This window comes from Hyperoodon ampullatus (assembly GCF_949752795.1).
Source record: "Hyperoodon ampullatus genome assembly, chromosome: 4".
Classification (NCBI taxonomy): domain Eukaryota; kingdom Metazoa; phylum Chordata; class Mammalia; order Artiodactyla; family Ziphiidae; genus Hyperoodon; species Hyperoodon ampullatus.
In genome coordinates this window covers 65,762,930-66,006,722 of record NC_136917.1, presented here as the reverse complement: position 1 = coordinate 66,006,722, position 243,793 = coordinate 65,762,930, and the positions used below count along the sequence as shown (strand labels likewise).

Sequence of the window (243,793 nt, the reverse complement as noted above, 5' to 3'; positions counted from 1 at the left end):
AAAATAGCTCGTAATATAAGCATCAACAATTTTACTACCTTTAATCCATACAAAGAATAAACTTGGGAAAAAAACATTAAAGGAAGTTACCTAGTATCCTGGTGTTGGGTCTTTATAAATAGCTGAAGTCATCTATTTAGTGTACAGTCTTCTAATATAAGCTATTTGGTATTTTATAATACAAATACATATATTTAAGAAGCAGGCAGAAGATTCTTTCTCAGCTCATTAAAAGTAATTTATAAGACTCAACAGAATTTCAACATCAGGATATACCACAAATAATCAGAGAATTTTGATTTTTGAATTTCATATAATTTTAGGCAGACATTCTGCTTCACGGACTTTGACTTCACATTCAACTCTTCAAAGTAGTGAAAATTCAGCCACAGCTGCTACATCCTGCCACTTGTTTTTATTATAATATCTGGAGAAAAAAATAACAATAGATTATTTCATATGCATCACAAGCAGGTGTTCAATAGTTATTAATAACCAGTCCCTGGGGGAGAGAACGCTTGATGTCCAAGCAACTCTAGTTTCACTCCATCGAGCCTCAGGAAACAAATCCAGAGGTCATTAAAAAAAAAAAATGGAATAGCTGGCTCACTCCTTCCTGGACATGCTGAAGATGCTTCTCTTCTCTTTGGAGACACAAAGAGACCTGCTCAGTAACATTCCAATGGAAAGCCCAGCAAAGACAGCTGTTAGTGGCCATCACAGGTCGCTAACTCCAGCCTTGTAACCTGGTGGAATGGATCCAGTTGTGCTTCTCATCCCAGTCTTCCTCAGCCACTACCTAGTCAGAACCTCCTCACATTTTCCTACCCATCTCTCCTTTTCATTCTCCCACACTTTGTTGTAGGTGAACCCAGGTTCTTTCCAATACAGGATTCTGGGGCCTTCACCCCTCCCCCAATATCTTGTACCACAAGATCCAGAGTGGAGTCAGCTTTACCTATTCCCATTGCCACTTTCATACTATGATATACCTCACCCCCCAGCCTAATCAGCCTATATCAATAGGTTCTCAAACTCTGCTGTACCATAGAGTTATCTGAGCTTTTAAAAATCCTGATATCCAGGCTATATGCCATACCAATTAGAACAGAACCTCTGGGCAAGGGACTCAAATATCCAGGAAAGTCTGATGTGCAGCTGTTGGAACACCAGAGACCTGTATCTTTGGTATTCAAAGTGTGGTCCATGGACCAGTAACTTCAATGTCACCTAGGAGTTGATTAGAAATGTAGAATCTTGGACTCCATTCCAGACCTATTGAATCAAAATCTCCATTTTTAACAAGATCCTCAAGCAGTTCACAAGTAAATTAAAGTTTGGGAAGTATTGGCTATTCTACCCTCTACTCCTCCTTATTGTTGTCTTCACTGACCTCAGATACTATCTGCTCATTTACTAAAAACTTTGGGCCACAGTCATCTTCTCCATACCAATTTTTGAGTAACTTTCCAAGTGGCAATCAACCCACCCAACTATGTAGTCTCCCCTATCCCTCCTCTGCCTTCATATATACATCCAGGGCCATGCCCTATATTTTCCCCTGACATCACCTAGAGCACATCATTTCTAAAACTTTACAATACTAGAGACCTAGGAGTCATCCTCTAACTGTCCTTCTCTCTCACTACCCTGTACCAGTACCTAAGCAGTTACTAAACCCTGGCAATTATACCAATAAACATTTTTAGGTTACACTGGTTCTCAATCCCCAGAAATCCTGAATCAGACTGCTGAAGCAATGACCCTGGAATTTGCATTATTTATAAATTCCCCATGTGGTATGAGCACCACACTTTATCATATTTCTGTGTGATACTTCTGCCTGCTATTATTATCTAAAAACTCAAACTCTCACTAAAGATATATATGTATCCAGGTAAAGTCTGTTATTCTCCTAGCTTAAGATATGAATTTATAACACACCATTTATCATCTCTTCTGAAGATGAAAATAAAAATCTTACTATAAGGATAGCTACAGGTTTTGTCTGATTTTCCAAAATGTACTGATAGCTTGGAAGTCTTCTCTGACACTTCAAAGTTAAAAGCATCCTCTCCTGGGCTCCTAGAGTGCTTTGCTCCACTTCTAACTTATCACCTTATAGAGAAGACTGTGAGGTCTACCTCATCACTAATCTGTGAGCCCCAGAGAGCAAAGGCTATACTCCTATCCCTAGCTAATAATGCAGTGCATAATGCATGCTTGTTGCTGAATTAAAGTACCAATAAATTAGACATCCATTGCTGTAACTGCAAGAGGTACAGAAGCAATGATTGTCCAACCCTCTCCTTGGCAAAAAAAAAAAAAAATTAAGTCTCTGTTTAAATAGATATAGAAGTCCAATGTGTAAAGCAAAGAGAATCAAAACTGCTCTGTCTGGATGACCTGAGAAACTCAGAGCCCTATCTACTCTACCCACATTCCCTATTTGACAGCTACCCAGTCAAACTTAGAACCAGAAAAACTAAGTTCTACCTCTGATTCTACCAGTAATTAGCTGTGTGAACTTGGGCAAGTCACTTATCAATATGGCCAGGTCATTTTTTTTATACACAAAATGAGCAAAATAAACTAGATTATTATATGGTTCTCAAATTTTAGTGCTTATTGGGATCACTCTGAAAGCTCATCAAATTGTAGATTCTTGTGCCATATCTCTAGAGATTGTAATTTACCAGGTCTGCAGTGATTCTGGTACAGGTGGTCAGAGAACCACACAATGAGAAACCTTGGACTGGATGTTTTCTAAGGCCTCTTCTATCTGTCTGTCACCATTCTCAGATCTCTACTTACCCACATCACCTTCTCTACCACATCTCTTTTGGACTCCTCTAGTGGTTTACTTTCACCAATTTTTTTTCTTTAATCAGAATAGTGCCAGTTATTAATGAACAAGCAGCATACTGAACAGGGGTCCTAGACCATCAAAAGTGAGCTTCACTCTGTAGTCCTGATTAGATTACTGCCAAACTAGCTAAACTGTTAAATGCCAGGACTAAAAATAGCCTGCTGCATGTTTAAAATAACATGCTCACAGTTAGCTTGGGGCTTTGCTATTTTTACTGAAGGAAAGACAGAGACAAGTGCCCAGAGGTTGAAAGGGAATTACTTAAATAAGGAGGCTGCTATATGAGGTGAGAGCCTAGGAAGAAGCCAGGAGGTGGCACAACTAGTTCAACAGACATCAGGGGTCTCATTTTGGTCTGATTTCTCCATAAGGGAAAAACGCGCTCATCGAAATTTTACCAGCAATGACAGAGATGAGAGTAGGAAAGGTTAGGCAACATCTGGGATTTGATTTGGAAAGTGTCCAAGTCATTGTCAAAGGCCATCTGAGAGCCAGTGACCATACAGAGAGTCTTAGGAGACCTCATCTGAGAGCGTGAAGATCTCCTGTGAGGGGAGGAATAGTTACAATGCCAGTGTCTTTTTCCTCCCTTTTTTTTTCCCCCAGAATTCTGTAAAAATGCAAAGAAAATTGGGTGGGGGTGAGGATTACTGCAGATGAGAAACATACTTCTATATTTCAGTTCCATGCCACAAATCCACACAATGCCGTTTTTCAACTGTACCAAAGAATCTGCTTATGAATTTAACATGGTCTTAATGGTAGCATGAAAGGCCGAATTTTTCAAGTGTTAATATTTTTTCCACATTTATCCTTGAATCTGAAGAACTTCATACAGTACTGTAAATTTAACTTACATTGAGTTTGATGTCAGTTCTTGTGAAGAGCTTCTGCATGTAACAGACACACAGTTAAAGAACACAGCAGAGTACAACATTTGCAGGACCAATTTTGGAACCAACAGATGTCACCTCTCATTTGCCATCTTATATATCAGTTTTACCAGCTCCTTCTAAATGTGTGTATTATTTGTAAGGAAAAGAAGGAAAACCCTAAGACTTGTCTAATAACTTAGTGGAGAATGTGTGTGTTGGGTTTAGGATGGATAGCAAAGTCTTTTTGAGCTGTGTTATCTAACTTGTATATAAAACTGTAATTAAAAGTTTGGATTCACCTGTTTCTCGTGGTTTACAATGATGAATCATTTGAAAACTCTGGAAATATGACTAGGATATGATTTAAGACTGTAGAAGTGAAGAAGCTCTTCAAGTGCTAAAACTAAAGACTTCTAGTTTTTGGCTCAAATTCAGTAAGTACTGTTTATATGCCAGGATATGTGAGATGTAAATGTAATAGGTCACTTTTCACCCTTGTAGCTATAAAATAAAAATTCTGTAGAACAGAAATAGATTGTACTACTGAATTAACAAAAGTTATACTAAAGTATCATGTTTTAAAAAAAAATATATATATATATATATACACACATACACACACACAGAGTTAAGCTGTTGCTGTTACCCTGTCTGGATTTGAAAAGTGTGCTGATATATATATATATATATATATATATATATATATATATATATATATATATACACACACACACACACACACACACACACACACACACACCCATATATATATATGTGTATATATATGAAATACACACACATATATATATATTATATACCCGCACACATCTAAAATGGCCTAAAGCAGACATCCATGTAATTACAGCTGCAAAATGAAGACATTTTGGAGAGAACATTGTATCATAGTGCATTCATTTGCAGTGGATCTTTGTTCCTTTTTACTGTGGTAATTTTAGAAATGAGTGTCAAGTTTGAAATTAGATCTGCTAAGTTGGGGTTTTGCTGCTTGAACTCTGCACTGGGTCCTCAAATAAACTGATGTGAATGTAGTATTTTTCCCTGTGTGAAGAAGCAGCCACACCCCAACAGAATAGGAGGGAAAATCTAGAACTGTTTCAAGTTTTATATTTTTGTATATGAAAATAATATAATAATAATAATAATAATAATTTTGGTCTGAACACTCAAAAGAACTTCCTAGATACAACTTAGTTTTGATTTGTTGAATAATTAAACCCAGAATTGTGACATTACCTGCTGTCACAAATTAATATGATAGGCCAAAAAGATCAAATTAAGAGAAGTTTATTTTTATCATTTTACTGAAGTATAACATACACACAGAAAAGTACACATATGTGTATATACAGCTTGTTGGGTCTTCAGAAACTTAACACACCCATGTAACCAGCATCCAGATAATGAAACTGAACACTACCAGTACCCTAGAATTCCCTCTTATAACGCTTTCCAGTTAATACCTGCTCCCCAACAAGGACATCCACTGCGGTGATTTCCATCATAGTTTAGTTTGCCTAGTTTTGTACTAAATATAATATTAAATGTACTCTATTGTGTTTGGCTTCTTATGTGGGACTCATCAATATTGTTGCAAGTAACTATATACTGTTGATTCTCACTGCTATATAGCACCCTAATGAATGAATATACCACAGTATATCTGTCCATTCTACTGTTGATGGGCATATTCGGATAGTTTCCAGTTTGAAGCTATTACCAACAGTGCTGCTACGAACATGCTGGTATATATCTTATGATGAACATATGTACCCATTACAGTGGATATACTGTGTATATATATATACTGTGTCATATATATGTCAGCCACCCCTGTCATCACCCAATAAGCCAATGAACAAAGTGGCCATGATGGCAGGGATGGAGGTTATGCATGGTCTCAGCAAAACAGACTGGAAGTGGAATTGCTGGGTCTTTAGGGTCCAGGGAAATGGAATTGCTGGGTCTCTTTTCCATCTCAGTGAAACTTCTAGGGTTCCAGTGGTATGAGAGATATGCCTTATAAGGTAAAGGATAAGTTGTTGCATCTGGCCCCTCCTACAACCAAAAAGGAGACAACATCTAGTGGGCCATTTTAGATTTTGGAGTCAACATATTTCCTCATTTGTGTGTACTACTCCAGCCCCTTACTAAGTGACCTAAAAAGTTGCTGGTTTTGAGGGAGTCTCAGAACAAAGAGAAGGCTCTGCAAAAGGTCCAGGCTACTGTGCCACTTGTACCATATAATCCAGCAGATCCAATGGTGCTTGAAATGTCAGTGGCAGAAAGAGATGCTGTTTGGAGCTTGCAGGTGAATAATCACAGTACAGGCCCTGAGGATTTTGGAGCAAAACGCTGCCATCCTCTGTGGGTAATTACTCTCTTTTTGAGAAATAGCTTTTGCTCTGCTACTAGGTCTTAGTAGAGATTGAATATTTAACCATGGGCCACAAAGTTACAATGAGAGCTGAGCTACCCATCATGAATTGTGTGTTGTCTGATGCGCCAAGCCATAAAGTTGGCTGTGAAGAGCAGCACTCTGTTAGCAAGTGGAAACAGTATATATGAGACTGAGCTCAAGCAGGCCCTGAAGGCACAAGTAAGTTATATGAGGAAGTGGCCCAAATGCCCGTGGCCCCTACTCCTGGTACATTATCTTCTCTCGCCCTGCCTGCTTTAATGGAATCATGGGGAGTTCTCTATGGTCAGGTGACTGAGGAAAAGAAAGCTAAGGCTTCATTTACAGATGGTTCTGCAAGATATGTAGACACCACCTGAAAGTGGACAGCTATAGCACCTACAGCTTCTTTCTGGGACATCCCTGAAGGAAACTGGTGAAGGGATATACTTCAAGTGGGCAGAACTTCAAGCAGTACATTTGGTTGTTCACTTTGCTGGAAGGAGAAATGGCCAGATGTGTGATTATATACTGATTCACGAGCTGTGACCAATAGTCTGGCTAGGTGGTCAGGGACTCAGAAGGCACATGATTTGAAAATTGGTAACAAGAAAATATGGGAAGAGGCATGTGGATAGAACTCTCTGAATGCGCAAAAAACATGATGATATATGTGTCCCACATGAATGCTCACCAAAGGGTTATCTAAGCAGAGGAAAATTTTCATAATCAAGTGGATAAGATGACCTGTTATGTGGATACCCGTTAGCTTCTTTCCCCAGCCACCCCTGTCATCACCCAATAAGCCAATGAACAAAGTGGCCATAGTGGCAGGGATGGAGGTTATGCATGGTCTCAGCAAAACAGACTTCCACTCACCAAAGTCAACCTGGCTACAGCCACTGCTGAGTACCCAATCTGTCAGCAGCAGAGACCAACACCTAGTTGGTCTCTGATATGGCACCATTCCCTGGAGAGGTCAGCCAGCTACCTGGTGGCAAGAGGTTGATTACATTGGTCCACTTCTGTCATGATCAGGGCAGCATTTTATTCTTACTGGAATAGTAAGAATAAATTACTCTGGATATGGATTTGCCTTCCCTGCACATAATGCTTCTGCTAAAAATCACCAACCAAAGATTTATGGAATGCCTTATCCACCATCATGGTATCACACAACATTGTTTCTGATTATGGAACTCACTTCACAGCAAAAGTAGTTTGGCAATAGACCCAAGCTCATGGAATTCACTGGTCTTACCATGTTCCCCACCATTCTGAAGCAGCTGGCTTGACAGAATGGTGGAAAGGCCTTTGGAATACTCAGTTACAGCACCAACTAGGTGGCAATACCTTGCAGGGCTGAGGCAAGGTTCTGCAGAAGGTTGTGTATGCTCTGAATCAGCAACCAATACATGGTACTGTTTCTCCCATAGCCAGGATTCACAGGCCCAGGAGTCAAGTGGTAGAAATGGAAGTGAGACTATTCAATACTACCCCTGGTGGCCCACTAGCAAAATTTTTGCCTCCTTTTGCCATGACTTTATGCTCTGCAGGTCTAGAGGTCTTAGTTCCAAAGGGAGTAATGCAGGAGTCACAACAATGATTCCACTGAACTAGAAATTAAGACAGCCACCTGGCCACTTTGAGCTTCTCATGCCTCTGAGTCAACAAGCAAAGAAGGAACTTACTGTGCTGGCTGGGGTGATTGATCCTGACTACCAAGGGGAAACTGGACTACTACTCCATGATGGAGGTAAGGAAGAGTATGTCTGGAATACAGGAGATCATTTAGAGCATCTCTTAGTACTACCATGCCCCATGATTAAGGTCAATGGAAAACTACAATAACCCAATCTAAGCAGGACTACTAACAGCACGGGCCCTTCAGAAATGAGGGTTGTGTCACCTGACCAGTTAAAGAACCACAACCAGCTGAGGTGCTTACTGAGGGGAGAGGGAATATGGAATGGGTAGTGGAGGAAGGTAGTTATAAATACCCGTTATGACCACATGACTAGTCAAGCAAATATCTTTGTTTTCTTCTCTCTCTCATGCCCATATCATATAACATAAGTTGTATTAATATCAGTTAACTTTATATCATAGTATTTAAGTTATATGATAGCAAGGAGAAGAACAAACATCACCCATCCTCTTCTGGGGAAGGAGTTAGCACATTTTCAGTTTTATGTACAGCAGTTGTATTATGTTAGGCAGAATTATGACTTTGTTATTGTCTTTATTTGGAGATTAAATATGGTTTAAGGAAATGTGTATGAATGCATAGTTGACATGGAGTGGACTGTGATGGTTAGTTGTATGCGTCAACTTGGCTAGGCAACATTATCCAATTAAATTAAATACTAATCTTGGTGTTGCTGTGAAGGTATTTTGTAGGTTTGGCTGACATATGTAATAACTAACTTTAAGTAAAGGAAATTATCCTTGATAATGTAGGTAGGCCTCATCCAATCAACTGAAAGACCTTAAGAGCAAAACTGAGGTTTCTCTGAAGGAGAAAAATTCCTCCTGAGGACTTACTGTATCATTAGCTCCTGCCCAAGAGTTTCCAGCCTGCCCTAGAGTTTTCAGCCAGACCCTCCAATTGCATAAGTCAATTCTCTGAAATAAATCTCTTTGTATACATATACATATATTGTGGCTATATATGTCCTACTAGTTCTGTATCTTCAGTAGAATCCTGACTGATACGGCATCTACTATTCCCTACCACTATGCTAAAAAAGCTATCAGAGATAGACATAGAAAGAAGTCTAGTATGTGGTTTCTGTCCTTTAAAAATTCATAACCTAAAGAATATGAAGTCAGCATTGTAAATTATGTCAGGTAGTAGTATATTATTAAGTGTCAAATGAGTGTCATCGAATTAAGTAGTCAAGGAACTTAGAGAAAAATAAATAGATCTCTGTGGACTTCAGGAGTGCTCAGGGCACATTCTGTGGAGGAAATGGGGACAAGGATCAAGTTATACATAACCTATTAAGTTTCAATTGCTTCACTGCCTGCTTACCTTTCGAAGGTGCCCAAGCTCCATTGAGTAATTAGACATTCTGCCTGATATGCAGTGAGAGAAGTACAGAAAAACCTAAACTTGGCATTTAGAAGCCTTTAAAGATTGAATTCCTCTCCACCACTTGGAAGCAGTGTGATCTTAGACAAATTTCATACTATAGTACTTTAAGCCTCAGATTTTTAATATATTAAATGAGGACAGAGTATACATCCTGTCATCATAAAGTAATAGTAAGAAATAAAGAAGTTATAATAAGGTGCCTTTCAAAGAGGAAGTGCTCAACCAATGTTAAGTGAATGCAAAAATATCTCCATATCTTTAAAAATGAAATATCTACTAAATATGAAACCCAACAACACTAAATTTCAGATAGTTATAAGAGGAAGTATCCTAGATAAACACACTTTAAATCAATGGCATAAGCTAATTTTTCAAGAGATGAAGTATCTGACTTTCAAAAAACTATTTTGCTCAGGTTCTGAAACTTGACCAAGTTTTTAATAATTTTACCATTTCCACTTTATGCCAGAACTCTCAGAATACAATCTATAATTGAACTTCCTGTATACATAAGGAATTTACAATTAAAAAATGTTTGGTGTCTTCCAAAAAGTAGGTTGTGTATTCATACTACAGTACCTTGAGGAGTATCTTTAGGAAGAGAATATTTCTTCTTCCTTACAATAACAGCTTTACTTTCCACTTGTCTAGTTCCTGGTGATGCTTTAATAATACAACATATTTCTGATGTATCTGAAGGAAACTGCAAAAGAAAAAAGCAGATATTGCATAATTTTTCCAGGTACTATATCTATAGATTGTTTTATTTTATTTCAAAGGCAAAAAGTCTCAATATCCATATATTTCATAGATATTAACAATAGAAAGCATCTATGAAATGCTTATTTCACTCCAGACACTAGGTAATTGGTTTTAAAACATTTGCTTATGTAATATTCACAAGAACCAGCAAAGCAGATTATATTACTCCCATTTGTAAAACAAGGAAACTTATGTTCAGAGAGGTTGGATAACTTATTTAAAAACAGAGAGAAAGTAATGAGTTGAGATCCAAGCACTCCAAAGTGGGAGAGAAAGTTTACAGGATTTACTTAGTTAAAACATAAATATAAATTTAAGTCAGAGTCAAACACTAGATTTCCTTGATTTCCCAACTCAGTTAATTTTTTTTGAAATTTTATGAGGAATATTTATTTCTTCTATAATTGATGGATTAAATTAAATCACCTTTTTATACCACTTTACATCCCATCCCCCATAGCACTAACGTATAGTCTTTCTAGTGGTTACCTTTATCACTTTTTTTTACATTGAAGTATAGCTGATTTATAATATCATGTTAGTTTCAGGTATACAGTGAAGTGATGATTCATGTGTATATATATATATATATATATATATATATATATATATATATATATATATATATATATATTTTCAGATTCTTTTCCCTTATAGGTTATTATAAAACACTGAGTATAGTTCCCTGTACTATTCAGTAGATCCTTGCTGGTTATCTATTTTATATATAGTAGTGTGTATATATTAATCCCAACCTCCTAATTTATCCCTCCCCCCACCCCCCTTTACCCTTTGGTAACCATAAGTTTGTTTTCTATGCCTGTGAGTCTCTTTCTGTTTTGTAAATAAGTTCATTTATATTGTTTTTTTTTAGATTCCACATAGAAGCGATATCATATGATATTTGTCTTTCTCTGGCTTACTTCACTTAGTATGATAATCTCTAGGTCCATCCATATTGCTGCAAATGGCATTATTTCATTCTTTTTTATGGCTGAGTAATATTCCATTGTATAAATATACCACATCTTCTTTATTCATCTGTCGATGGACATTTAAGTTGCTTCCATGTCTTGGCTACTGTAAATAGTGCTGCAATGAGCACTGGGGTGCATGTACCTTTTCGAATTATAGTTTTCTCTAGATATATGCCCAGGAGTGGAATTGTAGGATCATATTGTAGCTCTATTTTTAGTTTTTAAAGGAAACTCCATAATGTTCTCCATAGCAGCTGTACCAATTTACATTCCCACCAACAGTGTAGGAGGGTTCCATTGTAGTTTAGATTTCCATCTCTCTAATTAGCAATGTTGAGTATCTTTTCATGTGGTTTTTGGCCATCTGTATGTCTTCTTTGGAAAAATGTTTATTTAGGTCTTCTACCCATTTTTTCATTGGGTTGTTTGGTTTTTTGATACTAAGCTGCATGAGCTGTTTGTATATTTTGGAGATTAATCCCTTGTCGGTTGCATTGTTTGCAAATACTTTCTCCCATTCTGTAGGGTGTCTCTTCGTTTTGTTTATGGTTTTCTTTGCTGTGCAAAAGCTTTTAAGTTTAATTAGATACCATTTGTTTATTTTTGTTCTTATTTCCATTACTCTAGGAGACGGATCCAAAAAGATATTACTGTGACTATGTCAAAAAGTATCCTGCTTATGTTTTACTCTAGGAATTTTATACTATCTAGTCTTACATTTAGGTCTTTAATCCATTTTGAGTCTATTTTTGTGCATAGTGTTAGAGAATGTTCTAATTTCATTCTTTTACATGTAGCTGTCCAGTTTTCCCAGCACCTCTGATAACACTTCTGAGCACCAACAAGGTCACAAGACCCAGCCTAGCCAATCAATGTATTCCATGCCACTAGACACAGTGACTGGCTCAGAACAGGACACCGTAAATGGGCCAACAGGAAGAAAGGAATGCTAAACCTGAGATTGTGACAAAAAACCAGAATCGTTAAAGGGGGCCAAAATGGTCCCAGATTGATACTCAACCCTAGCTAGACTTGTAGTAGAAACAGATACAAATCTTAGGAGGATGAGATCCCCAATTTAGGTCCATAGGATTCTCATCAAATAAGAGCAACAAAATAAATGATCAGGGTCAAGGTCAGTGTCAGAGTTGTTCTTCAAGATTCAGCTCAGAATAGTTTAAAGCAGAAATGATGGACAAAATACATTTCACATCCTCATATGATTTCATTATAACAACAAGAAAGTAAGTACCAAAGGGGCTGTGAAAAACGCTATTGGTAATTTGATAGGGATTATCAGTTAATTTAGACAATATCCCATCAAGCAGACCGTCTCTAGAATAAAGAAATACTGTATCTTTCAAACATGACATATCTTGTCTCTTAGAACTCAGAAGTAGAGATACATATTTATGAAGGGCTCCTCCTATTTTAAATAAAGATTATACAGAAACCTCTTCAAATGTAAAATTCATATCATCCTCTGAAGTGGACATCTGCAATTTTCCTGCCCAGCATTCATTTTCCATCCTTCTGATACTGAACAGTACCAGAGTTTTCTTGGGAGAATCCACTCATTCAGCCCTTTGGCTGGTTGGAGAACCACTGGGAGAGACAGAAAGGTTGAAGAAACCTGGACTTCACTCATGAGGAGTGCACAGGTACTGGCTTGCCCCCAGGCAGGTAAGACAGAGGTCTGCCCCAGCGGCTGCTGGGTTTCCAGCAACCACCTCACAGCACTCCCCAACCTGAGTGAAGTGAACGCCCCAGCACAGCTCACTCCATGCCACAGTGTGGCACTGAATCTAGGGCAGCAGCTCAGGGGAAAAGACTCGACCTTGGGATGCAGAGGTGACCCAGTTCTGGGGCAGAGCCAAGGTAGAGCAGCGGTGGTGACTGCTGGTATTTACTCAAGCAGCGCCCCGGAAGCAGCCCAGACTTCTGACAACAGCACAGCCACTGGGTTTCCCCGTGACCACCTCGCTATGTACCCCAGCCCAAGCTGAGTGTGGCTCACTCCATGCCACACCACAGGTCTATATCTGGAGCAGCCACGACCTGGGAAAAAATGTGACGAACACAGGCAAAGCATTGGACTTCTGTAGGTACACAATCCCTCCTTTGGGGCAAAGGTTCCTGGTGCAGGGAGAAGGAAAAACAATTAAAAACAGAGCCAGCATGAGCCCAACCCTCAGGGCTTCTACTCCAGCAGAGAGGAAGTCCTGCCTCACAGCCTGTGCAAGTTCTAGCCCCTCCATCTCCAGCCCCACCTCCTCCAAGGTGATAGTTGCCAGCAACACTGAAGAAAGGCATGACTAGTGTCCACATCAAATCCATCCCTCTCACCAAAGGCATTGAGCACATACACTCTACAGAGAAAAACTCCCATCTAAGAACACCCCTTCAAGACCATAACAGGTAACTGTTTGATTTAAATTCAAAGAGGCAGAGAAAGTTAAGTAAAACAAAAAGGCAGAGAAACTGCCCTCAAATGAAAGAGCAAGGGAAAAAACCCTGAAAAACAAACAAACAAACAAAAATAAGCAATTTACCAGATAGAGAATTCAAATCATTGGTAATAAAAATGTTAACTGAACTAGGAAAAATAATTGATCTAAACACTGATCATTTTGACAAGGAAAGAGAAAATATAAAAAAGACATCATCAGAAATGAAAAATTCAATAGCTGAAATTAAAAAACACACTAGAAGGAATGAATAGCAGACTAAGTGATACAGAAGAATGCATAAGTGACCTGGAAGATAAAATAATGTAAATCATCCAATCAGAACAGCAGAAAGAAACACAAATGAAAAAAAAAAGCAATCTATGAGATCTTTAGGATAATATTAAGTGTGACAACATTCACATTATAGGGTTTCCAGAAGGAGAAGAGAGAGAAAAGGGGACTGAAAATGTATTTGAAGAAATTAGGCTGAAAACTTCACAAATCTAGAAAATGAAACATATATCCAGGTACAGGAAGCACAGAGGGTCCCAAACAAGATGAACCCAAACAGACCCATAGCAGGACACGTCATACTTAAAATGGCAAAAGTTAAAGATAAAGAGAGAATTCCAAAGGCAGCAAGAGAAAAACAAAGAGTCATATACAGGGGAATCCCCTTTTCACTATCCCCTGATTTTTCTGCAGAAACTTTGCAGGCCAGAAGGGAGCAGCATTATATTTTCAAAGTCCTAAAAGGGAAAAACCTACAACCAAGGGTACTCTATGCAGTAAGATTGTCATTTAGAATAGAAGGAGAGATAAAGAGCTTCTCAAACAAGGAAAAACTATAAGAATTCATCAATATTAAACCTACTCTAAAAGAAATGTTGAAAGGTCTCTAAATGGAAAAGAAGTAAGAATCTAGAGGAAAGAGAAAATTCCACTAGGAAAGGCAGGTATATAGTAAGGATTGAAGATTACTTAAATAAACCACTGTTCAGATTAAAAGACAAAATATTGTAAGAGCAACTACAACTACAATTACCAGCAAAAGGATAAGCATGAAGATGTAAAATTATGACATCAAAAACACAAAATGTTGGGGAGGGGAGTAAAAAATGGAGATCTTTTAGAATGTGTTTGAACTTAAATGAATACAAGTTTAAAACAAGTAGATATAATCATGGGTCAATATTATTTCTATGGTAACCACAAATCAGAAAGCTACAGTAGATAAAGAGAAATCAAAAAGAAATGTACCCAAGTACACTACTAAAGAAAATCATCAAACCACAATGGTAGAAACAAAAAGAAGAAGAAATCAACAGAGAACAACTACAAAAAACAACTGGAAAAAAGTAATAAAATGGCATAAGTACATACCTACAATAATTACTTTATGTGTCAATGGACTAAATGCTCCAACCAAAAGACATAGCATGGATGACTGGATTAAAAAAGACTCTTCAGGGGCTTCCCTGGTGGCACAATGGTTGAGAATCTGCCTGCTAATGCAGGGGACATGGGTTCGAGCCCTGGTCTGGGAGAATCCCACATGCCACGGAGCAACTACGCCCGTGAGCCACAACTACTGAGCCTGTGTGTCTAGAGCCTGTGCTCCGCAACAAGAGAGGCCACGATAGTGAGAGGCCCGTGCACCACGATGAAGAGTGGCCCCCGCTTGCCACAACTAGAGAAAGCCCTTGCACAGAAATGAAGACCCAACACAGCAAAAATAAATTAATAAACTCCTACCCCCAACATCTTAAAAAAAAAAAAAGACTCTTCAATATGCTGCCTACCTGAGGCTCACTTCAGGGCTAAAGACACACACAAAACTCAAAAACTGAAAGTGAGGGGATAGAAAATATATTTCATGTAAACAAAAACAACAAGAATGTAGGGGTAGCAATACTCATATCAAACAAAATAGATTTTAAAACAAAGGCTATAACAAAGATGAAGATTAATTATCATTCACAATGATAAAGGAATCAATACAAGAAGAGGATATTATACTCACTAACATATATGCACCCATACAGGAGCAACTACATATATAGAGCAAATACTAACAGACATAAAGAGAGAAATTAGCAATAATACAATAATAGTAGGGTACATTAACACCCCACTGGCATCAATGGACAGATCATCCAGACAGAAAATCAATAAAGAAACAGTGGTCTTAAATAACCCAATGGACTGGTTATACTTAATGCATATCTATAGGACACTAAATCCAAAAACAGCAGAATACACATTCTTTTCAAGTGCACACAGAAAGTGCTCCAGGATAAATCACATACTGGGCCACAAAACAAGCCTCAACAAATTTAAGGGGATAGGAATTATTATCATGCATTTTTTTCCAACCACAATGGTATGTAAATACAAATCAACTACAGAAGGAAAAATGGGAAAAGAACAAACGTGTGGAGACTAAACAACATGATACTAAAAAACCAATGGGTCTATGATGAAATCGAAGAATAAACCAAAAAATACCTCAAGACAAATGAAATGGAAAAAAAAGTTCCCAAAATCTATGAGATGCAGCAAAAACATTTCTAAGAGGGAAGTTTATAGCAATACAGCCTTCTTCAAGAAACAAGAAAAATCTCAAATAAACAACCTAACATTCCACTTAAAAGAATTAGACAAAGAAGAACAAACAAAGCCCAAAGTCAGCAGAAGGAAGGATAAAGATTAGAGAGGAAATAAGTAAAATAGAGATAAGAAACAATAGAAAACATCAATAAAACCAAGAACTGCTTTTTAAAAAAAGATTTAAAAAATTGATAAACTTTTAGCCAGGTTCATCAAGAAGAAAAAAGAGAGGACTCAAAATAATTAATGAATGAAAAAAAAATAATTAATGAAAGAGAAGAAATAACAACTGACAACAAAGAAATACCCCCCCCCAAATCATAAGATAATACTATGAACAGTTAGTATGCCCACAAATTGGACAACCTGGAAGAAACTGACAAATTTATAGAAACATACAACCTGCCAAGACTGAACCAAAAAGCTACAAATAATTTAAACAGACCAATCACCTGAAGTGAAATAGAATCTGTAATTTAAAAAAAATTCCCAGCAGACAAAAGTCCAGGACCAGAGAGCTTCACAAGGGAATTCTACCAAACATATAAAAAAGAATTAATACCTATCCTTCTCAAACTATTCCAAAAATTGAAGAGGAAAGAACACTCTCAATTCATTCTATAAGGCCACCATTGCCCTGATACCAAAAGCAGACAAAGACACTACAAAAAAAAGAAAATTACAGGCCAATATCTTTGATGAATATAGATGCAAAAATCCTCAACAAAATATCAGCAAACAAAATCCAGTAATATATAAAAAGGATCATATATATGATCAAGTTGGATTTATTCTAGGGTCACAAGGACAGTTCAACATTCGTAAATCAATCAGTGTGATACACCACAATAACAAAAGGAAAGATAAAAATCACATGATCATCTCAAAAGATGCAGAAAAAGCATTTGACAAAATTCAACATCCATTCGTGATAAAAACTCTCATCAAAGTGGGTACAGAGGGAACATATCTCAACTTAATAAAAGTCATTTACAACAAGCCCACAGCTAATATCATAATCAATGGTGAAAAGCTGAAAGTCTTTCCTCTAAAATCAGAAACAACACAGTGGGCAGAAGATGCCCACTCCCACCAATTCTATTTAACATAGTAATGGAAGGCCTAGCCACAGCAATAAGGTAAGAAAAACAAAGAAAATGTATCCAAATTGGAAGAGAAGACATAATACGATACTTTGTATAGAAAATCCTGAAGCCTCCACACCAAAATTAGCAATAATAAATAAATTTAGTAAAGTTGCATGACATGAGATTAATATACAGAAATCTGTTGCATTTCTATACACTAATAATGAAATAATGGAAAGAAAGTAAAAAAAACCAAAAACAATCCTGTTTAAATACACATAGAAGAGAATAAAATAACTAGGAACAAAATTAACCAAGGAGGTGAAAGACCTATACTCTAAAAAATATAAAACACTGATGAAAGAAACTGAAGATGATACAAAGAAATGAAAAGATACCCCGTGCTCTTGGATTGGAAGAATTAATATTTTTTAAATGGCCATACTATCCAAATCAATCTACAGATTTAATGCAATTCCTATCAAAATAAGCATGACATTTTTCACATAACTAGAACAAATAGTCCTAAAATTCATATGGAACAACAAAAAGACTCTGAGTTGCCAAAATAATCTTGAGAAAAAAGAACAAAGCTGGAGGTATAACCCTTCCAGACTTCAGACTATACTACAAAGTTACAGTAATCAAAACAGCAGAGTAGTGGCACAAAAACAGATACACAGATCAATGGAACAGAATAAAAAGCACAGAAAGAAACCTACACAACTATGGTCAATTAATCTATGACAAAGGACACAAGAATATACAGTGGAGAAAAGACAATCTCTTCAACAAGTGGTTCTGGGGGAAAATGAACAGCTACACGTAAAAGAATGAAATTAGAACATTTTCTAACACCATTTACAAAAATACAAAATTACAAAATGGATTAAAGACCTAAATACAAGACCAGAAACCATAAAACTCCTAGAAGAAAACAAAGGTAGAACACTCTTTTACATAAATAGTGGCAATATTTTTTGAATCTGACTCCTAAGGCAAAGAAATAGAAGCAAAAATAAACTAATGGGGCCTAAGTAAACTTAAAAGCTTTTGCATAGTAAACGAAACCATAAACAAAATGAAAATACAACCTACAGAATGGGAGAAAATATTTGCAAATAATATGACCAACAAGGGGTTAATATCCAAAATATATAAACAGCTCATAAAACTCAATATCAATAAAAACAAACAACCCAATCAAAAAATGGCTAGAAGACCTAAATAGACATTTTTCCAAAGAAGACATACAGATGGCTAACAGGCATATGAAAAGATGCTCATCATCACTAATTATTAAAAAAGTGCAAATTGAAACAACAATGAGATATCACCTCACATCTGTCAGAATGGCTATCATCAAAAAGTCTACAAAAAACATATGTTGGAGACGATGTGGAGAAAAGGGAACCCTTGTGCACTGTTGGTGGGAATGTAAATTGGTGTGGCCATTATGGAAAACAGTATGGAGGTTCCTCAAAAAAAAAAATTGAACTACCATTTGATCCAGCAATTCCATTCCTGGGTATATGTGCAGAAAAAATGAAAACACTAATCTGAAAAGATACATGCACCACAATGTTCACAGCAGCACTATTTACAATACCTAAGACATGTAAGCAATTCAAGTGTCCACTGACAGATAAATGGATAAAGAAGATGCAATATATACATATATATATATATATATAAAATGAACCATTAGCTATAAAAAAGAATAAAATTCTGTCATTTGCAGCAATATGGATGGACCTAGAGAATATTATACTTCATGAAATAAGTCAGACAGAGAAAGACAAATACTTTATGACATCTCTTATATGTGGAATCTAAAAAAATAATAATACAAATGAATTTATATATACAAAACAGAAATAGACTCACAGATATAGAAAACAAACTTGTGGTTATCAAAGTGGAGATGGCAGGGGAGAGCGACAAATTAGGGGGACTGGAGTAACATAAAAACTACTATGCATAAAATAGATTAACAACAAGGATATATTGTAGAGCACAGGGATTATAGCCATTATTTTACAATAACTTATAATGGGGGTACAGTCTGCAAAAATACTGAATCACTATCTACACAACTGAAAATAGTATAATATTTTAAATCAACTCTACTTCAATATAAACAATTAATTACTTTTAAAAATTAAAATAAGATAAAATCAGCAAAAGGAAAAGGCACATAGGGTGGAGTCCAGAAGAAAAGGCATACAGAACTGAATTCAGGAGGATAAGCTTCCAGTTGTCCACTCCTAGTTGAAGTCACATGGAGAACACTTATTTCTCCCATGTGCAAAGTACTGCCAACCAGGGAAGCTCAGTGAGCCTTGGCAGCAGGGTTTCTATTTGGAGTCAGTCACATAAGCATGCAGTGCCTGCATGACTGACCTCAGCTACTCAGACCCCAGTCCCCCAGAGGTCAAACTGATACAAGGTGGCCCAAAGCCTCAGGCAACAAAAACAGGTGTTTACCATAAATCACTTGCTAGCATAAACTATCTGGCCTGGCGCAGAACATACAAAAACACTGTTATCAGTCAGGATACTCCAAGGGCTCAGAGGTCATCTCCCAGGAGCCTCACCACAGGATAGGCCTGAGGACCTTGGGAAAGTGCAGGCCTGATGATCTAACCCTTTCCTGCATACATATAATATACAAGGAAATGACAATTAGGCTAATAGAAGACTCCCAACAGCAGTATGTAAGAGAGAAGACAGTGGAATGATAGCATCAAAGAGCAGAGAGAAAAATCGCTCTCAACAAAGAAGTATGTACCCAATAGACGCAGAAAAAAATTTTAATAAAAAGCATATTCACATAATAGCAAACTAGAAATAAGGGTAAGTTCTCAACCTAGTAAAGGATGTTGGTAGTCCTGAGTATTGTTTCTCAAAGACTTTTTATTTTTCGTGGACGCACCTCCTATTTCCCTTCTGATTCAGTAAGGACACGTGAGTATTTCTGACCAATGAGTTTTGAGCAGAAGTAATGAATGTCATTTTCAGGCCACAATATTTAATTGCCAATGTAAGAAGACATTCCAGAGTTTTCTTTTTTTTTTTTTTTACTGGCATAATTTCTAGCAATATTCAAGATGCAGGCTGCTCTATGAGCAGGGCCCTAAGTCAACCCAATGGACATATAGCATGATCAAGAAATGAACCTTTATTCTTTCAGCTGCTAAAATTTTTTTACTTGTTTCTTACTACAGGTTATCTGGCTTAGTACAAGTTATCTATAAAATACGTTGCACAAGCTGTAAGCTTAACAGTGAAACTTATTTTTTAACATCTTTATTGGAGTATAATTGCTTTACAGTGTTGTGTTAGTTACTGCTGTATAACAAACTGAATCAGCTATATGCATACATATATCACCATATCCCCTCCCTCTAGCGTCTCCCTCCCACCCTCCTTATCCCACTCCTCTAGGTGGTCGCAAAGTACAGAGCTGATCTCCCTGTGCCATGCAGCTGCTTCCCACTAGCTATTTTACACTTGGTAGTGTATATATGTCAGTGCTATTCTCTCACTTTATCCCAGCTTACCTTATCCCCTCCTGTGTCCTCAAGTCAATTCTCTATGTCTGTGTCTTTATTCCTGTCCTGCCCCTAGGTCCATCAGAACCATTTTTTTAAAGATTCCATATATATGTGTTAGCATACGGTATTTGTTTTTCTATTTCTGACTAACTTCACTCTGTATGACAGAACCTAGGTCCATCCACCTCACTACAAATAACTCAATTTCGTTTCTTTTTATGGCTGATTAATATTCCACTGTATATATGTGCCACATCTTCTTTATCCATTCATCTGTCATTGTACACTTAGGTTGCTTCCACGTCCTGGTTATTGTAAATAGTGTCACAATGAACATTGTGTTACATGACTCTTTCTGAATTATGGTTTTCTCAGGGTCCATGCCCAGTAGGGGGATTGCTGGGTCATATGGTACTTTTATTTTTATTTTTTAAGGAACCTCCATACTGTTCTCCATAGTGGCTGTATCAATTTACAATCCCACCAACAGTGCAACAGGGTTCCCTCTTCTCCACACCCTCTCCAGCATTTATTGTTTGTAGATATTTTGATGATGGCCATTCTGACTAGTGTGAGGTGATACCTCATTGTAGTTGTTTTTTGTGGTACGTGGGCCTCTCACTGCTGTGGCCTCTCCTGCTGCGGAGCACAGGCTCCGGACGCACAGGCTCAGCAGGCATGGCTCAGGGGCCTAGCCGCTCCGCAGCATGTGGGATCTTCCTGGACCGGGGCACAAACCCATGTCCCCTGCATCAGCAGGCAGACTCTCAACCACTGTGCCACCAGGGAAGACCCTCACTGTAGTTTTGATTTACACTTCTCTAATGATTAGTGATGTTGAGCATCTTTTCATAAGTTTGTTGGCAATCTGTATATCTGCTTTGGAGAAATGACTATTTAGGTCTTCGGCCCATTTTTGGATTGGGTTGGTTTTTTTTGATATTGAGCTGCATGAGCTGCTTGTATATTTTGGAGACTAATCCTTTGTCAGTTGCTTCCTTTGCAAATATTTTCTCCCATTCTGAGGGTTCCCTTTTCAACTTGTTAATGGTTTCCTTTACTGTGCAAAAGCATTTAAGTTTCCTTAGGTCCCATTTGTGTATTTTTCTTTTAATTTCCATTTCTCCAGGAGGTGGGTCAAAAAGGATCCTGCTGTGATTTATGTCATAGAGTGTTCTGCCAATGTTTTCCTCTAAGAGTTTGACAGTGTCTGGCCTTACATTTAGGTCTTTAATCCATTTAGAGTTTAATTTTGTCTATGGTGTTACGAAGTGTTCTAATTTCATTCTTTTACATGTAGTTTTCCAGTTTTCCCAGCACCACTTATTGGAGAGGCTTTCTTTTCTCCACTGTATACTCTTGCCTCCTTTACCAAGATAAGATGATAATACGTGCGTGGGTTTATCTCTGGATTTTCTATCATGTTCCATTGATCCATATTTCTGTTTTTGTGCCAGTACCATACTGTCTTGATTACTGTAGCTTTGTAGTATAGTCTGAAGTCTGGGAGCCTGATTCCTCCAGCTCTGTTTTTCTTTCTCATGATTTTTTTGGCTATTTGGGGTCTTTTGTGTTTCCATACAAATTGTGAAATTTTTTGTTCTACTTCTGTGAAAAATGCCATTGGTCATTTGATAGGGATTGCACTGAATCTGTAGACTGCTTTGGGGAGTATAGTCATTTTCACAGTGTTGATTCTTCCTATCCAAGAACATAGTATATCTCTCCATCTGTTTGTATAATCTTTAATTTCTTTCATCAGTGTCTTATAGTTTTTTGCATACAGGTCTTTTTTCTCCTTAGGTAGGTTTATTCCCAGGTATTTAATTCTTTTTGTTGCAATGGTAAATGGGAGTGTTTCCTTAATTTCTCTTTCAGATATTTCATCATTAGTGTATAGGAATGCAAGAGATTTCTGTGAATTAATTTTGTATCCTGCTATTTTATGAAATTGATTGATTAGCTCTAGTAGTTTTCTGGTAGCATCTTTAGGATTCTCTATGTATAGTACCATATCATCTGCAAACAGTGACAGCTTTACTTCTTTTCCGATCTGGACTCCTTTCATTTCTTTTTCTTCTCTTATTGCTGTGGGTAAAACTTACAAAACTCTGTTGAATAATAGTGGTGACAGTGGGCAATCTTGTCTTGTTCCTGATCTTAGTGGAAATGGTTTCAGTTTTTCACCACTGAGAACAATGTCGACTGTGTGGTTGTCATATACAGCCTTTATTATGTTGAGGTAGTTTCCCTCTATGCCTACTTTCAGGAGAGTTTTATCATAAATTGACATTGAATTTTGTCAAAAGCTTTTCCTGCATCTATTGAGATGATCATATGGTTTTTATCCTTCTGTGTGTTAATATGGTGTATCACAATGATTGATTTGCATATATTGAAGAATCTTTGCATTCCTGGGATAAACCCCACTTGATCATGGTGTATGATCCTTTTAATGTTCTGTTGGATTGTTTGCTAGTATTTTGTTGAGGATTTTTGCATCTATGTTCATCAGTGATACTGGCCTGTAGTTTTCTTTCTTTGTGACATCTTTGTCTGGTGTTGGTATCAGGGTGATGGTGGTCTCGTAGAATGAGTTTGGGAGTGTTCCTCCCTCTGCTATATTTTGGAAGAGTTTAAGAAGGATAGATGTTAGGTCTTCTCTAAATGTTTGATAGAATTTGCCTGTGAAGCCATCTGGTCCTAGGCTTTTGTTTGTTGGAATATTTTTAATCACAGTTTCACTTTCAGTGCTTGTGATTGGTCTGCTTATATTTTCTATTTCCTCCTGGTTCAATCTTGGAAGGTTGTGCTTTTCTGAGAATCTGTCCATTTCTTCCAGGTTTTCCATTTTTTTTGGCATATAGTTGCTTGTAGTAATCTCTCCTGATCCTTTGTATTTCTGCAGTGTCAGTTGTTACTTCTCCTTTTTCATTTCTAATTCTGTTGGTTTGAGTCTTCTCCCCTTTTTTTTTTTTTTTGGTGAGTCTGGCTAATGGTTTATCAATTTTGTTTATCTTCTCAAAGAACCAGCTTTTAGTTTTATTGATCTTTGCTACTGTTACCTTCATTTCTTTTTAATTTATTTCTGATCTGATCTTTATGATTTCTTTCCTTCTGCTAACTTGGGGGGTTTTTTGTTCTTCTTTCTCTAACTGCTTTGGTGTAAGGTTAGGTTGTTTCATATTTTTCTTGTTTCTTGTGGTAGGAATGTATTGCTATAAACTTTCCTCTTAGAATTGCTTTTGCTGCATCCCATAGGTTTTGGGTCATCGTGTTTTCATTGTCATTTGTTTCTAGGTATTTTTTTATTTCTCCTTTGATTTCTTCAGTGATCTCTTGTTACTTAGTAGTGTATTGTTTAGCTTCTGTGTGTTTGTATTTTTTACAGATTTTTTCCTATAATAGATATGTAGTCTCATAGTATTGTGGTGGGAAAACGTACTCGATATGATTTCAATTTTCTTAAATTTACCAAGGCTTGAATTGTGACCCAAGATATGATCTATCCTGGAGAATGTTCCATGAGCACTTGAGAAGAAAGTGTATTCTGTTGTGTTTGGATGGAATGCCCTATAAATATCAATTATGTCCATCTTGTTTAATGTATCATTTAAAGCTTGTATTTCCTTATTTATTTTCATTTTGGATGCTCTGTCCATTGGTGAAAGTGGGGTGTTAAAGTGCCCTACTATGATTGTGTTACTGTCGACTTCCCCTTTTATGGCTGTTAGCATTTGCCTTATGTATTGAGGTGCTCCTATGTTGGGTGCATAAATATTTACAATTGTTATATCTTCTTCTGGGATTGATCTGTTGATCACTATGTAGTGTCACTCTTTGTCTCTTGTAATAGTCTTTATTTTAAAGTGTATTCTGTCTGATATGAGTATTGCTACTCCAGCTTTATTTTGATTTCCATTTGTATGGAATATCTTTTTCCATCCCCTTACTTTCAGTCTGTATGTGTCCCTAGGTCTGAAGTGGGTCTCTTGTAGACAGCATATGTACAGGTCTTGTTTTTGTATCCATTCAGCCAGTCTATGTCTTTTGGTTGGAGCATTTAATCCATTTACATTTAAGGTAATTATCAATACGTATGTTCCTATTACCATTTTCTTAATTGTTTTTGGTTTGTTATTGTAGGTCTTTTCCTTCTCTTGTGTCTCCCGCCAGAGAAGTTCCTTTAGCATTTGTTGTAAAGCTGGTTTGGTGGTGCTGAATTTTCTTATCTTTGGCTTATCTGTAAAGGTTTTAATTTCTCCAGCAAATCTGAATGAGATCCTTGCTGGGAAGAGTAATCTTGTTTGTAGGTTTTTCCCTTTCATCACTTTAAATATGTCCTGCCACTCCTTTCTGGCTTGCAGAGTTTCTGCTGAAAAATCAGCTGTTAACCTTACGGGAATTCCTTTGTATGTTATTTGTTCCTTTTCCCTTGTTGCTTTTAATATTTTTTCTTTGTATTTAATTTTTGATAGTTTGAATAATATGTGTCTCGGCGAGTTTTTCTTTCGGTTTCTCCTGTATGGTACTCTCTGTGCTTCCTGGACTTGATTATTTCCTTTCCCATGTTAGGGACGTTTTCTACTATAATCTCTTTAAATATTTTCTCAGACCCTTTCTTTTCCTCTTCTTCTCCTGGGACGCCTATAATTTGAATGCTGGTGTGTTTAATGTTTTCCCAGAGGTCTCTGAGACTGTCCTCAATTCTTTTCATTCTTTTTTCTTTATTTTGCTCCCTGGCAGTTATTTCCGCCATTTTATCTTCCAGCTCACTTATCAGTTCTTCTGCCTCAGTTATTCTGTTATTGATTCCTTCTAGAGTATTTTTAATTTCAGTAATTTTGTTGTTCATCACTGTTTGTTTGATCTTTAGTTCTTCTAGATCCTTGTTAAATGTTACTTGTATTTTCTCCGTTCTGTTTCCAAGATTTTGGATCGTCTTTACTATCATTACTCTGAATTCTTTTTCAGGTAGTTTGCCTATTTCGTCTTCATTTATTTGGTCTTGTAGGTTTTTACCTTGCTCCTTCAACTGTGACATATTTCTTTGTCATTTCAATTTTTTTTTTAAATGGGTGGTGCTGTATGGCTGTCTTACTGATTGTTTGGCCTGAGACATCCAGCACTGGAGTTTGCAGGCAGTTAGACAGAGCTGGGTCTTGGTGCTGAGATGAGGACTTCCAGGAGGCCTCACTCCGATTAATATTCCCTGGGGTCTGAGGTTCTCTGTTAGTCCAGCAGTTTGGACCCAGAGCTCCCACCACAGGAGCTCAGGCCCAACCTCTGCCCTGGGAGCCAAGATCCCGCAAGGTTCATGGCACAGTAAAAAAAAAAAAAAAAAAGAAAAAGAAAAAAAGGAAGTAAGAAAGAAAAAATGGAGCAGTAAAATATCAAAGAGTAAAAAAATAAATAAAATTAGAAAGATAAAGAATATATTAGGAAAAATAAAACTGTAATTGAAACAACTGCAACAAGGTAAAATAAAACCACAGCAAGAAAAAGAAAAAAAGGGGGGGTGGCAACAAGCCAAAAGGAGAGATCACTAACAAAGTATAAAGATAAAATAAAATTAGAAAAATAAAAGATTTATTAGGAAAAATAAAAATATAAAGAATCAACAACAATGAATCAACAAGTTAAAACAGGGCTTCCGTGGTGGTGCAGTGGTTAAGAATCCACCTGCCAATGCAGGAGACATGGGTTCGATCCCTGGTCCGGGAAGATCCCACATCCCACGGAGCAACTAAGCCTGTGTGCCACAACTACTGAGCCTGTGCTCTAGAGCCTGCGAGCCACAAGTACTGAGCCTGTGTGCTGCAACTACTGAAGCTCACGTACCTAGAGCCCACGCTCCACAACAAGAGAAGCCACCACAATGAGAAGCTCACACACCACAACAAACAGTAGCCCCCACTCACCACAACTAGAGAAAGCCCACTCACAGCAACGAAGACCCAATGCAGCCATAAATAAATAAATAAATTTATTTTAAAAAAAAAACAAGAAAAAACACCAAAATAAAACAAGGTAAAACAGCACCCCAATCAATATAACAAGGTAAAACAGCACCCCAAACTAAAAGAGGAAAAAAGAAAAGGAAAAAGAAAAAAAAGCCTTGGCTATGGGGGCAGAGTTTAGGCAGGGGGTGGAACTTAGGCAGGGGCAGGTTTTAGTGTGGGGCAGGACCTAGGTGAGTAGGGTGGTGACATTTCAGACTGGGGTGGGGCCTAGGCAGGTGACGTTCAAGTGAGGGGCGGTCCTCTGCTTAGGAGCTGTGCGGAAGGGGAGGGGCAGCATGTCCAAAAGAGAGCCTCTGGAGTGTGGGGTTCCAGAGTTTGGAGGTAGGGCCCTGGGTGGGGGTGTAGGGGCAGGGCTTGGGCTCTGCACAGCAGGAGGGAGGCTCTGAAGGCAGAGGATTAGGCCTGGGAGTCCAACAGGCTTCTGGGACAGGGAAAGAACTGGCCCCATTCCCTTCCATTCCTTCGCACCCCTCTCCCACTGTCTCCCCAGGGTCTCCCCCATTGCTGCTGGACCCCTAACACTGGGTGGGTACTGCTGGGTGTAGGGACTCCTTCCCTCCCCCAGCCACCCCTCAGAGGTGCCATCCTGGAGGTCCTGCCTTTACTTTTGCTCCACCTTCCCTCCCTCCCACTCCCCTCAGGACCCCCACAGCTGGAGGGGGTCTAGGTGGGCAGAGGATCAGGCCCAGGATCCCAGCAGGTTCTTGGGGGTCCAAATGGGCAGGGGAACCCTGGCCACACTCCCTTTTGATCCTCTGCCCTCCCAATGGTTCTCAAATTTCCCCCTTCAGGCATGGGATCCCTTCCCCCGCTCCTGCCACCCCTCAGGGGTGCCAGTCCTGCCCCGTCTCCACTTCTCCTCCCCCTTCACTCCCCCCCACACCCCATGTCCTACCTGGTCACTTGGGTTTCCTCCTGTCCCCTTAGGCGTCTGTGGTCCCCCACGGGTGCCTTGTAGGTGCCCTAGTTGTGAGGAGACACGAATTCCACGTCCTCCTAGTACGCCATCTTGACTCCGCCCCAACAGTGAAACCTTTTAAACAATTTCCTTTAAGATCTCAAATAAGAAATATGTTGTACTGGAGGTCTTATCCAGGACAATAAGGGACAATTCTCATGGAAAAAACAAAATTGTTATTATTCACAAATGATATGATTGTCTACATAGAAATCCGAAAGAATCCATATACATATATTAGCATTAATAAGATTTAGCAGGGTTCTGGCTCTGCTAAATATATACAAGTCATTTGTATTTCTATACTCTATAAACAAAAAGTTTAAAATGAAATTATAAAAAGACATAATTTACCACGGGATCAAATAATATAATGTACATAGGAATATGTTTAACAAAAAAAATACCAGGTCATTCTGGTTAAAATAATAAAACTTTATTGAAAAATACCGAGGAACACTTAAATAAATCAGGAAATATATAACGCTCATGGAATGAAAAATTTAGTAAAGATGTTAGTAATAAAAATAAAAGTAGAGGAACAAATGGCACAAATCTCAGGACAGTCATTACTTATGGGAGAGGGTTAATGGAATCATAGTGAGACTCCTTGGGTTTTGGGGGGGCAATATTTGTAATGTTCTATTTAATTGTCTGCATGGTAGGAGAGCACAAGGGTGTTCCTCTATTTTTTTCCATACACGTACTCTTTTATGAATGCTATATTTACATAAAGAGAAGGCAGTCGAATTCCCAGACCTACTCTCCTACTTCTTGTAACTGCTCTTCTCCAACTCAATCAAAAGACTGTAGGATTTGTCTATGAAAATGGTATAACATGGTTTCCTCTTTAAGGAATTTCCAGAAGTTGAAGTGGGAGGTACTGCACTAAAAATAAGTGGTGCTGGGCTTCCCTGGTGGTGCAGTGGTTAAAAATCCACCTGCCAATGCAGGGGATGTGGGTTCGAGTCCTGGTCCAGGAAGATCCTACATGCCGCCGAGCAACTAACCCCCTGTGCCACAACTACTGAGCCTGCGCTCTAGAGCACATGAGCCAAAACTACTGAGCCCGTGTGCCACAACTACTGAAGCCCACGCACCTAGAGCCCATGCTCCACAAGAGAAGCCACTGCAATGAGAAGCCCGCGCACTGCAGTGAAGAGTAGCCCCTGCTTGCCACAACTAGAGAAAATCCCATGCACAGCAACAAAGACCCAACTCAGCCAAAAATTAAAAAATATATAAAATAAATAAATGTATTTATTTAAAAAAAAGAAATTTTGAACAAGGAAAGTAGATTACCAGTTTAATCTAATCTTTCAGATTGCTTCTATTTTTCTGTCTTTTTTCTTTGAATTTTATTTTATTTATTTTTTTAGACAGCAGGTTCTTATCAGTTATCCATTTTATACATATTAGTGTATATATGTCAATCCCAATCTCCCAATTCATCACAAAAGTGGTGCTGAGACGCCCAACCCTAAGAGGCTTTTATCCTCCAGGCAAGAGATTGAAAGATTTTGCTCTCTGCAGTCCAAAAGGAAAGAGCTAATGTTGCTGATACAAGTAAAAGGTTCAGCAAAATCACCCTACAATGAATTTCACAGTTGACAAGCTCCACCCAGGAACTAGGGTGTCCAATCAGCTTTTTAGATCTGCAATCTTAAATATGAGTAGAGAGAGAAAGAGAGAAAGAGAAAGAGAGAGAGAGAAAGAAAGAGAGAAAAAGAAAGAAAGAAGGAAAGAAAGAAAGAGAAAGAAAGAGAGAAAGAGAAAGAAAGAAGGATGGAAGGAAGAAGGGGAGGGAGGGAGGAAAGGAGGGAGAGAAGGAGGGAGGGAGAGAGAAGAGAAGAACAGAGGGGAGGGGAGGAAAGAAGAGGGGAAAAGAGGGAAAAAGAAGAAAATTTAAAAAAAGAAGTAAGGATACATCTTGGAGGAAACAGAGACTACAGTAGTAAAAGAAAACATCAACATTAGCTAATTAACATTACAAGATATGGCAACCATGAAACAAGTATGATATTATAAAGCGACATCCAGAGAACAAAAAGGAGCTCTTGTACATTACACATATTATAGCATTAATGCAAAATCTTCAATATAAGATGTAGAAGATAAAACTGAGGGAACCTCCCAGAAAGTAGAACAAAAGGATAAAGAGATTATTTTAAAGATAAGAAATTGAGAGGGCTGGTACAGGAAGTCCACTATGCAAATAATAGATGTTCCAGAAAAAAGAGAAAGAATAGAGAGAAGGAGATTATCAATGAGATAATATGAAAAATAGTCCCCAAACCAAAGTGTTTATGCTTCCAGGTTAAAAGAATCCACCATGTTCTAGCATAATACATGGAAAGAAACCTATACCAAGGAACATGATCATGAAATTTCAAAACACTGAGGATAAGGTGAAGATCCTTTTAACCTCCACAGAGGAAAAATTGTTCATTAATAAAAGACTAGGAACAAGAATGATTCTCAAAACAATACTGAAAACCAGAACTATAGTAGAATTATGCTAGCAAAGAAAATTATTTCCAACCTATAATTCCCCAACCAGCTTAAACTACCAATCATATGTGAGGATGGAATAAAAAGATTTTCAATCTCTAACAATTTCTATACCATGTTCACTTTCTCAGGAGGCTAATGGATGATCACTTCCACCAACATAAGGCAGAAAGAGAAAGCTACAGGATAGAAGAAACAGGAGAGAGGCAAAGTAAATTATTAGGATCATTGTATAGGAAGATCCTAGGAAGATAACTATGCCCCAGGCAGAATGGCAACATGGCATAGTTGAAATTCATAGAAAACCTGATAAAACTGAAAATCTTGAGGGGCCACATGGATAACTGGCAAAGAGTTTAGGACTGATTAGACAGAAAAACAAGAAGACAAGTTATGGGTTGAATTGTGGCCTCCCAAACAAAGATATTTTGTAGTCCTAACCCTCAGTACTTGTGAAGGTGACCTAATTTGAAAATAGGGTCTTTGCAGATTTAATCAAGATAAGGTCATTAGAAGTGGGCCTTAATCCAGTATGACTGCTTTCCTTCAAAGAAGAGGAAAATTTGGACACAAAACCCACATGGAGAATGCCATAAGAAGACACAGAAACACACAGACAGCCATACAAAGATAGAGGCAGAGATTGGAGATATGCTGCCACAAACAAATAAATGCCTGGGGCTAAGAGAAGCCAGAAGAAGGAAGGAAGGATCCTCCCCTAGAGGCTTCAAAGGGAATATGGCCCTGCCAACACCTTGATTTGAGACTACTAGCTTCCAGAACTGTGAAAGAATAAATTTCTGTTCTTTCAAGAAGCCACCTAGCTTATGGTACTTTTTTACTGGAGCTCTAGGGAACTAATACAACAAGTAAACAAGATAAGTATTTACTTCAGAAAAAACAAGGAAAAGTGGTCATAATTTACCAAATACCATAAATAGGGTAGAACCTCCATTGATTTTAAGATTTACGAAACTGAACTGGAGAAACACTTATTAAGTCTCAGTCTCATAAAACGTCCATTTTCAGAGTACCTGGGGGAAAAAAAGGAAAATCTTTTTTCTGTCATCCACCATCTGACTCCAGGGCTGACATTTACCTGAGGTTCCTATCTGTATTAGTTGTTTACAGTCTGAGGTTGATTGATTGGGCCAACATCCATTTTGAAAGATTGGTGCTCTGTACCCCTGCCTGAACCATTATGTATTTTGAAGATAAACCTTTTCCCAACTCAAAGACTCAGTGCATTTCCAGAATGAAAATCTTCTATATATGTAACTGGTATTTGAGGTTGCTTTGATTTCCAGTTAATCCATTTTGAGTTTATTTTTGTGTATGGTGTTAGGGAGTGTTCTAATTCCATTCTTTCATGTGTAGCTAATTGTTCCATTTGTAGATGTATTCTTGATGTATTTGTGGGGAGAGGTGAACTCCAGGTCCTCCTATTCTGCCATATTAAGGCTGAATACTATAAAACTCTTAGAAGAAAACTTAGTCAGAAGACTCTCTGACATAAACTGCAGCAAGATCTTTTTCAATCCACCTCCTAATGAAAATAAAAACAAAAATAAACAAATAGGATCTTATTAAACTTAAAAGCTTTTTCACAGCAAAAAAAATCCATCAACAAAATGAAAAGAGACAACCTATGAGACAACCCTGAGAATGGAAGAAGATATTTGCAAACGAAGCGACTGACAAGGGATTAATCTCCAAAATATATAAACAGCTCATGCAGCTCAGTATCAAAAAAAAACCAAACAATCCAATCAAAAAACGGGTGGAAGATCTAAATAGACATTTCTCCGAAGAAGACATACAGATGGTTAAAAATCATGTGAAAAGATGCTCGTCACTAATTATTAGAGAAATGCAAATCAAAACTGCAATGAAGTATCACCTCATACCAGTCAGAATGGCCATCATCAAAAAATCTACAAACAATAAATGCTGGAGAGGCTGTGGAGAAAAGGGAACCCTCCTACACTGTTGGTGGGAATGTAAACTGGTACAGCCACTATGGAGAACAGTATGGAGGTTCCTTAAAAAACTGAAAATAGTGCTAACATATGATCCAGCAATCCCATTCCTGGACATATATCCAGAGAAAACCATCATTTGAAAAGATACATGCACCCCATGTTCACTGCAGCATTACTTACAATAGCCAGGACATGGAAACAACCTAAACGTCCACCAGCAGCGGAATGGATAAAGAAGTTGTGGTACATATATACAATGGAATATTACTGAGCCATAAAAGAATGAAATACTGTAATGCCATTTGCAGCAACAAGATGAACGTAGAGATTGTCATACTGAGTGAAGTAAGTCAGAGAAAGACAAATATCATATGATATCGCTTATATGTGGAATCTTAAAAAAAAGGGTACAAATGAACTTATCTACAAAACAGAAATATAGTTACAGATGTAGAAAATAAAAACTTATGGTTACCAGAGGGTATGGGGGGAGGGATAAATTGGAAGATTGGGATTGACATATACACAGTAATATATATAAAATAGATAACTATTAAGGACCTACTGTATAGCCCAGGGAACTCTACTCAGTACTCTGTAATGGCCTATATAGGAAAAAAATCTAAAAACGAGTGGATATATGTATACGTATAACAGATTCACTTTGTTGTACACCTGAAATTATTGAATAACAACTTGTAAATCAATGATACTCCAACAAAAATTTAAAAGAAAAAGTAAATGGAGAAACATATAACATGCTAGCACTAATCAAAAGAAAGTGGGAGTAGCTATATTAATATTAGATAGAGCAGAATCCAAAGTAAGGAAAGTTATAAGGGGTAGAGCAGGGCATTATGTAATGATAAATAAGTCAATTCTTCATGAAGACATAAAAATTCTTAATGTGTATGTACCTAACAACAGAGCATCTATATGAGGCAAAAATGGATAGAACAGAAAGGAGAAATGGATAAATCCACTATAGTACCTGGAGACTTTAAAACCCTCTCTCTCTGAAATAGATCCAGCAGGCAGAAAACAAGTGGAGACACAGTCGAACTCAACAGCACCATCAATCAACTGGATACATTGGGCATCTACAGACTATTTCATCCAACAACAGCAGACTACACATTTTTATCAAGCTCACATGGAATGTTCACCAAGATAAATCACATTCTAGGCAACAAAACATATCCTAACAAGTTTAAAATAATAGAAAGCATACAGTATGTGCTAACAGGTCACAATGGAATGAAACTAGAAATCAGTAACAGAAAGACAGCTGGAAAATCCCCAAATACTTAGAGATTAATACTTAGAGATAAATAACACATGGGTCAAAGAAGAAATATCAAGATATATTTTAAACCATTTTGAACTAAATGAAAATGAAAACACAACCTATGAAACTTTGTGGGATACAGCAAAAGCAGTGCTTAGAGGGAAATTGATAGCATTGAATATTCATATCAGAAAAGAAGAAAGACCTAAAATAAAGAATCTATGTTTGCACCTAGGAAAACAGGAAAAAAAAGAGAGCAAATTAAATCCAAAGTAAGCAGAAGAAAAGAAATAATAAGAATTAGAGCAAAAACCAATGAAATTGAAAAGAGAAAACCAATACAGAAAACGAACAAAAACAAAAGCTGGTTCTTTAAGAGGTCAATAAAATTGACAAGCCTCTATACAGGCTAACTAGGAAAAAAAGGAGAAATGACCCAAATTATTTCTATCAGAAATGAAAGAGAAGACAATACTACAATAGAGCCCACAAAATTTTAAAGCATGATAAAAGAATACTATGAACAACTTTATGCCTACACCTTTGATAACTTACATGAAATGGACCAGTTCCTTGAAAGGCACAATCTTCCAAAATGCACTCAAAAAAAAAGGCAACCTGGATAGCCCTATATCTATTAAAGATATTGAATCAATAATGAATAGCCTTCCAAAACAGAAAGCACCATGCCCAGATGAGTTCAATGGTGAATTCCACCAAACATTTAAGGAATGAATTACACCAATTCTCTACAATCTTTATCAGAAGACAGAAGCAGAGGGGACACTTCCTAACTTATTCTCCAAGGCCAGCATAATCCTAATATTAACACTAAAAAAAGACATTACAAGTAAGAAAACTATAGACCAATATCTCTCATGAACATAGATGTAAAATCCTCAGTAAAATACTAACAAATGAAATGCAACAATGTATAAAAAAGAATTATACACCAAGATCAAGTGGGATTTAACCCAGGTATGCAAGGCTGGCTCATCACTTAAAAATCAATTAATGCAATCTATCACATTAACAGGCTAAGGAAGAAAAACCACATGATCATATCAGTAGATGCAGAAAAAGCACTGACAAAATACAATACTCATTTATGATTAAAAACTCTCAGTAAACTAGGAATAGAGAGGAACTTCTTCAACTTGCTAAAGAACATCTATTAAAAAACACCTACACGGGCTTCCCTGGTGGCGCAGTGGTTGGGAGTCCGCCTGCCGATGCAGGGGACATGGATTCGTGCCCCGGTCGGGGAAGATCCCACATGCCTCAGAGCGGCTGGGCCCGTGAGCCATGGCCGCTGAGCCTGCGCGTCCGGAGCCTGTGCTCCGCAACGGGAGAGGCCACAACAGTGAGAGGCCCACGTACCACGAAAAAAAAAAAAAAAAAAAAAACACCTACAGCTAACATCATATTTAATGGTGAAAAACTTGAAACTTTCCCACTAAGATCAGGTATAAGAGAAGGATGTCCCCTCTCACCACTGTTTTTCAACATTGTACTGGAAGTCTTTGCTAATTCAAGAAGGCAAGAAAGGAAATAAAAGATATACAGAATGTAAATAAGGCATAAAGCTGTTGTTATTTGCAGATGACATGATTGTCTATGCAGAAAATCCAAAAGAGTCAACAACAACAACAACAAAAAAAAAAACTCCTGGAGCTAGTAAGCAATTATAGCAAGGTTGCAGGATACAGGTTAATATACAAAAGTCAACTGCTTTCCTATATACCAACAATGGACAATTGGAATTTGAAATTAAAAACACATTACCATTTATATTAGTACCCCCCAAAATGAATTATTTAGGTATAAATCTAACAAAATATGCATAAGATCTATATGAGAAAAACTCATTAAAGACATCAAAAAAGAATGAAATAAATGGAGATATATTTCATGGTCATAGATAAGACAACTCAATATTGTCAAAATGGCAGTTCATCCCAACTTAATCTATAAATTCAGTGCAATCCCAATAAAAATCTCACCAAGTTATTTTGTGGATATTGAAAAACTGATTCTAAAGTTTATATGGAAAGGCAAAAGACCCAGATTAGAGAACACAATATTGAAGGAGAAGAACAAAGTCAGAGGACAGACACTATCCAACTTTAAGACTTATTATAAAGCTATAGTAATCATGAGAGTGTGATATTGGCAAAAAAGTGGACAAATAGATCAATGGAACAGAAGAGAGAACCCAGAAATAGACCCTCATATATACTCAACTGATCTTTGACAAAGGAGCAAAGGAAATACAATGAAGCAAAATACTCTATTCAACAAATGGTGCTGGAACAATGGACATCCACATACAAAAAAAAATGAATTTATACACAGACCTTACAACCTTCACCAAAATTAACTCAAAATGGATCACAGGTCTAAAGGTAAAATGCAAAACTATGAAACTCCTAAAAGACAACATAGGAGAAAACCTAGATAAACTTGGGTATGGTGATGCTTTTTTAGATATGACATCAAAGACATGATCCATGAAAGAAATAACTGATAAGCTAGATCTACTTAAAATTTAAAACTTCTGCTTTGCAAAAGGGAGTATCAAGAGAATTAGAAGAAAAGCCACAAATTGGGAGAAAATATTTGTAAAAGGTACATCTGATAAAGGACTGTTATTCAAAATATACAAAGAGGGACTTCCCTGATGGTCCAGTGGTTAAGAATCCACCTTCCAATGCAGGGGACTAATGATCCCTGGTTGGAGAACTAAGATCCCACATGCCGTGGGGCAACTAAGCCTGCATGCTCTAGAGCCCATGAGCTGCAACTACTGAGCCTGCACGCTCTGGAGCCTGTGCACCACAACTAGAGAGCCCATGTGCTGCAACTACTGAGCCCATGTGCTCTAGAGCCTACGCACCACAACTAGAGAGAAGCCCGCACACCGCAATGAAGAGCCCACATGCCTCAACAAAGACCAGACACAGCCAAATAAATAAATAAATAAATAATAAAAAACCAAACCAAAACAAAAATCCCCCAAATATACAAAGAGCTGTTAAACTCAACAATAAGAAAACAAACAACACAATTAAAAAATGGGCCAGGGCTTCCCTGGTGGCACAGTGGTTGAGAGTCCACCTGCTGATGCAGGGGACACGGGTTCGTGCCCCGGTCCGGGAAGATCCCATATGCCGTGGAGAGGCTAGGCCCGTGAGCCATGGCCGCTGAGCCTGCGTGTCCGGAGCCTGTGCTCTGCAACAGAAGAGGCCACAACAGTGAGACGCCCACATACCGCAAAAAAAAAAAAAAAAGAAAAAAAAAAAAAGGGCCAAACAGCTTAACAGACACCTCACCAAAGAAGATATACAGCTGGCAAGTAAGCATAGGAAAGGATGCTCCATATCATATTTTCACATCAGGGATATGCAAATTAAAACAACAATGAGATACCACTACAGACCTACTAGAATGGCCAAACCCCAAAACACTGAAAACAGTAAATGTTGGTGAAGATGCGGAGCAAGACGAACTCTCATTCTTTGCTGGTGGGCCTGCAAAATGGTAAAGCCATTTTGTAGGATAGTTTGGTGATTTCTTACAAAACTAAACATACTCTTACCATTTGATCTAGCAATTTCACTCCGTGGTATTTATCCAAATCAGTTGAAAACTTATGTCTACACAAACATCTGCACATGGACATTTACAGCAGCTTTTATTCATAATTGCTAAAACCTGGAAGCAACCAAGACGTCTTTCTGTAGGTGAGTGGAAAATAAACATCCAGACAATGGAATATCATTCAGTGCTAAAAAGAAATGAGCTATTAAGTCTTGAAAAGACATGGATGAACCTAAAATGCACACTACTAAGTGAAAGGAGCCAAACTGAAAAAGCTACATACTATATGTTTTCAACTATATGACATTTGGAAAAGGCAAAACTATGGAGATAATTAAATTAAAAGATCAATGATTGTCAGGGGTAGGTGAGGGGAGATGAATAGGTAGAGCACAGAGGATATTTAGGGCAGTGAAAATACTCTATACAATACCATAATTATAGGCATACCTTGTTTTATTGCTCTCTGCTTTATTGCACTTTACACATACTGTATTTTTTTTACAAATTGACGTTTTGTGGCAACCTTGTGTTGAGCAAGTCTACTGGTGCCATTTTTCCAATAGCATTTGCTCACTTCATGTTTCTGTGTCACAGTTTGGTAATTCACACATATTTCAAATGTTTTCATTATTATATTTGTTATGGTCATTAGCAATCAGTGAACTTTGATTATTATAATTGTTTTGGTATTTTTTAGCAATAAAGTATTTTTTAATTAAGATTTTTTTGATTTAATGCTACTACACACTTAAACAACTACAGTATAGTATAAATACAATTTTATATACATATAATTTTATATGCAAGTTTTTTGAAACCAAAATACTTGTGTAACTCACTTTATTGTGATATTCACTTTATTGCTATGGTCTGGAACTGAACCTGCAATATCTCTGAGGTATGCCTGTAATATCATTATACTTTTGTCCAAACCCACAGAATGTACAACACCAAGATTGAAGTCTAATTTAAACTATGGATTTGGGTGATTATGATATGTCAATGTAGGCTTATTCTTGGTAAGAAAATGCACCATTCTGGTGAATGATGTTGATAATGGTTATGGCTATGCATGTGTGGGAGTAGTGAGTATATGAAAGATCACTGAACCTTCCTCTCAATTTTGCTATAAAACTAAGACGTCTCTAAAATTTTTTTAAAGTAAAAAGATGCAAAAATATACACCATGCTGGGCTTCCCTGGTGGCGCAGTGGTTGAGAGTCCGCCTGCCGATGCAGGGGACACGGGTTCGTGCCCCGGTCTGGGAAAATCCCACATGCCGCGGAGCGGCTGGGCCCGTGAGCCATGGCCGTTGGGCCTGCGCGTCCGGAGCCTGTGCTCCGCAACGGGAGAGGCCACAACAGTGAGAGGCCCACATACCGCAAAAAAAAAAAAAAAAAAAAAAAATATACACCATGCTAACAATAGTCAAAAGAAAGCTGGAGTAGCTATATTAATATCAGACAAAGGAGATTTCTATGCAAAGAATATTACCAGGGATAAAAAAGGTCTTTCATGATAAAGGGGTGAATTAATCAAGAAGACATAACAATCCTAAACACTGTAAATGTTTATACACCTAGTAACAGAGCTTCAAAATATGTGAAACAAAAAAGAATAGGACTAAAAGGAGAAATAGAGAAACCTACCGTTATAGTACGAGATTTCAATACCTCTTAATAATCAATAGACCAAGTAGGCAAAAAATTAGCAAGGATATAGTCAACTTGAACATCATTACCAATCAATCTAACCTGATTGACATTTATAGACCACTTTACCCAACAAAAGCAGAATACACATTATGTTCAAGTACACACAGAACATTCACCAAAATAAACCATATTAGTTATAAAACATGTCTCAACAAATTTAAAAGGATTCTAGGCATAAAAAGTATGGTCTCAGACCACAATGGAATGAAATTAGAAATCTGTAACAGAAATATCTCTGGAAATTTTTCAGATATTTGGGTAATAGCACACTTCTAAACAGCCCATGGATCAAAGAATAAATAAACAGGGAAAGTGGAAAGTATTTGAAGTGCATGAAAATGAAAACACAGCATGTCAAAACTTGTGGGTTGCTGCTAAAGCAGTAGTTGAAGGAAATGTGTAGCATTAAAACCTATATTAGAAAAGAAGAAAGGTCTCATATCAATGACCTCAGCTTCCACCTTAAGAAAGTAAAAAAAGAAGAGCTAATTAAACCCAAAGTAAGCAGACTAAAGAAAATATCAGAGCAGAAACCAGATTGTTCAGGGAAAAAAAAAAGACACAAATTATCAATATCAGGAATGAGAAAGATTACATTACTACAGATGCCAATATATTAAAGAATAATAAGAGATTATAAATATTTGACAATAAATGAATAAGTTTATAGAAAATGGACAAATTCCTTGAAATACACAAACTACTAAAGTTCACTCAAGAAGAAAGAGATAAGTTGAATAGCCCTAAAGAGGTTGTAACTATAGTTTATTTCCTTCCAACAAAGAAAATTCCAGGCCTAGATGGCTTCAATAGTGAATTCCAGGGCTTCCCTGGTGGCGCAGTGGTTGAGAGTCTGCCTGCCGATGCAGGGGACATGTGTTCATGTCCCAGACCGGGAGGATCCCACATGCCACGGAGCGGCTGGGCCCGTGAGCCATGGCCGCTAAGCCTGTGCGTCCGGAGCCTCTGCTCCACAGCGGGAGAGGCCACAACAGTGAGAGGCCCGTGTACGGCAAAAAAAAAAAAAAAAAAAAAATAAGTGAATTCCACCCAACATTTAAGGCAAAAATAATACTATCTCTTTTCCAGAAAATCGAAGAGGAAGGAATACTTCCTGACTTGTTCTATGACGTTATCATTACTCTTGATACCAAAACCAGACATACACATCAAAAGAAAATAAAAGTACAGACCAGACCCTCATGAACAATGATGCAAAAATTTAAGCAAATCAAATCCAAAAATATATAAAAAGAAAAATACACCACAACCAAGTAGGGTTTATCCTAGGATGCAGAGTTGATTTAACATAATGTCAATCAATATATTATATTCAATTATATTATATTCAATTCACAATCATCATCAATTCACCATATTAACAAACTGAAAAAGAAAAACCCTATGATCACCTTAAAAGACACAAGAAGTACCTTTGGCAAAAATCCAACATTCATCCCTGATAAACTCTCTCAAGCATATTAGGAATAGAAGGAAACTTCCTCAACCTAAGAAAAACCTACAGATAATATCATACTTAATAGTGAACTGCTGCAAGGATGTCTGCTCTCCCTACTGCTCTCTCTCAACATTGTACAGGAGGATGGAGCCAATGCAATTATGCAAGAAAAAAAAGGCATCCATATTGGAAAGGAAGAAGTAAAACTGTTTTTATTCACAGATGACATAATCGCCTATGGTCTAATGGAACCTTTAGGGGAAGAAACTACCAGAGCTGATAATTAAGACTAGCAAGTTTACAGTACCTTTGTTATGAACTGAGGGTTTGTGTCCCTACAAAATTCATATGTTGAAGTCATAACCCTCAATAAGACTGTATTTGGAGATAGGGTCTATGAGAGGGTGATATGAGTTCATAAGGGTGAGGCCCAAATCTGAGAGGTCTGATGCCCTCATAAGAAAAGGAAGAAACACCAGAGCCCTCTCTTTCTTTGTGCAAAGAGAGAAAAGACCATGTGAAGTCATAGCAAGATGGTGGCCATCTACAAGTGAGGAAAAGAGCCCTATCAGGAACTGAATAGGCCAACACTTTGGTCTTGCACTTCCTGGCCTCCAGAACTGGGAAAAAATAAACTTCTGTTGTTTAATCCCCCTCAGTCTATGGTATTTTGTTATGGCAGCCCAAGAAGACTAATATAATAATCAAACACAAAAAATGTGTATTTCTATATGCTAGCAATGAATAGTGAGAAATTGAAATTAATAGCATCAAAAATATGAAATATTGATATTAGGTGAGAAATAATAACATCAGGTGGGAATAATGACCTGTACAGTAAAAATTACAAAATATTTCAGAGAGATATTGAAGAACACCTAAATAAATGGACAGATACACCTTTTTCTTAAGATGGGAAACTCAATCTTGTTATGATGTCAATTACCCTCAAATTAATCTACAGATTCAATGAAATCTTAATCAAAATCCCCTCAGGGTTTTGTTTTTTTTCTTTTTTTGTAGAAATTGACAAGCTGATCCTAAAATTCATATAGAAATGCAAAGGACCTAGAATAGCCAAAACAACTGAAAAAGAATAACAAAGTTAGAGGGGTAACACTATCTGATTTCAAGAATTACTATAGTGCCACATTATTCAATACTGCATGGTACTGGCATAAAGGTAAACAAGTAGATGAATGGAACAATATAGAGAATCCAGACACAAACCCATACATATATAGGGATAACTTTTTCAGCAAAGATGCAAAGGCAATACAGTGAAGAAAGGATAGCATTTCCACAAATGGTGCTAGAATAACTGAATGTCAATATGCAAAAAAAATGAACTTGAATCCATACCTTACATCATGTAATAAAATTAATTCAGGGCTTCCCTGGTGGCGCAGTGGTTGAGAATCTGCCTGCCAATGCAGGGGACACGGGTTCGATCCCTGGTCTGGGAAGATCCCACATGCTGCAGAGCAACTGGGCCTGTGTGCCACAACTACTGAGCATGCGTGCCACAATTACTGAAGCCCGCGTGCCTAGAGCCCATACTCCACAAGAGAAGCCACCACAGTGAGAAGCCCGTGCACTGCAACGAAGAGTAGCCCCCACTCGCCGCAACTAGAGAAAGCCTGTGTGTAGCAATGAAGACCCAACGCAGCCATAAATAAATAAATAAATAAATAAATAAATTTATTTATTAAAAAAAAAGAAAACATAGAATATCTTTGTGACCTTGGGTTAGGCAAAGATTTCTTAGATATGACAACAAAGGCACACCCCATTAAAAAACTGACAAGTTGGACTTCGTTGAAGTTAAAAATTTATGTTCTTCAAATGACACTGTTTCACAAGGAACTACATGTTTCAAACACTGCTAGTGGAAATGTAAGATATGGTATAATCACTTTGGAAGACAGCTTGGCAATTTCCACTCTTAGATATCTACCCAAGAGGAAAGAAAATATACATCCATACTGTAAAAGAAAGTATATTCTGATACTTGTTAAAACAATAAGGAAGACTTTATTCAAAACTATTGTAATAGGGGTACTGCAATAGCAGAGAGAGATTGGGTCCAACTCCAAATACAGCAAAGACAGCTGGGGATTTATAGCCAATGAAGAGAGTGAAGTCATCAGAGGATGGAAAACTGCCATGAGGAGACATCAAGGGTACAGGGATTCTTGCTAAACTGATCTGTGGTACTATGATTTACGATAGGAAATATATATTTGATCTTTGCTCCCATTTCTGGCATAGAGCTCCTAAAACCCTTGGAATTTTCTAAGTGATGAGAGCAATGAGGTATCTTTTGTTACATTAATAAAGTGACTTTTGAACTGCACTTAAGGATGAGGGACTTCCCTGGTGGCGCAGTGGTTAAGAATCCGCCTGCCAATGCAGGGGACACGGGTTTGAGCCCTGTCTGGGAAGATTCCACATGCCGTTGAGCAACTAAGCCTGCGAGCCACAACTACTGAGCCTGCGTGCCACAACTACTGAAGCCCATGTACCTAGAGCCTGTGCTCTGCAACAAGAGAAGCCACCACAATGAGAAGCCCATGCACCGCAATGAAGAGTAGCCCCCACTCACCACAACTAGAGAAAGCCCGCGTGCAGCAACAAAGACCCAACGTAGCCAAAAAATAAATAAATAAGTTAATTAATTTTTTAAAAAAAGGATGGGACTGGTTGCCAGGGAAACCAGCTATGTGATTACAGGGTTGGAAATTTCAGGCTCACACCATAATCTCTCCTCATAAGGGAAGAGAGAGAAGCTAGAGGTTGAATGAATCACCAATGACCATTGATTTACTCAACCATGCCTGTGTAATGAAGCCTCCATAAAACTCCAAAAGTACAGGGTTCAAACAGCTTCTGGGTTGGGCTTCCCAGGTGGCACAGTGGTTGAGAGTCCGCCTGCCGATGCAGGAGACACGGGTTCATGCCCCGGTCCAGAGAAGATCCCACATGCCGCGGAGCAGCTGGGTCTGTGAGCCATGGCCGCTGAGCCTGCATGTCCAGAGCCTGTGCTCCGCAATGGGAGAGGCCACAACAGTGAGAGGCCCGAGTACCGCAAAAAAAAAAAAAAAAAACAGCTTCTGGGTTGGTGAGATTCGGGGAGAATGGCACTCCAAGAAAAAGCATGGAAGTTCTGCACCCTTTCCTCATACCTTGCCCTATGCATGTCTTCTATCTGGCTGTTCCTGAATTATATCCTTTTATAATAAACCAGTAATTTAGTAAGTAAAATGTTTTTCTGAGTTCTGTGAGCTGCTCTAAAAAATTAATCAAACCCAAGGAGAGGGTTGTGAGAACCCTGATTTATAGCCAGTAAGTCAGAAGTAAATGTAACAACCTGGACTTGTGACTGGAACCTGAAGTCCAAGAACGGGGTCATAGGAACCTCCAATTTGTATCCAGTCTGTCAGAAACATAGGTAATAACCTGGGCTTGCAATTGGTGTCTGAAGTGGAAGGTGTTCCTGTGGGATGGAGTCCTTTACCTGCAGAATCTGATGTTATCTCTGGGTAGATAGTGTCAGAATTGGGTTGAAATCTATGATACCCAGCTGGTGCCTGGAGCATCGCTTGTTGGAGGTGTGGGAAAACCCTCCCCATTGCATACTCGATGAAATTGTGTGCAGTAACCGAATTAGACTTAATAGGTCAGGCTGCTAAAGGCAGCCAGGGTGATCAGGTATCAGTGGTGGGGGACTCTCTCTAAACTGACGTAGCAGAATTCTTGCTAAAACTGTATTCAAGGATGGACGCGGAAGCCCAAGGTCAAGGCCAAGTTGAGAAGAGGGCTCAGAGTAGCCTAACTCAAGTTTGATCAAGGAGAGATTCTTTGTCAATACAAATACTTGTACACAAATGTTCCCAGCAGCTAAACAATCTGAATGTCCATAAATAGGTGAATGGTTAAATAAATTATGGTATACCATGCAATGGAATACTACTTAGCAATAAAAAGGAACAAACTATTGATACACTCAACAACATGGCTGAATCTCATAATTATGCTGAGTAAAAGAAGCCAGACCAAAAAACTCTTTCTCTCTCCCTCTCTCTCTCCCTCTCTCTCCCTCCCCCTCCCCTCTCCCTCCCTCTCCTTCTCTCCTTCTCTCCTTCTCTCTCTCTCTCTCTCTCTCTCTCTCTCTCTCTCTCTCTCTCTCTCTCTCTCTCTCTCTCTCTCTCTCTCTCTCTCGACTCCAAAATCCAATCTATAATGACAGTAACTAGATCAGTAGTTGCTTAGGGAGCAGAGGGTGGGGCAGGAAGAAAGAAATTATAAAATGGTAGGAGGAAATTTGGGTGATGGATATTTTCACTATCTTGATTGTGGTGGTTGTTTCAAAGGTGCTTACATACATGAAAACTTTTAAATTGCACACTTTAAATATGTGCAGTTTATTGCATGTCAATTATATTATACCTCAATAAGGAATGTTTTTTTAAAAAGCAATAGTTCTCAGTTTCAACTGGGATCTCAACAATGGGCTATAATCTTGGTTTCCCTAATTCTTCCATTCCCCGAAACTCTTATTTCAAACCATTTTTACTATCCTTAAGCCTCTTACCCTATATTCTTTCTTTCTCTTACTCTCTTTCTCTGGAGATTATCCCTCAAGTTGCCTCTAGTCTCAGCCTTTTATAATCTGTTCTCCACCCCTGGAGCCAAAATAAACTTTATACAAGAACATTTGATATATCATGTTTACAATCCCTTAGCAGCCCCCCCTCAAGAAAAAATCCAAATCCCTTAACATGGATTATAAGACGCTCTTTGATACTGGCCCCTGTTGATCTCTACAATCTCATCTCCAACTTTCTCCTCACCACCTGCATCCCCACCTTCACTCCAGGGTCACAGTGAAAAGGTCTAGCTGCAATGAACCACTACCCAACTTCTGCCTTTTAATTTTTTTTTCTCTCTGCCTCTTTCTTGTCTTATTCTTTATCTCTGTCTCTCTTGTCTGCCCTCTCTCCCCTTCTTTCTGTCTCGTTCTCTCTCCCTCTCTCTCTTCTGTTTTTCTCTCTTTTTCTGGTCATCCTCTTTCTTTACTCCAATCCCACCCCCCATGGCCCTTAGAGTTATGAGTTTTATTAGTGGATCATAGTACTTCCATATATTCATTCTAACACAACTAGTTTGATGTCTACAATTTATATGCACAGACAAAAACTGAGTTTTGGATTCAAGTAGGATAATACTATTTCCTCTAGTTGTTTAATATCCCTAGGTCCTGATGATGCAGTGTTTTGGCTGTGGCAGCCTAATATCCTTTATTTGGAATTATATCTGATAGCTGACTCCAAGTGTAGATGATGTTAGCCTCAACTGAGTTACAGATCTCTTAAAGTATCTCATATACAAAGTATCCAATATAACAGTTAATTATTTCTTTTAGTAAGTGAAGGAAAATTTGAAAATACTACCTCATTTGAAGAATTTTCTTGCAAAGTTGACACAGGAACAATTTCATTTGAATTAACATAATTGCTGACATTTGGAAACAGTTCTTCAAAAGATGTTTTTTGCACTGAGGACAAATCAATCTATAAAAGAATATATTACTCTTTTGTAGAAGCTCAATGTGGCAAAAACAATATTTTTAATTAAAGGAAAGTTGAACTACTCTCTCAATAGTATTATTTTCTTGTAAACTTGACATATGAATAATTTTATCTGAATTAATATAATTGCTGATATTTAGAAATACTTCTTCAAAAGATGCATGTTTATCTGGGAACAAGTGAATCTATAAAGAAGAATACAAGGCTCTTTAGCTTTAAAATTATTTTTTAAATAGGAATTTTCGTTTGCTAAAGTACAATTTAATTTATATATGTTAAGTGCCTACTAAATGAAATTCACATACCCAGCAACTACACCTCATGGAATAATTTCTCCGGCTCTTCCCTTAACTGTCAGCCTTCCCCCAGTGTTCTACCCTTGCCTTCTTTTTGCCTACCAATTTTACGTTAGAGATTTTTAAATCTCTATCTCTTTCCTGAGCACCATAACCATATCATTATCAGGTTACTTAAATCACCACATATTTCTACATCAAATTCAAAATATTTAAAACCAAAGTCATGATCCATACTCTTTAGTTTGGGATTCCAAGAAGCTTTGTCGTGTTGACTATCCAGATCAGACTAGGTCTGGCCTGAACCTTGGCTACACCACATGTATGTGTGCCCAAAATGAATTATCAACTGTGCTGGGTAGGAAGTGGGGGGGCATCTACCCTTGCCTAGCTCCTCTTCCTTGTAGGAGGACAGAACAACTTCAGGCCTATCCATGTGTATCTTGAAACAGTGTTAGGAAGGTCACATTAAAGTGAGGCCCTAGAAAATGAAAATCTCCAGAAGTCCTTGAGTCAACTGGCCTCCTTTCAGTGTAGTCAGCCAAGGAATGACAGCTTGGACTTGAGGGGAATCTATATGCCTCATTTGGTGTAGAAGAACCAAAGGGCAATTAGTCTCAGACTCATTTGGTAACAAAATGTAAACCTTAAAATGTTAAGCCATTAAGTGTTCTCAAAAGTATTTTTATTTATTAAAAGACACTGGTATTTACCTACAGAATGGGAGAAAATATTTGAAAATCCTTTATCTGATAAGGGTCTAGTATCTAGAACATATAAAGAACACTTACAACTCAACAATAAAAAGATAAATAACCTAACTTTTTTTTTTTTTTTTTTTTTTTTTTTTTTTTGAAGCAATTATTCCTTTTATTCGTGGTCAGAAGTTACACATAAAAGACTTTATAATGCATTAATGGAATAAATATTATATATAACGGATGGGTATAGGGAGATTTTCCAAGAAAAAATTAACATAATGTGTTAAATTTGAAGAATTCAACAAAGTGTTAAATCTATTTAAAAGTAGCTATGTAATAGTACCATTGTAAAAATTTTAATTACCCCTAAGAGTTCATGGTAATTGAATCACTGAATGAAAATGCAAACTGTTTTCTGAAGATTTCTTACAGTTAGGTCATACATGAAAACAAATGTGCAGTTAGCATAAGTCAGAAAATTTTAAAAAATTGGTCAAGAAACCCTGCAGTCATCTGAACAGGAAAGAAAAAATCCATCCAAATAAGAAGAATGAAAAAAAATTTAAGTAATGTTACTAAATAGACAAGTTTCTGGAAAATCTCAAATGACGAATGATGACATAGCACTCATTAAAGGAAATTGATACTATTCTTTTTTTTTTTTATTTTTTTTATTTTTTGCTTTATCACAAATTTAATCAGTTATATGTATACATATGTTCCCATATCCCCTCCCTTTTGCGTCTCCCTCCCACCCTCCCTATCCCACCCCTCCAGGCGGTCACAAAGCACCGAGCTGATCTCCCTGTGCTATGCGGCTGCTTCCCACTAGCTATCTACCTTACGTTTGGTAGTGTATATATGTCCATGCCGCTCTTTCACTTTGTCACAGCTTACCCTTCCCCCTCCCCATATCCTCAAGTCCATTCTCTAGTAGGTCTGTGTCTTTATTCCTGTCTTACCCCTATGTTCTTCATGACCTTTTTTTTTCTTAAATTCCATATATATGTGTCAGCATACAGTATTTGTCTTTCTCTTTCTGACTTACTTCACTCTGTATGACAGACTCTAGGTCCATCCACCTCATTACAAATAGTTCAATTTCATTTCTTTTTATGGCTGAGTAATATTCCATTGTATGTATGTGCCACATCTTCTTTACCCATTCATCCAATGATGGACACTTAGGTTGTTTCCATCTCCGGGCTATTGTAAATAGGGCTGCTATGAACATTTTGGTACATGTCTCTTTTTGAATTATGGTTTTCTCAGGGTATATGCCCAGTAGTGGGATTGCAGGGTCATATGGTAGTTCTATTTGTAGTTTTTTAAGGAACCTCCATACCGTTCTCCATAGTGGCTGTACCAATTCACATTCCCACCAGCAGTGCAAGAGTGTTCCCTTTTTTCCACACCCTCTCCAGCATTTATTGTTTCTAGATTTTTTGATGATGGCCATTCTGACTGGTGTGAGATGATATCTCATTGTAGTTTTGATTTGCATTTCTCTAATTATTCTGGTAGCATCTTTAGGATTCTCTATGTATAGTATCATGTCATCTGCAAACAGTGACAGCTTTACTTCTTCTTTTCCAATTTGGATTCCTTTTATTTGCTTTTCTTCTCTGATTGCTGTGGCTAAAACTTCCAAAACTATGTTGAATAAGAGTGGTGAGAGTGGGCAACCTTGTCTTGTTCCTGATCTTAGTGGAAATGGTTTCAGTTTTTCACCATTGAGGACGATGCTGGCTGTGGGTTTGTCATATATGGCCTTTATTATGTTGAGGAAAGTTCCCTCTATGCCTACTTTCTGCAGGGTTTTTATCATGAATGGGTGTTGAATTTTGTCGAAAGCTTTCTCTGCATCTATTGAGATGATCATATGGTTTTTCTCCTTCAATTTGTTAATATGGTGTATCACGTTGATTGATTTGCGTATATTGAAGAATCCTTGCATTCCTGGGATAAACCCCACTTGATCATGGTGTATGATCCTTTTAATGTGCTGTTGGATTCTGTTTGCTAGTATTTTGTTGAGGATTTTTGCATCTATGTTCATCAGTGATATTGGCCTGTAGTTTTCTTTCTTTGTGACATCCTTGTCTGGTTTTGGTATCAAGGTGATGGTGGCCTCGTAGAATGAGCTTGGGAGTGTTCCTCCCTCTGCTATATTTTGGAAGAGTTTGAGAAGGATAGGCGTTAGCTCTTCTCTAAATGCTTGATAGAATTCGCCTGTGAAGCCATCTGGTCCTGGGCTTTTGTTTGTTGGAAGATTTTTTATCACAGTTTCAATTTCAGTGCTTGTGATTGGTCTGTTCATATGTTCTATTTCTTCCTGATTCAGTCTTGGCAGGTTGTGCATTTCTAAGAATTTGTCCATTTCTTCCAGGTTGTCCATTTTATTGGCATAGAGTTGCTTATAGTAATCTCTCACGATCTTTTGTATTTCTGCAGTGTCAGTTGTTACTTCTCCTTTTTCATTTCTAATTCTATTGATTTGAGTCTTCTCCCTTTTTTTCTTGATGAGTCTGGCTAATGGTTTATCAATTTTGTTTATCTTCTCAAAGAACCAGCTTTTAGTTTTATTGATCTTTGCTATTGTTTCCTTCATTTCTTTTTCATTTATTTCTGATCTGATTTTTATGATTTCTTTCCTTCTGCTAACTTTGGGATGTTTTTGTTCTTCTTTCTCTAATTGCTTTAGGTGCAAGGTTAGGTTGTTTAGTCGAGATATTTCCTGTTTCTTAAGGTGGGATTGTATTGCTATAAACTTCCCTCTTAGAACTGCTTTTGCTGCATCCCATAGGTTTTGGGTCGTCGTGTCTCCATTGTCATTTGTTTCTAGGTATTTTTTTATTTCCTCTTTGATTTCTTCAGTGATCACTTCGTTATTAAGTAATGTATTGTTTAGCCTCCATGTGTTTGTATTTTTTATAGCTCTTTTCCTGTAATTGATATCTAGTCTCATAGCATTGTGGTCGGAAAAGATACTTGATACAATTTCAATTTTCTTAAATTTACCAAGGCTTGATTTGTGACCCAAGATATGATCTATCCTGGAGAATGTTCCATGAGCACTTGAGAAAAATGTGTATTCTGTTGTTTTTGGATGGAATGTCCTATAAATATCAATTAAGTCCATCTTGTTTAATGTATCATTTAAAGCTTGTGTTTCCTTATTTATTTTCATTTTGGATGATCTGTCCATTGGTGAAAGTGGGGTGTTAAAGTCCCCTACTATGATTGTGTTACTGTCGATTTCTCCTTTTATGGCTGTTAGTGTTTGCCTTATGTATTGAGGTGCTCCTATGTTGGGTGCATAAATATTTACAATTGTTATATCTTCTTCTTGGATCGATCCCTTGATCATTATGTAGTGTCCTTCTTTGTCTCTTCTAGTAGTCTTTATTTTAAAGTCTATTTTGTCTGATATGAGAATTGCTACTCCAGCTTTCTTTTGGTTTCCATTTGCATGGAATATCTTTTTCCATCCCCTTACTTTCAGTCTGTATGTGTCTCTAGGTCTGAAGTGGGTCTCTTGTAGACAGCATATATATGGGTCTTGTTTTTGTATCCATTCAGCCAATCTGTGTCTTTTGGTGGGAGCGTTTAGTCCATTTACATTTAAGGTAATTATCGATATGTATGTTCCTATTCCCATTTTCTTAATTGTTTTGGGTTCGTTATTGTAGGTCTTTTCCTTCTGTTGTGTTTCTTGCCTAGAGAAGTTCCTTTAGCATTTGTTGTAAAGCTGGTTTGGTGGTGCTGAACTCTCTCAGCTTTTGCTTGTCTGTAAACGTTTTAATTTCTCCATCAAATCTGAATGAGATCCTTGCTGGGTAGAGTAATCTTGGTTGCAGGTTTCTCTCCTTCATCACTTTAATTATGTCCTGCCACTCCCTTCTGGCTTGTAGAGTTTCTGCTGAGAGATCAGCTGTTATCCTGATGGGGATTCCCTTGTGTGTTATTTGTTGTTTTTGCCTTGCTGCTTTTAATATGATTTCTTTGTGTTTAATTTTTGACAGTTTGATTAATATGTGTCTTGGCGTATTTCTTCTTGGATTTATTCTGTATGGGACTCTCTGTGCCTCCTGGACTTGATTAACTATTTCCTTTCCCATATTAGGGAAGTTTTCAACTATAATCTCTTCAAATATTTTCTCAGTCCCTTTCTTTTTCTCTTCTTCTTCTGGAACCCCTATAATTCGAATGTTGGTGCGTTTAATGTTGTTCCAGAGGTCTCTGATATTGTCCTCTGTTCTTTTCATTCTTTTCTCTTTATTTTGCTCTGCATTAGTTATTTCCACTATTTTATCTTCCACCTCACTTATCCGTTCTTCTGCCTCAGTTATTCTGCTATTGATCCCATCTAGAGTATTTTTCATTTCATTTATTGTGTTTTTAATCGATGCTTGATTCATCTTTAGTTCTACTAGGTCCTTGTTAACTGTTTCTTGCATTTTGTCTATTCTATTTCCAAGATTTTGGATCATCTTTACTATCATTATTCTGAATTCTTTTTCAGATAGACTGCCTATTACCTCTTCATTTGTTAGGTCTGGTGGGTTTTTATCTTGCTCCTTCTCCTGCTGTGTGTTTTTCTGTCTTCTCATTTTGCTTATGTTACTGTGTTTGGGGTCTCCTTTTTGCCGGCTGCAGGTTCGTAGTTCCTGTTGTTTTTGGTGTCTGTCCCCAGTGGCTAAGGTTGGTTTAGTGGGTTGTGTAGGTTTCCTGGTCGAGGGGACTAGTGCCTGTGTTCTGGTGGATGAGGCTGGATCTTGTCTTTCTGGTGGGCAGGTCCACGTCTGGTGGTGTGTTTTGGGGTGTCTGCAGACTTTTTATGATTTTAGGCCACCTCTCTGCTAATGGGTGGCGTTGTGTTCCTGTCTTGCTAGTTGTTTGGCATAGGGTGTCCAGCACTGTAGCTTGCTGGTCGTTGAGTGAAGCTGGGTGCTGGTGTTGAGATGGAGATCTCTGGAAGATTTTCGCCGTTTGATATTATGTGGAGCTGGGAGGTCTCTTGTGGACCAGTGTCCTGAAGTTGGCTCTCCCACCTCAGAGGCACAGTACTGACTCCTGGCTCCTCAATTTGGGATGATTTGTTGTCTATTCATGTATTCCACAGATGCAGGGTACATCAAGTTGATTGTGGAGCTTTAATCCGCTGCTTCTGAGGCTGCTGGGAGAGGTTTCCCTTTCTCTTCTTTGTTCTCACAGCTCCCGGGTCTCAGCTTTGGATTTGGCCCCGCCTCTGCGTGTAGGTCGCCGGAGGGCGTCTGTTCTTCACTCAGACAGGAAAGGGTTAAAGGAGCAGCCTCTTCGGGAACTCTGGCTCACTCAGGCCGGGCGGGAGGGAGGGGCACGGAGTGCGGGGCGAGCCTGCAGCGGCAGAGGTCGGCGTGACGTTGCACCAGCCCGAGGCGCGCCGTGCGTTCTCCCAGGGAAGCCGCCCCTGGATCCCGGGACCCCGGCAGTGGCGGGCTGCTCAGGCTCCCGGAAGGGCGGTGTGGACAGTGACCTGCGCTCGCACACGGGCTTCTTGGCGGCGGCAGCAGCAGCCCCAGCGTCCCACGCCCGTCACTGGGCTCCGCGCTTTCAGTCGCGACTCGCGCCCGTCTGTGGAGCCCCTTTAAGCAGCGCTCTTAATCCCCTCTCCTCGCGCAGCAGGAAACCAAGAGGGAAGAACAAGTCTCTTGCCTCTTCGGCAGCTCCAGAGTTTTCCCGGACTCCCTCCCGGCTAGCTGTGGCACATTAGCCCCCTTCAGGCTGAGTTCTCGCCGCCAGCCCCAGTCCTCTCCCTGCGCTCTGACCGAAGCCCGAGCCTCAGCTTCCAGCGCCGCCCGCCCCGGCGGGCGAGCAGACAAGCCTCTCGGGCTGGTGAGTGCCGCTCGGCACCGATCCTCTGTGCGGGAATCTCTCCGCTTTGCCCTACCCAGGTATGTGGGGAGTTTCTTGCCTTTTGGGAGGTCTGGGGTCTTCTGCCAGCGTTCAGTAGGTGTTCTGTAGGAGTTGTTCCACGTGTAGCTGTATTTCTGGTGTATCCGTGAGGAGCTAACCTAACTTTTAAATGAGCAAAGGATCTGAGTAGACATTTCTCCAAAGAAGATATACAAAGGGCCAATAAGCTCTATTATAAAATCACAATGAGATACAACTTCACACCCCAAAAGATGGATGATAGTAAGTTTTGGTAAGAATACAGACAAATCAGAACACTCATACACTGCTGCTGGGAATGTAAAACTATTCAACCACTTTGGAAAACAGTCTATCAATTCCTCTAATGATCAACCATAGAGCTACGATATAACCCTTCAATTTTATTTCTAGGTATACACTCAAGAGAAATGAAAACATATATCCACACAAAAGCTTGTACCTGAATGTTTATGGCAGCTTTATTCATAATAGTCCAAAGGCAGAAATAACCCAAATGGCCATGAACACAATAGAATATTGTTTGGCCATGAAAAGGAAAGAAGTACTGATACCTTGAAAACATTATGCTAAGTAAAAGAAGTCAGTCACAAAAGACTACATATTATATGATTTTATTCATATAAAATGTCCAGGAAATCTACTGAGATGGAAAGTGGATTAGTAGTTGTTTGGGGCCAGATAGTGGGATGGAGGAATAAGGGGATAATAGTAATGGTTAAAGGGTACAGGGTTTGTTTATGAGGTGATAAAAATGTTCTAAAATTGACTGGGGTGATAATGGCACATATTTGTGAATATACTAAAAAACGCTGAAATTTATACTCCAAATAGGTGAACTGTACCTCAATAAAGCTGTTTTTAAAAGTCCACCACAAAAAAAGTATTAAACATACAGTTATCATGTAACCCGATTAATTCTTCTTCCACTTATAGGTATATACCCAAGAAAACTGAAAACATATATCCATACAAAGACTTGTACACGAACACTCATAGCACTATTATTCATCCAAAGGCCCATAAACTGATGAATTAGAAAATAAAATGTGGTATATCCTTATAATGGGATATTATTCAGCCACAAATAAGGAACAAGGTACCAATAAATGCTGTAACATGGATGAATCTTGAAAATATTATAAGTGAAAGCAGCTAGACACAAAAGGCCACATACTGTATGATACAATTTATATGAAATGGCCACTTATTAATAAGCAAACCTAAAGACACAGAAAGTAGATTAGTAATTTGAAGGAGCTGAAGGGTGAGATGGGGGGAATGGTAACTGACTGCTAAGGGGGTGATGAAAAAAGTTCCTAAAAATGTTCCTCAATGTTCCTAAATTAGGGGGTAATGGCTGCATAACCTTCTGAGTATACTAAAAGTCACTGAATTCACATTTTAGCAAGGTGAATTTTATAAAATGTGAATTATAGCTTAATTTTAAAAAGATGTTGGTATTTACAAAATAGTCAATAGACTAGTTTTGTAGGGGAAAAAACTCATTTTTAAACACTTATTTCTCATATATACATTTTAACCCAAAATATAAAACAAAAATGAATAAAAAATGAAAGTCATTTTCTGGAAAAAGTATTAATCTTTAGAACACTGGAAATATTATGAGCAGAGTGTTCACAGAAATCTTTTCCCCATCTTGAAAAAGTGATCTTTGGTTAACTCTCCAGCTCTGTTCCACTAGGATAAAGGTAAAAATGTCAACTGTATTACTAGGTAACATTGCTTAGGGTAAAAATGGTATCTGATTGAGAAATTGCACCTGGACTGGGAGGAACTATACATGCACTACAAGTAAATAAATACTAGAAAAGGCACCATATTTTGGGCTTCCGTGACTCTTGTAATTAGGCATATCCCTTGTGGGGACCCTGGAAGCTACGCCTATGTGTTATTACAAAAGATACTGGATCTCATCTCCTTGTATCTGAGCTGTCCCCAGACTGCTACGTAAGCTACTACATGGACTTCTGTGAGGACTGCTCCTGCTGAAGAGGAACATCTGATCCTGCTCTGCTTGCAAGCTGTATACCTGCTGTTTAGTTGAACTTAAGAAGAACCCTGGCTGGGTAAGAGCTAAATTATAGATTCTTAGAAGAAAACACAGGGAGAAACTTTCATGACACTGCATTTAATAATGAATTCTTGGATGTGATACAAAAGCAAAGGCAACAAAAACAACAACAATAGATAAACTGGACTACATAAACATTTAAATTTTTGTGCATCAAAGGACACTATCAACAGAATGAAAAGGTAACCCACAAAATGGGAGAAAATATTTGCAAACCATATATCTGATAAGGGGTTAATATCTAGAATATATAAAGAACTCCTACAATTGAACAGCAAAAAAATAAACAACCTGATTTTTTAAATGGGCAAAGAACTTGAAAAGACATTTTTCAAAAGAAGATATAAAAATGGCCAATAAGCATATGAAAAGATGCTCAACAACACTAGCCATTAGGGAAATACAAATCAAAACCACAAGGAGAGAGAGGAGCTTCAAGATGGCGGAGGAGTAAGATGTGGAGATCACCTTCCTCCCCACAAATACATCAGAAATACATCTACATGTGGAACAACTCCTACAGAACACCTACTGAACGCTGGCAGAAGAACTCAGACCTCCCAAAAGGCAAGAAACTCCCCACGTACCTGGTCTGAGCCATGTGTATGACAGGCTCTTGGTGCTCCAGCCAGGCGTCACGGCTGTGCCTCTGAGGTGGGAGAGCCAAGTTCAGGACACTGGTCCACAAGAGACCTCCCAGCTCCACATAATATCAAACAGTGAAAATCTCCCAGAGATCTGCATCTCAACACCAAGACCCAGCTTCACTCAACGACCAGCAAGCTACAGTGATGGACACCCTATGCCAAACAACTAGCAAGACAGGAACACAACCCCACCCATTAGCAGAGAGGCTACCTAAAATCATAATAAGGCCACAGACACCCCAAAACACACCACCAGACGTGGACCTGCCCACCAGAAAGACAAGATCCAGCCTCATCCACCAGAACACAGGCACTAGTCCCCTCAACCAGGAAGCTTACACAACCCACTGAACCAACCTTAGCCACTGGGGGCAGACACCAAAAACAACGGGCACTATGAACCTGCAGCCTGCGAAAACGAGACCCCAAACACAGTAAGTTAAGCAAAATGAGAAGAGAGAGAAACAGACAGCAGATGAAGGAGCAAGGTGAAAACCCACCAGACCTAACAAATGAAGAGGAAACAGGCAGTCCACCTGAAAAAGAACTCAGAATAATGATAGTAAAGATGATCCAAAATCTTGGAAATAGAATGGAGAAAATACAAGAAACGTTTAACAAAGACTTAGAAGAACTGAAGAGCAAACAAATAGTGATGAACAACACAATAAATGAAATTTAAAATTCTCTAGAAGGAATCAATAGCAGAATAACTGAGGCAGAAGAACGGATAAGTGACCTGAGAGGTATAATAGTTGAAATAATTACTGCAGAGCAGAATAAAGAAAAAAGAATGAAAAGAATTGAGGACAGTCTCAGAGACTTCTGGGACAACATTAAATGCACCAACATTCGAATTATAGGGGTCCCAGAAGAAGAATAGAAAAAGAAAGGGACTGAGAAAATATCTGAAGAGATTATAGTTGAAAACTTCCCTAATATGGGAAAGGAAATAGTTAATCAAGTTCAGGAAGCACAGAGAGTCCCATACAGGATAACTCCAAGGAGAAACACGCCAAGACACATATTAATCAAACTATCAAAAATTAAATACAAAGAAAAAATGTTAAAAGCAGCATGGGAAAAACAAAAAATAATGCAGAAGGGAATCCCCATAAGGTTAACAGCTGATCTTTCAGCAGAAACTCTGCAAGCCAGAAGGGACTGGCAGGACATATTTAAAGTGATGAAGGAGAAAAACCTACAACCAAGATTACTCTACTCAGCAAGGATCTCATTCAGATTTGATGGAGAAATTAAAACCTTTACAGACAAGCAAAAGCTGAGAGAGTTCAGCACCACCAAACCAGCTTTACAACAAATGATAAAGGAACTTCTCTAGGCAGGAAACACAAGAGAAGGAAAAGACCTACAATAACGAACCCAAAACAATTAAGAAAATGGGAATAGGAACATACATATTGATAACTACCTTAAATGTAAATGGATTAAAGGCTCCAACCAAAACACACAGACTGGCTGAATGGATACAAAAACAAGACCAGAATATATGCCGTTTACAAGAGACCCACTTCAGACCTAGGGACACATATAGAGTGAAAGTGAGGGGAGGGAAAAAGATATCCCATGCAAATGGAAATCAAAAGAAAGCTGGACTAGCAATTCTCATATCAGACAAAATAGACTTTAAAATAAAGACTATTAGAAGAGACAAAGAAGGACACTACATAACGATAAAGGGATCGATCCAAGAAGAAGATATAACAATTGTAAATATTTATGCACCCAACAGAGGAGCACCTCAATACATAAGGCAAATGCTAACAGCCATAAAACGGGAAATCGACAGTAACACAATCATAGTAGGGGAGTTTAACACCCCACTTTCACCAATGGACAGATCATCCAAAATGAAAACAAATAAGGAAACACAAGCTTTAAATGATACATTAAACAAGATGTACTTAATTGATATTTATAGGACATTCCATCCAAAAACAAAAGAATATACTTTCTTCTCAAGTGCTCATGGAACATTCTCCAGGATAGATCATATCTTGGGTCACAAATCAAGCCTTGGTAAATTTAAGAAAATTGAAATCATATCAAGTATATTTTCCGACCACAACGCTATGATACTAGATAACAATTACAGGAAAAAACCTGTAAAAAATACAAACACATGGAAGCTAAACAATACACTACTTAATAACCAAGAGATCACTGAAGAAATCAAAGAGGAAATGAAAAAATACCTAGAAACAAATGACAATGAAAACACAATGACCCATAACCTATGCGATGCTGCAAAAGCAGTTCTAAGAGGGAAGTTTAGAGCAAAACAATCCTACCTTAAGAAACAGGAAACATCTTAAATAAACAACCTAACCTTACACCTAAAGCAATTAGAGAAAGAAGAACAAAAAAAACCCAAAGTCAGCAGAAGGAAAGAAATCATAAATATCAGATCAGAAATAAATGAAAAAGAAATGAAGGAAACGATAGCAAAGATCAATAAAACTAAAAGCTGGTTCTTTGAGAAGATAAACAAAATTGATAAACCATTAGCCAGACTCTTCAAGAAAAAAAGGGAGAACACTCAAATCAATAGATTAGAAATGAAAAAGTAACAACTGACTTGCAGAAATACAAAGGATCATGAGAGATTACTACAAGCAACTATATGCCAAAAAAAATGGAAAACCTGGAAGAAATGGACAAATTCTTAGAAATGCACAACCTGCCGAGACTGAACCGGGAAGAAATACAAAATATGAACAGACCAATCACAAGCACTGAAAGTGAAACTGTGATTAAAAATCTTCCAACAAACAAGAGCTCAGGACCAGATGGCTTCACAGGAAAATTCTATCAAACATTTAGAGAAGAGCTAACATCTATCCTTCTGAAACTCTTCCAAAATATAGCAGAGGGAGGAACACTCCCAAACTCATTCTACGAGACCACCATCACCCTGATACCAAAACCAGACAAGGATGTCACAAAGAAAGAAAACTACAGGCCAATATCACTGATGAACATAGATGCAAAAATCCTCATCAAAATACAAGCAAACAGAATCCAACAGCACATTAAAAGGATCATACACCATGATCAAGTGGGGTTTATCCCAGGAATGTAAAGATTCTTCAATATACGCAAATCAATCAATGTGATATAACATATTAACAAATTGAAGGAGAAAAACCATATGATCACCTCAATAGATGCAGAGAAAACTTTCGACAAACTTCAATACGCATTTATGATAAAAACCCTGCAGAAAGTAGGCATAGAGGGAACTTACCTCAACAGAATAAAGGCCATATATGACAAACCCACAGCCAACGTCATCCTCAATGGTGAAAAACTGAAAGCATTTCCACTAAGATCAGGAACAAGACAAGGTTGCCAACTCTCACCACTATTATTCAACATAGTTTTGGAAACTTTAGCCACAGCAATCAGAGAAGAAAAAGAAAAAAAAAGAATCCAAATCGGAAAAGATGTAAAGCTGTCACTGTTTGCAGATGACATGATAGTATACATAGAGAATCCTAAAGATGCTACCAGAAAACTACTAGAGCTAATCAATCAATTTCATAAAATAGCAGGATACAAAATTAATGCACAGAAATCTCTTGCATTCCTATACACCCATGATGAAATATCTGAAAGAGAAATTAAGAAAACACTCCCATTTACCATTGCAACAAAAAGAATAAAATATCTAGGAATAAACTTACCTAAGGAGACAAAAGACCTGTATGCAGAAAATTATAAGACACTGATGAAAGAAATTAAAGATGATACAAACAGACGGAGAGATATACCATGTTCTTGGATTGGAAGAATCAACACTGTGAAAATGACTATACTACCCAAAGCAATCTACAGATTCAGTGCAATCCCTATCAAACTACCAATGGCATTTTTCACAGAACTAGAACAAAAAATTTCACAATTTGTATGGAAACACAAAAGACCCCGAATAGCCAAAGCAACCTTGAGAATGAAAAACGGAGCTGGAGGAATCAGGCTCCCTGACTTCAGACTATACTACAAGTCTACAGTAATCAAGACAGTATGGTACTGGCACAAAAACAGAAATATAGATCAATGGAACAGGATAGAAAGCCCAGAGATAAACCCACGCACATATGGTCACCTTATCTTCGATAAAGAAGGCAAGAATATACAGTGGAGAAAAGACAGCCTCTTCATTAAGTGGTGCTGGGAAAACTGGACAGCTACATGTAAAAGAATGAATTTAGAACACTTTCTAACACCATACACAAAAACAAACTCCATATGGATTAAAGACCTAAATGTAAGGCCAGACACTATTAAACTCTTAGAGGAAAACATAGGCAGAGCACTCTATGACATAAATCACAGCAAGATCCTTTTTGACCCACTTCCTAGAGAAATGGAAATAAAAACAAAAATAAACAAATGGGACCTAATGAAATGTAAAAGCTTTTGCACAGAAAAGGAAACCATAAGGAAGGTGAAAAGATAACCCTCAGAATGGGAGAAAATATTTGCAAATAAAGCAACTGACAAAGGATTAATCTGTAAAATTTACAAGCAGCTCATGCACCTCAGTATCAAAAAAACAACCCAATCCAAAAATGGGCAGAAGACCTAAATAAACATTTCTCCAAAGAAGATACACGGATTGCCAACAAACACATAAAAGAATGCTCAACATCATTAATTATTAGAGAAATGCAAATCAAAACTACAATGAGGTATCATCTCACACCAGTCAGAATGGCCATCACAAAAAATTTACAAACAATAAACGCTGGAGAGGGTGTGGAGAAAACGGACCCCTGTTGCACTGTTGGTGGGAATGTAAATTGATACAGCCACTATGGAGAACATTATGGAGGTTCCCTGAAAAACTAAAAATAGCACTATCATACAACCCAGCAATCCCACTACTGGGCATATACCCTGAGAAAACCATAATTCAAAAAGAGTCATGTACCACAGTGTTCATTTCGGCTTTATTTACAATAGCCAGGACATGAAAACAACCTAAGTGTCCATCATTGGATGAATGGATAAAGAAGATGTGGCACATATATACAATGGAATATTACTCAGCCATAAAAAGAAACGAAATTGAGTTATTTGGAGTGAGGTGGATGGACCTAGAGTCTGCCATACAGAGTGAAGTAAGTCAGAAAGAGAAAAACAAATACCATATGCTAACACATATATATGGAATCTAAAAAAAAAAATGGTCATGAAGAACCTAGGGGCAAAATGGGAATAAAGATGCAGACCTACTAGAGAATGGACTTGAGGATACAGGGAGGGGGAAGGGTAAACTGGCACAAAGTGAGAGAGTGGCATGGACATATATACACTACCAAACATAAAATAGGCAGCTAGTGGGAAGCAGCCGCATAGCACAGGGAGATCAGCTCGGTGCTTTGTGACCACCTAGAGGAGGGTGGGAGGGAGGTAGATGCAAGAGGGAAGCGATACGGGGATGTGTGTATATGTATGGCTGATTCACTTTGTTGTAGAGCAGAGGCTAGGACACCATTGTAAAGCAATTATACTCCAATAAAGATGTTTAAAAAAAAACACAAGGAGATACCATCTCACATCTATTATTTTTTAAAAAAACACAGAAAGTAACAAGTGTTAGCAAGGATGTAGAGAAACTGGAACCTTTTAAAATTGTGGTGTGAATGTAAAATAGTGCAACCGACATGGAAAAGAGTATGGTGGCTCCTCAAAAAGTAAAAAGAGAATTACTATAGAATCTACAATTCCACTTCAAGTAATATACCCAAAAGAATTGAAAGCAGGGTCACAAAGAGATATTTTTACACCCATGTTCATAGCAGCATTATTCACAATAGCCAAAAGATGGAAGCAACCAAATGCCCATAGACAGAAGAATGGATAAACAAAATGTAGTATATTCACACAATGTAATATTATTTGGCCTTTAAAAAGGAAGTAAATTCTGACACATGCTACAACATGGATAAACCTTGAAGACATTATGCTAAGTGAAATAAGTCAGTCACAAAAAAGACAAATACTGTATGATTCCATTTATATGAAGTACCTAGAACAGTCAGATTCATAGAGACAGACAGTAGAATGGTGGTAACTAGGGACTGGGGGAGGAAGGAATGGGGAGTTACTGCTAATGGGTATGAAATTTCAGTTTTGCAAGATGAAAAATTTCTCAGTGTGGTTGGTGGTGATGGTTGCACAACAATGTGAATGTACTTGAACTGTACATTTAAAAATGGTTAAAATGGTAAATTTTATGTTATATATATTTTGCCACAATAAAAAATTTTTTTAAAGAAGATAGAAATCTTTCTTTCATGTATAGCAGTATATAGAGTACTTCCAGTGAAAGTATGTTTATGCAACAGAAATTACAGACATTATTGTCTATGTGCGATATTCCCCTGCTCTAAGAGAAATAGAATAATGGGAAGAACAGGGAGCCAGAAAATAGATACTACAAGTGCCAAATGCTAATAACACTTACCATTAAACTAGCTGTTTGTGAAGACGGAGTACTTGTTAACAGGCCTCTGCTTTTCTTATCAGAAGTACTGGAATGTGTGTTCTATCAGTATTTTGTGAAATAGGGAATTGAATAGCAGAAAGAAATAAAATAGCTTAATACAGTACAAACAAAATTTTAATAGTATACTAGATCATATGTCATAGTAATAAAATTTTAATATGCTAATTAAATTTTAAAACACTGGACAGGAAACTAAAGAATTTTTTGGCTTGAGCTAGGTCAAACAACCTCCAAGAGAATTCTATGTGGTAAAAATGATATATCTCTTTGAATAGGTGTCATTACATGCTGCCAAGCCTGGAACCCAAACTCATAAAACCTAAACATCACAGGGAAGTTGTGTTAGGTTTCTTTTTTCTTGTCTTTTCTTTCTTGAACTCTTTCTTTCTGGCTTAAAATCTCTTAAACTAGTTGTTCAAGACATAATCTGGAATATTTATTAGGAAGATTTTATCAAAAAAATTATAGGTATATTTACCTAGTACACTAAATATGTTAGTTCTCTAATTTATTACCTATATAATATTTTAATTTGTTCATCTGAACAATAGGGATTATTCTACCCTAGGAATTGCCATGCAAAGATTACAAATAATACATGCTGTTCCACTGCAAGGAGTGCAGTTAGCTGATACTGCCCAGCTGCAACACCTTTAGAATCTGCTTGAGCTTTCAGGTTGAGGCCATCATCTTCCTGGGCGAGCCTCAGGCAACATCTAAGCATAGCAGCCCAACATAATATTCCTGTAATGGACAATCTTTGCTCCAGACCTCCCTACTGGGAGAGCCTTTGTCAGATCTGCCTTGAAGACTGAGGCTATTCCAGCCCAATCTTCCTTCCTCCCTGCTTTCCTTTCTCAGGTATTACCCCCTTCAATATGCCATTTGAACTCTTAATTCTGCCAGAATAATCTCTTCCCAGTGGTCTCAAGTGACACAATTCTCAACAGTCAATCCATTTAAAAACCATCTGCCTGGGGCTTCCCTGGTGGCGCAGTGGTTGAGAGTCCGCCTGCCGATGCAGGGGACACGGGTTCGTGTCCCGGTCCGGGTTCGTGCTCCGGTGCGGGAAGATCACCCATGCCGCAGAGCGGCTATGCCCGTGAGCCATGGCCACTGAGCCTGCGCTCCGCAACGGGAGAGGCCACAACAGTGAGAGGCCCGCGTACCGCAAAAAAAACAAAAAACACCTGCCTGTATATAGCTGTAAGTATATAGATTCTCTGCATTTTTTCCTAGATTTGCTAAGACATTAATGCATACCTAAATTTTCCTAATAAGTACATTTTCTTTTTATAGTCTTTTCAAGAATTAGTTAATAAAAGGCCAGTGCTTACCAATGCAGGTTTGAGGGGCTGAGGCAGCAGAACTTCAGCAACTGATCTACCTGCACTGCTTTCTACAACAGACCTCTGGTGAGATGATGGAACCTTGATATTTAGGTGATGAGAGCTTAATGTTGTTTGAAAATTTGTATCTCTAGGTTCAGGATCTTTTTCAGGCTGAAACAAATTCAGAATCATAAAACACATTTCACAATGCTATAAAAACATTTGTATCATCTCTCAGATGTCCTATTTTTATTGTTTTATATATATGTGTGTTATAATTGTTATAATTAAAATGGGATATATATTTCTATCTATAATTCCCTCAACTTGAAAGAAAGTTTTAAACTTAAAAAGTTTTTTTAAAGTAAGGTTTTTAATACATTTAAGGAAAAAAAATCTGTTGAAAGACAAAATAGTCTGAAATATACTCAGCTCAAAAAATTGTCCTACCACATTTAGGGTAACATCTCCCAAACAGTATTTTGTGAAAAGAAAAATGATAATAAGATCTATTTATTTGTCACTATTTAAAACTAAATTTTAGAGAAAACATTAAATATATTTATATAAATATCTTTATTATACAATAATCTTCATTTAAGAAACAAAATGTCCTTTCTAAGACATCAGGAAGCTGCAACTACAAGAAAGTGTATTGCTTTACCAACTAGTCCCTGCACTGAAAACTGTTCAGTGACTGCTTGTCCTGTTATGTGACTTGTCTTATGCTTTCAAGATGTGTTTATAATAATATTCAGGGACTTCCCTGGTGGTTAAGAATCCACCTGCCAATGCAGGGGACATGGGTTCGAGCCCTGGTCCGGGAAGATCCCACATGCCGCGGAACAACTACGTGCGCTACAACTACTGAGCCTGCGCTCTAGAGCTCACGAGCCACAACTACTGAGTCCGTGTGCCACAACTACTGAAGCCCACATGCCTAGAGTCCATGCTACGCAACAAAGACAAGCCACCGTAATGAGAAGCCCACGCACTGCAATGAAGAGTAGCCCCTGCTTGCTGCAACTAGAGAAAGCCCGTGCACAGCAACGAAGACCCAACACAGCCAAAAATAAATAAATTAATTAAAATAAATAAATAAAGTATAATAATATTCCAAGTTTAAATATATTCAAGATTTTGAGTTGAGGGTAAGAGGATAAAGAGGATGATAAAGAAAGGGGAGGGGAGGGAAGTAGAAGAGGTATAAGGTATTGATATAGTCCAAGCAAAGGAAAGAACAAAGGCATGGAGCTAAGAGTGAGGTACTTACTGTCAACTATTAACTCCTTTCTTTCACTGAAGATTTCATACCTTGCATACAGCCTTTTCTCTCACTCCTGTCATCATTCTCAGCAATTTCATCATCCAAGGGGATAACCCAGCCAACCAACTGGTCTCTAAGTTGCTTGATCTCTGCATTTCCAATAACCTTTTCCCCTCATGGCATTTCATTCACTCTATAATCAAACTTAGCCCTTGCCATCAATAGAAACTACAGAATCAATCAATTCAAATAGCTTCCTATATTTGTCCAACCCCTGCACAATTATCTTCAGGAAATAAACTTCCCTGTCATTGAAATCTCCAATTTACTGATCCTACAATGTTATCTCATCCATGATCTTTCTCCTGTCTTATTCCTTCCTTATCTACCACCAACCATCATTATAACTACTTTCTTATCGCTTTCTCCTCCTATCACAGATGCCTGACAAATCCCCAGCCTGATGAACCCTAACATCAATATCAACTGTACTGCCAGTGCAATTAAGTGTTGGAGAAAATTATACAATGTGTCATACCAACAGCACCACAAACTCAAAAGGAGTAGCCACAGATTGGCACCTCTTCTACACTTCTCTAGCTTCTCATGACTATTTCAAAATCACCTAATTTTCCTTAAACCTCTAGCCTCCTTCCTTCTACCATCTGCAACTGACATCTTTGGCTCACCCTTCCCTGCAACAATAAAAGACATCAAACAGCATCCAACTACTCACTCGAGACTCATAATTTTGGGGGCCCAGTGCAAAATAAAATTGTGGGGCCCCGATGCTTAAAAGCTATTTAAAATGTCAAGATGTTGAAAACAGAGCATTAAGTGAAGCATGGGGTCCTTCTAAGCACAATACCCGCCCTGCTACCACTATATCTACAAGTATATACCACAATAGAAATCTCCCTCCTCTTTTAAATGCCAGTTCCTCCACTGGTATTCTGGATCTCATCCTTCCTCATCTTTTCAAGGACTTCTCTCCTCCATATAATAGTATAGGGAAGCTTTTTGTTTTTATTTTTAAAAATAGCTTTATTGAGATATAACTCACCATAAAATTCACCCATTTAAAGAGTAAAATTCAATGGTTTTTAATACATTCACAGGGTTGTGCAGTCATCACCACAGCCTATTTTAGAACATTTTTGTCCCCACTAAAAGAAACCCCATAACCATTAGCAGTCAATCTCCATTCCATCCCCATCAGCCCTAAGTAACTACTAATCTATGGCTATCTTCATATATTTGCCTATCCTGGACACTTCTTATAAATGGAGTCATATAATATGCGGCCTTTTGTGACTGGCTTATTTCACAGTGCATAGTTTTTTCAAGGTTCATCCAAGTTGTAGCATGTATCAGTGCTTCATTGGTTTTTATTGCCAAATAAGATTCAATTGTATGGATATACCACACTTTATTTACCCATTCATCAGGAGATGGACACTGGTGTTGTTTCCACTTTTTGCCTGTTGTGAATAAATGCTGTCAAGAACATTCATGTATAAGTTTTCATAAGGATGTATGCTTTTATTTCTCCTGGGTATAAACCTAAGAGTAGAACTGCTGAGTCCTATGGTAACTCCACGTTTAAAATTTTGAAGAACTGCCAAATTGTTTTACAAATCAGCTGTACTATTTTACATTCACACCACAATGTTTGAAGGTTCTCATTTCTCCACATCATCACCAACATTTATTATTGTCTGTCTTTTTTTTTTTTTTTTTGGCCGTGCTGTGCAGCTTGCAGAACTGTAGTTCCCCGACCAGGGAATGAACCCAGGCCACAGCAGTGAAAGTGCCGAGTCCTAACCACTGGACCACCATGGAATTCCCTTATCTGTCTTTTTGATTATAGTCATCCTAGTGGATATGAAGTCATACCTCATTGTGGTTTTGATTTGCATTTCCCTAATGACTAAGGATATTGAGCATCTTTTCATGTACTTATTGGCCATCTGTATATCTTCTTCAAAATAATATAAGGAAGTTCTCATAGACCAGCATCCCGGAAATGGTAAAGCTATAGTCAGGAAGAGAAACTTAGGAACACAGCTTTTGAGAAGGGGCAGAACATGCAAGAGCATAAGAAATGGCATTTAATGTAACATGCGACACACAAATTATAAGATGCTTGATTTGTATAGAAAGGTGTGCATGTGTGTGTGTGTGTGTGTGTGTGTGTGTGTGAGAGAGAGAGAGAGAGAGAGAGAGAGAGAGATGATGGAGTATGAAACTGAGACAGCATGCATGGAAACAGGAAAGGGAAATGTAACCAGGAGGAAGCAAAGAAGCATGGAAAAGAAAACATAGAAGTATGTGGAAGATTTTTCATTGCTTTAGGTTAAAAAAGTGAAATTCAGGTCAACTTCAACTAGATCTCTATGTCACAGGGAGCTCCAGTTGCCTACTGAGTTACATTCAGCTATTCCCTCTTCTTTCCTTCTATTATTCCCATTAGCCCTCAAAAATGATCCCACATATCCCATCTTTAAAACAAAACAGAATAAATTTCCTCTGACCCTGCCTCTCCCTCTAGTTACTGTTCTTTTCCCCTATTTCCCATCAGAGTTAATCTCTATAGATAATCATTACTTCCTTACTTTATTTTTTTCTTTTTTTCCCACCTTTATTGAGGAATAATTGACAAATATAATAATATATATATTTAAAGCATACAAGTGATAATTTGATATACATATACATTGTGGAATGATTACCAAGATCAAGATAATTAACATATCCATCACCTCACATAGTTAACATTTGTGGAGTGTGCATTGTGAGAAAGCTTAAAATATATTTTCAGCAACTTTTAAAATATACAATACCATATTATTAACTATTGTCACCATGCTAATGTCAGACCCTCAGAACTTATTTTTCTTATAACTGAAAGTTTGTACTGTTTAACCTACATCTCATCATTTCCTCATCCCCCAGACCCTGGCAACCACTGTTCTATTCTCTGTAATGAAATTGGCTTTTTTTCCCCACATATAAGCAATACCATACAGTATTTATCTTTCTCTGGTTTATTTCACTTAGCATAATGCCCTACAGGTTCATACAGATTGTTGCAGTGGCAAGATTTCCTTCTTTTTTTTTTTTTTTTTTTGATTTCCTTCTTTTTATGGCTGAATAATATGCCATTTTCTACATCTATATCACATTTTCTTTATCCATTCATCGAGTGAAGGACATTTAGGTTGTTTCCATATCTTCGTTATTGTGAATAATGCTGCAATGAACATGGGAGTGCAGACAACTCCTCGAGATACTTATTTCACTTCCTTTGGATACATACCTGGGAGTGAGATTGCTGGATTACATGGTAGTTCTAGTTTTAATTTTTTGAGGAACTGCTATATGGTTGTCCATAATGATTGTACCAATTTACGTTCCCGCCAACAGTGTATAAATGTTCCCTTTTCTCCACATCGTTGCCAACATTTGTTAGCTTTGGCTTTTTGATAATAGCCATCCTAACAGGTTCAAGGTGATATCTCATTGTGGTTTTGATTTGCATTTCCCTTATGATTAGTGATACTGAGCACATTTTCATGTACCTATCGACCACCTGTATATGCTCTTTGGGAAAATGTCTATTCAGGTATTTTGTCCATTTAAAAATTGAATTATTTGCTTTTTGCTCTTGAGTTATATAGATTCTTTATATATTTTGGATATTAACCCCTTAGAAGATATATGATTTGCAAATATTTTCACTCGTTCTGTAGGTTACCTTTGAAATTTACTGACTGTTCCTTTTCTATGCTGAAGTTCTTTAGTTTGATGTAGTCCCACTTGTTTATTTTAGCTTTTGTTGTGTGTTCCTTTGGTGCCTTATCAAAGAAATCATTGCCAAGACTCATGTCAAGATTTTTCCCTATGTTTTCTTCTTGGAGTTTTAGGGTTTCAGGTCTTATATGTAAGTCTTGAATCCATTTCGAGTTAATTTTTGTGACTAATGTAAGATGGGGTTCCAGTTTCATTCCTTTGCATGTGGATATCCAGTTTCCCTATTACCATTTACTGAAGAGACTATCCTTTCCCCATTTTATGTTCTTGGCACCCTTGTCAAAAATCAATTGGCTATATGTGTGTAGGTTTATGTGTGTGCTCTCTACTGGTCTATGTGCCTCTTTTTATGCCAGTACCATACTGTTTTCATTTCTATAGTTTTTTAATATAAATTGAAAACAAGAAATGTGATGTCTCTAGCTTTTTTCTTTCTCAAGATTGCTTTAGCTATTTTGGTTCTATTGTGGTATGATACAAATTTTAGAATAGTTTTTCTATTTCTGTGAAAAATGCCATTGGAATTTTGATAGGGATTGCACTGAATCTGTTTATCACTTTGGATAGTATGGACATTTTCACAACACTAATTCTTCCAATCCAAGAATATGGGATATCTTTCCATTTATTTCTGTCTTCTTCAATTACTTTCATCAGTGTCTTACAGTTTTCAGTGTACAGGTCTTTTACTTCCTTGGTTAAATTTACCTCTAAGTATTTTATTGTTTTTGATGCTACTGTAAATGGAATTTTAAAAGGAAAAACCTGTTTTACCTCTTATGAGTCTTTCTCCTGTGAGTCTACTTTACTACTCACACAAAACCCGCACAGTCTGATCACCAAATGTGTGTGGGGGTTTTCCCACAACAAGCAATTCTCTACAACGCCAGCTAGGCAGCCTACAGTTCAACTCAGTACTAACACTATCTTCCTGGGGATAGTGTCAAATCCCACAGGTTAAGGGCTCAGTCTCACAAGACTGTTCCCATCCTACTTCAGATGACAATCGTGAGTAGTAGGTTACCCACAACTTCTGTCTGATTTGGATACAAATCAGAGGTTCCCATCACCCCCACCTCAGGTTTGATTAATTTGCTAGGGCAGCTCACAGAACTGAGGGAAACACTTACATTTACCAATTTATTAAAGGATATATATGAACAGCCAGATAAAAAAACACACAAGGTGAGGTCTGGGAGAGTTCCAAGTGCAGGAGCTTCTGTGCTCAACCTGGAAGCTCTCCGTACCCTCTACTATTGGGACTTTTATGGAGGTTTCCTCACATAGTCTTGATCAATTATTAACTTCATTTCCAGCCCTTCACCCCTCTCTGGAGAAGGGGAGGCTGTGGGCTGAAAATTCCAAGCTTCTAATCATGGCTTCATCTTTCTGGTGACCAGTCCCTATACTGGAGCCATCCAGAAGCCCATCCAGAGTTGCTTCATTAAAACAAAATATCCACTAGTACTCTTATCACTTAGGAATTTACAAGGTTGTAGGAGTCCTGTGTCAGGGATGGGGTCAAAGACCAAATATTAAAACAAAGAGATGCTCCTAGCATTCTTACACTTAGGAAATTACAAGGGTTTAGGAGTTCTGTGCCAGAAACTGGGGGCAGAGACCAGTATATATATTTTTTCTATTATCTCACAGGATTGCCTTCTAGTTTCTCTTTCAGATAGTTTTTTGTTAGTGTATAGAAATGAAACAGATTTTCGTATGTTGATTTTGTATCCTACAATTTTATTAAATTTGTTTATTAGTTCTAAAGGTTTTTGGTGGAGTCTTTATGGTTTTCAATATAGGATCAAGTCATCTGTAAACAGAGATAATTTCACTTCTTCCTTTCTTAATGGATGCCTTTTATTTCTTTTTCTTGCCTAATTGCTCTGGCTAGGACTTCCAATACTATGTTGAATAGAAGTGGCAAGAGTGGGCATCCTTTTCTTATTCTTGATCTTAGAGGAAGGGCTTTGAACTTTTCACCACTGACTATGATGTTAGTTATGCGCTTGTCATATATGGCCTTTATTATGATGAGGTACATTCCTTCTATACCTAATTTAATGAGAGTTTTCATCATGAAGGATGTTGAATTTTGTCAAATGCTTTTTCAACATCTATTGAAATGATCATATGGTTTTTACCCTTCATTCTGTTAATGTGGTGTATCACATGAATTTATTTCCCTATGTTGAACCATCCTTGAGTCCCAGGGATAAATCTCACTTGATAATGGTATATGGTCCTTTTAATGTGTCCTTATATTTGGTTTGATGGCATTTTGGTGAGGAGTTTACATCTATGTTCAGTGGGGATATTGGCCTGTAATTTTCTTTCAATGCTCTGATCTGAATTTAACAACCATGGTAATGCTGGCCTCAGAAATGAGTTTGGAAGTGTTCCTCTTCAACTTTTTGGAAGAGTTTGAGAAAGACTCGTATTAATTCTTCTTTAAACGTTTGGTAGAATGCACCAGTGAAGCTAGCTGGTTCCTTTTATTTGCTGGGAAATTTTAAATTACTGATTTAATCTCCTTGGCCATTATTGGTCTGTTCAGATTCCCTATTACTTTGTGATTCGGTCTTGGTAAGTTGTACATTTCTAGGAATTTATCCATATCTTCTAAGTTATCAAATTTGTTGATATATAATTATTCATAGAAGTCTTTTATGACCCTCGGCATTTCTGTGGTATCAGTTGTAATGTCTCCTCTTTCATTTATAATTTATTGAGTCATCTCTCTTTTTTTCTTAGTCTAGATAGAAGTTTCTCAATTGTTTATCTTTTAATGAAACCAACTCTTAGTTTAGTTAATCATTTTTATTGTCTCTCTAGTTTCTATTTCATTTATTTCTGCTCTAATACTTTAATTTTCTTCCTTCTGCTAACTTTGGACTTTGTTCTTCTTTTTCTAGTTGCCTGAAGTATAAGATTAGGCTGTTACTTGAGGTCTTAATTTTTTCTTAATGTAGGTGTTTATCACTATAAACTTCTCTTGTAAGGCTGCTTTTGATGTATCCCATAAGTTTTGGTATGTTGTGTTTCCATTTTCATTTGTCTCAAGATTTTTTTTTTTTTTTTTTTTTTTTTTTTGCAGTACACAGGCCTCTCACTGTTGTGGCCTCTCCCGTTGCGGAGCACAGGCTCCGGACATGCAGGATCAGCGGCCATGGCTCACGGGCCCAGCTGCTCCATGGCATGCGGGATCATCCCAGACCGGGGCATGAACCCGTGTCCCCTGCATCGGCAGGTGGACTCTCTACCACTGAGCCACCAGGGAAGCCCTGTCTCAAGATATTTTTAATAGCTCTTTTGATTTATTCTTTGACTCATTGGTTTTTCATAAGTATGTTGTCTAATTTCCAAATATCTGAGTTTTCCAGCTTTGCTCTTATTGTTGATTTTTAGTTTTATACCATTGCAGTCAGAAAATATACTTGATATAATTTCAATCTTATTAAATTTGTTAAAGACTTGTTTTGTGACCTAACATATGATCTATTCTGGAGCATGTTTCCTGTGCACTTGAGAAGAATGTGGATTCTACCGTTGTTGGGTGGAATGTTCTGTATATGTCTGTTAGGTGCATTTAGCCTGAAGTGTAGTTCAAGTCCATTATTTCCTCACTGATTTTCAGTCTGGATAATTTATCCATTTTTGAAAGTCAGGTATTGAAGTCCCTTACTCTTATTGCACTGCTGCCTATTTCTGCTTTTAGATCTGTTAATAATTGTTTAACATACTTCGGTGCTTCAAAATTCAGTGACTATATACTTACAATTGTTATATCCTCTTGATGAACTGACCCCTTTATTTATATAATGGCATTCTTTGTCTCTTATTACAGCTTTTGACTTAAAAATCTATTTTGTCTCATATAAGTATAGCTACCCTTGTTCTATCTGGGTTTCTATTTGTATGGAATAACTTTGTCCATCCCTTCACTTTCAGCCTTAGTGTCCTTAAAGCTTAAGTGGGTCTCTGGTAGACAGCATATAGTTTTTTTTTTTTTTCATTTAGCTGCTCTATATCTTTTAAATGAAGAATTTAAAACATTTACATTTAGAATAATTACTGAGAGGTGCAGACTTATTGATAGTAAGGACTATCACCATTTTGTTAATTGCTTTCTGATTATTTTATAGTTCCTTTGTTCCTTTCTTCCTCTATTGCTGTCTTTCTTTGTGAATTGATGTTTTTTTTTCTAGTGGTATGCTTTGATTCTTTTCTCTTTATCATTGTGTATCTCTCACAGATTTTTGCTTTTTGATTACCTAAGGCATTCATAATACATCTTATCATAGTCTACTTTAAGCTGAAAACAAATTAACTTCAATTGCATTAAAAAGTTTTATGCATTTACTTTCCCCTCCATACACACATATGTTTATATCCCAATTTGCTTCTTTTATATTTTATACTTTCTCAATTTCTATAACTCTTTAACCTATTCCAATCTAGTTTCCTTACTAGTCCACTAAAATTATTCTTGCCAAAGTCATCATTTCCTTCTTGATCCTAAATGCAATTGACTTTTAAAAAATTAACAAACTTCATATTTTACAGCAGTTTGAGGTTCACAGCAAAACTCAGCTGAATGTACAGAGTTCCCATATACCCCTTTGTCCCCAATCATGCACAACCTCCCCTACTACTGACACACTACACCACAGTGGTACATTTGTTAAGACAGATAAACCTATGCTGACATGTTATTTTCCTTCTCCCTGAAGAACTTTAAATAGTGCTTACAAGGCAAGCCTACTGGCAACAAATTCCCTCAATTTTTGTTTGTCTGAGAAAGTATGTATTTCTCCTCCACTTTTGAAGGATAATTTCACAGGGTACTGAATTCTAGTTGGTGGTTGTCTTCTCTCAATACTTTAAATATTTCACTTCACTCTCTTCTTGCTTGAATGGTTTCTGAGGAGAGGTCTGTAAATCTTATCTTTGCTCTTCTATAGGTAAGGTGTTTTTCCTTCTGGCTTCTTTCAAGATATTTTCTTTGCTTGATTTTCTGATGTTCAAATCTGGTATTTCTATATGTAGTTTTGGGGGCATTTATCCTGCTTTGTATTCTCTCAATTTCCTGGATCTGTGGTTTAATGTCTGACATTTTAATTTGGGAAAATTTTTAGTCATTATTGTTTCAAATGTTGCTTCTGTTCCTTTCTCTGTTTCTTTCCATCTGGAATTCTAATTAGGTATATGTCACACCTTTTGTAGTTGTCCCACAGTTCTTTTTTTTTTAGTCCTTTTTTCTCTTTGCTTTTCAGTTTGGGAAGTTTCTATTGTCATGTCCTCAAACTCAGATATTCTTTCCTCAGCTGTGTCTATTCTACTACTGAGTCCATCAAAGGCATTCTTCATTCCCGCTATAGTGTTTTTGATCTCTAGCACTCCTTTGATTATTTCTTAGAATTTCCATATCTCTCCTTATATTGCATGTTGTCTACTTTTTCCTATAACTGCCTTAGCACATTAATCATAGTTATTTTACATTTCTGGTCTGATCATTCTAACACTACTGCCACATCTGACTCTGGCTCTGATGCTTATTCAGCCTCTTTAAACAGTAATTTTTGCCCTTCAGTATGGCTTGTATTTTTTGCTAAAATGTGGACATGATGTACTGGGTAATAGCAACTGTGGTGAATACGTCTTTAGTAATGCACTGATAAATTGTAGGGATGGGGAAGCATTCTACAGTTCTATGATTAGGTCTCAGTCTTTTATTTAGCCTGTGCCCCTGGACTGCAAACATCACTGGTTCTTCTCAGTTTTTTCCCCCTTGAGTTGAGACAGGATGGCTAGAAAGGACCATCTTGTAGTAATCGGGTACTTCCATTCGCCCATGTGGAAGGCTAGAGGGAGCTGGAATTGAATAATTTTCTTCCTCCACTTAGAAGGGGAGAGCTGGCTGGAATCAGGTACTTCCCCTCCCCAGGTAGGTTAGGCTCTGATAAAACCCCAACAAGTTAGGCTATTGTAAAACACTTTCTGTTGAGGGCAGCCTTTGTTAAGAAGAACAGAATATTCTGATGTATTTCAAAATGGTTCCTTTTCCCTTTCCACTACCAGAAGCATGAGGGTATTCTTCTCTGATATTCACTGTGAGGATCTGGTAGGGTTTCTGGAGGTAAAACTCACAAAAGTGTGGAGGTTCCTCTGATGACTGGGTCCCTCTTGAGTTTTTAACTTTCAGAGTTGTCCACACTGAGCCTTCAGCAATTCATCAATCACACTTTTGGGTTTCCCACCCCAGCAGTGGTTCACAGGGAGGTTTCTGTTCATGTGTTTCTGCTCTGGTAAGTCATTACTCTATGCATCCACCTGTCTGTCTTTCCATATTTTGGTGTAGCAGTTTACCATGTGACCTTACTTACTTCTTTGACAGATCTATAAAGAGTTGCTTATTTTTCAGTTTGTTCAGGTTTCTACTTGTTGTTAGGACAGAGTAGTGACTTCTAAGTTCCTTTCATGTTGGACCAGAAACTGGAAGTCCTCCAATTTTTCAAAATTCTTTATAACACTGGACCTCCAAGCAGCACTCAGCATAATTGGCCACTCTCCCTTTTAGGAGAAAAAGCTCTCCTCCTTTACCTTCTATGATACCATATGCTGTTTATTTTCCCCATTCTCTCTGCCCACTTTTCCTTTTCCATGTGACTGTAGAGTTTTTCAAGAATTGATCCTGGACCCCCTTTTCTTCCTTATTCTCTAGATACTCTTTCCCAGGTGATTTCACCCACTACCATGAATTTTAAAATATCTAGAATATTGTATACTCCTGTTCTGTTTTCCTGACCTGGAAACTTACAGCCAATGGCCCTTCCAACATTTTCATCTTTATGTGCCTTCAGATCTCCTGCCTTTCCTATCACATTATATAGCACCATTATCCATCAAAGCTGCTTAAGACACAAACCTAGAGGCCTTTATTGACACCTCTCACTCTTTCATCCTCTACGTCCAATCCATAAACTCTATAGGCAAAATTATCTTCAATCCACGCATATTTTTCCATCTCTCCTACAAAACATCCTAGTTAAAGCCACCACAATCTCCCACCAAAAACCTTTGCAACTTTCTATTAATGAATCTTCCTGCTGACACTCTTGCCCTCTTTCAATTTGCTCCCCAAAGTATATAGTGACCATACAGTACAGTGGAAAAAGTACAGGTTTTAGATTGAGAAAGACTTGTCACAAGCTCCTCAAGCATATTGGTTAATATCTAAACCTCATTTTCCTCAGCTATAAAATAGCTAAAAAATAAAACAAATGAAAAACTTACCTGATAGGAATGCTATAAAAAACATATAGTTAATGAAAAGTGCTTAGAATAATACTTTACACTGAGTAGTCACTCAGATAGTAGCTCCTGTTATATACATAATCAAGTCTGAATTCCTCCCCAAAGACCTCTAGATTCCAGGCCTAATGTACCGATTTACAGTTCCTTAGCATAGAACACTCTTCTGGCTACAAATCAAATGTGTTATTTTCACTTTAAATTCATTATTAATAGACATCCAATTTAAGGAAATTGGAAAATTTTTAAGTTTTAATCCTCTTTCATTAACTTTATATAGAGTATATATTTATGCAACAATAATGCAATCTAATTGCTAAGCTCCAAAAATGTTTTCCATTATTGGCTTAAATAGCCGAAAAATAATTCCTATAAAAGTATTGTTTAAAAGAAAATAGTATGTCCCATATTAACGAAATTTATGGTTTATAAGGTTATTCTGCTTCAATACTTGCTTTTTTCTTTGTTTTTTGAGGGGTTGAAGGGTAATTTTTCTCAGCAAGTAAAACTCCACAAGATGCATTATCTATAATAAAAATATACTTTAGTATTTTAATTATTTAACCTGTCATTAACTCTAAGTACAGAAAAGAGAACTCAAATTTGAGGAAAAAATGGATTTTAATGACTATGATTTTGTAATAGTTTTAGAAGAAAAACTTAATGTATGTTGAACAACCTGACTTGCTACAGAAAGGAGAAAGAATTCTTAAAAATACCTTTATCTCAAGAGCTCCAGGTTTCACAGGAGTAAATAAACTGTATATAAAAGATTTACCTTTCAATTAGTAGAGAAAGTTGCATGTGATTAGAATTCTTCATTAATTATCCTTCCATTTCTACTATCCTGTATTTTCAGTCTCTCCCTTTCTACTCCAACTTTCCTACCAGCATTTAAAACATACTCAGGCCTCTTACATCTTACCAAAAACTTTATCTGTACCCCAAACCCTTTCCTGCTACATAGATCCCAATAGCCTTTCAAATCACCTCCCTCTGCAGTCCACTATCCACACTGTATACCTAAAATACAAATCTAATATCATCTGCTTAACACTCTTTAAAGGCTTTCCACTTCCCTCAAGTTAAAACTTAAGCTCCTTAAATTGGCATACAAAATCCTATTTTTATAATCACCGTATCGCTTACATATTTCCAGCCTCATTGCAGAGATTAAACATAGGATGCCCACTTAAATGTGAATTTCAGATGAATTACAAATTCTTTTTAGTTTAAGTATTTTCTGTATAATAGTACAGCCTAGGCAATGTTTATGACATAATTATATTAATAAATTATTTGCGGGCTTCCCTGGTGGTGCAGTGGTTGGGAGTCCACCTGCCGATGCAGGGGACACGAGTTCGTGCCCCGGTCCGGGAGGATCCCACATGCCGCGGAGCGGCTGGGCCCGTGAGCCATGGCCGCTGAGCCTGTGCGTCCGGAGCCTGTGCTCCGCAGGGGGAGAGGCCACAACAGTGAGAGGTCCGCGTAACAAAAAAAAAAAAAAAGAAAAAAAATTATTTGCTGCTCTTCTGAATTCTAATTTCACTGGGCATTGTGTATCTTTATTTGCTAAATCTGGTAAACTTTGAGGCTAATCATTCCTCTCATCTTCATCTCCCAATGTAGAGAGAAGCTGTAGGTTTGAGAGTTCTGTAAAAGATAAAATTAGTACTAAGATTTGGTAATAGATTAGAGACAGAAATGACAAACAGGAAGGTGTTGAGGATGATCCCATGTTTTGGTTTATTAAGCTACATTTGTTGAGATGGAGGACACTGGAGGAGGAAGACTAGGTTAGGTCTTTTTTGTAACAATTCTCAGTCATCAACCCTTGTTTTATTTGATCTCTTGGAAAATTTTGTTACAGCTGTTTCTAAATGTTGAAGTGTTCCATTTACATTCTTTTTACATGTCTCTTTTCTATTTCTTTTCTCTTCCTAAGTAACTCACCTACTCTAACGGCTTAAAAACATCTATACCTGACTCTAAATATTTATCTGCAGCCCCAGTCTCTGCCCTGAACGCCGGACTCTTGTGTCACAAACTGCTTTCACGACATCTCCAGCTGAAGGTTAAAAAGCCTCTTAATGTTTTAATATTTTCTTAAGGTACTCCATATGTACAGTAATGGGAACAAAACTTATACTTACATGTATTCATCCATATAATTATCACCCAGATCAAGACATAAAATATTTCGAACACCCCAGAAATTTCCTATATGTTTTTTCCCAGTCAGCACTCCCTTTTTAAAGATTACCTCTATTCTGACTTCTGTCAGCCAGAATAAGTCTTGCCTGTTCTTGAACTTCATATATATATATAAAATAAATGAGTATATACCTGTTTGTGTTTGCATTCTTTCATGTAACAGTATGTACATGAGCTGACAGATCAAATTTAATATGCAGAAACCAAAGACTCTTAATTATTCTCCTAACTTGCTCTGCCCTACAATGTTCCTATCTCAAGAAATGATACCACTGTTCATCTAGTTGCTCAAACCAATAATTTAAGAGTCATTCTTGACTTTTCTCTTACTCAACAACCAGCCTAATCAGAAAATCCTGGCCCATCCGCCTTTAAAATATATTCCAAGTCAGACCACTGCAATCACTTTAGTCTCAAACACCATTATCTGACCATTACAGTAGTTTATCTGACAAGGTTTCCTTGCTTCCACTCTTACCCCTTCGTCTATTATCCACATAGTAGCCAGAGTGATAATTCTAAAATATGTACCTGATCATGTCATTCCTCTGCTCTAAGATGCACTTATCAACACATTTAGAAAAAAATCCCCACTCTTTGCGATGGCATATGAGACTACATTATACCACTTGCTCACCGACTACAATTTCAACCATTCATTTTTATTTCCTCATCTTGCTCCAGTCACACTAACCTCTTTTCTCTTCTTCCAACATGCTAAACACATTCCCATCTCATGGCCTTTTCACTTGTGATTCCCTTATGCCTGGCATGCTCTGCCACCAGATTTTCACATGGCCCACTCTCTCACTTCATTCAAGCTCTGTGCGAATGTCACCTCCTCAGAGAGGCCTATCCTGATTAGCCTGTCTAAAACAGCATCCCTAGTCACACACTCTGTTTTTACCCTTCTTTATTTTCTCTCATTACTCTTATTTTTGATGTTGTGATATATGTATTTGTTTATCTGTTTATTTTCTTTCTTTCTCCACTATAACATAAACTCTGTTAGGGCAAGAAATTTGTCATGTTCCCCAGCAACTAAAACAGTTTGTGTTACACTGTAGATGCTTAATAAATATTAGTTGAATGAGTGGAATTAAGGAATGATGACATAAGGTGTCTCTGAAACATCCAAGAGGAAATGTCCAGAAGGCAGCTACATATAAGGGTCTTACCTCAGAGGAGAGTCTAGAATGGAAAATTTGGAAGCCCTGCCTTTTATAGGACACTTATACATATCAGTGGGTAGACTGAACAGAGATTAAAATCTAGGAATCAGCCTTTAAGAACTCCCACATTTAATAGCTAATAGCAGTAGATAAGATTGCAAAGAAGACTGAGCAGGAGATGTCTGAGGAGTAATTTCTTGTTTGTTTGTTTCTATTACTAGACTATGAACCCTTGAGGCCAGGAATATAGCCATTTCTTGGTTTCCTAACACTTAGTAAAGAGCCTGACAAACAACTGGAACAAACTTGGATTTGCTGAATTAAGGAATGTGTAAAAAATAACTCTAGAGCAAGATGTAATTTATTTACTTTAAAATTTTAAGTCAATCAACCACATAAAAGTAAGAATACACAAGCATACATAATTACAGAATCAATATTCTGCCTTACTACCAGGCTTTATAAATAATATTTTCCACAGCCAAAATCTGGCAAGAACTAGGTAAAATCATGATTGTTTTTGATACCCTTACCAACTTTCCCTTTCATATCTTTCTTCCCTTGTTCACAAGTTCCTTAATTGTGATCTATAAAGCAAATCTTCCTTCTAAGGCTCACCCTCCAAGGTAGTAGGTGCTACTCTTTCCAAGGATGTGTGCTTTTACAAGTTTAGTTTTTATCACTAGATTCATTTCCCTTAGAACAGAAACCATCTTAAGCATTTTTATACCCACACTTCCTAACATAATACCTGGCACTTTCTAAATGCTCATTAAGACAACCACTTAAAGTGAAGACAACACCAAAAAACTCTTTTTTTTTAGTTCATACAAACATTTATATCCATCAGGAGCAAAGCAAGCAATTCTTTAAATTTATCCCCAAATAGATGCTATAAAACTTCTTGCAGGAAATAAATAGAAATCTGAAATACAATAGATGTTAATAAGGTTGTAAAGGTCTTGCTATGTTTATTCTAATAGTAAACTAAATAATAGAGGGCCAAAAATGCAAGGCACTTTGCTGATTCTTTTATTTTTCAATCATCACACATAACTCCAATGCATCTGTTTACTGATTATCTTCCTCTCCTATGACTGAAATTTGCAAGCTCAGGGAAAATATATCACTCCTTATCGGTATATATAGTAATACCTAGTACAGAATACATACTCAGTAAATGTTTATTAAATGAATTAATGATGGGTGCTGTGGGGATAGTTAAGACTTAACCTCACATATCTTCATTTCTTAAACACAACCACACTAAAAAGCACTCAGTTTCCTGGGCTACCAGTTTTCTCAACATATACTGTGGCACTGTGACAAAAATGAATAGAGGGAGTCAGGGTCAAGAGGGTGTACTAGGAGGAAACAAAATTCGCATCTCCTCACAACTAGGGCACCTAGCAGGCACCGGTGGGGGACCACGGACACCTAAGGGGATAGAGGAACCCCCAGCAACTGGTGATCTCTCCTTCTGGCTTGTTCCCCCACCCCACCCCACTCTTTTTTTTTTCTTTTTTCTGTTGTGGTTTTATTTTACCTTGTTGCACATGTTTCAATTATAGTTTTATTTTTCCTAATATATTTTTCATCTTTCTAATTTTATTTTGTTTTTTTATTCTTTGATATTGTACTGCTCCTTTTTTTCTATTTTTCTTCTTCTTATTATTTTTTTACCATGCCACGAAGCTTGTGGGATCTTGGTTCCAAAGCTGGAGGTCAGGCCCGAGCTCCTGTGGTGGGAGTTCCAAGTCGAAACCACCGGACTAACAGAGAAACCTCAGATCCCAGGGAATATCAATCAGAGTGAGGCCTCCCAGAGATCCTCATCTCAGCACCAAGACCTAGCTCTATCCAACTGCCTGCAAACTCCAGTGCTGGATGTCTCAGGCCAAACAACCAGTAAGACAGGAATACAGCACCACAAATGAAAACAAAAAAATGAAGCAACAAAAAAAATATGTTACAGACAAAGAGCAAGGTAAAAACCTACAAGACCAAATAAATGAAGGCGAAATAGGCAAACTACCTGAAAAAGAATTCAGAGTAATGATGGTAAAGATGATCCAAAATCTTGGACACAGAATGGAGAAAATACAAGAAACACTGACAAGGCTCTAGAAGAACTAAAGAGCAAACAGTGATGAAGAACACAATTAGTGAAATTAAAAATACTCTAGAAGGAATCAAAAACAGAATAACTGAGGCAGCAGAACAGATAAGTGAGCTGGAAGATAATATGGTGGAAATAACTGCCAGGGAGCAGAATTAAGAAAAAAGAATGAAAAGAATTGAGGTCAGTCTCAGAGACCTCTAGGAAAACATTAAACACACTAACATTCGAATTATAGGGGCCCCAAAGAAGAAGAGAAAAAAAGGGACCTGAGAAAATATTTGAAGAGATTATAGTCGAAAACTTCCCTAACATGAGAAAGGAAATAGTTAATCAATTCCAGGAAGCGCAGAGAGTCCCATACAGGATAAATCCAAGGAGAAACACGCCAAGACACATATTAATCAAACTATCAAAAATTGAGTAGAAAGTAAAAATATGAAAAGCAGCAAGGGAAAAGGAACAAATAACATACAAGGGAATCCCCATAAGGTTAACAGCCGATTTTTCAGCAGAAACTCTGCAAGCCATAAGGGAGTGGCAGGACATATTTAAAGTGATGAAAGGGAAAAACATACAGCCAAGATTACTCTACCCAGCAAGGATCTCATTCAGATTTGATGGAGAAATTAAAACCTTTACAGATAAGCAAAAGTTAAGAGAATTCAGCACCACCAAACCAGCTTTACAATAAATGCTGAAAGAACTTCTCTAGGCGGGAAACACAAGAGAAAGAAAAGACCTACAAAAACAAACCCAAAGCAATTAACAAAATGGTAATAGGAACACACACTTCGATAATTACTTTAAATGCAAATGGATTAAATGCTCCAGCCAAAAGACATAGACTGGCTGAATGGATACAAAAACAAGACAAGTATATATGCTGTCTACAAGAGACTCACTTCAGACCTAGGGACACGTACAGACTGAAAGTGAGGGAATGGAAAAAGATGTTCCATGCAAATGGAAATTACAAGAAAGCTGAAGTAGCAATTCTCATATCAGACAGAATAGACATTAAAATAAAGACTATTACAAGAGACAAAGGAGGACACTACATAATGATTAAGGGATTAATCCAAGAAGAAGATATAACAATTGTAAGTATTTATGCACCCAACATAGGAGCACCTCAATACATAAGGCAAATGCTAACAGCCATAAAAGGGGAAAGCGACAGTAACACAATCATAGTAGGGGACTTTAACACCCCACTTTCACCAATGGACAGATCATGCAAAAGGAAAATAAATAAGGAAATACAAGCTTTAAATGATACATTAAACAAGATGGACATAATTGATATTTATAGGACATTCCATCCAAACACAACAGAATACACTTTCTTCTCAAGTGCTCATGGAACATTCTCCAGGACAGATCATATCTTGGGTCACAATTCAAGCCTTGGTAAATTTAAGAAAATTGAAATCATATCAAGTATCTTTTCCGACCACAACGCTATGAGACTACGTATCTATTACAGGAAAAAACCTGTAAAAAATACAAACACATGGAGGCTAAACACTACACTACTAAATAAATAAGAGATCACTGAAGAAATCAAAGAGAATATCAAAAATACCTAGAAACAAATGGCACTGAAAACACGATGACTCAAAACCTATGGGATACAGCAAAAGCAATTCTAAGAGGGAAGTTTATAGCAATACAATCCTACCTCAAGAAACAAGAAAAATCTGAAACAACCTAACCTTACACCTAAAGCAGTTAGAGAAAAAAGAACAAAAAACCCCAAAGTTAGCAGAAGGAAAGAAATCATAAAGATCAGATCAGAAATAAAAGAAAAAGAAATGAAGGAAACAACAGCAAAGATCAATAAAACTAAAACCTAGTTCTATAAGAAGATAAACAAAATTGATAAACCATTAGCCAGACTCACCAAAAAAAAAGGGAGAAGACTCAAATCAACAAAATTAGAAATGAAAAAGGAGAAGTAACAACTGACACTGCAGAAATACAAAGGATCATGAGAGATTACTACAAGCAACTATATGCCAATAAAATGGAAACCTGGAAGGAATGGACAAATTCTTAGAAAAGCACAGCCTTCCGAGACTGAACCAGGAAGAAATAGAAAATATGAACAGACCAATCACAATCACTGAAATTGAAACTGTGATTAAAAATCTTCCAACAAACAAAAGCCTAGAACCAGATCGCTTCACGGGCAAATTCTATCAAACATTTAGAGAAGACTTAACACCTATCCTTCTGAAACTCTGCCAAAATATAGCAGAGGGAGGAACACTCCCAAACTCATTCTACGAGGCTACCATCACCCTGATACCAAAACCAGACAAAGGGGCTTCCCTGGTGGCGCAGTGGTTGAGAGTCCACCTGCCAACACAGGGGACACGGGTTTGTGCCCTGGTGCGGGAGGATCCCACATGCCGTGGAGTGGCTGGGCCCGTGAGCCATGGCCACTGAGCCTGCGTGTCCAGAGCCCGTGCTCTGCAATGGGAGAGGCCACAACAGTGAGAGGCCCGCGTAATGCAAAACAAAAAACAAACAAACAAAAAAAAACAAACAAAAAAAGAGACAAAGATGTCACAAAGAAAGAAAACTACAGGCCAGTATCACTGATGAACATAGATGCAAAAATCCTCAAAAAAATACTAGCAAACAATCCAACAGCATATTAAAAGGATCATACACCATGATAAGTGGGGTTTATCCCAGGAAGGCAAAGATTCTTCAATATTCGCAAATCAATCATTGTGATACACCATATTAAAAAACAGAAGGATAAAAACCATATGATCATCTCAATAGATGCAGAAAAAGCTTCTGACAAAATTCAACATCAATTTATGATAAAATCTCTCCAGAAAGTACGCATAGAGGGAATATACCTCAACATAATAAAAGCCGTATAAGACAATCCCACAGCCAACATCATTCTCAATGGTGAAAAACTGAAACCATTTCCACTAAGATCAGGAACAAGACAAGGTTGCCCACTCTCACCACTATTATTCAACATAGTTTTGGAAGTTTTAGCCACAGCAATCAGAGAAGAAAAAGAAATAAAAGGAATCCAAATTGGAAAAGAAGAAGTAAAACTGTCACTGTTTGTAGATAACATGATACTATACATAGAGAATCCTAAAGATGCTACCAGAAAACTACTAGAGCTAATCAATCAATTTGGTAGAGTAGCAGGATACAAAATTAGCGCACAGAAATCTCTGGCATTCCTATACACTAATGATGAAAAATCTGAAAGAGAAATTATGGAAACACTCTCATTTACCATTGCAACAAAAAGAATAAAATACCTAGGAATAAACCTACCTAAGGAGAAAAAAGACCTGTATGCAGAAAACTATAAGACACTGATGAAGGAAATTAAAGAGGATACAAGCAGATGGAGAGATATACCATGTTCTTGGATTGGAAGAATCAACATTGTGAAAATGACTATACTACACAAAGCAATCTACAGATTCAGTGCAATCCTTATCAAACTACCAATGGCATTTTTCACAGAACTAGAACAAAAAATTGCACCATTTGTATGGAAACATAAAAGACCCCAAATAGCCAAAACAATATTGAGAAAGAAAAACACAGCTGGAGGAATCAGGCTCCCAGACTTCAGACTATACTACAAAGCTACAGTAATCAAGACAGTATGGTACTGGCACAAAAACAGAAATATAGATCAATGGAACAGGATAGAAAGCCCAGAGATTAACCCATGCACATACAATCACCTTATCTTTTATAAAGGGGGCATGAGTATACAATGGAGAAAAGACAGCCTCTTCAATAAGTGGTGGTGGGAAAACTGGACAGCTGCATGTAAAAGAATGAAATTAGAACACTTCCTAACACCATACACAAAAATAAAATCCAAATGGATTAAAGACCTAAATGTAAGGCCACTCTAAGACTCTTAGAGAAAAACATAGGTAGAACACTCTATGACATAAATCACAACAAAATCCTTTCTGACCCACCTCGTAGAGAAATGGAAATAAAAACAAAAATAAACAAATGGGACCTAATGAAACTTAAAAGCTTTTGCACAGTAAAGGAAACCATTAACATGACTCAAAGATAGCCCTCAGATGGGAGAAAATATTTGCAAATGAAGCAACTGACAAAGGATTAATCTCAAAATATACAACAGCTCATGAAGCTCAATATCAAAGAAACAAACAACCCAATCCAAAAATGGGCAGAAGACCTAAATAGACATTTCTCCAAAGAAGATATACAGATTGCCAACAAACATATGAAAAGATGCTCAACATCACTAATCATTAGAGAAATGCAAATCAAAACTACAATGAGGTATCACCTCACACCAATCAGAATGGCCATCACAAAAAATTTACAAACAATAAATGCTGGAGAGGGTGTGGAGAAAAGGGAACCCTGTTGCACTGTTGGTGGGAATATAAATTGATACAGCCACTATGGAGAACAGTACGGAGGTTCCTTAAAAAGTTAAAAATAGAACTACCATATGACCCAGCAATCTCACTACTGGGCATGGACCCTGAGAAAACCATAATTCAGACAGAGTCATGTACCACAATGTTCACTGCAACTGTATTTACAATAGCCAGGACATGGAAGCAACCTAAGTGTCCATCATTGGATGAATGGATAAAGAAGATGTGGCACATATATACAATGGAATATTACTCAGCCATAAAAAGAAATGAAATTGAGTTATTTGTAGTGAGGTGGATGGACCTAGAGTCTGTCATACAGAGTGAAGTAAGTCAGAAAGAGAAAAACAAATACTGCATGCTAACACATATATATGGAATCTAAAAAAATGGTTCTGATGAACCTTGGAGTAGGACAGGAATAAAGACACAGACGTAGAGAATGGACTTGAGGAATGGGGATGGGGAAGGGTAAGCAGGGACGAAGTGAGAGAGTAGCATTGACATATATACAGTAGCAAATGTAAAATAGATAGCTACTGGGAAGCAGCTGCATGGCACCGGGAGATCAGCTCGGTGCTTTGCAACCACCTAGAGGGGCCGGATAATGAGGGTGGGAGGGAGACGCAAGAGAGAGGGGATGTGGGCTTCCCTGGTGGCGCAGTGGTTGAGAGTCCGCCTGCCGAGGCAGGGGACACGGGTTCGTGCCCCGGTCCGGGAAGATCCCGCATGCCGCGGAGCGGCTGGGCCCGTGAGCCATGGCCGCTGAGCCTGCGCGTCCGGAGTCTGTGCTCCGCAACGGGAGAGGCCACAACAGTGAGAGGCCCGCGTACCGCAAAAAAAAAAAAAAAAAAACAAAAAAAAAAAAAGAGAGAGGGGATGTGGCAATACATGTATGCATATAGCTGATTCAGTTTGTTATAGAGCAGAAACTAACACAACACTGTAAATTATACTCCAATAAAGATGTTAATTATACTCCAATAAAGATGTTAAAAATAAATAAATAAATAGGGGATTATGAAAATGATTAGTTTCATTACTAATTACCTGATTCTGAATTTGCAGTACTCTTTGGTTTTGGAGAAATACTTGGGTCTGCTAACATCATCATGCTAGAATAAGAACAAATTAATGGGATTCTTTTACTCTTTCAGTAACTTTTGAGAATCCTCAAATAATACTTAAAGACATTTGTATGCAATCAATTATCCTATAGAAAAAATAAAGCTAGTTAGAAAAAATGCTAACATATCTATATGAACAAATAGTTTCATAATAAAGGGCAATATACTTATACATTCATCAGTGTGAGACAATACGTGTAGAGGACAAAGCATAGTATTTAGAATCAGACAGACCTTGATTTAAAGCTCAGTTCTGCTACTTATACTTCAGTGGCCTTGGGAAAGTTACTTTACCTGTCTTGAGTCTTGATTATCTCATTTATGGAAAAGGAATAGCAATCTTGTTTTCCAGGATTCATTTTTTTTTAAAGAAATGATATCTCATTACCTTTTTACAGAAAACATTTATTTATTATTTATTTATTTATTTATTTATTTTGGCTGTGCTGGGTTTTAGTTGCGGCATGCAGGGTGTTCTTTGCGGCAAGCAGGATCTTTTTTTTTTAGTTGCAGCATGTGGACTTCTTAGTTGAGGTATGTCGACTCTTAGTTGCAGCATGACTCTTAGTTGTGGCATACATGTGGGATCTAGTTCCCCAACCAGGTATCGAACCCAGGCCCCCTGTATTGGGAGTGTGGAGTCTTACCCACTGGACCACCTGGGAAGTCCCTTGTTTTCCAGGATTCTTGTGGTAAGGATCTCAAGTAACATTAGAGATAATACTTTAAAAAAATTAATACTCTGTTCTATTTTATACTTTCACAAATGAGACTGCCCCCAATCCTATCCAAATGTGTAAAAGAGGATTAGCTATTACAAGAGGAATACAAAATAATCAAAGCTCAGCCTTTGACCACCAAAGTGGAATTTCTGAGTCCCCAGCAAGAGAGTGGAGTTGAAAACTAAATGTGAGAAGATGATTTTTAAATTCCTATTACTGCTTTAGTGAAAAGTTGAACTCAGTAAGCAAAAAAGTATTTTATTCCTTCATATTTCCCCTTTAAATTTATCCTGTTAAAAACTATAATTCAGAAAGACACATGCACCCCCATGTTCATAGTAGCACTATTCACAATAGCCAAGACATGGAAACAACCTAAATGTCCATCAGTAGATGGACAGGTAAAGAAGATGTGGTACATATATACAATGGAATACTACTCAGTCATAAAAAAGAACAAAATAATGCTATTTGCAGCAACATGGATGCAACTAGAGATTATCATACTAAGTGAAGTAAGTCAGAAAGAGAAAGACAAATACCATATTATATCACTTATACATGGAATCTAAAATATGACACAAATGAACCTATCTATGAAATAGAAACAGAATGACATACATAGAGAACAGAGTGGTGGTTGCCAAGGGGGAGAGGATTGGGGGAGGGATGGAGTGGGAGGTTGAAGTTAGAAGATGTAAGCTTTTATATATAGAATTTATAAACAACAAGGTCCTACTGTATAGCACAGAGAATTATATTCAATATCCTATGATAAACCATAATGGAAAAGAATATTTTAAAAAGAATGTATATATATATATATATATATATATAACAGAATCACTTTGCTGCATAGCAGAAATTAACACATTGTAAATCATCTATACTTCAATAAAAAATATTGGAAAAAAATCAGATACAAAAAAATTAATTCATCCTGTCAAAATAGTACTTTCTTGCCCCTTTCAGGTGTATTCTGTTGCTTTTGTGGTATTCTCTGGCCTATAAATAGTCATTTTTAGGTAATAAAAAGCCCAGCATAATATCACAACACTAAACTCTTATTATCCAACTTAAACCTCTTCCTTTTCCCAACTTAGGTCTAATTTAGACTCGTAACCTGCAGTGAGGAAAGCAACCATCGCTGTTTTTTCCCTCTATTTCTTGCTCTTTTTCCTTCCCCATTTGTTAACTACTCTTTAGGATCCTTTGGCATTGGAGTAGCAGGAAGGAACTGTAGGAAAGGTCTTTCTTGATCTTAACTGATACTATTATAATATGTCCTTGGTGCCCTTTGGGCATGACAGATAACCAAATGCTGACTCTTTCAAACCTGAAGTAGTTTTTTTTAAATAAATTTATTTATTTTATTTTTGGCTGCGTTGGGTCTTTGTTGCTGTGCGCGGGCTTTCTCTACTTGCAGCGAGTGGGGGCTACTCTTCTTTGCGGTGCGTGGGCCTCTCACTGTGGTGTCTTCTCTTGTTGCTGAGCATGGGCTCTAGGTGCGCAGGCTTCAGTAGTTGTGGCTTGCAGGCTCTAGAGTGTGGGCTCAGTAATTGTGGTGCACGGGCCTAGTTGCTCTGCGGGATGGGGGATCTTCCTGGACCAGGGCTCGAACCTGTGTCCCCTGCATTGGCAGGCGGGTTCTTAACCACTGCGCCACCAGGGAAGACCAAACCTGAAGTATTTTGAAGGGTTCGGTGATAAGATTTCCCTATCTCTGGGGCTCTCTCACTTGCTCTTTATGATGTCCTCAGCTTTTCAATTTGATGGTAGAATTTTCAGTCTCTTTCAGTCAAGTTTATTTTGTCCTTTCCAGGAAGTCGTATTGGGCATGATCCCTTTCAAGATGATCCCTTCTGTGGGATCTATGTCTGACATCTGGGCAATATGCACAAATCTTTGCTGTGCCAAACTCTGAAAGTATTTCTAGTGTCCCCTTTATCAGCCATTCCAAAGCATCTAACAGACCTTCTTGCTTTTAGCTTTACCAGGTGTGAGTCAGAAACCAAATTCCAGGGAACATATGTTGAACTTTCCAAATGGATCTCTGGGAGCTTCTCTCTTGTGTTGAGGTGAGGGAGAAGTTTCCCCCTCTCCTTGCATATGACACCAATAACTCTTATCAAAGAAATAAACATTCTTGATCATTTCATCCTCTCAGTGCATTCTTTGTCTTTTCTTAAATAGCTTAGAGATTGGTGATGGTCTAATGTTGAAAGAATTAGGTTTTGATCTCACTTATTACAAATTCTACATAGATGGTTCTACACAGAATAGGGGATGGGGTAATTGTCATTTTTATTTTGTTCTCATCTATTAAGGTCACTGTCCAAACTCTAAGACTACATGAAAGCACATTTAACATCCTGATACATTCCTCAAGGTCCTATTAACATATATAGATTAAGTCTTGTGGACAGAACCACAGAGTTTTACATGAACTACAGAGTTTTACTATAAGAACTCATGTGACCTAAGACAGATCCCCCCTCTACGCTTTCCAGCCTAAAGGTTTATTGGAAAGAGAAAGGGGACAGAGGCTTAGGAAACAAGCAGTTAGACAATGGGGACTGACTTCTCTCCTTCAAGCCCAAAATCTGGAGGTGGGGGTAAGAGGTGTGATGATGACATTAGAAGAGGTGAAGAGAAAGCCCAAAGTAGAGGGCATGTGCCACACTCTCTGTTTAGAACTCTAGGAGAAAACATCCACACAAGGTAGAAACTCAGCATAAAAATAAGAGCTTGGGATACTCAGGCAGAGAGGAGGCCTCAGCCCTCCTAAGAGTCCCTTAATTCCTGTATACTGTAAACTAGTTCTCAAGGTTCCACATACCAAAGGCAATGCAGAGAAGGTGGTCAAATTTAGAACCAAAATACCTGGCATAGGGCTGTTGTGTCTAGGTGAGTTTACCACGAAGGTTGTAGAAAGGCAACTAAGTCAAAATCTGGATGGAGGACTTCAATGAGACTTAAGGGGTTTGGGACGGCAATAAAAGCTAAGGTGAGGAAAACTCAGCAATGGAGGACTTCAGGCCCAAAATACGGCTGTAAGTTCATCAATGAACTAGTCTTGAAACCTGCAGCACAAATCAGTAAAAATTCAGAGACAACTTGTGGATCCCAGACACCCTCAAGACCCAACTTCACCCATCCCCCACCTCTGGTCTATACACCTATATTTAGGGTGACGATTTGTCCAAACTGGGACCTTTCTGAGAGTAAAAGGAGGCTCTATAAAAGATTATGTGAGAACAGCAGGCATGTACTAGGACTGTCCCAGGCAAATCAAGAGGTATGATCATCCTCAGGAATATGGAGTGGGAGAAAATCTGAAAGACTCAGCTTTTACCCAGAAGAGACTTTTACCTGGAAGTAACTGGATGGCATTAATAACTTTATCTCATCATTTCCCTGCTAAACAGGGGAGAAAGGTGATCAAAGCCCGTGAGAAGTTTAGATCAGTTATTTTAAAAAATAAATCAATAAAGCTATATTTTCTTAATAATTTATCCTTAGAATTTTCATTGTTGTTCACCAAGGAAGAATAATTCACCCAAGAATAAAAGTCACTGATTTTCTTTTCTTCAGAAATTTCTCATCATTTAGATGCAAGCATAACTATAAGGAGCCTATCACACTAAAACTATTCTTTTCTCACTCTAAACACTTTCCCAAGGGAACAACTATGCTTTCAGCCCAGAACCTTTCCCTTGTTTTCCAGGCTGGGATATACAAATGCCTGCTAGATATCTCCACTTCAAAGTGCTGTAGGTATTTCAGTGTTTTCCAGACCTGTCACTCCAACTCACTCTTGCTTTTCTATTTGTGTTCCTTCACGTAGTGAATGAGTCATCATTCATCCTATTTCCTAAGTCAGAGGGCTGAGGGTCATCACAGACTCCATCTTCCTCTCTTAACCAACCAGTCATTAACAACAGTTGATTATCACTCTTGAATTGTTCTCAAGTTTTCCTTCTAAGCAATCCTTGCCACTAAAGTTCAGGTCCTAATCATGCCTCACTTGGAATGCCACAATAGTCATCCCTTCAATCTAATCACTCCTAATCCATCTTCTTCTTTGCTGCAAGAGTGATTGCACAAGACAGAAATATGATGCATATGTTTGCGAAGAGGTAGGATGACTGGCAAGAATTTTGGTTGGGTAATTTAAAATTCCACAGAAATTTTTGCTCAGCAGTTTATCAGTCCTTGCCCCCACACACTCAGCAACACAAAGTACCAATACTATAGATCCTCATCAAAGAAGACCACATTGTACTGTCTACCATTTAATTTTGGTATAAACAAAATCTGGTTATATCTATATCGTCTATTAAAAATTATATCTCCTTGGCTTCCTTGGTCCTAACTTTTTCTTTTTTAACAGATTTATTGATATAATTCACATACCATATAATTTACTAATTTATAATTTACCAATTTAGAGTGTGTAATTCAATGGTTTTTAGTATATTCAGAGAGTTGTGCAACCACCATCACAGTCAATTTTAGAACATTTTCATCACCCCAAAAAGAAACCCTATACCCACTAGCAGTCAATTCTCATTTCCTTCCAAACCTCCCAGTCTTAGGCAATCATTAGTCTGCTTTCTGTCTCTACAGATTTGTCTATTCTTGCTATCTTATATGAATGAAACCATAAAATATGTGGTCTTGTATGACTGGCTTCTTTCAGTTAGCATAATATTTACAGGGTTCATCCATGTTGTAGTGCATATCAGAATTTCACTTCTTTTTGCTGTTGAATAACATCCCATTATGGATATACCATATTTTATTTATCTATTCATCAGTAGATGGATATTTGGATTGTTTCTACTTTTTGGCTGTTATGAATCAACTTGCTGTGAACATTCATGTACAAGTTTTTGTGTACACATAGTTTTCATTTCTCTTACGTATGCAAAACTAGGACTGAATTGCTGGGTCACATTTGGAGGAACTGCCAAGCTATTTTCCAAAGCACCTTCACTATTTAAAATTCTCATCAGCCATGTATGAGAGTTCCAACTTCTCCACATCCAAGACAATACTTGTTATCTGTCTCTTTGATTATAACCATCCCAGTGGGTGTGAAGTTCTATCTCAATGAAGTTGATTTGCATTTCCTGAATGGATAATGATATTAAGTATCTTTTCACGTGCTTATTGGCCATTTGTTTATCTTCTATGGAGAAATGCCTGTTCAGATGCTTTGTCCATTTTTAAATCAGGTTATTTGTCCTTTTATTGTTGAGTTGTAAGAGTTCTTTACATACTCTGCATACAATTCCCTTATTAGATATATGATTTGCAAATATTTTCTCCCATTGTGTATACTGTCTTCTCACTTTCTTGATGGTGTCTCCTGACTTTGTTTTTAAACTTGTATGAATTTTGTGTAAGTTCTTTCAACCTTTGAAGATTAGGTGTTAAAAAAATCATTATATTTTACAGTCCTACTGAAAATCTTTCATAGGCTCTCATCATATTCAGGAAAAAATAAAAATACCAGCTCTTAAGGTATTCATGATCCAGAATGTGACCACGTCCTTGAACATCTCTCCCACATACCTTACCCTTCAGTCTACATGCCCTAAGCCAAACTCACCTGCCCCTGGTAATATGTTTCTCCTCAGTCTTCCCCATCTTAATAAATGGCAACTCCATCCTTCCAGTTGCTCAAGCCAAAACCATGGTGTTAGCTTTGACTACTTTCATACTTCACCACTCAGTCCTTCAGTGGATCCTCTTAGTTCTGCTTTCAAAATATATCCAAAATCCTACCTCTCACTATCTCCCCTCTTGCCACTCTGGTCCATATTCCAATATTTCTTGCCCAGATTAGGGCAGTAGTCTCCTAACTATAATTTCCCTAATTCCTTGCCTCATCATAGTCTATTCTCAACACAGCAGCTAGCATGATTCTTTTAAAACATAAGTCGTATCATATCATCCTTCTAAACCCTTCAAAGGCCTTCCAATTCACTTATATTTGACTAAAATGCCTTATATGATCTGGCCTCTTGCTTCTTCTCTCACTTTATCTCTTACCTCACTCCTCCTCCCTCACTTCACACCAGGAGCCCAGGCCTTCTTGCCTCAGGGCATGGCTCCAGCTATTCCCTCTACCTGGAATGCTCTTTTCTCCAATGAGTTACACAGCTTGCTCTGTCTCCTTCCTTAGGTCTCTGCTCAAATGCTGCCTTTTCAATGGTGAGTCTCGGACCACACTACTTAGAAGAGCAAATCTCTATCCCAATACTCCCTAGTCCCCTATTTTGTTTTATTTTTCTCCATAGCATTCATTACCATATAGCATGGTATAAATTTACTTGCTTATTTATTTATTGTCTATCTCCTCCAACTAGAATGTGGACTCAAAGAAGGCAGAGATTTTGTTTTTAATCAATTTTGTTCACTACAGCAATTAGATAGATAGACAGACAGACAGATGGATAGTTAGCAAATATACCTCCAGCAATCAGAACAGTTCTGGTATACAGTGAGTCCTCAACAAATATTGAATAAACAAACATCTGAATTTGTGGGTTACCAATCATACTTGCTACATAACTATTAGTACACAAAGTTTTAAAAGCACAACAACTTTTAAACTGTTAGTTCTTACACTTTTCTATGGCATTTCTGATAGTCTTCTGAAGAGGTACCTAAGAAAGGAAAAAAAAATAATCTATTAGAAATATAATTCAGGGGAGGGTAACCAAGATGGCAGGATAGGAGAATGTGGAACTCACCTCCCACAGCAAACACATCAAAAATACATATACATGTAGAAAAATTCTCATGGAAAACTAACTGGAAACTGGCAGAAAAACTCCTATACAACCAAAGCTGTGAGACAGATCTCCACATAACCAGGTGAGATGGAAGAAAAAGGCACTGGGTCAGGACTTGTGCCCCTGGGAGAGATCTGTAAGGAAGAAAAGGTCCACATGGGTGGACCCTCGCCCTGGGGAGCAAGCAAGACAAGCCCAACCTGGACATCACAGTCCTTGGGTCCTGTGCACAGGAGACAAGTGCCCTGGCCTGCTGGGAAATCTGCTGAGACAGACAGAAGGGCTGGAAAAGCCTAGACTCTACCTTAAGCAGTACACACATTCTGGCTTGCTAACAATCAGGGCAAAGAGAACCTCATGGCACTTCCCAACTCAAAGGGGCAAGTACCCCAGCCCCACTCACTCCACACTATAGCCTGGCGTAGGTTCTGGGCAAAGACTTGACCTAGCTACCCAGAGACAGACCAGGGTGCCTGGGGTGTGATCCGGGTTGAGCTGTGGTGGGTACTGTCAGCATGCACATAGGGTGGCATCAAAAGAGTGTGCAGTGGTTAAGCCCTGAACTTTGAGCACATAGGCCTTGGGAGAGGGCTCCATCTAGCTAGGCAGAGACCACCAAGAGGGCGTGGAGTGTGATCTGGGTGGAGCCGTGGAGGCCATTGTCAGCACACTCAGGAATAGGTGGTGGTTCAGCTCCCAGTGAGAGTGCCCTGGCTCCACCTATTCCACACCACACCTTAGTGGTAGATCTGGAGCAGGCAGGTCTTGGGAGAGGTCTGCCACAGAGGCAGCCCAGATCTCAGGAGGAAGCACAGCCACCTCAGTTCCTATATCCACAATGCCCTGACCACCAGGCCCAGCCTATGTCACACCACAGCCTTGCACTATATCTGGGACAAATACAACAGAGAAAGGGACGTGAACTTAAGCAGCTTCTGAGCAGAATCACAGATGCCTACACAGGTAGCACACAGGTCCTCTGTGACTGAAGAAGCCTCACTTGCTTTGGGGCAGGGGACAGACTCAAGGGCAACAGAGACCCAACCCTCAGAGCTTCTAATCCAACAACTGGGGAGCAGACCTGCCTCTGACAAAGTGGTGATAGCCACTGAGCAGAGAGGAAGCCCTGCCTCACATTCTGCATAGGCTCTAGATACTCTAGCATGAACCACACCCCCTATCAAGGGGATAACAGCCAGCAAAACCTGAGGAAGGACATGGCTGTGTCTATACCAAAACCAGCCTTTGCACCAAAACATTGGACACACACAGCCTGCACCAGGATGCTCCCACATGAAAACACCCTTTCAAGACCATAGTAGATAACTGTTTCTCTTAAATTAATAGAGACAAAGTTAAGTAAAATGAAAAGTCAGAGGAACTACTCCGAATTAAAAGACCCAAGATCCTCTGTAAGAAAAAAACAGTGAAACAGAGCTCACCAGTCTACTAGACATTGAACTCAAAAAGGTGGTAATAGGGCTTCCCTGGTGACGCAGTGGTTGAGAGTCCGCCTGCTGATGCAGAGGACACGGGTTCATGCCCTGGTCCGGCAAGATCCCACATGCCGCGGAGCGGCTGGGCCCGTGAGCCATGGCCGCTGAGCCTGCGTGTCCAGAGCCTGTGCTCCACAACGGGAGAGGCCACAACAGTGAGAGGCCCGTGAACCGAAAAAAAAAAAAAAGGTGGTAATAAAAAGGCTAACATAATTAAGAAAGATAATTGATAGAAATGCAGATCACTGTAACAAGGAACTAGAAATTATAAAAATGAACCAATCAAAAATGGACAATTCAATTACCAAGATAAAAACCAATCTAGAAGCAATGAATAGCAAACTAAATGACACAGTAGAAAAAATAAGTGATCTGGAAGATAGAATAATAGAAATCACCCAATCAGAACAGCAGATAAGCAACAGGGGTGCAGAGGGCAAAGCAGAGAGATTCCCGCACAGAGGATCGGTGCCGACGGGCACTCACCAGCTCTAGAGGCTTGTCTGCCCTGCCAGGAGGGGTGGGGCTGGGAGCTGAGGATCGGGCTTCAGGGCTTCGGGGTCAGAGCGCAGGGAGAGGACTGGCGTGAACACAGCCTGAAGGAGTTAGTGCACCACAGCTAGCCGGGAGGGAGTCCGGGAAAAAGCCTGGACCTGCCGAAGAGGCAAGAGACTTTTTCTTCCCTCTTTGTTTCCTGGTGCGTGAGGAGAGGGGATTAAGAGCTCTGCTTAAAGGAGCTCCAGGGACGGGCGTGAGCCGTGGGTATCAGCGCCAACCCCAGAGACGGGCATGAGACGCTAAGGCTACTGCTGCCGCCACCAAGAAGCCTGTGTGTGAGCACAGGTCACGCTCCACACCTCCCCTCCCAGGAGCCTGTGCAGCCTGCCACTACCATGGTCCCGTGATCCAGGGACAACTTCCCCGGGAGAAGGCACAGCGCGCCTCAGGCTGCTGCAACGTCACGCCCGCCTCTGCCGCCACAGGCTCGCCCCGCATCCGTACCCCTCCCTCCGCCTAGCCTGAGTGAGCCAGAGCCCCCGAATCTGCTGCTCCTTTAACCCCGTCCTGTCTGAGCGAAGAAGAGATGCCCTCCGGCGACCTACACGCAGAGGCGGGGCCAAATCCAAAGCTGAACCCCAGGAGCTGTGCGAACAAAGAAGAGAAAGGGAAATTTCTCCCAGCAGCATCAGGAGCAGCGGATTAAATCTCCGCAATCAACTTGATGGACCCTGCATTGGTGGAATACCTGAATAGACAACGAATCATCCCAAATTGAGGAGGAGGACTTTGAGAGCAAGATTTATTATTTTTTCCCCTTCTCCTCTTTTTGTGAGTGTGTATGTGTATGCTTCTGTGTGAGATTTTGTCTGTATAGCTTTGCTTTCACCATTTGCCCTAGGGTTCTGTTCGTTTTTTTTTTTTCTTTTTTACTTAAAAAATTTTATTTTTCTTTATTTTTTATTTTAATAAATTTATTTTATTTTATCTTACTCTATTTTTAATTTTATATTTTCTTATCTTTCTTTCTCTCTGTCTTTCTTTCTCTCTCTCTCTCTCTCTCTCTCTTTCTTTTCTTTTCTTGTCTTTCTCCTTTTTCTCCCTTTTATTCAGAGCCGTGAGGATGAAAGGCTCTTGGTGCTGCAACCAGGAGTCAGTGCTGTGCCTCTGAGGTGCGAGAGCCAACTTCAAGACACTGGTCCACAAGAGACCTCCCAGCTCCACGTAATATCAAATGGCGAAAATTTCCCAGAGATCTCCATCTCAACACCAACACCCAGCTTCACTCAATGACCAGCAAGCTACAGTGCTGGACACCCTATGCCAAACAACTAGCAAGACAGAAACACAACCCCACCCATTAGCAGAGAGGCTGCCTAAAATCATAATAAGGCCACAGACACCCCAAAACACACCACCAGACGTGGACCTGCCCACCAGAAAGACAAGATCCAGCCTCATCCACCAGAACACAGGCACTAGTCCCCTCCACCAGGAAGCCTACACAACCCACTGGACCAACTTTAGCCACTGGGAACAGACACCAAAAACAACAGGAACTACGAACCTGCAGCCTGCAAAAAGGAGAGCCCAAACACAGTAAGATAAGCAAAATGAGAAGACAGGAAAACACACAGCAGATGAAGGAGCAAGATAAAAACCCACCAGACCTAACAAATGAAGAGGAAATAGGCAGTCTACCTGAAAAAGAATTCAGAATAATGATAGTAAAGATGATCCAAAATCTTGGAAATAGAATAGAGAAAATGCAAGAAACATTTAACAAGGACCTAGAAGAACTAAAGAGGAAACAAGCAACGACTGACAACACAAGAAATGAAATTAAAAATTCTCTAGAAGGAATCAATAGCAGAATAACTGAGGCAGAAGAACAGATAAGAGACCTGAAAGATAAAATAGTGGAAATAACTACTGCAGAGCAGAATAAAGAAAAAAGAATGAAAAGAACTGAGGACAGCCTCAGAGACCTCTGGGACAACATTAAACGCACCAACATTCGAATTATAGGGGTCCCAGAAGAAGAAGAGGAAAAGAAAGGGACTGAGAAAATATTTGAAGAGATTATACTTGAAAACTTCCCTAATATAGGAATGGAAATAGTTAATCAAGTGCAGGAAGCACAGAGAGTCCCATACAGGATAACTCCAAGGAGAAACACGCCAAGACACATATTAATCAAACTATCAAAAATTAAATACAAAGAAAACATATTAAAAGCAGCAAGGGAAAAACAACAAATATCACACAAGGGAATCCCCATAAGGTTAACAGCTGATCTTTCAGCAGAAACTCTGCAAGCCAGAAGGGACTGGCAGGACATATTTAAAGTGATGAAGGAGAAAAACCTACAACCAAGATTACTCTACCCAGCAAGGATCTCATTCAGATTTGATGGAGAAATTAAAACCTTTACAGACAAGCAAAAGCTGAGAGAGTTCAGCACCACCAAACCAGCTTTACAACAAATGCTAAAGGAACTTCTCTAGGCAAGAAACACAAGAGAAGGAAAAGACCTAAAATAACAAACCCAAAACAATTAAGAAATGGGAATAGGAACATACATATTGATAATTACCTTAAATGCAAATGGATTAAATGCTCCCACCAAAAGACACAGACTGGCTGAATGGATACAAAAACAAGACCCATATATATGCTGTCTACAAGAGACCCACTTCAGACCTAGGGACACATACAGACTGAAAGTGAGGGGAAGGAAAAAGATATTCCATGCAAATGGAAACCAAAAGAAAGCTGGAGTATCAATTCTCATATCAGACAAAATAGACTTTAAAATAAAGACTATTACAAGAGACAAAGAAGGACACTACATTATGATTAAGGGATCGATCCACAAAGAAGATATAACAATTGTATATATTTACGCACCCAATATAGGAGCACCTCAAAACATAAGGTAAATACTAACAGCCATAAAAAGGGAAATTGACAGTAACTCAATCATAGTAGGGCACTTTAACACCCCACTTTCACCAATGGACAGATCATGCAAAAGGAAAATAAATAAGGAAACACAAGCTTTAAATGATACATTAAACAATATGGACTTAATTGATATTTATAGGACATTCCATCCAAAAACAAAAGAATACACATTTTTCTCAAGTGCTCATGGAATGTTCTCCAGGATAGATCATATCTTGGGTCACAATTCAAGCCTTGGTAAATTTAAGAAAATTGAAATCATATCAAGTATCTTTTCCGACCACAACGCTATGAGACTAGATATCAATTACAGGAAAAGATCTGTAAAAAATACAAACACATGGAGGCTAAACAATACACTACTTAATAACGAAGTGATCACTGAAGAAATCAAAAAGGAAATCAAAAAATACCTAGAAACAAATGACAATGGAGACACGACGACCCAAAACCTATGGGATGCAGCAAAAGCAGTTCTAAGAGGGAAGTTTATAGCAATACAATCCTGCCTTAAGAAACAGGAAAAATCTCGAATAAACAACCTAACCTTGCACCTAAAGCAATTAGAGAAAGAAGAACAAAACAACCCCAAAGTTAGCAGAAGGAAAGAAATCATAAAGATCAGATCAGAAATAAATGAAAAAGAAATGAAGGAAATGATAGCAAAGATCAATAAAACTAAAAGCTGGTTCCTTGAGAAGATAAATGAAATTGATAAACCATTAGCCAGAGACATCAAGAAAAAAAGGGAGAAGACTCAAATCAATAGAATCAGAAATGAAAAAGGAGAAGTAACAACTGACACTACAGAAATACAAAAGATCATGAGAGATTACTACAAGCAACTCTATGCCAATAAAATGGACAACCTGGAAGAAATGGACAAATTCTTAGAAATGCACAACCTGCCAAGACTGAATCAGGAAGAAATAGAAAATATGAACAGACCAATCACAAGCACTGAAGTTGAAACTGTGATAAAAAATCTTCCAACAAACAAAAGCCCAGGACCAGATGGCTTCACAGGCGAATTCTATCAAGCATTTAGAGAAGAGCTAACACCTATCCTTCTCAAACTCTTCCAAAATATAGCAGAGGGAGGAACACTCCCAAACTCATTCTACGAGGCCACCATCACCCTGATACCAAAACCAGACAAGGATGTCACAAAGAAAGAAAACTACAGGCCAATATCACTGATGAACATAGATGCAAAAATCCTCAACAAAATACTAGCAAACAGAATCCAACAGCACATTAAAAGGATCATACACCATGATCAAGTGGGGTTTATTGCAAGAATGCAAGGATTCTTCAGTATACGCAAATCAATTGACATGATACACCATATTAACAAACTGAAGGAGAAAAACCATATGATCATCTCAATGATGCAGAGAAAGATGCAGAGAAAGCTTTCGACAAAATTCAACACCCATTTATGATAAAAACCCTGCAGAAAGTAGGCATAGAGGGAACTTTCCTCAACATAATAAAGGTCATATATGACAAACCCACAGCCACCATCATCCTCAATGGTGAAAAACTGAAACCATTTCCACTAAGATCAGGAACAAGACAAGGCTGCCCACTCTTTTTTTTTTTTTTTTTTTTTTTTTTTTGCGGTACGCGGGCATCTCACTATTGTGGTCTCTCCCATTGCAGAGCACAGCCTCCGGACATGCCGGCTCAGCAGCCATGGCTCACGGGCCCAGCTGCTCCGCGGCATGTGGGATCTTCCCGGACTGGGGCACGAACCCGTGTCCCCTGCATCGGCAGGCGGACTCTCAACCACTGCGCTACCAGGGAAGCCCCCTCACCACTCTTATTTAACATAGTTTTGGAAGTTTTAGCCACAGCAATCAAAGAAGAAAAGGAAATAAAAGGAATCCAAATCGGAAAAGAAGAAGTAAAGCTGTCACTGTTTGCAGATGACATGATAGTATACATAGAGAATCCTAAAGATGCTACCAGAAAACTACTAGAGCTAATCAATCAATTTAGTAAAGTAGCAGGATACAAAATTAATGCACAGAAATCTCTGGCATTCCTATACACTAATAATGAAAAATCTGAAAGTGAAATTAAGAAAACACTCCTATTTACCATTGCAACAAAAAGAATAAAATATCTATGAATAAACCTACCTAAGGAGAAAAAAGACCTGTATGCAGAAAATTATAAGACACTGATGAAAGAAATTAAAGATGATACAAATAGATGTAGAGATATACCATGTTCTTGGATTGGAAGAATCAACATTATGAAAATGACTATACTACCCAAAGCAATCTAAACATTCAATGCAATCCCTATCATACTACCACTGGCATTTATCAAAGAACTAGAACAAAAATTTCACAATTTGTATGGAAACACAAAAGACCCCGAATAGCCAAAGCAATCTTGAGAAAGAAAAACGGAGTTGGAGGAATCAGGTTCTGTGACTTCAGACTATACTACAAAGCTACAGTAATCAAGACAGTATGGTACTGGCACAAAAACAGAAAGATAGATCAATGGAACAGGATAGAAAGCCCAGAGATAAACCCACGCACATATGGTCACCTTATCTTTGATAAAGGAGGCAGGAATGTACAGTGGAGAAAAGACAGCCTCTTCAATAAGTGGTGCTGGGAAAACTGGACAGGTACATGTAAAAGTATGAGATTAGAACACTCCCTAACACCATACACAAAAATAAGCTCAAAATGGATTAAAGACCTAAATGTAAGGCCAGAAACTATCAAACTCTTAGAGGAAAACATAGGCAGAACACTCTATGGCATACATCACAGCAAGATCATTTTTGACCCACCTCCTAGAGAAATGGAAATAAAAACAAAAATAAACAAATGGGACCTAATGAAACTTCAAAGCTTTTGCACAGCAAAGGCAACCATAAACAAGACGAAAAGACAACCCTCAGAATGGGAGAAAATATTTGCAAATGAAGCAAATGACAAAGGATTAATCTCCAAAACTTACAAGCAGCTCATGCAGCTCAATAATAAAAAAACAAACAACCCAATCCAAAAATGGGCAGAAGACCTAAATAGACATTTCTCCAAAGAAGATATACAGACTGCCAACAAACACATGAAAGAATGCTCAACATCATTAATCATTAGAGAAATGCAAATCAAAACTACAATGAGATATCATCTCACACCAGTCAGAATGGCCATCATCAAAAAATCTAGAAACAATAAATGCTGGAGAGGGTGTAGAGAAAAGGGAACACTCTTGCACTGCTGGTGGGAATGTGAATTGGTACAGCCACTATGGAGAACAGTACGGAGGTTCCTTAAAAAACTACAAATAGAACTACCATACGACCCAGCTATCCCACTATTGGGCCTATACCCTGAGAAAACCATAATTCAAAAAGAGTCATGTACCAAAATGTTCATTGCAGCTCTATTTACAATAGCCAGGAGATGGAAGCAACCTAAGTGTCCATCATTGGATGAATGGATAAAGAAGATGTGGCACATATATACAATGGAATATTACTCAGCCATAAAAAGAAACAAAATTGAGGTAGTTGTAGTGAGGTGGATGGACCTAGAGTCTGTCATACAGAGTAAATTAAGTCAGAAAGAGGAAGACTAATACCATATTCTAACACATATATATGGAATCTAAGAAAAAAAAATGTCATGAAGAACCTAGGGGTAAGACAGGAATAGAGACACAGACCTACTAGAGAATGGACTTGAGGATATGGGGAGGGGGAAGGGTAAGCTGTGACAAAGTGATAGAGTGGCATGGACACATATACACTACCAAACATAAAATAGGCAGCTAGTGGGAAGCAGCCGCATAGCACAGGGAGATCAGCTCGGTGCTTTGTGACCACCTAGAGGGGTGGGATAGGGAGGATGGGAGGGAGAGAGACGCAAGAGGGAAGAGATATGGGAACAGATGTATATGTATAACTGATTCACTTTGTTATAAAGCAGAAACTAACACACCATTGTAAAGCAATTATACTCCAATAAAGATGTAAAAAAAAAAAAAAAAAAAGAAAATCACCATGAGATGAACACCACAGTAAGAACTGTGGCAATCAAGTTCTTCTGATGAATGGTAATATCAGTGAATGAAAGTTTGAGGAGATACAGGACTTATGGAGTCTCAAACTATGTTTTTCTAGGTATTTATTAACTACAGAGGGAAACTAGTAACTTTACAGTGGAGAAAACCAGCAGATACCACCTTAGTCAAGTGAAGTTTAACATCACCAATAATAAGGTATATGTACTGACATTAAGAATTCCTTAATACAACATCATTTCTGTGGTGTTCTTATCAAAAATTGCATAATCTCTTTCCAATCATGAGAAAACACTAGACAGATTCAAAGTGAGGGACATTCTACAAAATAACTGATCAGTAATCTTCAAAAGTATCAAGCTTATGAATGAGAAACACTGAGGATCTGTCACAGATCTCAGTAGACTAAGGGAGAAATAACAATCTAATTCAATGTAGGATCCTAGATAGGATCCTGAAACAGAAGAAAAGACGTTAGTGGAAAAACTGGTGAAACGTGAATAAGGTCTGTAGTTTAGTTAAGTTTCATACCAATGTTAATTTCCTGATTGTCACCATTGTATTACGGTTGTATAAGATAATGTTTCAGAAAGCTGGATGGGAGGTATATGGGAACCCTTAGTATTACTTTTGCAACTTTTCTGCAAGTCTAAAATTCAAAATAAATGTTTTAAAAAAGTAAACCCATATGTACTTAAGCTACTTACTATTAGTCAGATATGACGTGTAGCCAAAGGTAATCCTAATCAATGAATTTAGCTTAGAAATCATTCAAAAGAAAAAATACTTTGCTTTTCCAATATAGACAAGGGTTTCCCCTTGTGACATGAGGAAAAAGAATATGAAACTTACCTAAAATCGCAGAGAGGTTTGAAAACTGTAGTGCCTTCTCTATTGGTACTGCTTTAGTGGTGTCCAAAAGAGTGGAATTCTTACATGGCATGTTTTCTTCCAACATGGGACACTCCCAATCTAAAAAAGCAGGGAGAAATGGCACAAAATTTTGAACAACAGCACACAAGTGGCAGATTACCTTTTTCTCCTCAACTTAGGTCCCCAGCCCATACCAAGCTATGGTAATTGAAGAAAGTTTGGGTGAGACAGAGAAAAAAAGACAAGCCTTGACGGCATCAAGATATTAAATAACCTTTGGGCTATTGCAGTCCCCTAACACTCTTATTTCCATTTCCCCACCTTTCCCATTGTCCTCATATTATTATATCACATATTTAGGCCAATATTCAATGTAGACATAATGATGATAAATTGCCATAAAAATCCTAGTTTTTACTCTTGTGGTATATACCATGACCACCTTTTTTTTTCCTGGAGTCAATAAAAGTCTTGTTTGTTTAGTTTTCTCTGTATTTTTCATCTATTTAATCCTAAACTCTACCAAATTGTATAAATCCATTCTGTTTATTCCATCCTCAGATGTTCTGAAATTTCATAATGTTTTGTCTTCGTGTTTTTCATCTATTGTGCTAGGCACAGTATGGCCCTTTTAACCCAGAAATCATATTCTTTAGCTGTAGAAAGTGTTCTGGAATTGTATTTTAGATAATTTTCTTCCTTCTGTTTATTTCATTATCTTTTTCTGGAACTCCTATTATTTGATATTAGATTTCATATATTGCTTCTCTAACTTACCTTTTTTCTCCATTTTTTGTGTTTTCCTCCTGATTTTTTTTTTCCTGGGAAATCTCAACTTATCTTCTAATCCTTCTATTGAGTTTTCCATTCTACTACTGCATTTAATTTGTTCTCTGAATATTCACCCCCCCTTTTTTCCCACAGCATCCTATTCCTATTCAATGGATGCAATATACATTTTTTTTTATCTCAGTGAAGGTTTTTTCCCCAGTATCTTCCTTGTATTCCTATTTCTGCTTGATTTCTTCTCTTATATTTAATTTTATTATGGTGGGAACACTTAACATAAGACATACCCTCAAATTTGTAAGAGTGCAATAGAGTATTGTTAACTATAGGCACAGTGCTGTGCAGCAGATTTCTAGAACTTATTCATCTTGCATAACTGAAACTATACCTGTTAAAATAGCAACTCCCCACATCCCTTTCTTCCAGGGCCCTGGTAACCAACATTCTACTCTCTACTTCTATGAATTTGACTTCTTTAGATATCTCATACAGGTGGAATCATATAGTATTTTTCTTCCTGTGACTGACTTATTTCACTTACCATAGTGTCCTCAAAGTTCTTCTATAGTGTTGCATATAGCAGGATATCCTTCTTTTTTTTTAACATCTTTATTGGAGTATAATTGCTTTACAATGGTGTGTTAGTTTCTGCTTTATAAAAAAGTGAATCAGCTATACATATACATATATCCTGATATTCCTTCTTTTTTAAGGCTGAATAATATTCCATTGTATGCATATACCGTATTTTCTTCCTCCATTCATCCCTCAATGGTCACTTAGGCTGTTTCCACATTGGGTTATTGTGAAAAAGGCTGCAATGAACACGGGAGTGCAAATATATCTTCTAGATCCTGACTGCAATTAGTTTGAATGAACACCCAGAAGTGGGATTGCTGGATCGTATATGGTAGTTCTACTTCTAATTTTTTGAGTAACTGCGGTATGGTGTTCCAGTGCAGCTTCACTATTTTACATTCCCATCAACAGTGTACAAGGGCATCCAATTTCTCCATATCCTTCCCAACACTTTTTTTTTTAAATAATAACCATCCTAAGAATTGTGAGGTGATATCTCACTATGGTCTTGATTTGCATTTCCCTAATGGTTAGTGATCTTTTCATATACCTGTTGTCAATGTGATTATCTTCTTTAGGGGAAATGTCTATTCAAGTTCTTTATCATTTTTAATCAGGTTATTTGGATTTTTTTTCCTTTTGAATTGTGGGAGCTTCCAATATATTTTGGATATTAATCCCTTATCAGATATGTGGTTTGCAAATATTTTCTCCCTTTTTATAGGCTGCCTTTTCACCCTGTTGATTGTTTCTTCTTCTGTGCAGAAGCTTTTTAGTTTTATCAAGGCTCACTTTTGTTGCCTGTGCTTTTGGTGTCACATAAAGAAATAACTGCCAAGACCAATTGCCATGAAGATTTTCCCTTATGTTTTCTTCTAGGAGTTTTACAGTTGCTGTTCTCACGTTTAAGTCCTTACTACATTTTGAGTTGACTTTTCTGTATGATATAAGGTAAGGGTCCAATTTCATTCTTTTGTATGTGGATATCCAGTTTTGCCAACATCATTTGTTGAAGAGACTATTTCTCCCACATTGTGTATTCTTGGCACTCTTGTCAAAGATCAGGTGACCATATATTTATGGATTTAGTTTTGGGCCCTCTATTCTGTCCTACTGGTCTATATGTCTGTATTGCCAGTACTATAATGTTATATTTACTGTAGCTTTGCAATATATTGATACTTTGAAATCAGTTAAGTGTTGATTTTCTGTCCAAATGTTCTATCCATTATTACAAGTGGGGGTACTGAAGTCTCCTACTATGATTGTATTGATGCCTATTCCTACCTTCATTTCTGTCAGTGTTTGCCTCATATGTTAGGTGCTCTGATGTTGGGTAAATATTTATGCATAATTGTTACGTGTTCCTGATGAATTGACCCTTATATAATTACAAAATGTCCTCCTTTGTCTCTTATAATAGTTATTGACTTAAAGTCTATTTTTATCTGATATAAGTATCGCCCCTCCTGCTCTCTTTTGGTCACCATTTTCATGGAGTATCTTTCCCCACCCATTTACTTTCAGTCCATGTGTGTCCTTAAATCTAAAATGAGTCTTTTGTAGACAGCATATGGCTGAATTTTTTTTTCAATCTATTCAGCCACTCTTTGTCTTTTGATTGGGTTTAATCCATTTATACTTACAGTAATTATTGATAGAGAAGGACTATTACAATTTTGTTGTTTTCTGTTTTGTAGTTCTTTTGCCTCTCCTCTTTTGCCATGTTCCTTTGTCTTTCACTGATTCTTTTATGTTGATATGCTTTGACTCCTTTCTATTTTTCTTTTGTGTCTCCTCTATAGGTGTTTTTTTGTGTGTGGTTACCATGGGGCTTACAAAAAACATAGTTTAAATTGTCTACTTTAAGCTGATAACAATTTAACAAAAACTCTACACTTTTACTTCACCCCTCAAACACACTTTGCAATACTGATGTTACAATTTACATCCTTTTATATGGTGTATCCATTAACATATTTTTATAGTTATATTTAATACTTTTGTCATTTAACTTTTATACTAGAATTAAAAGTGATTTATATGTCACTGTTATAGTATTAGTATATTTGTCTATATACTTACCAGTGAGTTTTATACTTTCATATGCTTTTATGTTGCTGTTTTAGAGTCCTTTGTTTCAACTTGAAAAACTCCCTCTAGCATTTCTTGTAAGGCAGGTCTAGTGATGATTAACTCCTTCAGCTTTTGTTTGTCTGGAAAATTCCTTATCTTTTCTTCATTTCTTAAGGACAGCTTTGCTGGTTAGAGTATTATTGGTTGACAGTTTTTTTCTTTCAGCACTTTGTCTATAAAATTCCACTCCCTTCTTGCCTGCAAGGTTTCTCCTGAGAAATCCGCTGATAGTCTAATGAGGTCCCCTTGTACATATCAAGTCACTTTTTTAGTTGCTGCTTTCAAAATTCTCTTTTTGTCTTTGACTTTTGACAATTTGATTATGTGCACCCATGTGAATTTCTTTGGTTCAGCTTATTTGAGGTTTGTTGGGGTTCCTAGGTCTGGATGTACATTTCCTTCCCCAGACTTAGGAAGTTTTCAGCCACCATTTCTGTGAAAAAGCCTTCGGGCCCTTTCTCTTTCCCTCCCTTCCTACCTCCCTTTTCCCTATGGGACTCCCACAATCCATATACTGATCTGTTTTCTTAACAGAAATCTCAAACTTTCTTCAATCTTTTATATCCTTTTTCCTTTTTGCTCCTCTGACTGGATAATTTCAAATGACTTATCTTTGAGTTTGCCAATTCTTTCTTCTGCTTGATCTAGTCCAATCTCTTTTACAGGTTTTTAAAAATTCATTTACTGTTTTTCTCAGCTCTAAGATTTCTTTTTGGTTAACTTTTTTCCCTATCTCTTTCTTAAAATTCTCACTTTTTCCGTGCATTGTTCTCCTGAGCTCTTTATGAACATTTGTTGAACATCTTTATGACAATTATTTTGAATTCTCTGTCAGGTAGTTCATATATTTCCATTTAATTAGGGTCAGTTTCTGGACCTTTATCTTATTCCCATTTTTTGGACCATGTTTCCCTGTTTCTTTTTCTTTAATGATTTGTTTTGGTAACTGCACATTAGAAAAAACAGCCACCTCTCCCAGCCTTCACAGATAGGCCTCGTACAGAAGACCTTCACCAATCTTCCCAACCAGAGATTCTGGGATCCTCTCAAACCTTCTTGCCAGTTCAAACCATAGTCTTTGTTCTTAGTGCCCATGAGGAATCTAGAATACACCAAGTCCCATCAGTGCTCCAAGACAAATGAGACAAAAACTATTCCTTTGAGCAGCCCCCGGAAATGTTGGAATGTTGGACACAGTCCAACTCTTTCCCACTCCAGAGAGAAGCTGGGATCTAGTGAATATTTTTATGCTAGGACAAAATACTATCTTTGTTTCAGCACCCATCAGACTTCCAGAGTATGTCAGGTCCCATCAGCCCTCTGAGGCAGATAAGACAGTAGGCAATTCTTTGACCATTCCCAGAAAATTGAGAACTTTTGACACATGCTTCAGTCCCTTCCCTCCCTCCCTAGGGAGAAGCTGGGAGCTGAAGGTTTCCTGCCATCCTGTGCTGGGGGTGTGAATTATGGTGAAAGGGTGTCTTGAATTTTCCTACTGGCTTCTCTGGAGGCGGGGGTGCTGCGTTGGGTCTTTGTTGCTGCGCGCGGGCTTTCTCTAGTTGCGTCAAGTGGGGGCTACTCTTCTTCGCTGTGGTGCACGGGCTTCTCATTGTGGTGGCTTCTCTTGTTGCTGAGCATGGGTTCTAGGTGTGCGGGCTTCAGTAGTTGTGGCTTGCGGGCTCTAGAGCATAGGCTCAGTACTTGTGGCACACAAGCTTAGTTGCTCCATGGCATGTGGGATCTTCCCAGACCAGGGATCAAACCTGTGTCCCCTGCATTGGCAAGTGGATTCTTAACTACTGTGCCACCAGGGAAGTCCTTCCTACTGCCTTTGATGTGACTGGTCTCAAGCTTGCCTGGGGTGCAGGAGCCCCTCAACTAGTTTTTAGATTTCTCACAAAGGGAATTAGTCCATGTATTGTTGTTGAATTGGTGTGTCCCTGGGGGAAGGCAGGTCTAGGGTTTCCTATTCCAACACCTTACTGACTCACTACCATATTTTGCTTTGTTCTGATCTCTTATGTTTTATGTTAGAGGGTTTTCTCAGAAGTCTAGTAGTCCTTGGCTCTCTGGGGGCCCTAAATGGCTAAGTGGGATCTCTATGGCTTAGTTGGGGCTTGTCACATAGGCAGCTTCACTGTAGGGTTCTTGTCAGTTTCACTGAAGGACTACTGAGGCCAGTATCTTTAGATACTTTCTTTAGGGTTGCTCAGATTGCTCAGGAAAAAACCTTCCATTCTCTTGCCTGAAAGTTTCAATTCTGGGTGCTAGCATTCTGGAAGCTGAACAGGGTAATGAGCTGTTGGGTTAGGATGAGAATAGGCACTGGGTGAGCAACTCCCACAATTTGGAATGTACACTTGCATTTAATTCCCCCTTTCTGCATTCACTACAGTATCTGAAGCAGTTGGCTTTTTCTGTATAATAAATAACACTGAAATGCCAGTAGCATAAAACGAAAGCATTTATTTCTTATACTCATGTCTACTGTTTGGCTCAAGCAGCTCTGCTTTAGATTATATGGGTCTGGTGATCAGCTGGGGCAGCTCTCTGAAGTCTGCAGTCTGCCTGGGGCTATCCTGCTCTGTATCTCTTATTCTGGAGTCCCACAGGAGAGGTAAAAGCTAATTAGGATATACATGTGGTCCCTGACTTATAATGGTTCAACTTACAGTTTTTTCCACCATAAGTGGAAGAAGATCTGTATTCATCTCACGATGGCAAAAGGATTAGAGGACAAGCCCAATCATGTATGCACATATCAAAAGTTTGTTTATGTTTCACTCACTGATATCCTATTGCCCAAAGTAAGTCATATGGTCAACTCCAAAGCAAAAGAGCGAGAAAGTACACTTCACCCACTATGAGGCTATGACAAGGGTATGGCTATATAATACTACTACAGGGGAATGAGTAATTGGGACTAACATTTTAAAATACCATGGTATCCCTGCTATTAACAGTGCCTACTATCCTCCAGTCCAGAGTCCCTCTGTTTCAAAACACCCCAAAGAATAAATCTCCAGACTCCATTTGAGTAGGAAAGGAGAAGTCACCACATCTTTTGTGTTTTGGACACAGCTTTTTACAAGTATCTTACAAGCCACATTGAAAACTTTTCTAGGATACTTTCTGGGGTATTCCCATTGTTGATTTAGGACTCAGTTTTTTCAATTCTGCTTTATCAGACCATTTGCTCTCTAGCTTTCCAAACTTTATGCTTTATTCTTCCCCATTCTCTTTACTCTTAAGTGCTTATGTCTTTTTTAAAAAGCCATTGCGCAAAGTTGTGGAGGAAGGCATGTGTTCAATCTGCATCATTAACCAAAGGCTCTTAATTATACATATAGTAAATGTAAATAACTGTTAATTTGTAGAAAAAATTCAGACAGGGAGATGGTCTAGTCAACCTTTTAGTTAATGAAAAGTAAGAGAAGTATAGGAAATAAAAGAGAGCCCATAGTTCAAGAGAACAAGTATACATATGTTATGAGCAAAACTGCTTACTAACTGGATATGTATTACATGTAAATGCTAATCTCTTCATCCTTCCCTGATCTGAGGGCTTTTGATCTATAGTCCTATGTGACTGAGCATGGAACACAATGGATAGTGGGCAGAAGAAGGTTTTGGTGGAAGATAAGTATACCTCCTCAAAAGGAACATTATTCATTGCAGGATTTGTGGACAAAGGAGCAATTTCTATAGTGGAGCAACTTAAGATTGAAATTATTTTCTCACCTAAATAATCTGATCCTCTGAAGAGTTCAGGCGATGGGAAGCTACTTAAACTCTCTTCAAAGCTCTTGTATTCTGTATAAGAGTCTGTGATTGAGTAACTTAGAAGAGAGCTAGAAATATCATGCTGTAAACTTAGTCCTGTAGAATAAACAAACAAACAAAAAGGGTAAAATGTTTCAATAGTAAACAGATTCAAAATCCTAAGAATTCAAAGTTGTAGAAATGTACATGCAGTTGTATACTAATAATGTAAAATTATACATACAACTGAAAAGGCATACTATTGTACACAATCTTAAATTGTACTTCCATCTAAGACAATAATTCTGTTTTTGATATGGAGAAAATGCACTATAAACCTTTTCCATTGTTTTTCAAAGTTTTATAATTTATTCCTTCCCTACTTTGGTTCAGTTATAATTCTTGGCTCAAAAATGCAAGTTTTATCAACTATACTTCAATAAAAAATAAATATGAATAAATAAAATGTATACCTAATTTTTTAAATGCAAGTTTTATATATAAGTAACCCAATAACTGTATGCTAACTAGCTGAGAAGAAGAAACAGTGATTCTAGTTATTCCATTTAAAAAACAATGAGCATAAACATAGACTCAAAGGAACATAGATCGGGGCTTCCCTGGTGGCGCAGTGGTTGGGAGTCCGCCTGCCGATGCAGGGGATGCGGGTTCGTGCCCCGGTCCAGGAAGATCCCGCGTGCCGCGGAGCGGCTGGGCCCATGGGCCGTGGCCGCTGGGCCTGCGTGTCCGGAGCCTGTGCTCCGCAATGGGAGAGGCCACAGCGGTGGGAGGCCCGCGTACCGCAAAAAAAAAAAAAAAAAAAAAGGAACATAGATCAAAGGAACTGAACAGAGAGCCCAGAAATAGACTCACACATATAAGAGTAACTGATTTTTGACCAAGATGCAAAGGCAATTCAGTGGAGAAAGGATATTCTTTTAAACAAATTATGTTGGAACTGGATATCCATATACAAAAGCAAAACAAAACAACTTCCATTCATATCTTCCATCATATAAAAAATAACTCTAAATGCATCATGATTCTAAATGCAAATCCTAAAACTACAAAACTTCTAGAAAAAAACAGGAGAAAATCTTCATGACACTGAGTTAGGCAAAGATTTCTTTGATATAACACTAAAAGGATGATTCATAAAACAACAGCAGGGATAAACTGGACTTCATCAAATTTTAAACCTTTTATTTGGAAGAGATGGTTAAGGTGAGAAGACAAGCCATAGATTAAGAGAAAACATTTGTAAATGGACTGGAACCCAAAATATAAAGAACTCCGAAAACTCAGTAATAAGAAAATAAACATCTCAGTAGGAAATTGGGGTAAATATCTGAACAGAAAATCTCCCAGAATCAGAGGTCTTAAAGTCATCCCTGTGAGAGTAGACTAGAATGAAAACCCTCCTAATAAATGACAGGGATAGAACTTAGTATTTATTTGAAGAACCAGAAGATTTAGTACGGAAAGGGAAAATATACTCTGCTATAGTCAGTCAGCATTTATCAAACACTTCCAACATGATAAAACAGAGGTCAGCGCCAATAGAAACTGGAGGGGTGTGGGGTAAGGGATGAAAGGAGAGCATTACTCTGAAAACCCATTATCTTCTGCCCTGCCCTATCTATACCTATCTCTGCTCATCCATTACCTACCTGAGACAACTCTTTATCCTTCCCATTTTGACCTCACCACACCCTTCTCTTCCACTCCAACCCCCTCCTTAAAGTTGACAATTGTTTCCTACCTGGCCACCTCCTCCAGCCACCAGTGCAACACTTAAATTGACTGACTCAAGCTACCATCCTTCTTCACCTCTTCAGATGTCAGAGGTAAATTATGGCTCTAAGTATCTTTTGCTTCCCCTACTTCAGCTGCCCTAGAGTGTCCTTCCCTGTCCTTGCTACTTTTTACTTTTCTCACTCTGTCTTCATCCTTCTCACCAACATGTTGCTACATCTCTCGTGCCTTCCACCTCTCAAAATTCCATGAATACCACTCTCAGGAGAGCTAACCCTTCCACCAAATCCCAGAACTCAAGCCAGGCTTGGAAGTTAGGAAAGCGCTGTACTCACCATCTAGGTAGTTTGGTAGAGAAAAGAATAAACAAATGTTCCTGATTATAACAGTAGAAGGTTGTTTCTGGTGTCACAAGTTAGAAATGTAAATGCACTTAAAATTACATTTATATCAAATTATACCATACATTTAAAAAAGTCAAATAGTTCTACAAGGCTTTTATCAAAAACCTCGTTTCATAACCCCCATCATAATGAAACAACTGTTTTCAACCCTATTAACTCTATTGTTTCTTTTAATATCTTCCTTTATATTTTTAAATTAAATATATTCAATGATTCTATCATTATGACTGCTTAAATATATTTAGAGCTGAGCCATGTACTATGAGCTATATTATTTATATCACCTTTTTGCTACAAGTTTTTGTTTTTCCTTTGAGTTATCGATAACCTAATTTTTAATTAGTTTTTTAAGTACCCATTTCATCCCAACTTTTTGCAAAAGTGTAAATTTCCTCTCAACAATTTTTTTTAAAAGCCACGTTATCTATCAGTTTTTTTCTTTTCTTTCCTTCCTTCCTCCTTCCCTGCCTCTCTCTCTCGTTTCCTTTTTTTTTCTTTTAAAAAAAAATATTGCTACTGGAGATCTCAATATACTTGCTCAAATTTGGACTGGTTATCCTCTAGACATGCTGCACACATGTCTTCCCGGGATTTCCCTTTACCATGACCCGAAGAAATTATTTCACATATTTTATGTATTAGAGCCTCTGACTTCTGGATCTCATGATTTCTTCTTTATTGATTTACTTTCTGGTTTTGCTGGAGTATCTTCTTCATTTCCTGAGAAAAGGTGCATGGAAGACCTGTCTAAAAAATTTCTTTACACTATCTTCACACTTGAGTGATTGTTTAGCTGAGTACAGAATTCTAGACCAGTATATTTAAAAAACTGATTGCATTTTTTAGTGTTTGGCAGATTTAAACCTCACTGCTCCATGTTCCCCTTCTGCCCCATATCTGTACAAGCTGATAAGCCCTGGTGCTCCATCTTCTGGCAACGCCAGCAAGTTAAAACCTCACCCCAGCCCCACCCTCTAACCACCTAAAAACCCCAACACAGTCTCCTTTCCCTGCTCTCTCAAGCCATTTTCAGTCCTGCTCAGGAGACACCCTCCTCTCTAGAAGGCTTCATTGTATCAGTAATAAACCTTTCTATACCCTCCTGGTATGTGAGTGGCATCATTAACCTTGAAATTGGAAACAAATTTTGGGTGGGAATCTACCCTGTCTCTGGAAAACTGAAGGATATCTCTCTTTATCCTGAGGATTTTTAAATTACATAACGTTGTGCCTTGGTGTGGGTCTTTTTCATTCATTGTGATGGGCAGTTGGTGCGCTCTTTCAATATGTACACTCATAACCATTTTTAATTCTAGAAAATTTTCCAGTTTTATGTGTTTAATAATTCCCTGTTTACTTTATAATATCTGGAACTACTATTTTTCAGATGTTAGAATGCCTAGACTCAGCTTATAATTATTTTTCTTTTTAAAATAGCAGCTTTATTGAAATACAATTCATATTCCATAAATCCCAATCTTTTAAAGTATACAATTTGGTGGTTTTTTAGTGTACTCATAGAGTTGGGTCACCACTATTTCTATCTTTTATCTTCTCTTTAATGTCTGTTCAACTTTTGGAATATTTCCTTAAATTCATTAACCAATCCTTCATAGAATGTTTTCCTAATTCCATGTGACTATTTTTTAAGAATTCTTTTTGTTCTCTGAATGCTCCTTTTTATAGTAGCCTGCACATGTTTCATGGACACACTTTTCCATCATCCTGAGGATAATAATGAAAATATGGCTTAGAAGTTTTTTTCTTTGCATTGTCTCTGTCCTTCAAGTTTCTTTTTATTTGGTATCTAACTTTTATTTTAAATATTTTCTTTAAATGCCTGGTAATTCTTGAATGTTTAAGAATGAGGCACTAGGACTCCCCTGGTGGCACAGTGGTTAAGAATCCACCTGCCAATGCAGGGGACATGGGTTTGAGCCCTGGTCCAGGAAGGTCCCACATGTCGCATAGTAATTAAGCCTGTGAGCCACAACTACTGAGCCTGCATGCCACAACTACTGAAGCCCGCACACCTAGAGCCAGTGCTCCACAATGAGAAGCTACCGCAATGAGAAGCTCGCGCACCGCAACGAAGAGTAGCCCCCACTGGCCGCCAACTAGAGAAAGCCCGTGCGCAGCAACGAAAACCCAATGCAGCCATAAATAAATAAATATTAAAAAAAAAAAAAGAATGAGGCAACTAAATAGCAGTTGGAAACTCTGGATTCATAAGTGGGGTTTAGGAAGTAGTGGGCTTTACTGAAGGGTATTTGGATAGGGACCAGGTCATTACTGCCAGAAAATAGGTCTTTTCCAAAAGAGGAATACTCCAGTCCCTTAACTGGGGTGTATTTTCCTGAGTAGGGTAAGAAGTCTGGGGTAAGTAAACAGACTTTAGTTAATTCCTTTCCCTCCTCCTCCCAACACCTCCCACTGCTAGTTTTCAATACAGCACCCCTGCCCTCAGCAGTACTGGGCATTGCTGTGTCCAGACCCTTTGCTTCAATGTCTCTGGACTGCCATGGTGGGAAAAAGAGTAGCTGCCTGGCTACATAGTGTTGGGGAAGGGATCACAGCATCTAATTGCTACTTTTTTTTTTTTTTTTTTTGTGGTACGCAGGCCTCTCACTGTTGTGGCCTCTCCCGTTGCAGAGCACAGGCTCCAGACGCGCAGGCTCAGCAGCCATGGCTCACAGGCCCAGCCGCTCCACGGCATGTGGGCTCTTCCCGGACCAGGGCACGAACCCGTGTCCCCTGCATCGGCAGGCGGACTCTCAACCACTGTGCCACCAGGGAAGCCCATCTAATTGCTACTTTTAAAGATTTCCAAAAATCCTATTTTCAACATTAACTCTACCTATTCCTTCAGGAGTATGTGATGCCTCTAATTTCTGAAACTCCAGCCTGCCTCAGTTTGCTTCTTGGTTCGTTCTAGGTATCTAGGTTTCAGCTTTTTTTTTTTGTCTGTTAGGCCTATTATAATTTATTCATCTACATTCCAGATTCCAAACTTTTGCTGATTATCTCTTGTCAGCTGAGGTCTCTTTTTCTCTATGTTGTGGATTCATGCCTTTTTTAATGCCTTTATTGGTATTTTAGTGAGATTTCAGAAGGGAGAAGTAAACGTATATGTTCAATCCTCCATATGAAATATGAAATCCTGAGTTAATTTTCATCATGTTGCAAAATTACTAGATTCCAAGACAGAATTAAAACAATTAATTATATGTTAAATAGAATTCTGTGGGCTGCTCAAAACCTAACCATTTATATTTTATTATAAAGTATTCTAGGTCTCAAATATCAATCAACAAATGAACTCAGAATACAACCAGTTTGTTAATTAGAGACAGTCTATTTTCTATTTCCTCATACCTTTCACACATCAATTTGATAAAGCTAGTAACCAAGGACATTTATCATATATTTAAACTACAATTAAAAAAAATACTGATTATGGTAAAATTGTTTATTTCCTCTAAATAGAGTAGAAAACTCATTCAACAAGCACTTCGAACTATTTTATGTCCCAAGAATGGAATAGGAAGATAAAAGATAGTGCTTACTTTCAATAGCTTTAGGGCCTAGAGGAACAAAAACAATTATACTGCTGTTTTGAGTCCTATGACAGTGCCACAGAATTACCAGGATAGAACAACTCATCTAGAAAGAGAGAAGAGCAGTCAGGAGAGGCTTCCCAGTAGAGATAGCACCTGAATCTATTTTTGAAGAACTAGCAGAAGTTAACCAGGCAAAGAGGGGGGAAGAAGGAGGGAAAAGCATTTGTTGAGAACCTCCCATGTTCTTTTGCACTAAATTTTAAGAAAATTCCTTTATTCTATTTTCTAGCTAGCTAATTTAATTTTCAGTTGAATACATCTCAATATTAGGTTAGTTTCTTGTTTTAAAATTTGAGATTTTTAGTTTCCAGGGACTATAATTTTTTTATAGCAGCCTGTTATATTATGGATTCAACAGCCTCTTGTCTCTAAAGAGATATTTAAAGTTTTCTACCATTTCCCTCAGGTGTTAATTCTTTTGTTTGTTGCATTTGTGGCCTCTCTTCCATGGCACTGATTTTCTTCAAAGATTTGACTGTTTCTGATTGTCTGTTCATATCTCTATTTGAGAATCTGTTTGTATGGCACAGAGTATAAATTCTGAAACAACAACCTACCTCTGGAGATTTTAGAAGAGTGATGAGACATTCTTGGAACTTACGGTCTAGGTGGGGATGTCCTCCTGTATTTTCCAGGTATTGTAGGTTACATGGGGACACTGCCCTATTTGGCAGTATCCACACTGGAAGTCTCTTATATCAGAATTCCCACTTCAGAGAGCCATAATGTATCTTTTTCCTGGGCTTAGCAACCATAAGCATAATCTATATTTTTATCTTTTTTGCCCTTCTGCCCTCTGTGTGGCAATGTGGAGTTACTTCAGACTCCCTTCTGCTTCTCACTCCAGCTCCAACATTGACCCTAAGGAGCCAAAGTGAAGACTTAGTTCACTTTGCTTGGCAGTAATTCCTAGGGTTTTGACCTGGCAGCAGGCACTGGGAGCTGCCAGTGTTTCCAATGTAAGAAGGGGATGAGAAGGGAGACAGGTCATACAGTGCCAGAATGTAGTGCTTAATCCACCACCTTGACAATTTCTTCAGGGTCCCATCTATTACAGTGTTTTGCATTTATTGACCAAGTGTTTTGAGTTAAGTGTATCTCCAGAGCTATTCTTACCTCTGCAGTGGTTTTTCTCTGCTCTTCATATATTCATCAGCCGGATCTCATCTGTTTTTAAGAATTCCTCAGTATTTCTGGTGTGGTAATGGCATCCTTTCTTGTTTTCAAAAATAACTTCAATTATACCAAACTTCTATCAGTAGCCCTCCATATCCAACTGCCTATTTGACATTACTACTTAGACATCTTAAACACACCCATAACTTAATATATTAAAAAGAGAATTTATGATCTTTCCCTCAAACAAGGTTTTTTCAGTGAATGCTACCACCTTATACTCAGTTATGCAAGCCAGAAACACGTGTCATCTTTGATACCTCCATCTTCTTCACTCTTTATTTGCCAAATTCTGTCAATTTCATTTCCTACAACAGCCATAAGATATGCCCACTTCTTTCCATTTCCAATGTCATCCCATAGTACAAAGAGCCATCATTCCTCCCCTTAACTACTGCAAGCCCTTAACTAGGCTTAACTACTAGCCTCCCAACGGGTCTATTTACATCTACTCCTACTTTTTTCCATACTGTAGCTAATACGATCATACCATTCTGTATTTTAAAAACTTCAGTGGCTTCCTGCTGCTCCAAAGATGCACATCAGTATCTTTGGCATGGCCTATAAGGCTATGCAAAGACTCAGTCTGTCCAACCTTGTCTTATTATCACACTTCCTCCTCTCTACTTTAGCCACACTGGCCTTCTTTCAGTTCACTGAACACAAAATGCTCAGTCCCACATCAGGGTCTTTGCACATGCTGTTCCCTCTGCCTGGATTTCTCTTTATTCACCTCTCTTTATAGTTAAGCTCTTCCCTTCTTCAGATCTCAATTAAATTGCCATTCCCTCATGGAAGTCTTCCCTAATCTCTTCAACTAAATTCAGTTACACTCAAGTTAACCTCACTTTTGTAGCACTTATCGCAATTATAATTTACTGGTGTGTGCTTGAAGGCTTTGAGGATGAAGTCTACAGCACAGGCCGAAGGATTCAACTTGGACCAGGAGAAAGACATCTCTCCCACTGAGATGGGAAGATAAGGCAGAGATACAAATGGATGCTTATGTTTGTAAGAAAGCAAGTTGAAGAAGTTCATGTTGCCAGTCTTACCTGATACTCGTTCACTATTTGATAAACTACTATCAACCTGGAGGTCATCTGTCACTGACTCCTATGTGAAATAAGAATTAAAGATATAACACAAATTATGAGATGGAATATTTTTATATTATAATATTATAACACATTGATTTGGTTATTTCAAAAATGCAAAACTAATATCAACTTTGTATATCAGTTTCATATATAATACATTCTTTCAGCTTATTGATACAGATGTAGTCTGATATTTAATATTAAATCTTGAAATATAATATTATGGACATATCTAGGGAGTCAACAATATACTAGTCAACTAACTACTGTGGGATAAACCAGCAACTAGAAAATAAAGATGAATATTTTTCTGATACCCTAAGTAGGAAAGAATTTTTTCCCTCTAAATATGAAAGCAAAATAAATCAAAAGAAACTGATTGATAAATAAGTCTAAAATACCAAAAATAAAATTAAAGGCAAACAAATGTGGAAATATTTGTAACATGTGTGTGTAAAAGTACAACAATCTTCAATATATAATGAATAAGTATTTCACCAAAAAATCACACAAATGGCCAATAAAATGAGAAAAAATATCAACTTTACTAGCATTCAAAGAAATGGAAAGTAAAACAACATGCTACTTTTCATCTATCAAATATCTATCTATCTAACGATAGGTAGATAGATAGATATTTTAAGTTTCAGATAAGATGGTGCCAACTGGCCAACATGAATCAAAACTTTAAATATAATCCAACCCTTGACCCACTGCAACGTATTTGTCTTAGGATAACAATCTGAGGTACACACAAAAAATTTCTGTGGTAGGATATCTACTGATATCTAAAACAGCAAAACCTTAGAAACAATCTCAATCCCCCAACCACAGAAAAATAGTTATACAAATTATAGCATACCTATGTATAAGACAAAGCACTATGCAGACACTAAAAACCATATTTTTGAAGATTACTTAATGTTAGAGGAATTTACACAATAAGATAATTTGTAAAAAAATTTTTTAAAGGCACAGAAAAAAGGAATGGAAGGAAAAATACAAAACTTAAAAGAAACTGCTTAAACATTTTTTTGCATAGTCTGAATAATCTATTACGGACACTTAACACAGTTATAATCTGGGGAAAAGACTTTTTTTTAAAAATGCCTTTTGTTAAAACTGCCCTCCCCCAAAAAACATGTCAAAGAGAAATACGCAAGCTAAAATGCTGGACTGTGACTATCCAATTTAATGCTAATGTCAGATAAGTCACAAGCAATTTTTAAAATCTGAGTTTCTCCAAACTACTGCTACACATCTTTAAAATACTGTACAGAATCCACATTAAATACAGTAGATCAGGAAGTTATATATAATATTCTAATGATAATGAATCCTGTTTCTGTTAATGCAAAGTCAAATGAGAAAACATGAAAATGGCTTTGAAATGTTTAAGTGCTATCAAACATTAGAGAATTACTAAGAAACACGTTATATCTGTCACACAGAAAATTAGCCAGTAATGAATATTTCTTAAATTTTTGTCAAAGGAAAGAAAAAACAGAAATACATGGCTATGAGTCTACCAGAATCATTAATTCAAGGCCCTGTCTGAAGATAGAGCATCAATGTTTATAAAAACACTAGAAAGCTAGGTAATATCTATAGAACAAAGACCATATTATACTTTCATCCAGAGGTACATCAGGTACCACTGGTCTCTACCCTAAGCTTATCCAAGGACCATAGGAGAAACATACATACACTCAATGGAGCAATCTTCTCATCCTGGGCTTCTTCACTAGTGCTATTTTCATGCAGGCTTTTCTCTCCTGTACCTCTTAACTGAGTGCTAACAAACAAACAACACAATTAGTTTGCACCGTCTGGACTTGGCTCTCCACGTCCCTAATCACTATTCACACTGTTATAATGTGAAAACTCTGTGGGGACATAATTAACAAGAAGTAAGGAACACAGTAGGTGAATTGTATCAATAACCAATTGATGCCACGAATGCTTTCCCGGAGGTTTTCTCTCACTTGCTTTTAAGCAACTTGGTAAAACTTCTTTTTTTTTTTTTTTTTAAATATATCTTTTTCCTAAGTCAAATTTCTGGCTCTGTGTTCGGAGAACAGCGAAATCAGAACACACTATTTTCTTCACTGACTCTTAGAATGAGAGGCTATTAGGAGAAAATCAGGATTGAAATTTTGAGGTGGCCAGAGGCATGGGGCTGTTACTCGTGGATACGCACCTCGGTGGCCCAGAGCTGCTACCTCCCAGCCGACTCCGCTCTGATTTCTCCGTGATTCTCTGCAAACCGCGCGTTTTGCCACTCCTTTTCAGGCCTAAGAGAGGGTGATGTGCTTCAGGGCAAAAGCCTTGGAAGCCTGCCCGCGGGCCTCGGAAGTCCCTGGGGCTGAGGCCCAGCCCACCCCGCGTCCCACTCCGTAGGCCAGCCACACGGCGCTTACAGTGGGCAGAGAGCTTCCGGCCGGGCCCTGACGGGGCCTCCGCCTTAGCCGGGGCACCTACATCTGGCGTTGGGGTTAGGTTGAGCCTATGGCTGGCCCGCTTTTTGCGCGTATAGACCTGTAGTGACCACATTGCCACCCCACCGCCAGGCCTCGGAGGGCTCTTGGCCCTCGACGGCCTGTCTCGTCTTCTTCCTGAGGAACCGAGCTACGCCGGAAGAAACCAGCGTCCAGGCCTGGCCTGCGGGGCAGCCCGAGAGGAATGAAAGAGGTGAGAAAAAAACAACAGGCCCAGAGCGCCGACCCCCACACTGGTCTGGAAACGCCGCCTCACTCCTGCCTTTTTATCTCCCAGGAGTAACGCGGTGGCTTCTGGGAAGACACAGTGCAGTGGCAGCGCCCCGCCCTCCTGGAGGCGCAGCGCCAGGGAACTTGGTGGTGGACGGGGGCCTGGACCTTGGACTCTAGGCGCAGGCTCCCTCGCCTCGTGCTGAAGGGAAAATTAATGGAAAAAGACTTTTTCTCGTCCAGGAGGTTGTTCTTTTGCTTTTCATTTTCTTATTAGTCTGATGGGCCCAACACCTGGTACTGATGCCTGGGCCGCTTTCCTTAGCAACATTACCAGGAAGGCCATGGTAATGGAGTTTGAAGTCTCTAAGCACATGGAATCTAGCTGGGGGTCACCCTGACTCAGTGCAGGAAGGTCAGAGAGGAATGAAAGCACGTTATGGTGACAGGGAGTGTCCTCCTGAGCAATCAACTTCAGTCCCTGGGGCCGCCAAATTACTTGGGGCGGGCATGGTACTTGAGAGTCTAACCAGGCATTAGAAGAGCTTAGGTTCCAGGAGGTTTCTTCTCAGGGACAAGCAGAATCCCTTAGCCTCTGCCTAGAAGCTACCTCCTGGACATCTCTGGGCAGCCTTGTGGTTAAGGTAGTGAGTTCCACAAGGGATGCCCTCCTAGTGCCCTGAGGCTCAGCTCTTTTGCTCTGTCCAAAGGAAGTAACATAGGAATGACCACTCATTCTCTCCGTACACCCAGGCTGAACCATCTGGCTGCATCTGATAAACATATTGTGCATATAATAACCATCTTCTTATTTTAAAAAATGTCATTTCACAACATTAAAAAATGCTGTTTGTACAGATGAAATTAGAAAAACAGAAAGACTTTTTCTGTGATGCTCCAATATTGTCTGTAAATATAGCACACATATAGCCACAATATTTTCATAATAAAATCACTGAATTTTTTATTCAAAATCTGCTCATAGAAAGTCACTTATTAATAATTAAAACTTAATCACTAATCATTAACTTTGTAAAGAACAGAGGGTAGGCGTTCTTACCTGATTAGATATAGTGCTTTGAGTCACTGAATCACTACTTACTTAGCACCTTACTCTGTGTTAGGCATTGTGGTAGGTCCTGGGGATACAGAAGTGAATTAGAAATGGTTCTTCAATCAAGGATCTCACAATTTTGTTGCAGTATAAAGCAGTTATCGTATTTCAACATCTTCTCTTTAGTCACATCCATAATATGCTGACAGGCAGTCTCTAGTTTACAAGCCAGGTCTCCAGGCTCCCTTCTTGCCCTTTGGAGAATGTTGTGAAAAAAAAACTTGGAGTTCTTAAATGACCTTTGGGAGGTATAGATCCTGGGATGCCCTAGACCTAGAAATGGAAGAAACATTGAAAAAGGAAAACAGCTTAAAGCAAAAGGTGATCTGCCCCTTGGTGGCCCTATTCTCTAGAACTCTCTCTATACTGAATTAAATTCACTGAAGTGCCATCAAGTAAAGGTTTATGGGAGTTAATGCCTAGGGTTTCAAAACTGGAAATAACCTTTGGTGTGATTTCTTGAGCCAAAACGGTCCTTAGAGATGATCTTGCTGTCCCCTCAATTCGAAGCTGAGCAAATCACAACGTAGGAGTCTCATTATGACAGGTGGTTGACCTAGGTGGCATGGATCTCCTGACATTTGGCTAGTGTGCTTGCCATGCTCCCATTCCTCCTAACACATGGCTGGGAAAGGGATGGGGGGAACAAGGAAAAGAGCTCGAAGCCCTAAGTAGCAAGGGGAGGGGAAGGGACTACATACAGACTTGCAATTTAAAGTTTCACCTACCCAGCCTATAAAAGGGGAATGAAATGTGTCCCCCTACAAAAGGGTGAGGTAGGGCAGAGATATCTCAACTCAATCATCTGTCTCCCTCCACTCCGTCTTCAAATACCCAAATGCCAGTGCAAGCATTCAGCCATGAGTGTTAAATTGAACATCTTCCATTTCCCTGTTGTATTGCTTCCATATCTACACTCAGAATTCTGCTTTCAGTGTTTCAGTTCAGTCGTGTGATGGTTTTGACTACACTGAAACAGTCATGGAGATGCTAACTTCCATGGGAAAAGAAAATCCAAAATTTTAATAGATTTCTGAAGAAAGCTTTTGGGAAAACAGCCAGTTCAGGGGTTTAGGATTCCCTGGAGCCAAGAGGAAATCTTTCTGAATACCATTTTCTTATCGAGTGACTCCCCCACCCCCCAGCCCCAAGAGGCTTCATTTGTGGTACCATCCACAGGCTGTAGGGTCCAACTGAAAATCGGCTTATTTTTGCTTAGTTGACAGGATTGGAAAAAAATAACAGTGATAGATGAAAAGTATCTTTATGTATTGCAGTCTTAATGCTATGCAACATATGTAAAAGGGCCAAGGGGATTTTCATTCAATAGACATTTCTTGAGCATCCACTATGGTCCAGACCTTCTGCAGCCCCAGGCAACTCACAGTCTTAGTGAGAGTGGGGCAAAGGTACAATCAACCATGCAACCATGTGGGAAGCTTCTTAGAGAAAAGGATAGTTGAACTGAGTTTTAAGATATGAATGATAGGAATTAGGGGGATTAAAGGAAAGGGTATTCTATGAAAAGGGGACCTAAAAGCATGATGCTTTTAGGGCACTGCAAAAAGTAGTTGGTATGATTGGAGCCAATACTCTATAGAGGAAGGGCTGGAGAAGAGATGCTGGGCCTTGTGTGCTGAAGCAGGGAGTCTGAACTTTATCCTGGAAACTGTGGAATATTAAGCAGGAGAGTGGCACAACCAGATTTTCAATTTAGAAAGATCCCCCTGACTGAAATGTGGATGGTGAAATTTGAGGAAGCTGGGGTGGAAATAGGAAGACTAATTTTAAAAGCAGTGTAATATTCCAGACAAGAGATGAGAGTGGCCCCAACTACACTAAAAGCTGTGAAAATAGAGAGGAGTAGATGGTAGCAAATATATGGCAGAATCTGCATAATTTAGACATGGCAGAATGTACAATTTTAAGAAAGTGTACCGCTGTGTATGGGTAAAAGACATTATGGAAATACTGTTTAAGGACCATCATGATGGAAAATTTGAATACAATTTTTTGTTCTTTTAAAAATATAAAAATGAAGTAAATCCAGGACACATTTGGTAATAGCAAATGTGCAAGGAAAAGGATAGCTTCTCTGGGGGGGCCATAAGTCTTTAGAGTTTAGGGACCCTTATAGAGGACGTAGAGTATGCTGACTAGTGATATAGCTTGATACAGTGTTTACCATAAGCACTATGATCTATGATCACCAAGTATACTAACATCAGGGGATTATGCTAAATAAATATTATAAAATAGTAATTATAAGCAACTTTGAGAAACAAAAAATCTTTATTTTTTACAAATGTTTTCATAAATGCATTTTATATTTGATATGCATGCTACTATAACAAAGCAACTAAAAATAAAATTACAGTTAAAATACTTTTATGCATATTTAAAAGGTAATTTTTTAATCTCCTCAATTTCAAAAAATTGAAAGTAGAATAAGCAGTTCTTGAAAAAATATCCATTGCCCTCCATGCAATTTTTGCAATGACTTAACAAGGAAAATAAAAATAATCAGTCAAATGAATGTTTAAAAGCCACTGTCACCTCATGAAAACCTTTTGTTTGGGACCAAGTTTAGAAATGCTTGTGTTCCAAGTAGTATATATCTATTGCCTCTGAGTTATAACCATTCATGTGTTCAAACTGAAGAGTTTCTCATTAGGGCTTTGTCCTCACTTGAATGCTAATTCCATTCTTACTGCAGTTAACTGTAGATTCACAGAAAGGACTGTGTAGCATACTTGAGAGAAAATTCAGACTACCAGGATCATTTTTTCTTTTCATGTATATGCTTCCTTAAAATAGAAATAGGCAAGAAAATACAGCAACTTATCTCATATAGTTTATCAATTTTATATATGATTTTTCATTCTTTTTTTCCTGAGATATGAAGCAAGTTTGTAAGTGGTCTGTTTTCATGCAAAAATACATTTTTCCATTCTTTACATTCATTTCATAGTATTTTGTATTCTAAGTAACTATATCACATTTGTGCTTTATACATTTGGAAAATAAAGAATAATTCATTCCCTTTACTGCAGAAAAATAAAAGATCAGTGTTTCTTTGATGGGTAATACAATCAAATTAAGTGCTGACTTCAAGTTGCTAAAACATTACCTGACTATAAAAATTGCAATGAAAAGTCCTATTTTTTCTCATGCTTGCAGTTTTACCTAAATTTAGAACGAAAGGTTGACTTGCTCATGTGAGGGAGACTAGGTATGTTTATTCCTTTAGACTCCTGAGTTCGTGAGTTCCTAATATGTGAAGCTAAGCCTGCACATACCTGGTCAGTTTCCTCTCTCACCTGGAGGAGAATCACAATACAAAGATGTCTTTTATGGCAAAAGGGAAAAAAAAATTGGTGTATATTCTATTTTATATCTTTATAGACAACAAGATTAGTTTTTAAAATGTAAGAATTACCAACACATTTAAATGAAAAAGAGATAAAAGGCCAAACATTTAAGAACATGTTTATGTTAAGTAATTATCTCCGTTATACCGCTAGACTTAAATCGGATCTGATGTCCACTATGAATGTAAATGTCTTAAGTACATAGCCTTTTTCTACACTGGTTAAAGAGAAATACAAACTTTTCCCCCTCAAAATAAAGTTGGGAAATCTGAAGCAAGAAGGATTTTTTTCCGTTAATACATATTGTTTCTTTTCTCCTTTATTAAAAAATTCAGTAGAGTTAAACAGCGGAAAAAATAAATGTACATGCAATATATTTAGGGCCCACTGTTTACTTTTCTCAGCACATCTGCCAGAACCTATTTATATGCCCAAGTGTGATGATTTTCACACGGATCAGGAAGGCGAATAGAAACATAAGATCTTTAAAGTGAGAAAGAGAAGAAATCTTAAGTTATCCATAATCAATTATCTCTAACTATTATTAGGTATAAATGTAATCAAAATAAATTTTAAATTATTTGCTTATAATTTCATTGTCTAAAATCCTCTGGAAACAAAGACAAATATGAAATTTAGTTGAGCGGAAGGACAATGGGAAAGAGGTTCATTTTCCTCAAGATGTGAAGCTACTTGCCTTTAAAATAATACAAATATCCAATTCAGGTAATGACTTTCTCTTTTAATTAGTCAAATATATATTAAATATAAAAAAATTAATGCTATGTATAATAGATGTGGCCTTGGACATTTTTAGTATTTGTTTATTTAGAAATGTCTTTAAAAATTAATGTGCACAGAACTAGGTCATCTACTAAAAGTCAAATCTATAACTGCAAGTAGTGGGACTGCAGAGAGAATCCAGCAAAGGAATATGTAAAAGATTGGATAAATACATCAAATGAAGCTGTGGTCGTCCACTTCTGTGAAGACTGAAATATAAGTGTATAATCACTGGTGCAGATTCATCTAGTAAGCCCGTGTGATTATGCAGTTTCTAACCGACAGCATTTACTGACAGTTTGGATTTGCTCCAGGGGTAAGGAGCTTCTGGACTGTGAATACTGCCCCCATCTCTGCTTTCAGAGTCCTGTCTCTACAGAAGAAAACACTTTCCTAGGGACAGTTTATTCTGTAGATGCAGTCTGTAGCTTGGAACTTAATTGCTGTCCATGCTGGGCTTTAATTATATGACATTGTTGGCACCCAGGTGCAAGAAGTATTAAACACATAATGCCAAGAAAGGAGGTTTTCATGGGTAAGCTTAGAAGGGTTTAGAGATTCTACGCATGAAATTATTTCCCATGGGAATATTTATCTATGATGGACGTAAATAGTTTTCTAGGGGTATTTTGAAGAGGTTCTTCAAACTTATGTTCTTGAAAAATTATTTCATTTGGAAATAACATCCCCCCCCCCCCGCTACATCCTGCCATGATAATCTCTTACTGGAAGAAAGTGAAGCTGTTCAGAATTATTGCCATATGGGTTTCCCAGGCCTGGGATGGACACGTTGAGAATGGGAAGACCGGAAGAACCCAGCAAGGAACATCAGTACATTAATTGCTGCCCACCCTGAGAAATAATTCTGGGTTTCTTCTCCCAAGTCTTCCCTAAAGGTCCATTCATTGCAGAGTCAAACAGACATCTTTTATAATTCATGTGGTAAGACATCCATGAATATACACATACTATCCTTTAAGTAGTTGTACATTACATTTTTTTCTAGGTAGCTCCTTAATATTTGAATGAGCTTAATAAATAAGAAAATGTATTGAAAGATCTTTGTAAAATGTTATGTAAATACATTTGTTTTAAGAATACATGAATTTGCATTCTTCATAAATAGAAGTAAAAATTGGAGAGAAAATTTTTTCACGTCAATGAGGGTTGTTATGTTTAAAGAATCTAAAGTTATGTAGAATGTGAGCTATCATGTTTTGTTTCAGAATGATTCTGTATTAGTTTTAATTTTTTAAGTCTGATTTAATTGTGATTTTGACCATCAGTTATTGAATGAGGTAGTCCACATTGCCTAGATATTTGCTGTACCTGGTTACTATTCCACAAATAATTAAGTACAATATATCAGTTATGTTTTTCCTTTATGTTTAATAGAAGTTCTGTGAACACTGAGAATATATTACTTTTAGTGGTACACAGTTCTTGAGAAAAGTCTTGATGTTTACAATACCATTTGTGATATTTTTAGCAGCTTACTACAATATCATTGTAATAAAAATAAAGTGTACTCGGTGATGAGAGAGAAAATATTGTTAAAGACCTCTTGGGACAGGAAGAGGCTCAGTCATAAGGTCACGTGCTTTTCATTTTCAGCTGCATCATTCTGACACGTTACTTTCAAAAAATAACTATAATATTGCTACATTGTCCATTATACTGAGAAGAACTTCCCTTGAACTTCACATGGAGATTGAGTAAAGCTCTTCTATTTGTTTTTTGAAGTACTCTCTCAGCTCAGGTCTCTTAGCCTTTAATGTTGGTGTCAGCAAGCCATTTTGAACTGAGAACATATCAGAGTGGATGTGAATGGCTTTAACCTAAAAACCAAATGCAGAATACAGCTTTATCAGGAATATAACACAGCATTCATAGCATACATGATAAAAGTAGACAGGCATATGGGAACAGAAATATTGATATAAAAACACTATGCCTATTTAAAAGTCAGAGTTATCCTAATAACATTTCAGCCTATTTGATATGTCTGAAAGCCACCTTTTTTCCTTCTTACTCCTCCATTTAGCCAGTCAACAGAAATGAGTTAGTTCCTTACTCTGTGCCAGGCACTGAGGACACAAAGAGGGATCATGAGCGCCCCTGCCCTCGGGGAGTGCACACTGGCATCCAGTAGAGCAGACACACTGGGCAATTATTAGACAATGTGGTATACACAGGATGAAGGGCACCTAACTCAGTTATAGTAGGGAAGAGAGAGGAGCAGTCAGGGAAGCCTTCTCAAATCAGGTGAGTGTTAAAGAACGAGTAAGAGTTAACCAGCAAAGGAGGAGAGGTGGGTGGAGAAGGGCATTCCAGGCAGAGGCAACCCTATGAACAAAGCTACGGGAGTGAGAAATGGCAGAGTATGAAAAAGGAAATCCAAGTGATTTATGTTGTAGTTACGTAAAGTAGGAGGCAAAGTGGGTGAGAGATGAAGCTGAAGTGGTAGATGGGGCAGTTTACAGAGGAATACAGTAGGAGATTTTTATACAGGGCAATGACATGGCTGAATATACAATTTATAAAGATCTCTCCAAGAGAAATGTGAAGATGGCTTTTAAGAATGTTAAGATTAGAAGTAGGGAAACCAATCAAAAGGACCTGACCAATCCACAGGAGAGAAGAAGATAAGGGCCTGCACCTACAGAAGTGGCACAGACAGAGACAAGTAAGCAGTTCTAAGAGCGATTTAGAGATAAATGGGCAGGATGTAATACAGAAGGAGGCAATGGGCAGGATGTAATACAGAAGAAGGCAGCCTTGAGGACTTCCAGGTTTCTGGCTTGGAGGGCTGCATGGACAGTGGTGCCATTCACAGGAGAAACATAAAGTCTAGGGGGGGATGTGACGAGTCTGCGTTAAAAAAAAAAAGTTCTGCCAGAAAATGTGATCACATTATTGGAAGGAGGAATGGAGGGATCAGACTTAGTGTTCGTGTTGCCTGTTTCCATGAGGCAGATTCCAGGCCTCCTCATGCAAAGTCTCTTTGCAAGGCTGAATGGGGGACCAGAGAGATAGATGAACTAACCTGGGAGGGCCTGGGCAGTCTCCTCCCACGTGGGATTCCAGCTGAAAGGGTGACTGTCAGTTCAACCAGAATTTTATGATCTGGGCTTGAGCTGAATCCTGGAGTGACAGTGTCTCTAAGAAATTGTATCCTGACTGACAACTGGGTCTACATTCGATTATTTTGTTGACACAACAGATCCATCTTATTAAATAGCAAATGAATTGCTATATATAGACTTTAAAAAATTAACTCAAAATATATGCGCTAAATACATATATATTTTCACTTGTTGTTTTGCTTAATTGGCATTTATTGAGCAACTACCATGTGTCAGGTATAGTGTAAGGCACCAGGGATACAAAGAAGAACAAGACACAATCTCTGTACACATGGAGCTTACAATCTAATGAGGGATGCTGCAGTATGGTAATACTACTATAGGGACGAGCAGTTGTCAGTTGCTTTCCCAGTATCACTCCCTATCTTCCATGCTAATAAAACCCAGGTTTTGTTTGGGGCCAAAATGGTCTATGTAAACTATGACAATCCTATGTCCTGATTTCCCAGGCTCCCTTGCAGCTAAGGTGTAGTCATAAGATCCATCTGTGGCTAGTGAGAAGGGAAAGTTTTTGCTTTCCTAATAAAAGGTTCAGACATACCTATTTCTACCCACTCTCTTTTTTTCCTTCCTTGAATGTGCACAATGTCCAAAGCTGTAGCAGCCACATAAAGTGATAAGCCAACATACTAAGAAGAGAGAGTGGAAAGATAGGCAGAGCCTAGGTCTTTGAGAACCTGTACCTGCCTTGGACTGCCTATCTTCGGACTTCTTATGTGAGAACACCACAAAAACACACCCTATGCGTTTAAGACCCTGAGGGTTTTCTTTTAGAGCTGAATGCCTTTCTGATATAGCACCTAACCCAGTCTCTGGAGCAGGATTCATTGAAAAGGGATGTTTGAGTTGAACTCTGGAGGATAAGTAGGCTTTGGCCAGATGAAGATAGCAAGGGGAAGGGAGAGGCTGTTATATGGCTCTAGGCAGAGGCAACATGTGCCAAAACACACTTGGGACATCACAAGTATAGGCTGCAGCAGGTGATACAAATAAAGAAGAAGAAAGAGATGGGGCTGGGGAGATAGGCTGGGGCCAAATTACAAAGGATCGATATGCCAAGGTAGGGATTTTGGACATAATTCTTTAAACAATTTTTAATCAGTGAGAGACAGTACTAGAGTGCATCTTTGGAAAGATTACGCTGTTAAGAGAGGATTGAAATGAGGTAAAAGTGGAAGCTGGAAGACCAGCCAAAAGGCAAGACTGATGGTGATTTAGGCTATAAAGTTGGCTGTGGAGATGGAAATAGATTTGGGGAGTAGAAAGGACAGGACTTACAATTGGTTTGGGTAATTGATAGAGAAAGAGATTTTAAGACTGGCTCTAGATTTCTGCTTGAGCAGAAAAACTGCAGGAGGAGGAGAAAGATTCTTTGGAGGCAGGAAGATCAAGCATTCATGTCAAGTTTGAAATGCTTCTGAGACATCCAAGTGGTTTTTGGACATTGGATATATTACTATTAGTATGTAGGACACAGCTTCAGCCTGGGCTTGAGACAGAGAAGGAGTTTCTTGAGGAGTAGAAAGGAACTGGGGTGTGGGTTACAGAAGCCAGGAGAACAAGAGTGAAAGGTTACTGTGGCATATGTTACTGTCATATGAGAATTGTTAATTAAAATCAATGGATACAATCAGGAAATGACTTATTTCAGAAATCAGTCTATGCACCACCTCACACCCATTAGGCTGACTATTATCCAGAAAACAGGAATAACAAGTGTTGGTGAGGATATAGAGAAACTGGAATATATACCCCAAAAAATTGAAAGCAGGATCTCAAAGAGATATTTGTACATCCATGTTCATAGCAGCATTATTCACAATAGCTAAAACAGGGAAGCAACCCAAATGTCCGTCAGCATATGAATGGATAGGCAAAATGTGGCACAGACATACAATGGAATATTATTTATATTAAGTAAGGAAATTCTGACACATGCTACAACATGGATGAACTCTGAGGGCATTAGGCTAAGTGAAATAAGCCAGTCACAAAAACACAAGTACTTAGAGTAGTCAAAGTCATAGGGACAGAAAGTAAAATGGTGGTTTCTGGAGGCTTGGGGGAGGGAGGGAATTGGGAGTTATTGTTCAAGGGGTACAGAGTTTCATTCTACAAAATGAAAAGTTACAGAGATGGATGGTGGTGATGGTTGTACAACATTATGAATGTATTAATGCCACTGAACTGCACACGAAAAAAATGGTTAAGGTAGTAAATTTTATGTTATGTGTATTTAACCACCAAAAATTAAAAAATTGGAAAAAATCAATGTATGCAAATAGTTGCAAAAAATTCAACATGTCAGTGATTGTTTTCCAAATCTCTGATGCTAACAGTCTAGTGTCCTGGCACGTGGGTATTGTAATATGACAAAGAAGTCCTTCCTCAGAAAATTCTCCATTGCATTCACTGATTTTTCAGATCAAAGACTCAATATACAAAGAAGACCCCTAAAACAGCTACACTTTTTACTTCTTAAAAAGTTTTTAAGAAAAATTCTAACAAATTCTGGCATTTTTTAAACCCATGCTTGTAATTTTAAAACGTGATAATTTTCAAATGAGCACAGCATTAATAAATGAGATTCATCTTTGTCTCTTAGAGATTTGTTCAAATGAAGGATTCACTTTTGCTATAAAAAGAATAGCATTTTAAGGGATTCGTGTGTGGTGGGAAGGGGAGGACTGGACTTTAGGCTAAAATTAAAGCTAGCATTACAGGTAGCCGCCTCAACTTTACCTTACATACTGAAAGGATTTCTACTTGGATATCCAGTATAAATAACTGGAAATCTGAGGCTCTTGGCTAAAAAGAGGCATTATCGAATGTTTCAAAATTTGTTAAGGTTCTTGTAAAAAGTGTTTTGTTTGAAAATTCTCTCAACTCCAATATAAAATAAAATTTTTCTGAATTTTTTTCATGGCAAAATAAAAAAAATTTTTAAAAAGAAAATTCTCTCAGTGTTTTTGATGCTCAAAGAAGCAAGGATTTGGTAAGGAATAGGGCTGCCAGTTTTTGTACCCTCTGGAATATACTTTTTTCCTAATTTGTTTTGATTAAACATAAATCATCCTAGGGGATCCAAAATTCACTGGAAACAGGTCCCAAGGGAGACGTTTTCAGACCATAGTGCACTGAGAGCTAGGGGTTCTGCAGTGGCCTCTGTTGGGCGGGGGTGTAGAGGTGGAGATGGGCGTGAAGGTGGAGTGTAGACAGACATGGGTGGGATGAGGTGGGGGAGAGGCAGAAGTGCATTGGAGGCGGGGTGGGGGAGGGATGAGTGAGGGGGCTGGGTTGAGGGGTAGGAGGCGGAAGACAGGCTCTGGTTCAAGCCCCAAACCTACCAGAGCAGCACTGCTCTTATGTTTTGTACATGCTCATACGGTGCATATAAGATGTCATCTAAGTTCTGCTACTCAAGTTCAGAAATCACCATTTGATAACAAAACTAGCTAGCTTGAAGAAAATATGAACAAAATCCAAATCAAACTTAATCCTAGATACAGTGATTTAACTTAGTAACTTATGTTTACCTCCATGAAATGAAAAACTGAAAAACTGGCAGTGCTAATATCCTTAATTTTTTTTTTTAAAGTTCCTTTCTGATAGAAACAGTATCACATAAAGACTTCTGGCAAGTGTAAACAATCTATCCACCTTCTTCTGTAAATGAAATAATATAATTTTATAGGAGATGCCAATGCCAAGATACAATTTCTACAAGTGTCCTGGCAGCCTGGGTTTCAGCTCATCTGCATTCCTAACAGCATGTGGAGAACATGTGTAATTGAGACAAGAGTCTACGTTCAGTACAGGGACTTGGGAGAACACCTTTGAAAATACAGCAGTGACAAGCAGAAGCTTCAAACAATACAGTACAGGAAAGATGACTCTCATAGGGAGAGCTACATACACTATTTAGATGGTAAGTAGAATGTAAAAGAAAACACTATGATCTTAGGAAGAAAGAACTGCATCTGCTGGTAGACTTTGAGTATCTGTCAAACCAGCAACCTGTAGCAGGCCTGAAGTGCATCTGCAGTTCAATGTGGCTCTCTACAACATAGTCTCTGCCTGAGGAGAGGAAACACAATTAAATACAGTGTTGAGGGAAGCCAAGCAATATGGCACTCAGCTCACCTTTCAGCCACTTAGTGAGCAGATCAGACTGGCACTACTGCCAGTCCCTGCTCCAGCCTGACCTACAGCCCTGGGTCTATTTAAATTCTTCCCTGAAAATACCTACACAAATTGCTCCAGTGACTAAAAGTCTAATCAGTAAGTGGGAAAAAATGAGTCAAAACAGTTCTTTAACTGACCTTAACTGTGGGCCCCAAACCTATAGTTAGTTTATTTTCAGAAGTAAACCAATGGTAAAACCAATTTTCATTTTTTATAAATATAATTATTTATATTTTCTAATAAAACCAAACTGTTGAATTATGGGGAAAAAAAGGAACGAGAGTCTTTAGTCTCCCTTTATGCCTAACACAACATAAAACTTGTTTTCCAGTTTGCAAGAAGCAAAGTTTTTGTTGAGGAAAGAAGGAAGGAGATGCTTAATGTTACCTCCCTTTCTGAAACTACACTCTTGTCACAGAAAAGTGATTCTATAGTTTGATTTTTTAAATTTAAAGATACTATAACATTTAAATATTATATTGGAATATAATGCCTCAAAAGTGTCAATGTATGCCAACTCATTAAAGCATAGAAATTTTCATAATTCTGAAAAAAAAGAGTATTTAAAATCTTTCAGTGGTATTACTCCGTGAAACACTTTAACACACAATATTGCTTGTAGATAATAAACACAGAGTGAATAATTTAGGACAAGAGAAATTTTAAAATTTTAAATTAATTAGGGAAATGTTCAATTCATTTCTGATTTAAAGGTAAATTGATGAGGTAAGTATTCATTTCAATGACAAGAAATACAGTAAAAATATATTTAGCAAGGGCTTTGCAGTCAGAATTTGAAAACTGTCAAGTTTCAAAGTTCACTTTGTATTTTATATGCCTATGCAAACTAATAAGGCATAGAAATGTCAAAAAATGGTTAAATCACAGTTAAGTATGCTCAGATACTTCCCAAGAACCTACATATTTTAATTATTGATAACAGTTATTTTAAATGCTTCTTATCTACTCATTAAATCTCTGTAAATTGATAATGGTTGGCCTAGTTCTAGGAACTGTCTGTTTCTGGAAATCAGATTACATTAATTTTTCATCTAATTCAAAGTTTCATTCAGATCAATGCTGCCCAGTAAGTCTGAACTCCTAAAGCTTCTGTTGAATGATTTAAGCCTTGGGCTTGGATATCTATTGGGGGGGGGGGTGTAAAAAATTAGCATTAAGCCTTAATTGATCATTGAGGAAAAGGGAAAAGGACTAGCTGACAATAGATTATGGATTAACTCAATTTATGTTGAGCTTTGGAACACAACTAGGAGCACACACCAACAAAGAGGAGAATGAGAACAGAGAAAATGAAGAGGTAACAGCCTTGGCAATAAAACTCAGGCCTTTGGGATGCCACATGACTTCTCTGTATTTGAGGTTACCATGGCAAGGGCCGATTATTAGAGCAGAAACTTTGCTTAAGGCGTATGGAAAGTCAAGAATACGTCTCCTCTCAGTAAAAGCTCTAACTTGAGCAATGGTTAACACTGGAACCTTAACCAAAGGTTTCTTTTAAACATAAGCTTCAGAGTGGTAGTCTTTTCCAAGGAGAAGAATCTGTTACAATTCTCCACCTGCTCTGAGGCAGGTCACACAGCCCACATCCAGCAGGGGGCATGCAAGCCTTGGGAATCACAAGGGTATCTGCAGGATCCCCAGAGCATCCTCAGCGCCCTTACAGCCATCCATTCAGGTAATAGGGAGCCCGGATCAACCAGGTCTCCAACCACTCATTTGTGGCACCTGCTCTACAGGATCACATCTACAGTCACACAGCTCCCCGTAATGGAAGAGCAATGAAGTCAGTTTTAGCAAATTTAGAAATTTAATTATCATGCCAGAACTGACCTTGCATTCAGAAAGATAAATATGACTTGCCTGAATGCCTCAGATTTTATAGTTTTTTAAAATAAGGATTTATTCATCCAGGCCTTATTTGCCCTAAAACACACTGATGGATGAGGGAAAGCAGTTTCTCTCAGGCTAGATTAATGTAAAGATCCATTTCAAAAGAAAAACAATTCCCTCAAACCCTGAAACTATATTTAGATTTCCTCACTTTGAAACTTAAGAAATTAAAAGTCTTAATCTGTGGAAATGTTTTCTAATTGTCAAACAACTGCTGTAAGAGTTTATATTTAAAACCAGTTTAAAAATGTTTTTAGGTTAACATCAAAATGAACATATATAAAGGGGCTTCCCTGGTGGCGCAGCAGTTGAGAATCTACCTGCCAATGCAGGAGACACGGGTTCAAGCCCTGGTCCGGGAAGATCCCACATGCTGCGGAGCAACTAAGCCCATGAGCCACAACTACTGAGCCCGTGTGCCACAACTACTGAAGCCCAAGTGCCCTAGAGCCCGTGCTCTGCAACAAGAGAAGCCACCGCAGTGAGAAGCCCACGCACCACAACAAAGAGTAGCTCCTGCTTGCCACAACTAGAGAAAGCCTGTGCGCAGCAACGAAGACCCAACACAGCCAAAAATAAATATATAAATAAATTTATATTTTTAAAAAAAGAACATATAAAATATAAAATTCTCATAAACCTCGCAGATCCTTAATATTATATTTGGGGACACTGTTGGAGAACCATTTTATGAAAAACAATTATATTAAATATATACTAGGAAATTTTTAAAACTCAGCATATTGATATTTTTCTGTTTGAAGAATTTTTCTTTTTGAATTTGTGACTAAAGAGGATTATAAATGGCATGTGTAAGTAGGACCATGAACTCAGTTACAAAAAAGAACCCCAACCTTGCAAAGACGGAAAGTCTTAGAGGTCTGCTGTGTCCTCTCCCAACACACTCTTTGTTTCCTCCTCTTTGTTCAGGGCATGCTGGGCTGACAGGTCACTGGCCCCAGGAGTGCAATCTTTCTGATGTCCTAGCAAGTAAGCTTGCCTGCTGCAGCCAAGAAGACAGTCCCCATAAAAATAAAAATAAGACAGGACTCTGGTCTTGAGTACTGCACGCAGCTTGGAGACACACCATGTAGACATGCTCTACCAGTTATGGCTAGGGTAATATTTCAGCTTTATGAACATCTGTGATTATGAGGACAATGAGCACAGTCTCACTCAGCCTACGACCGATTTTAGTTAGGATGCAGGCTGTTGCAAAGTCAGCTTAGAACAGGCCTTCAGGGGTCCACTGGTACACAGCCTGCCTGCAGGCCACAGCGTGGAGGATAGGGAATCTAGGTCAGGGTCACTGTTGGTTACTTTAATTCTCATCCCTGCATAAAGGGCAGTAACAAGTATGGAGAAGGTAACAGTTACCTGTTCAAAAGAATGGAGTCCACTTTCTTTTCCTAACCTCACCATATCTTCCAAAACGGCTTTCTTCAGCTCCTGAATTGAACCATATAGGTAAAATTACAAGGCGAAAACACATTTCAAAATGGAGATATAAGAATCAATGAGTTGTGAGCAAAGTACAACTGGCAATCATACCAACACTCCCCCCACCTTTCAAACCCCCAACTGGGGCTGACGCTCCCTGGCAGCAAGCCAATCACCACCCCTCATCTGGCAAGTAAGTGCCCACATGGCCTAAGGAGTGTCCAACAACAGGCTAAGGGACCACTCAATTTTGTTTTTTTGTTTTTTTGTTTTTTTTCTGTACGCGGGCCTCTCACTGTTGTGGCCTCTCCCGTCGCGGAGCACAGGCTCCGGACGCGCAGGCTCAGCGGCCATGTCTCACGGGCCCAGCCGCTCCGCGGCATGTGGGATCCTCCCGGACTGGTGCATGAACCCGTGTCCCCTGCATCGGCAGGCGGACTCTCAACCACTGCGCCACCAGGGAAGCCCTCAATTTTGTTTTTTAAAGCAGACCTCTGGTCAGCCTAGTGAGTCTCAGGGGCCCTGTCACCCCCAGAAGAGCCCAGGGCCCGGTGGGAGCTCTAGGGTTCACGGCTGCTGCTAAGAAACAGATCATGTGACTGAGGGGCCAATGCTGAGTCAGGGCACAGAGATCCTCTTCCATAGGACTGTATATGTGCCAGGAGAAGGCTTCTGGAAGGTGTGAGCAGCAAATGTTCTAAGCAGGGAGAACTGTGCTCCTTTTTCAATTCCATGACTGTCTCTCTAAGCCCAGTAGATACAAAAGCTACCTCACACTAGGAGAGAGCAGGGCCAGTGAGTCAGAGGGCCTATTCTCACATCTGACACTGCTGTTAACCAGCTGTGTGGCTTTGGGCAAGCCACCTCCCTCTCTGGACTCTCCTGCAAGCTGCAAAACAACAGGGCTGGACAAGCTTTCTCTGATGTCTCCTGGCTGGAAAATTCAATAGTTTATCAAGTGTTCTAAGAAGGCCCCTTCTACAACAATGACAAAAGACAAACCTCTGGTTTAGGATTCCCACTATTTATAAAATAAAGTTAGAAATTTCCCTATAGGTTCAAATTTCACTTGGGCTACTGTTTTTGTATGTCCTCTCATTATGCAGTATCACAGAAGGTCCAGCAGTCTCTTGGGGAACAGCCCCAAGGTACAGACCTCATTTGTGCAGAGCTCTGCATACGTCCCTTCAATTCCTCTCTTCTGGGCCCAAGAGGGCATGACTTCTGGGTCAGGCACGACAATGCCCACCAAAGAGGCCTGCGATCCCACCAAAGGAAAACACAGTTATGACAAAAGCTTTTAAAGCAGTTATTTGCGGTCCAGCGTTAAAACTAATCTCTTGGTATTCTCAGACTCCACTCTTTTCTAAAAATATGTATATGTTTATGTTATGAAACATTTCCACCAACATATCACACATTCTTGACAGAAATATTCTTGAATATTTCTGATATATTTCCCTAACTTCGTAAAAAATTAATTAATAAAAAATAAGCTTAAGAAGATTAGGAATCAGTAAGGTTAGTCCTGTATGTACCTTTGATTCTCATGCCAATCTTAAATGAGTACATCTTTAGGATACTAATCAACCAACTCTATAATCCAAAACACATACATTTCTAAGGATTTCCAGACCATTTTGAAATTGATTCATTAGTATGGTCCTCATTCTTTAAGAACACCATTTTAATTTTTAAAGCATTTTCTTAAAAAATAATTTAATAGTCTTTAATTACATAAATCCAATGATAGCACAGAATATATTCACAGTGATCTTTCTGACTTCAGATCTAAATGATACCAGAAAGCAGAATAAATATAAATCCTCTTCAAATAATTTAATCCTGTACTATATTAGCACATTAGCTTAATATATTAAGATATATCATCAGTATCATTATTTGCAATACTGCACCTATTTATCTGTAAAGTTCTTATGTGTACTTCAAAATCAAAACAACAGAAACCCTGAATCTTGCTTCAGCATATTACCTCAAAATTCCTCCTGGAAGTAGACGGAGCATAAGTTAAAAGTAGTGGGAATGTTATTACTACTACTTTAAGCAACTTATTTACCTAACTGCAATTTACCAAACTATAAGCAATTAAGATTTCTCCCTTAGAAAGGCACTTTCTCTCATGATCCTATATGCCAGAGAATACCAGTATCTGATTGGAAATTAATGTTCATCACTTTAATCAAATACCAGTTACTTAGGAAATCATTCCCAGAGTACTCATCAGGCCCAAAGTACATGTGGGAGGGCTGAGGCCTAGGGGACTCACCTTTAAGCTGTCCCCATGGACATACACTTGTGCAACAGGCTCACTCCGGATGTAGATGTTCTCAATCATCTCGGGCGCAATATATTCTCCCTGAGCAAGTTTAAATATGTGCTTCTTCCGATCAATAATTTTAAGAGTTCCAGCCTGTGGAATTGGACAAGTGTCTTCATAAAACGGCGGCATTCCCAAGCCTGAGCCCCTCACTCATTAGTGCCATAGCCCCTCACCTCTGCAATGCCCGGTCTCACCCTGCAAGCCCCACCGTATCTGCTCGTGCACCTGACATCTCTGCTCTCATGGAGCCACTGCATGGCTGGAGAGGGACGCTGTGCACAAGGGTGGATGGCTCCCAAGGTCTGCTGGGCTCTGAGTGCCCACTGTCCTGTCCCCTCACCATGTGCCCTACTCTCCCTCCCACCCCTGCCACCCTGGTGCCCAGCAACAGGTGCCCTCCTCCTCAGAAGGCCACCCACCTTCCCTTCAGGGCTCCTCTCACCCAGGCCCTCGCTCCAGCTGTCCCTTTTCTCAGCAGCATCTTCAGATTCTCCCCCTTGAACCATGCTTAGGCCACCACTCCCAAAGAGCAGCCTCTCCATCCTTCAGCACACAGCACAGCTCTGGCAGAGGACTCCAGGTGGCATTAGGAGCCCTCTCCCTCCAGGACCTCTGCAGCAGGCAGGCCACCCCTTGGGCAGTGAGTGCTTGTGCCCCTGGCCTCCCTGACTCCCTTCAATCTTTTTGAATTTCCAAGGTGAATAGGTGGGTCTCTCTCCTTTGGCTCTCTCCTTGAATGCTGCAACTTCCTCACCTTCACTGACGATGCTCCTTGAGGTGACCACCATTTATCTCCTAAGTGGCCACTCCTGCATATGTCTGAGCTTCCAGCCAGAGCTCTTCACTGAGTTCCAGACCCAGAACCTCACTATCCTCCAAACACTACAAAAACCAGGGCTTTTTCCCTGCACGATGCAACATGCCCTAAAGGAAGCTCATCCTTCTCCTCCTCAAGCCTGTCCCATTCCCCAAGCCCCAAACCTGGAGATGGCCTTGCCATTGGCCTCTCCTGGGACTTCCAGCAGTCAGGCTCATCTGTCCTCACTCATAAATCCTTCTCACAGCCACCTCCTCCTCCATCAAAACCACTTCCTTACTGAACGTGTGCACACACTCTGGCCCTGCTCTATCTGTTCAATCATCAGAACCAGAGTAGTCTCGCCAGAAGAGGAAAACAAGCAGGCCTTGTTTTGCTCCAAATCCAGGCTGGACATCAGGGCTTTTCCCTACACTGACTTCTTTGGCCCTTGTGGCACCCTATGAGCTGGGTGTCATCACATCCATTTCATAAATGGTGAAGGTGAGGATTAGAGAGGTCAGTTAACTCCTCCAAGGCCACACAGCTAGGAGGTGGGAGAACCAGGACTTAAATCAGGTCTTTCTGGATCAGACACTTAGACCTTTTCCTTGATCTAATACTATTTCAAAATAGTAATAATTTAAAAAACAGACTCCCACAGACTGCCTGCCTACTGCCTTGGGCTCTGAGTTCAGGCACAGCACTAGGTGCTTCACATGAATCAATTTACTTGCTTCTCACAACACCCTGCAAGGTGGGTGGTTTCATCCAAGTTATAGGGCATCAGTGGCAGATCCAGAGTTTTGTGGGACTTTTTCCAGTTCTGAGACCCCCACCTTTAAGAAAAATAATATAAAATGAAGTGCAGAGCCTTGAAAGGGGCCTATGCAAGTGAAGCCTGAAGCCTAGGCTTTGTTAGCTGATGGGACAATCTACCCTCTGCCAGTGTCCAGGGCCCTGTTGCTTCTCCAGCCTCCCTCCTCCACACCTGCGGGCCCTCAGTTAGAATTCCTTGCCTCACACCTCTAGTGTCTCTCTACTTAGCACATGCTATTACTCCTGCCCTGACTGTCCTTCCCACTCTCCCCTCTCCTCTTGGAACAGGACTTAAATCCTGAGACTCAGAGCCAGTAGGCGCTTGTCCTTCTCCCCTAGGTGAGCATGGCCCTCATCTCATGCCCATCACACTGGGCTGGGAACTGTCTAAAGATGTGTCTCTCCCCTGAGCATAGTCCCTGGCCCAGGGATACATCCATGTCTGCTGCAAGAGTGAGGGTTTCTCAAAGTGAAACGTGCAGTTCCAAGCAGAGGCAAATCAGCTCACCAGCCCAGAGGGCCCCTGGAGGGCTCAACATCATTCACCTGTCTGATAAATTCAACATCTCAGCACTCCACCCAAAATCTTAGCAATTTCCCAGAGACACAGGAAAGGTTTCCTGGGGTGGGCTGCTGCAGGTGGAGGCTGTTGGTTTCAGTGACATAGTTTTTTTCTGGTCATAGTTTCCATCTAAGCATCTCCTGTGTGCCAGGTATTGTGCTAAGGGCTTTACAGGTATAATCTCATTTGTTCCTTACAACAACGACCATAGAGGTAAGCAATGTTATTACCTCCATTTTACAAATGACAGAATGAGGCACCATTACTGGTTTTGGCTAAAAGTTGGGGGCCACCGCTAAAGAATGCCATGTAGCCTTACTTTCTTATTCTATAACTGAGTCAATACAGAGCCCCAGAGAGGGATGAAGCTTTGCTCAAGGTCACAAGAGCAGCTGCTAGCAGAGACAAAGGAACGCCAGCATCCTCCTGCCCAGCTCCAAGCACTTCACACTGCTCAGTGCCACCTCTCAGCTGGCAGCCAGTGTCCATGGGCTCCCAGGCCCTGCCTTTCTCAGATCTCCCAGAGTTACGAGCCCCATGCTCCTTGTACTTCACCCATCGGATTCCAGAACACTGTCAGATCTCTTCCTGGAAACCTCTTAAGGGTAGGGGGTAGGCCTCAAACTCCAGTTCTACGCTCCCAAAAGATCCCTGTCAGGGCTTCCCTGGTGGCGCGGTGGTTGAGAGTCCGCCTGCCGATGCAGGGGACACGGTTTCGTGCCCCGGTCTGGGAGGATCCCACATGCTGCAGAGAGGCTGGGCCCGTGAGCCATGGCCGTGGAGCCTGTGCTCCACAATGGGAGAGGCCACAACAGTGAGAAGCCCGTGTACCGCAAAAAAAAAAAAAAAAAAAAAAAAAAAGATCCCTGTCACCTTCATCAGGAGGATGCAGGAGGAGGTTCTGGGGGCGAGGTAAGGAAGAATCTCCCATTTCCCAGAGGTATTCTGGAATGACTACTTGTCAGGGAGGATATAAAGACTCCTGCCTCGGAGTGAATCAGATTATACACACCCCCATCACCAACATGTGTGGAGGCCCACGGTTCCAAACATACATACTGGCAGCCACTTCCCAATGTCTCCAGTGTGAAGCCAGCCGTCGTCGTCCAGGGCCTCCTTTGTCCTCTCCGGATCTTTCAAGTAACCTTTGAACACGTTTGGTCCTCTCACACATATCTGTAGGGACAAACACCCGGTTTCTCTCAGCCCACAGCATAAGGAATCCTGATATGAGGCTGTCACGAGGCATGTGTAGAAAAATGTACACTATCCCTCAGGAAATCCACTGTGGAAACTACAGTGATGGAAACAGAGGACAGGAATAGCTGCCAGCGTTCTCAACTGTCTCCTGCCTTCCCTCAAGCAGTGTCCTCTCCAACTACCTCTCTGCCATCCCTTCTTCCTCAGGAACACTGCGGCTTTCGGTATGCGCTGCTTTGTGACACTGGATGGGGTCTCATCAGATACTGAAAGCTGGCTGATTCTACCAGAGGTGCTTGAGCCCCCTGCTTCATGACCAGGCACTCAGCTTTCCTATCTACTCCCATGGAATGAACAAGCACAGGCCAGCTCTATCTACCCCATCTGGGCTATTTGCAAATGGTCATGTTTCTGCCTGCACAGATACACAGCAACAAGCCGTGCCAGTTAAGAAAAAAATGGATTTTTAAAACAGTCTGCGAATCCCAAATCTTGTTTTGGACCAGCCCAGTCCCAGCCTTGAGGGTTGGTTACTTCATAAACAGGAGGGAAAATGCTCAATTCAGTTGAGTCAAATTAATCAATAATATAAAGTGACTTTACACATAGGGTGAAAGAAAAACAATTCCATTTCCTTTTTTTTTTCTTGTACTCGCTACATGTAGAGCATCCACAAATATGAATGGCTAAACACTCAAGTTTACCTCTCCTTCTCCTTTGCTGGTCCAATAGTTCAGTTCCTTGACATCCACGAGCTTGATATGATTGCAGGGCAGAGGTGCTCCTACGTGTCCTAGAACACCAGAACAATGTGCAATTGTCAGTGTTCAGATCAATTTCAGCACTGAAGATGCTCCACGCCATGTGAAACCCCTCAAGTGGTCAAAGTGGGGAATCATGAATGGAAAGCAATGCACCTCTAGATGGGCGTTTGTCACAAGCAAGCATTGATGATAAAACAAAGTTCTGGAGAAAGGAGAGGCCAACCTCTGCTGGGCCTTTGCTTTACATCTGATTCTTAAACATCTGGCCAGGCTTACATGGCCCAGAGTCAACCTGTACAGGGTCTCTGGGGAGGCTCATACCCACACCAACCAAACAGTCAGGATTTTTTATATTAAAACACTTTCCCCATCATTAGATCATATGTTTTGGTTTGGGGATCATAAAATATAGTCATTATTGCTTTTTCTTCCAGTCACCAGACTATTGAAATGGAAAACAAGGATGAGGCAACTCGCCACCCCTGCCCCCCACCAAATAAGACTTCAAATTTTCTTGGTCTTATATACTCCAACCACAAAACTACATCTAAGTCATTTTCTAGTAATTGTGGTTGTTACACAATTCACTGGCAAGGTGGAGGATTTTTAAGCAGGTGCTGGCCAAGGTCCTGAAATAAAGTGAGCCACGTAAACAAAAAGCAGGCTCTGACACTTTTGTTTCTCTTTTAAATGAGAGACCGCCAAATCTTTTACAATATTGTACAAAGATACCGATCTGCTCATACTCAATAACCTTTGCAAGTTTTTATGGTAAGGATGCATAAAAAAGGTAAAACCTCGGGCTTCCCTGGTGGCGCAGTGGTTGAGAGTCCGCCTGCCGATGCAGGGGACACGGGTTCCTGCCCCGGTCCGGGAAGATCCCACATGCCGCGGAGCGGCTGGGCCCGTGAGCCATGGCCGCTGAGCCTGCGTGTCTGGAGCCTGTGCTCCACAATGGGAGAGGCCACAACAGTGAGAGGCCCGCGTACCGCAAAAAAAAAAAAAAAAAAAAAAAAAAAAAAAAAAAAGGTAAAACCTCAAAAGCCTCACATAGGAAAATGTAGAACATCATAAGAGGGAAGAAAGTGTCCAAAGGAAGGGTATACATGTAAATGATCAGTAAGTATGATCGCAGTAACAAGAAAAATGTTAATGAGCCAGGACCTCAGAAAATGGTCCATGTAGTAAAGTTGCCAGTGGTAGGGAGACCAAAAACTTCACATACAAGATAGGCTTTATTCAGCTAGAGTTTAAGGAGATAAAACTTCTGTACCTGACTTTGCCAAATGTGATTTCAATTTAGAATCCACCTATCATGTTTCTGCTGACTACCTCAAGGTGCTCTGAAAATAGAATTGCACTACTAAGCATATTTCTTTTCTGTGCACATCATCCCAAGTTTTCTAGTTTGTAGTTGAGCAAACTTAAGCGTGAAGGGTGGCTCCAGGCTCACAGAGGAAGTTGGTATCCTGAAGAATTCTTTTGCTGAATGTTTTTCAGATGATTGTATCTGGTCTAAATTTAGTGACAGCCAATACATGGGCTACCTACTGCTTCCTCCTTGCCCTGGAAGATAGGTCCCTTCAGAATGAGGGTGTGGATAGTAGCTGCTCCTTTCTGAGGTTGCTACTGCCTTTTAGATGTTGCTATCACAGGAGACCATAGTTCCAAAGAGCCTCTGAAATGGCTCTTCAAGGAACAGCGCACTGGCTGCTATACACTTGCCTCTCCTTCCTAAATCATATCCAATTCACAGCCTGCTTCCTTCATTCTGAAATGACTGTAAGCAAGACTGTGTGATATTTAGAAACTATAAAATCCAATATATTGATATCATAGGCATTTTTCTACCTGGAGCTGTATTTTGTGATCTATTACCTTTTTTTAACATGACTTCTATTTATTTATAAAAGAAATAGGAAAATATAAAATATAGTAGGAAATACAAAAATATGTAACAACAACAACAACAAAAAAAACAGATCCATAATGCCACAACACAGACAAAACACCATCATTGTTTTTCTTCTGTTTCTTCTGTTGTTTCCTATGTGCCCATATAAATATACTTTCCATGAGGAAGTTTTAGAGCCTGCTGTTCTAACTCATTCCCACATCTCCAGCCAATCCTACCTGATGTCCAGTCCCCGGGTGTAGTGAAGGTACATCCAGCTGTGCACTCAGTTTGGCCATAACCTTCATAAACCTTCAAGCAAAACACAGAAACCATACTGTAGGTGCACACCCACCTGCAGATAGCTGGCTGCCCTTTTCAGCCAGCTAACCTCTCACGGAGCATCTGGCTGCTCCATGCTGGGGACAGTGGGAGGGGAGGTGCTCTGGAAGTAGGTACCTTCCGGAGAAACTGAACACAGACAACAGGTGTAGCTACTCTGCTTGGAAGAAATGTTTTTTTTAACCACAGACACTTAGTAGATAAGGTTATATGGTTTGGGATAAAGACTTCTAACCTATTTTCAACCACTGACTCTATTTCTAATTTGAATAATATGTATTAAAGACAAACATTTTAAAATCCAATAAAGGTTTTGTCTCTTTAAGATATTCCCCTTCAGAGCCCCATGTGCTCGCATGAATAGACCATGTGGGAGAGCTGCCTTTAGGAGCGGTCAGCTCATGTTGGTGTAGAACAGGAGGTCAGTGTAAGAAGCCCATGGCTTCTTTTTTTTTTTTTTTTTTTTTTTTTTTTGCGGTATGTGGGCCTCTCACTGCTGTGGCCTCTCCCGCTGCGGAGCACAGGCTCCGGACACGCAGGCTCAACGGCCATGGCTCACGGGCCAAGCCGCCCCGCGGCACGTGGGATCCTCCCAGACCGGGGCACGAACCCGCGTCCCCTGCATCGGCAGGCGGACTCCCAACCACTGCGCCACCAGGGAAGCCCCCCATGGCTTCTTTTTACCTTCCTTTTTTTTTTTTTTTTTTTTTTTTTTTTGGCGGCTTGCAGGATCTTAGTTCCCCAGCCAGGGACTGAGCCCATGGCAGTGCAAGCACTGAGTCCCAACCACTGGACCGCCAGGGAATTCCCAAGAAGCCCACAGCTTCTAAAGGATAAAATTTTAAGCATGCACATTTATGAAGCAGATGTGCCTACTTTACTTAAAACCCACCAGTCACAACTATGTTACTATAGTATGCATAAGTAGGAACCTGACAAACATTAATTGAATGGATAAATAAAGGAATGAATTTTATTAGCAATGACAAAACCTACTGAATCAAATAAAAACACACAAATGAACTTTTATCCCCCTCCCTCGTGCTCCTTCTCTGGTCTGGGAAATAGTCTGCAGGCTGGAGAATGCAGAGATGTTGGTACAGGTGTGGGACAGGTTCTCCAGCACACTGATGATCCATATACAGTTTTCTCCCAGAGCGGATACACACCTGGGCTTCCCACAATGTCACAAGGCTATCTTGGCTCTCAGTGACCCTGGGCTTTTTACATCTTCAGAGAAGGGAGCTTTTATCCCACAAAGATCTTGCCCCCAGAATATTTCTCTGTACAGTAAGAGGGTATAATGGGTTTCCTGCCCTGTCCTAACACTCACCCCACTGCCCCCAGGGAAGGCCACATAAAGGAAATACCTGGCACCCCAGAGCTGCCCGGAGGAATCCCAGGACCGTTGGTGACGCGGGGGCTGCTCCAGTAACAATCATCCGCACGCACCCACCAAGACTGGCCTGTGGGAGGAGAGAAGAACCTGCCAGAGTCTGTGCTGCGGCAAGTGGAGTGTAGCTCACCTGGGCCTCACCTAACATCAATGTTCAACAGCTGTACCCTACCTGGACCCTAGGGTTGGGATCAGAGAGGCAGCCTGAGGCTGTACAACACATGAGCTGAGGAAGCCCCCTTCTTCCAAATGAATCAGCTCAATTAGCTTTGCAATCCAACCCACAATATGGCCAACTCATTTATGTATTTTGAGATAAGCGTCATTAATCTGTGTGGCATTCTATAATTTTGGTTCTCCCTTTCTTAAAATACACAGCTGTTCCTTCACTCTCCCATCATTTGCAAGCATCCAAAACAATTACTGAGGACAATTTCTTCCCACTTCCACCTTAATGGCATGGCCTTTTTTCATTTCTAAATCAATGCCATGAGCTATTTACTATGCACTGCAGAGGTCAAAGAATTTTTTAAACACTTTGTTTCTGTAAGTTGAGCCAAGAGATTTTAAATATTAATTTTCATAGCTAAAAATAGAGTAGTAAGGAAAAATGAGTACTGGTACAAATTAACTACAAATTCTTTGAGTAATGCAGAGCTTTAAAACTTTAGTGAGGAGACAGGAATGAGTAATTCATAAACAGCTTGGTTTAGGAGAGGCTGAAGAAATGGGAAACACGGAGGAAAGGAAGCTTCTTGGTCATCTGGCTAGAACCTTGTGCTACTGGAAAGCCACCGTGGCCAAGGCTACAGGGAGGGGCAAGAGAATCTTCGAACCCCAAGAGCTGCTTGGTGAACATGACTACCCAAGTGCAAAGCTGCCCTACTGCCTATAGAGGTCAAGGAACTTACTTTCCAGGAGTCCTTCTTGCTGGTTGCCTTTGGCAAATATAACACACCTCCAATAAACAAAAATGGGTCCTTTAAAATTTCAGTGGTAGCTTAAGCTTTGATTTCATTAGCAAAAAGTTACTATTTTATAAGATTACACACCATTGGGATGAACTTCTCTAATTCTTCTGTAAGGTCACCCATTGGACGCTTGGGTGCCACTCTATCATCACTTGTTCATTTTCTAACCTGAATCTTATGAAAGAAGAGTTCATCCCAGATACTATCATTCCTGATGATTCCACTCCGGACCTCAGCCTGTTTACGCTTTGCTGCAAATTCCAGGAGCCAGCGCTTTAATGATGTGTCTGCCTGGCTGAAGATCTGAGAAACAGAAGTTGGAAACAGCTGTAAAGACTGCAGGCCCCACCTCTAGACACACCCCCAGGAAGAAGGCCTAGATTGGCCAGCAGAGAAGCCACACTCTATTTCTGCCCCTGCAGGAGGTCACTGAATGTGTGACATCCAGCTAAAGGTTAACGCTACCAAGGCCCAGGCACGTTGCTAGGAAAGAAGCCCTCCCCACAAAATCTCCCAACCAGGGTTTTGGAGAATAGGAAGAAAACAGAAGGAGGGGTGAGAGTCAGGGAATACAAGAGGAGAGGAAACTTCCAGGACCTGGGGCTGGTGGTGTAGAAAGCCTGCCTGGGGCTCCAGCCTCTGTCCAAAAAAGCAGATATGCAACTGCTCAGCCTGGCCAGAGACTCCCCGCGGGGCTCACCTTGTCGTACATGCGGTTCAGTAGTCGTGGGACCACAGGGAAGATGGTGGGACACAGAGCCTTCATGTCATCTGAGAGGAGGCGGATGTCTCCCTGGAAGAAGCCGACGCGCCCTCCATGGCAGTAGACGACAGACTGGAAGAAGTGGACAGGAAGGAAGGAGTCCCTCAGGGCGGTCACTCCTGGCTGTAATCCAGAGCTGTCCAAAGCTCTGCCCCACATGGAGGGTGCCGATGACCCCTCACCCAGCTCTGGCTACTGCCTTGGGACACTGAAGGAAGCCATTAGAGGTGACACCCCCCCCACACACACCCCTCCCCACCAAGTCCCACTCAGACATGGAGAGAAGCAGGAGACAGGGTGGAATCCTGAGCCTTTGGGTGATGCCAGAGCACTGGTGCCTGCCCCTTCAAGCTTACGCCCAAAGCCTGGACAAGGGCCTCCCTGAGGACTCAGTCTCTGAGCTGTACAACACCCTATCGGTGTGTCCGCTCCAGGTCTCAGAGCACCTGTGGTCTTCCCCAGGGATACCTCGGCAACTCTGGAAGGGTATGCAGTGCCCACAAGTACTGGAGGTGCTGCTAATGTTGGCGGTGGGAGGCCAAGGCAGAGCCTGGCTGGTTGCTAATAGGACTAAGAGTATGCCAGGGGCTCCTTTCTGTCACGCTCAGAGCAATTCTATACGGGAAACAGAATTTCTAATCTATGTTTTGCAGATGAGGAATGCAAAGGTCACAGAGGTAAAGAAAGGGATTTGCCTAGAGTCCCAAAACTAGGTCACAGTAATTGCTGGCATGCAAATCCAGGTCTGGAAAGCTTGAAAGCACGCCCTAGTATACCAGATCTCCCCCAAGGCAAAACGAGAGAGGCTTAGGAGATAGTTTATGCACAGGCTGGTCCCTTAAGTGACACACACGGATAATTCTTTGTCCCCACAACCTCATGAGGACTCCTCCATTCTGTGTCCCCACAAGGCCCGTCCCAGGTCCAACCATAACACCAGTCCCATCCACAGCCTGAGGGGCCATGATAGTTTGACTCCCCTTTCAACTTCACTGTCTTGTTTTCTTTTTTAGGAGTTTAGTGAGTGATGAAAGTTATAGAATATAGGTGTTTGGGCCATAAATGGAGCCATACTGTACAGAGCTTGAATGGTAAAGCACTTCTGCAGAGCTGCAATGCTCTCTGAGCAGCTGGGGCCTTTCTCAGCCAAGGTGTGTCCACAGGTAAGACAAGCAGGCCTGGGTCCTCCCTGGAGCAGTGCTCACAGGAGGGACAGATCAGGGGGTCCAAGGTCCTCTGACCCCTCTGACCCCTGTGGCACCTTCTGAGGACAGGCCAGTTTAGTTCTACTTCATGCTGCCAGTGACAAGTGTGACACCCTGCTAGGGTTCTGGGTTCTGGGCTCAGACTGTGCCTCCCTGAAGCGAGGGCCTTACCTGCACCATTCGCTCAAACATGTGTGCTAAAGGCAAATAGGAAATGTGCACATCCGCACAAGTGGGAGCCCACTGACTCTGTAAGAAAACAGAAGGAGCCCAGGCAAGGCCCGGTCAGTCAGGCGGGCGTCTTACCTGGATGACTCTCTCAAACATGTGAGCCAGAGGCAGGAAGGAGATGAGCACATCGTCCTGTCTCGGAAAGATCACTTTCTGCAGGTGCCGGGCATGGGAGACAGAAAGGAAAGAAACACTGACAGGAAGACGACAAGAGAGTCATAAAACAATAAAGAGAAAATGACCTGGAGGGGCAAACATGAAGAGGGGAAGGGCAGTGGGGAAGGGAGGACAGAGTGGGAGGTGAGATGACAGCGAGAGAAAAGTGAGAGAGAGAGGAGAGAGAGGAAGATGGGAGGCGCAGAAAGAAGAGAGAGAGAGAGACAGAGAGACAGGGCAGTGTAGGAAGCGGAGTGTTAGGTAGAAGCGCCAGTGGGTCTAGGTTATCTGCAGAAGCAAAGAGCCAACTGAAGCACACATAAACCAGCAGAGTCGAGCTCCGCAGGGAAGTCTCCTCTGGGAGGGCCTGCACCTCGTTCAGTCTTCGCGCCAGACCGGCATGCCTCTCCCTCCCCACAGCTGCAGGATCTGCCTCAGGCCCCACTTCACCAGCTTTCCTGGGCCACCCGGACAGCGATTCAGAGGGTCTCAGCCTGTTGGCACTTTCTGGTCCTCCTTCGAGAGAAAGGGGCCAAGAGAACCCTAGGTCTATGCCTACTGGGGCTGGGGTACGCGCCCCGGACAGAGACGTGGTGGGTGGAACCAGGCCTCATAAGCTACAGCCTGGGAACATGGCCTTAAAGCGGATGGCCAAGAGGGACCCCACTCTCCAGGATGGGTCTGACCTCAGGGACAGGGGCTGCCCTGGCCAGGGGGCCCCATTCAGGGATGAGCTCTCCTTGGCTGACTTCCCTGCTCTCCGCCCTTATACAGAGGTCTTCAGTCTCCTGGGCTGGATTTTGGACGAGTTTGGACAAGCCCAGGGAACCTTGCTCATAGCTCCTGGTCTGGGCTCAGCTACCAACAGTGTCTCACAGTTTTCCACCAAAATATATAACAAATGGGCATATGCTCCATAATGCCACCTGGCATAAATGTGGATAGCGATTTTCTCCACAGTAGAGGAAAAGCTTAATTTATAGGAAAAGGTACATTCCTTTCTCCTTAAGGAAAGTGTAGGACATTCAGATACTCACCACTTGTGGAAAAAGGTCCTTCTTTCTTAGCCAGTTAAAAAGTGCTAACATGTTTTTGTCAGGCCAAGTTATCAAGCTTTTTTGATTTTAGATTTACCTTTTTTAAAGTACAGCTTTATAAATTAGCAGTTGCCATTGTTTCTCAGACTCTAGTAGTCCTTAAACACAAAATGACTGAATTAAACGCTGACCTACTTGGAAAAACAAGTTATTAAGGATTACTTTTAAATAAAGGTATGCATAAAACCACAGGTATCTTAATATTTGAAGTTAAAAATGAAAAATAGGTTTCCACGTTTTTCTTTCTGGGATCTGAGCACTCTCAGAAATCAACTGAATATTTACCAAGTATGGATCATTTCAGTGTTTGGGGTTAAAATTAACTGTGAAAGTGAGGTTCCTCTAATGAGAACAGAAACTCCTGCCTGTGAAAGGCAGCCCAGATTGTATCAGGGAAAAAAAAGAAAACCCAAAAACCTCTGAGGCTTGAGGGTGTCCTTGAGAGACCCCTGCATTGGTAAGTCTACTTTATTCACCTCTGTCACTTTCAGAAAGCCTGAGAAATCAGCCACCACGTTCCCATGGGTGAGCATCGCACCTTTTGGGTTCCCTGAAAGGAGAGAGCAAGAAGGAGAATTAGTGGGAAGCTCAAGGGCCACTCCTTGAGAACAGCACCGGAGTCACCAGTCCCAGACACCCAGAGCTGTCCACGCAAACCTCTGGCCTTCGTCCACAGCTGCCTTCAGAGTCCCAGGCAGATGAATGCTGTGTCAGGGACCTTCATTCTGTAGACACTTGAAGCCCATCTTGAGGCTCCCAGGTGCTTGAGACCAGAAGGCAGGTGACACAGCTTGGAGTCACCTCAAGTGCCTCAAGGAGTGCCTCAGGACTGATGGGTTGGCCTGCACCTTCCCTTCTGCCTTCCTCAAGAAGCACAGGCTCTTGGCCTCCAGTCTCCTTATACATATACCCAGTAAACTATGCCACTCTCTGGGCCTGAGCAGTTCTAGTGTCCAGAATCCAGCAGTCAATTGTGCTGGCAGCTTGCTGCATCCAGCACCTGGAAAGGCCCCAGATCAGGCCAGGCTGGAGGTCCAGACTGGTGGGGCAGCCCTCCTGCCTGCTCACTGGCAGAGATGGGACATGGATATTCTTGCTTTGTCTTGACACGACCTTTCACTGCTGCTCATGAGGAAGCCCAGGGCTGCTAGGATGGCTCAGAGGACAGAGACCAGGTGGGGACAGAAGGCACAGCAGGCTGTGGAGGGAGGCTGTTGGCCACCATTTCATGTCAACGTGGATACAACACTGCCACTGCTGCTGGACAGATCTGAGCAGGCTCAAATCCTGGCCTTGCCCCTCCTTGCCAGTGTAACACTGGCAAGTCGTTTTTCCTCTCTCAGTTTCCTAACCTATAAAATAGGGACAATGACACCCACCTCATAGGGCTCTGTAAGGTCTAAGGACACAGCCATGTACAAAAGACATTAAATTAGAAGTTTCCACTGAGGCAGAAGATACAACAGCTGTGAAACTCCAAAAGTGAGGGGCCAGACCATGTGCAGAATTTACCCAAGAAATATCAAATAAACCAAAATGTTAACTTTGCAACCCTCACCCAGAAAGAGGTTAAAAAAAGGGCTGAGTTGAGATTAAGAGAGTATTATAGTAAATGCCACTGAATTTTTCACTTTAAAACGGTTAATTTTATGCCATGTGAATTTCACCTCCATAAGAAAGGGGTGGGGGTGGGGGAGAGAGAATATGAATGAATGAGGAAGAATTTGTGAGAAGGATTTCTTTGGAGAGAGAGCTATGCTGAGTGCTATAGCCCATCAAAAGGGGAGAAATGAGGGGTCCTCTCTCCCATCTCCAATCTGAAACCCAAGCTAACTCAGCCGCTAATGAGATTGCTTCAAAAGCCCAATCATGCTCCCTACAGCTTGGGCTGGGGGTTTGGGGGGTGGGTCCCAAAAAGAAAGGTGAAGAAGGCCGTGGCTGCAAAAAAAACAATAAATCCCAGAAACTGGATATGGAGTCTGCAGAAGGAAAAATGGGTGGTGGTGGGAATGGTGTGTTAAAAAGGAATCCTGAAGGAAACAATAGCAAAGATCAATAAAACTAAATGCTGGTTCTTTAAGAAGATAAACAAAATTGATAAACCATTAGCCAGACTCACCAAGAAAAAAAGGGAGAAGACTCAAATCAATAGTATTAGAAATGAAAGCGGAGAAGTAACAACTGACACTACAAAAATACAAAGGATCAGGAGAGATCACTACAAGCAACTCTATGCCAATAAAATGGACAACCTGGAAGAAATGGACAAATTCTTAGAAAAGCACAACCTTCCAAGACTGAACCAGGAAGAAATAGAAAATATGAACAGACCAATCACAGGCACGGAAATTGAAACTGTGATTAAAAATCTTCCAACAAACAAAAGCCCAGGACCAGATGGCCTCATAGGCAAATTCTATCAAACATTTAGAGAAGAGCTAACACCTATCCTTGTCAAACTCTTCCAAAATATAGCAGAGGGAGGAGCACTCCCAAACTCATTCTACGAGGCCACCATCACCCTGATACCAAAACCAGACAAAGATGTCACAAAGAGGGGCTTTCCTGGTGGCACAGTGGTTAAGAATCTGCCTGCCACTGCAGGGGACACGGGTTCAAGTTCTGGTCCAGGAAGATCCCACATGCCGTGGAGAACCTAAGCCCGTGCACCACAACTACTGAAGCCTGTGCACCTAGATCCCGTGCCTCAGAGCAAGAGAAGCCACCACAATGAGAAGCCCGCGCACCGCAGTGAAGAGTAGCCCCCACTCGCTGCAACTAGAAAAAGCCTGCACACAGTAACAAAGACCCAAGGCAACCAAAAATAAAAAATAAATTAATTTTTAAAACAATGTCACAAAGAAGAAAACTACAGGCCAGTAGCACTGATGAACATAGATGCAAAAATCCTCAACAAAATACTAGCAAACAGAATCCAACAGCACATTAAAAAGATCATACACCATGATCAAGTGAGGTTTATCCCAGGAATGAAAAGATTCTTCAATATACGCAAATCAATCAATGTGATACACCATATTAACAAATTGAAGAATAAAAACCATATGATCTTCTCAATAGATGCAGAAAAATCTTTCAATAAAATTCAACATCCACTTATGATAAAAACCCGCCAGAAAGTAGGCATAGAGGGAACCTACCTCAACATAATAAAGGCCATATATGACAAACCCACAGTCAACATCATCCTCAATGGTGAAAAACTGAAACCATTTCCACTAAGATCAGGAACAAGACAAGGCTGCCCACTCTCACCACTATTATTCAACATTGTTTTGGAAGTTTTAGCCACAGCAGTCAGAGAAGAAAAAGAAATAAAAGGAATACAAATCAGAAAAGAAGAAGTAAAGTTGTCACTGTTTGCAGATGACATGATATTATACACAGAGAATCCTAAAGATGCTATCAGAAAACTACTAGAGCTAATCAATGAATGTGGTAAAGTAGCAGGATACAAAATTAATGCATAGAGATGTCTTGCATTCCTCTACACTAACAACAAAAAATCTGAAAGTGAAATTAAGGAACACTCCCATTTACCATTGCAACAAAATGAATAAAATACCTAGGAATAAACCTACCTAAGGAGAAAAAAGACCTGTATGCAGAAAACTATAAGACACTGAGGAAAGAAATTAGATGATACAAATAGATGGAGAGATATACCATGTTCTTGGATTGGAAGAATCAACATTGTGAAAATGACTCTACTACCCAAAGCAATCTACAGATTCAATGCAATCCCTATCAAACTACCAATGGCATTTTTCACAGAACTAGAACAAAGAATTTCACAATTTGTATGGAAACACAAAAGACCCCAAATAGCCAAAGCAATCTTGAGAAAGAAAAACAGAGCTGGAGGAATCAGGCTCCCTGACTTCAGACTATACTATAAAGCTACAGTAATCAAGACAGTATGGTACTGGCACAAAAACAGAAATATAGATCAATGGAACAGGATAGAAAGCCCAGAGATAAACCCACACACATATGGTCACCTTATCTTTGTAAAGGAGGCAAGAATATACAATGGAGAAAGACAGCCTCTTCAATAAGTGGTGCTGGGAAAACTGGACAGCTACATGTAAAAGAATGAAACTAGAACACTCCCTAACACCATACACAAAAATAAACTCCGAATGGATTAAAGACCTAAATGTATGGCCAGACACTATCAAACTCTTAGAGGAAAACATAGGCAGAACACTCTATGACATACATCACAGCAAGATCCTTTTTGACCCACCTCCCAGAGAAATGGAAATAAAACCAAAAATACACAAATGGGACCTAATGAAACTTAAAAGCTTTTCCACAGCAAAGGACACCATAAACAAGACAAAAAGACAACCCTCAGAATGGGAGAAAATATCTGCAAATGAAGCAACTGACAAAGGATTTATCTCCAAAATTTACAAGCAGCTCATGCAGCTCAATATCAAAGAAACAAACAACCCAATCCAAAAATGGGCAGAAGACCTAAATAGACATTTTTCTGAAGAAGATATACAGAATGCCAACAGACATATGAAAGAATGCTCAACGTCATTAATCATTAGAGAAATGCAAATCAAAACTACAATGAGGTATCACCTCACACCAGTCAGAATGGCCATCAAGAAATCTACAAACAATAAATGCTAGAGAGGGTGTGGAGAAAAGGGAACCCTCTTGCACTGTTGGTGGGAATGTAAATTGATACAGCCACTATGGAAAACAGTATGGAGGTTCCTTAAAAAACTAAACATAGCACTCCCATATCGATCCCACTACTGGGCACATACCCTGAGCAAACCATAATTCAAAAAGTCATGTACCACAATGTTCATTGCAGCTCTATTTACAATAGCCAGGAGATGGAAGCAACCTAAGTGTCCATCGACAGATGAATGGACAAAGAAGATGTGGCACATATATACAATGGAACATTACTCGGCCATAAAAAGAAACGAAATTGAGTTATTTGGAGTGAGGTGGATGGACCTAGAGTCTGTCAAACAGGGTGAAGTAAGTCCGAAAGAGAAAAACAAATACCATATGCTAACACATATATATGGAATCTAAAAAAAGGTCATGAAGAACCTAGCGGCAGCACAGGAAAAAAAGACACAGACCTACTAGAGAATGGACTTGAGGACACGGGGAGGGGGAAGGGTAAGCTGGGACAAAGTGAGAGAGTGGCATGGACATATATACACTACCAAATGTAAAACCGATATCTAGTGGGAAGCAGCTGCATAGCACAGGGAGATCAGCTCGGTGCTCTGTGACCACCTAGAGGGGTGGGATAGGGAGGATGGGAGGGAGGGAGATGCAGGAGGGAAGAGATATGGAGATATATGTATATGTATAGCTGATTCACTTTGTTATAAAGCAGAAACTAACATACCATTGTAAAGCAGTTATACTCCAATAAAGATGTTAAAAAAAAAAAAAGGCATCTTATCTGCAGGCTGGTTTCCCCCCAGAGTCAGTGGGGAGCGATAGTGTATACCAGAGACAGAAGCTGATGTGAAGTGGGGAGCAGACAATCAAAGGAAGGGCACTGCCTGCCTCAGGAGAAGAACTCCTCAAAGTGTCCATGAAATGGAGATTGAATTGTTAATTTTTGCCCAAAATCATTCTCTCCCCCCCCCCCCCGCCTTCTATCTGGTGGGAGAAGGCAGAAACCTTTATTAGCAAGCTGGAGGAGGAGGAAGAGGAACACCAGACAGGAAGAGGAAGGCATGATCTCATGCCTTCCCCACCAAGCCTGCAGCCAGCCCTGGCTGGGGAGGGAAGTTGCAGTGAAGTGGACAGACTCATATTTTGGACCAACACTTGGAATTCTGAATTAAGATTGTGTTTGTGACTTACAATCCCCATGGGACTCACCTGAGAGGGACCAGATAAGGCATGAGATGCCTAAGTTTTATCCAGGGGCAGACAAAGAGCTATCCCCACCAAGCAAGTTTAAAAGAATAGATAGAGACAAAAATAAAGTTGCTCTCATAATCATACCCTGTGAGGCCTTTATGCTCAACCTACTGGTGGTGACCTATTTGTCAGAAATGAGCATCAGTAATGGCACCATCTCTGTCTGACCAAGATGTGTGGTAGGCAGGGTTTTAACATGTGCTCAGGTACCTACAACCATATTGCAAATCGCAGAGGCGATTCTGGGGACACAGAAAGTTACAGGATTTTAAAAATTATATTTTCTAATAGGTATCTATTAAAATATCCTCCTTTTGAAAAGAAGATCCATGCACTTTGTTTCACTGCTTGTCCTTCTTTCATCCCAGCATCTTTCCTAAAACCCAGGCCCATGTTAGGAAATTTCCCTGAATTGTCTCCTATGTACAAGTCCCACAGAGTCCCTGGGCCCAAAAACTATTCTGAGAGTATCACCCAGAAATTTTTGTCTGTGGATTCCCAAATTCTGGAATTTTCTAAGGAACACCCCCAAAATACTAAGTATGAAATCAAAACTGTCACAAAATATGGTCCTGTGATATACAGCTTTAGATCTGCTAGGTTGGCTGACTTACACCTAATATAATCTCAGGGGGGATGGTTTGAGAATTTCTAGAGAAACTTGTCTTCACTGATGAAAAATTTCTAAAGCCTCCACTCAGTTCAGGCCAGAACACACACAATGGTAGTAGTTACTCAATTCTGCTTAGTGAGACAAGCCCTTTTCCTCTCCAACATGATGAGAAAAGCTTACACCTTTTAGAAACAAATGTTTTCTTGTGGATATAAATGACATTCTATAAACTTCTAGTGAGTTATAGAATTTTTAAATATTCCCAGAAATGTTCAAATTATTTCCTCAAGTCATCTCTAGAGGTGGTCCCAAAGGATAAAGAAGAGGTGCACGTTGACAACAAATCCTGGGAGAAGACTTCAAGGTCCGAGTTGGGAGGTGAGAGATGAGCCTTCAGAAAGGCCCTGCCTACTTCTCTGATTCAGGACAAGAACATACCTCTGGTAGCATTTGTTTTAAACATGATATGGTAATTTTTCCAAGCTGCTCATGTGGAAGAACAGGTTAAGCATTCCTAGCTAGACCTACGTGCCATCAAAGTTGCAGAACTGACGTGTCCTGTCTCTCCTATTCTGATGCAACGTCAGAGAGAGGTGCCGTTACCCAGGCCCTGATGTCTCAGCAGAATGAGACCTATGGTCCATTTCCCAACTTCCACTCATAAACTCACCATCCTTGCACTTCATTTTCTCTTCAGCTACCGAAAGAAAAAAACTTCCCTAGTTTCAGATTCTGCAAACAGCATTTTGGCTTCAGCCAGTGTTCCCGGGTGGGGCACCCATGGCTGATATGCAGGAGGGCATTTCACTGGGTGAAGATCTGCCCTGGATGGATGTTGGTTCCAAGCAGGAGCAGATGTGGGGTGAAGCTGAGCTCAAGGTCTCTCCTGTAGGACGGGGTGGGAGTAGGGCTGGGAGCAGTGTTGGGTCCTCTGGCTGAGGGCTCCCTGGCTGCTTGTTTCCGCTTTCACACAAAGGTGGGTTATAAAAGACACCAGTGACAGAAATGCTTTGGAAGTTGTATAATGCAGATAGAGTGTTCATCTCCCTGCTAGGGGTTCCCAAATCTTTTTTAGGATTGAGTGTTACTTTCATCAATGCCATATCCACCAATATTTTAAACATCAAACTTGAGGACTAGCAGGAATACATATAATAGCTATCACAGCAGCCAATTACTGAACACCAATGTGGGCACTGTGCTAGGCATTTCATACGTGGCAGCTCAGTTATTTCTTGGAACAACCCTATGCTATAGGTATTAGATGTATTCATTTAATATCCAAGGAAACTGAAGCTTGAGAGATGTTAAGAAATTCTCCTAAAGTTGCATAGCAGGAGTGCCACGATGTAGTCTTATGTATGTGATCACACAAGTCTTGAACGGAATGGTGTAAAATACATAGGTCACGGTAAGCATTTTCCCAGAAAGCCCACCTGAGCAGCCACAGCCGTAGGGCTGATGGGCATTTACATACTCAGCTAAATGACTGGGCTTCCCTGGGCATCCTCAACTGGAAGAGAAGAGATGCTCTGGTTCCAGTGGCCTCCACTCCTCCTCAGCCTCCCAGACCCAGTGCCACCACTAAGAACTTACCCGGCCAGCTCCCTCATGCTGAGACCCTTTCATATGACTCCAGACACCTGACCCTTCCTCCCATCCCCTCCCTCTCATCCCTCCCTCCCAAGCTGGACTCCCGTGTCCCTCACTCCAGCCGCTCTTCTGACGAGTGCTTCAGCCCACAGGTTTCCTCTGGAACACCCCACTCTAATAACCCCACCAAGCCAATCCAGCTGCCCACCTTTTCCACTCCTCTCACAATGTGACCCCTGAGGCCCACAGTCTCCAGCCCAAGAGAGGCGCTCCTCACAGAAACTGTCACATGGTGCCCCCTGAGACTCTGGTCCATTCATGAGGCCTCTCACCCCCAGGCCAGGACCCTGACTCCATCTCCACAGAGGAGGCCCCCCATCCTCCTGGCCTCCCAGAATCCTTTCTTCCTCCCTTCTTCTCCCGGGTAGGCATCTCTTCATGGTACTTGGAAGCCTCCTCTCTCACCCAACCCAAACCAAAGCTTTGGGGGCCCTGCTCCATTGAGCTTCACCTCCCTTTCTCCATCAGTGGCTCTCGCTCAAACTCTGAGAAACACTTTCAGGTACTTCCAGGAAAACAACAAAATCCCTACTCTCCCTCAACCCCACAGCCTCCACCGGCTGCCAGTCTTGCTCTCTGTCATCCCTTCACAGCTAATCCTTTTTTTTTTTTTTTTAATAAACTCTCTCTTACAGTATAACATACATATGGAAAAGTGCCCAAATAAGTATACAGCTCAACAGATTTTTTTCAAAGTGAACTTACCTGGGCAACTAGTACCCAGATCAAGAAACAGAACATCATCAGCATTCCAGGACACCAATATCCTGGAAGGCAACCATGATCCTGACTTCTAAAACCAGAGAATCCTTTATCGTGTTTTGTAATTTTATATAAAAGAAATCATACAATATTTTGTGCCTTTTTTCTTTCGCTCAACATTAAGGTATATAATTTTCTGTTTGTAGATATACCATTCTGTTGCTGAAGGGGCATTTGAGTTGTTTCCAGACTTTGACTTTTCAAATCGCGTTGCTGGGAACATTATGCAGCATGCCTTTTGGTGACACAGCCAAGCTTCTTAAAAGAATTGTCGGGCTTCCCTGGTGGCGCAGTGGTTGAGAGTCCGCCTGCCAATGCAGGGGACACGGGTTTGTGCCCCGGTCCGGGAAGATCCCACGTGCCGCGGAGCAGCTGGGCCCGTGAGCCATGGCCGCTGAGCCTGCGCGTCCGGAGCCTGTGCTCCGCAACGGGAGAGGCTACAACAGTGAGAGGCCCGCGTACCGCAAAAAAACAAACAAAAAAACAAACAAAAAAAGAATTGTCCACACTTGCTGAGTTGACATCCTTACCTCCCATCCACTCCTCAGTCCACCATAATCAGTTTCTGCTTCCAACCTCCCCTGTCCCAGGAGCACCAGCAGGTGTTTTTGTGGCAGCATCCTATGGGTACAGCTTAGCCATCGACAATGCTGACAGGTTCTATTCTCCTCTAGCCTCTCTGGCTGCTCCTGCTTAGCCTTTATTTGGAACTCCTACCCCCATCATTCCTCTCCTGTCAGGATTCCCAGGTCCTGCAACCAGACCTCTCTTTTCCTCTGTCGACTCTCCCTCAAAGAAACATTTTCTTTCTTGCTACTGGTCCTCTGCACATGCTGTTCCCTCTGCTGACAATGCCCTTCCTCCTCTTCTCCTCCAGCTGCCAATCCTTCAAGACTCTGCTTAGATTGAAATCCTTTCTGTCCCGCTGTACTGACCTCTTGGTGGCCTAGCACTCCATGCACCCTGGGATGCAGACCCTCAAGGCAGTGAACTGCCTCATGACATGAGCTGTGTGCTCATGAGGGCAGGGCCGTGTCTTGTCCATCCCTGTGTCCTCAGCCTCCAACACTAGGTCTGATGCATAGTGGATGCTCAATAAATGAATCTACATAAATTAGAAAAACAATGCTCAAAACCCATAGACTAAGAAGTATATGTTTTAAAAGACCACTGAAGGGACTTCCCTGGTGGTCCAGTGGTAAAGAATCTGCCTTACAATGCAGGGGACGTGGGTTCAATCCCACACGTCGCAGGGCAACTAAGCCCACGTGCTCTGGAGCCTGTGCGCCACAAGTAGAAAAGAGAAAACCCGCATGCCACAACTAAAGAGGAGACTGCGCACCACAATGAAAGATCCCGCACGCCTCAATGAAGATCCTGCATGCCTCAACTAAGACCCAATGCAGCCAAAAATATATAAAATAAATAAATAAATAATAAAATAAAAGACCACTGTATTTTCTTCTCTGGGAAGGGAGGGTAGCACACGAACGTATAATGATACATCTGAACTATCATCCATGGGGCCCAAGACCCCAGACTGGGCTACGTTATACCCACAAATTATCTTTTATTTGGAGAGGGCAGTTCGATTTCAGTCCAGCTGATGGTTATCCTGAAACGAACAACCAACCACACACCCACCCATTAGCCATCCCTAAGTACAGACAAACCCCAAGCTCTCACCTCCTCCAGGGCCTTCTTGGCCTAACTAGTGGCTCCAAAGCACTGGCTTATTCTGGGAATTTCCACAGATGTTTCCATCACACATTAAGAGAAAAATCTTCCCAGAATGATTCCACCAGAATCATGATTTAAATGTCAGATTCAGATCATATTTTCCATCTTTCCTCATTGAAAGAACAATGTGGCTCTTGATGAAGCTGAGGCCAGGACACTTATCATGGAAGGGAAGCTGTATCCACAGCTGTGATGTGCTGGACAAGAGGATGGCTACCAGAGGCACAGCACAGGCTTAGGCTAATGCCAAGGAAATCCACACGTGTAGCCAGGCAGGGTAACATCAGGTAAGAGGCCTGCTCACTCGCCCAGCTCTGCCCTGGCACCAGCCACACCTCTGGAGTGGGAGGTTTGGGCACCGAATCACAACCTGTTTTCTAGCCTGCATACATTCTGCTTCCACCACATAGAGCCTGGGCAGGATGACTCAGCTTCCAATTGTGACTCCATGGTCTGAAAAAGCACTGGACATGAGGCCTGCCCTCTGCAGCTAGGCAACAACACATTTCTGCATCATCAAATTCTTTTCCAGATACAGGGGCAGCAGCTGTGACTAACTGACTCAGAAGATGTGGCGCGTATATACAATGGAATATTACTCAGCCATAAAAAGGAAAGAAATTGAGTTATTTGGAGTGAGGTGGATGGACCTAGAGTCTGTCATACAGAGTGAAGTAAGTCAGAAAGAGAAAGACAAATACCATATGCTAACACATATATACGGAATCTAAGAAAAAAAATGTCATGAAGAACCTAGTGGTAAGACGGGAATAGAGACACAGACCTACTAGAGAATGGATTTGAGGATATGGGGAGGGAGAAGGGTAAGCTGGGACAAAGTGAGAGAGTGGCATGGACACATATACACTACCAAACGTAAAATAGATAGCTAGTGGGAAGCAGCCGCATAGCACAGGGAGATCAGCTCGGTGCCTTGTGACCACCTAGAGGGGTGGGATAGGGAGGGTGGGAGGGAGGGAGATGCACGAGGGAAGAGATATGGGAACAGATGTATACGTATAACTGATTCACTTTGTTATAAAGCAGAAACTAACACACCGCTGTAAAGCAATTATACTCCAATAAAGATGTTAAAAAAAAAGCCAGGGGGCACTCTTGAACAGCAAGGGTCCAAAGCTAAAGGCCACAGTAGTGACCTGCCCCCAAACCCAGGGTGGAGGGACATGTCACCAAAATTTCACATTGTGAAACTCTTGACAAAAAGCAACATAAACCTGAAGGGCATTTTTGAATTCTGGGCTGGCTCTGGATGTCAGCTCCTGGAGAGCAAAGGCTGTGTTATTTCTCTCCTGACAGGGTTTAGCAGTCAGGCGGAAATTCTCAGACCCACTTGAGTTAATGACAAAAACCCACTTTGATTCAATAACATCATGTTTATCGTGATCTACCCACAAGGATTATTCTGCCTGCAGGGCTGGTCAAGGATCTGCCAACTGCCTTGGAGGCTCCATCTGTGGAAGGCGTGGGGAACTCCAGGTCACTGCCCATCAAGAGCTATCATCAAGGTAGGCCAGCCCTAGGTCTGGAAAAGAGGCTGAAACCTTCTTGCCCCTTCAGGCCAAGGGCAAGTGACTTCCCGAGTCATCAGATGAGATGGAGAGGCAGCAGTGGGGAGAGCACTGGGCTGTGAAATGGGAGAACAAGCCCTCTGCCTCCAATTGCTGCTGGTGCCCCCTTGGATAGTCTCCACCCCGCCTGCCTCACAGGTCATGCTGAGGCCTCAGTGACACAGTGATAGGGTGAACGGGCCACTGCAGGCTGCAAAGTACTGTGCCTGTAGCCATGGTTCTCAGGTGCGTTCTGCCTCCCCCAGGAAGCCTTCCTTGGCTGTTTGCACTGACACTGATGCACGTGTTCCTCTGTCAGCACCGGGCATGGACTGAGTCATTTCCTCTCCCTGACAGCCTTGCCCACGGCATAGATCATCTGTACAGATGATCTTGCCCCAGATCATCTGCACTGCCCTTTCACACACTTTCCCACCTCCAACTTGGCACCTTTAACCACCCAGGTAAGAAACTGGGGACAGGGACTTCCCTGGTGGTCCAGCAGTTAAGACTCCGTGCTCCCAATGCAGGGGGCCCAGGTTCTATCCTTGGTCAGGGAACTAGATCCCTCATGCTGCAACTGAAGATCCCGTGTGCCGCAACTAAGATCCGGCACAGCCAAATAAATAAATATTTAAAAAAGAAAGAAAGAAAGAAAGAAAGAAACTGGGGACAGTGGTGGCAGGGGGGTTAAGGGACCCGGCTCATGGCTCCCCAGCAAGTGGTGGAGGTGGGACTCAAAACCAGGCTTTCAGACACCAAATCCCACACTCCTTCCCCAGTCCCTGAAACAAAGTCCAGGCAGGGGCAGGAAAGCAGAGGAGTGAGAGCCCCTCCTCAGAGTAATGACGTGACCCAGCTGCCTAGCCCACCTCTGGCCCCAGCTCCAGGAAGTCTGTAGCATCCCCCCACAAGACACCCCCAGTCCACACCATCCATTCACGTCCAGCCGCCCCAGGTTGCCTCGCGTTGGCCACTGGGAGCAGCAGGAAGGACCCAGAGTCTGCAGCCAGGCACAGGACAAGGCTCAGCCCATCCCACAGAGGGCGCCGGAGACATCTCAGTCACCCTGCCAAAGCTGCCAGGGAAGGGTGCAGGTGGCCCTGGCTGGTGGGCTAGGAGCCTCTGCTTACCTGTTGTGCCGCTTGTGAAACACACAATGGAGAGGTCACTGGGTTTCGGGGGCTGCAGAGGTGAGAAGAGGAGTGTGTTAAAGAGACCCAGTGTGCCCAGCCTGGGCCCCTCCACCAGCCAGCCCCTCTGTGCACACCCCCGTGTGTGCACTGTGTGAGGGTGCAGTCATGTGTCAGCACATGTGCATGGCCCTGCATGCTGTCATTGGAAAGGTGAGCAGGCGAGTCCCCAGGAAAGAGGAAGAAAAACCAAGGAAACCTAACCAGACATGGACGTCGATCTGTCCCACCAACCTCACACCTGCTCCTGCTGCCTCGCCTACTTGAGGCTGAGCTGAATTCTAATGGGATTGGGTTGCAGTGGCCATACCTAGGCCTCTATCAAAGATCTCACCATTCTAGGGAATGTGACGCACTTCCTCCTTCCTTCCCACTTTCTCCCAAGTGTCTGGGTTTAGGCTTGGGAACAGAAAATGTAACCCAAGAACTGGGCTGCCCACTCTGTCACTAAGATTGCTCTGCATCAGGCCCTTGCCCTGGCACTGTGCATATAGTCCTGGGGTCACCAGGAGGAGCCCACCATGACCACTTGCATGTAGAGGATGGCTTCCCGGAGGAGGTGACATGAGTTGAGACTGAAGGACAAGCAAGATCTCTCCAGATGAAGTGACGGTGGGCATTCTGGAAGAGGAACCAGCCTGGGCACTGTCAGAGGCACAAGAGACAGCATGCTGCGGGGCCAGAGAGCAGCTCTCTAAGGCTGGGGCACAGTGTGTGGAGGTGGGGACATACCAGGGGCTACTCATGGTGAAGGGCCCTGGGAAGCAGGGATTGACCTGCTGAGGCCTGTGTGTGAGAAAGCTCACAGGCTGGTGAGAGCGGGAAGAGCTGAGCTGCAGGCGAGAGGCCTGGCTAGAAAGCTCACAGCTCCTACAAGGCCCTCCCAGGGGCTGTGACCCTCCCTGGTGACTCGAGCCCAGAGAGGATCACTCGGGGACGACACACAGAAAAGTTCAGAGAGCAAAGATGAGCAAAGACAGCAGATGCCACAAGGGGTCCACTTCCGAGTCTGTTGCTGCTCCTGTCCATCCCATCCTCGGGAGAGATTGCTACATCGAAAGGGAAAACATAAGATCTCCCAAAGATAAAGTTACTGGAGACCCAAGGGTGTCCAGGATTGGTTGCCCTTTTTTCTCCCTCCCAATGTCTGACTCCCGTTCCAGGTTGGCCTGGGTGCCCCAAGGGGACATTTCCTGAGTTGTTTATTAACACAGGGCTGCTACTCTGGCCCCTCTACCGAGCCTTGTGCACAGCGAGGGAGTCTGTGAGGACGTGCCCTTGACACCATAGTGCTCAGTCACAACCTGCTGGCAGATGAGCTTACCACAGGAACGTGGTGATTCCGCTGGCCACAGTCCTGGAAGAGGAAAACACTGTTTTTAAATGCTCGAGAGTTCTAATCAATCAAAATAAACTCAGCACAGTATGCCCTGTTCCCGCGGCAAGCCCAGAGTCCCAGACTCCCTGCCCAGATGTGGCCCGCGCAGAGACACTACCTCAGCGGTCTCTCCTCAGATACACATCCAGGCCTTGGCCACCCACACATCACAGACAGTGGCCTGGGGCCCAGGAAGAGGCTAAGCACTGTGCACATGCACAAGGGGGAGACAGTCTGAGGGGCCCACAGTACGTCTAGACGCATGCTTAAGACACAGTGGCTAGGTGGCCCGGGCTTGCAACTAAGTGGTCAGGGCTGCAGGGGCAGATGGGGGCTGCCAGCTTAGGTGTGGCCCCTAAAGCCATGGAGGGGCATAGGCCCTCCATGGCTTTGTGGGTACATTTAAGAGCAGACAGGGAGACAGGAGGAGAAATGGAGGGCCCACAGGCCTAGATCCAGGAGGGCACAGTGGGGGTCAGCTGCTACTGAGCAAAAGGCCTGAGGCCCCGGAGGATGTCCTGGGTCACTCCAGCAGGCCATAAGCTGCCACCAGCCTAACGTCTCTGGGGAGGCCATGCAAAGGAAAATTGGTTCTGCTGGCTGCTGGGGGTCTGGGACACAACTGCAAGAACCTCTCCAAGACTTTTGGACCTCAAGTTTACTACAGTCCTCAGGCTCAGACAGGCTGGCTGTTAGCTGGAAATGAGGAGGCTCTGGAGGCTGTGGGGGTAGCTCTGGGGCAGGTGGCACCACCATCTACCTGTTGGTGCCTGTGTCACTAACTGTGCCAAATAATTGAGCCCATCTCGAAGAGGATGCCTGTGGGTACCAACCCCACTACCCACCACCAGCCCTTGTGAAGCCTGCCCTGTTTGAACCCTGACACAACCTGATGGTCCAAGACATCCATCCTAGGGCATAAGACGGGCAGATAATCGGCAGCTCTGGCTCAGTGGCCAACCAGCTGTGGCCAGGAAACAGCCCAGAAGCAGACCCTCACCTCCACAGCCTGCATGGACTTAATGACCACCCCGCAGTCTTGCCCTCTGTCTTTCAAAGCTTCCTCGAATGGTTCCATGAGGATGATCAGCTTGAGCCCTGGTGTCTCCTTCCTCTCCACGTGCTCCAGCAGAACCACGGCTTTCTGAGGTTTATCCACGATCACAGTGCTGATGTCAGCTGCAGGGACCACGAAGGAGAGTCAGGCTGTGCGGGCACAGGCTGTGACCGTGGGCAGCACATGCCAGGCAGTGGAACCATGGGCTGTGTGTGCCACATGATAAGCTTGTGTGTAAATAAATACGTACGACAGGCCATGTGGGACATGTATTGTGTCCAGAGGAAAGTGCACAGAGCCTGGATGGAGCCAAGGGCAGAAGACCAGGGAATCTCCCGGGGTGGATTCCAAGCATTCCTTTTCTTCAGGCTCAGCCCCCATTGTCCCTGGTCTGTTTGAGATATTTACCACCCCCCAGCATCTTCCTCAAGCTGAAGTGAACTCAGAGGGTTGGCAGCCTACGTGGAGGCTGGTACAGAGTCTCCTTCTTGGCAGCCCTACCCTGTGGAAGGAGCCTTTGGGTGAAGTCCAACTGGGGACAGCTGGACTCAGGAAGCCAACTCAAGGGCCAAAGTGGAAGCCCCCAGCGTTCTCTGAGAGCGGAAGCAAAGCACTTATTAGTGTCAAACAATCAGCAGAAGCTGAAAAGGGCTGGGAGGAGGAGGTGGGGCTGGCTGCCAGGGGCAGGAGGGGGCAGCTGGGCTCACCTGTGTCAATGATGTAGCGGATTGCCCCCGGGCCCAGGGTGTCATACAGTGGGACCACCACCATAGAGTATGTGTAGCAGGCAAGCTCCGCGATGATCCACTGTGGAGACACACAGGTTGGGGGGAAGGGGGAACACAGAGCAGACAGCAGGGCTGCACTGCCCTCAGGCCTTAGGCACGGGGCTCCCTGATCGGGGTCCTGTGCCGAGAGTGCTCCACACAAGGCAAGGGATCCATAAAGCTGACCCGTTGAGCCTGCTCCCCCACGGTCTTCTAGACCTGCTTGCCCCAGGGAATTACGGGACTCAAAATAACCCCAGGCCCACCTCCGGGGTTTGCATGGCCTTCTTTCCCAGGTCCTTCTTCCCCCATGGCTCAGGGAGCCACTGTTTGGACAGCTAGGTAGGGTGTAGACGGAACTTGGCTGGAATGTCCACCCCTGATGAGGGACAGAGCCAAGGGAGTGGGGGATGGCATGGACCAACAATCTCCAGTTTTCCTCTTGTCCCAGGCCCTACAGACAGCGGGAGTAGGGCTGTTCTACGGTACCCAAGCTTGTGTTCCACTGATGCCTCTAAAACCAGTTAAGGCAGGTGCTCACCTCTGGTCGATTTTGTGCAAAAACGCCGATAAACTGATCTGTACATGGTTTACAGTTGTGCTGGAGAAGTCCAGACCCTAGAAATTCAGCCCTGTCGGCCACCTGCACACAAACATGGGGCAGTGATGGGAAAGCAAGGACTCTTCAGCAGGGAAGGGAGATCCCCAGGTGGGATTTCTATGGTCTGAGGGAGCTCCCCAACTCCCTACCCAGTGATGCTGGAAGTCCTGAGAGGTTGCTGCCAGGAGTTTGGCAGACAGTCTAGGCAAGGAAAAAAATGACTGAGAGCCTCCAGGGTGCCCACAAGCCCCCCACAAGTGCCAGGTCTGTGTGGGTGGGCAGGGTGGGGCCTGTCTTCTATTACTCACCTCCTGGTAGGACAGCCACTGATACGGCTTCTTGGGATTCCTGAAGCCAAGACAGGGTCCATTCCCTACATAGAGATAAGCAGGCCTTGTGCCAGGGAGGAGGGCAGGGTGTGGGAACCACTGAACCTGCCCATCAGACACCTGGATGAATATCCCATCCTGGGAGGCGGTCCATGGGCCAAGTGAACTGCTCCCCAGCTGTCTATCTAACCTGCTGAAGTCCAAGAAGGCCTAAAGAGCACAAGCATGGCACCTCCCCAAGGAGATCAGGAAGGCCCAGGAATGGGAACTGACACAGCGCTAGTTCCCACAATGACCTGTGTGATGCAGCCCCAAGAAGACATGGAGACCTGGGGGCCACTGGCCAGAGGTGGCAGTTTGCCTCTCTGTGACAACTCCCTTCACCCCACACCATGGGTCACCCAGACATCTCAGAGGCTCAGGTTCAGAGCCATGCCAGCCAGTAGCCTGCGAGTTCAAGGCTCACGAGGGGCTGCAAATAGGAGATATAGAATATGAGCAAAGAGACAGCTTAAGGTCAGCAGTTCTCAGGGCTGTAATAAAGCTGAGGTCAGCCCTTTGGCCTCATAATGCAGCTACTTGTCTGACTGGGTGGCAGGAGGGCCAAGAATGGCTTCTCTCCTCTGAACCTGGGCGTGACTCGCCTGCCATACCCCTGGAACCATGCTTGCTCACCCACACCCTTGCACCTGCTCAACCCCTGCCACAGCCCTTCCACACCCCCAGGGCCCCTCTCACCTGAGATGCTAAGTCCACGGCGGAACACCTCGTACATGGTCCTGGCATCGTCATAGTAGTGGGTGAGCAGTTGAGGGCCATCCCCTATCACAGATCGCCGGGCCCCACCACTGTCCTATGAGCCAAGCACAGGCCAGGGAAGCTGGCTGATGCAGGCAGGCAGGGGTATCAGGAGAGGGCACCAGCATGCATCAGGCCATACATGGCTTGGATACACACCTGGGCCACATAGTTGGAGCTGGGACATACTCTGCGTGCACTCACACACATGGCCTACACACACCTGGGCTGTACGCACACAAACTCCACACACATTCATGTACACGTGGCTTGTACACACTGGACCTGTATGCATCCACACTCAAACACAGGTGGCTCATGCCCAGGGGCCCAGTACACTGGTCTCCCACACACATACACACAGCACCCACACACCAGGCAGCATACACTAAATGCCCAGAATCTTCAGTTACTGTTCATACACACCCGTGGTTCACTCATACAGCAGAGTGGGGAGTGTTGGCTAGAGTCAGGCTGCCCCTTGCATCAGGACCAACCTGCAAAGGTGTTGCTGCTATGCACGTAGGTTAAGAACCATTCGGGAGCTGTCTTTAGCTAAGAAGGCTGCCATCCATCATTCACATAACAGTGTGATGAGTTTGAGGACTGGCTGGGAAAAGAGGCCTAGAAGGCGGTAGAGGGAATGGCGTAGTAGATGCCCGGGCCCTCGGTGGTATGGATCCAGAGTGGGACTGTAGCAAACACCATCTGTGCTGGGGGCGGGGGAAAGGAGCTGGGCTTCTCCTGCCTCTTTCCCTTCCACATGCCACCCCTCCTCAGGCTCCCCAAACCCAGAACTCTCCAGTATCACGGCTCCACCTCTTCTCTGAGCACTATTTGGGCTGCACTGGGCTGGCCCATGGTCCGCTACCCCTCTTGGAACATCAAGTCTGAGGAAAAATGTGACAGCCACAGAGCCAGCAGCCAAACTCAAAACCACAGGCAGCACTCAGCTGTTCTGCAGTGGAAAGTTCTGTTTGGCCAGTCCTTCCTGAGCACCAGGCCCATGCAGGACCTCTGTGGGAATCTGGGGACAGATACAGTCAGATCTGGTTAGCACTCAGGGGGACAGAAATGAGACAGCAAGAGACTGTGTGCCAGGGACAGAAGGGGCTCAGTGGGCAGGTATGTCAGAGAGTGGCCACTGAGCTGGGTTTTGAAGGATACAAAGAGGGGGCTTCCCTGATGGCGCAGTGGTTAAGAATCCGCCTGCCAATGCAGGGGACACGGGTTCGAGCCCTGGTCCGGGAAGATCCCACATGCCGCACAGCAACTAAACCTGTGCACCACAACTACGGAGCCTGTGCTCTAGAGCCCGCAAGCCACAACTACTGAGGCCCACGTGCCTAGAGCCCGTGCTCCGCAACAAGAAGAGCCACCACAATGAGAAGCCCTCACACCGCAATGAAGAGTAGCCCCCACTCGCCACAACTAGAGAAAGCCCGCACGCAGCAACAAAGACCCAACACAGCCAAAATTAATTAATTAATTAAAGAAAGAAAGAAATAGAAAAAAAATTTTTTTAAACAAAAGGGTTTACTGGGAAGAATGAGGAACAAGGAATGGCTGTTTCACCAGAGGCAACAGGGAGTGCAAACACATGGGGCAGGAGGCACCTGGGAGACTGTAGGCAATTCATGCCACTCCAAGTGGTAAATGGAGGAGGCAAGAAAGGCTGCAGATCAAGGTGAGGAGTCTGAGCTTTAGGTTGAGGGCAACGGGGAGCAGGGAAGGATTTTTAAGCCAGGGTGAGTGACATGATATGAATTGTTTCCTACCGTGTAGCACACAGAGTAAATGCTACCAGGCCCTCTATGATCTGGGCCCCTCTTACTTCTCTCATCTCATTTCCTACCACTCTCTCCTTTCCTCCTTCACTATAGTCACTCCAGATTCCTACACTCCTGGGGGATGAAGCAAGGGAGGGCTCCATCCTCCCCAGGAAGGGAGGCCTTAGCTGTGTCCATGCCCTGTCCTCCCAGGCAGACCCGTGAGGCGACTCACTCTGTGGCGCTCAACCTGACCCCATCCAGACCACTGTCACCTCCAGCCCAGAAGCCCCAGTTGCCTCCTCATGCCTGCCCCTGCCAAAGCCACAGCAAAAACTGGCCCTGTCTCTCCTACTACTGACAGCATCAAATAAATCCAGGCTGTCCATCTCCAAGGGTCCCTGCCCAGTTAATGGGGCTTTGTCCTTGCTGACCTCTCCAGATGAGTTGTAACTGTAAGCTTACCAAAAATAATTCATCTTAGTGCTTTCTCTGCATCATCTCACCAAATCCTTACCATAACTTTAGGAAGCAGATACTCTTTTTATTGACCGCTTGACACATGAGGAAACTGAGGCTCAGAGAGTTAAGAAACTGCCGAGGACCATCAGGCTAGTAAGAGGCACGGCCAGCCTGCAAACCCACGGCTGCTGGTAACCACAGGCTACTGACGCATCCGCAGCCCCTCTCCACCTCCCAGCCGCACCACATGAATTGCCATTTCCCAAAGGCACCAGGTGTGTTATCACACACTCTCACCTCTTCACACATCATTCCCTCTGCTGGAAAAATGCCCTAAAGATCCCAGCCCTATCTCGACTTGAGCCCTCTCCCACCAGGCCGAACTCTGTCATGCTTTTGATTGGTACCTGCACGACATACCATCGAGAGCAAAAGCAAGGTGCTGCAGAGTGTATGTGGTATGTTATAATTTTAAAAGGTGGGCAGACATCTATACATTTGCTTGTGGACAACTGCTAACACAATTCTCAGGGGAAGAGAACTTAGAGGCAAGGGGAAGAAGGTGGAAGCTTTTCAGTCTATGTCCTTTGGTTGCTTTTGAACTGTGTGACTATATTATCTATTCAAAATAAGTGGAATTAAAGTTCTTTAAAAAGGCAAAATAAACTCCATAAACTTAAGAAATCTTACTGGTCCTTCTAGACAGAGCCTGGAACACCCTTGTCCAGGCTGGGCCACCATCCCTTCTTCCCTCAGTGGCTCTACCTGTGAGTCCGTGTGCTCTGGGAGGGCAGGGCCCTGGGTGGGCTCAGCTCTGGGTCCCAGCTCCAGACCAGGGTTGGGCACAGGGAGAATCTGGGAGGGAATTTACCTGGCAGCGCCTTGAACACATGCTTAGACCGCCTACTGAGGCAACTGTAAGCCAAGGGCCCCTACCCAAGAAGCAGGCAAACCAGAGGCCCAGGGCAAAGCCAAGGTCAGTCTCTGCCCAGGCTTTAGTTACTGGGAGAGGCAAAAGGAGCATCTAGTAGGACAGCCTGCCCAGGGCCACTTCTGGGCTTACTGGCTGACTGCCGGGAGAAATGGAGATTCTCTGGGCCATTTGAGGTCAAATAAGCCACAAGTTTGGCTTCTTCCTTCAAGATGCCTGTCCCCCGCCTACTACGTCCCACAGCCCAATTGCTCACACCCTGCTCACCTCCACCTCCTCTGACTGCATCAGGAGATTGCACGGTGGTTGCAAGGCCTTTGGCCGGTGAGTGAACCAGTAGGCGAGGATGGCAGCCAGTGCACCCATACTCACGAGGGTGGTGGCTGAGAGGCTGCGGAAAAACTGGCCCAAGTCTCCTAGCTCGGGCAGCCGCAGCATCCTCAGGATCTCCTGAGTCTGCATCTTCTCCAGAAGCGAGAGGATGAACTCTGCGGGAAACAAGAGGCAGGTGAAGGAGGAGCCCTGACAGGAGGCAAGGGAGCAGTCCTGGGCCTCTCCTCCCACCTGTCTTGCATCACAGGCAACACACTGATCTTGGCCAGGCCTCGAGCGAGTTGGGGTATACAGCCTCCTGGTGCAACACAGTGTATCCTGAAAGCTGGGTGCCTGGAAGGGCCTTTCCTGGTGACAGGCCAGAGAGCCCTTAGCAGTCATACCTGACGGTCAGACATCCGGCCCAGTTTTCCTGAGAAACATACACTCAGGCCCTGGGTCCTGCCTGACACGTACTTCCACATCTTTCAGGAGTAGAGAGCGTGCTCTGACAGCTCTGGAGTTAACACCTCCTGAGCCCTAGGGCCCAGGTGTACTGCCTCTCCTGTGTGGTCATAGCATTTTGCTTATCCTTGCTCCTGCAACGTGGACTGGACAGAGGGGCAGCAGGTGTGCCTAGCACAGTGCCCAGAACTACTGGGGGTGAAGGGATGCAAACTCCTTCCACTCCACCTCAAAGCTGCCAGCACCAGGCTCTCACCCTAAGGGACCCAGAGAAAGCAAGGTGGCAGAGCCCAAAGAACAGCTCTGACAGACACTTCCTGCCCTCAAGATCTGAGGACAATGACCTACCTGACAAGGGCCCAGTGGATGACACACAGCAGAGTCCCCTTAGGCCCACATCCTGGCCCACCATGGGGTCTCCTTGAAGAAAAGTTGTAGCCAAAGGCCTGCCAGCACCAGAGGTGATGCTGGGGCCATCTTTCTGAGGACTAGCAGAGTTCCCAAGAGCCGCCAGGGTGAGGTCCGGGCACTGCTCTCTGACCCCAGACTGCACTGCAGCTCTGCACCACCACAGACCAAGACCCAAGAAGAAGAGCTAGCCCCACCATTAACTAGGCCTGTGTTGTCCTCCCTGGGATCCCATCTGCTAATGTCCAGAGGAAAAAGGAGGTGCCAGAGGGGAGCAGGAGTTAAGCTGGTGGGAAGGGAAAGGAATGAAGGCTCAGAGAGAAAGGGCTCAGCAAAGTGCTGTGTGCACTCCTAGGGGTAACGAGAATCCCTCGTGGCATTGCATATGGTGGTCTGGGTGCCACGCTCACCCACTGCAGTCCAAGTGGACACAGTGGGCCTACAGGGGCACATGGAGGATGCCCTGAGGTGGGCAGTGGGAGCTTTTCTGTGAGAAGCACTGGTGACTGAATTTGGTTCAAAGAGGGAAGTCCCCAAGTGCTACCATGTCCTCCTGTTAGCTGCTAAGTGAAGTAGTGTTGGCAGAACAGACATATGACCAGCTTGGCTCAGGGGTCTGCACTTTGCCTAGGACTGAGGAAGGTAGCCAGGGAAGGCCAGTTGGATACTTTATCCCCACTGGGGCCTTCTTGGTGTTACTGTCCACCTGAAGGGCCTAAAGCTAGGAGTGCTGTATGACACCTATAGGTCTGCCAGCTCAATGAGGATTGTGTGGGCTCCAGGTTGACAGTCACTGGCCTTCCATCCCCACCCTTTGGGTGCATGGCTGTTGTTTCCCTTCTTGGGAAAGAATGAGAAACCCAACAACAGCTATTCTGCAGCCACGGGATATGAGCCAAACAGCAATTTTGAGAAGAGAGAAGAGAAGAGAGATCTGCTGAACTCCCAATAAGTGGCATTTGTGCTGAACTGTAACATCACCACACCAAAAATAAGGTCAATGCTGTGCAAAGCCATTGTAGAGAAAGCAGGCAAAGCTCCAGAGTTCAAGTCCCTTCTCCTTCACTTATGAGCTATGCTAGGTTGAGCATACCCCACTTCTTTAGCCCTCTTCTTCCCCATCTTTAAAATGGGGACATTATCATTCAGGCATGTAAAGCTCCTCATACTGGATCTGGCATAGCTGGAGGCATGCTGGGACTAAAGAGATGGCTAGAGGTATGCCTGTCAGACCAAGGAGGCTGCTCAGTCCAGGTAGGAATAACCACTGGACAGAGGTGGCCGAACCCAGGTAGTACGGACCCACAGGAGTTTATGCTCTACAGATGGCACGACAGGCTGTCTGAGTCCGGGGAACACTCATCAACCACCTACAGGCTCTGGATGAGAGGAGTGAGCCCCCAGCCAGCCAGAGCATTCTCACTGAGTCCCTGAGCCGGAAATCCAGTTTTACCAGCAGCCTCCTTGAACTGGATCAGTTTTGAGGCCATCCCACAGGAACAAACCACTCCTGGCATACTGGTCAAATTAAGGTTTTGCATCAGCAGAGGGCAGGCTATGGACCACAGTGAATTCACCAAGGAAAACTGCTCTGGGGAGGATGCTTGGCAGGAGGCCAGCTGGCTTTCCTGGGAGATTTACTTCCTTAAGCTGCAAATGGCAGACTAAGTCACAGCCAGGCCCATCAGATAAATGACTCACTACATAGTGGAAAATCTAGATATGCCCACCAGCTCCTGGGGTGAGCTCTGAGAGCTGAATGAGGTTTCCTCTAATGGACTGAACTGACTCCATGGGCTAGGAAGCCAAGGCCCAAGAAGTCCTGGCTCAGCTCTAAGGCTCAAGTACGTGGTCCCAAAAGTTTTAGAGAAAACTCCGGAAGGATGCATTACTACCACCAATCCCCAGCCCCTGGCAGTTGCTCACAGGCCCTAAGCTACAGCCGAAAGTGGGCACTGGTTGCAATGCTGGGGTTGTCACAGAGCACAGACAAGAGTGGCCAAGGCATCCACCCACGCACCCATCCACCTACCCATTCATCTAGCAGACCCTCATGTGGCCTCTGCTCTGAGCTAGCTCAGTGCTGGGCACTGGGACAAGCCAGATGTGGGCCTGCCCGCAATCTTATGGGGGAAATACATGAGGCAGTAGGCAGTGCTGTGAGCGCAGTTTGGGCTGTACATGGGGAACCAGAGAAGATGCCTAACTCAGGTACGGAGAGTCAGGGCAGGCTTCTGGCAGGAAGTGGTACTGATGCTGAGACTGAAGGATAAAGAGGAAACGGTGTCCCAAGCAGAGGGAAGCAAATATGCAAAGGCTGGAGCTGAGGGAGACCATGGAGCACTTAGCAAACTAAATATTCTCTCAGGAAAGCCTTGAGCCCAGGAAATCTTGTACGAGGGTCAGTGCCACAAGTCTGAGGCTGGTTTCCCAGATGTGCAGAGCTTTCGGCCATCACCAAAGTATCACAGTTTCCAGGAGAGGGAAGAAGAGAACTTGCCTAAACTTTCTGAATTGCTAGTATGTGGGAGCCCATGCCTACACACTGCACTGCTCGATCCTCATGACAGCTCCACGTACTCATTATAAGGTGAGGGCATAGAGACTCCACTGAAGAAGCTACCTGCCATTCACAGGGACACACTGAGCAAGCAGGGGAGCCAGGACTCGAGCCCCAGACGACTATGGCCTCTCAAACCACTGCCTTGTGTTGCATCGCAACCCTAACCCTTGCCTACACTGTACCATCCATACCCAAACCCATGCTCTCCTCTGCCGTAGTGCTGAACCCACAGAAAACCATCTTCAGGTCTGCTCAGAAGAGTCCAGGCAGGTTGCAGGAGGTAGGGGCCATCAGAGCCCATAAGCAGGGATCAGCCAGTCAGGCCAGTCACTTGCTCTTCACCACGCACACACCACAGGTGGGCTCCCTCCTGGCCTCACATTATGAACTTGCCATCCTCCTATGGCTGGGTTCTCTTCCAGGAAGCCCACTCGCCTAGGACACTGGAGGGTGGTGGGAAAAGGGCTTGGCCACCCACTCCTCCTCAGGCTTCTATTTAGGTGCCCACCCCTAAGGAGGCGTCTGAAGTGACTGCAGCTCCTCTAGTCCTAAGGCTGAGCCTGTGCCCCTTCCTGGCTGGGCAGCAACCAGAGGGTGTCATTCTTACAGGCTTGCCAACCTCAGACAGTCACGGGTGCTTGCACATACCATGAGATGCCCTTCAGACCGCCAGGAGCCACTGGAGTGGAGAGCTGCAAATCAGGTCCTCTGAGGACATGGACCTCAGAGCCAGCCTGTGCCACCAGGCCTTTGGCTTGGGGCAGAGCAGAGCCTGGGCCTGGGAGTCTGGTCTTATCTCATTATTTCACAGGGCCTTGGCCTCTTCTGACCTCCTCTCCTTCTCTGTCCTTGGGGTCCCAGCCATGGCTGCCTCCTTCCATGCCCCCAGGAGGCTCTCTTGGTTGCAGCAGCATGGGGCACGGGGCGGGGGGCAGGGGGACAGCACCCAAGGGAATCAGTGGTGCTGGTGTTGCCAAGAGAGCCGCTGTGAGTGTTTGTAAATATTCACCTGACAGGGGGACCCAGCATCAGCTAGCCTCCTCTCCTCTAGCACATCCTATGCCTTCTCCTTGGGCATAGACCAGTTCAGAATACCAAGCGGTGGCACAGGCTGGTTCAGGGCACATGGAAGGTGGGTAGTGAGAGGCATAGCTGTCAAAACCCAGGAAGGGAGAGGATGGGAGGAAAGGGGCCCTGGTCAGAAGTATTTTGACTTCAAGGGGGCAGAAGCAGAGCCCCAGGGCACATTTCCAGTGGAGATGGCCCTGAGACCCATGGCTCCACTCCAAGAGCCCTCTGCTGGTCCAGCTTCCTGACTCTAGACCTTCACGATCTAGCAAGATGGCTCTATCAGGACTACTTCCTAAACACCTCCCAAACCTGACCACTCCTCTCCAGCCCCCTGGCCTGACCTGGTCCAGCCACCACCAAGTGCTGTCCAGACTCCCACACCAGTCTCCTCACAGGCCTCCTTGCTCTAACCAGTGTTTATACTGATACCAAAGTTATGTTCCTGATACACAGACATAACCATATCATGCCACTGCTCAAAAACCTTACCTGGCTCCCTCCTACCTTAGAACAAAAATTCAAACTCATCATGCTGGCACTGAGACCCTCCATGACCCTCAGATTCTTCCCTCCCCTTAGAATCACACCAGCTTTGCTCTGTATCAGCCTGGAGGCAAGTGGGGGTCCTTGCAATGCGGTTCCGGGTCTATGCAAACTTCTGAGGGCTTCAGAAACGGGGGAAGCACAAGGCAAGCCAGCAGATCATTAAAGAACCTCCTTAACTCCCAATGAAGAGCTCTGAAATGAAATCATAACCTCCCAGGGGCCAGGTCCCCAGCAAACAAGTCAGGGAAAGGGCCCAAAGGGGAGTTCTGGTGCTGGACTGACCCGGGTCCAAATCCTGACTCATACTCTTGACAGCTGTATGACCTTGGACAAGTTACTTTACCACTCTAGTCTCATCTCAAAAATCTCATAGACAGAGAATAAGGTACCAGGCATGCAGTAAGGGAGACATTCAGTAGATAGAAGTTAGCTGAAGCAGTTACTCTGTCTCTGCCAGCCAAAAGGGCTCAAAGACAGCTTGCAAAATTACATGCATTCACACCCTACCTTTCCAGCAGGCTCCTGGCACTGGGGAGGCAGCTGAGCTGGTCCCACTAGTACCAGCCTCCCTTCATGAAGGATGTGTGGGGCTTAGGGAGAGAGCTTACCACATCTTGATCAAAGCTCAAAAGTGGCGAAGGCCCTGCCCCAAGTCTGCCCTCCTGGGGACAGCCGATGGCAACGAATGCCTGCTCTGAGAAGCCGGCTGGTGGTAGAGGCTCTAGCAGTAGTGGCAGAGGCTCCCTGGCAGCTGTGGCAGCAGGTCTGGCAGGGACCCGGGCACAGAACAGCTCTATGGGGAGCCGCTGGCCCCTCCAGGCCCCCCGCTGCCCCTCCCCTGCATCTGCACACGGGGCAGTGCTGGCCCAGATCAGCTCAGAGGCAAGCAACCCAGCCTTAACCCCAACTCTGCCAGGTTGCAAGAGCCTCAGTTCACACCCCTCTGCTTCTCCCCACCCCTACGCTGTCTTCAGTCCTGGAGAGGAGTTCAGTCAGAAGGGTTGCTTAAGGACAGAGTCTTCTTACACATCTATCTGTGGCACTGATTAAGGGCCACGCCCTCAGCCGTGGGCTGGAGACCTGCAGGCGGCAGGAGCGGTAGGGGTGGTGGGAATGGTGGAAGTGGGCGTGGAGAGGCCAGATCCCCGGTGCCGAGGGCGGCCTGCACCGTTGCCCAGGAATCTCCTCCAGCACCTTCCAGGGGCTGTCTCCACCCCCAACCCCACAAGGTCACAACCAGTCTACTCGGGGAGAGGAAGATTAGGCACAGTCCCAGATAAAACATCTGCTCAGAGACGCTCTGGGCAGTGGGGACACTCCAGACCAAGCACCAGGGTCAGCAGGTAGAAGATAATGGCTTAGCTCCCCCACAGACCCCAGGGCAGCACACTAGCCCCTCCTTAAAGCCTGCCCGGAGAGACGCTTTCCTGGCTTGCCAGGGGGATGGCCATCCTGGAGCCAGAATCCACACCCAGGCCTGTTGGAACCAAAGCTGAGCCTCAAACTCCCTCAACGCCTCTGGCAGACAGACTGGGACAGTGAGGTCCCAGGACACCCAGGGCCTCACTCCTGCAAGATTTCTCCACTGGGTGAGGAGCTGGGGTGGTGATCGCGTATGGCCTTTTTTGACTCCTACTTCCAAGGCCAGGGTGTGGCTGGGCTCAAGGCAGGCACATGGTAGCCGCTGTGGAGAGTAAAAGGCAGGTCCAGCCCCCAGGACCCAGCTCACCACTCCCAGGCTCAACTCACAACCGGTGCTTCCGAGTCTTCCAGGACAGGGCCGCTGTCTGCCCAACACCATCCACCTCCTCTGCAGCAAGACCGCCCCAGGTCGCGGCCCAGCACTCTGACCTCCCTCTCGAGAGCTGTGCTCATAACCTGCCTGGAAACTCTAGAGCCCGCAGGCCTTGCAATACTTTCCCTGGGGCTGATAGGGCTTCCACTGCTCACCCCACCACCTGGGGCAGGCGGGCCACGCAGAGAGCTTTTTCCTCAGCAGCCCTAACCTGGAACTTGGCAAAAGCTTGCCTGGGCCCCCAGGCCCCAGCCTCCGGCAACACACCTGGAGGAAGCTTTAAAATGCACAAATGCCTGAGAAGCAACCCTCAGCCCCCAAAGCCCCTTTTCCTTCCTTCTTGGCAGGACCCTTACTTTTCTCTGTACATTTTCAGAGATGTTGTTAACTAAGATGAAAGCCTCCTTTAATGCTTCTTAAGGCAGCTTCTGGGGCAGAAAATCCAGTGGACACAACCAAGGTCCTGGCTGACGGAAAACCACACAGGGTGCCAGAGGCAGAGAGTCACAGCCCAGCAGTGCTGCCCCACGAAGTGTGTGGTCCAGGCACTAGGTTAAGAAAAGCACAAATCTCACCAGCACACCTGTGTGACCCTGATCTGTAGAGACACAAACACAGCAGCCCACACCCCGTCCACACAGGGATTCCCGCTTGTCTGTGCTGCGAGAGGGGCTTTCTCTCCACCTTCTTCCTGGGTTTTAATTAGAGTCACAGAACCACAGACGACTGGGGCAGACACGGGGTCAAGGGCCTCCCCGAGCTGGGAATTGCCAGGTGAGACCCACCGCATGTTCCCCCAAGAGAGACGGGCCCAGGATTCAGGGTTGCTGGGTTACAGGGTGGCTCGCCTGCCGAACCTCCCTCAGGAGCCTGATTATAGCCCTGAAGGTTTACTTAAGCCTCTTGAATGTAGAAAGGCCTAACTAAAGTTGGCTGTGCCTGACCACTGCACAGGGCCCCTGTCTCAATAGCCCAAACCCACCATGAACATGCCTCCCCTTCAGCAATTCACTGGGGGTGGGAAGCAGCCCCCAGCACCCTCCGCCCCCATCCTCAGGCCAGCACCTCTCAAGAATCTCACTCACCCTAAGCCCTGGTCAGGGAACATGGGCCCACAGTCCTGACAACACCACCAGGAAGCCAGGCTCCAACAATACTTTCAGACACTTAAAAATACAAATAGCCTTGAGAGCAGAGGAGCAAAGAGCAACAGTGTCTTTCACGAGCTCTGAGATAGAAGTTGTCCTTACCACGAATCAGGCCTGACAAAATTCTCAGAACGAGGAGGGACAGCAGAGGTTATGACAGTGGCAATGCTCCCTTTAGAAATATTTCAGGGGACGAAGACTAGGACTGACGGTGTGGATGAGCCTCGGCCTCATCGTCCTTCCTTCCACACCAAGCCCTGGGATGGCAGGCAGAACCCTAGGGACAGTGGCAAGGGCCAATGAGCGCTACACAAGCAGAGGACACCCCCTGGCCAGGGCCCACTATGCAGGAAGCCAAATCCTGTGGCTGCAACATGATCCTTTCCCCTCCCAGCCCGTCTAGGTTAGGGCGACCAGTGTCCTGGCCTCAGGAGCAGTAATCCATTTCCATCACTGGCCCAAACTGAGGACACAATGCAAACCCTACAGGCTCAAGCTCAGAAAGAGAACATGGGCTGCTCCAGGCAGCGTCATGCTGTCAGAGCTCAACTGCAGGTGGCCAGGGTACAGGGGAAACAGGATGTAACCACCTCCAGTGAGGGGGAAGCACCTTGCAGGAGGGAGGAGGGTTCTGTTGAGATTCGGTTCGGGTCGTTGAGGTGGGGAGAGCAACAGAGGGATTTGCTTTTGCCCACTTGTTCCCTCAGGAGCAACTGGGGACATCCTGCTGGGGCGGGGGGAGGGGAGATTCACAAGACAGAACCTAAGACATATCCTCAGTCAGGGAGGGGGAGCAAGGGGATCAGGAACAGGGCGGGAAGGAGGGTTCTGAGAAGGGGACAGAGTCCTAGAAAGAGCCTACTAGATGCTGGGGCTCCTGGGAAGGAGGCAGCGAGGCTGGTTAGATAGCATTTAGCTTCAGAGGGAAAAAGACGGTGATTGTACTATATATAGCCTCATGCTTTTGAAGTCCCAGCCACAAGCTAACAGGGCCCACCTGCTCACCTGATCTAGCACCTTGGGGTTTTAGGATGCCAAAGTGTCCCAGGCAAGCTGTCCTTCCAGATCCCAGCCAAAGGGACCCCTGCTGCAGCCAGGAGCCAATAAAGCGCCTATACCCACCATTCCAGGGGTCACTGTTATTTTGCAGGAATGACAATGAGCAGAGAAAAGGGAGTTTTGCTTTTGGTTAAAGGCACATTTTCTGGGACTCTGATAAACACCTTAATTTTCTGGCTTTCTCATACTTTGACAAAGTTCCTCTTCTGAATGGCGAGAAACAAACTTGAACCTCACTCCGCTCAGCAGAAGTCTGTGCTGGTCAGTGGGACCCTGCCACCTCTTGAATCATCCGTCTGGAGGCCAGGGCCACACAGCAGCTGCTGCCTTTCACCACCCTCCAGCTACCAAGACCTGCTGTTGGCCGGTGAGAGCCGGTGGCATCCACAGAGTTAAAACCAGGCTCAAGCAGCCCAGCCCTCAGCTGGTCCGGAGGACTGAGAACGCAGGCCTCCTTTTCAAGGCCAGGATGAATGGGGAATATGCAAATCACCGCCTCCCAAGGAGAAGCGGCAGGGGAGGGCCCACTGCTGGCAGGCCCACACCTCTCCACCCGGGTCTGTCACATGAAAGTGTTTGTATTCCTGCTGCTGCCTCTGGCACCCGGCCAGGCTGGGGCTGTTCTCACCGGAAAACAAAAATCTCTTTCAGACCAAAGCAAAACGAGGCCCTGGCTGGCCCAGGAAGGTTGCTGGACGTTGTTCACACCGACCCACTGAGAGCACTCATCGCTTGGATTCTCACTGAACCCACCACTTTTCCAGAGGGAGCTGGAGGGAGGCCTCTGCGGCCGCTGCAGAAAGAAAGCACTGCGTCAGGTCAGGGTGGGTGGGACCAAGAAATGGGATCGGCCCATTCTGAGGCTCTGTTGTTTTGTCCTTTTCAGAAATAGTAATGACTGGGCCTCAGGTAGCAACCTTTTTTTTTTTTTTTTTTGCTGTACGTGGGCCTCTCACTGTTGTGGCCTCTCCCGTTGCGGAGCACAGGCTCCAGACGTGCAGGCTCAGCAGCCATGGCTCACGGGCCCAGCCGCTCCGCGGCATGTGGGATCTTCCCAGACTGGGGCACGAACCCGCGTCCCCTGCGTTGGCAGGCAGACTCCCAACCACTGCGCCACCAGGGAAGCCCAGGTAGCAACCTTTTTTAATGAGGGAACTTCCGGCAATTCTCATGGTGTTGATGGTAAATGTGGACAAAGAAAGGGGAAGAAAAATGTGACAGTAAACAAAAGCCCTTGCAGTGCACTGACAGGACTTTGAAGAATGGAGGTCACATGTACTCTCTGCCTGCTGCCCAGAGTGCTGCTGCCACAGGTGCCCTCCAGCTGTGGGTGGGGTTTGTGACCCAGAGCCCAATGTGCACAATCACGCTCCAGAGCTTGGACTCCATCCCCCACAGAGGCTCCTCGACAAGGTCAGACTTCAATCTTGTTCAGACTTTCAGAGGCCAGAAATGCTGCTCTTCTGACACCCTAGGGTCACCAGGAGCTGTCCATTAACCATGGCACAAATATATAAATGTCTGTATCTATATCTATCTACTTATTTTTTAAACAAATGTATCAATAACAAAACAAAACCCAACCAAACTGCCAGCATATTTTATTGCAAGATAGATGGAAGAACATGATCTCAGAATAAAGGAGAGTCATTTGACTTGAACAACTCAACAGTGTTGCCTTCATTTTCCACATTTTTTTGGAATGTATTGTTGCAAATTTCCTCATTACATGTAGCATCGTGGATGATACTGAGTGAAGAAACCAGGCACAAAATAGTGCACACTCTAGGCACTATTCTCCCACATAGAGACAGGACAAACACAGGTGAGGCTAATCTATGTGTACAGCACAAAGCTTATAACCTATGAAGCATGGCTGCTACTCAGACTCCCATTAACAGGAGACAATGACACAGCAAGATCTCAATCACACGTATGATCATTTAGCCTGAGAGGAAATCTAGGACAAAACCACCCGGGAGCTGATTCTGAACCAATAGGAGGGTTTGTAGATGCTCCACAGATCTCCTGCAATCCAAAGGAAACAGGCCCTTGTCAGCCTCTCAGCCCAGAGAAAATGCCCATCTTTGATGACCGTGCACTGCTGCCTCCCTCCTCAGGTCCTCCTACTGTCAGCTGGGGCCACACAGTATGCCCATGAAGCCCAGAGACCAGGCATGTCTCTGGGACGGTTCATGTGGCTGCCCCAGGGAGGAGAAGCAGGAGGTAGAGGAGAAAGAGAAAAGAAACGTCAGTCCAGATGGAAAAGGGGTCTTCACAGGTCACAGCTTTCCCTGCTGCCTGACCTGTGGCAAGGAGATCAGGGACACATGTACCCAAATCTCCCAACAGCCCACTGGCCAGGGGAAGGCCAACCTCCCTTTCTCTCCACCACCCCAGGCAGAGCCAGGCTGAGGGGGAGGCAGCCTGCAGGCAGGGTGGGGGCTGAGTATGGGTGAGTCGAAGGTGTCCCCCAGGGAAGCACATCCAATCCATCTGTGCAAAGGTACATTCTCCACCACTAAGCAGGGTCCTGGGGTCTAGGTGGCTTCATGCAGCTAGGGGACACAGAAGAAGGGCCAGAAACACTGCTCCTTCCAAAGTCAAGAGGGGGACTTCCCTGGTGGCGCAGTGGTTAAGAATCCATCTGCCAATGCAGGGGTCACAGGTTCGATCCCTGGTCCGGGAAGATCCCACATGCTGCGAAACAACTAAGCCCATGCGCCACAACTACTGAGCCTGCGCTCTAGAGCCCGTGAGCCACAACTACTGAAGCCTGCGTGCCTAGAGCCCCTGCTCTGCAACAAGAGAACCCACCGCAATGAGAAGCCCACGCACTGCAACGAAGAGTAGCCCGTCACTCTCTGCAATTAGAGAAAGCCTGTGCAGCAAGGAAGACCCAACACAGCCAAAAATAAATTAATTAATTAAACAAACAAAGTCAAGGGGTCACTGCAGGCCTAGATGGGTCCTCCCTGAGGCCCCCTTCTCCATGCTGATACCTGCTTTCCTCTTACTGGTCTCTAGGGCCTCACCATCAGCCTCTGGCCACCCTCCCTGTCCCATCTCACTGGCGGGCCCACATCCCATCTTGCTGCCCTCTTTGTCCCAGCTCTGGCTACCTTCCCATCCCCGTCTCTGTCCTTGCTGTGTGGCCTCCAGTTGGCCTTGCTGTCTACTCTCTGGTTGACCTTACTGTCCCTCCCAGCAGCCCTTCTGTCTATGTGGCAGGACCTACAGTCAGTGCCCAGAATGGTTTATAGCCAAGGCTGGGGCAAGGGTGAGTGGTCAGGAGGAACCCCACTGGGGACTCTTCAGCCACCAGAACAATCTAGAGAAACAAACAAACAGGGAAAACACACTAGTGGTAAAAACAGGGCTCTGCAGCAGGATAAGTCCTGCTCAGTCCCTGATTATCTACCTCCTGAGCTGGTAGGTCAAGCTGTGGTACCCTGGGAGTAGGGCAGTGTTGCCGGTGTTGATTAGTGGGCTCTGTCTCAGAGCTGCCCACTCAACCTGGGCCTGCCTGTCCTCTCTCTCCATTCCTCCAATAGCCATCAATCACTAGGTCTGTTCCTGGCCCTAACAGGTGCCAACCCAGATTTGCTTACCCCAAGGTCTGGGAACGGATGCTGATTGTTACCTCACTGGCACCATCCAGGCCTGGCTTCCTATTCTAAAGCTCCAGGAGACAGGTACCTCAGAATGCAGGCCTGAATGAGCAGATGACAGATCAGAAGCTAACCACCCCCAACTCTCCATGGACACCCCCAGGCACCCCTACTCCCCGGAGTAGCTGTCGGGAGAGGAAAGTTCTCCAGGAAGAGCTGGTAAACAGGCACAGATGGGACTTCTTGGGATTTGAAATCTTTCAGGCTCTGAGATTACAGATTGGACTTCTGAACAGATAGCTCAGCTTGGCTCAGAATCTGTCCAAGCCCATTTCCCATCCTCCTACTTCTGCCTGTCACAGATCCCAAGCCTCACACGAATCAGGAGCCACACAAAGTAACTGGGTCTGAGAATGACCACACCAACTATGGGCTCCTGGAGCCGCTGAGCAATTATGTGGGACCACCCCTGGGCCTCACCTGAAGGCCAACCCCAAGGGCCCAAAGTAGCATCTCACTAAGAGTGCTCCCCTCCTGGGGCCCAGTGGGTGGTTAGTGGGGACTCTGGCCAGGCCAACGCAGGAGTGGGGCCATCACACCAGATCATCCAGTGAGCTGAGGACCTTGACTAGGGCCTCCTTTCAGCTCTGCTTGGCCGGAGTTCCCAGCCTACTGGGAGACTGGAAACTTGGAGCTCTAAAGGAAACAACAGAATCTCATCCTCAGAGAAGACTATCTTCTGTGAAACCAGTCACACCACAGCTGCGAGTGTGGTCATTCACTCACTCGTTAATTCAGCAAACACTTCTGGAGCACCTCCTTCTGTTCCGGGTTAACTGAAGGCTGATCTGACTCTGCCTGCAAGGAGTTCACACCTGTTTTCCCCTACAGCTTCTACCATATTGGTGATATCCCCCAGCTAGGCATGGAGCCTGGCACCCAGTAGGAGAACACTCAAGGTCTGTTGTCAGCCAATGGACTTGCAGTGAGAAAACACCTCATTATTAAGATAAATTATTCTCAGGGAATTCTTCATATCATTCATTTATGCAATCAACACTGATGCATACTGTGTGCCAGCCCTGGCTTGGGCATGGGGAGGAGACACCCTGGCTCTGCCCTCAAGGAGATCATAGGGCTAGTAGAGGTGGCAAAAGACTGTAGTTCAGTGGCATGTGTGCCACCAGGAGATGCATGCGGCTTGAGGAGTGTAGGGACAGTGTCACCTTGGCCATCCACATGCCCAGTTTGGGCCGTATATCCTTGATGCAGCTACCACACAGAATGAAGCCTGTGCTGCCTGGCCTGGCCTTCTAGTGCCCGCAGAGGCCAGCCCTGGAGACCCCGCTGGCTGAGCAGAGTCTGTCCCTAACTCTCATTGATTCATCTTCCCAATCTTTTCTCACACGGATCCCTCTGCCTGGAACGCCTTTTCTTTCCCTACCCCCTTTCTGCACGTCAGAATCCTGCACCTCCTTTGAGGAAGGCTTAGCTCAAGGTGTTATAACTTTAGCTAACATTCCTTGAGCCCTTTCCTATGTGCCAGCGCCTGCTCTTTGCTCTTTACACCTGTCTTCTCTTTAAACCCTCCCCATCCAAGGACTGCTCCCTTGTCTGTGCCCACTGACTTAGCCTGCTGGAGGGGCTCAGGCCCTGCCTGATCCTGCCTGATCCTCCGGGTCCCTTCTTGGCCTGGCGTCTGAGCATGTGGTCTGACTCACAGCTCTCAGGAGTTGCTTCACCACTGAACCTCCTTGTGTCTTTGTGCCGCATCTATTAAATGGGGATAACAGCACCACAGTGTGCGGGTAAGATTAAAGGAAAGCTTGGGGAACTGTAGAACATGGTGCTGGACACGTGATGGGTGCTCAGGGAAACAGCAGTCAAGTCAGCATGTCTGCAACAACAATTCCCCCATGAAAACACTACTCCCCCCCAAAAGTACTTCATTCAACGAATATCTGAGTGCCTACTATGTGCCAGGCACTGGCTAGTTACACACTGCAGCTTCTGTTACACCAATGCCTGTAACTTTGGCCTCTTTTTGCAAACTCCTCATGCTCACTTATCCTGCATGTTGTGTGTGGGGGACAGTCCTGGGTCCCATCTGGGGCTGTAGCTGAGCCAAGTTTGGCCTTCTGAAGGTCAACCCAAGAGCCCCTGTAATCACAAGGGACAGAAAACCAGCCAGAGAGCAGAATGGCTGGGCTCTGCCACCCCCTGGTGTCAGTGTGCTCTCACTGGGAGTACCCCTGTATCCTACCACGGGCCGGGGAGGGAGAGAAGGCACTGAGGTACGAATTCTCCCACACAGTGGTGCACCATGTGCAAATCCAGGCCTTCTTTTGTGAGGCGTGGCCTCAGATGTTCTACCTGGTGCCCCACCATCTGTCAGGGTCCTGGCTGCCTTCCTGGGCCCCCTGGGATGGCCCCAGACCTCACACCAGTCCTCCACCCTAATGGGAGCAGGGGTGTGGGGAGAATCTGATGGGGCTGGGCTGAGCTGGGCTGAGCTAGGCTGTGCAAGTCTGCACCTACCCTGGATACCTACAGTCAGGTTGCTGCCACACCAATCTCTGCCACCAGGGCCAGCCCCCATTCCCCCAAGGGTCACAGCTAGGGCCTCCTACCTTCCCCTTCCTGGAACCCAGCCTCAACTGGGCCATCCTTGGGCCACAGTTATTCTCATCCATAACATCACAACAGCCTCCCACTGCTCTCCCAGCCTCCACCCTCCTCCTTCTGGCTCAGCCTGGCCACTGCAGCTAAATCGAGGGCTCCTCTGCCCCCCTAAATAAAACCCTCTTCTCTAGAATCCCCTCCCATCCAGACTCCATCCCGACTCCATCCCCTCCTACAAGCTAGGATGCTCACGCACAAGACCCTAAAGACCCACTTCCCACCACAGTTCTTCCTGCACACTTTTGCTGGCCTGATTTTCTATACCTGGGGTTTGGCCTACCTGACTCTGATAAAACACCCCTCCCTATATGCTGCAACTCAGACGTCACCGATGGTCGGGTATATGGTTGCACAGCCTGGACACTGTAGAAGGACACAGGGCTGCATCAGCCTAGAAATTCATCCACCAGGAGGGGAGCCTCTTTCTACTTCGTACAAGGGTGCCATATAGGCAGGCAGAAGTGCCAATCCATTGCTCCCATAGTCCTCTGAGTGCTCACAGCACTGAGACCATGTTTTCCTGGGCCAGGCACAGCATCTGACTCACCACACTGGATCTATTTTGTTTCTTACTCAACACACAGGTGGGATCTGGGCTGGCCTCAGCGGGGAACAGGACAAATACAGCCCTAGCTCTCCTAAGGCTCAGAGCACATGTCTGCTTCCCCCATATAATCAGTTCCTCCTCCAGGTGGCTCCCCTCTACCCTTCCCTTGTCTCCCTAGGGCTGGATTGGGTGACAAATGGCACATAACTCTACAAAGAGTAACATCACTTCAGGGGGCCTCTCCTATTTCTAACTGAGCCAGAGAGATCTGGCAGCTGCCATGGGACCCTGGCGATTACAAGGCAGAATGTGTTCTCAGTGTTAGCCTAGGCGTCCTCTCTGCCCTCAAAGAAAGGCTGGGGTCCAGGCAAAGTCCCAAGCAAGGTGGACATGATCTGGGAGTGCCACAATGTGTCTGAAGTGGGTACCACACACCAGCCTCAGTGTCTCACTCTTACACCAAGTATGGCATCTTTGAGGAATTTCCTGTACCCACTGAGAAACTTGGTCTCTAGGGAAGAAGCTGTCACCTGTACCAAGAGTCACCCTGCTTGACTATTCTGAGGCCCCTGAACAGTCTTTCACTGAGGCAGTTTCCCCATTCTAGGAGGTGCCTGACCGCTTTGGGAAACACTCCACGCCGAAGCAGGACAGAAGACCAGTTTGAGTTAGCATCTGCTGAATCCCACTTTCAGATAAGCATCCAGCACTGTAAGGACTTTTTTTCTCAGAGGCTGATGACTCCTGCCACGTGTGGCTCTGTAGCCTCCAGGCACTTCCCTGTAGCCACAGACGACCAGGGCTCCAGAAAGCTACCCTTGGACCCATGGCTGGGTGGGGGCCTCCTAAGGGTAGGGCAAAGGGGTCCTGGCACAGGGAAAAGGTTCTGAGACCATCATCCAAGCAATAAATGGTGGCTGTTACTATCATCATCATCATCATTACCATTATTTTGATGACTCCTGCCCTTTACCCTTAACCCTAGCTCTAGCTCCAACCCTGCCTGTTGGATGAGCACATCAGGCTGAGTGCCCCTGCACGGATTGTCCTCAGACACGGCAGACAGAAGGAGCTTAGGGAGCTGAGGGGATTAGGGAGGCCTCACTCTCTCCCCAGCTCAGGGGAGGTGTCCCTGTGGCCTGACTCAGGGCAATGGTGGCAGGGGTTGCCCACCATTACCTGGCCTACCAACCCTCTAGGTTCAAGCCTGATACCAGGAAGCACTTAGCAATGATGAATCAATTAAAACTCAGATCTAAATCCTAATCTGTCAGATATTCCGTGTGACATTGGGCAAGTCAATTAACCTCTGAACCTCAGTAAAAAAAAGAGCACCACCAACCTCCTAGGATTTGCTGTGAATATTAAATAACACAGGCAAAGTTTCAGTTAAGGATTTCAAAAGGGTCACCTTCCTTCCCTTCTTTAGCTCAGAAAGAACCTTACTACCTCCTCTGACGATGCTGTTTGAGCATGAAATAATAATAAAACTAACATTCATAAAGCACTTGCTCTGGGTCAGGTCCAGCTTAAAGCCAGTTTAAGGTTCGAGCACTTCACATACATTATGAGACTGAATTTGCACATGGGGGTATGGGTGGGGGTGGGTGGAGACCCTTTAGTGGTATCATAACCTAGAGGAACCCAACACTCACAGAGGGGAGTGGCTGGTGTAGGCAGCAAAACTGGTGGATGACTGCGCCCTGGGTGAGAGCCCAGGTTCTTTGTGGGGAGGGGGTAAGAGGGTTGGGCAGGGATTCAGAGGGGGTCCTCAAGGTTTCTTGAGAGGATGCAGGGGTGAGAGGCTGACTCCTGTGAGGGGGAGATGTGGGCGCTGGCAAGGTGGGGACACAAGCCATGAGCATAGCTGAGGAGCCAGGTGAACCCTGCTTTACAGAAATCGTGTATTCCGGCTGAAGGGTGGGCAGGAGGGGTTTTGAGGAGGCCCTCTCACCAGGATCAGGAAGCCCCAGGTCAGTCCCAGTCATGTCCTTGACCTGCTGTGGGACCTCGGGGTCCAACACCTTCAGGGTCTGCATCCTGGAGATGGACAAGGATGAACTGGCTGTCCCTGGACTTGGCCTTGGGGGACGAGTGGGCTCAGGGCCTAGTCTGCTCAGCGGATGGTCCTCACTATAAGGGGCGGGGGGAGTCGAGAACCGGAGGGAAGTTGTTGTGAGGTCTCGGAGAGCAAGGCCCCTCATTTTCACTGACACAGGCACTTCCCAAACGCGGCCCGGAGCCCGCCAGAATTTGGAAGGGGGAGACCTGGGTGGCCCAGGGTAGTCCTGAAAGGATGGCTCGGCAGCCGGGGCTGGGGCATCACCCCTAGCCCGGGACCAAGACCCCACAGCGTGCCAGGGATGAGGGTCACAGAAGAGCACGGGGGGAGGGGGGAGACTTACCCGAAAACAGCCAGAGGGAGCCCCCCGACACGAGGAAGAAGGTCAGCATGTCAGTCAGCGCGACCCAGATGGGCCCGGCACTGCCTCCCCGGCCCACAGCCCCGCAGCCCCAGCAGAAGCCGCGCAGCCGCTCCCGCCGGGTATTTTTAGCCCCCGCCCCCCCCCCCCCCCCCGCCGGCTCCGCAGCGCCCCGCCTCCGCGCGCGGCTGCGGAGTCTTGGCGGGAGGGGGAGGGCGCCACGGGCCCGCTCTGCACCGGAGCCCCCTTCCAGCCCTCTACCAGCCCCGCCGCGGTCCAGGTCCGGGCGCTCCGCACGCTCACAGCCGCGTGGGAACCGCCGAGACCCCGGGCGGGGGAGGGGCCAGGCTGCAGAGCCGACCGGCCCTCTCCGCCCCGCCTAACGTCACGACCCGGAGTTCTGGGGAAACCGCCAGGAGAGGGCCGCACGGGCGACGAGCGCAGGAGCGCGACGCCGCGCGCACCCCACCAACGCGCGACCCTTACCCCTAGCCAGCGCGATGCTGGCTTTTATGGCTGGGCGGGCTCGGGTGGCAGAGAGGTCGCGGTCACCTGGTCTAGGAGGCACACTTGCCGGTGGGCCGGTTCCCGCTGACGCTAACGCCCCCTAGGACCCCAGTTTGCAGACACCAGGAGCCTCTGATGTCAGGTCTGCAAGCCAAAGAGGAGAGAGGGCGGTGAGGGTCTATTTAGGATCTGGAAAAGGGGCAGCTACGCCGGATAGTGCCCATATTCTCTGGGGACCTCAGATCTTTCTGGGAAGATTGGATCTGAGGCCACCCAAGGTCACAGGAGGCTCCATGTGGTAACAGGCTGCCACACAGGGTCACATGAAGTCACAGGAAGCCACATGGAATCACAGGTGTTCCACCAGAACACAGGCAATCCTGGTCTTCACACACAATCTTATGTGGCACATGAGGTCTCAACAGGCCCCTAGTAGCTAAAATGAATGGCCACATAGGCACCCACGGTCACAGATAGCCACACTGAGCGAATCTACTGACACCAGGTTTTGGTGAAGGAAAGTACAGTATTTATCGCAGTGCTCCAAGCAAGGGAGTGGAAGATAAACTTCAGAAACACTTCAACTTGGTCTTTGAGTTAGGATTTTTTTTAAGAACAAACAGGCTGGAATTAATTGTCTTGTGACATTTCTTCATTGTAGTTTTGAAAGTCAGGATGTCCCTGGTTTATGATGCTCTGGCCAGGTGGTCCATGGCTTGCAGTCTGTTAGCTCATCTTGCCCTGGAGAAACAACCTGAGTTTGTATATTAATGATGATATCTCTAATAGCTTTTAGTACATTAATAATGTTATCAACAACAGCAATTTTAGTCATCTGATTCTGGTTGATTACTGTTTAGTTAGCAGAGGATTGAGGTCAGAGGGGACAAGAAAGGGGATAAAGTTTTGGGTAGAGAGATTAATCATAAACTCAGTAAAGGAACTCAATTTTAGGGGGACTTGGCTTCAATCCTGAAACTGAGCGGGGCTCTGTGGGGCTCCCAGGCACAGAGGTTTCTTTTTGTCCCCCATTTCTTGTAGGCAAGACTCCAGCCTCCGTGACCTTCCCGGAGTTCCAAAGGGCAGATTCAAACAGTTGCTAATGAAGGGAGGAGCAGCCAAGAAACCACCTGAGTCAAGATTAGGAGACCTGACCATCTGAGACAGCACACACCCTAATCTTGTCAGCAACCCCACCCTTGGGAAGTATTGTCATAAAACTCCTCATCAAATCGTCCTGGGTTGGGACACATAGTTTTTCGAGGCAGGAGCCCACCGCGTCCCCCTTTGCCTGGAAAAGTAACAAAGCTATCCTTTTCTACTCCACCCAAAAGTCTGTCTCTCAGATTTGATTTGGCACTGGTGTACAGAGAAGTTGAGCTTTAGGCATCAATTCCCACTCCTGTTTTAACTTTCCCCCAAATCTTTGAGGGAACAGAGTAATGACTATTCTATTTCCTGCTGAAATGGGGCACAGTCCTGCCTCAATTTGGGGAATGGAAACATTGCATACCAAGTTGGACGTGTTTCCGAGTTCCAGGTCTTAGACCCGAGACTTATGTGATTAAATTTTAGTCCCCTGGTCCACCATTTTGGTGCAACAGCTTATAGCACATTTTATTTATTTATTTTTAAAAACATCTTTATTGGAGTATAATTGCTTTACAATGGTGTGTTAGTTTCTGCTTTATAACAAAATGAATCAGCTATACATATACATATATCCCTATATCTCCTCCTTCTTGTGTCTCCCTCCCATCCTCCCTATCCCACCCCTCTAGGTGGTCACAAAACACTGAGCTGATCTCCCTGTATAGCACATTTTATAATCAGATAACCAATTAGAAGTAAGAGGAGGAGTGACAACCCAAACTTTAATAAACCTTGGAAAATAGATCTCATTCCCTGAGGAATTCAGGAGAATAAGCCTGAAAACCAGCCTGGTCCTGGTACTAATGGGGAAACTTGTAGCCAGGTAGCCAGTTTCCTAATTCTGTGTAAGTAGGTTTTAACTTCTGATGTGGTATTAACATATACATAACAGGAGCTATTAGCTACTACACATATGTTTCCTTTTTCTGCTAAAATCTATTCTAAAGCAATTTTATTGTCTAGTACTAGTCTGGCTAAAGAATCTAATGCCTTCTGCTGGGAGGCTAAAGCTGTCTCATTTGTTACTAATATTCCTAAAGTAAGATCAAGATTTCATAGTCACCTTGAGACCATAAGGTTGCAGTTGAGGGCTGCTAGCAGATATTGAGAACAGCTGGTGGTGTTCTTGAGTCTGATACAGTTCAGAAAATTCAAGTTCTCAGTAATATAGGAACAAGTCTGAAACCATGGCCACCCAGTTCTATTTGGGATGTCCGAAACACAGTTACTCTATTTTGATTTCTAAATGCAATTTTTTCCTTAATGGTTAAAGCAGATGTAATACAATGTATGTTCAATAAGCCATAGAATAGGCTGTTCCAGTTTAATTTAAATGGTGTATAAGCCAGAATGACTTTCCCAGACCTCAATATGTGAAAATTTCTTTGATCATTTACCCTTTTGTTTGCAAATCTTTCGATAGATCAAAATATTTGTTCTGTGATGCCAAGATGATCGCTGCCTCCCTGAATCCATCATGTCCCTCAGTGCTAGACCTCCTTTTTGTTTATATATATCTATAGCTATATCTATATAGATATCTATATCTACTATATCTATCTATCTATATATATACATAGAGAGAGAGAGATGCCTAGTTATCTACATTGGGTGAAAACTAATCAGACATAGACATAGTGAACAAGTTCAGAGGTCTGATTATGGGGAAACATTTTATAGGATATACATTTTATCCACTACACCAAATTGTCACACAAATATTGTACATGTGCTTTTACAGAAGACTTAAAGCAAGCAGTGATACATGTCATGAGCAGTTATACTCTGATAACTTCACTAGAGAATTTTCCTTCTATCCTGAACATTGGGGCAACAGTATGGTTAGAAGTAAAATAATAACTTTCAATTTTGATAGGAGACAAACATTTGGTAAACAGTTCAATTGAATTAGTAAGATGGGTCTTACAGACCTGGTCTAGATTCTTGGGTCAACAGTCTACCACTGTTGTCATCTTCTTCTCCTTCTCATCTTGATGTGGGTGTCATTTGCGGTCAGTAGTCCTTTCTATAGGCCAGTCCAGTGAAGACACCCTTCTTACGTGGGAAATCTGAATTCAAGAGTCAATTCCTTTCAGTTTTGCTGTGCAAGAGCTACTTAAGAGTACCTAATAAGGGTCTTTTCATCTAGGTTAGAGACAGTCCTTTAACTGATGCCTTTTCCAGGATGAATAATTTCCTGGTTGCAGGTCATGGGGCATCTGATCTTCATCCAAAGATAAGCTCTGATAAGCTTCAGAAACAAATTTAGAGTGTCCTTTTAATAATTCAATTAAACTTTACAATAATGTAGTATAATAACAAGGAGTTATCTGGGAAGTGAGTCTTAGGCAGTAAATACAGTTCTCAACTAACAAAAATAGAATTTAATATCCACTGGAACATAATCTTTTTCTCTCTAAAATTACCCTCATTTCTACCAAATATAGCCAAATTAAGACTAATTTGTCGGGCTTCCCTGGTGGCGCACTGGTTAAGAATCCGCCTGCCAGTGCAGGGGACGCAGGTCCATGCCCTGGTCCGGAAGATCCCACATGCTGCGGAGCAACTAAGCCCGTGTGCCACAACTACTGAGCCTGTGCTCTAGAGCCCACAAGCCACAACTACTGAGCCTGCATGCTGCAACTACTGAAGCCTGCGCCCCTAGAGCCCGTGCTCCTACAACCAGAGAAGCCATCGCAGTGAGAAGCCCACGCACCAAAACGAAGTGGGCAACGCCCGCTGCAACTAGAGAAAGCCTGCGTGCAGCAACGAAGACCCAACACAGTCCAAAAAAATAATAAATAAATTAATTAAATAAATAGAAAAAAAAATTTTTTAAGACTAATTTTAAAAAAATAAAAATAAAATAAAAAGACTAATTTGTTTGCAAAATAAGTCTGGTTTTAGTAAACTTGGCCTGATTATTTACAAAAGTGTAATTGATCATATAGGCTCTTTTAAATCAGCTGTGCTGGAACTTTTCATAAGGAATCTCAGATTGAACTTTTTTTTTTTTTTTTTTTTTTTGCGGTATGCGGGCGGGCCTCTCACTGTTGTGGCCTCTCCCGTTGCGGAGCACAGGCTCCGGACGCGCAGGCTCAGCGGCCATGGCTCACGGGCCCAGCCGCTCCGCGGCATGTGGGATCTTCCCAGACCGGGGCACGAACCCGCGTCCCCTCCATCGGCAGGTGGACTCCCAACCACTGCGCCACCAGGGAAGCCCCAGATTGAACTTTTTAAAAGGACTCTCAAGGCCAGGAAAGCCACGCCAGCCAAGGGCTTATTACAGATTCTGCTTGTGACATCTATAGATTTGGGTGAATTCTTCTCTTCTCGAGGCCCCCCAAATACCTTGAGATTCCTGCACCTGTCAGGAGGTGATCTTCCTTATTCACCTGATAAGGCTGCTGGAAACCTAAGAGTTTACAATTTCTGGAGGGATCAGGTAGAGAGAAAAGATAAATGTTTCAGTTCTGCTTATGAAGGTGTAATTTATCAAGCTGCTGGAAGTCATAATTAGCTTAAGGGGAAAGCTTTGCTTATATCTGGAAAACACAGATTAAAGTCAGTAATATTTCAGATAAAAACCATTTAAAAAAAACATATTCTCCAGTTCACTCAGTCCTGTGTAATGAATCCTTTTTCTTAACAGTTTTATGCAGCCATCAGGATTCTTTTTTCTTACCCAGTTCAGTGGCATAATCTGCAAGATATCAGAAACCTGTACTTTCTGTGAATCTTCTTGAAGATGAGGCATTTTTTGCAAAAGCATTATAGTACAATAATAACTATCTATAAATGACAAAAAACTTCAAAAGGCATCATTAAAGATCTTATTACAATGCAACTGACAAATAAACTTGGTTACTGCTATGACAGACAACACTGTAAGATAATAACTAGAATTATGACTGATACCGTTTTACTAGGGCATACTAGATTTTTTAGGAATTCCATATAATTTCTAACATATCTATATTAACAATATTCACCCATACAGTATAACCTGAGAATGTTTATCACTCTTTGACAATGCTTCCCATGTAATTTAAAATACCAAATAATCCTAGTTAGTTTAATATCTCTCTCTGAGGTTCTTCAGGGGCCCTTTAGAAAACTCAAAGTTAGCTAGAGGTCAAATGAACTTTAATTCGAATTTGACCTTTGGGAAATTTATCAAAAATAACAAAAAGTTTCAAAACACTTGGTCAAATAGGGTCATAGGTCACTGTGAAAGAGTACTTATTCACTTAACCAAACTGACAATAAAAGATATCAAAAGCAAATACAAAGAGTTACAACAAATTTCTTAAAAGCTTGTAAAGAAACTTATAATCTGTTACCAAAAGCAGCTCATTATTAAAAAAACAAAGAACAAAAACCCTTTGTTCTCTTGACAGAGAGAAACCAAATTCAGGTTTTTCACCATCTTACCTTTAATATTAACATTGATTTACTCAAATTCATTCTGATTTTAGTTACTCCTGACCACACACAGAGAATTCCTTTCTTCTTTTTCTCTAGGAATTTTCTTTATATTTCCACTCAACTTTTATGGTTTTTTTTTCTTATTAGTCATCCATTTTATACACATCAGTGTATACATGTCAATCCCAATCTCCCAGTTCATCACACCACCAACCCCCCACCACTTTCCCCCCTTTATGTCCATAGGTTTGTTCTCTACATCTGTGTCTCTAATTCTGCCCTGCAAACTGGTTCGTCTGTACAATTTTTCTAGGTTCCACATATATGCATTAATATACGATGTTTGTTTTTCTGTTTCTGACTTATTTCACTCTGTATGACAGTCTCTAGATGCATCCACGTCTCTACAAAGGACCCAATTTCGTTCCTTTTTATGGCTGAGTAATATTCTATTGTATATATGTACCACAACTTCTTCATCCATTCATCTGCTTATGGGCATTTAGGTTGCTTCCATGACCTGGCTATTGTAAATAGTGCAGCAATGAACATTGGGGTGCATGTGTTTTTTTGAATTATGGTTTTCTCTGGGTATATGCCCAGTAGTGGGATTTCTGGGTCATATGGCAATGCTATTTTCAGTTCTTTAAGGAACCTCCATACTGTTCTCCATAGTGGCTGTATCAATTTACAGTCCCCAAAACAGTGCAAGAGGGTTCCCTTTTCTCCACATGCTCTCCAGCATTTGCTGTTTGTAGATTTTCTGATGATGCCCATTCTAACTGGTGTGAGGTGATACCTCATTGTAGTTTTGACTTGCATTTCTCTAATAATTAGTGATGTTGAGCAGCTTTTCATGTACTTCTTGGCCATCTGTATGTCTTCTTTGGAGAAATGTCTATTTAGGTCTTCTATCCATTTATGGATTGGGTTGTTTGTTTTTTTAATATTGAGCTGCATGATCTGTTTATATATTTTGGAGATTAATCCTTTGTCTGATGATTCATTTGCAAATATTTTCTCCCATTCTGAGGGTTGTCTTTTCATCTTGTTTATGGTTTCCTTTGCTGTGCAAAAGCTTTTAAGTTTCATTAGGTCCCATTTGTCTATTTTTGTTTTTATTTCCATTACCTTAGGAGGTGGATCAAAAAATATCTTGCTGTGATTTATGTCAAAGAGTGTTCTTCCTATGTTTTCCTCTAAGAGTTTTATAGTGTCCAGTCTTACATTAAGGTCTCTAATCCATTTTGAGTTTATTTTTCTGTATGGTGTTAGGGAGTGTTCTAATTTCATTCTTTTACATGTAGCTGTACAGTTTTCCAAGCACCTCTTATTGAAGAGACTGTCTCTTCTCCACTGTATATCCTTGCCTCCTTTTGTCATAGATTAGTTGACCATAGGTGCGTGGGTTTATCTCTGGGCTTTCTATCCTGTTCCATTGATCTATATTTCTGTTTATGTGCCAGTACCATATTGTCTTGATTACTGTAGCTTTGTAGTATAATCTGAAGTCAGGGAGCCTGATTCCTCCAGCTCCGTTTTTTTTCCCCCAAGACTGCTTTGGCTATTCGGGGTCTTTTGTGTCTCCATACAAATTTTAAGATTTTTTGTTCTAGTTCTGTAAAAAATTCCATTGGTAATTTGATAGGGATTGCATTGAACCTGTAGATTGCTTTGGGTAGTATAGTTATTTTCACAATATTGATTCTTCCAATCCAAGAACATGGTATATCTCTCCATCTGTTGGTATCATCTTTAATTTCTTTCATCAGTGTCTTATAGTTTTCTGCATACAGGTCTTTTGTCTCCCTAGGTAGCTTTATTCCTAGGTATTTTATTCTTTTTGTTGCAGTGGTAAATGGGAGTGTTTCCTTAATTTCTCTTTCAGATTTTTCATCATTAGTGTATAGGAATGCAAGAGATTTCTGTGCATTAATTTTGTATCCTGCAACTTTACCAAATTCATTGATTAGCTCTAGTAGTTTTCTGGTGGCATCTTTAGGATTCTCTATGTATAGTATCATGTCATCTGCAAACAGTGACAGTTTTACTTCTTCTTTTCCAATTAGTATTCCTTTTATTTCTTTTTCTTCTCTGACTGCCATGGCTAGGACTTCCAAAACTTGTTGAATAATAGTGGTGAGAGTGGACATCCTTGTCTTGTTCCTGATCTTAGAGGAAGTGCCTTCAGTTTTTCACCATTGAGAATGATGTCTGCTGTGGGTATGTCATATATGGTCTTTATTGTGTTGAGGTAGGTTCCCTCTATTTCCACTTTCTGTAGGGTTTTTATCATAAATGGGTGTTGGATTTTGTCAAAAGCTTTTTCTGTGTCTATTGAGATGATCATATGGTTTTTTTTTTATTTTTTGTTTTTTGTTTTTGGTACACGGGCCTCTCACTGTTGTGGCCTCTCCCGTTGCAGAGCACAGGCTCTGGACGCACAGGCTCAATGTCCATGGCTCATGGGCCCAGCCGCTCCGCGGCATGTGAGATCTTCCTGGACCGGGGCACGAAACCATGTCCCCTGCACTGGCAGGCGGACTCTCAACCACTGCGCCACCAGGGAAGCCTGATCATATGTTTTTTATTCTTCAATTTGTTAATATGGTGTATCACATTGATTGATATGTATATATTGAAGAATCCTTGCATCCCTGGGATAAATCCCACTTGATCATGGTGTGTGATCTTTTTAATGTGTTGCTGGATGCTGTTTGCTAGTATTTTTGTTGAGGATTTTTGCATCTGTATTCATCAGTGATATTGGTCTGTAATTTTCTTTTTTTGTAGTATCTTTGTCTGGTTTTGGTATCAGGGTGATGGTGGCCTCATAGAATGAGTTTAGGAGTGTTCCTTCCTCTGAAACTTTTTGGAAGAGTTTGAGAAGGATGGGTGTTAGCTCTTCTCTAAATGTTTTATAGAATTCACCTGTGAAGCTATCTGGTACTGGACTTTTGTTTGTTGGAAGATTTTTTTTTCTTTTTTTTTTTGCGGTATGCGGGCCTCTCACTGTTGTGGCATCTCCCGTTGCAGAGCACAGGCTCCAGACGTGCAGGCTCAGCGGCCATGGCTCACGGGCCTAGCCGCTCCGTGGCATATGGGATCTTCCCAGACCGGGGCATGAACCCGTGTCCCCTGCATCCGCAGGCAGACTCTCAACCACTGCGCCACCAGGGAAGCTCTGCTGGAAGATTTTTAATCACAGTTTCAATTTCCGTACTTGTGATTGGTCTGTTCATATTTTCTATTTCTTCCTGGTTCAGTCTTGGAAGGTTATACCTTTCTAAGAATTTGCCCATTTCTTCCAGGTTGCCCATTTTATTGGCGTAGAATTGCTTGTAGTACTCTTAGGATGCTTGTATTTCTGCAGTGTCCATTGTAACTTCTCCTTTTTCCTTTCTAATTTTATTGGTTTGAGTCCTCTCTCTCTTTTTCTTGATGAGTCTGGCTAATGGTTTATCAATTTTGTTTATCTTCTCAAACAACCAGCTTTTAGTTTTATTGATCTTTGCTATTGTATTCTTTGTTTCTATTTCATTTATTTCTGCTCTGATCTTTATAACTTCTTTCCTTCTGCTAACTTTGGGTTTTGTTGCTCTTCTTTCTCTAGTTCCTTTAGGTGTAACGTTAGATTGTTTGAGATTTTTCTTGTTTCTTGAGGTAGGCTTGTATAGCTACAAACTTCCCTCTTAGAACTGCTTTTGCTGCATCCCATAAGTTTTGGATCATCGTGTTTTCATTGTCATCTGTCTCTAGGTATTTTCTGATTTCCTCTTTGATTTCTTCGGTGATCTCTTGGTTATTTAGTAACATATTGTTTAGCCTCCATGTGTTTGTGTTTTTTATGTATTTTCCCCTGTAATTCATTTCTAATCTCATCTCTAATCTCCATTCAGCAAGCCTGTGTCTTTTGGTTGGAGCATTTAATCCATTCAAGTTTAAGGTAATTATCAATATGTATGTTCCTATTACCATTTTCTTAATTGTTTTCGGTTTGTTTTTGCAGGTTCTTTTCTTCTCTTGTGTTTCCTGCCTAGAGAAGTTCCTTTAGCATTTGTTGTAGAGCTGGTTTGGTGTTAGCTTTTGCTTGTCTGTAAAGCTGTTGATTCCTCCATCGAATCTGAATGAGATCCTTGCCGGGTAGAGTAATCTTGGTTGTAGGTTCTTCCCTTTCATCACTTTAAGTATATCATGCCACTCCCTTCTCGCTTGTAGAGTCTCTGCTGAGAAATCAGCTGTTAACCTTATGGGAAGTCCCTTGTATGTTATTTGTCATTTTTCCCTTGCTGCTTTCAATACTTTTCTTTGTCTTTAATTTTTGCCAATTTGATTACTATGTGTCTTGGCATGTTTCTCCTTGGGTTTATCCTGTATGGGACTCTCTGCACTTCCTGGACTTGGGTGGCTATTTCTTCTCCCACGTTAGGGAAGTTTTCAACTATAATCTCTTCAAATATTTTCTCGGGCCCTTTCTCTCTCTCTTCTCCTTCTGGGACCCCTATAATGCGAATGTTTTTGCGTCTAATGTTGTCCCATAGGTCTCTTAGGCTGTCTTCATTTCTTTTCATTCTTTTTTCTTTATTCTGTTCTGCAGCAGTGAATTTCACCATTCTGTCTTCCAGGTCACTTATCCATTCTTCTGCCTCAGTTGTACTGTTATTGATTCCTTCTAGTGTATTTTTCATTCTGTTATTGTATTGTTCATCTGTGTTTGTTTGTTCTTTAATTATTCTAGATCTTTGTTAAACATTTCTTGCATCTTCTCGATCTTTGCCTCCACTCTTTTTCTGAGGTCCTGGATCATCTTCACTATCATTATTCTGAATTCTTTTTCTGGAATATTGCCTATCTCCATTTCCTTTAGTTGTTTTCCTGGGGTTTTATCTTGTTCCTTCATCTGGTACATAGACCTCAGCCTTTTCGTCTTGTTTATCTTTCTGTGTATGGTTTTTGTTCCACAGGCTGCAGAATTGTAGTTCTTCTTGCTTCTGCTGTCTGCCCTCTGGTGGATGAGGCTATCTAAGAGGCTTGTGTACGTTTCCTAATGGGAGGGACTCAAATTCCTTTCTAAAGATTTTTTTTTCCTCTTGCAAATCTTCTACAACTTTCTATATCTATATTAATTTGTCCCTTATTTTCTCTCCTATTTAGAAATAGCCAGATTTCAGGCAAAATTATTTTCCCTTAACAAGATGCCTTTCCATTCCTCATACCTTCTTTTTCCTTGCATACAAAGATGTTTTCCTTATTAATTTTTAGTTTTTTTGTTTTTGTTTTTGTTTTTTTTTTTTGCGGTATGCGGGCCTCTCACTGTTGTGGCCTCTCCCGTTGCGGAGCACAGGCTCCGGACACGCAGGCTCAGCAGCCATGGCTCACAGGCCCAGCCGCTCCACGGCATGTGGGATCCTCCCAAACCGGGACACGAACCTGTGTCCCCTGCATCGGCAGGCGGACTCTCAACCACTGTGCCACCAGGGAAGCCCTAATTTTTAGTTTTAATTACATATATAATTAGAATTCTCAACTCTTAAAAACCTTAATTTCTAGTGAAAACTAAGAAGTAAGCAATTATGAACTGTCTTACATTAGCATTCTGTAGATTGGCAAAATTATAAATATTATTTGTAATTTCTAAAAACATGTGCTTACTTTCCAAAAATGTCTTGGTGTGACACTAAACATATTTATTAATAGTTCTAAATATGTTTAGTGTCTCTGTAAAAGGAAGCCTATGTTCAGCAATTAATGTTCCAGTATCTTATTTTATTTGGGAATGACCTAGATATTTTGAAAACTTTCATCACTTAATTTAGCAAAAATTTAAAGTTTCAAGCAACCAAAAGCTGGAGACACTGTTTTTAAGCAGACATTCCTAAAACATAATTATCCTTGAAGAGTTTACCTAAAAACTTTTATCTCATTTATATTTAATTGACTTATAAAAATTTCATCATACCAAGTTATTATTTTTTTTGCTGAAAAATTTTGTAACAGATATAATAGGACCTTATTTGATGTCTAGTAAACCTAGGTACGATAAAATTATTATACTTAATGTTGATAGCTCTAAAGACATGTCTGTATTTTCTTTTAATATTTATTTATGTATTTACTTGGCTATGCCAGGTCTTAATTGCAGTACACGGGATCTTCATTGCTGCGTGCGGGATCTTCCTGGCAGCATGTGGGATCTTTAGTTGCAGCATGAGAACTCTTAGCTGTGGCATGTGGGATATAGTTCCCTACCTAGGGATCAAACTCGGGTCGCCTGCATTGGGAGCATGGAGTCTTAGCCACTGGACCACCAGGGAAGTCCCGACATGTCTGTATTAATTAAACCAGTTCATTTAAGCTAACTTTAATACCAAATTTTAATTTAATATGAAATATTTCCAGTTCATGTAAACCTGAAATTCACTGGGATTAGTTACTTTTATATTTCTGGGAATTATGTATGCACTCAACTTCCTTTAAGCCGATTAAACAGAGCTATTTAGAAATTAATTTTGGCAAGACTGAGACGTTCAAGATGGCAGAGGAGTAAAATTGGAGGTCACCTTCTTCCCCACAAATACATCAGAAATACAACTACATGTGGCACAACTCCTGTAGAACACCTACTGAATGCTGGCAGAAGACCTCAGACTTCCCAAAAGGCAAGAAACTCCCCACGTACCTGGGTAGGGCAAAACAAAAAATAAAAAACAGAGACAAAAGAATAGGGATGGGACCTGCACCTCTGGGAGGGAGCTGTGAAGGAGGAAAAGTTTCCACATACTGGGAAGCCCCTTCGAGGGCAGAGACGAGGGCTGGGCGGGAGGGGGAAGCTTCAGAGCCACAGAGGAGATTGCAGCAACCGGGGTGCAGAGGGTAAAGCGGAGAGATTCCCACACGGAGGATCGGTGCCAACCAGCACTCACCAGCCTAAGAGGCCTGTCTGCTCACCCACTGGGGCGGGTGGGGGCTGAGAGCTGAGGCTCCGGCTTTGGAGGTCAGATTCCAGGGAGAGGACTGGGGTTGGTGGCGTGAACACAGCCTGAAGGGGGCTAGTGCGCCACAGCTAGCTGGGAGGGAGTCCGGGAAAAAGTCTGGAGCTGCCTAAGAGGCAAGAGACTGTTGTTTCAGGCTGCATGAGGAGGGGGGATTCAGAGCATCACCTAAACGAGCTCCAGAGACGGGCGCGAGCTGCGGCTCTCAGCTTGGACACCAGAGATGGGCAGGAGACGCTAAGGCTGCTGCTGCATCCACCAGGAAGCCTGTGTGCAAGCACGGGTCACTATCCACACCTCCCCTCCCAGGAGCCTGTGCAGCCCACCACTGCCAGGGTCCCGTGATCCAGGGACAACTTCCCCAGGAGAACACACGGTGTGCCTCAGGCTAGTGCAACGTCATGCTGTCCTCTGCCACCGCAGTCTCGCCCCGCATTCCATACCCCTCCCTACCCTCGGCCCGAGTGAGCCAGAGCCCCCGAATCAGCTGCTACTTTAACCCCATCCTGTCTAGGGAGGAACAGATGCCCTCAGGCAACCTACACGCAGAGACGGGGCCAAATCCAAAGCTGAACCCCAGGAGCTGTGTGAACAAAGAAGAGAAAGGGAAATTTCTACCATCAGCCTCAGGAGCAGTGGATTAAATCTCCACAATCAACTTGATGTACCCTGCATCTCTGGAATACCTGAATAGACAACAAATCATCCCAAAATTGAAGCGGTGGAGTTTGGGAGCAACCGTAGACTTGGGGTTTGCTTTCTGCATCTAATTAGTTTCTGGTCTCATGTTTATCTTAGTTTAGTGTTTAGAACTTATTATCATTGGTAGACTTGTTTATTGATTTGGTTGCTCTCTTCCATTTTTTTTTATATATAGATATATATGTTTTTTTCCTTTTTCTCTTTTTGTGTGTATGTGTATGCTTCTTTGTGTGATTTTGTCTGTATAGCTGTGCTTTTACCACTTGTCCTGGGGTTCTGTCTGTCCATATATATATATATATATATATATATATATTTTTTTTTTTTTAAGTATAGTTTTTAGCGCTTGTTATCATTGGTGGATTTGTGTTTTGGTTTGCTTGCTCTCTTCTTTCTTTCTTTTTTCTTTTCTTATTACTTAAAAATTTTTTAAAATATTTATTTAATTAATTTATTTAGTTTTCTTTCTTTCTTTCTTTCTTTCTCCCTTTTCTTCTGAGCCGTGTGGCTGGCAGGGTCTTCGTGCTCTGGTCGAGTCTCAGGCCCGTGCCTCTGAGGTGGGAGAGCTGAGTTCAGGACATTGGTCTACCAGAGACCGCTCAGCTCCACATAATATCAAATGCAGAAATCTCTCCCAGACATCTCCATCTCAATGCTAAGACCCAGCTCCACTCAATGACAAGCAAGCTACAGTGCCGGACACCCTATGCCAAACAGCTAGCAAGACAGGAACACAACCCCAACCATTAACAGAGAGGCTGCCTAAAATCATAATAAAGTCATAGACACCCCAAAACACACCACCGGACATGGTCACACCACCAGAAAGACAAGATCCAGCCTCATCCACTAGAAAACAGGCACCAGTCCCCTCCACCAAGAAGCCTACACAACCCATTGAACCAAACTTAGCCACTGGGGGCAGACACCAAAAACAACGGGAACTATGAATCTGCAGCCTGCAAAAAGGAAACCCCAAACACAGTAAGTTAAGCAAAATGAGAAGACAGAGAAACACACAGCAGATGAAGGAGCAAGGTAATAACCCACCAGACCAAACAAATAATAGGCAGTCTACCTGAAAAAGAATTCAGAGTAATGATAGTAAAGGTGATCCAAAATCTTGGAAATAGAATGGAGAAAATACAAGAAACATTTAACAAGGACCTAGAAGAACTAAAGAGAAAACAAACAATGATGAACAAAACAATAAATGAAATTAAAAACTCTCTAGAAGGAATCAATAGCAGAATAACTGAGGAAGAAGAATGGATAAGTGACCTGGAAGATAAAACAGTGAAAATAACTACCACAGAGCAGAAGAAAAAAAAAATGAAAAGAATTGAGGACAGTCTCAGAGACCTATGGGACAACATTAAACACACCAACATTCAAATTTGAGGAGTCCCAGAAGAAGAAGAGAAAAAGAAAGGGACTGAGAAAATATTTGAAGAGATTATAGTTCAAAACTTCCCTAATATGGGAAAGGAAATAGTCAATCAAGTCCAGGAAGCGCAGAGAGTCCCATACAGGATAAATCCAAGGAGAAACACACCAAGACACATATTAATCAAACTATCAAAAATTAAATACAAAGAAAAGTATTGAAAGCAGCAAGGGAAAAACAACAAATAACATACAAGGGAATCCCCATAAGCTTAACAGCTGTTCTTTCAGCAGAAACTCTGCAAGCCAGAAGGGAGTGGCAGGACATATTTAAAGTGATGAAAGGGAAAAACCTACAACCAAGATTACTATACCCAGCAAGGATCTCATTCAGATTCGACAGAGAAGTAAAAACCTTTACAGACAAGAAAAAGCTAACAGAATTCAGCACCACCAAACCAGCTTTACAACAAATGCTAAAGGAACTTCTCTAGGCAGGAAACACAAGAGAAGGAAAAGACCTACAATAACAATCCCCAAACAATTAAGAAAATGGTAATAAGAACATACATATTGATAACTACCTTAAATGTAAATGGATTAAATGCTCCAATCAAAAGACATAGACTGGTTGAATGGATACAAAAACAAGACCTGTACACATGCTGTCTACAAGAGACCCACTTCAGACCTAGCAACACATACAGACTGAAAGTGTGGGGATAGAAAAAGATATTCCATGCAAATGGAAATCAAAAGAAAGCTGGAGTAGCAATTCTCATATCAGACAAAATAGACTTTAAAATCAAGATTATTACAAGAGACAAAGAAGGTCACTACCTAATGATCAATCCAAGAAAAAGATATAACAATTGTAAATTTTTACGCTCCCAACATAGGAGCACCTCAATACATAAGGCAAATGCTAACAGCCATAAAAAGAGAAATCGACAGTAACACAATCATAGTAGAGGACTTTAACACCTCACTTTCACCAATGGACAGATCATGCAAAAGGAAAATAAATAAGGAAACACAAGCTTTATTAAACAAGATGGACATAATTGATATTTATAGGACATTCCATCCAAACACAACAGAATACACTTTCTTCTCAAGTGCTCATGGAACATTTTTCAGGATAGATCATATCTTGGGTCACAATTCAAGCCTTGGTAAATTTAAGAAAATTGAAATCATATCAAGTATCTTTTCTGACCACAACGCTATGAGACTACATATCTATTACAGGAAAAAACCTGTAAATAATACAAATATATAGGGGCTGAACAATACACTACTAAATAACAAAGAGATCACTGAAGAAATCAAAGAGGAAATGAAAAAATACCTAAAAACAAATGACAACGAAAACATGACGACCCAAAACTATGGGATGCAGCAAAAGCAGTTCTAAGAGGGAAGTTTAGAGCAATAAAATCCTTCCTCAAGAAGCAAGAAACATCTCAAATAAATAACCTAACCTTACACCTAAGGCAATTAGAGAAAGAACAAAAAAACCCCCAAAGTTAGCATAAGGAAAGAAATCATAAAGATCAGATCAGAAATAAATGAAAAAGAAATGAAGGAAACAATAGCAAAGATCAATAAAACAAAAAGCTGGTTCTTTGAGAAGATAAACAAAGTTGATAAACCATTAGCCACACTCATCAAGAAAAAAAGGGAGAAGACTCAAATCAATAGAATTAGAAATGAAAAAGGAGAAGTAACAACTGACTACAAAAATACAAAGGATCAGGAGAGATTACTACAAGCAACGATATGCCAATAAAATGGACAACCTGGAAGAATTGGACAAATTCTTAGAAAAGCATAACCTTCTGAGACTGAATCAGGAAGAAATAGAAAATATAAACAGACCAATCACAAGCACTGAAATTGAGACTGTGATTAAAAATCTTCCAGCAAACAAAAGCCCAGGACCAGATGGCTTCACAGGTGAATTCTATCAAACATTTAGAGAAGAGCTAACACCTATCCTTCTCAAACTCTTCCACAATATAGCAGAGGGAGGAACACTCCAAAAATCATTCTACGAGGTCACCATCACCCTGATACCAAAACCAGACAAAGATGTCACAAAGAAAGAAAACTACAAGCCAATATCACTGATGAATATAGATGCAAAACTCCTCAACAAAATACTAGGAAAGAGAATCCAACAGCACATTAAAAGGATCATACACCATGATCAAGTGGGCTTTATCCCAGGAATGCAAGGATTCTTCAATATACACAAATCAATCAATGTGATACACTATATTAACAAATTGATGGAGAAAAACCATACGATCATCTCAATAGATGCAGAAAAAGCTTTTGACAAAATTCAACACCCATTTATGATAAAAACCCTACAGAAAGTAGGCATAGAGGGAACGTACCTCAACATAATAAAGGCCATATATGACAAACCCACAGCCAACATCGTTTTCAATGGTGAAAAACTGAAACCAATTCCTCTAAGATCAGGAGGAAGACAAGGTTGTCCACTCTCACCACTATTATTCAACATTGTTTTGGAAGTTTCAGCCACATCAATCAGAGAAGAAAAAGAAATAAAAGGAATCCAAATCAGAAAAGAAGAAGTAAAGCTGTCACTGTTTGCAGATAACATGATACTATATGTAGAGAATCCTAAAGATGCTACCAGAAAACTACTAGAGCTAATCAATCAATTTGGTAAAGTAGCAGGATACAAAATTAATGTACAGAAATCTCTTGCATTCCTATACACTAACAACGAAAAACCTGAAAGAGAAATTAAGAAAACACTCCCATTTACCATTGCAACAAAAAGAATAAAATACCTAGGAATAAACCTACCTAAGGAGAAAAAAGACCTGTATGCAGAAAACTATAAGACACTGATGAAATAAATTAAAGATGATGGAGACAGATGGAGAGATATACCATGTTCTTGGATTGGAAGAATCAACACTGTGAAAATGATTATACTACCCAAAGCAATCTACAGGTTCAGTGCAATCCCTATCAAAGTACTAATGGCATTTTTCACAGAACTAGAACAAAGAATTTCACAACTTGTATGGAAACACAAAAGACCGCGAATAGCCAAAGCAATGTTGAGAAAGAAAAACAGAGCTGGAGGAATCAGGCTCCCTGACTTCAGACTATACTACAAAGCTACAGTAATCAAGACAATATGGTACTGGCACATAAACAGAAATATAGATCAATGGAACAGGATAGAAAGCCCAGAGATAAACCCATGCACATATGGTTACTTTAACTTTGGTAAAGGAGGCAAGAATATACAATGGAGAAAAGACAGCCTCTTCAATAAGTGATGCTGGGAAAACTGGACAGCTACACGTAAAAGAATGGAATTAGAACACTCCCTAACACCATACACAAAAATAAAATCCAAATGGATTAAAGACCTAAATGTAAGGCCAGACACTATCGAACTCTTAGAGGAAAACATAGGCAGAACACTCTATGACATACATCACAGCAAGATCCTTTTTGACCCACCTTCTAGAGAAATGGAAATAAAAACAAAAATAAACAAATGGGACCTAATGAAACTTAAAAGCTTTTGTACAGCAAAGGAAAACATAAATAAGACAAAAAGACAACCCTCAGAATGAGAGAAAATATTTGCAAATGAAGCAACTGACAAAGGATTAATCTCCAAAATTTACAAGCAGCTCGTGCAGCTCAATATCAAAAAAGCAAACAACCCAATCCAAAAATGGGCAGAAGACCTAAATAGACATTTCTCCAAAGAAGATATACAGACTGCCAACAAACACATGAAAGGCTGCTCAACATCACCAATCATTACAGAAATGCAAATCAAAACTACAGTGAGGTATCACCTCACACCAGTCAGAATGGCCATCATCAAGAAATCTACAAACAATAAATGCTGGAGAGGGTGTGGAGAAAAGGGTACTGTCTTGCACTGTTGGTGGGAATGTAAATTGATACAGCCACTATGGAGAACAGTATGGAGGTTCCTTATAAAGCTAAAAATAGAACTACCATACGACCCAGCAATCCCACTACTGGGCATATACCCTGAGAGAACCATAATTCAGAAAGGGTCATGTACCACAATGTTCATTGAAGCTATATTTACAATAGCCTCTATTTCCAGGACATGGAAGCAACCAAGCGTCCATCGAGAGATGAATGGATAAAGAAGATGTGGCACATATATACAATGGAATATTACTCAGCCATAAAAAGAAATGAAATTTGAGTTATTTGTAGTGAGGTGGATGGACCTAGAGACTGTCATACAGAGTGAAGCAAGCCAGAAAGAGAAAAACAAATATCGTATGCTAACACAAATATATGGAATCCAAAAAAAAAAAAAAAAAGGTTCTGAAGAACCTAGCGGCAGGACAGGAATAAAGACGCAGACATAGAGAATGGACTTGAGGACACGGGGAAGGGGAAGGGGAAGCTGGGACAAAGTGAGAGAGTGGCATGGACATATATACACTACCAAATGTAAAATAGATAGCTAGTGGGAAGCAGCTGCATAGCACAGGGAGATCAGCTCCGTGCTTTGTGCCCACCTAGAAGGGTGGCATAGTGAGGGTGGGAGGGAGACGCAAGAAGGAGGAGATATGGGGATATATGTATACATATAGCTGATTCACTTTGTTATATAGCAGAAACTAACACACCATTGTAAAGCAATTATACTTCAATAAAGATGTTAAAAAAAATTTTTGGTAAGACCATCCAAATATAAAGACATATATTTATAATGCACACATAAACATATAGACAGACACAACCAGAGATTTCATCGCTTCATTTTAAAACTTAGTAATGAATCAGGTATTACAATATAAAACTCACTAGTTATAAATAACAGTTGGAATAAGTTTTAAAAGGCCTCTTTTCCCTTTTTTTCTTCAGTCTCAAGAATTGGAGATGGTCTAGATAAGATAAAGGTGAGTTCCTGAGAGCCTGTTAGAACATTTACATCTCAAAGGCACGGGGAGAGAAAAGAAATTTCCCCCTAGAAGGACTCGTTCCCTTAGGGTAAAAGTTCTGAAAAGATGTTTTATCAAGCCAGCAAAACCAGGATTGTTAAATGGGCCTTGTCTTGGTCATTTTTCTCCAGAGCCTAAAGAATATTGTGACCATGTGGTGTTACCAATATAAGTTTGACTTTAGTCACAGAACCATAAATAAAGGTGGTCCAATTTCATAGGATGCGTCATTAAGGGCTATTTTTAGGAACTGAACTTTTGTTGCCCATGTCTGCCAACTAAAATAGTGCACCTGCTTCTACACAAATATACACTCACACACGTACATAAGTCAAACCAAGATAAGTCAAACCAGTTCTGAAAGGCTCAAAGCCAAACCAGTTCCCAAAGGCTCACTTCAATACAATAGCATAAAAGCCTACACATAAGGAATTTCATCACATTTTCCTTCCCTTTTACAAAAGAGTTCTAGTTGATAGATGGCATTATAATTTAGAGAGCCATTAGGGGCCATTGTTCTCCTGATTTTAAGGAGTACTGAAGTTAAGCAGTGTTATAATAAATTACAATTTTTTTCTTTTCATAGATGCATAACTAAAATTTTCCAATTCTGTAAAATACACCCTAGGGGGCTACAAGATGGAAAAGAGCTCTGATGACCTATTATTAGCTGTTCACAGCCAGCGTTGTCAAATATCAAGCAAACCAACAAACCAATGCAAAGAGGTCTCTCGGGGTCACAGTTCCCTAATTCAAAAGGGAAAATCCCAACCAATGCCCTGCCAAAGATGAAGGCAAATGCAACAGAGAAGAATACCCTGCTGTAGGGCTTCCCTGGTGGCGTAATGGTTGAGAGTCTGCCTGACAATGCAGGGGACACAGGTTTGTGCCTCGGTCCAGGAAGATCCCACATGCTGCGGAGCGGCTGGGCCCGTGAGCCATGGCCGCCGAGCCTGCGCGTCCAGAGCCTGTGCACCGCAATGGAAGAGGCCACAACAGTGAGAGGCCCACGTACTGCAAAACAAACAAAAAAAGAATACCCTGCTGTTGTCACACACGAGCTCCGCTACTTGCCAGAGACCTCTCAACAAGCCAGTGACTTGTGTCTTTCACCACGTAACTGAGAGCTCCATCGGCCAACAATACCCAGTCAGCAGAAAGCCCTCAGGGCTCTCCATAAGACAGAAGCATCCAGGCAGCTGCTAGACAGGATCTGAGAGCCACCACTGGCCAGGGGCCGATGTGCCGTGGGTGAGATGTCTACACGGGATGGTGGTCCATTTGTGGTTGTAAAAATTGTAACTTAACTAAACTCCGGGCTATTCGCCTAATGCTCAGCAAAACCAATCTGCTGACACCAGGTTGTGGTAAAGGAAAGTACAGCATTTATTGCACAGTGCTAAGCAAGAGAGTGGAAAATAAGCCTCAAATCCACTCCAACCTGGTCTTTGAGTTAGGGTTTTTTTTTTTAAAGGGGAAGAACAAAGAGGCTGGAATTAATCATCATCTTGTGACATTCTTAATCCTAGTTTCATGAGTCAGGATGCCTCTGATTTATGATTCTCTTGCCAGGTGGTCCATGACTCAGGGTCTGTTAGCTCATCTTGCCCTGGAGAAACAATCTGTATTTGTACATCAGTGATGGTATCTATAATAGCAATTTTAGTACATTAATGATGTTATTGACATCATAGTCATCTGACTGGTTGATTACTGTTCAGTTAGCAGAGGACTGAGATCAGAGGGGACAAGAAAGGGGATAAAGTTTTGGATAGAGAGATAATCATAAACTCAGTAAGGGAACTCAGTTTTAGGCAGACTTGGTTTCAGCTGGACACCTTCTGTTTCAGTGTCTGGGATTGAAAGGAGGAAGCCCAGTTGCACATTCTTCTGGGAGAATGAGTGTAGTTATTTTGGTGGGTTCCACTGGACACGTACACCTGGATTTCAAAGTCACCTCCTCCAATACTCTTTCTTGTTCTCAAATATGCATGTACCACCAGGTCTCCAGCACCGAGGACAGTGATCAGGCAGCCCAACCCTGTTTATAAGCAGCCCTCCCAGGCCAGGCATTAGCTGACCCAGGAAGAAAAAGGTAGGAAATCAGAGAGCAGAGGTGAGGCAGTGGAGGGTGGAAGGGCCAGAGGTCTCTTCAGACCCAGCAGAGGCCACCTTCCCTCTGTGCATGTGCGCTCACAGCTCAGCAGCTAGGGTGTGAGTTTGTGTAGGGGCCTGTGCCTGTACTACCAATATATAACATATGTGTGCCCAGCCTGTCTATGTACACCTTGTGGATGCAAGTGTGCAGGTATATACCTCTGAGACACTTCCTCTGTTTATAATAGGCACTTCCACCTTCTTCCCCATCGTAGATCTGGACTCCTAGGAGAGCTGCTCCTGCTGAACTCAGAAACAGCCTGGCAGGGACTTTGGAATCTCTCATGCTCCAAGCTTGGCAGGGATCCTCCAAGAGAGTGTCATATGGCTGTCAGAATCCCATCCCTTTACTCCCACTAGCAGCAGATTAACTAAAGACCTTCTGGTACTCAGGAGGAAACTCAGGGGAAACCAGAGGGCTGGGCAGAAGGAAGGTATGTCCCCATATCAGATTATCTTAGAGAGGTGGACAGATAACTTCTCCTAGGTCAGAGAGCCAGCAAAGCATTTCTTCGAAGAGCGAGTGGCCCAGGAGCCGTGCCTCAAGCCCCAGGCCCAGCCTTCCTCTGCAGCACTCAGCTGCAGAAGTGTTCCAAGTCCATGTGTGACTCCTGGCAGCCTCCTCTCCAGAGTGATGTCATGGGACACATTTAGTCTGGCCTCCTGCAGGATGTCGCATCCAGTTACTATTCCTACAGCTATCTCTGCTACTTGTGAACATTTTAATTCAAAAACCTGTACTGAAGCCGTGACACATTACAGCTTAACGTATTATTTTCCTTTTTTTCCACTGAGCATGGCTTGGTACCTCCCTGAGGAATGGGGAAGGAAGACCAGGAAGACCTCTCCTCTCTAGGCCTGTTCCTATCACTAGGTAAGGGGTTTTGTTCTTTCCTATCCTGGGCTTCAGAGATCTCCTTCCTGCTCTGTGGTTTTCCATCTATGCACCATTTGTGAGCCTGGGCAGTTGTGGCTCTGCATGGGTGTGGCAGCCATGGAACCCAACAGGAGGGAATCCAGGGCCCAGAGATACCTAGGCCAGGCTGGAGGACACTTGGATTTCTCTTTTTTAGCAAGGTCACCCACAGTAGTGGCCAGCACTGTTCATGCCATCTCCTCCCAGATCAGCATCTCTGAGAGGGCAGGCAAGCATGATCCTGATCATGTTTTCAGCCCTGGCACAGGGCCTGACCCAGAGAATGCAGAGAACATTATCCCACTTAACAGAGCAGGAGACTGAAGTCTAGAGGTGAGAGCATCTGCTTCAGGTCACACAGAACTTCTGGCCTCCAGACTCTTTATTTGTTCATTCATTCATTCAGCTCATGTTTACTAATAATGTGCCTGGCCCCCTCCTGGGTACTGCAGGGACAGGAGAGACAAATAGGAAGCAGCAGTAACAGCAGTCCAGGGTGGTGAACGTGATGGCACACATTCAACCCAGGGGAGACCTCTTGGAGGAGGAAAATATTTGAGTTGGGCTCTTAAATCTTGCCAGGCACCAAAGTGGGGCATAGGACAGCACTCCCAGTCCTGGCTCTGATGTTGTCATGCTGTGCAGCCCTGAGCAAGTTTGTCCCTCTCTGTGTTCACTGGTACAAGTGGGGGCGGATCTAGAGGCTTCTGGGCATCAGGACTAACTAGTGATAAATCTGCTGCCTCTTTATCATCACAAGTGGCAACTTTCTGTTCTGCAAGGCCTCATGTCCACTCTATGTCCAGCCTGCTAGTGACCCTGAGAGCCAGTCAAGGATGGACTCAGCCACTTAGGGCCCAGGTTTTCCTGCAGCTAGGACATCTGGGCCATGCTTCTCTGATAGTGATGGACCCTCTGTTATTTGAGCTCTCCAACATTTTTGAACACTCTCCTATATTTTGATATTTTGATTGTATACACATTGTAAGTACCTCCTTCCCAAGGTAGAATCCAGAAAACCTTCTTTTCCAGCCTTCCTTGCAGGAACAGGTAGATAAGTGACTTAGACTGTACTGGTGAGATGAACCCTCATGAGCCTTTGATTCAAAAGCCAACAATGAGTGGGAGAGAGTCCTACATGTGGGCTCCATCTTGCTGAAACAAGGCAGAAGCAAGAATCCGCCTGCCAATGCAGGGGACACGGCTTCAAGCCCTGGTCCGGAAGATCCCACATGCCGCAGAGCAACTAAGCCCATGAACCCCAACTACTGAGCCTGCACTCTAGAGCCCGTGAGCCACAACTACTGAGCCTGCGTGCCACAACTACTGAAGCCTGCGCGCCTAGAGCCCGTGCTCCACAACAAGAGAAGCCACCGCAATGAGAAGATCGCGCACCGCAACGAAGAGTAGCCCCTGCTCGCCACAACTAGAGAAAGCACGCGTGCAGCAATGAAAACCCAACGCAACCAAAAAATAAATAAATAAATAAAATTAAAAAATAATAAATAAATTAAATTAAATACATTATTAAAAAAAATGATGACGCAGAAGACTGCACAATGACACAGAGAGATGTTTGTGGCATGTGGCCAGTTGAAAAATGCAGGTTATAAAACAATATATTCAGTATGATTCCAATTATATTTAAAAGCATTTATACATTCATGGGAAAAAATGGAAGAAAAGTTAATAGTGATTATCACTGAGTGGTCAGATTATAAGGTTTTTTTTTCTCCCTTCTTTGAATTTACCAAATTTGCTGCAATGAATAGACATTTTTGCAACAAGAAAAAAGTCTATTATAAAAAGAAGTATTTCCAGAGCTCTCTCTTGGTTCAGAAAGGGTTGGGGTGTTTGAGAGGGAGAAGCATGTCATGGGAAGATCATGACAGAAATCAGAATGATGTCCCCTCCTACATGGCATGAACTACAAGGTGTGAGTAGAGGGTCAGTGCTATTGGACCCCTCACATCCTGACCTGTGGTCTCTTGGCATCTGCCCCAGTCCTCCCCTTCTCTGGTAGCCATTAGAAGTCCACATGGTCAGGACTGGAGGTGGCCATGAGGACCTTAAGAGTGACTCATGGCAGCCCAGGAAGATGTTATAGAGGATAGGAGGTGGACAGAGGCAGACCTTTTTAGAGGTGGTGGAAGGAGGAGCTCTCAAGGAGGGGCCAGTGCTGGGTAGTCAAAGGAGAAGTGAATTTTCAGAACAGGATGGTACATCTCCTGGAGGGAGTCAGGCTGCTTCCCAGTCTCAGAGCTTATTACAGGGAACCAAAAAATCAGTGCCCAAGACACTGCCCACATTGGGCTCAGACCCACAGATAACAAAAAACAGTACTTTGAGAGGGCACCCTCAGGGCCAGGACAGAAACAAGAGCACAACACAAAGCACTTCAAAGATTAGGACTGACATATATACACTATCATGTGTAAAACAGATAGCTAGTGGGAACCTGCTGTACAGCACAGGGAGCTCAGCTCAGTGCTCTGTGATGACCTAGCTGGGTGGGATGGGGATGGGGGGATGGGAGGGAGGTCCAAGTGGGAGGGGATAAAGGTATGCATATAGCTGATTCACTTTGTTGTACAGCGGAAACAAACACAACATTGTAAAGCAATTATATGCCAATTAAAACAAAAAATAGGTGGGGAAAAAACTACTGGCTAGAAATCTGCTAGAAGGCACCAGAAAGGTGCAGAAGGGGGCTGCCAAAAGAAACAACCCCAAGGACCAGTGGTTGACTCCCCAGAAGAGCCACCTAAGTGGGAGCTCAACACATCTGAGCCAGCTGTCCTGTCCTCCCTAATCCCACAGAGGCCCAGGGAGGGGCAGGGACTTGCTCGAGGTCACACAGAAAATTAAGACAAAGACCAAAACATGGACATTCTGACTCCCAGTCTAATGTGCTATCCATTACCCTCTAAGGAGAATTTTATTTAATTTGAAGACATAAATAATCACTATATTATATAAAGTATTTGAAACCATATAAAAACATTATTTATCATCTAATTCAATTTATGAAGTAAATATAGACAGAACTCCAAAAGTTGATGTGACATCAAACTTTTAAACAATTAAAAATAGATAGGTCTCTAGTGAGTATCACAAAACAGAAGCAGACTCACAGATATAGAGAACAAACTAGTGGCTACTAGTGGGGAGAGGGAAGCGGGAGGGGAAATACAGGAATAAGGGATTAAGAGGTACAAACTATTAGCTATAAAATAAGCTATAAGAATATATTGTAGGGCTTCCCTGGTGGCGCAGTGGTTGAGAGTCCGCCTGCCAATGCAGGGGACACGGGTTCGTGCCCCGGTCTGGGAAGATACCACGTGCCGCGGAGTGGCTGGGCCCGTGAGCCATGGCCGCTGAGCCTGCGCATCCGGAGCCTGCGCTCCGCAACGGGAGAGGCCACAACAGTGAGAGGCCCACGTACCGCAAAAAAAAAAAAAAAAAAAAAAAAAAAAAAAAAAAAAAAAAAAAGAATATATTGTACAACATGGGGAATATAGCCAATATTTTATAATAACTATAAATGGAGTATAAACTTTAAAAATTGTGAATTACTATACTGTACACATTTTACTTTGTAATATTGTACATCAACTATACTTCAATTAAAAAATAATAATAAATTAAGAAAAAAAATTGATAGGCCAGGGACTTCCCTGGTGGTGCAGTGGGTAAGACTCTGTGCTCCCAATGCAGGGGGCCTGGGTTTGATCCCTGGTCGGGGAACTATATCACACATGCATGCCGCAACTAAAGATCCCACATGCTACAACAAAGATCCCGCATGCTGCAACTAAGACCTGGCACAGCCAAAATAAATATAAATAAATAAATAAATATTTTAAAAAAATAGGCCAATATCAGATATAAATATGGGCACCAAAAAATCCTAAATAAAATTTTAACTGATGATTAAATATGTAACTTGAATTTCCACTAACATAAAATAGAATCTATCTCCAATGTGCCAGGCTGATATGGAACAAGTAGTCAGGGCAGTTACTAAAGATTTCTCGAGCATCATCCAGGTGTAATTACACAATGAGCTCATATTCTACCCTTAGCAACTCTAAGATATAAGGATGCTAGGATTATCTCTACAGCAGCTTCTTTAGGAAATGTTGCTCTCACTATGACCTTCAATCCATCCAAAGCTTTACAATGGGGGTTGTCATGTTCACACAGGTGACTCTGTACCCTGGTCACCAATGATTGGACAAAATGACCAATAACTGGAATAATAGCTGAACCCATTGTAGTTCTTCCCCGGGAATTTGGAACTGGAATTTTAGTCCTTTTCTGCAGAGAGTGCACATCTGCAGAGAACATGAAAGATGAAGCAAATACACCCAGAGAATCAGAGATGAGAAACAGAGGGAAATTCATTGTTGAGTTCTCTATGGGCCAGTGAGGGGTGAGGAAAGTCAGTGAGAGAAACAAGACCAGAAGAGGGCTCAGGCTCAACTATGCTGCATCTCAAAACAAATCCCCAGGGAAAGATTTTTTAGCCAGTCCATGCTAGATTCTGAACTTCTGGTGACCTGCATTTCCAACTGCGGCTGCATCTCTGATTCCAGTGTGCCCTGGAGGCCCAGGTGCATTCCTGCGTTTGGAGCGTGTGAGGTACTTCCCAGTGACCTCTAATCAATCTTTAGATGGCTTGGGTAGGTTACTACTGCTTGCCATCATTTGTACTAAAATACATAATTTTGCAGATGAGGATACTGAGGTTTAGAGAGCTGAAGTAACTTGCCTAAGATCCCACAGTTAGCCTGAGATTTGTCCAAAGCCATTCAATTCCCAAGCCCGTGTTCTTTCCTTTATATCTATTAACAGGAAAATTGGCAAAAGTTATATTAAAGAGGAATCTACAACAATTCAACATCTTTTCTCAATAAAAATCTCTTAAAATTAGGAATAGAGGATTTCCTATGTAAAAAAGAAAAGCAAGAGTTAATTTCTTGGGAAGAGGAGACTTGAATTCAGGAGCCAATCTATTTTCTAGTGGGAAAAGATGGCAAGTATAACCCTAGGAACCCGAGTCTTTGCTGTCATCCCTAAAGCTATTAAAGCCTCATTGTGGTTTGTGTGGAGGCATACCCCAGAGAGAAGGAAAGAGAATATCCTGTGCATTCACAGAAACACTGGGGGGAACCACAAGCTCTCAGTGATGACATACAGCAGGGAATCCACCCAAAATACCAGTTCATTCTGCATACATGTGCTGTACAACTCCAACCTCACTCAAAATAATTTCCAAAAAATCTTTTTAATCTGTAGAATGAAAGCTCCCAAACAAGGAAAAGGTAATGGAACGTAAAACACCCAGGATGGACATGCTGGGCCCAAGCGTATACTGAAGAGAGGACAGTTTCACAAGGTGAATTCCCAGAGAACGTGGGGTAAAGAGTGAGGGAGGTGATGCTCACCTGTGGGAGCATCAGACTGAAACCCACAAGGCCACCCTCTCCACCCAAGAGAGGCCTGCCACCTGCCACCTCCTCCACTCAGTACTCATGCTGGTATGTGCTCAGTCATCTGGCTTTCAGGAGACACTCAATACAAGTTGGGTGTTGTAGGATTTCAGAATGAAAGAGAAATCATGAAGCAGTTGTAAATACCAACAGGACCTGTTCAGGCGGAGAATTAGAAACAATTTGCCCTAGGGGCAGCATTTTTTTGTGCTAAAGTCAGCATGGGCCTTATAGGAGTGGGGAGGATGGACCTCTAAACTATGCCCTTGGAAAGGCTCAGGAAGGATGTCCTCAGGTGGTGAGAGCAGGCACTGGCACTTGAAGGAAGAAGGAGATTGGCAGACTGGTCCTCCTTCCAGGCACCTCTGCTCCCTCTGGCCCCCTTCCACAGACCCTGCCCAACAACATATACACATTCAGCCCTCTTCTTCCTTGGGCTCTCCCATTCCCATCACCATGTTTCTCAAGGGCAGGTCCTCCTGCCAGAGCAGGAATTCAGGGCCTCCAACTAGCTCCAAATGCCCTTGACCAGATTCTACTGAACCTCCAGCTGTATTACCCACAACTCCCCACCATGTGCTCTCTGCTTCACCTGGTTTTTGCTCCTCCCAGGAGACCTGATTCCATGGTTCCTTGGCTGGGTAAACCGTGTCTGTCCTGTCTCACCCTAGACATCTATGCATCCAGATCAGACTCATCTTTCCAAGGTAAGCACAAATGATCCCCTTGGGGGAAGATCATCCATATTCCTCTGAGGACAGGAGTCCATGTTGATCTGTCCTCTGGTTTGAGGTACTCAAACTTAGTTCTTCCTCCACCTGTAGATGGAAGAGAGAAGGAGGAAAGACAAAAAGTGAGCACCTAGAGGGTAGAAACTCCAACAGAAGCAACTAAAAACTTTTGTACTACCCAGGAGTGTTTGTAAGGTGATTGAATATTTATTAAATATGAAAACAAATGTAACAGAAAATATACAGGGAAATATTTCCTTTACAAAAGCAACAAAGAAAAAATAGAAAATGGGAGTAAACAAGACATGTTCAGGACCTAGATGAAGAGCAAGAAGACTCCAATGAATGAAGAGATGAATGATATTCCTGGATTAAAATACTAAGTGTTACAAAGATATCAATTCTCCCCAAAGTTTTATTTACCTTTAATGCAATCTCATTTAATTAATCTCTTTTGTTAATGTTTAAACTTAACAAAATGGGTTTAAATTTAATTTGAAGAATGTTCATGTATAATACTGGCTGAGACATTTTTTAAAGTAGAATAATACTAAAAATTAGGGACAGGTGGTGGTGGGATGAATTGGGAGATTGGGGTTGACATATATACACTAATATGTATAAAACAGATAACTAATAAAAAAAATAAAGAAAAAAAATTAGGGACTTCCCTGGTGGCGCAGTGGATAAAACTCCGTGCTCCCAAAGCAGGGAGCCTGGGTTCGATCCCTGGTGAGGGAACTAGATCCCACATGCATGCCTCAACTAAGAGCTCACACGCCACGGCTAAGGAGCCTGCTTGCTGCAACTAAGGAGTGCATGTGCTGCAACTAAGACCTGGTGCAAACAAAAAAAAACCAAAACACTGCCACAATAATAAATATCACAATAAATAATGAATCACACAAAAATTAAATCTGTGGCACAGAAATAGATCAATTTACTAGAAAGCTCAAACACTAAACAAAAATATTACATGAAATTTTAAAATTTTACAACTCAAAAATATTTATTATATGAGGAGCTCTTACAAATCAATTAGAAAAATCACACCCTGAAAAGAATAAGGGGCAAGAAGAGGACTAAGCAATACAGAAAAGAAAAAAAAATACAAATAGCTTGTAAACATAAAAATTAGCCAATCTCACAAGTAATCAAAGAAAAATTCAGTAAAAATAAGGTACATCTTTACTATTAATTACCAAAGTTTAAAACATGATAATAGATTCCACTGAAAAGGGTTGAGGACATGTGTTTAGATCAGCCTTTTGGGGTGGCAGGGCAATTAGACAAATGTATAGAAGTTTTAAGTAAGCACATTCAATCCAGCAATTGCACTTCTAGGAATCTATCTTCTGAAAGTAATGTGTAGCAATAGCTATATATGAATAGTCAAAGATGTTCAGCCTGATATTACCTATAGCATAAAATATTTGAGGCAACTTCAATATCTACCAATAGTGGGTTATATTTTAAAAATTATTATATACACATAGGATAAAATACCATGCAGCCATTAAAAATAAGGGTGTAAGAGAATACACAATAATGCCAGAAAATGGTCACATGGCATTAAGTGAAAACAAGCTGTAGAATCCACTCTTCTGACAAATATTTATTGAGCGACTCCCAGGTGCCACTGAATAGCAATGAACAAGATAACGTTCCTACTCTCATGAAAGCTTCCATTCCATTATAAAATTTATAAACTGGACTCTAAGCATGGTTCCAACTAAAAGAAAAAAAAAAAGGAAGATGTGGTTTATAACCACATCTCCCTTTATATAAGGGAGTCAAAAAAGACACAAAATGATCTGCCAAGAGAGAAAGCTTGGGATTGAGGGTGGTTTTTGTACTCTTTTTGGTACTTTTCTGAGTTTTCCAAATTGTCTCTCATGAACATATATTACATTTGTAGCCAGAATGAAAATCAAAAAATGTCATCTCTTGGGCTTCCCCGGTGGCGCAGTGGTGGAGAGTCCGCCTGCCGATGCAGGGGACACGGGTTCGTGCCCCGGTCCGGGAGGATCCCACGTGCCGCGGAGCGGCTGGGCCCGTGAGCCATGGCCGCTGAGCCTGCGCATCCGGAGCCTGTGCTCCGCAACGGGAGAGGCCACAACAGTGAGAGGCCCGCGTACCGGAAAAAAAAAAAAAAAATGTCATCTCTTTTCAAAGAATGTGAGTGGGACCTATGCAGGCAGTGGCTGTAGAGAAGACAGGCCGGGTAGGCGTGGGCTGGCTGCTCTGGGGATGGAGTGAGGGGATGCAGGGGAAGGACCGCACTAGCGGAAGTAGGTGTGGGCTCCAGATAACGCAGGGTGAACAGTGGGAGGAAAGAAAAGTCCAGGCAAAGGAACATCTTATAGGTGTTTATCTAATATCCTCCCCCACAAAATCACATTGATCCTGATAACGGTGTCTTTCCCATGAGTCAGTGTCCTCTCATGCCCAGGCATGGCTGAGGCCCAAGTCTCCCCTGAGGACAGAGAGGTTGCTCACTGATTTGACTCAATCCTTCCTAACCTGGCTTTTTCTTTTTTGAATCTCTGCTGCTTTTTTGGAAATTGGGTTTCAGAGTTGATCACTCATTTGATCACTTGTTCACTTTCATTTACTAAATGTTGTCACTTTTGGGCTCCTTCTAGTGTCCAGGCAATGATGGCCAAGATTCTTGGCCACACCCTGAGCTGTTATAGATGTCCCCCCTGTCATTCCCGTGACAATCAATCCAGCCACGTCCAAGCCAAGTCTCTCTTCCCAAGAGACCTGAGGTCCCAGAGTCAGCCATGGATAGATCTTTTTTTTTGTGATACGCAGGCCTCTCACTGTTGTGGCCTCTCACTGTTGTGGCCTCTCCCGTTGCGGAGCACAGGCTCCGGACGCACAGGCTCAGCGGCCATGGCTCACGGACCCAGCCGCTCCACGGCATGTGGGATTTTCCCAGACCGGGGCACGAACCCGTGTCCCCTGCATCGGCAGGCGGACTCTTAACCACTGCACCACCAGGGAAGCCCAGCCATGGATAGATCTTGCCCCTGGGAATTAGAGTGATGGTCTTTGCGTGCTGACCATCCCTCAGGTGGCTTCTTTCACTGGTGTGAATGAAGCTCTGCGGTGGAGTTTGGTATTTCCTCTTTGCAGCATGAGCTAAGAAACAAAGCTCAGAAAGAGGTTAATACTTCAAAACATTATCAAGGCACATGCGATAGCTTAGACTAGTTTATAGGGCTTCTCCCAGGCCAGGTATTACCATCATCTTAGGGCAGCCTCCAGGATGACCTGGACTTTTAGGACCCTGTTCCTGCCCTCCCCTTCCAGTCAATAACTTCTGCGACCCCGGTTCTCCCCTTTCATCACCCTTACCCTTATACATCCCACACAAACAGGGCCTCATGACTTTCCAGCACTCATGCTGTTCTTCCCACCATGCTGGCCATTGGACCTCTACTGTCCCTCATCCTTCACTTTCATTTCTGTCCAGCCCCAGCTATACTGCTGCCCACCCCTCCCAACTCCCTATCAGTCATTTTTGTCAGAACCCAGGACTTTCCTCCTGTGCTGATGCCACAATGAATAGGGCTTAGTCTTTTACTTCACTCTGCTCACCCCTGTGCAAGCCTGGTGCATTGAGAGGAGGTAGATGTGGGTAGTCACAATATGGTAGGCTGCATGCTCTAACACCAAGTGGTCTGAGGGGCAAAGAGGGGCTCCTAGCCCAGGGCTGCTCTGAGTCCAAGTTCATCCCAGAACAGAGAAGAAAATGACTGTCCTGTGGTCAAGCTGCTCCCCTTGGACCACAACTCCATGGACCACATGGGCACTGAATCCAGCCACGATGACCTAAGTTTTACTTGATTTCATGACCCTCCCAGATGTCATACCTTTTTTCTTCCCCATTGACAGCCAAACTCCTTGAAAGAGTCATCTGTATTCACTATTCCACTTCCTCACCTCATAGTCTGTCCCTGAGGTGTCACTTGTCAAGGTCATTGATGAGCACCATGTTGGATCCATGTCTTTGTTCTCATCTTGCTTTTTTGCTCAGCAGCTTTCAACTCAGCTGAAGGAAAACATTCTCCTGAATATTTTCCTTCCTTAAGTCCATGATTACACATTCCCCAGGCTTTCCTTCTATCTCACTGGCTGCTCCTTTGTTCTCCCTTTGCTGGCTTCTCTTTATAAGAGTCCTTCCTTGGCATGCCCCAGGGATGAATTCTCAGATTTGCATTTATACTCCTCAGGTATCCTCTTCTAGGCTCATGCTGTAAGTACTATCTATACACCAATGACAAGTGTTTATTTCCCACTCTGACCTCTCTCCTGAGCTTTGGACTCCTACATCCAGCTTTCCCCTTGGTAGTTCCTGTTGTACATCTAAGTGGCATCTCTAATGAACCATGGCTCTGTGGACCTTAGGGCTGCTTTCCCAGCATCCATTCTGTTCCTCCCCTTTTTGTAAGCTGATACTCCTGTCCACACCTCCACGGACGGTCTCTGATTGGTGAAGACAATTAACATAGCCCCATTCCCATTTGCCACAGTGATTGGTGATCTAAATTGATCCAATCAAATTGAACAAAAGTTTAGAAATTTTGTTTAATGGTTAGGCAGTAGAAGCTTCTTCTTCTGGTGGGTGTTGAGACTGAAACAATAGTCATTTTATCCCACTGATGGAAGCCAGATTGAGGACAAAGCCAGATTAAGGATCCATGGATCAAAACATGCTTGAATTCTGGACTTTTCAGTTATGAGAGTCAATACATTCCACTTGATGTTTAGGCCAGTTTGACTTGTACTTTCTGTTCCTCTCCAATTGGAGCCTCATGACCATATGAGAGTAAACAGAGAACTCTCATGTTCCTACCACCCTATCAACCTACTTTTCTGTTGTCTTCCCCATTTCAGTTCATGGCACCCCAATCCATTCAATGGTTCAGCCCAAATCTTCCAACTCATCCCTGACTCCTTTTATACTCTCACACCCTGTGTCTTGTCTGTCAGCAACTCTTTCAGTTCTGCTTTCAAAATATATGGAGAATCCATTCTCTCCTACTCTTGTCCCATTGCTGTCTACTCTCTCACAGCAGCCAGATGAATCTTTAAAAAACGTAAAATTAGATTACATCATTAGCCTGCTTTAAAATCCTCCAACTTGGAATAGAATTCAGAGTCCTTACCAGGCCTAACGACTGTATGGGATCTAGCCCTGCCTACCTTATTGACTCATCCCCTTCCACTGCCCCCTCCCCAACTACACTGGTTTCCTCTTCCTCAAAGTCTTCCTGTACTCCCATGGAAGGCCTTGGCACTACTCTTCTACATCCCCACTTCTTCCTGTGGTTGCTTCTCTCTTGTCACTTAGGTGTGGACTCAGATGTCCCCTCCTCAGGAGGCCTTGCCTGGGGACGCCACCTCATGATGCTCACCCAGTCAAACTCTATCACAGTGCCTTGTTTTATTTTATTAATGACACTTATCACTGTCTGAAATTGTCTTTTTTTGTGCATGTGTTCACTTCTTTTTTTTTTTTTTTTTTTTTTGCGGTACGCGGGCCTCTCACTGTTGTGGCCTCTCCCGTTGCGGAGCACAGGCTCCGGACGTGCAGGCTCAGCAGCCATGGCTCACAGGCCTAGCAGCTCCGCGGCATGTGGGATCTTCCTGGACCGGGGCACAAACCCGTGTCCCCTGCATCGGCAGGCGGACTCTCAACCACGGCACCACCAGGGAAGCCCGTGTTCACTTCTTTATTGTCTGTCTCTCTCCGTCTCCTGGTTGCTTCTTGATGGCTGGCCCAGTCTTGTTCATTATTGTATCCTAAGACCTAACATTCATTGCATTTGGACAGATTGTGAATCTCAGCAATGTTTGTGGCCGTCGAAGAAGCAGCAGATTGTTGAGGCCTTGCTAATGTAGGACGCTGTGTCCCACTGCAGTGGAAGCCCCGAGTCCTCCACCAGGCTTCTGGGCAGAGCGGGGGTGTGGAGGTAGATGACAGGGCCCAGGGGAGAATCCGTGAGGCTTTCAGAGACCTGGGCTCCAGATGGTGGTTCACATTAGTTCCTAGCTGTTCTATGGAAAAAGCGTCAGAGAAAAGGGGCCCAAGAAACCTTTGCGGCCACAGTCACAGGAAGCCCCAGCCCAGAGAGGCCTTGGGGCGGGGTGTGTGTGGGGAGGTATCCAGTCACCCTGAGGCCTTTGGTCACAGATTCCACTACTGCTGGGGCTCAGAGTCCCTGGTGTCAGCGCCCACCTTGACCACTGCTGTTCCGAGGGCAGGCAGTGCTATCTAGGAGGGAGTGGGCACTGCTGCCATCACAAGGCCTTGGGTCACATCCAGGAGTCAGCCGGACTGAGGCCACTCAGGCCCAGGCCAAGGAGGGGCTGCTGCACACGTTTCCTGGCACATACTTCCTTTCTCCTTTTAGAGAAGCAAATGTCACTGGGGCCTTGGCCACAGCTTCCTGCCTCCTTCTGAGATCAGAAGCCACAGCTGCAGTCTCAGTAGCTGCCCTGCCAGACTAGCTTCAGAGACCCAGGGCCAGGCATACTGCCCCCACCCCCACCTTTCCCAAAGTGGATGCCCTAAGAGCAGGGCGTGCCTAGTGACAACCCGCTTGATATCTCCGGGAGTGGCAGCTCTGGCTCTGAGGGACCAGGGAGCCCTGGGCAGATCTGCACTCAGCGCAGGCAGGGCAGAGCTCCCCACCACTCCAGCTCCATGCTCTGGAAAAAATCAACGATCCACTAAGCAGTGGGCACAGACGCACGTACTGAGGGGCTGCCTGTGGTCTACCACCCTGGGCTGAGAGCTTCACTCAAGCGCCCACTGGCTCCAAGATGGACACCTCTCCCTCATCCGACCCTGCCCTCCAGCCAGAGCATGTCTGTGGTGCTCCACTGGGCCACTCTCTCTGTCACTGCTGCCCATGCTGCTTCCTCCTTTCCCTGCCGTCTTCCCTCCTGTCGGCTGACTTCCCATCTTATCCTTCAAGAATCAGTTCACAGGGCCTTCTTCCTGGAAGCCCTCCATCAACCCCAGCAGCTGGGTGGAGGCACTTCTTTCTGCTCCCATGACCTCAGCACCACATTGTGTTCTCAAGGAGGCTGCCACCAAGTTCCCCAAGGGTCGCCTTGGCCACCGTATTTTAATTCATTATCCCTCCCTCCTCTTCTCATCCTTTCCCAGATCCCTTACTCTGCTCTACTTTTTCCAAAGCATTTATCACCTTCTAATGTACCATATACTTTTTATTAGGACCTTATTGTTGTATTGTCTTTCTCCCTGCCAAGCTTCACAAGGGCAGGTATCTTTCACTTATGTATACTAAGCCCTCAGAAGAATGTCTGGCATTTAGCTGGTGATCGAAATATATTAGTGGAATGAATGATAGAAGGAAGGAACCATAGTTGTCTGTTTACTTGTTGGTGAGCTCCTCTAGGGCAGGGCCTAAAGATAAGGAATCTCTATATCCTCAGCACTCAGCCAAGGATTGTGTGCAGAGCAGGAATCAGTAAATTAAAGCCTTCAGGCTGGCATTCAAGGCTCCCATCATCTACAACCAGGATTCTTGCCAGCCTCATTCTGCAAAGTAAAGCAGGAAGGAAGTGGTTACGGCTAAAAGGGTGGCCACATGGGTTGGCTTTGCCATCCTCACCATGGGTCACTCCTGTCTGCCCACTCTGTCAATGTCTGGATCACTGCATGAATGGGACAGATGCCCAAATCTCCTGCCAATCATCAGTGGAGAGCTGAACCTGGGTGTGAATGATTCTAATATCTGAGCAAGTGTGTGAACTTCATCAGCGTGAGTTGTGTGACCATAAGATATGCTCTGGGGATACTCAGATATAACTGAGGGATATTGTAGGGGCCTGGATGTGTGTCGGAAAGGGCATTTCCTGCAATTGTCCCAATTCCTGGAATTACAGTGGGGAGGGGAATTACATATTATAAATCAAGGAGGAAGGAACCAATTCTTCATTAAATGGTGATGGACAAAATTGTTATTTGAGGGGGGAAAAGCCTGTTAAAATCCCTACCTCACACTACCCAACAAAATTAATTCCAGCTGCTTAAAACGAAATGTTAAAAAGATAATAATAGAAGAAAAAATATATATCCTCTCATTTAGTGGGAGAGGATTTTCTAAGAACAAAAAGCAATGAAAGAATTCATCCAAGAGAAATCAAAGTATATATCCACATAAGGACTTGTACTTGAATGATAGCAGTTTTATGTATAATAGCTCCCAAACTGGAAACAACCCATATTTTCATGGCTAGATAAATGTTTAAACAAATTATGGACCAGCCACACAATGAAGCACTACTCAGCAATAAAAAGGAAGGTACTATACATTTGCAGCAACATGGATGGACCTAGAAATTATCATATTAAGTGAAGTAAGTCAGACAAAGACAAATATCATATGATATCATTTATACGTAGAATCTTAAAAAATGATACAAATGAACTTATTTACAAAACAGAAATAGACTCACAGACATAGAAAACAAATATATGGTTACCAAAGGAGATAGCGGGGAGTAGGGCAGAGATAAATTAGGAGTTTGAGATTAACATATACACCCTACTATATATAAAATAGGTAAACAGCAAAGACCTCCTGTTTAGCATAGGGAACTATACTCAATATCTTGTAATAACCTATAATGGAAAAGAATCTGAAAAACAGCCATATAAAACTGAATCACTTTGCTGTACGCTTTAAACTAAAACAACATTGTAAATTAGCTATACTTCAATAAAAAATCATTAAAAAAAGGAAGGTACTATTGATACATGCAATTGCACAGGTGACTCTCAAAATAATTATGCTGACTAAAAGAAGCCAGACAAAAATGACAACATACTGTATGATTCCATTTACATAAAATTCTAGAAAATGTAAAGCATATAGTGGTGAATGGGTAGAAGGAAGAGATTACAAAGGAGTACGAGGAAACTTTTTGGAGTGATGCATATGTTCATGATCTTAATTGTGGTTACGCTTTTACACTTGCCTTCATAGGTTAAAACTTATCAAACTGTACAATTTTAAAATGTGCAGTTTATTGTATGTCAGTTGTATCTAAATAAAACTGCTTTCAAAAAAGTCAGTGAAAAAAATCACAAATAAAATGGTAAATGGATTTTTAAGCTTCTGAGTTATACCTTACATGTAATAATATGTACAGGTATTATGTGTACAATTCAGTGAATTTTTATATATGTATACACTTCTGTAAGCAACACTCAGATCAGGATCTGGGACATTTCCAGTACTCCAGAAGGCTCCCTCATGTCACCCACTATACAATATCCCCCCAAAAGTAACCCAAAAAAGGCCAGTTGATTTGCTAGCATACAAATTTAAAACTTCTATGTGTGAAAAAATCACCTGGAATTACATTAACAAGTACTTAACATTCTGGAGAAAATATTTTCCACAGATATTACATACAAAGTGTTGCTAATATGGAAAGCTCTTACAAGGAAAATACTTGAGATGTCAGTGGAAAAATGGGCAAAAGACATGAATGAACAAGTCATGAAGGAAGAAAGGAAGGAGAGAGAGAGAAAGAGAGCAGAGAGAAAGGAAAGAAGACATTTAACCAGTCAGTCAGTCAACAAGAATTTATGATAGGACTGCTGTCATCTAGGCACTGAGCTAGGTGCTGAGATTATAAGAGGAAAGAAGACACAGTCTTCATAGTGTAGTGAGAAAGGTGGACAAATGGCCATTAAAAGAGGTTGTCCAGTGGTTAGGACTCCACGATTTCATGGCCAAGGGCATAGGTTTGATCCCTGGTCAGGGAAATAAGATCCCACAAGCTGCACAGAGTGGCAAAAAAAAAAAAGAAAAGGAGAATAAAGTCTTCAATCCACTGAGGAAGCACTGGGGCTTTCTGAGCCTAGAGTAGGTGTCTGACCCAGCCGTGGAGTTTTCCCGGAGGAAGAAGTGTCTGAGCTCAAGACTGAGACAGCAAGAGGAGGGAGGTGTGGGAAGGTAGGGGAGGACACCAGCATTCGTTCTTGAGTGCAAGAACAAGTGAGTACAGGCCTGGATGGGAAGGAAAGGAGCATGAGCTGCAGGGGCAAGGGGAGTGATGGGAGAGGAGGCTGGAGGGACGAGAACCCATGGCCTTGAGCACCAGGCAACAGAGAAACTCTGAAGCATTTTGAGGAGCACGAGAGTGAAATCACTAGACCTGAATGCCCATGTGCTTCAGAGTGAGCAAGGTCTCCAGCAGTGCTCTCTTTAGGGTAGCCTTATTGGGTAGTGGACTCACAGCACACACTGGAGCAGAAAAAAGGAGAGATGAGGCTGGGGAGAGAACAGAACTGCCACCCAGACCTCAGTCCCCCTCCTTGTCACTTGTGGTCCCTAGGCTCTTGCTTTCCTTATTAACTTCCCGTATTTCCCAAGAAATCAAGGAAGGAAGAACTGATGACAATTACGTAAAAGGAGAACACTGGCAAATATTAAGCTAGTTCTGTTCTCCCAGTAAATTGTGTTGCCCCACAAGGCTTCCCCAATTCCTGCAGATGGAATATGAAGCACATAGGACTTCCAAGGATGGATGTTACCCCAGAAACAGAGAAAAGCCTTTAAACTTTCAAAAGCTCAGACTCTTAAGGATTCAGGACACAGGGAACAACTGCAAGATGATTTAGCGCCAGGTCTCTTGCCCAACTTGATAAAGGTTTCCTGGGCTGGTGGAGGGGTGTGTTCGGGGTAGGGGGAGCCAAAGTCCTGTCCCTTCCTTAAGTTTGGCCAGAGGGATTTAAGGGATCTCAGTGTAGAAGGGTACTCCCTTGTTTGGTTTAGCTAGAGGTTTTCCAAACTAGTAGAAATGAAAAAAATGATCAAAAAAAAAAAAACCCAAAAAACTAATCCAAAAGAACAAAAATAAATAAATAGAACAGCCAGGAAAAATGAAAGTCACTAAGTAAGGTGATAAAATTTATCCAAAATATGACAGTAATATTACATTCGAATGAAAAACAATGAAACATTCCAAGTAAAAGATAAAGGCTGTCTGACTAGATTAAAAAGCAAAAGGAGTGGGACTTCCCTGCGGGTCCAGTGATTGAGACTCCAAGCTCCCACTGCACGGGGCATGGGTTTTGTCCCTGGTCAGGGAACTTGGATCCCACATGCCACATGGCGCGGCCAAAAAACAAAAACCAAAAGGAGAGACATATCTAAAGTGTAAGAGAAGTTGAAAGCAAAAGACTGAAGAAAGATGTACCATGCAAGCAATAACAAAAGAAAGTGAAGTAAGACAAAATTGACTTGAAGACAAATATCCTTTTAGAAACAAAAGGATTTTAAAATTCATTGTCACTGGGCTTCCCTGGTAGCACAGTGGTTGAGAGCCCACCTGACAATGCAGGGGACACGGGTTCGTGCCGCAGTCCGGGAAGATCCCACATGCCGCGTAGCGGCTGGGCCCGTGAGCCATGGCCGCTGAGCCTGCGCGTCCGGAGCCTGTGCTCCACAATGGGAGAGGCCACAACAGTGAGAGGCCCGCGTACCGCAAAAAAAAAAAATTCATTGTCACTTTATAACAAAGAACTGCTCAACTCAAGAGTATACAATTTAAATATTATATGCATAACTTCAAAATATGTAAAGGAAACAGAACTATAAGGATGATTAGACAAATTCACAATCATGGTGGAAGATTTTCTCTGTGATTGACAGAATAACAACCAAAAATTCCAAAAATTCAGTAAGGATACAAAGACTTGAACGACACAGTAAGAAAATGTCCCAACCAATTTTGATGAATGCATTTTGTATAAAATGCTTTATTCATTAACTAAAGAATACAGAATCTTTTCAAATACACATGGAACATTTATAAAAATTGACTATATACTAAGCCATAAAGTAAGTCTTAACAGATTTCCAAGGGTGACATCATCTAGAGCTACACTATCCAATATGGTAACCACTAGGCACATGCTGAGGACTTGAAATGTGGCTAGTCCTAATTATGATGTGCTGTATGTGTAAGATACACACTGTATTTTGAAGACTTAGTATGAAAAAAAATCTAAAATATGGCATTAATTATTTTTATATTGATTACATGTTGATACTATTTTGGATATATGAGGTTAGATAAAACACATTATTAAAATTAATTTCCACCTGCTTCTTTTTACTTTTTTAAATGTGGCTACTGGAAAATTTTTAATTACATATGTAGCTTGCATTATATTTCTATTGAGCAGCACTGATATACAGCATATTCTCTGACCACAAAACAAGAAGGAATTACTAGGAAAAAAAAAGAAAGAAAACTAGAAATCCCCAAATACTTGGATATTAAGAAATACACTTCAAAAATAGGCCACATGTCAAAGAAGAATTCAAAATGGAAATTAGAAAATATTTGAACTGGATAACAAAATACAAAATACAACTTACCAAAATCCGTGAGATGTTGCTAAAGCAGTAAATATGGCAAATTTTAAAGCAGGGTTTGGCAAAATCCAGCCAATGGACCAAATCCAGGCCACAGCCTTATTCTGTAAATAAAATTTTATTGGAACTCAGTTACTTCCATTTGTTTATTTATTGCCTGTTGCTGACTTCATGCTATTATGGCAGAACTGAGTAGTTTTGACAGAGATCTGTCAAGCTAAAATATATTTACTGGGACTTCCCTGGTGGCACAGTGGTTAAGAATCCGCCTGCCAATGCAGGGGACACGGGTTCAAGTTCTGGTCCAGGAAGATCCCACATGCCATGGAGCAACTAAGCCCATGCGCCACAACTACTGAGCCTGCACTCTAGAGCCCATGCTCCGCAATGAGAAGCCACCGCAATGAGAAGCCCACGCACCACAGCGAAGAGTAGCCCCTGCTCGCCACAACTAGAGAAACCCTGTGCCCAGCAACGAAGACCCAATGCAGCCCACAAAAAAAAAAAAAATATATATATATATATATATATATATATATATATATATATATATACTATTTGGTCTTTTACAGAAAAATTATTTGGTTTAGAGCCTTAAGTACATACATTAGAAATGAATAAAGAGTGAAAAGTAACAAGCATCCACGTCAAGAAATGTGATGAAGAACAGCAAAATAAACCCAAAGAAAATGTATGAAAGGAAATAATAAAGGGCAAACAGTAATGAAATAGAAAATGAGCATATGCTAGAAAGGATCAACAAAGCTCAAAGCTGGCTTTTTGAAAAACCTAAAACAATTAACAAACCTCTAGTGAAATAATAATAAAAAAAAAAGTAGAGAGAAGAATTCATAACCAGTATCAGGACCATCATTGCTGATGTTGCAGACATCAAAAAGATAGTAGCATAATTTGAAAAGCCATATGCTAACAAAACTTAGAAAAAAATCAGCAAATTAGGATAAAATTATAACTTCAAAATTGACTCAAGGAGAAATAGAAAACATGAATAATTCTACAACCTATAAAATAATGGATTCGGTAAGGAAACTCTGACCCCAAACGGGTTCAACAGTGAATTCTTCCAAAATATTCAAGGAAGACATAGTTCCAATCTTATACAACCTCCTCTAGAGACTGTAAAATGAGGAAACACTGCTGTGATACCAAAACTGGACAGACAATATGAGAAGGCATTCTCACCAGAATAATGATATGCTTTATCATCCAAACCAGGGCACTTTTGAGAGTGAAAGAAACTGCTATTAATAATATCATCAGGATGACAAGTATTAACTGGGGTTGTCCCAAGCAAAACAGGACATATGTTCCCCTCAATCTCACTCATGAACATAGATGCAAAAATCCTAAAAAATATTAGGACACACAAACTAGCAATACATAAAAATGGTAATAATATATGATAACCATGTTGGGCTTTTTCAGAATACAGATTATTTTAACTCTAAAAATAATGTAATTCACCACATTAACAGATTAAAGAAGAAAACGCAGGATCATCGCAAAATATGTGGAAAAAATTTTGGTACAATTAACATCCATTCCTGATTAAAAAAAACCAACTCTCAGCAAACCTAGGAATAGAGGGAACTTCCTTCATCTGATAAGGGATATGTGCAATAAACTTAGAAGAAACATACTTAATGGTAAAACGATTGCATCTTTCCCTTTGAGATCTGTAACAAGACAATGATGCATGATACCACTACTTCTATTTAACTCTGCACAGGATGTCCTAGCCTGTATAGTAAAGCAAGAAAAATAAATAAAAGATATAAAAATAAGAAAAGTAGAAGCAAAATGCTGTTATTCACAAATGGTTTACTTGTATGTTTATAAAGTTCAAAAATATCTATAGGTAAAGTTTTAATAGTGATAAGAGAGTTTATAAATTTGCTGGATACAAAATCAATCTATATAAATTATATTTCTCTATACCAGAAAAAACTTATTAACGTGAATTTTTAAAAAGATATCATTATTAATGTTACACCAAAATACCAACTTCCTAAGAATAAATCTAACAAAAGATGTAAAAGTTCTCTACTGAGAAAATTTTAAACTTTATTGAGAGACATTAAAGAAATAAAAAAAGGATATACTATGTCCATGGATTATGTCTTAATATTTTAGAGGATACCATTTTACTTAAATTGATATATAGAATCAATGCAATCCCAAACTCCCAGCATTTTGGGGGGTGGGGTGGGGTGAGGGGAGAAACTGACAGGATGATTTAAAATTGACGTGGATAAAGAATAGCCAAGACACTTTTTTTTTTAAGATTTTTAAAATTTTTTATTTATTTATTTTTGGCTGTGTTGGGTCTTCATTGCCACGCTTGGGCTTTCTCTAGCTGCAGCGAGCGGGGGCTACTCTTTGTTGCGGTGTGCATGCTTCTCATTGCAGTGGCTTCTCTTGTTTCAGAGCACAGACTCTAGGTACACGGGCTTCAGTAGTTCCTGCATGCAGGCTCTAGAGCGCAGGTTCAGTAGTTGTGGCGCACGGGCTTAGTTGTTCCACGGCATGTGGGATCTTCCTGGACCAGGGTTCAAACTCATGTCCCCTGCATCAGCAGGCAGATTCTTAACCACTGCACCACCAGGGAAGCCCCTAGCCAAGACACTCTTGAAGAAAAAGGACAGGTGGGAAAATTTGCTCTACCAGATATATTATACATTATAATAAAGATGAATTATAAAATTTAAGACAGTGTGATATTGGTTCAAAAAGAGACAAACAGACCAATGGAAGAGAAAAGAGAGCCCAGAAAGAGATCCATACCCACATATAAATGAACCCTTGAAATACGATAGTGATAGTAATGCAATTCAACAGGGAAAGGACAGCCTTCTCAAAATGGTGCTGGGAAAAATGAGTATTAATATGGAAACAAACCAGAGCCCTACCTTATACTATCCCGGGTCAATTAAACACATCAATGTGAAAAGCAAAACTATAAAGTTTTTATGTAGTATATGAGAAAACCTCACGGCCTTGAGGTAGGGAAGTAAGAAATTAGTAAAGAACTTCCTTTCCTCAAAAGATACCATGGAGTGACAAGAAACAGAGTGGGAGAAGATATATGCAGCATATACAATCCACAGAGCGTTAGTATATAGAATATTTAAAGAAATCCTACAAATAAGAAAGTTGCAGACAATCCCAGAGCAAAAGGTTAGACAGATGCTTCACATTAGAGGAAATCCAAATGGTTGATAACCCTATGAAAAAGTTCTCAACCTCATTAGTAACCAGCACAAGGCAGATTTAAAGCACAATGAGATATTATTTATGTCTACCAGATGGTAAAAATTTTCAAGTCTGGAAAACCAAAGAGAATTAGAAAAGCTTTTAGAATGAAGAGAGTTTGGCAAGATAGTAGAACAATTCATTGCCTTCTCTACCAGCCTCTCTTCCTCCACCCTGAGCAAACTCCATGGCAGATCTAAATCTACTTAGCCAACATTTCCAAACATCAAAAGTATACAGCCTGGGGCTGTGCCAGATCCTGCCATAAGCAATAGGTTTCCAGCCACTAGAGCCATCTTCACGTGGTGCTTCCACCTGCTTGCTACCCTGATTGCCTGGTGTTCAAGCCCAGAATGTTTATTCTCACAGGACTCCCAGACTAGTCCCCTATCCCCCACCCAGGGCTCCTAGGGCACAGAAGGAAGCCGATGTGGCTCACCACAGAAACCTCTGGGCCTAGTACACACGCCCTCATCAACAGAGAGAACTGTAGCTAAAACCGAGCCATACAGGAGGACAGACATTGCTCTCTGGGTGGGTGAGGAAGCTGGGAGGGCCACACAGAGGTGACCATGAATTGAGTCTCAAGATGAAGAGGCATTCACGAGAGGGTGAGGAGCCAAGGACCCCCAGCTGAAGAAGGTCCAGGAATCAGGGTGGAGAGAACCCTAGGATTGGTGCTCTGCGGGCCCTATTGCTACACTGAGAGATCTGAGCAATAGGAAACCTCAAGAAGAGTCCCAGGTCAACTGAGAAAACATCTAGACTAGATTATTTTTTAGGAGTAAAATATACATAACATAAAATTTACCACTCAAATCATTTTTAAGTGTACAGTTCAGTAGCATTAAGTGCATTCATATTGTTGTGCAACCATCACCACCATCCATCTCCTCTTCCATCTTCCCAAACTGAAACTCTGTACCTATTAAAGGATAAGTCCTCATTTCCCCCTCCCCTCAGCCCCTGGCAACCACCATTCTACATTCTGTCTCTATGAATTTGACTACTTGAAGTACCTCACATAAGCAGAGTGCAATATTTGTCCTTTTGTGTCTGGCTTATTTCACTTAGCACAGGGTCTTCAAGCTTCATCCATGTTGTAGCATGTATCAGAATTCCCTCCCTTTATTAAGGCTGAATAATATTCCATTGTATGTATTTGCCGTATTTTGTTTATCCATTCATCTATTGATGGACACTTGGTTTGTTTCCACTTTTGGCTATTGTGAATACAGCTGCTACTGCAGACTGAAGGTTTTGTCCCTCCAAAATTCATATGTTGAAATCTAATCCCCAAAGTGATGATATTTGGATGTGGGGCCTTTGAAGGTGATTAGTTCATGAGGACAAAGACTACATGAATGGGATTCGTGCCCTTATAAAAGAAACCATGGAGAGCTCCCTTGCCTCTTCTTCCATGTGAGGTTATAGCGAAAAGACAGCCATGTATAAACCAAGAAACAGCCCCTCATCAGACACCAAATCTGCCAGCATCTTGATCTTGGACTTTCCAGCCTCCAGAACTGTGAGAAATAAATTTCTGTCATTTATTAGCTACCCTGTCTATGGTATTTTGTTAAAGCAGCCCATACAGATTAACATAGCTGCTATGAACACTGGTATATAACTAAAGACTAGATGTTTCAAAGTGAGGGACTAATGCAATTTCAGTTAAGAAAACAACCATTAGGGAATTCCCTGGTGGTCCAGTGGTTAGGACTTCGTGCTTCTACTGCCGGGGGCCCTGGCTTGATCCCTAGTCTGGGAACTGAGATCCTGTATGATGCGTGGCATGGCCAAAAAAAAAAACCGAAACAACCATTAGAGAGGCCAGTACAATTATTGGGTGGGCCAAAGGGTTCGTTCGATTTTTTCCATAAGGTGGCTCTAGTAGCACTTAGTTGTCTTTAACTTCATTCGAAACAATTTTGTTAGATTGTATGTGACAGATGTCATATCAGCATGCATTTAAAAAAAGACTTATCAAAATTGGTGAATTTTTGTGTAGCCATTTTAATATTGAAGATGGAAGAGAAAAGCAACATTTTCGGCATATTATGCTTTATTATTTCAAGAAAGGTAAAAACGCAACTGAAACACACAAAAAGATTTGTTCAGTGTATGAAGAAGGTGCTGTGACTGATCGAACGTGTCAAAAGTGGTTTGCAAAGTTTCATGCTGGAGATTTCTTGCTGGACGATGCTCCACGGTCGGGTAGACCAGTTGAAGTTGATAGTGGTCACATCGAAACAATAATTGAGAAAAATCAATGTCATATCACTTTGGAGATAGCCCACATACTCAAAATATCCAAATCAAGCACTGAAAATCATTTGCACCAGCTTGGTTATGTGAATCGCTTTGATGTTTGGGTTCCACGTAAGTTAAGTGGAAAAAAACCATCTTGACCATATTTCTGCATGTGATTCTCTACTGAAACGTAATGAAAATGTTCCACTTTTAAAACAAATTTTGACGGGTGATGAAAGGTGGATACTGTACAATAATGTGGAACAGAAGACATCATGGGCAAGTGAAATGAACCACCACCAACTATACCAAAGGGCCAGTCTTCATCGAAAGAAGGTGATGTATATATGGTGGGATTGGAAGGGAGTCCTCTCTTATGAGCTCCTTCTGGAAAACCAAACAATTAATTCCAAGTACTGCTCCCATTTAGAGCAACTGAAAGTGGCACTTGACGAAAAGCGTCCAGAATTAGTCAACAGAAAATGCATAATCTTCCATCAGGATAACACAAGACCGCATGTTTCTTTGATGATCAGGCAAAAACTGTTACAGCTTGGCTGGGAAGTTCTGATTCATCCACCATATTCACCAGACATTGTACCTTCGATTTCCAGTTATTTCGGTCTTTGCAAAATTCTTGTAACGGAAAAAATCTCCATTCCTTGGAAGACTGTAAAAGGCACCTGAAACACTTCTTTGCTCAAAAAGATAAAAAGTTTTGGGAAGATGGAATTATGAAATTGCCTGAAAAGTGGCAGAATGTAGTGGAACTAAAGGGTGAATACATTGTTCAATAAAGTTCTTGGTGAAAATGAAAAATGTGTCTTATTTTTACTTAAAAAACCGAAGACACTTTTTGGCCCACCCAATAAAAAACAAGCACATTTCATATTGTGTGGTGTGGGCTATACTCTTCTTATCCTGTAGACCCCTGGGTATGGCTCCCAGGAGGTGGAGGATGGCAATAGGGGTGAGGGAGAATCGAAGGCCTATTTAAATAGAGGTGAGGGGAATTTAGGGGGCCAGGATCCCAAACTGACAAGGACCACTTGTTTCCTGGTCTGGAAGGAGCCCTGTGGATCCTCAGTGAGGATTTCCTTAGGAGGAAAACTAGGCTATGTTTCTCTTGGGGCCTGGTCCAAGTAGGTTGACCAGTGGAGGACAAAGCCAGGGTGATATGAGCAGAGAAGTGTCCAGAAAGGCCACTCTGACAGCTGTGGGAAATAGGGTCGGAGGTCAGCCTGGGAGCTGTGGTGGGAACTCAGGCAGCAAGGCCTGGGTCAGGATGTGGGTGCCCATGGGAATGATGAGAAGTGGACGGAGCAGGGAGGTACTAGGAAACAGATGCAGGCAGTGGGGAGAGAGTGATGAGCAGGAGGGTGAGGCCGATGGTGGCGACCAAGCCATGGAGAAGGAGCAGGGTCTGGGTGAGCCTGCTCAGGGCACAGGACAGGGAAATACTAGGGATACACTCAGAGATAGACTCCCAAGAGGAATCAACCCCCCAGCGTTAATGAAATTAACTGCAGAGTGTGGGAATCATGATCCAGACTCAAGTCAGATGGAGAAACCTCTAGAAATGCAACACTGGGCACAAAGTGACTCTTTACAAAGCAATTATTTTTCCCAGAGGAGAAGGAACGCCTTTGAAATCTGAGATACAAATGAAAATGGTGTCTCACCTCCTGTGAGCTCTGCTCAGAGGCTCCTTAGAGGCCTCCATTATTAAGATAAATAACTCCACAATAGGGTAGATAAAAAATAAATAAACTGCTACATAAACTTATGACACAATTGTTGGTAACCCTGAGAACAAACTTGAGCAGCCTGGTTCAGAAGCCAGATGTTCAGCAGCTGAGATCTGTGACGGAGCAGAGCAGTAACTGGAATATCAAGGAGGAGGACTGAGACCCGGGACCTGAGCCCAGCTCTGCTCCCTGGGAGGGCAAAGGCCTGGACTCGGGGACTCTCCACAAGGTTGTGAGAGTCAGTGGGCAGCTCGGTAAGGACTCCAGGGCATCATCCAGGGTTTTCAGGAAGATACTCAACTTCCTCAAGAACTCGTTAAAATCTCCTGCTAGGGTGTGCTCTACTGCCTTTGAGGGAATCACAAATTTGGGTCAGGTGTGGGGAATGTGGAAGGTGTATGGCAGGTGCCATGATCAGTCAGGGCAGTGGGCGCCCCAGCCTGGTTGGCAGCTTACCTGGGATGTGGTCTTGGGGATGGTCAGGGTTTGCAGGAGTTCCTGTGGACCACAGACAAGAGAAGCCAGTCAGCCTTTGGGGGAAGCCAGGAAGGCAGTGGGGGGCCTCTGTGACTAAGCAGGTATTGGGTGGCAGCTCTACCCCCAGCCCCGGAGGGGTTGGTCACAGAGGAGGGGGTAGGAACTGGGAAACGGGGGCAGAAAATCTGCTCCTGTTTGGGAAAGGGCAAGACAAGGTCACTCTGGACTCTTCTGGGGACGTGGAGACCCCGGTGCCGGAGGGGCCCTCCCCAGCCTCACATACCTCACACTACTTCAGATTTTTACTGATGGTTAAAGACACATTAAAGATACTGACAAACTTCTCTAAGGCGTTCCAGAAGGGAGCCAAGTTAGACTTTAGATGGGCTTTTCTCTGCAGGGACCAAGAGTGTGTGAGGCAGGGCTGGGGAGCGGCTGTCCTCCTCGTGGCCTTGTCTGTCATCCCTGATGCCTCTTTTCTGGAGAGGTCTTCAGCAGAGCCCTCCACCCTCTCCCGCAGCCCGCCAGCTCACCAGCTCTGTTCTGACCCCAACCCCAGGAAGAACCCAGCTGCCCTAAGGGCACACACCTGAGGTGGTCACAGCATGTTCTGGCAAAGGCCAGTCAAGGCAGGGCCCATCCCACCTCCTGGCTCCAGGTGGCCTGGGGAAGGGGCTTGGGTGAATGGAGAACACTTCTTGAACCAGCCGCCAGAGAAGAACCCAAAGGGAAGGAAGCCAGCTTGCCTAAAACAAAATTTTAGAACTCCCACACTTGGGAAAGCACAACTACGACACAGCCCCACATGAGACAAAGAATAGGGTGATGGACGTATCTGCCATTAAGATGCCAGGTAAAGATTGAGACTCAGGTGAGACCCATTAATATGCCAGGTAAAGAGTTAAGACTCAGAGGAGACCATCCAGGTGTGCCTGACCCCAGTGCACCCAAGCCTAGAGCAGTGACCAGCAACACAATGGCAGTCACCAGCAAGGAGACAGTGGGCCCTCAGCTTCAGTGCTCACCTTCAGCATGTGCCACTGATCTAAGTGTTTAGATTCCTGCAGGGGAGAAGGGAGAACCCATGAGTGCCACTGGCCTGAGGTTGAGCCAGGCTGTCCCTGCCCCATGCCCAGCATGGCCCCAGCTACTCACAGAGGTGATCGTCAGGTTATT

General features: G+C 41.8%; 2 protein-coding genes across 9 annotated transcripts; both read right to left on the bottom strand.

Moving 5' to 3' along the window:
* Positions 1-395: 395 nt before the first annotated feature.
* MEIKIN (meiotic kinetochore factor) lies at positions 396-122,127 on the bottom strand (the record flags this gene model as incomplete). Its single annotated transcript, XM_079701562.1, has 13 exons — positions 396-427; positions 9,837-9,960; positions 45,694-45,813; positions 62,004-62,084; positions 63,383-63,547; positions 76,229-76,299; positions 86,759-86,823; positions 94,195-94,234; positions 104,236-104,355; positions 111,502-111,639; positions 119,530-119,590; positions 121,282-121,369; positions 121,775-122,127. The coding sequence occupies 13 exons, from the start codon at positions 122,125-122,127 to the stop codon at positions 396-398; spliced, it is 1,458 nt and encodes a 485-aa protein (XP_079557688.1).
* A 7,123-nt stretch (positions 122,128-129,250) lies between these two features.
* On the bottom strand, positions 129,251-192,991 carry ACSL6 (acyl-CoA synthetase long chain family member 6; the record flags this gene model as incomplete). 8 transcript variants are annotated; one of them, XM_079702133.1, is made up of 21 exons in its annotated part: positions 129,251-129,388; positions 138,170-138,241; positions 139,389-139,490; positions 140,520-140,663; positions 143,810-143,926; positions 144,655-144,743; positions 146,848-146,920; positions 148,321-148,416; positions 149,486-149,620; positions 150,018-150,152; positions 151,592-151,669; positions 153,246-153,319; positions 166,179-166,230; positions 167,563-167,595; positions 168,617-168,795; positions 169,381-169,480; positions 169,982-170,083; positions 170,350-170,414; positions 171,109-171,223; positions 174,598-174,818; positions 192,943-192,991. In XM_079702133.1, the coding sequence occupies 21 exons, from the start codon at positions 192,989-192,991 to the stop codon at positions 129,251-129,253; spliced, it is 2,169 nt and encodes a 722-aa protein (XP_079558259.1). The 8 variants fall into 8 exon arrangements, with proteins under 8 accessions (XP_079558259.1, XP_079558260.1, XP_079558263.1 ...); XM_079702134.1 differs by lacking the exon at positions 151,592-151,669 and adding an exon at positions 151,457-151,534; XM_079702137.1 differs by having other exon boundaries at positions 174,703-174,818.
* Between the last annotated feature and the right edge of the window lie 50,802 nt (positions 192,992-243,793).